The sequence below is a fragment of the Takifugu flavidus genome, chromosome 17 (assembly GCF_003711565.1).
Source record: "Takifugu flavidus isolate HTHZ2018 chromosome 17, ASM371156v2, whole genome shotgun sequence".
Taxonomy (NCBI): domain Eukaryota; kingdom Metazoa; phylum Chordata; class Actinopteri; order Tetraodontiformes; family Tetraodontidae; genus Takifugu; species Takifugu flavidus.
The window spans coordinates 6,132,493-6,367,651 of record NC_079536.1 but is presented as its reverse complement, the minus strand read 5'-3'; the positions used below and the strand labels follow the sequence as shown (position 1 = coordinate 6,367,651).

Below are 235,159 nucleotides of genomic sequence, written 5' to 3'. Positions count from 1 at the left end.
ACCCGGCATTTGGAACAGGGATCCACAGTATAATGTGTAAAAGTCACAAGTTTTCACAGACTTACTTCCTGTAAGTTACAGCAGATTTTCCAAAGAAAAAAAGAGAAAAAAAGAAAAGCGTATTCTGACAGCGTCAAAAGGCAGCAGAGGCACTGCAGCGTCACATTTTTAACAATGGAATGGCCGTCTCTCTGTGCTCAAAGTTTCATTCCTCCTGCATTCTTTCAATAACACATCACAGGGAGAGCAGCGCGATGGGAAAGTTCGGTCCTCTGGCGAGTTTGCTTGGATAGATTAGACAAATATTTCTTTTGTGTGTCATCTCATCGCCCCTGTTCGGCCCTGACAGCCACAGAAGAGGCAGTGTGCAATCCAAACTGTGCTATGGGCCGGGTGACTGTCCAAGACGTGGCTGTTTCAACAGCTGCTTTACCGTTTATATTTCACAACATGGGCCGTAGGTACGGTATCAGTGTGATTTATGTGAAAATGGATACCGATAGAGGCGGATTTTAGATTTTTACACTACACTTTGCTTTCACGTGTGGTCTTTTTCTTCTAAGTAGAATAGCATGATGCTATCAAACAAAATCCAACATGCTGCAATTAAGAGAGAAAAACATGCCCATCAATTGATATCTTTCATTGGTATTTACAAACCACATTCAAATTCAGAAGACTGAGCCCTCTCTCCTCCTTTCAGTTCAAGCAAACTTTAGACAGCACTTCAACCTCAGATGTCTTCTGCACCATATGGGGCCATCCACGGAGTCAAAGGCTCTGTAACGGCACACCAACTGCAGCCCCCACCACATGCTTCTGTAAATCAAAACCTGCCTGCTCTTTCTGCGTCAGCATCTGACAAGCGGCCCTAAAGGCAGGTGATATCTTAAAGACAATTTCAGATTTCTGCTGTGCAAACAGCTAAATAGCAGACAAAAGAGCAGCTCATTTGTTCCTGACCATTATTAAAACAAGTGTGTCCGATGAGTTAAAGTCTACACCTCTATTTATGAACAAACTATCTTTGAAATGTTTTCAACGGAACACCAACCAGACACGATGGTATAAATCCGAGTTTATCCACTTATGGACATTAAGTTCTCATTATACAGCATGTTTGTAGTGGTTTTCTTACAGCTTAAAGCCAAGACTCATAACCTGATGAGGGAGCTAATGAAGAGTCTTATCATGAGGGGATACGTTGGCCTCCTGAAGCAGCATCACCTGTGCCCTCTTGTGGAGGACTGGCACAGTTCAGTCTCCCTCTTCTTTCCATAGCTCTCGGATATCTTTCAGTATGTTCAGAACTACAACGATGCACAGAAGTACGGCTTCTGGCTGAACAATTCTGGATCAATAGCGAATTCTCTGCACGGTTTTGGCAACTGGTATTTCTTACATGTAGTAACATCTCTAATTTCCTTCCTCTTTCGCCTATGTGTGCTGTGCCGAGTGTGATTTAGAGTGTTGATCTTGTATTGGAAGCATTAGAAGTAAAAACAAGACCCGTGTGCACACAATAATGAGAATTAATCTTTAAATTTCTTGTCTGGTCATAAAATGTATGGTGCTGTGCCCCATTTAGTTCCAGGACTGAATAATTTGGAAACTTCCTCCTTTGGGCTGTTAATGTATTTGACAATGCTAAAAATAAACATACCCATCATCACAGAAACTCAGGATAAAGCCAATTAACCCTTTATGTTTGTTAGAAGAGCTGTGATGGTATTGCTAAACATTTATTAAGATCTTGTTTTGGATACCAGTCATGTTTGCCCTTTAGCTAAAAAATCTTTGTTATTTTTACCTTCAGGTCTGTGCTGGTACAGTGAGATCATGTGATTTAGAAAACTACAGGCTTTTTACCCATTTCTTCAGCTCCCTGCGGTCTCTCCTTAATAGCAGATAAAACTCATTGCGGCCGAAATAAAGCTGGAAAACCTGGCAGCTGAGCTAGCATACCTGCTGTTTACCAGTCTGACACAACATAATGTTCAACGAACCAATTGAGGTTTCAGAGGACCTTAGTGACGATAAACACCACATTTATGGCTGCATAATTGAAATGGTCCTTAAACTCTGGAGATTTAAGACGTGATGGATACAGTAAAAACAATCTGGTGTAGCTGGTTTGGACATCTGATCATACTGTGTGCAAAATGCTTGGAAATATGGTGTTTTCTATTAAGACAACAGAACTTCATCCCAGCTCTTGAAGGAAAAAGCTGGGATGAATTACCTTTTTTATTGATTGGTGTTCTTAAATTCTATCACCAGAAAAGCTGTGTTCCAGTTTGACTGTGAGGCGCTTCAAGCAGCTGAAGCCAGGGCACCATCAGCCCTGAATAGTTCCATCTTGCACTGCGATGCTGGGAAAATGACATCAGACATTTGGCAAGGCCGGAGCTCTGAGAGGGAAATCGGCGTCATCGCTGGTGATTGGGAGGGATGAGAACTAAACATTTGCAACGTTATTCATACCACGTCAATTACCCTGCCCTTTGACATTCTCCCAGCTTGACTCTGAACGCCAGCAGGTCTTACTCACCATCCATTCACTGAAGGTACAGCTGACGACAGATGTTTGAAAAGCCAAGAGCCACGGAAAGAGCTGCAGGTGTAAAGTCTCCTGCAATCAGGTAATAAACCTTTCAGTTTAATCACAATCACCACGTCATTTCATGGGTTCATCTGAAGTTAGCGATGGGAACGTGGAACCTGTAATTAAGATTGTTTCACTGCTTAAGAGGAATTTAGGAGGTATGAGACACTCTAAAGCAGAATTAATGTTTGTTCCCTAATGAGTTGAGACTATTTACAGGAACAGCTAGTTTAGCTGAGGAAACGGTGAGGTGAAACAGCGAGGAAACGCAAATATGATCTTAAAGTAACATCTGTGGAAACTGTAGTCAACATAATCAATCTTAACCAGACAGCTCACAGTATTTATAATGTGTATCCATCTCGCCATCATCTATTAGCCCTTATCCTACGCGTGTCTAGCCCACACAGCGTCTACAAGGCATCTCGAATGACCGGGGCAAAATAAATCAGCCTGGAAATGTTGACAGTAAGCAGCAAAATTCCAGAGCAGTCTCCGTGAATTAACTGCAACTTAATATGGGACTAAAACCAAGAGGAACTCAGGACACTCAGGTTGCCTGAAGCATGTAGAGATATACCTTTATGACAACACGCTCCTCGCCATGGCGATATTCTATTTCACTCTGGTCTGTACATGAATAAAATACGTCTACACGTGTAAAAAAAAAACACTGTCTGGTCATTAGCCACCGCCAGACGGAGATTACATCTTTGCATTTGTCATAAAATACGAACACAAAGGTTTCCTTGAAAGACAACCACTGAGTTTTGATGAGTCATCTGACCCAGGTCTCTTGGGGCCAGGGCCACCACAAGGGCCTTAACACGTATACAGTGTAGTCTTGCCTTTGAAAAGGTCTCCATCTGCAACAGTGACCACATTATGGTTGAGGAGAATCAGGCTTGTGGGTACACACAGACATGACAATCGGACCGCTGTTCATGCACCAACACTCCAAGGTCGCACAAGTCAACCGCACCCGCCCCAGTTTGGACTCGCTGAGCCTCAGCAGTGACTGTTATGTGGATTTTAAAGAAAAAAAAACTCACAATCAGTCAGAGATCACGACAGGATTTATCTTCATGCATCCAATGTGTAATCCAGGACTTGGAACAACATTAAATATGTCGGCATGATGTTTTAAAGGATCACAAGAGCATCTGGTTATCCCAGTATTTATCTTTCTCTTTCAAACTTTGGAGTTACCAGAATGTATGAGCAATCTCTACGTCATCCATCATTAAAATCGAGACGCAAAACGCAACCATGCGGGGAAAGCACGATACAAACACGTGTCTGCGTGTGCGTCGTTTAAAAGGCGCAAGAATACCAATAAATGGCCACGGCAAACATTTGGGACAGAAATGACTGATTTAACCCAGACAGGCTACAGCTCAGCGTCCACGGCTCCTGCCAAAGCTTACAGCCTCAAATAATGATGAGGTTTTCTGCTTTACAATGTTAAGAATCATAGTCAAAACTATTTAAAGTTCGTGCATCATAAGCGTCATCCGTGGCACAAAATCAGGTGGAGGGAAAACGATTTTAATTAGCTAATGGTTGACACAAACGAACACGAATCCCGTAGTGGCACATAATGTTTATTTTCGGTAAAAACAAACAAAAAAAAAAACAACTCACCACTAATTTTCAGGACTTTGTCGACTGCTACGCGTGTGCTTTTACCGTTTGACGCAATTACGTCAATTAAGATGAGGCCGGAAGTACGATTTATTTTTAAATGTATTTAATGATAACTAAATTAATGGAAAATTGAGACCGTTACAGTATTTTTAAACATGATAACATTACCTCTGCATTAAACAATGGGTTAACAATAACATTTAAAAAAAATCACTTTACTTCATAATCTGGAGTGCCTTTCATTATCTCTGTAGTTTGCAGATTATAAACCCTTAAATGGGTTTGCAGAGCAGCTGTATTAGGAATGTGGTAACTTTCATCTTCCACCATATATGTATTTCTGCTGAACATCAGGAGAAATCCCTGTCTGATTAAGAACTAGGTCACTCTGCTGACCAGTGAGGGTGGTTTAAGTCTCCCGTTAAGTTCAGAGGTATCTGCTGCCATTCCTGGGTGGCCACTGCAGCAGCTTTAAAGGAACACCTGCAAAAACCCTGCACAGAAACCCTGCTTGAAGAAGACACGGAGGGTTCCCTGTACCACAAAATGACATTAATGTTGAGAAACTTGACTTCTCTGATGCTCAAAACTGCCTCTGACATGTATATGCAGTTTAACCTAAATGGTAATCAGCAAAATGAACAAACACAATCTGTAGAATAACCATGTGGCTATGATTAGAAATATGATAGGATTCAAGATGTGGTTAGAGCAGATCAGTAATGGCCCCAGCGCTTTATTTTCACTCTATAAGTTGTGACTTTCAGAGATAGACAGGCAGAGGAAAAGCATTGGAGCGCTCTCTTTGTGGGACATCTGTGGCAGTAATTGTAGTCTTCATCTTTCCAGACTGTCTTGTCTGCTTCCAGAACGCTGCATGCCTTGATATTTTGTTGACAACAAATGAAAGGCTGGATGAGACATTTGAACTGAAGGAAAATATTGGTAGCATAAACACAGTTAGCGTACAAGCCAGCTGCAGAGCACCAACAGATGGCGATGAAAATGAAAAATTTAAACGGGACCATTTCGGAGAGAAAGCTCATTGTGGCACGAAGATGATATTGGAGCTGTGCGTGTGATAGAGGTGCTGACTCGGCCTGGTTGACCGAGGTGTGTTTAGCAGAGCTTGAAAAGCTGCCGGTGGACTGTCCCACAGGAAGCTGTAAATGGGACGTTCCGGCGCGCCTGTGGCATGTTTTCAGAGCTGGTGTCAGCCGTACGACACTCAGACGGCCGCAGTTTAACACGGAAAAACACACTTGTGCAACAGAGTTATGGTGAGAACGGATTTGTGTGCGTCTGAGAGGCCTGCGGTGAGATGAAATTTGTCTCCAGAAGAGTCAGGATTAACCAGAGACTGTGCTGATGACACAAATCTGAGGAGTTGAGCCATTTTACGGGCAAAAATGCAATGTAACCATGTGCACCATTTTTTTTTAATAGCATTCGTTCGTTTTACAGTGCATATCAATAAAGGATGAAACATTAGTGTGCTGCCCTCAGAGTTTAAATATGCACAAGGCTTAGAAAAGGATTCCGAACAACAAAATGTATGCATCTCATCTGGACCCTACATTTAAGTTCAACAGCATGCTATAAAGCAAACAAAAATAAAGAGTGATGCTCTATACTGTGCAGTGCTGTCACATCTCCTCCTCAGCTACAGTACAATATCTATGAAATATCTGTGAAAAAAGTATACAATCTTTTTGTTTTCATTCACAGGGGTTATAAAAATAATCGTCTCTGTACAGGTATTCAAAATGTCCAGCGTTTTGCATAATTGTCTGGTGGACTCGCAGCCTCCGCTCTTCATCACGATAGGCCTGTAAACACAGCACAAGGCAGAAACATCAGTTCCCTAGAAACAAACATCGGACAAATGTAACCGCTAATAAATCATCGCCGCGGTAATAGCTATAAAAGATGAAACAGCTCGCGGACAAACGTGAGGTGGAAAATGAGGCCCACCGTTGCCCGGTTTGGTTTCCAGCGACCGTATTTCACAACAGCTCCTGCAGCAGAGAGTTTCTGTTGCCGCGGCAATGCCCTGGTCTCTTTGGTTGCAAACCGGCGGCAGTTTGGCTCTCAGATGTGCCTCCAGGCTGGCACACTGACACTGGGAGTTGTGGGCACCTCAACAGCCACAAGAAGGGGAACCGCAGACAACCTCGAACCAGACAGACTTTCTCTTTCTTCCAAATGGTGATGCAGACGTTCGTCGCCGCCCGCAACGTGTAAACTCACAACCCAAGTGACTCAATGGAACAGCGTTCCTCCACCAATCACATTCCGTGCCCTCCATTTTGCCTGGATGCGCTATAAATAAGGGTGGAGGCTTCTATATTAAGTCACCCCTGGTCACATGTTGTGATTCTGCAGTCACCCAAACTCTGACAGTTCCTAACAACGACAGAATACCGACATATCTGAGGTCTTGGTCTGCTCTCACCTGAAAACACAGATCTCGTGTTTGCGTCTCGGACGCCACCTGTGGAAACACAGAAGCCAGGAATTACTTCAAGATGGACATAGAACAAGCACACATGTGGCCTTATAAGGATGTTCAAAACCTCATTATTTGACTACAATCAACAAAGATAAGTTTGTTTCCAGCTTGCAGGTTCAACAAAGGCTCTAAAACTTGAGCTTGTTGGGGTTCCCCAATTATAGGTGTGGAAAAACTCATCCTGATCATGTGACCTCATTCCTGTTTGGTCCCAGATATCTGGCTGTTAGGACCAGTTTCTACTGATGGAAATTTGCTTGAGCCAATCAGTCAAATCCGGTTGAAATAATCATCTTTTTCTCCAGCAGGTTCATATTTGTTCCTGCACCAAAATCATTTAAAATACCATTGATTGACTGGATCTGGCGCCAACAACTGCAGGTTCCTGAGTAATTTTATGAGATGTGAAAACCAGGTTGAACATCTGGAAGGTCACGCCGATACACAGGTTAAGACAGAAAGATCAGGCCAAAACAAACGGGATGATTTTAACCATAATACCATAATAATATCGGATTTTCCAGCATTTATGGGTAAAACATGCTATGTTTGGCATTACTGAAAGGTTTCTAAAACAGAAGTGAGTAGTTTAGAGTGGATGAATGAGCTCCTGTAGGTACGGAGCTCAGGGTTTCTGCGCTTGGCGAAGCCAAAAACTTTATTACCTTGTGATTTACGTGTCGGCGGTGTAGATGTAGCTGCTGTTTATGTCCAAAGGGTAAACATGTCACAGAAGTGAAACAAGCCTGCGGTGCTGCCGTTAAAAGAGTGGCGTGAACACAAAATATATCAAACTACTGATCTGTGACTCCTTTATGCAGTGACGGCTGTATAATGCACGCTAGCATATAGAGTTATGTCCAATCTACATGTTTATGTTCGTTCATTTACACTGTTGTGAATGTGATCACAGCAGCCATTTGTATCTGTTAAACAGCAAAAACACACTTCTTTCATCTTCCTCGGGGTATATGCATTTGTCCTAACATGGAAGTTTGTAGAATAACAGGAAATAGCTATGGATTATTTAGCCCAAACAATACCGTTGGCGCCAGGTCAGACACATCTGTTGTGATACTGGGGAAAAACGATGTCACTGTGCTAATGAAATTAGCTCCATACTGACTGACTCAGGTACACAGCTGGACTGGAACGTGCAACACAAACTTCATTACTGACACGTCCGCACTCGCAAAAGAAAGGGTCGTAATAAAAACTGGATTTTCTGTGAACCCGTACGAAGGCAACAGCGGTTCTGCAAAAACAGCGCTGACGTTGTACTCTGACAAATACAATTGATCAAATTGGTCAATCACATGATCTACAAGCCCTGTGGCCTTCGGCCCGTCCCAGACGAAAGCCAAAAACTGCTTTGTCACGTTCTGCGGCTGCTGTAGCTCTTTCTCCCCCCCTGACAGCCTCTCTCTCCCTTCAGTTTGTGCCTCAAGTCCTTTCCCAACATGCTATTACTCACGCCAGCGCTTGGAGCAGCCCCCCCAAGGGCAATTAGGAAAGTGTATGTTTATTTTGCAAGATACACATTTGGCAACACAATAACTCTCTAAAGGAACTTTTCAGGAAGGTTCCATTTCCATGTGACAGCAATTTGCCTGCCTGACCTTTTGTTTAACCAGAATTCGCCAGTTATGACGTCAGTGAAAGCTGTTTTTTCACACATGCGCTTCGTTTTCAATGTGGAATGAGCGCTGTTTTGTTTACCGGAGAACTGCGGAACAGTTGATTAAAGAACAATTCCGTACTCATTTACAATCTTTGGCCTCTTAAGATCACATCAGGGTCATCTCAGCAGGGACGGGGGGTCACCTTTTCAATTATATCACTAATTTTGCAAAAATTGACATCCTGTAACCTTCCTTATTTTTGCTTCTGCAGCTTCTTCGCGTTCCTTTGTTGTCCTTTTTGTGGTATAATTTTCATTGTTTGTTTTTACTATTGCTTAAAATCTAGAGCCTTTAGTGTCCTGAAAGGTCCACAAATTCAACATTTCATCCCCCACCATGATAAATGTGTTTATCCAAGTTGTTTGGTGTGTGCGACTACTGTTGAGGGCATATTTATCTTTGAAACTCAGGCCCAGTCCCACATGAAAGGTCCTACGGCTTTAAGGAAAAATGTTGCTCCAGAGAGGTTTCATCACTTAAAGCTCCAGAACGATCAATTTGACGGCTCGCTCACGGACCCTCAGCGAATTGAGGAATTGAAACTGTCGGAGGTGAGATTTCATTCCAGGATAACGTGTTGTGCTGTATCGCGGCCAGACCACGGGGATCGGATTTACTACTTTCATGCAAAGTTTATGTGTACCAACAGGATTTGGTGGAGAAAGAGCTTTCAAACAATGCCAGGAAAGTAAATTTTACATGTTGTCTTTTTGCTCCGATGCCCCCAGGGTCCATCTCAACTCTCAGATGTGGAAATATTTTACCATGTCAGCGGTTGTGCGCCATCCCGACCTTTTGCAAGAAGCGTTTGGCTATTAATCTTCACTTTAAAACAGATCCTTCTTAGTTACCATCATAGGCTGTCGTACAGTAATGAAGAGACTTTTGCACCTGAGGAAAAGAGGGGAATTTAAACTCAGACATGCGATTTGTCACATGAAGGAAGAACTGACTGGCTCATCCATCTTTGGCCACTTTGAGTGGCCTTAAATATACCTGTAACATCAACACAGAACTACAGTTCACAAGTTCAGCAGGTTTTGCCTCTGGAAAGACTTCTGTTGTCATTTTCCTGTTTGCGCAGCACTTTTGCATATTTGTTTACTTAAATCGTAGCGGTCGAGCGCTCTCAGCCACCGGACTTTGAGCAGCTTCCAGCAGCCGAAGGCAACTATGAGTGTGTGCTCTCTGAAACCTCAGAGTATATAGAATTTAATTTATGGAGGGGAAGGGGGGTCCAGAAGGAAGAAATGGGTGTTGAACTCACTCTTGTCCTGCTCGGGAGGGTCCAGGATGTCACTGTCCGTGTCACTGGGGATATGCCACGGCTGCCTGATCGCCTGTAACTGCTGGTAAAACTCATCCTGAGGTGAAAAGATGGAGAAAACATGAAGGGAGATCAATCCAATCTGACAGAGTAAATAGAAATATGTTTTTAACCCGGCTGCACAATTGTGGGTCAGTTTTGCAATAGTCAATTGGAACCTATTTTTAGGCTCAAAAGACATATCATACCTTTAATCCTCAACTTAATCATCTAAACAGGCCTCATTAGTGGCTTCTGCAAGGGCCCAGATGGCTGCAAGAAATCCAGACTGTGTGCTAACTTTGTTTTGGATAATCTCTGGCGATGTCAGCTAGCATGAATGTCAGTGTTCAAAATCTCTGCCCGCGATTATCAAAGCCTTCAAAAAGGTCTTACATTTAACAGGGTTGCTGTTTAATGTATCATGAAAGAACTATAAGAAAAAAGGGTCCCACTGAAAGGTCTCCTTTAATGCCAGACTCGTTTTTCCACAATCAAATGACAAACTACTGTACGGACCTCCACGAGCCTGCAATAAACCTCACACGAAGCGTGTTTCTGAGTGTGCGCACATGTGTGAGAGTGTGCGTTCTGGTCCTCTCATCCACGATCCTACTTCATAAATGCTCTCATGTTCAGCTTTACTTCAACGTGTTCGACACTCAGAGAGGAAACTACATTTTATAGTTTAATATAAGGGTTTTCTAGCAGAAATGCGCAGAATTACAGCAAACCTTATTATATAGTCTTTTTAACAACAAGGAATTCAGCTAAAACGTAAAGCTCTCAGTTTAGGGTCTTACCTCAGACAGATAGGCACGTAAGCTAGCACCAAGGCTGTCCATTGTGCTCAGTCCAGGCGGGGTGAGCAGCGGTCGTGGATGTATGGGCTGACTTGTGGGTGTCACAGGGCGGCTCCGTGACCTCCTGAAGGTCACCTCTTTATGAGATCCCGGGTTAAAGTTGGAGCGTGTCAGTAAACTATTTGGTGTCAGGGGCCTGCTGGGTGTTCTGGGTGTTTGAGTTCTGCTCCCAGGGTTGCTAGGAGATTTAGTTCTACCCATGAAGAGAGAGGAGGATTTGGGGCTGAGCAAAGGGAGGCCGACGCCGCATGTCTTGCCCGACAGACTGCCCACCGGAGACTGGGGTCTAGAGAGCAGGCTGGTAAGAGGGAGTGTGTCGGGTAGCGCTCTGTGCCGCAGGGGGCTGTGGAGCAGACTGCTGTCGGGATTAGCGGTGCTCCGGCTGGTCAGCTTTCCTACTTCTGCCAGTTTGGCTAAATCTTTTTCAACCTCTGTTGGGGATAGGACAGGGAAGAAGTTAAAATCCAGATTCAAGGTCAACAGAAAGGTGAATTTGTCTGCTTTTAAATCACCTTTTCAACCTTTAGACACAAGATAAAGCCTGTAACCTTTACATATTCAGACACTGCGCATGAGGTTGGTAATGTTAAAGCGGGCGGGATTGTTGGTTTTATCTCATCTGGCCGACGATGACAATATTTACAGCCCCTGTCATTTGGGGTCCAGCCCGTTTCCTCTGTCGGAAAAAAAAATCCAAACGGATGCAGTTTAAAAACAGCCTGAAAAAACACATTTGTTTGCCTCCCTGGTAGTCTCCAAACACTTCTGTTTAGTGAAAGAGCCATCCAGCCAACTTCAGCCATCAACAACTGGCTCATTTTTTCCATGTTTCGTGCTTTTTTTTGTACGAGACTCCAGCGATCCAGAGTCAAACAAACCAGTCTGGGATTTATCATTTGAGCATAATTTCAGGGACGACTCACCAGAAGTGAATACTTGTGGAAAACTGTATATGTGTGACGTTAAATAAATAACAAAGAGTAGACAAATACATCACTATCTCTTCAGAGAATGGGACAAAACTATTTCCCGAGGCATAAACACCTACGAGCACTTCTCTGAAGTTCAGACGAAGCGTCCTTCAGAGGCACTTGTCCTTTCTGAAGGTTAGAGGATAGTTAGCTGTCGGGGCAGATTGTGACAGAAGCCCTGGGCCTTTAGCAGAGCTACCAAAAGTAAGGTGGAAAACAATAAATCATTTTCTCTCTAAGGAAGGAAAGTAATTCCCAATAGCATTAAGAACTTCTAAATTTAGGCTCCACGTATGCTAACTTTCCCAGTCGATTCCTGTAACTGCCCACGTGGTGACTCATGTTATTACTCTATTATAAACAGGACGCGTTCGCTTGTAATTGTTCCTGATGGGTGACAAACACCATGTGTTTCTGTTGTGAAATCTTTCTCGCTTCTTTAAACGGTTGCTCCACATCCGACTTTACCGTAAACGGTAGCCTTTCCCCGACTTCCCAGTATTAGAAGCAGACAATAAATAACCAGGAGCAGCTTGATGTTTATTTTCCGCACATGGCGACCGATTATCCGCCTTAGTCGACGATGATTCTTTGTTAGACTTAGTTGCTCTTTTTTTAATAACGTTGTGGTTGAGATGAAATTCACTATGGAGAAAATGAAGCGGGTTTCCATGCAGCCTGCAGTCCACACGGTCAAAACAAGCTTCTGGGAGCGTTTGCTAGTTGGAAAGTTTATCTGATGGGTTCGCTGGAGGCATGCTGGTGTTACCCACTCGTTTCAGTGTTTAAGCTAAGCTATTTAACAGCAGGCTACACACGCACACATTTAAAATTTGTTATGAGGGGAAATTACACAAAGAAAAGTAGCCAAACTCTTTATAATAGCAATTATATGTCAGAACTCTCTAAAGCTTTTTAGTATTTCAAGTAAAAATATGGATTATGTGGAGGTGCACATTCTTACTGTGGCGTTAAAAAAGAATGAATATTGGCAGTGTGGACTTGTGTGTGAATCAAAGCTATATCTGTAGTGTTAAATATCAAAAAGTGTTAATAATCCGAAGGACTGGCGTGGGGAGCCTGGAAAAATCCTTGAGCCCTGGTAACCGAGAGTCTGATCATATGTTTTTGGCTCTGAAGTGGGAAACTTTTCTAACTCATTCGTGGCGGCTGAAGCCGTACTATTGAACATGGACGCAGCAAGAGGTTTGACACGTTTTACAAAATGGAAAAAGGGGGGGGGGATGGAACCAAATGTATTAGCAATGCAATAGCTATTTGAATAGAACTCATTAAAAAAAACCTCTTTTAAACAAATTCTATTGAATAAATCTATCAGGGCAGGGATTTGTTTATTATTAAATTGATCCTATTCCATTGGAAGGCAGTCGGGGAGACGTTTCGCAGCCAAATAATCGGTGAAACAATGTGAGATGAAAAGTGAGACCTTGGCTCCAAATGTGGAACATATTAGCAGCTAATGAAGGCTTGAAAGAGTCGAATTAGCTTGTGGAACAGCTTCACAAAGGCCTGCTGGGAACCCTTAGGCTAAAAGTATTGGTAACAGTGTGAAGTTAATAGAAATGAAGGCCTTCGTAGGGACACAAAGGCCTTACGAAGAGAACCGGCGATACGCCGACGTCGCGAGACGATCTGGTATTCTGTTCGAGGCTTTCGTCTGATTCCCATGTAAGGAGAATCTCTGAGTCATTCAGACATCAGATAAATTAGACACGGTCATAAAAATAAACCATTCTGAAAATGCGGCACAGATGCCATTCCCAGAGAAAAGTGAGTCTTGGGTTGAATTCCTGAAAAGTTTGTCCTTTTTTCCCCTATTCAGTCTCAATGGGAAAGAACTCCGCATTGAAAGTAGTGCATTCCTATGTCTGAAGCCTCATTCCCTGCGTGCAAAGGTGCACGTTTTACCTCCCGCTGTGGTGATTAAAGGCCAACAAACACATATACAGCACACACAGACATACCATACCACACAGAAGTGATGCCTACCAGCGAGCTGTCTGCCCATGTTCTCCAGCTCTTTTGAAAAGAGGGGGTCACCCAGTAGCAGGCCTGTCTGCCCGACAGCGCTCCCGCCTCTCACAGCCTTCAGATCAGCGTCCCAGACAGCCTGACGCTTGTTAGCGAGAACAGAGAGGAGAGAAAGTCACATTAGGCGGGGGACCCTTCAATTAGCGCTTTGTGTAATTTTCACATATACTGGAAATATCTGAGTTATATCTGCTGGGGGGGGGGGGAGAGGCAATTATCATTTTATGGGCTGTAGAAAAACTCAAAAAAGCCACAGCGAGTGAAGATTAAAGCTTGCGGCCTGCAGTGCACACACTCGGAGATAGAATGTCGGCGGTGGCTTGAGACATTTTTGCGCTAACTCTCGCTCGGTCTATAGGAGCTTGTAGTTTACACACAATGGTCTCTTGGCACACTGCCTGACAGCAACAAACCTAAACTAGCGGTTTACGGACGACAAATCGGCCATTCCAGGCCGACGATTTGCACACAAGGTATATTGGAGAAAATGAAGTTCAGGAAAGCAGACTGGATCACTTAGAAAGGGCGCTTTGGCCTGTTTTTCTCATCCCTCTTCCAGCACAGCTGTATGATTTAGATTGGGCCCTGTCAGGCAGAGAACTGGTTCCAAGTCCTGTAACGAGAGCGCGCCAACCCTTAGATTTACCGCTTTGACGGGACACAAGTGGCTGAACGATCGAGCACAGGTGAGAAATCCAATCTCCCCGTTTTACCAAGTTTGGATTACCCTGGATGAATTACGGTGGCCCTGATGCCAGATCTTACGTCACGCGTTGTGATAATGAGACAGAAGCGCTGACACCAGGATCCTGGCAGATAGCGTAACGTGCCTTCCAACTGCGCTCGAAGACAAACCTTTGATCGAGCGGACACCGAAAGCGCTTCAAAATTCTGAGAAAGTTGAAAATAAATCCATGCTGCTCTCCTGACAGGATTCCCAGGGTCCATGGCACTGGGTTTTCTTCTCCTTTACATGCATAATGCCCTCTGTGGCAGCCGCACCACAAGCCAGTCCATAATTACAGCCCTCTTACTACTACAAGGCAAATTGAACATAACAACTGGATCCCCTCCCCAATTTTATTCTGCTCCCTTTGATGGTATCCCCCCAAATCCAAGAGCATGACATCATTCTGGCCTGCTCGGTCGCTCTGGGTTGTCTTAGCTTAGGCAAACAAGGCCACCAACAAATTTCCAAATCCATTCCTACGACACTGATGTTATTAATAGGTATGCTGTAATTCTGCTGGAAAACCAAGTTGAGGTTTCACCCTGTTCTCCAGTCATCTTTCATAAAACTAACCGATACTTTGTAAGCTTCTCTTTTATCAGAAGGTTCGAACAAATGCATCTCTTTTACCCTCGGCGCTTTGGTCGGCTAAAACTGTAATCACGGCCATATATGCTGGAGACGGCAAACCAGAGACCGGGCTCACACAAACAAACAGGACCAAACAAACAGGACGGAGGCATTCTGCAAGCAATTTAGACCACATCAGCACATAAAACAGGCACGTAAAATGTTGACAATGTAGCTGTAATTTCCCAATAGCATGCAGAGCTTTTAAAACACCTTTGGGCTCATCGAGTCAAACTTTTCCCGCCTCCTAGTCAAAAACAAACATTTCATTCCTAAAACTAGGAGACAGAAGGCAGCACAGTCAGGAGAATGCCTGGAAGACCTTGAAGAGGACAGAGGAAAATGCCTTTTGGGAATGCTTCTGCTTCGCTACGCTAACAGAGGCTAAGCTCATGCTAAATTGATTCCACATTGAGCGAAAGAACGGATGATAGTTTAGAGTCCAATATTTTATAGTGTGCATGCGTGCAGCTGTACGTGTGTGGTCAGGGGGTAATAGTTGCCACAACCTGGGGTTTGGGCCAACGTTGCCCTCTGCGCTCAGAGGAAAACGTTGGGCTTAAGCACGCTCGTGGGTTCCCGAAACATTTTTGACAGATTCTCTTGTGGTCACGCACTGAGACTAACTCACAAGATTAGGTAGACCTGATTTAATCCCGTCCTTTTGGTTTTATGACGCCGCAGAAGAGCTTCCTTTAGCAAAGCGAAAGACGAGAGCAGGACGCAGAGTTCACTCCCTGGAAGATGGACTGGACCATTGCCTGCAGATCATCGGCTCATTACGCTCCGTGATGGAAACTTTCATCCGAAATGACCTGTTGTCTGAGTGACGAAGAGGAGATCTTGGCACATGAGCACGTTGGATATCAGATAGAGAGCGCTGAGCGCCGTCAGACTAAGTTGCTTTAATTCTAATAAAACAACGCATTTTTCCTTTTTAGTGATCGCCAGCTTTCTAAACATGCAAGAAAAGCTCATGTTTATCAAACATTTATGAATACAATATTCAGCCAATCTCCCGAACTCTCTTGATGAATTAACTCCAGGCGCATTTCTCCGTTTCCAAATAACGGCCTTGGAAGGACGCGGGGAGCGGTTTGAAATGAGTTCCTCTTGTTCTGGCTCACAGCACAATCACCTCATGGCTTTTGCGGACTGTGTAGGGCTCACCAGCTCAAAATCGTAGGATATGGATGATATACAGTTTATTTAAACATCACAGGAAGAGGTTGTGTGATGCATTTACCTCTCATTCATAAGACAGACAGCAGTAAACTGTGGTGGCATCATGCTGCTAACATTAGCCTGATGCTAGCTCGCTAGATGTTGCATTAATGGAATTAATCAGCTTCTTGGCGGAGAAAAGTAGGATGAAAAAACGGAAAAATAATGTTCAGGAGTGACTTGATCAAAGGGTATCATTGTTTAAAGTAGAATTGCAACAAGCCTCGCAGCATCTCACTTAAAATTCCATCGTAACGGCTGCATCCTGCATTGGGCCACTAACGGAATTCCAACATAAAACCATTTCCCTTGGCGCGTTTTACGAAGGTAGCGGCCGCGTAAAGTAAAACGCGAGTTAAATTAAATGATTGAATCATAAAATTCAACACTTATAAAAGGAAATTATACACTTTGGTGGAGCATAGGAGCTGGCTTTTAGTTTAAGAAAGCACTTTCATTTATTAGGCTATTATCACCTTCAGGAGCTAGCAGAGTTGGGGGGGGCTGCTTCATTTAGCAAAATTATCATTAATCCTGTTTACTTTCCAACATTAAAACTTTGACTGCCCAAACCAGGACAGAATGGAGTGCAAATATATGTGCAGAATGCAGGTTATGTAAGAAAAGATAGGTTTGATGATAAATTAGTGAGTAAATATCTGCATACCAATCTCCACAGAAGTTAAGGCCATTGTGCCCCCCCCCCCCCCCCATATATAGAGGCATTAAGTAGTTTTCCACACCATTTACTGATTGCAGCCTGAAGGCTCCTGAAGGACCAGTTAAAATAAGATTACAAATCTGCCTTTAAATCATAGCCAAGCACTTAAACACAGTTTTTAGCTGTAGCAGAGACATTTTTCACATCGTTTTAGCTACATTGTGGAGAAACGGCGCGAGCGGACGTACGGAATGTCGTTGCAGCGTCAAAATACATTTTCAATGTGGAAAACTTAAATCACGCTTGTTATAAAATCCACCCTCTCCTTCATCTGGTCGAACGACTGGGGGAACGCTTCACAATGGCATTCCGCTCTCGCAGTTTCTGTAATTTTTCAGTAGTGGCTTGTGTATTTGGCCTAATCCAGCAGACTTCCGACGACAGACTTTGATTCAGCGGGGCTCTCAGCCTCAGAACGTCTGCTCCCAGTTAGTCTGGAGCCTCTCTGCATCTGCTCCACACACGGAGCACTGCTTTGGCGCTGCTCCCCTAGTTTTTTTCACCATAAAACCCCTTGTCGAACACTTAGATTGAGCAATTATAATCCAAAAAAAGGTTGTGCGCTTTTTTTTTTTTGGAGGTTCATTATACAACATTAGCGGCGTCAAAGCTGACCGCTTTATTAACAGCATGTGAGCGGCTGGCTGTGCCACGTCGGGCCTCAATGGATTTCTACGCCCAAAGCCAGGGAGGTTATCACAAAGGCGTCTCATAGCTACGTGCGCTCCAGTAACAGAAATATCCTGTCACGCTCACAAAAAAATAGATTCTTTTATTTCAGGCTTTTCACGCAGGCGCCCTGAGAGACAGGAGGTAAAGTGATATCGGCGATTTCTTGCGTCTTTTATTTTAAAAAAATGCTTGGGGTGCTTTTTTTTTTTTAAACAAACAGCAGCTGACAAGCAAAGGGGGACGCTGTAATTGATGGCTGTAAAATAATCTTAATTGTTTGCTGATGGATGTCGGGAGGATACTTACAGAGGACGACACTTGAGATAAGGCCTCGCATTCCAGCGGTCGCCCCGGCAACACGTCCACCCCAGGCAACAGAGCTGCGCAGAAGAAAGGACGGCGGCGTCTATCAACAGAACACACAGGTATCGCGGCGTAACATTGGAGCTGCGCTGTGCAACGTACATGAGAGGTCAGGGACGGCCTGTTCGGGGACGTGAGGTCTGCGCTCCTCTTCAGATCGGCTCCCTGATAGACTGTCTCCCTGCAACCTGGGGACAACAGGCCGCACGTAAGCCACCGCGCACGGCTGCAGATCGCCCTCGGTGATCTTTTTTAGACAAGCCTGCAGTGTGTGTTTGGCAACTGAAAGCCAGATAAGAAAAATCTAAGCAAACGTCTGACGCGAGGAGGCCAGAGGGACGCGTTGAGTGAGTTTATGATGACTTCTAAGCGCCGTGCATTCCATTAACATTGAAATATTTCCTTCTTTTGTCACCATGTTTTGAAATTCTTCTAATTTTTTTGTATCGAGCTTGAGTGGAAACATCTCTGAGGGATTACGCCGTCTCCTAGATTTACACTCCCTCCCAACAGGGAGGAGAGCTGGGACGGAGAAAGCTTTAAGGGAGTTGAGCATTTTAGATGTGGCTTCACAGAAATTCTCCATCACCAGTGCAGAATTGAACACAGGCCTCCACGGAGCTGCTCTTCTCTCTACGCATTCCTGATAGAAACGCTTAAAAGGCTTCAGTGGAGATCCTCCGACGTCCGGGAGCTGCACCTCCGACTCTGCTCGCTCACCCGCCCACACGCGGGAGGTTCTGCGGCAGCAGCTCGTAGCCATGATTGAGTGCATGAAGTAGGAGAAGTCGATGCCGGACTGACCACAGCTGAGGCCCGAGAGACAGAGACGTGCCCACAACACACAGGCCACATGGAATTCCACACATCTACAAACCAGCAGTGAGCCGGAGGAAGCAGCCTGTTTCCTGACCTGCTGCTTTAGACTCCCACAGGCGGAGCAGAGGTACAACAGCCACAAAATAAAGCTCGCTATCAAGGTAACAATTAAATTACAATGATTTGCACCTCGTACGCTCCTGGAAATGAGGGGTCGGTCTGAAGCGCGGCAGCATACGGAAGCGGAAAATCGTAAAGAGGTGAAAACTTGGCTCCCTTTTTTTCCACCTTCTTGCTGTGGGTGTGAAAGCAATCGTCACCTCTGCTTCGAGCGCTACGCCGTAAATTCAACAGGCCGCGTCTCCTTCGATGGGCAGGAGGACGAAAGAAGCGCACGTGCGCTCGCTGACCCTCTCGGAGAGAAGAGAGAGAGACGATTGCGCAATTCAGAAAGTGTCAATTAGGATTACCCCTGTAAAAAATGATCTCCCCCCTCTGAGGCGATCTGTGTGTGAGAGGTTGTGTATGCACATGTCTTGTTTGTGGACTCGTGATCATCTGCACATGCACACGTGAACTCCCGTTCAACTTATGATCGAAGGACAATTTGTCTCCAGAAACCTACAAAAGAGACGAGGAAAGCAACACTTTTTCCGGCTAAATGAGCTGTTTACGGCCCAGCGAGCTGCCCAGAGATGACTGAGTGACCGCGACTTCTTCACCGAAATAATAATAATAATTAAAAAAAAACTTGGGAAAGATATTGTGGTCAGGTTAAAGAGGACAAAAGGGAAAATCTGGACTGCTCCAAAAGGAAAGTGAAAGACAGAAGACAGATGTCGAGCATTTTAGTCATAAAAAGGAAAAAAAAAAAGTCAGCGCGCGAGCCAAAAAGCCGTTCCAGTTACAGATGCTAACCCAGTGAGTCAAGGAAATCTAAAGGTATAAACTATCCCGCAGATTTAACAGCATCCTGTGAACCAAAGCTGATAAGCACCGTGAATGAAAGAAAAGTCGGAAGCAAACACGCCACGCGGACAGACGTGGGCCATGCGGGCGCACGGACGTCTGGCGTCTCATTGAGCAGATACCAGATTATCTGAGACTGGCATCAAGGTAAACTCCTGCCCACACCTGCCTCTGATCTCACACCCAAAAACCTGAAGCCCGGCCTCAGACCTGAAAAAAGATGAACAGTGTAACGTAGCGGCAGCCACGATGGATTTAGCTTTCAACCATTTTTACATTTTCCATGGAACACCTTGGTGGTCTAGTGGAGGTAGAAATGATGATGAGGGGATCATCCAGGCTTCCCCATGCTGAAATTCATTAGCTTCAGGGTGACGACCCTCTGACGCCATCCGAAAAGCAAATAAATGTTTAAGATTTGCTTGTTTGGATATTTAAACAGAACGGGCCTGGCTGCTGGCTGTACTGGAAAATATGCTGGAGGGACCTCAGATGATCTTCTTACTTGTTTAGTATGAGATACATTTCAAAGCAGAAGATGTCAGGCTGTTCCTCTGAAGCTGTGTTAGAACAGGCTCGACTTCACAGAGCTGTGTTGTGTAAGACAAAAAAACCCAAACTCTCTCCAAAAAAGGAGAAAGTGGAGACGTTTACCTGGCACACCTCGAGCAGATGTTGAGTGTAACTTTGGCCTGTGGCTCCTGCTGATAGGAGCTGCGCCCCTGGCTGAACTTGCAGCCGGATGGAGCCAAGCCCGTCACTCCCTCCATCCGCAGGTCATCCAGGTCCTCTGGCAGGGGCGGGAGGCAGGCGAGATGCAGGGAAAACCAGGACAACCAGGGGGAAAAAAGGAATGAGGGGACAGTCATCACAATTTGCTCTAGCCAACCTCAATATAATGATGAAAGAGTATTTAGAATTGAAAGAAAACTTGGGATGGGTGGAAAAGAAAAAGATCCAAACAAGAGCCGGAAATTCCACCCGCGTCCAACGCGTCGACCCTGTCTCCTCCAAGTGCAACGTCAGTGACGCTGGATATGAATATGACTTAGTTTTAGGTGCAGTCTTCTACTGTTGTCTTGTAACCTCTGTTTCACACCAAATCTGCCTTGTCTGAAAATTTACAGCTGTCCCTGTGGTGAAATGGAAACCATATGGGGGAAATGAGTGTTTGGAGATACACTGCTGAACAACTCTGCAAAGGTACTGAAATGTCTTCATTAACAGGCAAAAATCCATAATTTACTGCTGTAAAAGACAGTGTAGGTGCATGATGAGGGGGGAAAAGTAGACTATATTAAATAAAAGAACATCATTTAAAGGAAAACTCATTGTTTTCTGCACCAAAGAAAAGAAATTGTGATGATTCCTTCATGATAACTGTCAAAACAGAATTTTTCAATGAGTGAAGTGTCATCAGTGTACATGGATGAGAGTGTCACTCTGTGCTGTTGTGCAAGTGTGTGCGTGTGTGTGTGTTACATGAAACCAGCACTGATACTTAAAGATCGCGTTACTTTGCCCCTCTTTTGGGAGAAAAATATGGGCCTCACACCTTGAAAGGGGAGAATGCATGACTAATCTCCTGGATTAGATTAGATGACTCCTGCTCATGAGAAGCCTTCGCCTCCGTCCATCAGTGTGGCACCGAGCCAGGGAGCCCTACCGCCTTCCTTTACCATCGTAAAATCATTCTTATATCATCCCGAACAGCCCCCATCACCATTTAAGATAGATTGAAACAACTTAAATGTAATATACACTGGATTTAAATTAACAGGTTAGCGTAAATTAGCACGCTAAAATGTGCTAAACATAATACTGGTATGTTGTTCTCAATGTAATGGGACGATGTTGCTAATGAGGCTCAAGTGACCCCTGTGACCCTTTAAATGTAAACACGCCATTGGGATAAAGTGAAAAAATGAAGCACCGCATCATCAAACCATGTCAAAAATGTAAATCAGACTGGTGTTATCACACAGCCGTCTGAGAAACAGCACAGCTTTAAGGACGAAACATATCAGTAATACCCTCCAGCAGGGATATATTATATGTCCCATTCTTCACGGCGAGCAGCGGAGGCAGCGGGGAAAGGAGGCATCAGAGGGTGAGGCACTTCTCCCATCGTGGGAACTGCTCGAGTTCAGGCGTCCTTCTTTACGGCTTCTCCCGTCATCCATTTACACTCCTGGCTGCTGACTGATACAGCGTTCCAGATTCTCCCTGGGTCATTCCCCGCGATACAAATCATTACATGACACTTAGGAAGCGCTGATAGCCGCAGCTTTCAGGAAAATACCAAAAGAATAACAGCGAGGGGCTCCCTGAAAGAGAACATGACCTCGGCGCGCACAGCTGCTCGTCACCTTACCGCCTTTGTCTTGTTTCCTTCTGGCGGGATACAATAACACACTAATGGAGCGAGAGACCTCAGAGTCTGACAGGGGAGAAAGCTAATCTTGAAGGTCGCATGGGGTAAAAATCTGGAGCGCAGCTCACGCAGAGAACATATCAGGCCAAGTGCGACGCACAGCAGAGCGATCGGCATCAGTGTAACTTCATGTATGTGTGTTTCACACATTAGTCAAGTCCAATCACCCCCCCCACCCCCCATCCCCGAGCTTCCTGGTACTGACGGCTGTCTGGAAACGTGCAAACCGCTCATGAGAACGCATTGAAAAGTGCTAATGCGCGACTTTCCGACGCTCCCGAATGTGGCGTGAAAGCGACCAAATTGCTTTTGTATCGACGGTTTAAATCCCGGCCAAGCGTGGAATTCCACTTTGGGAGTGGGGGCCGCCTGTCATCTGCGTAACAGCAGTCTGAACCCCGGCCAAGGCAGCTTCTCCAAAACCCAAAAGTGTTTGGGGAAAAGGAGAAGTGACGGGGGCTCGCGCGCTACAAGCATGCGTGTGCTTATCGGGATGGCGTGGGCAGGCATGTAAACCGACTGACGGATGTTATGACTGCGTAATAAATACGTTGGACAATCTTACAGCAGCAGAAAAATCCGATTTCTGGAGTTATCAGATTATTCCTGCAAGCATGTGAACAGCATAATGCTGTTTAACTATCGGAAATCAGTTTAGCGCAACTAGATTTTGCTTCAGACCTCCGATGTGTGAATGTTAGCGTTATTTTGCTCTGTTACACTTGTGTATCCGTCAAGGGAAAATGGCCAAAAACGGAAGACACAAAAGACAACAAACATGGAGAATAAACATAGCCTGTCCTGCAGGTCTATTACGCTCCACATTTGGATGGCTGAAGCTAAGCCTGTAAAGACCGGGTGTTTTTAAACAACTGCAAGTGTGGGCGTGTTACGTCACAACTTAACGAAATCCGATAAATGGACTGAAAAATATAAAACCAGGCTTGTGGATTGGCACATCTCATGCATTTAAAAATGTCTGATTACTCAGGTTTACACAGGTTCAGTTTAGACTTCTCAGTGTCTTCCTACTTCATGGGAACCCGCCCCCCTCCCAACACACACACACACACACACACACACAATAGCACCCTTGTACGTCTACAGTGCGTCTCCTGTGAGACCAGTTTACCCTGAGACTGCCGCTGCCTCCCAGGCTTCTGTCTAGACACAACAACTGTCTGTCCGCACTTGCCCGTTCGTGGCGTTTCCACTCCCTGGGCACCGGGACGGCCATGCGTGCCCCCCCCTCCCACACACACACACACCCTACTGCCATCTAACCCTGATGTATGGCAGATAAATAAAAGGCCCAAACTGTGGGATGATGGCATGAAGCGAGGGTGGAGAGATGGAAACTATTTGAGCGATGCGAGCCCAACAAAGGCCCGGGCGACAAGGAATTCCGTGCCGCAATCACTCCATCACGGTAAATCCAGAAAGAGGCGTGCAGAGATAAGTGTTTGTGTGAGTTCCCCTTTCCCCGAGTTCCCGCTTGATTTAATGGTGTTTGGATAGAGTCTGGCTGTCTCTTCTTCTGCCCTCAGATGCTAAAAACGGAGCAGGGGTCGTAATTTGCGCACTTTCTTCGCCATAACTTAATAAACACCTTCTCAGGCGCGGCGCTGACAGAGGTGCGCCAGCCCACGTGTGGGGAAACAGGCGCCCTCGCACCTTTTCATCTCCTGCACCCAACCAGAGGCGCTTCACGGCCCTCCGGGAATTACAGCGTCTCGTGAAATAATTGAATTTTCCATTCTTTCACGAGCTGTGACGGCGTCTTGCCGCATAACTCCGGCCTCTAATTAATGGCCTGTAAGTGATAGATGCCTTGTTGTCGCACGCACACATGTGTGAGCGCCACGCAGATGAAACGGGGCACTGAGAGGGACACTGGCAGACCTCACACTTCTGCCCCCCCACACACACACACACACCAGCATTTGCTTTTCATTAGGCCCCGAGCGCACAGCCTCCACTTGGCGGTTAGCCGTCGCGCAGACATCTTTGATGTGAGTCGCAGTGGAGACGCAGTTGTTTAGCTTTGTAATAAAAACAATATTCCCACTTAGATTTTATAATTGCGTCTCGGTTTTCAACCCCGCCCCCGGGAAAAGCAGCTCCACAGCCTCCGCGAGGTCTGATCACTTTTTCAGGACCTACTAATAACCATCAAGATGACACATTAGAGCAGAGCCATGTGCATCGATCCGCCGCCAATCCCGCTTTCTGGGTTTCTGGTGACTTTTCCAGCTTCAAAGTTTCCGAACGATTTCTTTTTGGGGAGGAATTAACATCGGAGCTGTTTAAAAACCATTTCCATCACACCCAAAACATGGATGTGTCTGAACAAGAAGAGAGGCTTGGCAGCCGCGGCCGGCGGAGCAACAAAACAAAAAAACAAACATGCGTGATGAGATAATGTGTTGTTTAAGAGTGAACAATCCTTCCCTGTGGCTCCCAGCGCCTGCATCGCATTCTCCTAGATAAAAACGTAGAAAACAGAGGCGCAGCTCCACATCTGCCTCCGAAACCTAGGGAAAACAGAGCCGCTGTGTCCGGCCAGATAATCTCCTCAGTTAATCTGAGTTTATGCACGCTGGGAATTGCGATGGGAAACGTTCTGCGTGATAACGACTCCAGATTTATGGGGAAGTTTGATCCCAGCAGGCCACTCGCCTGTTGATAATCACTTCCAGTAATACCTCTGCAACGCCACAGCAATTTGCCTCTTGATTAGTGTATCCATCTGCACTGTGGAGACTTTAACAGGCGTCAAATTGGGCGCAGTTAGACTTTTACTGGGACATTCCTTTCGCCCTCGGGCCTCAAATCCTTTAGAGATGAGCCCATCCCTCCAGTTTAATTTCGAGCGAAAGATGTAATGTGAAATCTACTCACGGCACTCGGAGCTCCGCCCCCGAGCTCCTTTTCTTGTGAGGAGGATACAACCGTGTGGGGTTTTTCACAATATGACACAATCAAATGTATCAGCAGAAACTGGCGTCTGGGGGTGATTAAGGTGGCGTGTGTGCGGGCATGTGCGTTGACGTAAGGAATTGTTGGTTTGTCAGCTGGAGCGATCACAACCTGCTGCCTCAGGGAGCAGAAAAGAGCACCTGTGTTAGCGCTGTGAAGGTGCGGGCCTCCGGAGATCGCAGGACTCGATTAGGTCAAATGATATCAAATAAGATAAACGCATATCGGCACCCACTCCCGTTGATTTAGCATTTTAACACGCTAACAAATGTTGATACATTCCAAGTCATGGGTTTTTGTCAAAGCAAGCTAATGGCTGAAGGAGTCATCAGGAAATGAATGACTGCCTTTGCTACATGTTAGTATCTCACTCTAAACGCTCATTTCAACACATCTTCCCTCCAGGAAGTGCAAAATCTATGGCATGAATTTCAATTAAGCCTCCCTTAAGGTCAGAAACAGAAGCGTCATTCATAGCCGTCATAAATCTCATAAGGCCAGCTTTGGTCTTTCACCAAAGAAAGTTATTTAGTGGGACCAAGTCAAAGTTCAAGGCCCGTAGGAGCCGAAAACCAGACACATGAATCAATCGGAAGCAAAGATCTGCTTCTGAAATGAAACTCAAAGCCAAGTCAGTGTGCTCGTGTGTTCTTCCCGATGGAGGAGCATGTAAGATCCTGACCCAAGGGGCCACACACAGACGCTGTCATCGTGCACCAGACGCTGCTTTAGTCTCCTCGCTGTTGCTGTCAATCAGCCTCAAGGGATCCTGTCTTGTTCTTTATCAGTATCATCGTATCATTTATAATCAGTACCACACGCTACCGCGGTGACTACCCCCACCACGTCTTCCTATCTTTAATAGAATATTAGTCAAAGATGACGTATTGCAAAGGTTTGATTCTCGCCATTTTCCATGAATTGACAGAACAACCTGAGTCATTTGTTTTCTTTCGTTATAATTACGTATGATTAAGGGCAGGACTAAATGAGGGCGAAGTTTCCTAAAAGCAGTTGGTAAATCAGCAATCTGATTTTGTCTCCTCTTTCAGACTGCGAGCATGAGCAGATCCCTATTAAGCCGTTTCTTTGCTTTTAATAATTATGTTCAGTCTCCAATATCCTGGCCAACACTATTATAAGCTGCTCCAAAGGGGTTATTTTCCTCATAAGCTCTTTGATCCAGGTGCTGATAAAAATACACACTGTTATGAAAATCCTACTGCTGGAAATGGACATGGGGATTAGTCACTCACTCTCTTTTTATCCTTTAAGCCTGCTTTTATAGTGCTTCTCATTCTCACACTGGAGCTGTAATTGTTGCAAAGAAGGAGGATCCAGCACTCCTTTCCTGCCTCCCAGTGGATATTTATGATATGAATGACGCTCATTGTAGCTGAGGGCTGGTCTTTCTTGTTGCATAGGTTTGGACATGATAAATGACTAATTACATCTTCACAACGCGACGATTGCTTTCATGTTTTTTCATGTTATGAGCAGGTGTGGTGATAATGTGTCAGGCAACAGACAAACTACTGACATAAGGCAAAAAGTACAGCATTTTTCCAGAGATGAGGAACTCTGATCAAGATTTTTTGCTGAAGAGTACACAGATAATTTAGAGGCTGAAAGTTATTATAATTTTGTGCTCTTAAAGTATGGTTTTAGACCTAATTGTGAGTAAAACGTTCGAAAACCAGGTGTAATGTCATATTATGACCACTAGAGGTCAACATAAGCTAAAAAGTTCTCACACTTTTGGACTGCCGCTCCTAAATTGGCAATTTTTCCCGGTTAAAGCCCCATTTAATGTTTTTGACATTTACCACAATGTTGAAGAATATTCCTATACAATAAAAACCCACACACTTCCAATCACTGCAAACCTGCTTGGTGGACAACTGAATCTACGTATGGGAATGCCTGTAAACCGCTGTGTAATAACCATCATGTGGATGGTAACTAGGAAGCCCGTACTTCTGTAATCAAAGTATTGTGGCCATGCATTTGGTAAAAAGAGCAGAATTTGGGCTGTGCCTGCGAGTCTAGTTGAGTTAATCGACGGTATGATGCACAATACAGTCAGTGGCGACTATAAAACTGCATCTGTTCAGTCTGTTTCAATAAATTTATGTCCTAGTAACCAACCAAGTTATTTATGAATGCAACGATGCAGATGTGTGTGCATGATCTGTGGTTATGATCTTCCATCCATCCATCCATCCATCCATCCATCCATCCATCCATCCATCCATCCATCCATCCATCCATCCATCCATCCATCCATCCATCCATCCATCCATCCATCAGGGGTCACATGGGTCACTGGGGTTGCTGCAGACCAACCCAATGGTCACCCAGTGGGAGGTACAAATAAAGACAGGAGAAGCCGCCATTTCTAAACAAATTCACTCACATCTGCAAACAATTTCTGCTCCCATCAAGGTGAAGTTTGTAATGTTTTTGGACTGTGGGTGGAAACCAGAATACCAAGAGGAACCCCCTGAGCCCAGAAGCCCCTCAAACTCAAAGCCTGGCTGTGAGGCAGCTGCACGGTGATGCACTGCTGCCTAAAACACATCTGGACTCAACTGTAAAATGAAAGTACCTAGAAGCTCCATAGCATCGTCGTCATCCTCCATCTCGTCCTCCGTGATGGAGGGGGCGGGGCTGTGGACCGAGTCAAAGGAGTCCCGGGACAGCATGGCGGCTAAGAGCTTCTTGTGCTGCTGCTGGTGCTCCCTCGGCCCTCTGCTCTTAGTTTCCAACTTGAGGCTGGAAGAGGTGAAAGAGCAGATGGTGCGTTAGAGCAGTTACAGCCTTGAATCTAATCAGGTTCAACAGGGATTTAATTCATTTTTTTTCTAACCAGGAGACTCTGGACTCTGAAATACTAAAGTCAAACAAAGGCAACCCGATACGGCTTTTACAATGCATGAGGTTTCTGTGGAGACAGCGATTTAAAATTCAGCACGGTACAGTGAGACAGTAATTTGGAAAAAGTCATTCTCCTTTATTTCTTTTTCTCTAAAGATGATGTCCTTCCTCTGTTGAAATTGCATTGCTTCGCCTCCAGCACAGATTACTGTTGAATAATGACCGTATAATGTCTCCTTCCTACATAATTGAAGCCTCAGATAAGTTTAGGAAGGCCGACTTCTGACTTACCGCTATATTGTGGAAATTAATTTCCATATCCCACAGGCGGAAGCCGTGGATTGGAGTGATGGAGGACTATTAATTTGATGATAATCTCAGTTTAATGGCTTCTATTTACAGTTAATGGGGAAGGGTCACAGAGTCGACATAGTTCTTTATAGTCCGTATGGGACCACTGTGATAATTAAATGCGTCAGTGCGTCTCTGGAACTAGTGGTTGATGATATTTGACTGGTTATGTGTGGAATGAGGGAAGTTTTCCACTAAAGTCCCATTCCACTGGACAGACTGACAAAAGAAGTCATTTCTTCTCTTCTGGCAAGAAGTATCTGATTTCCCCCGCGACTCCTGGACTTATTATTCCTGACCCCGGCACCAATCAGCCGTTAGCTCTACTGAAGGACCTCAGTGACCGTGGGCGAGAAACAGGAGGACAGCAAATGAGACAAGGAAGAAGTGCCTGTCAGTCTATCAGAGCAGATTTTAGATGAAATTTGTTTTAGGTTAGTAACACGTCCTCCTTATCACCGATCCATTATGGTGTTTATGTGACCCTTTTTGGATCAGAAGAGAGGATTAAAGCAGCTTGAGTGGATGACAACCGACTGATACGGCTCAAGTTGGTTATTTTGTCAAAAACAGGACATTTCTCCAAATATCAAGCACCAACGTTTCCCCTCTGCCTGCAGCGAGAATGCAGAAATGAGGTTAGCTTTAATTTGGAATTGGGTTGAAGTGGTATCGTGGCAAGCATGTTTGATGGGGCCTTTGAAATGGGATTATCAAGCCCATTCAGATGGGCATTCCTCAGGCAGCGTAGCCAGAATTCCACCTCCTAATTTTGCCAACAATGGCTTTGTGAGCACTCTGGAAGTTTCAAACTTCTTATCTCTCTTTTATGATTAGCACATGCACACGCTTGTACAGACAGCTAGAAATCACATTTCTGTATATGAAGCAGCACCAACCTCCCAGCGGGGCCGTTGTTGCCGCTCCAACACGTTTCGATTTTAGCCCGCGGGACTGGCGGGTGCAGCATCTCGGCGGCCAGAGGGTCTGCGTCCTCTTCCTCTCGTCCGACCCACTGCCCGACCACCCGAGGGCGCAGCACCGGGTTATAACCTCCCAAATTCTGAAACAAAACGAAAAACATAGCACGGACCGGGAGAGAACCGTGCAGATTTGGTAGTGATGCGAGTGTCCGTGACCTGTCTGGGATCTGACTATGTAATCTTTTATTCCCAGCACATTTACAAGCCTAAACCAAAGAAACGTCTGCTTGTCTTTGAATGGATTCAGCCGAGTATCAAACACTATTGTCTGCCCATGATGAGAGGAGGTGTTTAGTATTCGTTTCCCGTCCCGTCCCTGCTGGAGAAGACGGAAAATCTCTGGGCTGGGAGCCAAAGACCTTGGACATGTACAGCCGCACCAGGTAAAAAAAAAAAAAGCCAAACCCTGTCAGAACATGTGCAGGCTCATCATTTCTAAATCTGTCTGCACGTCTGGATTCGGGACCAAAAAGACAACACAAGTCCTGGAGCGTCGGTGTCACATATCAGTGGCACGAAACGGGGGTTCGTTATGAAGGGTGACTTGATGAGGCTGCGGAGGGAAGACTGACACAACTATTTCCATGGTAATTGCAGCGTGTTTATGTGGGTTTTTTTTTTTTGAAGCTGTCGCTGAGGTCTACCTGGTCGAGCTCATCAGAGACGGCGATGCCTGTGGAAAGGAGAAAACGGCTCTTAGCACAACTAATCCTAGTCAAAAATTAATTTCGTGTGTTGGAAGCTCAGCAGGGGTTTGTAATTTTAGCTGCCTGATTCAGTTTCCTGTTTGGATTTTTAGTGATATTGCAGAAAAAGTCTGCAGTTGCTCGTAGTGTCTGCATCCACTCACTGCGCGACAGGCTCTCCAAGGCCTTCCCCAGCTTTTTGCTCTCCTGCAGGATGTGGTTGAGCTCGTCGAAGTCCCGGCTCTCCCTCCAGTCCCAGGACGGGTGCTCGACCGACCGCGGCACTGGACAGAGACACAGCTCTTAACGCTAATCTTCTAGCACGTCTCCTGGCTCGTACCAAAGCCACAGCCGGACGTGCGTTTGGCCAAACAGGATTTTGTGAATCAGAACACAGGGAATTGAAACACATGTAGGAAAATAAATATTTCCCTTTGAGGGCTCGGGGGCTGGATGGAGGCCAGAGGACAGCGCTCGTCGGCCCCTTTGATTAAAATTCAAAAATAACTTCGGCGGAAGCAGGAAATGACCCACATACTGTGCTGACAGCTCGCATATGATGGCTAATTCATAAATTGTGTTAAGGATTACAGGAATTTAGCTTAAAACGCAGGCGTTTCCTGCCTACACTCCAGTACCGTTGTGTTTTTACGGATGCAGACATAAATAAAGAGAAATGTGAATATTTGACATTTTTCCTGCAACCTTGTTTCCACTGACGGAGCCGCTCAGCATTGCAGAGCAAACGTCTCTGTGGACTGGAGGAGAAAAATGTTTCAATCCTTCCAGCAAGAGAAGCTTCTCCTCTGTGATGATCTGCAGATGGCTGTTTTGGGTTGTGATAGCCCAGACTAGGATTAAAGGAGTAGGACTGTTCTTGAGAAGCACCTTTTAATCATTCACGTGTGTTTTCAATATTTCTTTGGCTACAAAACCGACGCCGACCCCCGATCAGCCCCGGCCTGCTTTTCTGAACTGTCATGCTTCAACGCTGCGATGGTTCATTACCACAAAAAAAAAGGTCACCGCATCAATTTTGCTTTAACGTTACAACTTTACAAATGGTCCATTTGCTGAGCAGGAAGCAGCGGAGCGAATCTGTTAAAAGTGGAACATTATAACGAACCCATCAGTGGCACTTTGAGAGGCCCGCAGGAGGACGTCAGACTGTACACTGTGACTAACTTTAATTAGATATAATTATATCTCTTTCAAACTGGTGATTGAAGGCAACCGAGCGTGTAATAGGGACACAAAAGATACAACAAGTATCAGAACTGTGTAGTGTTGCACACAAAAGTTAAGTAAGTGTGCGCGCGCGCGTGTGTGTGTGTGTGTGTTTCTTCTACTTCTTCTTCTAGCAAAATACTAATTCTACCAGGATGAGATTCAAGCTGGCTTTAGTTTAGGGTCGGGGGTTGGGGTCTGTAGCTTTCATAATGTGTATGAAAGTCCTCACAAAGATAGAAGTACAATCATGTGTGTATGGGTGGAGCGTGTGTCCCGCGCAGAACTTACCAGACTTGGATTCTGGCGAGGGGGGAGAGAGGCTTGACACAGCCAAGTCGCTCTTGGATTTTTTGGGCTTCTTTGGGTGAATCTGCCAGGGCTTCTCATAGCTGCTGTACTCCCGTCGGGGGTTTTTGCACTCTGTCGGGAGAGACAGTCGCACATTCACAACGTCCCGCCGTGCACGCTCCAACGTGCAAAGAAGCAGTTTTACCAACCCGGGGAACTCTGTGCCCACAGTGCCGCAGAGCCAGACAGAGCTCTCTGCAGCTTGCTGGGGCTGTCTTGCTTGGTCTGCAGGTGATCAATGAGAAAAGGAATTGGATGCTCTGGTGTCTCAGTTATCAGTTTGGTCATCAACTCCTGCAGCAGGAGAGCAAAGCAGAGAGCTCTTCAATAAAAAGGACAGGACAAAAGGCATGAAAGAGTGCTGTGGCGTGCCGGTTATCCATCACCAAGTGGGGAAAAACAACATATTTAGGTCCTGTTTGAACATTTTTGTTGATTTAGCAGGGAAAGAACTGGCCCATCAAAGCATGCAGCAATCATTTAAAAAGATGTGGAAAAACACAAATAAGGAAGCAATTTCCCTCATTAGCTGCATTTGTAACAGATTCAAACCAGTATAAGACGACCAGGTGCTGAGGTTAAAGGTCACATTGAAGTCTTCATGCAAAATACTAAATGCCGAGCATCACATTTAAAAAAAATAAAAATAAAAAAGCAATAAGAGAAAGGATGATCTTCCCCCCACACAAAAAGCATAAAGGAGACTGAGGCCACCCTTTCAGCAGCGAGTCGGGACTCAACAGGAAATCACTCATGGATAAACTTGTAAAATCGACATCATTCCTGTCTGACTAAACAGAAGCTTAATCTCATTTGGACCCTGTTGTGTGTTTGCCCTTTACACACACATGAATCTGCACTCTGCACGTGCACGGTAGGAGGAGAACTCCCCAGCGCCCCGCCTGCACTGCGTGTTCTCAGAAAGCTAATCAGGTAATTGGTTGGGTGGTGGGGTGGGATTCCTCTCTGGCAGCTCTGACACCATGTGAATGTATAAACGGGGCTGTGCCCGTTGTCTCTCCGGGGAATGTGCAGCCCCCGGGACTGGGAAAACCCTGCTCTCTCTCTCTCTCTCTGTCCTTAAACAATCTAAAAGGTCCCCACAAGAATGTAAATGGATTCACGGATAAATGTGGACTGCCAGGACGGATGGTAGATTTAGTAATTCTTCATTTATTGTTGGACACCACGGCGTCCATACTGATGGAACGGTGCACGGGCCAGGAGCTGCTATATGCGCCTGCATCCTCCGCCGCATCCGCAGCCCGGATCTGTGCAGCTCTCTGAGTGAGATATCTCAGTACCCTCTGGCGGAGCGTTTGGTGGCCATAATTGACAATCTGTCACCAAGCCAAGAGGCGCCGAACGTCCTTGGAAACTCACAAGGACCTCCCCGGGGACGGGGAAAGTCACACCCGCCGATCCTTGTTTCCTCCTGAACAAACTCCTCTGACTGAAAGTGGAAAAGGTCACGTCATAAACTGAAGGACGCGGCGAGGTTTCACTGCAGAGAGACGCGGAAACCACAACGCTCACCGGAAATAAAAGCCCAAATGGCTACTAATTCCGAGCTAAAGCTCACAAGAGAATGAGTAAATACACAGATACATTTAGCTACACAGCAGATTATGGATCTTATTACAGGGTTTCAGCTCCAGTAGAGAAGACCTGTTTGTGCATTCACGGCCAAGATTGTTTGAAAGTATTTTGTAGAACTCCAGGGCCTGACCCCCCCGAACAAGCATCAGTGGAAGGACAAAGACCCTTTTAACAGGAGGAAACCTGGACCTGGACCAGGCTCACGTGGGGGGACCATCCTGCTGATGGCCAACTGGGTAAAGGAGGAATTCATTAAAACTCCCTGAACTCTTCCCATTAACGGTACCGGTTCCAACTGGTTTGCTTGTAATTAACGGGAACACAAAGGCATATTTAAGGGCACGCATGTGCACCTGTGCAAGCATCATTAGAGTGGAAAAGTAAAGGGTTGATGAGGCCATGGAATGTGTTCCAGACGTCGATTAATCTAAAATGATGAGAACGTGGGAGAGGCGATGCCATCGGTAGAGCCACCGGATAAGCTGAGACGCTTTCATCTCCACCCACATCTGAGACTGATGACCTCCTGCCATTCACCTGCCTCTGGTTCACTCCCATCGCTGTAATCATGCGCTGCGGCAGAAGACCTCCTGCGTGTGAGATGTGCACGAGCAGTTCGGCGTTAGCGCCGCAGCCGAGAGGAAAGGGGTGATTCATCAGAAAATGTGTGGAGTGCGGGTATTTACAGGGATTTCTTAGATCAAACACACTGGGAGGACTGCTGATCTAAAAAAACAACTGCAGTGTTTGACAATCCCGGAACGAGGCTTAAAAAAAGAAAAAAAAGCACCGCTGATTAAAAGAAATTGGCTAATTATGATGAACTTTCAACTGCAGCCGAAGCTTTGGTCTTTAGTCTTGAAAGAGATGCCAAAAAAATGCATATTTAATATTTAATAACTTTTCTGAAGGCACAAGAGCAAAGAGTGGTGGGCTACAACGTTGTTCTTTGATAGCGCTGCAATCTTTCAACCCTTTAAGAAGAGCCCATCATTTTAAGTCTGTTTAAAGACATTTTGAGTGGCAAAAGAGGCTGGTATTTTCTCTTTTGATTGGCACAAATTGTGTGTTAACACTGAAACCAAAGAGCAAACATAATGCTAGAATGGTAAAGATGCTACAAAGTTACACCTGTGTAAAGTTTCCACTTCTGATATCAACTAATGCTGCATATGAGGGAAAAGGCTAAAATTGTGATCATACCAACGCACACCTAATTATCCATGCACACAAAAACAAAAAAAGGAGTCTGTTTGGTGAAACAGGGCTACTTGAGGAGCTAAATAAATAAAAACTAATTGGTTATGTGTCGTCCACTCTCTCACATCACCAACATGACTGTCAATTAAGCTAGTTAGCATCAGTGTGCTCGGACTCTAAGTAGACAAGATCACTTTATTAGCATGCAGTGCGGCCGGTACCCTACACGCTCCCTCTCTGTTCCCTATACACACTCTAAATCTTCCTCACTCTGGGCCTTGTATCCGGATCCCTTGGTGATCCTTTGTTTTCCCTCCCTGCCACTTTCTGTATTCCCCAAGGACCGTCCCGGCTTGGGGCTGCCTTTTCAGCTGTCTGTCACATAATTACTCTAACTGCTCCTGAAGGGCGGCCGTATTGAACCACGCATGACCAAACACCCCGTCCCGCCAAGTCATCGACCTTTGCTGGAGCCACCGTCGACCTCAAAACCGGCGGGAGCGTCCGGAAAACTGGAAACATTTTGATGAATGAATTGCTTAGTCACACGCTGAGGTAATGAACCTGGATTCATCACACTCAGCCATTCTCCGGTCTCAATTTTAGAAATTGCTTTTTGAAGTGAAAATATAAATAAAACGATCTACAGTCGAGACAAAATGACTGGTGTGCTGTTTTTTTTTTGTACCATGTATGTGGGAGGCACGCCAGTGACAAAGTAACCCTGTCAGACAGAAGCAATTCCAGCTGTGTTTGCAGATGTCATTAGGAGTGTGCCGCATCATCTGAACCTCTCTCCTTGTCCTAAACGACCTGCATGTTTCTGTTGCTCTTGCAGCTACGCTAATGGTCGCTAATGCAGGCCAGCTGCGGCGAATTGTGGAACAAACCGTTCGATTCTGTGGTTTAATAGAGCAACGAACATGATGAAACTACGACTAAAATAAGGTCAAGCAGCCCAAACTGGAACTAAGAGATTGGCTGAATGCACCTGGCGGTTAGCTAACTGCCTAACTAGCCTAACTGACCCACCTCTTTAGCGGGTTACCCCACACAGCTGACCCGGTTAATTGGACCATTTCCATCTGAACGGATGTAGTTTCCGTAGAAACGTTAGTAATGATCAGCCACGCACCTAAAGGGTTAACAGCCAAATAATTCCACGCACAAAGGAAGAACTTGAGCCTTTAAAATAAATAAAAAATAAAGGGGGCCTTTTTAGATAATTAAAGATCTTGATTTGGACGTCAGCTAATTGTGTGAAAGCTGTCGGGGAAGATGATGGCACCATTATATGATGATTAAGAGCTACTTAGAAAGAAAGTAAGTGGAGGTTTAGATGAATCGGGGGCAAATCAGTTTATTCTGAAACTGCAATCAGGGTAGCAACTGGGTCAGTTGATAAAAAGCAGCTCACTTTTTCAAAGATCTTTACTGGGTGTTGACTCAAACTGCCATCCTCACAAACATTTCATAAATCACAAGCGGCTCATTGCAGGGAAGAAAAGAAATGCTGCTCATCATCACAAAGACTAGTTAATACTAAAACAGAGTGATGGCTTTGAGGAGGAAGTCTAATTATAAAGATAAACAGTACAATTACTGTTCAGTGACCTCGAAAAAATGTGGTTTAGTAATTATTTTACGCAATTAAAATACAATATTCCTTCTGCTTTTATACTGTCTCCTTTCAAATCTGGCACATGGCTCTTACTTCTAGAGCATTAAGTAACATATTTGATGTTCGAATCTTAATTAAGCAATGTAGCATAGGGAAATATTACTGTTTTTGCTGCTCTGCATCTGGTCTTCAAGGAAATTGCAACCAAATTCCCTGCCTGATTCCTCCACTGAGCGCGCGGAGACACTTGAGTGAAGCCTCAAGGTAAGAGTCTCCATGTGGTTCATGGTCAGCATAGCTGGGAGAGTTTATAAAGCCGTACGCTATCATGGTCATAAAAACAGAAGCAATCATCAGAAACACAGCATTAGCAGCAATGCCTTTATAACCACCAACTCAGCACTTTCCAATATTGTTAATTAGCTTACTAATACATACAATATGCCTTAAAATCATCTGAACGCTAAATAACTATCATTATTCCACATCTAACAGTTAATGTAATAAATAGGCTAGCACTAAGAGCATCATTGTTAACAACAGAGTAATGGTAAATTATTGTTTATTGCACAAATTAAAATGTTAAACTGTATTTTTGTGAAATTTGACATCAAACAGTCCAGCAACCTGACTGATTTTCAGTGAAAGTAAATGTGTGTTGTATTGAAAATAAGTGACAAATAGAGTGAAAGTGGAGCTGGTGGGGGGGGGACAGGTGGAGGAGAGAGGAAGGCTGGAAAAACAAACAGGGAGAGGACCAGTGAGCTCAGCTGATTGGTATTTTTATAATCAGACTTCCTGTTTCTTCGCTGGCCCCGGGTCTCTGTCCACGGTGCTGAAACACACCCCGCCACCGCTCCTCACGCCTGCTTAACATGCAGAACGTGCCCCGGAACCCTAGCATCAGCACTCTGGAAACGTGTGCACGCCGCCAGCATCCGAGCCGGCGCGCTGCCTAAATGGCATTCCTGGTTTCCAGGTTCTGCCTGGCTCACACTTCCATGCCCCTGCTTCAATGGAAAATCCAAACACGAAAGGATGAAGTCGTGCACCCACACACCCACACACCCACACACACACACCTCACCCTGGCATCCCTGTGAATGATGGCTGCTCCAACTTCAGCAAAGTGACACACAGCTGAGAGACAGACACACAGGGAAAGAAAAAAAAAGGGGGGGGGGGTCCAGCACAAGCTTGAGACATGAGAAAGCAATGACAGGAATGCTGTGCAATGTTCAAATAAAGCAGTGCTGCAGCAGTAGATTGGACAGAGTGCAAAAAATTGTTTTAAACCCATTGCATGTGTGGGGGGATGGGGGGATGGGGGGGCTTTGCCCCGGTCCTCATATTGCAGATGTGCGCTCATCACCGGGCACAGATACAAATTTAAGAAAAAAAATAAATATAAAAAAACCACGTTAACGCAGTCTGCTGCAAAAACAGGAGAATCAAACCTCCCCGGTCCGGCCAAGAACTTCCATCGAGTTGCGTTCAGGGACACTCACCTGAAAGAGAGGTCCGATTTTATTCCGCTCCAGATACGACTGAATTCTGGACTGTTGCGGAGACGCCATGAAGGAACTGCTGCCACTCTGGAGGAGGTGGTGGAGGGGGGGGGGAGCTTTTAACCAAATGAAACCATGAGGTGAGCCGGTGTCCTTCAGGAGGCGCCTCGGCGTGCGTGATGACACCGCGGTGGGACTGCGAGCAGGCGGCTCCGTGCCCGGCTCCTTCTGCAGGACTCAGCCCGGGACCATCCCCAATTTTCCCCCCCCGCCCCTGACTGACGGTGGCGCCTGCTCGCCTATGGAAGCCAGCGTCTGAGCAGCTCTGTGACAGAGATTCCAACTCTTCCGCTCACTGGCTGCCAGCGGCGGCGGTGGGGTGGGGGCCGGGGCGGGGGCCACGCCCATTCCGAACCCATTGGCGTCCACCTGAACGTGGGGCAAAAACGCCCAAACCGTCACTCTGCCAGATATTACCCCCGAGCAGCCTGTTCACCGCTGCAGCGAATTAAAAGTTTATTTATTCATTATGTTTACTTATTTGTGAGCAGTGCTGCAGGGAAACGCCAGTGCGGATTGAGCAGGAATGTTATTCAAGGTGTTGGAAAGAGAATAGGATCTTGATTGTTGCGTTAGAACCCCCCACCACTCCAACAAGACAGTGTTTTAATGACGCCATTAAATATATTTATTAGAAGTCTTGTGTTTTTACAGGTGTAAAACATGTTCAAAGTCCTTCTAGTGCCATCAGTTGGTCCAAAACACTATTTCAGTCACTGAAATCACACACATTTTTCCGATTTAATCTCTTGTCATCTCTGCCCTTGCATGCATCTGGAGTGTAACCCCCGTTGTCATGGTTCCTCTACTGAGGAGAGTCTGTCCATCAATTTCATTCACATTAATTGCTTTGCAGACTTCACATTCTGAGGGCATTATTGATTATTATTTGAAAAAGACAGTTATTTTATAATATCAAATGCTAATGCTAATGTATCTTTCAATACCACATATTCTTGTGTTTTAAGGCAAACATTAACATGGAATAAAAAAGAAACTGCAAGAGAAGACTAAATGATCTTATTGATACAGTTTATTACTTTTGTGTTTGCATAGTAATATTCTAGATGTCCATCTAAGCACTTAAATCCTGAGTATTGTTGATATAAAACAACGTTAGCATTAGCTCATAGCTCTGCTTCCAATACCAACTGCATGTTAATATAGATATACCACTGATGAAGGGGCATATTTCTATGAGCACACTAAATGTATGATATTTACAAAAAAAAAACTATAATAATTTGTTATGGAAAACCGAGAAAATCAATAAAGCTTGAAAATAAAAGCTGAAGAGAAGGCAAAGAAATGATTGGATATTTGGAACTTAGCTGCAAAACCAATTTGACTCCACTGTGTTTTTCATGAAAAGTCATTAAAAAAGAATAATAACGCTGCTAATGTGACAAATGTCGCATGTAAAGGGATTAACTTTTTTTATTTTCTTGGTATAAATCTTATATTTGATCTTTTCTGACCTCCCTACATCAATTTCTAAAAATCATATGAAAACAGACATAAACATGTAAAACAAATACAAAAGTGACAAAAAACAGTCTTAAAAATACTATATACGGCTCTTAAGTTCTATTTACATTTCAGGCACCTATTCTGGACGTCTAAAACTGGACCCAGTAGTTAACTAATGGGATCGTCCTTCATGTTTACAGGAGGAAATGGGATTCTTGGAACGGGAAGCTGCACGACGTGGTTTTTTCCAAAGCCTCCTGGCTGCAGTGCATTATGGGTCACCATCTGGCGGCGGAGGTTGACACAACTTGTACAACCTGGTGAGAAACAGAGAAACAAATGTAAACACGGCGAGTCGCGCAGCACTTTAAAAATCAGACTTCAACAGTCACGTGATCGGCAGAAGCCATTTTTCAACTAAAGCCAACGCGATGCGATTCTGCTCTCGTCCAAAACGTCTCGGCAACAATCGCTGCTCAAATGTATCCGTCAATTTCACTAAAAGGCTCAAAAGGGCCCCCTGTCAGACCCAAAGCCAAACGCCCGAGGCAGGACTGGTCACCCGAGCGGGGAGCTCCTCTCTAACGGAGCCATTTGCAGAGCTGTGCAAACATTAGAGAGACTGGCTGGAGTGTGTCAGCATTTCTATAGGTATTAATCATATATAACTTAGCTACAACATAGGCAGCAAGGAAGACGTTCAGCAGCAGACCCTAAATCCAGCAACACTGTGGTCCAACAAATCCGAAACACTCACTTATTCCACATATTTCCAACTTCACTGCTGATCCTGAGACCACGGTGGAATTGATGGAAACATGTTAGCTGGGAAATCAGCCACAAAAGCCAGCTGTAGTGCTCTAATCTAACATTGTGTTGCTGTTGTTGGCTCCCGACGAGCAGGAAGCGGCTGCAGTTTTACCTTGGGACGGATGACGGCGTGCGATCCCTCACCCCCAGATTCTTGGCAGAGTTCTGGACTCTTGCTCCCTGAAAGACATCAACAATTCATGACATCTTGCCTCGGTTTGAAAGAGCACAGCCGTGAACTCAGGTGGAGAGCATCATCACAGGCACACAAACGCAAGAAGAGGGCGTCCTGGTGGTATGCGTGGAGGAAAACAATTCGAGGATTAATGACGGCGTGCATTCCTGAGTTTCGCTGTTTTCAGGTGTGCAGGAGGCCTGGCGACAAGGCTGCTGCAGTAAGCTACAGCCACATCATGAACACACACCCTCTGTCGCTCCGTGACGCACACGGGCCAGAAAAACACACCACTGAACAAAAAATAGAGCATTAGCCGACATCTCGCTCACAATTCTGCCATCTACTGTAGCTCCGGCTGAGCTAGCAGAGCGGCGTCAGCACTTGTTTGGTCGTGACGGCCATCTATTCTGGTGCCTCCGCGCAGAGAATGTCCAAAAGGAGACGGTAATCAAAGCGGATGAGACGGGTTAGAGACATCCGAGGGAATGATTACATTTGGAAAATACTTAGAGTGAATCACAGTTGTTGCTTGTTTAAAACAAACATCCATTCGGTCATGCATTTAAAAGGCGGAATGCAATTTTCATCGCTCCTTTCTATAATTCAGGTTTTCACTTTTTGCATGAATTAATAACAGCGGTGAAACCTGAGGGCCCACGTCGATGAAAGCGCGAGACATCCAGCCGAGAGATCTCATTTATAACACTGAAGCTGTCCTGACAGCCGCAGTACATAAAGCAACCCATAAACTGGAACTGGGAGTAAATAAGAAGAAAAATAAATTCTTTTGACGTAGTTCAGATTCAGATTTTACAATAGACGCTCAGCCAACACAGATTTGATGGAGATGGATTTGTTTTCACAGTGAAGAAATTGAAATTTGAAGAAATAAAGTGTGTGTTGTACTGTTATCTTCTGAAATAAGCACACAAACACACACACACACAGACAAACAAAGTGGGTCACTGATGTAAGAAAACAATAAACACGTAATGCCACATTTAAAAAATCCTAGACCCTGAAATAATCTCGCACTGCATCATCCATAAGAGGTTTCCTGTAGTCACAGTAGCACTCAAGGTCACATGGTGCATCCCTCTGGCTCGAAGCCCAGCTCTCGACCATACAACTGAAATGGCTTTTCTCCCACAGGATCGCAGCCTCGACCGTAAACCTCTCCTCTCGCTGCTAACAGCAATTTCACCGCCGCTCAGAACTCCTAACGAGAGTCCGCGGGACGCGCCGGGGTCCGTTTGGGGCTGCATCCTTTTTTGGGGGCGAATATGTGCCTACAGAGCGCGAGGTAATGGGATTTTCCTCCCTTGGCCCCAGACAGACAAACCAACCTTGGATTCTCAGCCAATCTGTTTGGTTTTACATTTTCGTTCCCCTTTTTATTCCCCCGTTTGGTCAGATTTGCATTCTGGTGGCTGTGAATGTGTTTCTAATGAGAGTGAAATAGAATAGCGTGTGAAACAGGGGAAGAAGACGCAGATGGATTCTTCTTTTCATCACCCTTACGTTTTCACCCTTTCTAAAGAATCTCAATTACCCTTTTCTTTAGGAAACGCTGTCAAAGCAGGCCATGCCAATGGTCTTCTGGAAGCCTTGCTGAATTAATTAGGCACAGAGTTTATCTAATGACTGCAGATGTTGGTGGTGTAAAACATGACAAGAGAGAGAGAAATCGCCCTGCCGCATGCTAAAACAAACACCACCACGCTCGTAACTCAGTTTTTTCACTCTTCCAACCCACGTTTGCACGTGCAGAGCTGAAGGAGATGCTGATAAAGACTCTGTACCTGTTTCCTCATGACATCAGTGGCCTGCATGATGCAGCGAGGGGGCAGTCCGTGGTTCCGGGCCAACAGGATCGCCTGCTCCAGTGTCACACTGAGGGTGCAGCTGTGGCGAAAGAGGAAAAAACTGAGGTCAAACTCTCTCTGCACACTGTTCTAATTTAAGTTCAGGAAGCTGCTGAATCATCTTCAGTGGAAAAATCAAGTGATTTGCAGTTGATAGATGTAGCGAAAACAGTTATGGAACCATCAAACAATAATCTTCCTGATTCCCAGATGTTGCACAGTGAGGATTTGGCAACGCTGACAAGCTTCCGTGCTAGTCAAGCATTTTTCCCTGGGAAAAAAAAGGTGAAATAGCAGAGTGAAATGCCAAAAGTTAGACGGCTTGACAGGAAAATTCAGTTTTCCTCAACAACCCGTTGCCGACGTCACTTTCTTGCCACTCACCTGCTCACACATGACTCATTACATAAATGTCATTGGCGTCAGCCAGATCCGCAGTGAATGCTAACTAACCAAGTTACCAGACCGTTTCTGCGCACACATGCATGTGGCCACACACACTCTTAAGAAAGCCAGTGACAGCCATCGAGGCAGCGAGTGACCTTTGCACGATAACAGGCTGTACTAGCGCATCGATCCGCAGCCATCCCGCCACAAATTGAACTGTCCAGCGCTGCCAAGCTCAGTTTTCACTGAGTAACGCAGCCGTGGCACTGCGAAGGAAAAGCTGTTTGTTGGAATGTTGCCTCTCCTGGAAGCGTTAAAGACCAAGCGAGAACAAAACTTTGTAAAGAGAAGGGTCATGCTGAGGGATTTAGTGCTGCGAGGGAAGATTGTAGCCACAAGAGCTTTATGACGGCGTGCCGTGATGAAGGTAATGGACTCAGCAATTATTCCACAGTGTGAGGAAAGAGATGTCTGAAATTGTCATTTTGAAGATGGCCGTGGAATCTTTCATGCGCCAATTATGAGCTTCCCGCACAGCAAAATGGAGGTGGAGATGGAAAAATTCTCTCCCAGATCTTTAAATATCTGTTTTGCTGGAGCAGGATGAAGAAACGCCACAGGATGACTGCGCGTGTGCGGCGCGGCATGATTTCCCTTGTTCATTAGAGCCTTGGAGATACTTTGAGGTGATTTATACCCATCTGTTTCATGTTGTCTCAGCCCATAACCCATTTCTGCTTCCTCTGGAGTCAAGACAAAACAAGGCAGCCACAAACAATAAAGAAGAAATGAGCACATATACAGATGGAATAAAGCCGAAACAATACACACTTTAATGTCACGGTAATGAATGCCAAGGAGATAAAAATAGTCCAGGACAGAGTTTTATGGAATTTGAATAACACTTTGTATTTATTCCTTTCGTGTCACTTTTTTTTTAATTTTACAGTCAGACAGACGCTTTTTTGACCTCTTTAAGAGCTTTTGCTGGACCTGGAGAGGAGCCTGACTGCAGACGCTCCGAAATATCTCCCCATTATTAAAACCCATCCTTCAAGTCAACTAAACCTGATAAATACTGGATCACTTCATTAATCTACAGGCTGGATTTCATAACGTTCTCATTACACCACCGCTAGTCTCACTAGTCAATGTATATATTTAAATGCCAGATGTCCTTTCCAAGGTTTCAGCATTTGACATCATGAAATGGACTCAGCGGAATGTATGTATTCATTAAATCGAGCAGTACAGTGGCTGCAGTCATTCCACTGACAGGAGATTCCTTTTAGAGCTCAGGCAATCAGGCGGCCGCATCTACGGCGCTTTATCGAGCCATCGGTCACATGCAGCCTCCGCGTGTGGCAGAGACGTCACGATATGGAAACTGGCGGGGTGAAAAGGGCACCAGAGGGAGATGGGTGGGCAGGTCAGGAGGGGGGGATGGAGCAGATATATTAGAGATGAGAAATGGAAGCTGGAACTGGGGATCAGTGCTGACAAATGGTCAGGATATTTGTGTCCTGAACCGATGGTGTCAGGAGCAGGTGAATTAGGTAACCATATATAGAGTTAAATAATACGGGGAAATAATGACCTGTCTCCTTTCAAGTCCCAAATGTGCCTGGAGATACAATGGCCCCGTTAATTACAATACCCAGTTTCTAATTAGAACACATAAGTGCATATTAATAGAGACTCCCCCAGGTGACGAGTTCAGGAAGAAAGAGGATCAAGCAGAAGATAAAAGGAAAAGCAGTGAGAAAGTACAAAAAACACTAAAGGTGAAGGGAATGCAAGAGGTGCTAAAGCAAAAGGAACTCTGGGAAACAGCTGTCAAAAGAGAGCAACAAAATGCAGGGAGGTAGAGCTCACACCGCGCTGGAAGGCGCTCCTTTCCTACACACTCACCGGTGAACGCCACTGTTGCACATCACGATATGCGTGGCCCCCAGACGGGCGCAGAGCTCAGACGCCACCGAGAGCAGCCCGACTCCAGAAGCGCCGCAGGCGGTGTACTGACAGGCAGCGGTGCGGCGGCAGCTGATAAAACTCTCCATCAGACGGTAGAGCTCCTCCAGAGGGTTGAGGGGACGCATCAACTGGGCAGAGAGCGATTAGTGAACGGTCAGGTGGGGGTTGACAAGTACAGGATGTCAGTAAACATCTCTTATTCATCTCATCTGCAGACATCACTGGAGAAGTAACATTTAAGACCTGAGGAACCCCAGATGGCAAACTCCGTTTATCATTATTTCCAGGAAAACCCAATCATTAAGGGTCTCAGGAAGTGTTTGTGTAAAATACTGCTGTCCTGTGCTAGCCTCTGAGACTGACATTAGTCTTGTTTTTAACTATTTCTTTACTCAAAATAACAAATCAAGGTCTTTCCTCTTGCAGAAGTGGAAATTTAGCAGAAATTCATGTGTTTTAATATTTAATGAGATCAACAGCTTGGCTGCACAAAGGGATGTGTTGTGAAACATAATAACACGGATGTGTTGCATCCTTCCGCGCTTCTTGACGTCACCTGTGATGTCATCCGCACGCCGTGAGCTGCAGAGCTATTCTTACCTTATCTATGAGAGCGGCTTTGGGTGCAGAGCTTGCTGGCATGTTGTTGTTGTTGGCATGTTGGTCCAGGTAAAAAGCCCTGTTGGGGGAAAAAAACAGACCTTAATGAATCAGGACAAAAACACATCATTGAGTTCCTTTCCCAGCACTGATGGGTCATCAGGAGCAACGCTGCGTTTCTGGGAAAAGTAGGCCACCTGCTCATTATGGAGCTCAACCATCTGACTATCAATCATGAAAGTAAGTTGTGCACAGCTCAGCAGACTAAGCATCTCCTGTTCTGGGCATCGCTCCAAATGCTTCATTCATTCACAGACTCTGGTCAATTTGTGTTAGTTCCCTTTTCTGTGCACTGGAGGCAGCAATGGACCAGCATCTTTAGGCGGCGGGGACTATCGGAGTGCTGCCGGTGCAAGCTCAGCAGTCTGCGACTCCATCCAATCTAATCCACCCCTGTGTTAAAAATAGACACACATCCCACCGCATCAAACCAGGCCGTGATAAAATCACATGCTCCATTACTTAAGGCCGGAGGAAATAATGATCCGTGGCATCCGGTCATCTGTCTACCGCTCCTTTCTTAGAAGGGTGACTGGAAAATTCTATTCTACATGCAAACTGCAGGAGGGAAGTATCGAACTTCTTGTACCAGGCGAGGAGACGTTCTTTATGGCTGCGGCATTTCTGACTGACACAAGATTAATTATCATACTCAATCAAAGCTGCTACACCATCCATAATTTAAGATTTCACAGTGATTATAAACCAGATGTGATCAAATAAAGCTACTGAGAATGTAGACAAATAGCATTTATTCACATCCTGGTCTCATATTCTGCTTTTTATGCAGATTTAGGTTATTTAGGCATCGGTTCTATCAGGGGAGTCCAGGCCATCCTCCTCCCAGACGCTCTGCACATCGGCGTTCCAAAGCTAGATAGATGGAGTCCAGCAGAGTCGGTGATGACCCAGGTGGAGTCTAAGAGGGACCGTCAACCTTACAGCCTGACAGCACAACGGGAACTAAAGGCCCAAATGCCGTTTTCTTCGGTGTGTAGATGGGATATTTCACATCTTTGGGGTGAAAAATGTTTGTTTCCTTTTCTCTGTGTCTCAACAACATAAGTACTCTCTAAACACACTCAGTTGCTCGTAGTTTCAAGTCTTCACCCATATTTTAACTTTGTAGTCTAGCTTTGGTAGGTGTTGACACGAAGCTAACAACCCAAGTAATTGATTCAACATGGCCCGTATTATTCAGCCGTATTCAGGGGGTTCCACTCCAGGGAGCGATACACAAACCAAAATAGTGGCCACACTAATCCCTGCAACAGACTGATGGAGCACAAACATTTGTTAGTATTTATCTCTGTTCGAGCGATCAAGCGAATTGGTAAATCTTTACATGACAAATTTCAAAGTCAACGGGAAATTTCCTCCTGATAGTCCCTGCTTTGACTCTTGCTGTAGGTATGATCTGTTATCGGGCCTCTTAAGCTGCAAATCCACAGTTGTCTCTCTCCCTTATCAGAAATGTAATTATCTTAAAGTCCTCTAATAGACCCAGTTTACGTACTTCTCAACTTGACTTAAACTGCGAGCTTTTGTTTATCTCTCTAACCAAATAAAAGACTCCCATCCTGCCCTTCTCTAGAAGGTCATAATACCCACCGATTATCTCATCCGCTGGCTGCAGGGCTAAAAATACGGCCAGCCGCGGCTTGAAGAGCAGGGCCAACTCTCCTGGAGGTCTCTGATGACACAATAATGGGCGTCTGACAGCAAGTGATGTGTGGTTTAAAGAGGACCTGCCTCACATCACAGCTGTGTCAGAAGTTTGGAAACTAAGCACTGCAAAAACATTTATTATGGATGAAAAACTAAAGTTTCAGGCCCACACACAGTGAGCAGAGACATGACTCCAGTACAGGTCCTATGTGTGAGGTTTAAACCCACCATATATCTTTTATTTCTCGTGCGTAAGTCCCAGGCTGTGTTGGAATCTACTGTACTCAAGTATTAAAAATGGAAAAATCATTTTCACCGTAAATGGCGAAAACTGATGTGTTCTTATACCGTTAACTTCCTTTTTCTCTTTCCCACTTTGCATGCTTCTGCCCCATTGAACGGAAACCACACACTCAGAAAACATGCACGCCAACCTTAATGTGCTTCAAGAGAGTGTAATTGAGAAACTAGCCGCAGGCCGGAGATGCGTGTAGTTGGTTTTATTATATCGGTCTGCTGAGGACACTTAGTTCTCTTAGTTTTCTATTTCCTACATGACAATAGGACACCAGGGACTCTTTATGAGACCCTGTTGTCAGCTGCAACATCAAATGAAGAGAGGTGGCATGAGAACGCTGCATGGAGCAGGGGCCCATTTAGGGTTCTGAGAGGCCCCTCCACACCATAACACAGCGATACCTCTACAATGACACGGAGTGTGAAATGCATATCGTACTTAGCTTCAGGCAACTATTGGTGACTAGCTGCATCCCAGGGTTTAAAATAAAAGGACTTAACAAAAGTGATAACACCCACTAAACACTCCCCATTTCACACTTAAGGTAAATAGCACCAGTCTCCCAGGTCATCACATGTGCCGTCTCTGAAGCCACGAACGTGAATGTGACGAAAATCTTCTTGTCAGTCTGCAAATAAAACGGGGATCAACTCTGTAGGCTGAATATCAGCTAAGAACTGAGGTTCTGTCGTCATGAGGCTTTTCACTGCTCGCATCTGAGAGAAATGATAAATAAAAGCAGCGTTTACGATGCCCAACCCTCGCAGCGCTTTATGAGCGCGGGTTCAGTGCACACTAACTGGAGCAGAGCGAGGCAACATCACCCTCCTCAGTGCTCTGGTGGATTGAGACTCCCAGTGCTGGTGCCTGCGACTGCACCATTTTCCTCTTTTCCTTGACTAACGAGTACTTACAGCTCAATTTTGCATTCCAAGAAACGATCAAATTGATTCAGCCTCTCCAAATAACAATTATTTATGAGTTCTAAGACACAAGAAATGCTCAATTTTGGGATAAACTTGCTGAGGGTGTGACAAATGAGGAGCAGTGCTGCAGTGGAACACATGTTCAAGATAAATGTGCTGTTGCTGTGTCAGTTATAACGAGCCCCAGGGAGGAGCAAAATCACACCAGCTACACAAATGCGCTGCTTGTGTGTAACTCAAAGTGATAGTTTAATATCTCTTTTGAAGCCCTGATGGTGCAGCCGTCCTTGGAGGAAACATTAATGCAAAGCCGGCCGTCGGTCAAACAAAGCACAACCCATGTGAGCAGGTAGAAGCATAAATCAGGTATTTGGGATGATTCACGTCAAGGTTTAGAACTAGAGAGAGAGGACAGATCTCGGCTACAGGCTCTGGGAAACAGAGATAAATGGAGGAAAGGAGCTCGTGCATTTGTGTTTAAACAAGACTTTAAGCACTGCAGCGGCATGATCAATCCACAGCACAGAAAGAATCTAAAACATTTGCTGGAAGGTGCCGTACACTTAAACATATTCCCTCTCGTTCGGCTGTAATGATATGCTTGTCAGGCCGGGCAGAATTTTAATATCCACATAAATCAAATGGTTCTGTCAAAGGTAGGGTGATATGTGGAAATTCCCCCGCCTTGTTGCACGGGTGCCGTGTGCAAATCATTTTAATTAAAGAGGCAAACCTTATACGTACACACAAGCATCTGCTGTAAAAGGTATTGATTTTTGATGCCTCATATTTGCAGCACTGCCATAAAAAGAGCATACGGACAAGGTTCAGGTATAACTCGCCAGCAGAAAACTGGATTTTCTTTATTTCTTCGCAGGCCAGCAATCACCCTGACACTACAAATCAATAGAGGAGCAGCTCCTGTCAATGAGTGTGAAATTAGATGAAACCATGAGCCTGCAGTAATCTCTATCTCTGAATAAAACATTTGCACTGTGATCTGCTCCTCCTCTCACGCTGCCTTCTGCTCACGCTCAGCTCCCAGACAGCATATTCTGGCTTTAATTCCCCCTTCCATGGTATGGTAACCATGCCTTATTTGCCCCAGTCTTTAAGACATTACCTCACTGTGCATGGGAGGGTGTGTTAATAGTCATTCAATGTTTTCCAAACCTCTTCCAGGTAAAACACACATCACCGTAGATGGTTTATCAGAGTTTGAGGGGAAATGGGGGCGCATTGTGGACACAGTATCAGCGGCTCCTGCAGCACCAGGCACGTGCTAAGATTGTGTCTTTAAGGTTAAATTGACTTCATCTGGGCCAACGATCAAATATGACACCCTCCAGAGACCAAGATACATCATATCTAAGCTACAGATAGGAAACTAAACACTGCTCGTGATGAAAAATTAAAAAAAAAAAGTGCCTGCTGTGCTTTTAGAATATGAAACCTCAGACCCAGAGGAAACACCACTTTCCATTGTAAAAAACATTATAGCACATGGATCATGAATACAAATGTAGCAGCGAGACGTAATGTGAATATGTTTGCAGGCTTGATGACATCAAAATACTCCAGAGGTTTGGCTCTGCAGTTCACTCGGTTCAGCGCTGCCATTTCTGCCCATCACTCAGCCAATGTTATGGGTTTAACCCGACGCTTCTGTGGCCACGATCCAAGGATAACGAGGCGCGTGAGGCTGGAACGCGGCTTCGCAGTGAGAGACGGTGGAGTGTAATCACAGACTGGTCTGCGGTCGATACACAGAACGGGAAAAGAAAACGACTGGCCAGCCTGAGCGTATATTTACAGCTCTGAGGAACCACTCGCGTCACCTGCTGAAGTCTAGCTGTTTTTCCATAAATGTCTCAGCACCAACACTTGATTTAAAGGATGCTGACTACAACAACAAGCTGCAAACCAACGCACCAACTCAGGCTTTTTTAATATACTCTTTATTTTCAAGTTTTGTCGCTTGAAAATAGAAAAGCGTCTGCCAGCGTTCATGATTTTATACTCGGTATGAACATTAAGAAATGTCTACGGTTACTATAAGATTAACAACGGTTTTGCCAACAGAGTGCAGTTAAAACTACAGCACTAAAATACACCTGGAGGATCAATTAGAATGTTCCGTAATGATCATTATCAAGTTTTTCTTTCTCTGCCTTAAACAATAACAATAATAACAAGAATAACAATAGCTACTGTAGCTGCCTGCGAACTTCAGAGATCTAGCTTTAGTGTGAAAAGGTCAGCAGTTTGAGGTTATAGGGCCAGTCCCAATGATCCAAACAAAACAATAGGTATGGAGATCATAAAACAAAGCCTCCTTAACGTTCTTCCTCCAGCTGGGGACATAAAGCACAGTACCTGCCCACATCCCCTCCCAGCACCTTGAATGCTGCTCATATCACCAGCCTGTCAGTACACATCTGCTCCGTGTTACCGCCAGAACATGTGCTGTCAACTCAATTAGGCTCCTTCTGAAAACTACACAGAAAACGCACAGTACAGCGCACGTGCACATACGGATTGGAGGCTGAATTCCAGCACGCAAAGTCAGAGTCAATCGACTTAATTTGACATCCTGGTAGAAGGTTGCGCCAGGACGTTGATGCGTATTAAAAAAAATGCTCTCCCTGAGCTTTTTAATTAGAGTGGTGGCATTTTAAAGACCGTTCACCAGAGGCCTGCTTCCCTGTAAAGTGCCAATATTCCGATATTAAAAGATTGTGAGATCAGAACGACACAAGGGTGAGTTCAAATGAACCTGATTCGTAAAATGAAATGTGGCCTGATGTGGTATTCACAACCCGCCCGTGTGTTGGGGGACCTGCCGTCGCCGGGGGCGACTCGCTCGTTAAACCACGACGCCAAAAGAGATATTCTCTCTCTGCAGAAAGAGACCCTGGCAAAGTAATACTCGCACGTCGCCGCTGGTGAGACGCCACCGCTCACACTGTAAATCATCCACCTCCCAAAACAGATTGTTCTTAAATAACAAGATGGGTTTTTGTGAGCGCCGCTCTGCGTTTAATTACCCGCACAATCGGCAGCAGATGTTGGGATGTCACCGAATCATTCTCCTTGATCTGCAACAAGGGAGCGTGGTCCCAAACGTCCTCTCTGGATCAAATCACACTGTGGTATTTATCCGTGTTTAATCAGTTGACGACTGATCTGCCACCAAACTTTCTGAAACAGAACGCCCAATTAAAGGAACTCTGGAGGATTGGCTGTAAGAGAGAGACGTGCTACCATCGCCTCTGACATCCAGGCCGACGCCAAAAGAAACAAAAGCAGCTCTCGTGAGATTTTCTGCAATCTGAATTCTTAATTTAAGTCTCACATCCTTCTACACGCACATGTTTGAGATGTGATTTTCAGGCTTATTATGAGCCTCTGATATAAAACTAAATTAATATTCAGGCAGCATGTTGTACAGCTCCGACCCTTGAATACTCTAGATTGAAATGCAACAAGCCTTTACGTTTGGCTCCCAGAGGCCTCTGGTTTGTCCAGTGTGATTCCAGCTTGATAAATTACCTAGGCCTGACTAATGGCAGAGGCTCTCTAATGTGGCTGTGAGTTGAGGGCGTTCGCCACGCAGAATCACGCCGTCGGCAGCTGTCACGCAGCGAGCACTCATACAATCACTGCAGCCCCAGCTGTTTGTGTGTTCCAAACAATCATAAAAGACCTCCCAGTGAGTACTTGTCGCCCAATCAACTCGCCCCCCGCTGGGTGATGAAAGCCAACTCTGACTCGAACTGGTCGTGCAGGTGAGATATTGCGACCTAGGTGAGTATCTGCAGTGACTAATTAACAACTGGGGGTTGTAAAATTTACCTGAGTCTCTTGTAGTAATGTTTAACCTTCTCCAGTGAGGCAGCGTTGATTTGAGCCTGGTATTCCTCCACCGACACGTTGTCTCTGTAGTAGTAACCTTCCATGCTCTCCAGCGCTGAATGGGTAAAAAGTAAAAAAAAAAAAAACAAAGCTGCTACAGAATTGTCTCCGGTTCAGGTTATAGTTAGCAGAGAGACAACGCAATGTTAGTTACTCATGTACAGTCTTACAGCCTGAAATCTGAGATGTTCTGTTGAACATGATCTGCATTCACTGCTGCTAATTTAATAGCTGCAAGACAAAGGCTGCTGTTACACGCGTGGCCACTAGATGGCGCTTATTTTACAAATACAGATAACGACAAATGTCGCATAACATATTTGTAAAATGACGAATGGCGTTTTGCTTTAATTGGACGACAAAAGCCGAGTGATAATATACAACTATACCTTGTGTAAAAAGCACTGGGAAGATCTTGATCCCCCCTCCATTCCTCAGCCTTTGAGGCAGCTGGGAGAAGTAGAAGCTCTCAAGGTAGAAGGAAACCTTTAAATTCTGACGCGAGCCCTCCACTTGGTATGATATTGGCATGTCTGCAGGTAGACAGGAAACACAGGTGAACGTTGAAATGAAAAGCTGCAGCACCGTCGATGCTACAAATATAAATGCACTGTCAAGGCGAACGTACTGGCCACCAGAGGCTCCCCTTCAAATTGCTGGAAGTAGAACATGACCTTCTCCAGGTCAATAAGGGCCACTTGAGTGTCTTCCAGCATGGCCTGCTCGTCAGTCTGAAGACAGAAATATAAGACAATGGTCAGGAGGATGAAAAGTAGTCCCCTTCCCTTCCCAAGGCTTAATTATATCCAAGATACATTGAAAGAAAAAGCTCAGGGGATGGCTAAAGGAGTTGATCAATACTCTGCATCTGCACAGGAGCAGATTCTAGTGAAACGATCTATTATTTGCAGTTTAACAAGAGTAGACAGCTTCTTATTGATGAGCCAGAGTCCCGGGATTGTTTCTGTGACTCTCTTGTCTCTCTGGGAATGTGCACGTTTCCCTTCCTGACACTCGGCTTTTGCACAGGGGTAACCGGAGCGGCGGCGAAACAGGATTAGGGCCCAGTTTCAAAAGACACATTGAGAATGACCCGCGGTTCTGCCAAATGATGTCACGCATATGTTCGATACACACACGGGTTCGGGTTCAGAAAAGGGCCTGAGACGCTGTCGTCCCCAGACGGTCTCACGCTGCCTTTTCCTCCCTGACCCTGAAAGGAAGCGTGCTGCGGTTTCGCCCGCGGGTACTGACACCCGGTTTGGTTCCACATGGACAACTGAAAGGAACATGTCTTCAGAAATAAAGGTGAGGACAAAGAGGCAGGTTCACAGGAGGATATGGATAGGGCGGAAAAAGCATCACAGGTGTCTGGAAATCTGATGCCAAAAGACGCTTCCCATGTCTCTACTGTGAAGAAAGAGACTGAAAACCTCATCGCGATAAAACAGCCCCTTCTTTACATTATGCTGAGGGCAATGAGCACTTTTAGATTATATTACAGTACTTTGGCTGCTTAAGGTTTAGTTTCTGTTTCAAAAACAGCTGAAGTCAACTATGAAATTACCCTAATTGGAAAATAAGCACAACTGGGGACTCTTGAGGTCATGGTTAAAAATCTGGAGAAAGAGCGAAACACTCCTTTTAGGTTACTTTTAAAGATTTTACATGGTTACAATCGTTCCATCTTCTGAGATAATAAACATGGGTTTAGAGATCATATGAGAGAGTAGCAAAGCTTCTGTGACCACAGCATTTTAAGCGTAATCAGCATTTATCCAGATGACATCGTGCTATTTGAGAAACACACAGGAGGCACAACGCAGCGTCTCAGACCACATCCTTACACAGTCACCGTGGGCAGACGCTGCTGGAAACTCAGCATGTTTGGAGCTTTTGTTTGTTACGGTTTCCTGAAACCTGCACCAAAACATACGTGTATGTGTGTGTACTGGACGCTGCTCTTATTTTTCAGGATCTGCTACAGTGGATTTAATGAGCTCTGAGGCTGCTCACCAGATTCGGCGACAGCAGGGACTGAAAGTGCAAGAGCAGTCCAGCGCTGGCGATCTGCTCCAGCCAGCGCTGACCGGCCTCCTGGGCCTCCTGAAGGTCCTGGGGGTCCTGGCCTGGCTCCCTGCCTGCGCCATAGAACTGAACGTGGAGACAGAAATTGAAGCAACGGCAGAAATAACACGACTGCAGTTTGATGATTTATGAGCTCTTCACCTGGTTGAGGACGGCGAGTAGGTGCTCGGAGAAGGCACAGACGGCCGCGACCAGAGACTGAGAGAGCACCATATCCCGGCGCAGCTGGACCTCTGAGTCTTGAGGGAAGCCAGTGGAAAAAGGATTAAAATCAAAGGTGTCAAATTAAAGAGGCATAAATGAGTTAGTTATACCAATTCAATGTTCACTTTTAGGTCAGGTTCTGTCCTGCGGTGAAGTTTAAGCTTTCAGAAAGTCCCGAACCTTCCCTTAAGCCTGCTGGGTATTAAATATTTTATTATGGCGGCACATGGCAGGTGTGCCCTAGTGGAAAAGAATTGACTGCCATGTGGTAATTTCCTGAGAAAAAACCCATTGAGTTAAAAAATGAGTTCATGAACCTCTCAAAAATGAGGAACGACTGCAGCCTGTTGGACACTATTAACCCGTCACACTGCAAACTCAGTGAAAAATCTCCCGTCTTCTCTTTATTCTTCCTGGAGCCATGTTTAATACCGCATGGATTTATGTTGATATTCCCAAACAGTAATGACAGAGTTGTGTCATGGAATTCTGTTGTGCTTTAACAGGCAACTGTTTGGTGTTTTTGTGAGGCTTCGGTGAGTTTTTCTTCACTCCCCTCTCATCTTTTAGTCAAATTTGCTTTGCTGGGACGCTTCATGGGTTTTATTAACAATAGACAAACCTGTGTACTGCAATAAGACCAAGAGCAGCCGTGTCTTCACCTCTGAAAAACAAACAAAAAAAGGAATAAACCAGTGAGACAAACAGCGCCCCTCCTGTACGGCAGCAGCCTGACCTTTATCATAAACCAAACCCTTTTACGGCATAAGTATATCAACACTGTGTAACTCATCTGCTCTCCCAGAGGCGCAGCTGTTTATCTTCACGTTTAAAAAGAAGAGAAAAAAAAGGAAAATCCAGCCCCAGGCAAAGATAATAACATAAATCCATATTTGTTTATCGTCATATCAGAGCCACGGGAAGCTTGGCAGGGAGGTGAGTTACATGAAAAACCATCAAAACCAAAAAAAAAGAATAAATTCAGCCGGGCGCCGGCTCACCTTTCCCAGGAGGGTCAGGTGGTCATTAGTCTGGGTGGTTTTCAGCGTGTACACGTGTGTACACACAAAACCACTTGTTCTCACTGTATATAATTGAAGCTGGAGGGGTAATAACGCTCCTCTATTGTTTTCATGCGTCCTCCTGCGCTGGAACTACCTGAACTGAGCTTCTATAACTGCTTCTAATAAATACGAGGTGGATGCTGGAGAACAGGAATCATCTGCAGTCTGCACACAGAAACAAACTGACCGTCCACGTATTTAGCGATGGTCTGCGTGAGCGTTTGAACGCTGCCGGGAAGATTCCAGGGATCCTGCTTGACATGGAGACGCAGCTTTTTGGCGCAGTTGACCTTGGGCTCCATCTCCTGCTGAAACTCTGTGGGGAAAAAAAACACAGAGATAATTATTACGGAATGAGACTTTTTTCAGGTCGAAAAATGCTAATTTGAGATTCTCGGTGAAGACGGTGCACACTGACCCACAGGCAACCGAGGGAGATGAATCAGCTAATGTGCTAAGTGCACATTGTGGGTTTTGGGCCTTTGTTTTGGGGTATACAAAGTAGGGCAGTGCAAAACACAGGGAGGAGAAAACGCGTACGGGTAATTTTAGCACAAGCGATGAGATTTATTGAGACTGAAAAGCAATTACACTGGCTGCAATTACGTCTTTATGTCATAAGTTTGAAGGCAGGTGGAGTCTGTCTGTGCACAGTTGGTTACTATTATCTGAATGATGAGGAGCCACAGGAGAAATGGAGAAACATCAGCGGCGTGCACGAAGCACTCGTAAATACATTTAAAATGACCTCAGGAAACACTTATATCTGTTATGAGATTCTCTTTTTGGAGCTTGCAACTGTTTTTCGTTCACAAACCATCCTTAATATAATTAAATAAACATGCACATTAAATAGCATGCAACATAGGTTTCCTATGTGTATTAACAGCGCGGCACATTTTACCTACAAGAAAAATAGATTTTACAGCAAGTAACAAAGCTGCCTTTTCCATATTTTATACACAGCCATGTAATTTAGTGTGAGGCATTTCCCCCTTTTCATAAGCTAGACAGAAAGGCACGCAATAAAATTTAATTTGAAGATGAAGGACGTGTTAAGTGACGGCGGGTGGCTGTGCAGCGGGGGTGTGGGGGGTCCATGTCTGGGTCTGAGAGAGCAGATGCAAGAATGCTCCACGTGTTGGATAATCCCATTTCCCCTCTTATCAGCCACACACAGTAGTGGAGTGGAGATGGATCCGCTCTGATCGAGGCCTCCACGTCTCTCCTGAGGGCATTTAAGCAGACAAGCACGCGTGCCCAGAACACCAGCAGACCCATATTTCATTTGGAGCGTATCTGCGCTTGAAGACAGCCTGAGATGAGAGTACATGCCAAATGGGTCAGGGTGTTTGGAAGCTTGTGAAAACACACCGAATCGCTGCATAATTTCCTCTTTTAGCTCTCAGCGTGCTCTGCTAAAGTCCCTTTCAAGAACACCAAATAAGCAAACTTGGTGTTTTGAAAGCTATAACATGCAGTCATCATTTCAAGTATCATCTGGGAAACCACAGAAGAAGGAAAATAAAAACTCATGCCATGTAATTTTTAAGATGGGTTGAGTTATCAGAGTTCCAAGCAGTAGAAAAGTGCACTGGGATGTATTTTTAGTGGGTCATGAGAAGGATAAAGCCCACATTTCTGACACTGTAAGATATAAAAGACAAAAACAGTCGTGTGGTTAAAACCGAGGATGAGACGAGGGGAGGCGGCAGAATTAAAAAAGGTCAGATAGGAAACAAGCGTGAGAGCGCCTGCTGGGTCAGATGTTCCGTTGACTCATATGCGGGGGGCTGCGTCGACACATCCGAAACACTTCAGACGGGACACTTAAAAGGGAATTCAGAATGAATAGGAATCCAACAACAGCACACATTATACACGACAGGAAGTTGCGGGCCGCGTGCGGGCTGCATATTTCCAACATATGCGCTGTTTTGTCTCAACGTTCGAGCCGTTGGCGTTCTGGCCTTTCTCCAGTGTCATCTGTCTTCCCACAGACTTGCTTAAAAAAAGAGCCCTCCCAGGAAAAGGCAGCCAGAGGAGAATGTACTTTTAAACATTTGCGTTAGGAATATTACCTTGTAGTCCTCTTGTAGGCGTGAAGCACTTGGTTTGCTCAAAGGCACGAGCGATGGCAGGGCCTCTCAGCACGCTCGTGATGGAGTCCACCTATGAAAAAAGGGGGTTAAAAAAGCAAAGAGGTTGATTTATTGTGCTTACGTGCTATCATTTCCTGCTGAGCCAAGATCGAAACTATGGGGAGAGAAGCAGAAACCGCCATCCGGACTCAGCAACACCTGCTTCTCCGGCTCCGTGAGGAACAACACAATCCCACAAACCCCCTAATGAATACAGCGTGCGTGTAAACAAAGCTGGCAGAGGTTCTACAATAAAACAAATGACAGGAAGTGGCCCGAAAGTGCAGCGACAGCAAAGGACCCTTTTTTCCCTGCTTTTACACCGTCGACTGAGACATCCTGACGAAGCATTTTGCTGGTTTTTCACGCAAGTTCCATCTAAAATAGTCCCAACAAATACAAATAAAACCTCTTTAGCCAAATCACACCAATTGAATTACCCTTTAAAGCCTAAAGTCTATAATTCTTCCCCTGTTTAGTTTACTTTAAGGTCTGAATGAGTGCTCTACTATAGGACAGGACTATTAGGACAACAGTGGGGTCTGTCCCCTCCACCTGTGCAGATGTTAGCTGACCCACCTGACTAAACAGATGTTCCAGGAAGCTGTGGAGCTTCTTTTGCTTTTCGTGGGATAGCCACACACTGGAGGGCATCTCATCTCCTGCACAGAAGAGGTCACAACTTCAGCATCATGGCACTCGGGTGCTTCCATTTCTGACCGTGAAAAGACCATGAGTGTGCGCCAATGTGTGTGTGATAAAAAGCCGAATGTAGATATGAATCGTGTTTATTAGAACTTTCAGATAACCCAGTGAGGGAAATGTGCTGTCTCTGAAATGCTGCATTTTGTGTACCAGAGTCCAGGTCATCGCTGTGAACGTAGGAGCTGCAGTGGCTGCTGCAGATGCTGCTGAAGGAGGCGATGGAATTTCTGTTGCTGTTACAGTCGCTGAAAACAAAAAGCAAGGTCTTTTGTTAAAGACAAAGGTTGTAATAGCCTACTGTGTGGATTTAAGGGAAAAGCTATTCGTTTATCGCTGTTGCCGTCACTTTTCTCTACCTGTACGAGTCTCTGTTGCTTATCGTGTCGTGTCCCGAGTCCTCCTGCTCGTCTCCTGCTACATTGAAGCACACTTTCTTCCCGTTGCGTTCCCCCTTCTCCCCCTCGCACTCGGCAGATATGTAACTCTCAGGGGGCTTCGCCTCTGATGACGGGGGGTGGGTGATGGTGGATAAAAGACTGGAGGAAGCAGAGGAGAGAATAGAGGAGGCCTGATATGAGAAGCGTCTCACACAAGAAACAAGACACGTGCAGTGCTTTAACATATTTACGCAATCTTTTCCAACAGGTGAACAAGTGCGCTTGTTTGTGTCTCGCTTCCGCAAGGCGCCGAAGATTCCGCGTTTTATTAATAGGCTGGAAAAGGCAGCTGTGTCAACACGCCGCAGCTTCACTGCAGAGCTCAGCCCTCTCAGCTCGGATCCCATCAGAAGACCATCAGAGGAGCAGGAAGAGACCAGCTGGGATATTTTCACAGTTGAAACAACACATGGTGGCATTTAAATCCACATTCTGAGCTCAGCCAATTTTTTATCTTTCTGCACACACCCACACACACACACACACAACACACACACACACACACACACACACACACACACACACGCACACATAAAGACATAAAGTTTTAGGTTTATTATCCCTGTTATGTTTTCACTTGAATAGGGATTACATTTAGCATGTAGCTTAGCGTACGAACCAAAGGTGAAGTGAATTACACATTTCTGAACCTGATTTTTTTTGTGTGTGTCTTATTAAGAAATTCTCCAGGCTTAGTATTTATTAGAATGTAGATTGAAATGCCACAATCTGTTGCCGCAACTGTGAAAATATGGTCTCCTCCTAAGGTATTAGCCGGCGGTGCATATTTCATCCAGGTGGTGGAGGTATGCTCTGACTGAAATTCTGTTTTTATAGTCTTAATGCCGTTTTTGCCTTCACTTGCAATAACATCGCCCAGGTAGGAATATTCCAGAGAAGCAGTGCTAACGGAGGGTCGGGAAGTAAAACCACCTCTTTCCCTTTTTCGTCCTCTATGATTTCAACACTTTTCCCCCAGTTCTTCTCTCTCTGTATTGACCCCAGTTTGTCCCATTCACAGGGTGGCTGGACCACAGAGATGCCCTCATTATGGTCCACTCCAGGAGCCATCACAAAGCTGAGTGGCATTCCATCGCCATGGAGAAGCTCTGCCGCCTCTGTGATTGGCTCCCAGTTAATAAAGAGGTGAGCACCGCTTGGGGGCCCCTGGGGCAAGTGAGAGTGGATCAGAGAGGGGGGCTCTGAGACAGAAAGGGCGCAAGATGTGAGGAACAAACAAGAGCTGAAAATGGAGATCTGTTCATCTCTTGTAGAACACAGTTCAAAAATGAGAGTGCTACAACATCTATTGCCCTCATGGATGCACACGCATCACAAAGCTGGAGGTGAGGGCGTTCCAAGATGGGATATTTCCATAATCTAACCAGAATTAAATGAGTCTGAAGACCCCCAAAGCCATAGGAACCTTCTACATGTCTGGTTGTGATTTATTATCCACAGCAGAAAGAAAATAAGCGAAAACTGAGGAGGAAGGTGGGAAGGGTGGGTGCTTTAGTCAGGAAGGGAGGAGATCTCGATATAAAGCACGTCCACATGCAGCTGCGACCGCTCCACCATGCCCCCCCCCTTCCCAAGGCAAAGGACTACAGGTCAGAATCAGCACAATCAGCTAGAACATTATGTAACGTCGTACTCATTTGTTTTCTTTTCTTGAATTACTTGAGGACGTTTCTAATCAGTGCTTAATGTCCCACAGACTTCCTCTCCCCCCAACTTTGAGCTAGAGAGGCCACTTCAGTTCATTATCAAAATGTAGGGCCGTCAAAGCGAGTCACACCCAATACGGAAGAGGACATACATAGAGTGAATTGCATCGCATTGTAGAGCGAGCCCCCTCCCCCGAGGAAACAGAAGAGCCTTGAACGGGCTCCATGCGGCCTGATACAATCAGAATTAGGTGACACCTCCGATGATTTTACAGTTTTCCCATGCTGCTGAATAAGGGAGCTGTTGTGTTCCTGAACGCCACATGCAGAGGGCACCTGCGCTGACCACACGCCCTCCGCTGGGCTGAGGTCGTGCTTCCCGGGGAGGGTGAGGAAGGTTGAACTGCGGTGGCATTTCCCACTTCCTGTCTGCACCCTTTGCGGCTTCAAACAATGAACCAGGCGACACTGCTGAGGGAGAGGAAGCACCACTCACACACACATACGCACACCAAAACCTATGGATTTTTCTGCCATGCATCCTCTTCTGACACACAACCATGGTCAGGGCCCACATATTTTCCGAAGCGTGCAAATCTTCCCACTCACTCATGGATGTGAGCGCCGTGCACCTCCATCTCCTTGACAGCTGTGGTGAGTTTGTCGAGCAGCTTCTGGTGTGCGTCCAAGGTGAGCAGGTCTTCCTCCCTGAGCAGGAAACGGAGGCCGTGGCCTTCCGTCCTGCCCAGGCTGTGGCCCGACGGTGCAGCCATAGAGGTGATAGTATACTGGACATTAACCATGGGGTTGAGCTTACCTAGATGCAGAACAAACATTCTGTTATGAAAGTCCCGGCAGATTCAGACACTTCAGGTGGTCTTTATGCTCACCCTGCTCAGCACTGCCGCGTCCCCCCTTTTCTGGCGCGTTCTTCCTGTTGTCCAGCTGCACGCCGAACGCACTTCCCAGAGACGTGGTGGTCTTTGGGTAGGAAACCTCCATAACATTGATATGACAGTTTGTGGGGCAGAAATCACTGCTGTGTAGGGGGGACACCTTCGCTTTAGCCTGTTTAAAGGTGGGCCACGCCCTGTTCTTCAGCACTCGGGAAAACTGTAAGGAAAGGTGATGTTACAGGAGGTCCTGTGATTTCTCTCCAATCAAGCCTCCAAGAGGAACACAGTCTGTCATCATTGCTTCCACATGTGTGAAACTCCGGGCCCCAATCTGACCATTTATCATATAACCGGATGCAAATTAAATCAAACTGATTTGAAGAAGCTCACATCCATCAATCTAATCATAATTGGAGCTGATGTAAAGCAATCTGTGGAGATAATCCTTTTGATTATTCTCCTCATTACATTACTGTGAAAGACACCATGGCACCAGAAAAATAAAATTCAGAAGTGATACTTGATACGGGGTGAAAGAAGTGTCAGAATGACTGAGCGTAAATAAAAGCCGATGTGGAATCTTCTTAAAAGTGCAGCCAAAGTGTCACTTTCATTCTGCAGAAACGGCCGTGGCTGTTAATTAAATATTTCCAAGACTGTATTCTCATTTTATGTCCTCTTGAGACCTGAACCTTTACTACGTGTGCTTATTAGTCCTCATCCGAGGACGCGGGGCCTCAGGGTTAAAGGTCATGGGCTTTTCAAACGCTTTAGATCAATATAAATTAGCCATTTTACAACAAAAAATGGACTAAATCATCTTGACTGACAGCCGAGCTCTGCTTTAAATTAAGCAGGCAGCCATATGGGCCAGAACTTGATAACTAAAAGAAGCCAATGCAGAGAAACTCTATGGAAATCATATACTCAGGAGCAGGAACTGACCTACACTTAAAGATTAAACATTCCTATCACATCTCCGGTGTCGCTACAGGGTCAGACCCTTATTTTCATTCCTCTGGTCAACATCACTTCTTACTGGTTCGTGGCAACTTCCCCCTCTTTTCACCCTCCCGGGGGGCGGGGGGGTCTACGAAGGAATGCTCGAGTGCAGGAGGCATCCTTACACAACAAGCATCCTGGCTGTGGCCTTCGAAGGGCTATTTATAAGTGACTGCTAATTAATCCAAGGCCCACTCTTCACATTCAGTCACATCATTTATTTTCCCTCTCACGCACATTTGCATGTAATGGGGGGGGGGGGGGTTGGCCGAGAGACTCGTGCTTACAGATGTGGAAGAGAAGGGATGGAAATGATCCATTAATAACCAGCAGGAACTTAAGCTAAACTAGCAAACAAGAGCAAAACAAGAGTGATTGCAGGCTTCGGACGCACGCTCACCTTCCTGTAGTTGGTGATGCGTCTGTTGATGTGCTCCACCCTCTCGCCACACATGGACTTGAAATGTACCTGCAGCTCCGCGGGGATCACGTCGCAGCCCAAACTCAACCTGCCGCACATCTGCACCAGTGACTCATCGTGACGTGCCAGCGCCTCCAGAATCTGCTCGAGCCAAACAGAGAAACGTCGCCATGATTAACTGCATCTACTATCCTTTATGGAACAACTCATTGTCATATAAATGAAGAAAAAAACCCTAATTTTGACCAGAAGACAGTTGAATTTCACACCCTGCGCGGCGATTCATCAGCTATTACCGCCCATATCTAAACATCCATTAACTGCTCATAATTTAATTGGGATAAAACGCAGATCGCGAAACACATGTTGCACATATGTTGCATGGAACCGAGACCACTGTAGAAAGGACAGGAGGAGGGAGGGAGACACATATCACAACACAGAGTTGTCTTAATGAGAATACAGAGAGAGGAAGGGGAGGAAATGTTCTGGCAGAGCGGAGCAAACGTGTCATCGCCAAACTGAGGATGTGAGGACAACGTCAACTTCTGGGGCGGATGTGTAGAATAAGAAGAATCACAGAAACTCCTCGCAGGCAAAGGAAAGCCTCGTTGGGATTCCATTCAAGATTGTGTTGTAAAGGCAAACAACACAAATTTAAGTCGTTTTCAAACCCCCGTTCCCGTCTGGCAGACGAATCCAAACTGAATCTGTAATCTAGCTGCTGATTGGATAGAAGAACTGCTGTGAGAGCTTGTCAGATATAATAGATCGTTTATCTCTATAAATCAACACACTGAATACCTTCGCAGTGAGGCTGAAGAACCCCTTGGGTTCCACCATCTTCTCCAGAACGTGACACTTAATACCGGCTGTGCTGTCGTACTCGTACATGACCCCGTACTGCAGGTGGACGTTGTCTACGGTCAGGCTCACGTGGTCCTTCCTCCCATCGATGATGGCTATCGTGTTGAATTTGTCCATCACTTCTAAAATTGGAAAATAGACAGCCGGGCAGCGAATGAGTATGACTCACCATACGCGTGTTAGTGTGTTTCAATAAGCATCAGATCTGTTTGTTTTGAAGGGAATATTTTCTCTTCCTTTCTCATGGGGGGGGGGGATTAACACTCGATGAACCAGAGGTGTTTGCGGTCCGACTAACTCACTCCAGATGAGCCCCTCTAACCTTGGATCTGCATTGTTTATTGGAGTCGAGGGTTGGGTTTACGTTCCCTCAAAACATATCTGCCCTACGTCCATGGACGCCTTCAGGGTCATTTTCATGTTGTTTCTTGAGCAAATGTGTGCATGTGCGTCTGTGCGTGGGAGGGCATTTACCTTCTACTTTACAGTCAAAGCTGTCTCCATTCTCCTGAGGTGTTGGCTTCTGGTTGGTTTTCTGGTTATCCTCCTGGGCACTCTCATTATTGTTGTACACCCACTTAATTGTGTCTTGCTACAAAGGAAAACAATCAAGGGAATCATTTAGAATTCTAATGTGAGCACCAAGAGGTTGTTTACAACCCACATTTTTTTTCGCCTTGACTCATGTTAGCATTTAGCTGCATCAGCTAGGATATGTCTTGTACTGTTGAATGTCCCCGCAGAAATAGGCATTTGCAAATGCACATTTGGAGTGTGTTTGCAGTGTGTGTGTGTGCACATGTACAAAGGCCGACGTTGTGGTTTGCTGCAGTTACACTGGGCCCAGTTTTGGGAGTGCAGCTTCACAATTAGCTTGTCAAAGCATGCAGAGAAAATAAGCCTTCATAAACATATGGCAACATGATGCTTGATGAGACCACAAATTCAGTCCCGTGCCAATGCTGGTAATTCACTCAAACATACTTGGGTGTGTGTTTGTATGCATGTAGGGGGGGCTCTACTCTCCAAACCCGAGCCCACAGCGGGTTTCTGCCTGTCCTGTGCCTGCCTACTGGTCTGTGGTCTTCAGCAGCGTGAGCAGAAAAAGAGAGCGAGGGCGGTCCCCGTGTGTCCGATCTTGAGGCAAACCAGATCTGCAGTAGTGCTGGAACGCCAAACTGCGTCATTAAACCTGAAGTCTTGATGGGCCTTAACTTTATCTCAAATTATACACCCTTGGGTTTCACCCAGTTTTCCTTAACAGGTGGCTCGCTCCATTCCTTTAAACTCCAGTCATCCACACAACTTTTTTCCCACCTCCCTCTGCAGCCGGGCACCCCGCTGAGAGCCCGGGGTCAAAGCCGGAGGAGCCAAAACTACTATTATTTCTGCGTAATGACCCGAGAGAAAGAAAGACGGAGTGAAATAAAAGTAAACAGAGCCGTAGGAGTGGGGGTTGCTGGATTTTTCCCAACATCTTTCCTGCTTTTCCTCTTCACCCTTAATGGTGTTTTCTTTCTGGACTATCAGATCAATCACCAGCGTCATTTGTTACCCTACTTTTAGATCATGAGAGAGGCAGGTGACCATGAAATCAAACACAATTGCACAGGAGGATTCTTTATTTCCTGAGATTACATAGTCACACCAGAGAACGAGGAGACAAATTGCCTAAAAGATGCTCATAATTCCCCCCCCCCCCCTCACCTGCGAAGGCCGCCTGTACTTCCTGCAGGCGGTGACGTGAGCGATGACGCTGGCGTGGCTCTCCTTGCTCACATTGATGCCGTTCACTTTGATGATGCACTGACCCGGATGGAGGCCTGCGACAGCCGCCACGGTGCCTGACGTGAGACAGAGGCGATCAAAGACAAACAGGAAGATGAGGGCTGAAGCGCGCTACTGTGCAGGTGACTGTGGGGGAACAGCATAAACCATCTGTAGCGTCCTCCACATTCTGTACACAAAACGGAGTAGAACATTCCTTTTTTATCTGTGTATTTGCAACTTTGGTTTCCTGTTTTGGCAGCTCAGGAGGGACCGGCGAGGGCCTCTCTGAGAGATATTTAGACCATAATGGAACAACGAGGTTTACAGCCATTAGAAGGAAGTACGTGCCAGAATGAATATTCCTTTCACAGTTATACTTATACATGCATACATTACGTTCCAATATACACAGTCTGTATCCCTCCGCTCGGGTGTTCTTCTGTGCTTATGGTATAGTTTCTTTCCTGTGTAAGTAAGACTGGATGCATGCAGGCCAACACCCAGTTTATATCCACATTCAAAACTTTAGGATTCATCTTCTTGAGGTCAGACCTTCAATATCAGAAGGTTTGAATTTCTCTCAGCTTTTAAATTTGCATGACACACACTGAAACCACCATAGCGGAGGGCCCATTTGTGTCTTGCACATGGACATCCTCTCCATGCTAGGCGCCATGGAGACGTATACTGTAAACAAACCAATGTGTGTTTAGCAATTTGAGCTTGGGATGGACGTACGATGTTGTACATGCAGCGCCTGTTGTCTGGACACGTCTAACACTAAAGCTAAACAGCTAATCAGAGTGTGCGCTGTAGCTTGTGGATGCTTAGAGGAATAGTTAAAATGCCTTCTAGCTGAGGATGTTGACAAGATTAAAAAAAACAAAAAACAGTCACATACCACCATATTACCCAATGTTTCCCTGCTCCTTGTCTAATTAGTACGACCCGATCATGGTGACCTCCAACACCGGAGGCATCGTCAGCTTTATCTCGTGGGATCCGAGCATCTACTTTAACACACGGCTGGTTCCCAGGCAACCGCATCATCAGAGTGACACAGACAGCACTTTTCTACTCGGCTTAGAATGCTCGCGGAAGAAAACAAGGTTGGTTCCCCTGAGAATGGCCGGGCGAGGCTATGAATTGTTTTTTGTGTTGGATTCTATCTTGTGTTGACTTTGATAGCACTGCTGCTAAACAGTGTGTGTCCTGTTGAAGAAGAGGAGGGGAGACTTCCTCTTCATCACATAAATCACTAAGAGATACATGAATAAGTACGCGGGAGTTAATCCATTGTGAAAAAGTGAGTGATAACCAGATAATTCTTGGTTTTGGCCACATCATTAAACAACCAGCTGAGCCACATGGAGAGCATAAGCGAGAAAAATGGGCCTCCTGTGGCCAAGTCACGCATACCCCCCCAAAGACTTCAGGGGCAGCTGCTAACCAGCTGTGCCCCAATAACTCTTACCTCTTCCAACAGCGTGGACCACAGAGGGACCAAAGCCTCGAATCTGGAAGCCCAGCCCGTCAGCCGAGTCCGGGATCTTTATCGTCCTGCCGACAGAGGCGAACGGAGACACTGACTAAAAACCTGGAATTTTCAGATCACCACATGTGACATTTGGACCTGACTTACTCTCTGGGTTTGGTGCTGACGAGCAGCCTGAGGGGTCCTTTGCTGTTGAAACTCTGCCTGAGGAGAACTTCCACTTCGGAGAAAGGCCTGAGGAACACCAGGTCCCCGTTTATAGCAAAGAGTTTCTTCCCCACCTCCACGCCGGCCATCTTTGACCAAATATAAGAGAATGAGGCACGTTTTTCAGGGAGTAGAGGAAGCTAAGACTTTGTTTGGGATGTATTTCATGCCATGGTGGCAAAAATGTCGTAACTACAGCAACGCCAAGAGTGCTTCTGCCTCACAGCTCTGTTCAGTGGCACGTCAGTACTAGTGGGAATTCCAGCTAAGCCTATTATGACGGATATCGAGTTCAAATAAGTTTTCATCGCTTTCAAACTTCTCTGCAAGAGTTTCGTCGTGCAGAACAATGCTGAACACAGTAGCGGCTCCCTCACACACGTACATGCTTTTTCCAGGCTGGATGTTTGTACATAGTCCAATGAAACACAGGAAAGCAGATCACAACATTGAATTCTGGGTTACTTCAACTAAACAGATTAACTTGCCGGTGTAGGCGTGTCAGCAAGAATAAAATATGAATAAAATCATCTTGGGAACCTAATTTAATGAGACTGTTGTGCTCAGCAGTTTAGCCGAGACACTGGGAATTCACTGGAGGCTACAAACAGACAGAACTGGAGATTCCTAAACGGATGAACACGTTTTTTTGTGTTCCGGCATCTAATTTAATGCAGCCTGAAACGCTGAAGAGATTAGCGCCGTCCCTTTGGAGTCTGTTACCCTTCAAAGGCCTCCAAAAAGAGTGTGTCTGCTTTGAGGCGTGCGTGAGCCGCGCGCTCCTCACCTCAGCCGGGGAACCCTTCTCCACAGATTTGATGATGGGAACCCGGTTTCTCTCTTCCAGGGTGAAGCCGTAGCCTCCGTCGCAGGGCCTTATCTGGGAAGAAAGACGCGTCTGATCGGAGACATTTTTAAAGACGCAGCAGAGGCTGCTGGAGCTACAGACCGACAGCAGCAGACTCTCTCGGTACGATAGCCTCATGTGTAACGTGCTGTTTACCAAAAGTGACTTGGAGATGACGTTTTCCACTATTTTCAGGTCGTGCTTCATGGGCTTGTGTTTGGTGTTGGAGCCCTCCATCTCCTCATCGGCGAAGAATCGGAACAATAAGGGCTCGTCTTTGAATTCACTCTTTTCTAACACTGAAAGGGTTAAAAAGCAAGAATGAACAAAAGACTTGTGTAGTTTTGCAATCAGTTAGGAGCTGTAGACGTATCAGCCCAAGAACCATGGGAGGATTTCGCTATCGTGTAAGCGCAGTCTCCACGGCAACGTGGGGCCTTTAGCAAGAATTCTATTTAGAAATGGAAAAATTTAGCAAGGGGAAAAACATTTTTCCCCTCAATTCATTCCCATCAACATCAGATAGCGGTCGTTTTAACAGCCACACCGTCAGGGCCAAATGAGCGAGAGGCACGAATGGTAAAATGACCCCGACGGCTGTGGGAGTGGGACAAAAATTGTTGAGGTTTGTTCCGTGTCTGCGTTGGCAATCTGTAGGAGCGGTTGCATCACGGAGCTATGAGGAGACTTGCGAGATGTGGACTTTGGCGCTGGCGAAACGCGCCTAAATGGCAGGCCGTCTCCATGACTACCGCCCGACGTCCATGTGTTGTCTCCCCGTGTTCTCACAGCCGAGCGCCACGCCTGCCTCACAGATTTGCTGATATTAGTCATGCGAACACATGCACGCAACCCCGACCACCACTTCACGCAAAAACATACTAATTTATTCACTGAACTGGAAAGAATTTCTATTTTTGAAGGGGTTTTAAGTAGAAATGGAAGGAGAACAAGACCGTCTGTGTTCTGAAGCACGATACCGAAGGCCAGATGCCCAAAACATCCGATCCTCAATTCATCAATGATGGAAGGAATTCCCCAGCCTGTGGCTGCAGGAGATCTCTCCCTGCGGTGGAATTAGAGAAAGCTCCTTTGCCGTACCGTGATGCATGAAGCCGTTGTCGCACAGCTCCACACCCAGGATCAATGCTTCCTCCCTGCTTCTGCAGTCCCCCTGCACCAGAGATCAGGCACGCCAAGAGGAAACAGGGGACGGGGCGGAGGAAAGAAAGACAGATTTAGTGCTGAAAGAGTCTGAACAAAGCACATGGCGTGATTACAGAGCCCCGAGATGCCCCCCCAAGGCCTTCAGAAACATACATCCACCCATACATCCACCACACACACGTGATATCTGCCATTGATTTTATGGCGGTTGCCATATACGTTTCTCTTCTTTGTTGTCGTCTTGAACGGGGCTATCAATCTGTCGACAACAAAGCTCCCTGACATAATCAATAAAACTGTCAAAGCAAATCTGCCTTTTATTCCGTATTTCCTTTTGGCTCCGCTCATTCTGATTAAAGCAAACGCTTCACTCTCCGCTTCTTTCCTCTGCTGAGCTTTTAAACTCGAGCCTACAAGAACCGAATTTGGCTAATAGACAAAACACTTCAGTTTGTGAGGGCTTTAATCTGCTCTGACATGGTTTTTAAAGCCATAATTTTGGTTGAATGTTAAGCAGAGGTGATGTTTGAGGAAAATCTCAACAGCTTCTTTTCCATCACATTTAGTAGATTCAGATTCAGATTCAGGTCCTTTATTGTCCCACACGGGGAAATTTACAGTGCAACAACAGCAAGAGCACGCAGAGAAAAATAAGATAAAATCGAATAGCATTTACTCATACTTCTGAAAAAATACAAACCCTCAAACCCCAACTTTCTCTGACTTTTCGATACATTTTTAGAAGACTTCTTTTTTAATCTTGGTAATAGAAATTCCTGGAAATGGTGGAAAAGAAGCTGTTTCTTCTCCCAGTGAAGACGACCGTCATTCCTATTAATAAAAGTCATCCTGGGAGACTCTGGGGTTAAAACTTGGACTCAAGGAGTTTATGTTTATCGTGTTATTGGAATATAGGTGTATTTATTTACCTGTGCGATGAGCCAGTCTATCAGCTTGTTGGCCATCACGACTGATTTGTACGTCCGCAGATGGTAGTCCTTATCCCTAGATGGGCGTGAAAACACAGGACATCGGGAGGATTAGGGAACAGAATTCATGCCTGGTATCCACTTTGACAGAACCCCAGATGGCGGGCGTGCAGAGTAGTAATTGTTTGGTATATTTGAACAGGGGGACTGAAGGAGGACTAATAATTCCCACTGTCAGCGGAGCGTGGTCACTTTTCATCTTGTGTCATAAATCTGTGGCCGTTTCTGACAGTAAAGGGGCATTTCGTGGAGCGTGACAGGAAACGGCCCCCGCTGCGTCAGCACTCTGGGGTAGCTGTTCTCAGTGAGACCCTGGGAATGCCAGTCCGAAATGGCGTGGTGACTTTCCCATGAACACGGGGGCCTCCCCTGAGGATGCGCAGGAGCTGAGCTGAGCCGCAGGCCGGGAAAATTCCGAACCACCGTGACTTACACCGCTGCACCATTTCCACCACATGCAAACCCTCAAGACACACACATCTGCATCCACACACATACACACGCACACACACACAAGTCAAACATAACATACGGGCCAAGTTAAAGCCTGGGCTCAGCTGTCTGGCAACCTTCAGAATTTGCAGTGCAAAAGGCCGAGAGCTGTTCTGCTTCCTCCAGAATGGAAAATTGACTTGCATCAGTGTTCTGGTCTGTGATGATGCTAACGTGGGCATTAGCCAGTCAGGCGCATTAGCCCTGCCCTTGCAACAAATAATCCGCTTGGACTACAAGAGCAAAGGCAAACCCAAGTTTTTACCCCGAATAGGATATTCGAAACAGCCCGGTTGGGGGCTGCAGGGGCCGACACGGAGTGAAACTGTCAGTTTGAAAAATGCCACAGCAGTCCTGCATGCAGCCATATGTCCAACAGCACCGAAACGTATTTAAACGGGTAACAGGGTGAAAGGTCAGCCACGAGGTTTCAATCCATCTAAAAGACAACAATGTCCTTGGCAGGTTTTAAGGGCTTCATAAATGATGTTACATTTTTAATGCCTTGATGACAAAATGCTTTCATCGAGGCAGACAGCTCGCGTACTGACCTTTAGCTTTATTTTGGAATCATCTATAATCACATTTTGTTAGCGGGTACGACCAAAAAAACTGCCCAAGTATCCACCACCACCGGTTGTCTAAACTCTGGTGATGATTACACCAGGCCCTCACAGAGGACGCGCCTGGCAGATACCCTGGCACGCACGCGCGCAACGGCGGCACGCCAACAGGAGATTTAAGGTTAAGAATTTTGGCATCAACACAAAGCCAGTACAAAGCTAAATGAAAGAGTGCTTCAACACACACATACACGCACATGCACACACATACACACCTCAAATCAGCATTTGGGCATTATTATTAGCTGGCTTGGAACAAAACAGCCTTGCTGGAATACATACAGGATATTTCCCCCTTTGGTGATGGCACAGTTTTATTAGTATGAAATGAAAGCTTTTCATGGGTCTGTTTAAATCTGACATTAAAAGGTGACTGCGCTGCTTTGGAGAGAGAACCAAAGCAGCTTTCCCCTGAAAAACTGAAGAAATACAAATACAGATGTTAAAGGGCCCAGTTATCTGTTTCACATTTGGGACAAGGTGCCCGTTTTCACAGGAAGGCTGGCTGTTTTTGACTCCATGTGCTTTAAAACAAATAACAGAGCGTATCTGGATGACATATGGAACAAATCCTTCAGTGCCGGCTGATTAAAAACAACTGCACTGAACTTCCAGTACCAGTTGGTGCTTTTATAACAGGTATTTGATTATTTCACAAAGGTCTGTTATAGAAACATTAACCCTCCGATCGGCCCATGTGTGGTCCAAACGTTATATCCACTATAAATAAAATACAACAGACCAAGAGTATTTAAAGTTTGAACAGTCTAGAAGAAGACATGATTCATTTGAATCCAGTAAATGTTACCAAATATTCAACGGACGACAGCTGACAGAAAGTCCAATGCCGAATGATGAATTTCTCAAAAAGAAAATTCCGGGTTTATGGGGTTCAGGAAGGGTTGAATGAGTGTTTGACAGGCGTTCCAACTCTTGTCAAAAACATAATTTCAGGCTGCAGTCGAGCATGTCACAAGGTTCAAGACAGAAAAGAAATGCAGAAATCCTTTTTTTCCCTGATCTGTTGAAATTTTGCAGGGGAAAAAAAAGCACACGAGGCTTCACGGTACCTCCTTTCCCTCCGAAAACCAATGTTGCTTCCAGGCCTTTAACTGAGGGTTCTAATGGACAAATGTCTCATTCAGTTATAACAGAAACTGGTTGACGTCCAAGCTCAGTAGCTGCTTTGTTTTCTTCACTCTGAATTAGATAAAACTTTTGCTGCTGCCAAAAAGAATGAAGTGATAAGCTTGAAAGCATTAAAAAAAAACAACTCTAATCTGAAGACCGGTATTGTTTTATGAAAGCACTATATAAAGAACCACTTAGTAAGGAAGGAAACGTTGTCCATCAAATTATTAGATGCTGAAAAACAACACGTCCACATTAAGGCAGAATTTATCACAGTGTCAGACATTTATCCATGTCCCACAGGGACTCCGTGAACTCCTGATACGGCACATCTGTGTTTTGAGACCAGGAGGATAAAATTGGCTGAGATCACTCACCCACCATCTGTGCCAACTTGTCCGAACTCACAATGAGCTCATAGTTTGCCATGACACTGCCCTGCTACTGTTTGCTTTTGGAGGAGCTAATTTAAGAGAGCCGGACAAAATGGCCGCCTACCTGATTACAGGAGTGAAGAGGCTGTGGAGGCGACAGAAGAGCCGAACGCCCTGAAAGAGGGGGGAGAGAGAGAGTGTCAAAACGTTATTCCTGAAACTTCAGGGGGCCCGACGGCTCTGCTCTTCACCTTGGATATGACGTCGTGCATGTCACTTCTGGGGTGGTAGGTGCCGTCGTCGTAGCGGAAGCGGTAGAGGACGGGCTCAGGTTTGAATTGGTATTTGTCTGTGACTAAAACATCAAAAAAAGATTTCAAACCCAAAGAAGCAGGAATCATCTGGCAGGAGAACCAAAAAGGCTCCAACTTCAGACCTGAGAAAACCTCACTTGCTTTAGGGCACATTTTAAAGGACCCTCCTGACAATAATAACAGTTGGATTCTGTTCCATTAAAAGTTCTTTTATGAAAAGATGTTGTATTGTATTTCACAGGGGGGAGGGGGGGCTTCGAGGTGCTGGGAGACATTCTTCTTTCTCGATTCGGAACAAGAGCAAAAGCCCAACCTTTCTCTGTGAGGAAGCCATGAAGCACCAGAGTGATTTAGGACTTTGCCTCTTGTTCTCTATCAGCAAAGACGACATGCAGAGCAACATTTAGAGTAAATGTAAAGCATTAGTCAGCTTAATCCTTCTGCATTAAACACTCTTCTGTTGAAGCCACTGTGCAAATAGGACAGAAACACTAAGGCAAGATGGGATTAATATTATAATCCCTTACCTAAACACTGTGTCAACTGTTTATAAAGGACACCCACTAAAATATAAATAAGTCAGTGTCTACAACACCGGTTCAGGCTCGTTTCTGGCTTCGTGATGATGACATGACTGCATCGTCACTGAATCTGAAAGGGTCTACTGAGAGTCAGACAGTCTATGTATTTAAATCACCATCTCGAAGAAAGAAGAAAAATCTGCATCTCGAAGAAAATAAGAGAGAAACCAACCGTGGTGGATGATGCCGTTCTCCAGAAGCGCCTGACCCAGATGAACTCCTTCCTCTGGGTTTCCCGTCTCACCAATTTCCATCAGCCAGGACACAAACTCGCTGCGGACGAACAAAAACACACACGCGCACACATTACGGCTTAGGAACAACGGGACAAACAAACACAGAATTCCATCCGGCCACCGCGGAGCCTGTGTGTCAGCAGCTTTGACTTTTCTCAGTATTCTAGGAAAAAATGAGGACAATACAAACACTGCGAGCGGAGCAACAATTCATCTAAACCAATGTGACTGTGGCAACAAACACCATCTTGGAAAGAAGGAATGCTTTATTTGATTTTGGGGTCTGGTCTGTCTGTTTAAACAACTAGTGGCTATTAATGTGTTTTATCTATGTCAGCTTTATTACCATTGGACATCAAAGGTAATATTATCAGATAGGCAGCAGTTTGTTGGGGCCTCTGTGGCAAAAAGAGCATGTAGTGTTTGACTGGGCTGTCGTTTATTGCTGGAAACAAACGCTGCTGAAACAACACACAGCGTGCATCTCCCGACGGCCCAAATGAGCTAAATTGGATAATTCTCTGTGATTTAATGACACAGATTGCACAAAATTGCAAGCCTGAGCAAAAACAATAAATAAACAAAGAGAGAGAATAGTATATCTGATTACATACTTGATGCCCTGGCTCACCATAAACCCAAACAAACAGGACCGCTGGAACTCTGCGGGATTGACTTCCATGCCACGACGGAGGGTTCCCGATGTCAGAGCTGTGCCAACGGGAGCAATTACAGCGTTTCAGAGACGCAACTGAATACACACCCAAACACCAATCCCTCCTTTATCCTTCCAGCACCACTTTACCCTCTCATCCTGAACGTCTTTTCTGTCAGCGATGGACCACAGAAGGGGGAAAAACGCCTCTACCGACGTCAATTTGTCAACCTCTGCAGCTCAGCCAGAGGAAAAAACCCAAAGGATCAGGACAACACGGTTCTCATTACCTCAAACTGATGAGGGTCACACGGTTTAATGTGGTTTAAATCTGTGAATATTGCAGAACAAATATTTATTCCTGTTGAATACCGGTGGATACAGGTGCATCCCAAGTACGGATGTAAAGACAAGAGGCTTAGCCCTTCAAAATGGCCATGTTTTTAGGTTTATTCCTGCAAGCGAGGTGGCTGTCACATGAACTCCACTCTGACGAATTACACTATTAGAGGAACCAAACCACAAACGTGATTGTACCATTTAAAGGGGAGGGGTTTTGTTTCCAAAAATAACCTCGAGTTCAACAAAAAAAAGAACCAAAAAAGACAAAATGGGAGGGGTGGAAAAAGAATAAAGGCAAAACATTTTACAATAGAGGGAGTGGGCTGAGCCGAAGCCCTAGGCAATGTGGTTTTTATCAGGGACATGCCATGCTGGTTCCAATTTGCCAATTACGCCTACATGTAAATCAACTTAGGCAGGGGAAGTACAGAGGGACGTGGAGATGCCTTTTCGCCCACAAGCGGTCATCGAGGTGTCGGCCTCGTGGGATACGCAAGATAGGTTTCCAGCAGGAGCTTCTCTGCCATGACTTCTCACCATACGATATCTTCAGACTCAACAAGATGCCCACAAATGATCTTTAATCTTTCTAGCTGACAGATTCATTCCTCCTCCAAACCGCATGGGATCTGTTGCTGTCTGCCTGGACCAAAGGAGAAAGTAGCTCCGCATTCCCAAACCGCTGCGTGCTATAACACGGCCACAACTATGTCCGATAGACTTTTCTGTTACAGGTTTTATTTATCCCTTGGTGCTTTTAAAAGCATCAGGGTTATTGGGTTTGGGCCGATTTTAGTGTGATAATTACAAGCAAAATCAACTCTTAAAATCAACTGGGAGGCATTTGGAAAAAGGATTTCCATCTTTTAAATAGTGGAATGACAAAAGCTGACTTTTAACTCTTCAGACAAATTCACAGTGAGACAAAGGACAGTGAGACGTCTCTCTACAATACAATGAAAATAAAATGGGGACATCAACTCATGCATGCTTAATGCAGCTCAAGGGTGGGATTTAGAGAAAAGCATCCTGTAAAGTAACAATCCTCCACCCTCACCAGTAAGAGGATAGATCCAAACATGTATCAACGTGGCTTAGGACAGCGGGACACATGTGTGTACACGCGCGTGCACCCATGCCCTCTGGTCACAGTTACCACCTCAGTTCCTCAGCAGAGGAGGAGCTCGCCGTGATTTACAACGAGGTGTTCAATGACCGACCCCTTCACAGGCACGACGCTGATAATCCCTGCAGAAGATTCACGGAGAAGTCTGGCAGCTTTGGATTTTCCCACGACAGGGAACCCGCTGTCTGCTGTCTTCTCCCCAGCTGCCGTCTCCGGAAAACTTTGCCAATTTAAAAATGAAAGAAGGGACCGGGGACTACAGTATATCACAGACGCAATGCTTCCAATAGGCTGTGAAAACATCGCGCGGCTCCAGTCAGGAGAAACCCCAAGGGCGGACCGTTCAGCAGCTTCCAGATGGAACAGCGCAGAGAAGAGCAGTCAGAGCTCTTACCTTCCCAGGAAGCACTTAGGGAAGGTGGTGAGCTTGCGTTTCCGGTCCTTGATGAGGTTGCCCTTGGTCATGAGTTGATAGAGCTTCTCCCCCTTCTCTGACACCATGACCCACGTGTCCTGCTCCATGCCGAGCTTCAGGCCTACAAGCAGAGAGAGGAGGGAAGATGTGAATGGCACTAATCACTGCATGCCTGTCTGGATTTTATGACTGAATGGGCATGAGTTGAATATGCTATTGAAGCCAGATAATCCTTGGAATACAATACAGATGTTAAGAAGAAGAAGAAAAAAAGCATTGAGTTTCTATTACAGGTAACAACTCCCCCCTTTTAATTTGCTTTCTTACTTTTTCTCCGCTCCCTCTCCTTCATGATTGCCTCCAGCCATTCCTGTTTCTCCTCCGGGGTCTTGGCCATGCAGACGAACCACTTGTTCTTGGCCGTGTTGTGGATCTTCCAGCCGTTGTTCACGATGTTCCCACTGCTGTGGTAGTCAGCTGCAGGGGGAAAGGAGTGGAGAGCGCAGGCTCGATTTGACTGGTTTTGATAAAGACATCTGCTCGCGAGGGGTGGAACATCTTTGGACTAATTCGGGAGTTTCATGTCTGACTGGAAGAGCCGTCATTTTGCGGTGGTATTGATCTGGACCGTGTTAACTGAGATGTCGAAACATCGGAGTTAACCGTGCAGCAAAATGCACAAATGATGATTCAGCCTCAAGCAGGAGAGGAGAAAAGACAAATCCTCTGATGAGTTAAAGTTTTCTCATACGGAAGGGTGCCGTCTATGTGTCCACAGTTGCTCTAGACTCACTTAATCAGCTCTAGTGCGACCCTATCGACTCAGGTGGCCATTGATTATTGTTTTTCTCCCTTAATGAGATAAATGAGGTGACACTCGAGCAGAAGAGATACCATCCATCAGCGTTATTCGCTGGTGAGTCTCCATTACGCTACGATGGGTCTTGGGAAAACTTTGAAAAGGTAAAAATCATTTGAAATGCGGAGGCCCATATGGAGCGCCAAGGGCATTTTTGTCGACCTCAAGCAGCAAGTGCGCGCCTGGGTAATCGTCACTCCATGTGCAGGAACACCCAAGAGTGTTTATGCTCAACACCCGACACGACTGCCCATCCCGGTCGGCTGGCGAGGAAATGATGGCTTATTCAAACGTAAATAAAAATTAGAGGCCGCGTGAGGCCAGGAGGCACAAACGCTCGGGTTCACCACATACCGGGAGCAGCACAGTCTCAAGGACGCATAACTACACATTTGGGTACCATCTGAAGCCAAAGCCTGTGTCCCCAAAGTTTTATGGATTATTGTGCATACTTGGAACCCTCTGCAGCAGAAGTAGGTGAAATCGCGTTAACATTTATTTACCCAGTATAAATATTGCATTTTATTTTATGCTTACCGGTGCCATCATCCACATTTTCTACCTCCATCACCTCTGTGTTGATTCTCCCTCTGAACAGGTAGCGTGGACCTTCGGTGGCGGCCTTACTGTTTTTTAAACGCCTTGGAAGAAGAGGAGACGTATTCCTTTAACCCAATATACATTAATCACTGATACACTGACAGGTCAGAGAAATCCTGATTATATCTATACAGTATATATATATAAAATAAAAAAACACAAAAGCAGCTAGAAATATGTAAGCAGACAGAAAAGTGGACTCAAGACACCTGTTTTTCTTCTTGCAGTACACCAGAAGCTTGTCAAAAAGGAAGAAAATCCTCTCCTGGATGTTTCCCGCCGAAATCTTCAGGAGGACGCCATGCATGAGCAACTCCGTGCACGTATCGGTGATATTGGAGCCCTGCGAGGGAGCACAAAGGTCAGAAGTTTTGGGGGGAAAAAAGTCCAGTGAAGTTAAAAATACTAGAACTCATTAATCTGTCCTTCAGGTGTCACGTGAGGAGGAGGGATCATAGAATCCCAGCCTTTCCTGTTCCCCCTCTCAGGGGTTTGTCAAAACTCTCCTGCTTCCTCGGCAGATCACACTCATGCACAGGGACTCTAAAACAGACAGTCTTTAATTGTTTCTATAGCATAACATCCTGTCCAGTCCGGCTGCGTGTTGCATTGCTGCACCTGGCAACGAGACTGGCTCGAGTTCCTCCTGGAAATGATACCACATGTTGTCGTTAAGGTAAAAGTGAGAGAAAGATCTATATACTGCTTGACAAATTCTGAAAGCTGGGAACTTTTGGGCTCTGAGGGGGCATGCTCATGTTGACATTGATGGGACCAGGGATGCATTTGATCATTGCTTACTCCCGTTTGATTATCTTGAAGGATCTGTGTTGATGAAACACGTCCTGTGAAAGCAGCACATCACTGTCTCTATCAGAGGCATCACAGATCACCAAGAATCGTGACCTTTGACCTCATGTATTAATAAGTATAGATAATGTAATGTGCGTATACAATCACCTGGGTTTATTTTAATATATGTTAACCATTGACTCTTAATTATGATCATTTTCTATTTTTCTGCAGTGCCACCATGATCACATTATCTCATTTTTTCAGTGAAACTTCCACTGGTATCAGCTCCTCCCAACCACAGGAACAATTTGGAGAGATCAACAGAAGGGAGTGAAAACCATAATGTAAACTAAGAGTAAAGATCTGCATTACATATATCAGGTCATCTGCATTTAACGCCTGCACGGACCGGCTGGTTAACAATCTACCACTACCTCCTGTCTGAAGTCCTCCATTATCGTCCCTCAACCTAAAAAGCCTGTTAGAAGTCAGAAGGATGACCATCTGTGGCACTTCCACCAATAGCCATGAAGTGCTGTGAGGAACCAATCTGGGGTCATGTCATTTCCAGCCACCGGCACCTTCAGGGCTAAGAGGTCCACAGAGGATGCTATTACCAAAGCCCTCAACGCTGCTCGGAGCTACTATGTAGCTATGCAAGGCTGATTTTCATGGGAATTAGCTTTGCTTTTAATGCCATCTGCCTCGTGTCCAAAGTGACAAAGTCAGGACTGTCACCCTCCATCTGCTGCTGGATGCTGTGCTTCTCTTCAGATCTCCGCCAGAGTTTATGGGTTCCTCTTTGATGGTTAGTGCTCGTTTTTATTAAGTCCCCTTTCATCAAGCAACCCGTGTCTAACGTGAATCTGATGACCAACCGGCGTCACCCGCTGCCAAATCAGTTCTCCTCTTCAAGGTCAAAGGTTACAACTGATGGGGACCACATCTGTGCTCCCTTCGGTGTCAACACAAGTTCATAAGTGTAAAAAAAAAATGCACACAAAGTTTATACATCGTGCATTTCCTCCTGCCAGAGTCATTAGCAGGGCCCAATGCTACCCTGCTCCGTCTCTCCTCATCTGTTTTACTCCCCTTCTCCTCCCTTCCTTTCTGACAATCATCTCACTGTCTTCCTTTGCTTGCGGCTCCCCTGGGCTCTCCTCTATCTCCGTGTTTGTTTCCTTGCCTCTTTTTCCGCAGCTTTTAAACTCCCCAGCTCACAGCCAGATGTTGAACTAATTTTCAAATGTACACATAAGACGCAGAGGTCCATCTGATCTAGAACTTAATGCTCCGAGCCAAAGCGTATTCAGTCCAAAATATAAACAACACTGTTTAAATCCTCTATTTTTAAAATCGGACACTTGCCAGACAAAACAACTGCAGAAACGGCATAAAAAAGAGTGACATACTGCAGAAGGACAAGGAAAAGAGTACAAAGTTTGTTGCTGAAGTGGTGTTTCTCTATCTGGATAGAGGAGACAAAAATTAATCAAACCTCTCAATGAATAAAACAAAAGACAGGATACGCAGATGCACATTTCTAAGATGCAACGAAAGGCCATTGCTGCCCTGGCCTGGGCCAGAGACAGGTCGGCCCGTCTCTCCTGAACCTGCGAGGACACCCCCGAGGGTGGACAGCTGCGGAGCCGGTCAGCGTCAACAAGCAATCAGGCCAGGCAGGAGTGGAAAAAAGCAGCAGTTCTCACAAGCGTTCCTCATCACTCCATCACTCCTCATTCACCCATGCAGAAGGTCCAAACATCGCTCACATCTTACTCTCTCTCTTTGCTTCTATTTCTCATCTTTCCACCCTCGCTCCATCTCGCTGACAGCTCCAGCGCCTGGCCCGCAGCCGTCAAAATGTTCTCCCCCAGGATGACCTAATGTTTACAATTTATAAAAGAGCTGAGGAGAAACCGCAGAATAGCTACGCCCAGGGACGCCTTCAGCTCGACGTACGTCACCCCACAGTGCACGCTATGCATAAATCAGCAGAAAAAGATTACAGCTAAAATGAGCTGCTCTTAATGTTCTTTAAGTGCTTTCACCCATTAATTAAGCTGAGGTCTGTGATATCAAAAATCCAGCAGACCATTCACAACTAAATCAACATCTACAGGAACTTGGAATCAAGTAGGCCAAATTTTGCTTATATCAAGTTAATTTAATTATATTTACCACTGTTTTACTCTTTTAAACCACGGACCCTTTCACTGAGACATCCCAGAAGTTTGCATGGAAATGACTGATCAAGTCTGCAGGGTACCTGAGGATGATTGACCAAGCCCTCGAGCTTAACAACAGGCATCAGACTCATCCAGGCAGAAAGAATTTGGTCCACGCCATTGTGAATAGGTGCCATTGTTCCCCGAGAGGACAAGCAAGCTTAAAAGGCTAAAAAAGTCACGCCACTTGGAATTCTTCTTGAATTGGTGGCATGGGGGGGTAAGTGGCTTTCAATAAATCAAGAGGGGTTAGGCAGCGAGAATGTCAACGCAGCCACTTAGGTTGTACTTTTTTTTAAGCTGGTTTAAATCATTCAGAAGCATCTACAGAGTTCAAGTTGCAGCGCACCTCCCAGCCTTCGATGTGCGACTGCCATTCCTCCAGGATCTCCAACTTCTCCATCTGCCTCTTGGCCTCGTTGATGCTGGAGCACACGGCCTTCATCATCTGCAGGGACTCCTGCACCAGCGCGTAGTCGCTGTGTTTCCTCGGGGTCCTTTTCAGCAGTTCCTGCATGTGCAAAACACCGAAAATTACAAAAAGAAATATCGCCTATTTTAAATCCAAAATTGTAACCGCCTGCGATTTCTGGGCAGCAAAACCTTAAAAGCGTGCCTGAAAACAAACCCTCTCCACAGTAATTTGGGAGTTTAATGGTTAAAACTCCAGCCGCTGCTGCAGCAAATGAGCAGAAACAATAGTAATCTCAGCACACACGCTACTATAGGGCAGATTTACACTGTTCTGGATATATTTTAAGCCAATGATGACTATCTGTGTGATTGTGGAGGCGAGGCTCTGGCAGCTGGAAGACTTCAAATGGTAGAGCATCATATTACTCCCTTATTATTATTACATCTCCACTCCCCGTGCTGGTGGCTGTTTTAGAGAAAGCCTGGCTGAATTAGGCTGTAAGGAGATCAGAGATAGGAAAGCAGAGATGAGATCAACGAGTAAAATAAGCTCCTCGACACGTATTTAGTTTCGCCCACTTTTCACTTTGAGGCGGAAATTTCACAAATAAGAGGAGGTCTGAAAGAGCCCGGCCTGCGTGTGCAGCTGGACCAGGGAGGCGACGACAGGTCCGGCGTTAATGCTACGGTTCTGCGCTGCTGAGGAAGTAAAGCACAGATGTGTTGGAACACAAGACCGCTAGCGAGGAAAGGGCAGGCACATACGGAGCCCCGCAAGCTCAAGTAATGACTGGGTGGCGCCAGGTGTGAACCGGTGTCCAGCAGAGGTGGCGTGAGGATGTGGCAGCTCCACAACGTGTGGCTGCAATTTCCAGCACTCACCCTGAGCAGCAGTGGGTATTTGCAGATCCTCTGGATGGGAGCCACAAGGTAACCCTCCAGCGGTACCTCCGTGTTTTTCCTGCCACCCAGCAGCATGCAGTTCTACAGGCCGGGAGAAGAAAAGGTCAAACCAAAAAAAGAAAGGCGCATAAAAGCACAGAAATCGGTTTGTTGTCACAAACATGCTGTGAGTAAAACCGCTGCACAGTTCAATTAAACTGCCACAAGATGGTGAATGATGGCAAAAACAATAAAATCACAAATCACGGAGGCCAAAAGGTCTGAGGTTAAGAGGAAACCCAACCCTGGTTAGTGCAAGGCCAGAGAGCTGACCTGGGATATACAAGGCCCTAGATTAGCGTAGGTCGTAGGGACGTAAGGTGAGACACATACAGCTCTGAGGAAAGGTAAGGTCAGCAGAAGGTCAAGGCTATAAAGACACCATTAAATAAAAAACATTATTATTAACATTCCCTCATTCGGCTGCTGAAATTAGATCACACCCTGTCGCAGCTTCTCTGATGGTCTGTTTAGCGTGTGTGGTTTCACTTGGAAGGCCAAATGCTTCAATCAAACTCTGAGAATTTGGTTTCAATGGATGTGTTGAAACGAGAAGTGTGTCGATCTGTGCGAAATAAAAAAAGAGATGAGTGGAAAGGGTGGCCAAAGCCTATACGGACAAAAAAATACCAGTACAAGAGTAGTGTGACAGTGAAAAAGAAGAGACTGATATGTTTAGCGAGCCAGCATTTGGGATGTAATCGTCTTTTGGACTGGCAACACGAGGCTCCCCTGTGGAGGAGAAACTCTCTCCGAGTGTGGGGACAGGAAATGAGAGTACATCTACAACTCGGGGTGGCTGATATATGCGGGGATACATCAGCTGTGAGGACATGTTGGAGTATAAAGTCTGGGGCTTTACACCTTCCAGCTGCCACATGGCTTTTCTTTTCAGCTTTGATAAATTACTGTTATTATGAGGACACACAATTAGAGGAGAGTGATGGTGACCTTAAAACTGCAAACAAAAAAAATCGTGACACATCTAATGAGTTTGCCTGTTTTCCATGTCTGAACCACAAAATGCAAAGGTGACAGCTCTCGGGCAAAAACACGTATTCTGTCAAGCCTTGAAGAAAACGCTTGTGTCTGCTACAGACATGCTTTCAGCGCTGCAGTGTGTGTGTGTGTGACATTTTTGGAAAAAGGACAGAGCCGCACTGTCATTAGTCAAAGACCAGCGGGCTCCAACAGCTCCGCACTTTCCAAGAATTCTCCCAACAACCGATCGGCAGTCGGAGGACATGAAGGTCACTTATATTAAGCGCTGGATTCCTCACCCACTCACCAGTAAACATGTGCGGACGCTCCTGATCTTATTCAGCTCCAGCAGCAGTCTCTGGGCCTTCTCGTGATTCCCGCAGTATTCATCATAAATCTGGAAGCGGCTCCTCTGCAAAGAGCCAGGGAGAGACGAGGTGAGACGGGACAGTTCGCAGTGACAGGAGCCACCACAGGAAAGACTACGGACACCAGAACACCTCGACAACATCATGGATTTCATGACAGCACAGTATCTGGACGGATCCAGTCATAGTTCCATCTCTGTTTGAGATGAAACAAACAGCACAGCCACTAAATCACTGCCGGAAAACTTTTGTGGTTAGCAGTTATGCTAATTTGCCAGTTTAGAGCCATCAAAATGACAACACGAGACGATTTGTAACACGTCATTCCCTGTGCCCTTTATAAAAAAGTTTACGAACCCAGCAAAATAAAGCGCCTTTGGAGCTAGACCGCGGTCCAAAAGGGAGGAGTGGAGTCTGTAGTCAACATGAACTAATTTGCAGAGGAATTCTGCTCCCTCTTGTCCAGCTGGCTCACGGCTAAGCTAAGTTGGATTGTGTAATTTATTTTTTTCTTTTTGGACAACTTTCGAGGATCAACAAAATATTGTTAAGAAGCAAAGCCTGCAAAGCTGTTTTCCATCCGAGGCCAATGCGGTCACTGCTAAAACATAATCGTTAGCCGCAGGCTCCGCTGTGAGGTATACCCAATTTTCTCAGTCGTAAATCTGATGGATCCGCGTGTGCTGCTCGATCATCTCTCCTTCACCTGTAGCCAACCGCTCCACGAGTCACTTTAAGGTCATCAGAAGGATGGAGATCTATTACGCTTTAAAAGCTATTATATTCCAGTGCGCCTCAAGGAAGAGCATCTAAAATATATTACACTTTACAAAAACGTAAAGATAGATGTGCGCCCTAAATCCACAAATATAAGATGACAACGTGGCTTCATCATAGGAGGCATAAAGGGCTCTGAGGGCAAAGCAGGAGAGGTTTAGCCAGAGAGCCAAGTTGAAAGAGAAGACAAACATTTCGGGGAGGCATAACTTACAAAGTGCAGGAAGCAACGGCCGATTTCATGGTGAGCGTGGGGGTCGGGCTGGAGCAGACTGTCCACCATGGACAGGAAGTCTCTGTGAACCGCCAGGATCTCCTCAATGTTGGAGAACAAAACCTGAGAGAGAACAGGACACATGTGCGTTGGTGACGTCTCTTCCGAGATGCCGTTATCCATCTTATCTAACGCTTCACCTGTACACGAAGTTTCCAAATAAAACCCAGCGTGGAAGGAGGCGTTCCAAACCACTGGACAGTAAATATCCCACGAACCTGTATTTACCGTCAAAAGTAAGCAAGCCCACGAAAACAGACTCCCTCCCGCTGTGAGAGCGCAACCTTTATTACCCTGCAGCCGGAATCGCTTATAAATAGATTATATTTACAGCTGCTTCCTGGATCGCCCACTTCTCTCTCCTTCCAGACTATTTTCAGGCGGAATGAGCCAGATGGAGCAAGAGTCAATATTGCTCCGTGGATCTCGACTGCGTCCTTCTCAAACCCGCGACCCTCACCTTGACCGTTTCCTCCGTGATGTTCTTGTCCATCTTGGTGGCGGCATACTGGTTCAGGCGGTGCAGGAATACCTGAGCCAGGAGGAAAGAGGTGAAGAAAACGGTTGAACGGAGGGATTGAAGGACACTTTTTATGTCACAATTGCTTGGAACTTGGAAGGCAAATAGAAGACCGTTGTAAGAGTGTAAGCAGGCCGATTTCTCTTTTTAAAAACATCTCTGAACTGTCAAATTCTGCCTGTACCAGTCCTCCTCCTCCCCCCTCCTCCTCCTCCTGACAGCATAAAAGGTCACACTATTATTGGACAAGTTCTGTCACTTTAGCAGCACAAATCCACAGTTCACGCCGACAACAGCTCCACACACACACGATCAAGCCGTAACCTGAAAGGCAGCATGATGTCAGCGTGTTACATCTGTCTTTTTAGTTGACCTCCACTATGGGCAACTATTTATCACCCTGCAGAGACTCATAAAACATCTGGCGCTCAGTTCGGTGGTGAAGCAGAGGGCCTGACCCGAGAGACACCCCCAAAACAACAACCAAAATGAATACAGGCGGCTTCGTTAACCAGTCTTCCCTAAATTATTGTATTTTCCCAGCCCGTCCATGCGTCCATCCATCAATGTTCCATTAACCGCCGCTTATTCTTAATCAGGAGTTGGAGTCAATCCCAGCAGTCACTGGGTGCAATACAGCCTGGACACACATCACAGGGCACACCGTTCAGTCACACACTCACACTTTAGGGGTAAGGTGTGTGACTCCTGGAGGAAGCTGGAGTACCAGGAGAAAAATAACCAAAACATCAAATCCTTTCTGTTCCATTACTAATAATGGTCTTCAGAGCAAAGACCTTTAAACATTCACAGTAAGCGAACGACGCCCTGCTGCCTTTGTTGTCGCAATACTTCCCTGACGTGCAGCTGTAATAGGAAGTGAGTGATTCCAGGATTTAAACAATCGCCCGCTTTGTTCCGGAATATCTCACCGCTGATTACCATTCTGCAGCTTCCTCACCCCTCAGGAGAATTAGCATCTGATTAGCAAGTCTAATCGCTACAAACGCGGAGTGGGCTACGCCGGGGTCTCACAAAGGCACGAGGCCTTACAGTACAAGACCTGAGCTGGGTAACATTAGCGTCATTTGCATCAGAAGCTCTCCTTGCTGTCAGTGGCGTGCAACATCAAACATGGACTCATTAGGGAGTCTATAACTTTGTTTGAATGACAAGAAGTCTATTATAGAAGAAACAATCAGTCAATCAGCAAAGTGACAATGGCACAAAGTAAACAGCAGAAGAAAAGGGCCCAAAATCCATTCGGATAGATGGAGATAGAGGCCCAATGGAGAGATTTGGATCTGACTGAAAACTATTTTGACCCATCGTAATCTCCAAGAGGACCACCTAAAATCTGCGGCTGGCTCAAAACCGACAGATCAACAAGCTGTTGAGATGTGCCACACTGATGGCGTTAAGGGACTAATCCTGGAGCAGCTCCGTGCACGGTGAATAGGAATCTGGATACATTTTAAAGGTACACAACAGCACCATCAGTAAAAGCTCACTTCCAGGGTTGCAGCACCTGAAAACACAGCCATAAAATGTTGGTGGGCAAAGCCTCTGTGTGGGGATTAAATCCAAATCTGGATTATGAGGCTTCCAAAATCCAGTGTCCGTGCAGGTTTTATCCCTCGATTGCATTACAACACGCTTTCTCTTGGGTTTAGAGTCAGGTAGCGGTTACTAAAGAGAAGCTAACTTTTTTTAAAGACTCATTTCCCTCTTTTTTCGGAGCAGATTTCCTTATGTTTGCAGTCATTGTCCTCAGACTCAGCAACAAATTCCAGAGGGGCACATTTTGTTCCCTGGGACTGGATGTGCTCTTCAACAGGAATCCAGCATTGCTGATCACCGGCCTCCTCTGAATCACAAACAGGCTTTGCAACTCCTCCGTATGAGCTGCCGGCGCCCCGTGTCACACGTTCTCTACCCACAGTGGTAGAGACGTTCAAAGAGTCATTCTTTATTATTGAAATTCTGTTTTATAAGCAGTTGGCAACATTCTGAAACACTCCGAACTGATGAGTTGAGAAGACAAAGAGAATAAAAGAGTTGGAGCAGAGCAGAGATTCTCTGTTCTTTCCATTCATGGGATGTTAGATTCATTAGGTTTTAAAGGCAATGAAACAAGCAGACTGAGGAACTGGGAAATAAACACAGCTATATAACCCACCTAATTCAGATCTTTCTCATGCCTGCCTTTTTTTCCTGTCCCGATTTACCTTTTGCCATTGGCACTGCTTCGGTGTCTCTGTTTTTCTGTTTCAGTTGCCGTCTTGGGCCTCAAATGTAGGCATCCGGGGCAGCATGAGGAGTGCAAGATTTGCATGTGATTTGCATGCTAGGGAGGGCCAAACGTGCTGCCATTTGCTGAATCCAAGTCAGGGCTTTGGACTGGAGATGGCTGGCTTGCAATAGCAGACCCGGGTTTGCCAAAGCACGCGTAAGTCTGGTTCTCTCTGTTTTCTAACACAGAAGCGGATCGGTCTTTGGCAGATGAACCGGTGCTAAACTCAGCTAATGGAAAGTGTTACAGCTAATTCAGCTGAGCTGGATAGCACTGAATGCTAATGTGTCAGCAAGTTTATCACATGTCAACCAAATCCTAGGTCCTGGTTGCGCTGAAGGACCAGTCAATATAGCTTTTAGAATAAAAACATGGGGACTGCGCACTGACTAAATGGTTGGGTTAGATGCCTGCACAGCACACGATGGGTCATGCATCACCCACTAAGAGAACAGAGGTCTTCTAAAACGGAACGGGATTGGTCTCAATATAACATGATCCACATTTGCTCTGTATCTGTTAAAAAATGTGCTTTTTTAGGAGGAGGAGGACGGTGGGAATTATAGCCACCGCTTCCTTGATTTGGTGGGAAAACCAACTGAGGGAAGACAAAGAATAACTGAAGTATGGCTTCCATGATGACGGTGTGTGTACACAGCCAACCTACTTTAGGACACTTTGTGAATGGACATTATGCAATCCCCCATTCAGCATCCCAACCGAGATTAGAAGGACACAATCAGCGGAAGGCCCTAGCCCCTCCCTCTGTTTGTGTTGATATTTATGTCAACGAAACAGACGAGCGCACCAGAAGAGACCCTTTGGTTCCACAGGCAAACACTGAGAACGTGGATCGTGAGTGGCCAAGAGAAGAAAAAAGAGAGGAAACATGTTGTTCATCACGAAACATAGACTCGAAGCCCACAGAGTGGGATGGAGCGGGAATACAAATCCCATCCGGGGAGGAAAAGTGCAGCAAAAAGCATCCAAAAGAGCAAAACGATGCAGTAAAGTGTTTTGATTTTAAAAAAAACTTCCTGTTCTCTCGTTCTTGCCTCAAACATCTGCTAATGCATTGAAGTAGGGAGGCTGCTGTGGAACACAGGCTCTGTTTGATCCATTACACGCACAGCAGCCGTCCTGAGACCCTGGAGATGGATCGACCCATCGCAGAACACCTAATGGAGAAATATTTGCATATTGTGATGTTTCCACGCACTTTAAGAACTCTTCCACCACAATGTGCTTTTGCTACAGTACTGGTAATGGTCAGGGATCCACACCGAGTTCATTAGCACTGGTTACCAGTCTAAACCCGGGAAGAATGAATGGGCCTTTCTCCGATTATTTGGCGTGCTACCTCTTTTGTCCGTGAATCGTGGACCCGCTTTGTTGACGCGTTTGTTGAGGGAGCCAGCAAACGAGCGCACGAACACCCGCGCATGCAAGGACCCTGACAGGAAAACAGCGACGCTCCAACACTGCGCAAAAATGGGAATACGAACGAGAACGAGGACAAGAAATGAAACGAGACGCCAACTGCAGGCCCACTGTGGTGAACCACTAGACTGTGAAGGTATGCTGATAGCTCATTAACGCTCTTAGCTGTGTGATCGCTTTGTCATCCCTCTGTCTCCCTGAATTAGATAATCAAATTAGTAGAAGTGAAGCAAGGGGCACGGCAGAGACGGACACAGAAATGGCAGGTCAACAGAAAATGGCCTCCCAAACCTCCGCTACACACACCTTTACAGACACACAGCCAGATGCCTAACTGCACCCCCCCCAGAAGACCTCATTAGAGACAAAGTCGAACTCAGATGCTGCAAAACACCAGGAAACTTCCAGAAAAAATTGAAAGGGCTCTTTGTATGTCTTCAACAGGTAATCATGCCACCTCCAGGAGTCATCCAGAGCTTCCCATCCCATTACGCCTGCGGCGAACTGTTCCATTTCTCTCAGATGGGAATGTATACAGGAAGCAGACGCTATAAATACAGCAGGGAATGTTAAGGTGACTGCAGCATCTCAGTGGAGACCATTGATGCTCACGTGCACGGGTCAGTATGGGGAGAGATGAAGGAAATATTAAAAAAGGTTCTTGTCTTTTTTTCATTTCAATGGCAGTTAAATTGTCTGTGAAGGGCGACAAATTCTTCTCTTTCATGACTTTCTTGTCCTTCCGGTGACCCTGGAACTCACAGGCTGAACGTAAATAGACGTAGTAAAGCGATTTAATCCAGTGAATATTCCTGTGTCCGATGCCTGAGCCTGACTCCTGTAAAAAAATAAAATAAAACAAGCCAAACTGCACGGCCACGTCTGTTTGAGTCAAAGCCTGACCGACTTGTGGGTTTGTTCAATTTCACCCTCTAAATGAAAAGCAGCTTCACTACATTCTGGGTCAATGTGTGAAATTGGATATTAAGCAGCGAGCTCAGACAAATTTACTCTTTTGAGAGCAAACTGCTGCACCAATCAGCAAACCGCCATCAGCTGATCCCGCACAATTGCCCTCGGAACCCCAGAACGGAGCCGCGTATCGATTTGCAGGACGACGGGGCAGATTCTGTCCCCAGTGTGACCGTCACACGAGCTCCAGACGCTCTGCTGGTGGCTCCCTGACCCCTGCCTGGACACAAAAGAGGCGACCTGCAGCCTCACACTGAAATCCGGACACTGTCAGTGGAGAATAAGGACGCAGGCAAACCTGCCAGTTTCTTTCCTTCTTTCAGACTCTTTTTGTGGATCTGTTGGAGTCACAAATAACACCCTCCTGTTGGGATTCTGCTCACAATGGCCTTTTTTGCTTTAGAGCACAAAAAGCTAAAGGATCCACGCCAACAGAGCAGTGTGAATGCAAACCACTAATCACTGTAAATTAACTCCTTTTTAGTGGAACTCAGTTTAGTGGTTTGGTCATTTCGCCTTTGCATCAAACAGATTTTTAATAAATAACAGAAATAACAGATAATATGCAACTAGAAGAATAATTTAAATGGACTTTATATGGCCCAAGCTAACTAAACTGATCTTCTACAACTTTTAACTGAAGCTAAACAACATTTTTATATTTTTTTTCCATTTTATTGTAAAAAATAAGCATCATGTGCCAAATAAACAAATTAAGTATGTCAAATATGTCAATTACATGACTGAATAATATGACTGTCCACAATAAGACTGGGTTTAGCGGTGTTAGCACGTGGCATTTGAGTTGGTGGTGCTGGAGACAAAAATAGAAAGAAAAAAAGTCACACACAAAGGGGATGTCTGCAGACGAGGCATGCTAAGAGACACTTGTAGAACGCTTCATTATCCCATTGATGTGCTTAATTAAAAAAAAAAAGGGGGGATTTCCCATCAGGCCTGGGTGGGCAGTTCTGGTTGCTGGTGGTTCACTAATACAGAAATACACAACTCAGAAGAAGAATAACTTTGAAACATTGATTTAAACCACAGAGGGTGGGACAGAGAGCATGGAAACTGCTTTAAACAGATGAGAACAGTTCATCAAATGAGCCTCATGGTCTGTGACATTAGCCTAATCTGCCCAATAAGACCTCTCTTCAGTGCCTTGCAGAATTGTGTCACGAACCACAGTGCCAAACTGACAGTGAAGGCATCGTGTGTGAGCCTGGATCCCTTCTGCATCCTGAAGCTGATGGTTTATAATGGAGAATCCCCTGTGCAATAAACCCCCATGTTACCAGGAGGGCAGATATCCTTGTATGTGTGTGTATGTGTGTGTGTGAGTTCAGGAAACAAGCAGCACAATGTAAAGACGGGGAGGGCCAGGAAGGAAGGAAGGAAATCCTGCTTGAAAAATGCCCTCGGAGACAAAAGCCAAAGAACCCTCTACAGTGCAACAACCCGCCTGAGGGGCTCTTTACCCAGAGACCACAGAGTTATCAATAAGTCATAGGCCAGACGAGACAATAACAATGGCAAAACTGACTTTTCTCTGACTGATACAAGATTTATACCAGACAAGAAAACATTTGTCTGTTGTCGTCAGTCAGAAAGGGAAGAACTGGCACTCATTTTATGCCAGAACAAAATATACTGCATTTTGGTGTAAATCGCGGTACTTACACATGCTTATCAATCCTCTCATTACCCTCTGCAAGACTCCAAAATTTTGGAAACCTCAGTTTAGCAAAAGAAAACAATTGTGTTTGGGAGATATTTTCCAAAATAAAAGCACCATTGCAGGGTTCTTGCCCAATTAAAATCACGCGTTTGGCTCGCCCGGTACCCAACATGATGGCCCATGCTGAGGAAGAAATTCTATACAACTCATGCGCTTGGCAGTAAAGTACAAAAAAAATGATCAGCTGCAACATGCAAGACATGACTCCCACACCAGTACAACTCAAAAGGAAAAAAAATCATCCCAGTCAGTGTTTTTGTTTAAAGAGTGAGTAGCCACAGAGCTCATTGACAACTCTAAAAAGGGCCATTCTGGCTTTCAGCTTGAGTAATAAACTGTGTTACACAAAGGACCAGCCCGTGCGCAGGCAGAAATGCAGCATGAGATGCATTGTCCCTTTCTGGTGCCTACCAGTAGAGACGGAATGACCCATTGAGGAGAAACTGACTCAGTCCAATTAAAAACCGGCAGAAAACTCTTTGTTTACAAGAACAAGAGTGGAATAGTCACAGTCTGCCAGTCTGGATCACAGAAAAACAGCAACAACAGAGCTGGATGCTGGCATGAAGTCTATAGATTACAAGAAAAGGAAAGGATATTGGACAGAGACGCTGTGACCTTTGGGGTCATCAGCCGTGTGTCTGGAGCATATAGTCAGTCACCCCACTGACCTCAGCTCCTCCTGGTCAGATATTATGAGTCAAAATGACCAGGAGGCAAACAAATCCCAAGGTTGTTAGGAAGATGGAGAAACACACACACACACACATAGTTTACTTTAACACCTGTTTCCAGCGGACAGGAAATTATCCTTCGCAGCTGTTTTCCCTATTAAGTTTGATTCCACAACATCCTGCAGCCATTTTAACAGGAAACGTGCTACCGATGAGCACAGGAGAGCAAAGGGGCGGTCAAGATCTACAAAGGCGCAAAAATTTTAATCACCAATTGAAGTTTCAGCTTATGCACGGTATTAGTAACTGCATCAGGCAGCATGCTCGGGTGCTTGAATTCAGCAGCCTTTGTGTGATGAAGCTAACGCTAAGGGGCTGTTTTTATTGAACTGTGTTCACTTCCAACACCAAAAGTAGCACATGAGTTCTCCTAGATTATCTCATACTAATTATTAAGCAGAGATCCACTAAAGCTACTTATTTCGTAGTCTTTCCGACAAAGAAAATCCAGAAAAGCAGCTTATTAGAGCCACTGTTTACATTTAGCCTTGATTTGTCCCTCTCATTGAGGCAATTCTAAGAATGACTGTCATTTTATTGGCTCCGAGCTGTCCAAGATAAACACCAGAGTCCTACGCCGCCCACTATCTCCTGCTATAATCGTTTATTATGTAAGCCAGACTTGAGAGACTTCAGACAACTTCCCTTCCAAGCCAAAGACTACTGTGTCAGTTTAATGCATGCGGAGTAAAGGTGGCGCTTTAATTCAGAGAATAACAAACTTAGACTCTTGGACAAGATGCAAATCTTTGGATTTTCCCAGAGGCTCCATACGGGGGACACAATGGGCTCAGAATGTCCTGGGCCAAATCGCCCTAATCGCCATTGTGATTTCCCGCTCCCGTAAAGGTAAAGTATGCGAGAGGGGCATTGTGTTTGGGCCCCAAAGATCTATGGCAACGATCTCTGCTCCGCCGTTCAACTCTGGCTACTGACCGGGGTCTCATTGTTCCCCAGCGTTTCCTAACCTCGGACAAATTCCTCTTTCAGGAAATATAGTTTACAAGAGACGGCACCAGGCCTCAGCCACCCCGAAAAGCCCCTCCATCTACTTTTTTTCTGATCCACTCTTGCTTTCCCCACTGGCAATATCCCTTCTGCCTCTCTCCCAGCTGGGATTCGGCATCCCCTGGATTATCCCACCAGGGAGTGTCGGAGATGGCTCCTCTCTGTGACCTTTACACACATGGAGACCTGTGAGCTTCTGCTTTAAATTGGCATCAGAGAGAGAGGCAGAGACAGGCCTGTGTATCTGCATGTTCAGAAGAAAGTCTTCTGGGTGACCCCTCTTCTCTGCAGGGCACTCTTTGATCATTGGGAGGAGCTCGCGCGATGCTTCCCCGGGCCCCCCCAACATGATAAGACAGCAGATAAAAGTGCCTCACGCTCACTTTCTGGCTCTTCTGTATCTCTGCAACATGCAGCCAAACCAACAATGCTTGTCCTTGACTGTCAGATCAAAACCACTGACAAAGCCATCCTGATGCTCCAGGGTCAGAACAGAGAGGCCTTGTAAGGATCAGTCACGTCTGAGATCAATCCAAGTTCCAGAACTACAGGGGGAGGAAGGAGGAGCAGCCTCCAACCCCCACAACCATCAGCAACCCCCCCCACCTCCCTACATTTCTCCAGTGATGCCGCTTCTAAGAACACGATCCCCTCGTGGTCTCACTGTCCTCCATTGGAAACATCTGGGCAGTGGGAGGAAGGTCAGAACATGCACACGCAGTCTGGCAAGTAATTCTGCAACTGACAACAGGGTGTCCCTTAGACCCAACGTCCCCCAGCACCCAGAACGTTTAAATCCCGACAGTAATGTGTTGCGTTCCCACTGCTTCTCCTCCTATCTTCAAATCTGACCTCTATTTATTTTATTTTTTTTAAATATGACCCGAATCTCTCAGTTTCCCCTTAAACAGGTGCCCTTTCCCTCCATTTGTGAGGCTAGTAAAGCCACAATTGTGATTTTAAAATCCCTCTGTTGCAATAACCACAAGTTTTATTAGCATCCACCTGTGCTGTCCTCGGCTTCTGGATAAGTTGGCAGTGTTGCTGCACTCTTCTGCACTTTTCCAGGCTGTTTTGGGAGTGATCAAATGGATATTTATGCTGCAGGAGTTATAAGCAGCAGGGCGACACTAACAGAGAGGAATTGAACGCAGACAGTACTGATGAATTTCATACGGGTCATTTCAGATTCCGTTGTGGAAAATGACTTTTTCTTACCAATATGTCATTATGGGCAGCCCATTATGCGCCCCCAGCAGCCAATAAATGGCTTAAGAATAGGATGCAATATCCCCAGGCTGGTAAGGAACTACAGAAATGTCATGCCTGCTTTTACAATTTCACACTTGCAGCTTCATGAGTTAATATATCGTCAAAAGGGTGAAACCTGCAAAGCTTAGTTCAGAGTTGCGTGAAGTGGCATGTAGGGGAGCTTGCACTGCTGTTTATTACCAGGTTACACTTGCAGGCTGATGCTCCGTGCATACTAAACAGTCTGGCTTCTCTCTGCGCTTCACATTAGTGCTTTCTAACTGAATCATGCGGGTTGATTTCATTTGCGGGACTCACCGACAGAAACTCCAGTGTCCCAACATAATCCCGTTCAGTCTTTAAAAGTTCGTTCAGGACGCACACACGGAGCCGGAGCTGTTTCTCCAGGTCCTTCCCGCTTTCAGCTCTGTGTTCACTTCTGCTCTCTTCAGTCATAGTAGTTGGAAAAACGGCCACTTTTAAAAAAAATCCAAATGGAGAAAAAGTTTTCACATAACAGAGGATGTGATCAGATGTGTAAAGTCTGAGGCATTGTTCATATACGAGGTGACCGGTGTCTGCGCTGCAAATCCACCAAAATTAAAGAGAACCCGGAGGATAAAAGTATGGGAGATAGATGAAAGCGAAGGAAAAAGTGAAGTAAAAATGGGAAGTGCAAAATGCACAACAATGTCAGACAGCTTCCCTCAAAGTAGTCAACAGTCAACAACCGGACAGCACTTTTGAAAGTTGAGCCCATGTGACTCTCAAAAACTATCACGCTGATCGAGCCTTGGAAGTTTTTAACGCGGAGGGAAACACTGTCAAGTTGGCCGTGGTACCTTAAGGGCGTTTCCGGTTTAGGTTTTCAAATGTAAAAGGGTGGGGCAACAAGTTTTGTATGAGGTTTGGGAGACATACACAATAAATCACAAGATACTGTCGTAGTTTCGCGAGTACAGTATTTGATTGATGAAGCGAACGTTATGAAGTCGTCTGGGTCTAGTGGGAGCAGAATATTTATGGCTTTACTTTGAAGAAACAAACTACTTAATTCAGTTCGATTGTTGCCTTTTTCTTATTTGCAAAGTTTGCTAAATCGGGAATTAATTTGGATTTGTCGACATACATCTATGCTGATCACTTTCTTTGCGAATGCGCAAACCTGTTGTGACAGTTTTATCTTTGAAAACCTCAACCGGAACTTAAATGGACCATTTTGGCTAACTTTACATGTGTGCTCCGCTGATTAAATCACCAATCTGCGGGTTGTAAGTGCCCCCCCCCCCCCCCCCCCCCCCCCCCCCCCCCCCACCTCTTTTTAAGTAAATTGACCAGATCAAATACAAACGCAACAGACATTACATTTTCACTCAATCACACGTACTTTTCACTCAATTTCCTCCCACTAAAATTTATGGAGTGAAAAAAAAAATACGAAAACGTTACTCATTTATTTTAGGACCCTCGGGAACCTCATCTGAGCGTCTGGGCTGCCAGAAGCAAACCAAAACCAGCGGGAACGTCAGTTCATTAGAGATATGCTGCATTAATGTCGTCGCCATAAATGCTTTCAAGCTCAGTATTTATTTAATTAAGCAATGCAATCCACTTAAAAGTTTGAGTATATATACTGATGTTCTTAATTGGACTACAATTCAAGTAATGTTCTCAAGAGCTCTCCTTATGTGCTTTATTTGCTTGGATTGTTGCACAAAATAGGACATATGTGTAAGTTTCATATCCCACTTATGAACTCTAAATAAATGTTTGTCACCCTCATATACATGTGGTGTCTTATCAAAGTTAATTAAGATACAGCAGCGATTTCTACATTCATAGAGCGGTGTGAATAGGACAGGAAGAGAGCCTCTTTTACTCATCCCAGATGCAAAACGGTGAAAAGAGACCTAATATCCTGCTGGAATTAACTGTATTATTCACTAGCACACAAGCAACCTCTGAGTGTGCAACTTCTATTTGACAGGCTCCATTAATAACACAAGGTTGTGCTTAATTAACTGTAACTAATACACTCCAGACTTTCATAATCAAAACCGGAGAACAACAGTTAAATAACCCATATTAGCAATTCACTTGTTTTAAAGCTTGTTATACTGTCAGTGCCTGTGGTTTCTTTTCATCTTATATAATTATTGTGTGTGTGTGTGGGGGGGGGTGATTTATGATGTATTATATGATTTATAATATATGATAAACAAGTCCATTATGCCGCAAATTTAAAGTCTAGTTTTTACAGTTCTCCTGAAAATAAGAAGACAGTGAGATAAGGAATACTGCTCTCACTGATCGGTGTCAGAGTGAGTTTTCATGTCTTAATTACGCTCAAATTGTTGAGGAGGCGAGGACGGGCAATAAATGTTGGCACTGTGCGCGCCCTAGCGGTTAAATTAAGTACTGCATAGTTTTAAAATGACGTTGTGGTGTTGTTTCCACTAGATGGCGCTATTGGTGGATTTTACATTAAATAAGGGCTGTTGAGGATTCTGCAGCGATGCACAAAAGCCCAGTCCAAGGCCTTTAAAACACCAGAGAAATCGATATTTGTGGCAGAGCTGCACATCATAAAGCCTTTCTCTTTCTTTTGAATTGCTTGACCCTTTAACGCTTCCGTCTTTCATTAAAACAACATTTAAAGTTGAGGAGCCCCATGCCATCATTTGATCCTTCTGTTTCTGTATCCAATTTCTTCTTCAGCCAGTCACTTAATGATGCTGTAGAAAACATACACGGCATTGGACCGACAACTCTTAGCAGCAGTTGAATGTCTGTCTTTTTCTCCCTGATTCTGCAGAAAAACAATAAACCTTGTACGTGCAGGAGTACGCCATCTTCATCTGTCGGCTTTTAAATCCAAATTGATCTCAATGGGCCATTATTGTATCCAACAGCTGCATCAATTGTGCTTAAACAAGCCCTTAAACTCAGCAACTGTTATCTATTACACCCAGAGGTTAAGAGGCTGTGCTTAAAGGCACATTAAACTGACATTTACACACATGCACACAGACGCACGCACACACAGACACAGCATATCAACATGCAACATGAAAAAAACATTTTTCTTTTTAAAAAAAACAACTGTTGAGTCGGCAGGATTCCCTCCTCCCTGCAGAGAATCTGCTGAAACGAGGATGGCTGGACTGGAATTCAATCATGTCTTTTAATGACTTTTATCGATATATTACACCTTCATTATCAAGAACATTCAATTGCCAGTCGTCCCCTGTGTGTACTACATTCACACTGCCTCTATTATTATACCCTGGCTTGGTGTGTAATTAGATCTGTTTGAAGGGTAATGGTCTCCCTCTCCTCTTTTTGCATTTCTGAAGAGGCGATCTAAAGATTCGCAGAATCATTGGATCATCTGAACGGTCTCAAGTGTGCATGAGCTAATGGCAACCGAGCGTTGATACCATTTACCAGCATAATTCAGTTACACTTTATTTATTTAACATCTGTCATACACAGAAATCCAGGGCCTGACCCTCAAACAAGCAACAGTGGCAGCAGAAAACTTGAGGAGGACCGGGCTCGGTGGATCAACACCACTGGTCCCTCGGGTTATCAAAGGAGTGCCTCAAGGTTCAGCTCTAGGACCCTGCTTGTTTACGATCTACCTTATATGCAGGACATATTGATGTTGTGAACGCTGAAGGTGTGAAGGCTGCATTAGGAACACGCTGAGCTAAAACTGGAAGCGTGAACGTTTTGAAAGCCAGATCTCTGGAAACCACAAGCACGTGATCGTCAACTGGGTTTTATTTTTCCTGTCACCGCGTCAGATGGCTTGGTGTTTGTAGGAAAACAGACTTCTACTCTTCAATATAATGACTGTGTTCTGCTGCTGAGGACAACTATTATTATTATTTCTGACTGTCGGGCCTGAACTTCTATCGGTGTGAGCGAGTCTGTGTGTTGTAATCAGGGGATCTTCAGGTTGCTGAGTGGAGCTCAGCCTAACCTCTGTTTTGTCTCGGATCTCACAATGATAGGTAATTCAAAACTTCAGTTTGGCAGCCAGATTAACTTCCCCTAAATTCTCCAACTCATTGTGAGAGCGACGCGCTCTTTTTTCTTGTTTTTTTGCCTTCCAGACTTTATCCTCCTTTCATCCTTTTCTTTAGCCCTCAGGGTCGCGGATGATCCCGGCAGCCTTGTTTAAGGGTCAACTGGGACCTCTCAGATCCTTCAGAAGCCCTAACGTCACCACAAACACCAGCAGTCGGCCTCTCCGTTTGAACCCCCCCTCCTCCTCGTACCACCATGGTTTGTTGAAATGCCAGTCCCAGGCGGCGTGCTATCAAAGGCCTCATTCACACCCCTCAGCGCAGCCTGAGCAACATCGCGATTTACTGCACCTTGGTGCCATTCTAAGACTGCACAGCTGAAGAATTCCTCTCAGAAAAAAAACGCTTAGTCCTTCATTTTCCCATCGCAACCCCCCCAAAAAACACCGCCGCGTGCCCAGATTGGCTTTCTTGTGGGTCAAAAACAACACCGAGGCCTCCGCCGACATTTCCGTGCCCGACATGGCGTGCCTGAACGATCAACCAGCGGCGCAGCCAAAACACGCGAGCTCACTCTCCCCTCAACTTTTTTTTATTAAAAAAAAACTCCCTTGAAGGCGATACACACCGAGGGCGGGGGGGGGGGGGGGCGTTATGAATATGCTTCTGTGTGCAACTGTCACTGTGCTCAGACACACTTCAGTTTCTGGAGTTCTGGCTTTTCTTTTAATTGGTCCTATTTCAGAGAAGAACAAGAAAAAAATGTTTAAAATGCACCATTCCAAGTTATAGGCTTGTTCCAGTAAGGTGGAGTGTTTTATGACATTTACTCTAAGAAGAGATGTATTCATTTTGAATTAGCAGCACATGTAACATTTACCCTTAAGCCCTTTGCAGCTCCACTTTTAGAGTGAAACTTTTCGATGATTTGGACTTAAAACCTGTTTTATTTTCATGTAGCTGTATTTATGTGATACATCCTCATAGATGTGACTGTGATTTATACTAATAAAGGAAGGTTTTATGCTGTGTAAAAGATGTGGTAGGTGTAAACACCATTATAGCTGTATAATCAAGAACTACCTGCACTGACTGGAGCTGTGTTCTTGGTTCTTGGGGAGTGTTTTTTGGGTCTTCTGTGCAGTAATTGAGTGTGAAACAGGTGGCACCACCGGAGGGAAGCATGTGAAAAATGTGCCGCTGCCACGCAGTCACAAAAGGCGGTTGACTTAGACATTTAATCACTGTGTTGGGTGATAAGCAGAGGATCAAACAGGGTCACAAAAAGTCTAGAATAACAGAGAGCCACCTAAAGCCCCAAAAGGGATCTGCAGTAGAGCCGACCCAAGTAGCTACCCATCACACAACGTGGGTTTTATACATGCATACAAGGAAACAACATGCAAAGATTTTAGGAACACGGGGAAGCTGCTTCTAGTGTCTTCTGGCACCAGGCAGAACAACATCTAAGAACGGTTCTCAAGAAGTTGAGCAATTTGATTTGGAATTTCTTCTTATTACTTCCAGTTGTGCAGAGGCTGATGATCATCTCGACATGTTAGAAATATTTTTTTAAAGTACAGAAGAGGAGCAAATGAGGTATGAAAAGTAAAAATATCCATTAGTAGAACACCACAGCCCATTATATAGCGTGAATGGGCATTACTCAAAGCCAATTTGGGCTCAGATTGTGCAGAATTCTTTTGGTTTTCTTCGTATCGTTCCGTTTTCTTCTGCAGGACTGTGCTTAGGCTTGATGTCTACACACAAGCGCGCCACTTTAAAGTCGCTTTGTCAGTTAAATACGCTGTAGAACAGACGCGCTCATGTCGTCGATACCGACCCACGTGACTCGGGTCCTCCTCGGACCTTTTTTTTAAAATGCGCTGTAATTCCCTCCAGAGCTCCACAGAGGTGGCAAACGCTTCTCCTGCGCCAGATGTCCAACCTTTGCAGCGTTTTCGCCATCAGAGGGACAATAAAACCCAAAGTGACTTTGCAGGCGGAGACTTTAAAAGTTCAGGTTCTGCATCCTGCAGAAGCTCCCGGTCCGTTTTCCTCTGGTCCGCTCTTCCAAGGATGGGTCCCAGGAGCGCGTTTCGCGCCTTGCTTTTACCGGCTTGCGTGATCATCTGCAGTAACGTGCTGTGTCCCGTCGTGGCTTTCCTCTACAACAACCGCTACGCAGGGTGAGTAAAGACCCCTCCATTCATTTCAGGGGCTCTTCAGTCCATATGCGCACAGTCTACTAGAAAAGCGCACGACAGAGAGGTTTCCTGACAGATTCTCCCTGATTAGAGTGGGTTATCTCACGGATGGAACAAAGGGAGCCAACGCGGTTCGTGTTTGAGACATAATGAGATGTTTTCTGTTCACTTCTGTTGTCCGATGCTATTTGGGGTGAAACCATGTGGTTCAGATGGAGGCCGATTCACATGGATGACACATTCTCATCAATTGTGTTTCAACAGGAAAAATAATTGATATAAAGAGCGCATGCACATCCCTGTATATGTTTACGAGGACGAGTGACACCTCTTCACTTAAAATCAGCTTTTATTTGAACTTTGGGAGATCACTGGGATGAAAAGATGATCTCAATTGTGTGCAATTACAGATATAATCATGTTGCTAAATACAGAGAAAGCATGAGTCTGGCACGCATTTATGGTCTGTTTTTCTGAAGAAACTTGTTGCCTGACAGTGTGGTGCATATTTTTGGTGCTCCACATGTTTTGCTCCTCATCAAAAGCTGGTGCGTTTCAGTCTGGGATGTGGCAGGCGTCGCGCTCCTCACTTGCAAGTCTGAGAAGAAGACGAAACATCAGAATCAAGGCTTTGTTGGAAATAAAATGTTAAGCTGTTGAGCGCTGTTGATTGCTGTATCACAGCAGCATCAAACATCAACATCTTGATTTAAGGGCGGGACCTTAAAAGCAAATTGCTTCCATCCCGCTGCCGAGGAAACAAGCAGACTGACAACTCGGGGCCAGCCTTAACTCTGAGAGACCCGCAGATGGTTGAAGGCAAAAGGCAAAAGACCTTTTCCAGACCAACAATGTAACATCAACAGCCTGCCATCCTTCATTTGAAGGGGACGTTCACTTCCTCCGCAGCTGAGCTGTGGAAGCGGACGGTGCTCTGGTATTGACACACACAATTCAGAAAAGGACAGAGAAAAGTAAAGATTGAGACCGGTTTAAACTCACTCGAATGCATCAAGATACAGTTTTTCATTCATTCAGACCACCTGTTTGCTTGTGGAAACTGGCTTTTCCGGCCTCACGTTGCACTGAATGAAAGAGTGTGGCCCTCTCACGGGACACCCCTGGGTCCTTTTGTTCATCAGAACCTCCTGACACCTTTGTTTACTGCGACCCAATTTCCTGTGTTACACATTGTAAAACACTGTTTGGAAGAAGCGGAATAATGGCGATGGAGACACAGAGAGCTCATGGAAAACTGGACTCGTATCACACGCCTGTGTCATCTTCACTTTAGAAATGAAGGCTGTGATCATTTGGGGATTTAAATCAACTGTCGCTTTTATTTAGTGAGATTTTGTTATTGTAAAATATGCGTTTGTGGCCACATTGGCGCCAGTTGTGAGATGAAACACTTGTTGTTTGTGCAGAGATCAAGTCTTCAGAATACATCCAAAGAATATTGACGAGGTCCAAACACTCAAGAACATTCTGGGACACATGCAGGTTGGCACAGATTTGCTTTTTCTTTCTCTTTTTTTGTACTTAAATGCATGACAGTGAAAAGGAACTGTTTAATTTTCAGATTACAACTTAAATATTCCAAAGTTTTACTAAAATCAAAGCGATGCTTCAAAATACTTGAATTTATGACCCATATGAGCACAGATGTTTCTGAGTACTGGTGTTATAAATCAAGTTCTTACGAATTTAGTTGATTGTTTTTATGTTTGATGGTGTCAGACATGTGTCATAAATCAAAAAGCATAGCTCAGGGTGTATTGTTACACATCTTGGGAAAAGTTATGGAATTGTCTATATTTTATTAGGTTTTTCAAGTTTTATTTCAGAGTAAATAAAGGTTTTATTCAGCTCACCCTGGCCTTTGATGCCCAGTGGTTTATCCGTCACAGCTGTCCGTCACGCAGGGATGTTTCACATTAGCGGTGGCGCTGTGTCGTTAATGTTAATGTGCGTGCAACCATGTGGCGCGGCCCCGGGGACAGGGACGCGGAGAGGTGCGGTCGCGGGTGCTCGTCTGGTGCAGCTGAGACATCTGCACTCCTTCATGAGCCAAAAAAGGCCAAAAATTCCAAGTGGTGACACTGAGGGACAGAAAACCTGGAGAGAAAATGCATTTGGCATCAGCGGCATGGACAACTTTCCTTAGCATGTTGTTTTCAGCCTTAAAGATTTAAAGATACAAATTCAATATTTCCCCTCACGTTTTTTGGGAGGGATGAGCGGATTACATGCCGAAACAAGCAGAGAGGCCCTCACGCCAACGCCTAACAGCTCCCTTAAATTAAAATTCCTGGATCCACTCCTTTATCCAGACCCATACCAAAATTGAGGCCCGCCCCCTTTCCTCCCAGCGAAACACGCACATAGTCCCGGTAATTAATTGGATAGAAACAGTGAACGTTCCTGCGCTGCGGCTGAATTACAGGCCACATGCCTCATTAACATTTATGAAAGGCATCTGCTGGGCCTGGGCTCACGCTTTGGTTTCGAGGTAGCGACGGTACAGGGTGAGAAGGGTCTCCTTAACCATTGATTAGTTTGGGTTTTTACATGCGGCGTTTGAAAGGACGCAGCGCTCCAAGACCAGCGGAGGCCAAGACCAGCGGAGGCTGCGGCAGCTACTGTTTGGACAGCTGTGTTTGGAGTATCACTCTGCCACAGATCCAGCCAAACTACCTCTACTGCCTTGGGCTGGGAGTGAGGTCAAATAATAAATGAGCAGGATGAGCGTTCTGCAACACGAGAATATAGAATGACATTATCAACAAAGTAACACAAGCTTCTAAAAAAGTCTTCACCCTTTTTCCTCCGGTGGGTTCTAGAGAAGGGACGAGACAATCCGATCCGCAAGGATCACATTCAAGCCGGGTTTTCTGTCCTACAGGCATCGACAACACTTTCACCTGGGGTTCCACTTCACCTTGTGAAAGCTTTTTCTGCCTGGCAGGAGTCAAAACTCGGCTTGAATCGGGCCCTTAGGGACTGGCTTTGGCCATCTCTATGATGTGTTGCTGTAGGGATTACTGTATGTTTGACAGTTTAAGTGTTGGTGATTTGTCAGGATCTTTGGTCTCCTGAGGAGAGCGGTGACATGGGCGTTTCGCCCCTGGAGGATGTTTGCCTTTTCCCAGTCATAACATCTGTCCACTATCAGCAGTGTATGATATCATAAGTTCACCGCCGATGCTCTTGTTGCGTCTGACAAATAGACGGCGTTCTAGCACATCTGTCGGTGACATCATGGCTGTTGGAATGCAGCTCTACGGTTGGTTAAATTCTAAGGTCACAGGTTTTGTTTGGTGAAACGTGGAAAGGTCATTTGCAGGACTTTTGTGCAAGTTTGATTGACTTGATTTAAAGAAAATGCTCCGAGAACGACTCAGAGCACATAACTGGTAATTACTGGGGTCTACCGGATGGTGCAGTGGTCACTGTAGTCTCACGGCTACATGGAAGCATATGCAATCAGCCTTTTACACTCAAATTTACACACTTTTGGCAAAATAACCAAACACAGTTTAAGAATATGATCACAAAATCCTATAAAATGCACACCCCTGCACCAAAGATAAGGCTTTTAGTAGCTCTTTTTCATGGTTCAGTATCTTTGAACCATCCAAGGCTTTTTAAAACACAAATTAAACAAACAGCATTAAAGATCTTATCAAGTTATTCTCGTGGGACTGCCAGGCTGCCTGGATTCCCTCTGATTCCAGTGTTTGTGTACACTTCCAGTGCAAACAGGAAACAGGAATTAAGTGATTAATTAGGCTTTATTACCATTTCCCTTATACCTACACAAAAGTAGTCTGGCTTTAATGGAACTAAATTATTTCCCCTTTTTTCCTTACGATTAAAAAACCCTCGCAGACATAACATTTAAATCCGAGAGACATGAGTTGATGTAGGAGTTCCGTCTTTAGGGCATCTCAACAGAGCTCCAAGAGCTCAGATGTGCATTTGAGGCTGTTTAAATGCCTTTAAGGGCTGATGTGTTTGGGATTTGTTTGGCTAACAACGGAGCCACACTGCAACATTTGTGGGACTTAACCATTTGGAAACACCATAAAAGCGCAGAGCGGTTTACATTTACCATCACCAAAGGTCCCATTTGTAGCCTCCTGGCTCCATAAACGAAACCAAACGAAACAACATTCTGTAAACCATTAAAGCCTTTCACACATTATCGAGCATCTGCGCCTGCAGCATCAGCCAGCCGAGGACGTTTGCAAAAACACACGTTAAAAACGGACTTCCAGCGTCCGTTCCGATGTACTTGCTCAGAAGTTCCATTTTCCTCGCATCTGTTTTCCATTCCTGGCGTCTGTGTTTGGGTAGTCGACTCACGTAGGCGATATCCCGTCTGCCTCAGCAGTGACTGACAGACACAACTATCAGGGCTTGATAACAGGTGCTGAGAGACATGTTGGTTGCTAATATAAGGCGAGTACGTAGGACACCCTCTGCAACCGTCCAATCCTCGACATTCCTCCAATCCCTCTTGTTAGGGTGCTGTCTAAATAATGCCTTAATGTCTGGGTTAATCAAAACTAATCTGACAATCACCACTGAATGTTTGGCGCTATTTCAAACACTCAGCAGATAAGAAACCAAGGTCATCTTTGCAGTCTCAGCACATGCTTTTAAACCCTTAACTCAGGTTGAGTTAAGTGCATTTTAGTTTATTTTACTGGAGGCCAGACAGTAAGGCTTCATTTTTGTTAAATCTTTATAGATTCTTTGAGGAGAAATAAGCACTGAGATTAGTTGAGGCATCATATAACAAAAGAGGGTTGTCTGATAGAATATTTCAGACAGTACTGACACTGAAACTCTTAATCCTAGTGAAATGATCTCATTTTTATCATCTATAATCAGGTTGCACTGTGCCTCTGGTTTCATGCCTTTTGTTCTCTTCATGTAGGTGGACTTCTGGCAGCCCAACAGCGCGTCCCTAATTTGTCAAAACACAACCGTGGACGTCCACGTGAAGCGCAATGACACTTCTGCCGTGCACGCACGCCTGCAGCAGGAACATATCGATTATGGGTAGGAACGGTCAGACTGGGCCTCGTTGGCTGTCTGGTTCAGGATCACGGTTTTGAAACAACTCTGCCTGCTGTGCACATGTTTGCATGCAAGAGACCATACAGTATTTCCTGGGAGCCCAGTCACGTGCACACCCACTGTGGGAGCCTCTTTCCCAGTCAGCGCTCCTTCTCATCGCTCCATCCCAGTCTCATTTTACCATTTGTCAAAACTGAGGTTTAAATTGTGGTTTAAAGCAGATGCAGCTGGAGAGAGGTCCTTTCTGCACAGAGCTTTAATTTGGTTGACATTTCCTAAAGCGAGCAGTTACACTGAGCTTTCTTTGTAATTTTTCACTATTACTGATCTATTTTAAACCGCTTTGTTTGCTGCCACGTGCAGCAGCTGGGATTTACATGAAAGATCACTTTAAAAGAAGTAACATTATGTTCCAAAATTTAAAGAAACTGCAATGTCACTTTTTTCCAGGACCGTGAAACCATAATTAAAGTCCAAAAATAAGGATTTGAAAAACAGAAACGGTGCACATGCTCAAGCAGCTGTGAAAGCTGCTCACAGCATCTGTTTTATGTCGAAGTGGTCAGACCAGAGAGCAGCTTCTCAACAAATAATGACCGTCTTGGCCATAAGTCTGGCTGGTTTTTGACACATTTCAAGCACTGCGTTATGATTATCTTAAGCTTTGCATTCCCCATGTGGAAAGTTTTATTAGTAAGGATTTATTAAACTGTATAAACATTTGAATTATTGGTAAATCGCATATTTTTTGCACCATCTTAGACCATTTGCTTTTTTGACACACAGAAATGAGTAGGTTAAAGGAAAGAAGGTAAAACTTTTAGATGGAATTTTTTGTATAAATATCCTTTCAAAAAAAATTATTAGGTAGAGCGTATATTTTCACCATCTGTATGGTTTTGGTTTTTTTTAATTTTAGCCTTATCGAGAAACTTGAAAATTTGGTACAGCAAACATGCTGGTCAGAGTTGATCACATATTCCTCACCTGTCCCACTGCCTCCTGCTCTCTGCCCACAGGGTGTTTATCTCCGATCTGCAGGAGGAAATTGAAAAGCAGACGGGATACCGTTCGTCTCGGAAGCGGAGGTCAGAGTTTCAGTATGACTACGAGGTTTACCACTCTCTGGAAGAGGTAGACGCCTCTCCCGCCACTCGCCCACCCCTCTCCCACTCTCCTCTGCTAAACAAACATCTGCAGCACCTGCGAGGTCCCATCCACCTCAAAATCTCTCAATTCTCTCTTTAAGATTCAGAGCTGGATGTTTGAAATCAACAGAACTCAGCCCAATCTGGTTGACATGTTCTCCATCGGGAAGTCCTATGAGGGCAGGCCACTTTACGTGCTTCAGGTTGGAGAAAAATCCCAATAGAGTGACACGCAGAGTCACGAGTGCGCGCATGCACATGCTCACGCTATTCACAACTGACGGAGATCATGCCCTGTCAGATAGGAAAGAGAAGTCGGCATCAGAAGAAGGCCGTGTGGATTGACTGTGGCGTCCATGCCAGAGAGTGGATAGGACCCGCCTTCTGCCAGTGGTTCGTCAAAGAGGTAATTCTAGTGTCCATATTTTAACTCTGTATAGCTTTGTGAATACAGAAGTCAAACTCGGGCTCGACAAAAGCAACATCTGTTGATTTTAGAGGGGACTTGATTCTTATATTAAATACACCTCAGATGGTACACATTCAGTCAGTCCAAAGTTTTGTGCAGGTTGGCATAAAGATAGCAGAAGAGTTGAAGTTAAAGCGTAACACAACTCACTGAATGTCGTATTTACAGTGCTATGACAATAAATAATCATTCAAAATTCTTGATTGGAAATGATGAACAGTATGAGCCGGATGTAGTACTTAGTATTGACCACCTGAGGTCGGTGTGCCATCTTTCTTTTAAGCCTTTAAGCTCATTAACTTTGAACCTAAGCAGTATTAACCTAGTGACCAAATCTCCTTACTCCAGTACTCACCTGCATGAAAAAAGTTAACATATATTTTCATATATGTGATAATTTATAAGATTTATAAGAGTTTCTTGGCCGAATGCCAGCTCTGCACCATCTTTATCCTCCTTCTTTAAATTATGACTCTAGGCCATCGGCTCGTACCAGCAGGACTCTGTGATGAGACGCCTGCTTAATCAGCTCAGCTTCTACATCATGCCTGTCTTCAATGTGGATGGATATCATTTCAGCTGGACCACGGTACCACAGGGCAAGACAAACATTAATCTAATGAGAAATACACAAAAATATACATAGTATTCATTTCCCCGCAGGATCGATTCTGGAGGAAAACCAGGTCCAAAAATCACAAGTTCCACTGCCGAGGAGTAGATGCAAATAGAAACTGGAAAGTGAAGTGGTGTGGTGAGTTTGATGACACTGGACGTGCACAGACAAGCATTCAGGGTCAAGCCAGACATTTTAACCCCCAGAAGGACAAATTAACAATGCAGAGACATTGACAAAAGGAGGGTTGTCCGTGTCGTAGCACCATAGCATTTGATGTGATAGGAGCGTTTCTCAATGCTCGGAGTGAAAATTGTCCCGATATGTTCCCTCCTTTCCACTCCTCAGCTCAGGGGGCATCCTCCCATCCCTGCGATGACACCTACTGCGGGCCCTTCCCAGAGTCCGAACCTGAAGTCAAAGCCGTGGCCAAGTTCCTGCGCAAGCACAAGAAACGCATCAAAGCGTACATCTCCATCCACGCCTACGCCCAAATGCTGCTTTACCCATATTCCTACAAATACGCCACTATCCCGAACTTCGACTGTGTGGTAAAACTTCAGCTAATAACCGTCTGGGCTTATCCTGAGTGTATTGGAGCACATTGTTACGAATTATAGAATCACAGGTCTGATCTTTTGTCTTCTCCATCTAGGAGTCCGCAGCTCGTAGTGCAGTGACAGCCCTGTACTCTGCATATGGACTTAAATACAGATATGGACCCGCCTCCACAACACTGTGTGAGTAGTCTTCAGATTCCGGATTACTTTTCGGATTACTTTATTTAAAGGTGGGTTTTTATGGTGTGAGCTTTAATTTTTCGATAAAATGTTCACACAGACGTCAGTTCTGGAAGCTCTATTGACTGGGCCTACAAAAACGGGATACCGTACACGTTTGCTTTTGAGTTAAGGGACACGGGATACTTCGGCTTCCTCCTTCCCGAGTCCCTCATCAGCCCGACGTGCGGCGAGACAACGAGGGCGGTGAAGGCCATCGCGTCAGGAGTACTGAAGAAGTGCAAGCCAGCCAGGAACAAATTTCCATATATATGACCTCCGCAGAGCTCCACCCTCATGGTTATTTATTTCATCACCTCCTGCTCCTGCTTAGAGTTAATATTCCCAACAGATCTAACCAGGAGATGGACGGACAAACACCAGGAAAGAGACTGGAACAAGATGTTGTTTTTTTTAATGTTTCTAGGGTTGTTTACATTTGTTTTCAGGTTTTTTCCCCCATATAATTCCTCCCAGTAACCTTCCTGTTTATACCAATTTTCTGAAGTCCAGTCCATAAAAAGTCTTGTCTAAAAGGTCCCCCGACACACACACACACAAGGTTTTCCTAATGACTTTTGGTCACATGAGCACTTGTCAAGAAATAGCAGCGCTTTAGATTGAAATATTGTAATATAAACCTAACTGTATTTTTAATATGGCTGTATTTTTAATGTTAGATAGACCTACCGAGTGTCAGTTTAGATATGCAACTATAATTTAATGCCTTTATTACTGCAAAATCGATGTTATAATAAATACGTGACAACCTTTGGTTTACTTTGAGTCATGTTCTTGTTTTGTTTTGATAATTGCATTAATGCTCAGGTGGATGAATGTCCAAAGGGGCAACAAGGTACATGCAGCCCATGGATCAGAGCTTCTCTATCCTCTTCTTTTGAAATATTAATCCTAAATTTTAAACATGAATTCATTTAGAAGACAAAATCACTATTTTGCAGATAATTATCAGAGCAGATTACAAACAACCTGTGGTTCAGCTCCCTGATATCGATGATGCACACTGTAACACAGTCATTTTGATTTTAGTACTGATACAAGGAGATTGAATCCGAAAGAATTCTGTTGAAAGGACAAAAACTTGCATTTAATTGCAACTTGTAATCACAACTCAAGCTGACTCTTTCATATACCATCCTGTTTTCCCATCTGCTCCTCATATCTGTACCTCAGCTCATATTTTTGGATTTAGAAATGGTGGAAATGACACATAAGACACCTACAAGCAAAAGTGAACTCCAGAACAGGCAACTGCCAAAGAAGGCTGTGTCACACAGCCAGATTTTTTGGGTGGTATTTTCTGGTGGGTTCTGCTGAATGTTAGTCATAGCAGTGATGAACATGAGAATATCTGTTTGGACTTTTTTGTTGTTGTTCTAAAGGTTCACCACTAAATATATTTGCTGGCAATTGTTAAGATTTTAGCTACCAGTTTCTGATGAAAGCTTATTTAACATTACCCCCCCCCCCCCCACGTTATTTTGGAATTGTTTTTGGAATATTTATGCATATATTCTTTAGCTGATAAATTGTTTTTTTTAAGAAAATGATCCACAGTATTTCTCCAGTCGCGTCATACATATGTAAATTCAACGTTTGCATATATTCTAATTTTGTGAATGGAACAAAAAGGAAGAATACTTGTCATGCACATCCTGATGCCACTGAGAGTACATAGAGGTAATGGCAGTATATGCATTCAGTAATCCAAAGAAAGCTTATTCATGTGCGGGGAAAAGATTATACGCTCATGATAACTCTGCGTGTGTGTGTGTGTGTGTGTGTGTGTGTGTGTGTGTGTGTGTGAGTATGTCTGTGTGTAACTCGCTCTCGGCTCGCTCTGTCTATGTCTCTCGCTCTCATCTCTCTCTCTCTGTTTGTATGTCTCTCGCTCTCAGCTCTCTCTCTCTGTGTTTGTATGTCTCTCGCTCTCAGCTCTCTCTCTCTCTTTGGGTTTGCAGGTCTCTCGCTCTCGGCTCTCTCTCCTCGCGACCGTTCTCAAACGTACGTGACGTCGCTTCCTCTGTCCAACATGGCGCAGGAGGCAGGTCATTAATGGAAGTCTGAGGGATTTACCCCACCTTCTGTGTTTATTTATGTTTGTCTGTTAGAGTCTCTGCGGCTTACGTTGGTAAAGGAATACACCTCGATTCGAGGCGGCTGCAGCTCCCCCCTCGGGACCAGGGACATCTCGCTTCCAATTCCGGTGCGACATGTTTGAGGGCAAAAAGACGAAAAACATGTTTCTTACGCGAGCTTTGGAAAAGATCTTGGCCGACAAGGAGGTCAAAAAGGCTCATCATTCGCAGCTGCGCAAAGCCTGCGAGGTGGCACTCGGTAAGTTAGTGTCCTATTTTAGCTTGTCTCGCACTCATTGATGTAGACACGTCATGCACCCTGTTTCACTAACTAACCGGTCATTCTGCAACGGTGGCGCAGCGTTTAGCGCTACAGCGCCTTGTTTCCCCCCTTTGACTGTGGCTAATGGTGCTGTCGTCTTGTTTGGCAGTGTAATTTGGTAAAACACGCGTTTTTTATTCGACGTGGCACGGACTCCTTGGAAATGATTCCGTATTTAACACGGAAATGGTGCAGGAGGGGTGGGTGTTTGCAATGCTCCGCCGATGCTGCGAAACTAGTGGCGAGGCTAGAATAGGCCCTTGCTCTACGAAAAACAAAGTTCTTTACGCCAACACACTCCTTTAAAATCCATCTGGGGCCCAGCTACACGGTATACAATCGTTGATCTTAAATTGTATACGTCCAGAGGGGTACTTTCTAGCGCTCTAGCCCCTTAAAGGTGAGATGCTTGTGTCTCTTCCTGGTACACAACGGACGTAGCCGTGCCCGTTCAATGGAGGCAGGGCTGGACGACGAATTCATTTTTATTACAACTTTTATTAGTCAGCCAGCGTAATTATTGACAACGTGATCTAATTGACCCCACTGTTTCGCGGTCATGTGTAAAACTACGTGGCAAAAAAGGAGTGTGAAAAAAGGTGACAGCGGTCAAGTTCACCTTAATGCTAGGTCGGGGTGAAGTTGTCAGAGCCAAGAAACAACTTCCGGTTTCAAAATAAAATTCCGACGGACGAGTATTTAAGATTAAATGGATAATTTCGTGAAGTGCAGACTTGCATATAATGCATAATAATATTTTATTTTTTATTGCTGGGTTATTGTAATCCTGGTTTTTCTTCAAATCAATTGCGCCTGTGACTGGCAATTTAGTTTTGCTTTTATTCTTTTGCTCAGCATCCGGTTCCAGCCTACTTCTTGAGTCTTTATTGGCCACTTCATAGCAGGTGTATTTTCAACATTTTGTTCTCGCACTTGTCTAGAGCTAATAAACATATTGTTTTAGCTTAAATTTTAAGGGCAAATAAATTATAATGTACATAGCACCATAGCGAATCTCACAGACACTTTAAAAAGACTCGGTTTACTGTCCTGGACAAAGACGACTATTGTCTTACTAGGGTAGTAATATGATACTACCATATAAACCGTGACACCATGTTGTGCAGCAGTGCCAGGTTACCTGTCCAAACAATTGTTTCCTTGAGCCATTGGTCACTGAGTTTTATACCTGTAATGAGGAGTAAAGATATGCTTGTCAAATCCATTTCTGTAACCTGCTTCCATGTACATAAGCATTCATATATTTTTAGACTTATTGTTCCAGTTTATTTTAGTACCTAGCTTATGTAGTTCTTTTTAATAAAGTCATTTGAGTGGGCTCTCTGTGGCAACACTGAAAGTGGCGGCAGAAGGTGGTAGGTAGCAACCTTAAGTTTTCACTTAATTTTCACCTAAGAATCCTATTTTTCTTTCCTTCCTGGCACAGGATTATTTTGATGCCAACAAATAGAACTACTTTGTTCTTTTGTATGTTATAAGAAAACTCAGAACGTTACGGATTCAAACTAACATCATTGTAATAAGTATGCACGTCTAAATATCAGGATCCAAGTTTACAGTAGCAGCTCCATCTTTGTATCAAAAACAGCTTGGTGACCCAGTATAGCGAGTGACTTACATAATCCCCCCGGCTCATGAGGCTCTGAGACATCTCAGAGACAGTTCCTGTGCCAGAGTCCGTCACTGAAAGTTCACTGCTTTGACAGAAATGGGCATTGTATTTTTCTTGTTCCATGCATTGCAGGAGGTAAAATGTCTTTTTTTGTTCTTTTTCATACCAGCTCAGACTTATTGCTGCCTTCTTCATTATCAAGTTTAAGGATCGGCTTTGGATTTTTGCTGTATATAAGGTTTGAACACTAACAGTAGTGGTCCCAGACCAGCAGTCTCTTAAAGGAATGATTCCTGCTGAGCATATTGCTCATTATTGTTCCCCACAGGGCGCCTGATCTGTGGGTCAGCTGTAGAGGTCACTTCACACATGGAATCTCATTGCAGGTGCATCCATGTTGTTTGGACTGTACAGGAAGATATAAAGTCATTTTTTATTTCCAGAGTTAATGTTATGTCTCACCAAACCCTCGTTGCTAGAATGCTGCTTTGCTGTGTTTCTGCATTGGCCTGGAACAGGCTGACTTTAATAAGAACTTGATTTCTTCGTTATAATTTAGCAGCTATCATCTAAACAAAAAATTATTATCTTCGCACTACTTACAACACGGAACCTCTACATAAAAACATCATAAACTCATGGGTTATATGTGGTATAACATTTACGCAAGATTAAAATAATCTTAAAGTGAGACCTGTATTCTGCTGCTGCAGTTTGCTTCACTTAGAGGGAAGTGCCAGTATCCATTTTTCCATGACTAAGGCAGCGTGATGAGAATATTATGCCAGGAAATTGTTTTGAGTTAGCGCGGTGTCGGCTGGATCCCAGTGTACTTGCTCAGAGATATTGAAAATCTGAGTGCCTGGGCCATTTTCGTGATGGCATGAAGGTTAAAAACCAACACTGAGAGGCTTTGGAGAGGAGATGCACGCTCACATGTAGGCACACAGATTCAATACACAGATAAGGGTGAAAAATATAGACAGTTTGAAGCAGACTTTAATAAAGAGAATCTGTAATTCCACAGTTTTGACAGCAAACTAGAAATATATTAATCCTAAAAGAAAAAACCTTAGAGGATACAACACAAGAACCAAGGAGATTTTTAATTATCCTCAAGGTTGTTTCCTGTATTATTACCTTTCATTCAGAGCTCACAAATTAGTGCTACGACAAAGAGCAGGAGCCTTGTTGAGTCACATTGTTTAACCTTCCAAAATATGACTTGGCTTGCAATGGTTGCACAGTTTACTGAAAAAGCCTCGTCCTTAATCTATCAGCTCCTTAATATGAGGCTCTGATGGAAACATTAACCCAGAAGTTAATGTCATTGCAGCTGGGGGAAATCAGAGAAGCTGCTGATAAAGCTTGCAGCCGTTGTTGCTGACAAGAACCTGTAAATAAGGGAAGAGTAACCTTTGGTACATGTTTGTCATGTTTGTTTCGTGCTGTACACATCCTTTACACCAAATGACTCTCTTCTACTCAGACATTGCTTATTTTACTTAACTCTTTTTGACCTAATGTGACAAAATCTGCCCAAACTGGATCAAAGAGTTACAATGTGGTAAAGGGGAGATTAATTATCCTTAAAGCAAATGAGACAGACCCAAAGAAACAGCCCCTTCTCTCTTCCCTTCTCTCTCATTGTCTTTTATTTATTCATGTTATCTGTCTGAAACTGAGATCCATTTTTCTGTAAAAACAATTTATATACTTCTGCCACTGTATGTGGGGAAAAGGAGCAAGTTAGCTGTAACCCAGCCAGCCAAGGACAGTCGGTGTTAGCCATCGCTACCATCTGTGGTTCGAGCATTGCCAGCCACTTTTGACTGTACATATTTCTTAGTAATTCATCTGAATGGGCCACATTTGGAGCTCTGTGTTTGTTCTGGCACTGGGAATTTCAGTTTATTTGTACTTGTGTTATCATGTTTGAACAGAAATTGTTAGCTAGGATTGACCAGAACTTGGCAATACTTGTGACAAAACTTCATGCATGTGCATAGATCTACACGCACGTGCATGCACTGGACGGCACACACGATTTGGTAGCCTGGGCGACCTTGGACAGTGTTTCCTCCCTCCGTTTGCAAATGTAATTACGGCCGTGCAACCTTTCCTTTCAGCCTGGACAACAGAAATGTCAGGGGCCTGATTTTTCTCAGGCTCTCTGTGGTGGTTGCAGCTGTGCCGGGTTTATCTGTATTTGTTGGAAGGCGGCGCTGGATACCTTCTGAGATTTGTCGTCAGATTAGCGGCACAAAGGTGCACTTAAATCTGCATTGATATCCCTGTGGGTATTGTTACAAATGGGTCTCAAAATAGGTTATTTGTTCTAATGAATACACCAGAGATACACCCACATAATAGGATCAGTGTTAAATGGTTTAGGTCTACGCCACCTATCTGAGTCCCAAACCTTTGTCTTTCTCCTTTGATATATTTTCTACTGTCTTTTCATTATGACCTATCACCTCTCCTTTGTGTCATATTAGTAGATTTCAGTGGAAGGACTCACCCACAGAGCAGGGAGTCACCTGCATCCAAGATACAATGTCATACATGAGGTTTTTTTTCTTTTATAAAGCACATAGCTGTTCTCAAACTAGTTTATGTAACAGATGCTGTTCTGAAACCAGCCTTGGCTTTGTCCTTGCCCCTCTCCTCTCACTCCAGGGCTGACACCGCCATCACTCCAGCTGTTTTCTTGTTGTCACTGTTGATGTACAGCAGAGCCTCTCCAGTGGCCTGCCTGTTTATCTGCATCCCTCCTGGATTTGGACCAGCACGCTTTGTTTTAATTGATGAAATTAGTTCCCATGAGAAATGTTACTATTTATATGCGCCTTGTATGTTTTTTATTTGCTTCTGTGTGTGCGTCCTGCTGGCAACGATGGCCGCTTATTGAATTAGTCATCATCCAGCAGGTTTAGTCAGCAAAACTATTAACGGGCTTCACCTCCATGATGATAATGCATAGATGAGATATAGACCGTCTAGTAGATTAATATAGGTAACGGTGGTTTTAGCGATAAAGCACGTAACACATTTATTACACTCAGTCTTGCAAGCGAAGGACAGTGAGTCATTCAGTTTATAATAGCTGGCTATTTTTTGTTTGTCCAACCTGGCAGCGTGCATCAGCGAGCACTGCAAGCAGAGTAACGCTGGATTGTAAAAATAAATAAATAAATAAAAGCTCCTTTTCCTTTTTTTGTGAAAATTCCAGCTCTATTTAGCTAATTCCAGCAAAAAAAAAAAACCACTTATTGTTGACTTATGTTTGTTTTTGTATTGATGGTGAAAATGACACAAGTATTTAGCATTACAAGTACAGTTTTTATTTTATATGCCAAGCAATTCATTTTATTATCAAAGTTTTCCCAACACAGCCCCTTTCTGTGTAGTCTCATTTCCCTGACATGCACCCAACCCCCCCACCCCCCCACCCAGAGCCGGACCTGTGATTCCAGCACTCCTCGCTCTGGCAAACAGTCCTAGCAGGACGCCACTCGCTGCCGGCTCAGGAGTGCTGTGTCACGCCACTGAAGCAGGGCGTGTCTCTCAAGAAGGAGATCCGCGTTACCGGCTCAGCGAGCAGGGAGAGCTGGGGAGCAGGTTGTTTATTCACACAGCCGCCAGAAGAGGTTGGATTCTGATGTGATTCGGCATGAAAGCGGCCCATCAACCTGCTTTTTCAGAAGATGCCCTATCCGAACCTCCCCCATTGTTGTAGATATCTTGTGCGTTTGATTAAGATGGCGTGGTGTTTATCCATAGTAGAGGTTTTCCCCTGATTTGAAATCGAATCTCGTCCAAAATCCTAACCTTTCGCTGGAGCTCCCTGAACCCCTCCCCTGCTGATTCACCGGCGTTATCTACTGCAGCTGTACATTTGCATCATATCCATGCTGCTATCAGCGTTCACTGCTCATTGTACGTGCGATTGAACGGCCCCTTTGAAACGCAGGCGGCATAAAGCGCTGAAAGCTAGCGCTCGCTGTCAAGTTCTGCGTGCTGACAGTGATGTACAGGTTATCCTGTCTTCTTAGTCACACACTGTCACATAAAGCTGCTTCCTCTCATATACAAGCACGGAAGCTTCCTGGTAGGCATTCGAGGACACAGTATTCACACCTCGGCGTGCACGCCTGTGTTTTTTCCTGCACACCCTGCTACCCTCAAGCTTTGGGCCATTTCAGTGTCAGAGGTCACCCGTGATTGTTTTGTGGCGTTTCCGTCGTCCCCATCGTCTCGTGGTTTTCACAGGATGTGTCGTCTTGTTTTTATGCCGCGTTGTGTCACAAACATGGAAATTTTAAGCATTAAATATTTGTGGATCTGTTTCTGTGGCTTGGCAACTTTGTGTTTAAAAGTGGGGTTGCAGAGCTAAAGTCGTCAGTTTTTATTACCCCAACAGAAGGGCTGAAAGAGTGCAGATGATTAAAGAAGTCAGTATCGTATAACAGAAGAAGCCGTGGGGACAGTATGTCCCTGCAGCTGCCCACCATCATGCATTTGTCCCTTTGTGCTCCTTTGAGGACCAGGTCACTCATGCACCCTTCCACTTTTGGACAGCCATAAAATGGCCACTCCGCATTCACCCCAGAGGCAAGTGGAGAAATGATTAGCCATCTTTTAGCTGACTCTCCTCTCAGGTTAAGGTTAGCATTAGAGATGGCCGCCTCAGGGTTTATGGGATGTTCTCTACAGTCTAAGAAAAGGACCCACTTTGGTCAAGGTTGGGTCGGTGTCCTCAGAAAAGAACTTCCAGTATTTGACCAGTGACTGAATACAGTTGAAATCTATCAATGTATATCTGACCCTTCTGTATTAATGGTACAAATGAAATGAATGTAGGCCTGACAATCACTCCAAATGTGACATCCTGGTCACTGGAAGAGTAATAAAGTGGAAATGGCTGAAATGAAGAGACTCAGGGCTACTTTCGTACATTATAGACGTAGCAGAGGCTATATAGTAGAGTCTGTTGAGGGCTATAGCTCAGAGGACGGCAGGGTGGGTCAATCTCAGGTTAATGTATGTGCTCAGTGAGGAATTTGTTAAGTATGTCACTGTTTTTCTCACTTTTAAAACAGTATTTCTGTCTGTGGTTTCAAGAGCAACAAGCAATATGGCAGTTCTTTTCCCATCCCAGAGAGTTTTATATTAATTAGTGTTAATATGTGAATAAAAGACACATTTAAAGTTAAATAATTAATTGTGGGGGACCTGTTTTTCAACTTTCAGCTTTACATTTTGTAAATGTTAGACCTTGTGGAAATATGGAGCTGTGTCTTTGCTGTGTCTCTTTAAAGGCTTCTTTTGTGTTTAAAAGAAACATCTGAAACATCTTAGGTTAAGGAAATGCATCCTTTGCATGCTTGCACAATTTATTCATTTTCCTGGTTGCAGTATAACAAATAATTTGATATATTTTGCTTGGTTTTGCTTCAGAATGACAGTAATTGTTGTTCAGGATGTTGATCTCCACACCCTCCTGTGTGGTGAAACCCAGCTGCTAGTTGTGATTCCACATCTTTCATTTGCATCCCGCGTCTGGCCGTTCCCAGGAGTATCCAGCTCTCGTGTCTCGTGCCTGGATCTGCCTCATTGCCAACGCCGCACGTTGTTGCCACGGTTTCACTTTTGCAAATCCTGTGATGATGGCGCCTCGTCAGGTTGCCGCTAACACGCCGAGCTAATTAGGTGACAGTTTCAAAATCCATATGACAGCTCAAAATCAGACATGATGTCTTTGATAAATACTTGTCCCTCATGTGAAGACAATCCAAACTTTAGCCTTAACACTCATTTAATTATCTAAAGTGTTATTCTCATTAGGTGGGCTCCTTTGAAAGGAATGATGCAGTAAAATAATTAGACCCAAGATGCATTTTGTTTCCTGAACCGTCACTAATGCAGCTCTTGGAGCGACTGTGCCGGTTGTGTTTTAAAAAGCTTTATTACCGACGGCGTCCTTTAATGTGCAGTGCCAGTCTGTCTTTCATTCTTTCGTTTTAGCTCTATTTCCGTCTCCCTGTCATCCCTCCCTCTGTGTGTCTCTTTTGCTCTGCTCTTCAGCGCTCAGCAGCGACTTCATACAGTTGCTTTAATGCCTGGAGATCTGTGGTAAAAACACAACTGTTGACTTTCTTCATGGATACGGCGCAGAGAAGTGGGCTGGGTGAGACGCCAACCAGCCGTTTGCCATAAGGATGCGGTGGCGTGCAGTTGAAGCACCGAGTGCTATAAAGTGCATAAAAAAATGTCAGACACGAGCAGTTTTATGTATTGTGGGTGTCCGCAGACTGAAGCAGTCACGAAACTCAACCATTGAAAACAGATCTACGGACATTCCCGTGTTTTTTTCTTTTTCCTTCATTGGAATTCATAAAAAGGATCCCTTCATCACTAACATTTAGGAACAGGACCTGTACTTCCCTGATCCTTACCTAACACGTTTCTTCTCTTCTTTTTTAGAGGAGATCAAAGAGGAATCTAAAAAATTAAGGTACGTTTTCATTAAATTATGTAACACAACAATGCATCTGTGTTGTTTTCAGTGGTTTCTGCCCCTTTTCCGCCAGTTCAGCCGCTGTGAAATCCTTGGCACGCTGCAAGCCTTTTCTCCTGTATTCAGACTAATAAAGAGGATTAGAACCGTGTGTGTGAGTGAGTGAGTGGGTTTAGAACCGTGTGTGTGAGTGAGTGAGTGGGGGGGTTGCTTGTGTATATGCTGCCAAGTCATTCCAAGGACTGCCATGCATTTTTGTTCCCGTTTTTTACCCAGCATCTCCACTCAGTTTCCCTTTAAGACTTGTAGCTCAAACAGGGATGTCTGGCCACACCCAGCACATGCAAGCACTGCTATTTATAGATCCATCTCATTAGCATTATTTGATCTTTGAACAAATTGATTAAATCCAGCTGGAGGGTGTAAAGAGGTGAAGTTCCTCCCCCGAATAAGCGACTCCAGCACCGTGGTCAAGGAGCAGCCAAGGTATCAGCTGTCACATGGTCATGTTTTATGCAGGTTAATGTAGGGGTGTGGGTGCTTGATTTACACCTATTAAAGCAGATCAGGTCCACTTGCTTGTCAGGTCGCCTCGGACGGGGGCGTGAAACAAAGAATGACCCCCTGTGATCACCAGAGGCTCCCTTTTAAATAAAGCCCCCTGCTATAACACCAGGGAGTTCTTCACACAGCCGCTGCTGCCAGACTGAAAATTAATGGCTGTATTATGCTTTATGTGCCTGCTAGCCTGACATGGGGCTGATTATAAGGAGGAGGCCAGCTGACATTAAGTAGGGAGTCCAGAAATAAGCCAGAGGAGAAGGGCGCCTTGAAACACATACAGCAACACAGCTGAGAGAAATGAAGGCTGCAGCTAACCATGATGAGTCAGTGGAGTGGATGCTGTTTGCTGAATCACAACTCCCCTTTGAACTAATTGTCTGCAAGGTTTTCTAGTCGCATATGTTTTATTTCGTCCGTTCATCTTTAATCCGGGGTGTGAAATGCTTCTTTTATGTGTGTTTTTTCTACATCAACTCAGCAGCTGGCCGCCTTTTTTTTAAGGATCTCCTTGTTTGTAATGCTTTGGTTCTTGTCCAACAGTTTATTCCCTCCTATTACGCAATACTTCATCTTTCCAATCGTCCTCTGTGTGCCTGGATGCCTGTTTCGCTGTCCTGTGAGGATGTTGCTCTGAACATAGCTGAAGTCATCCTTTTTTATTGCCAAGACATAAACCATCAGCTCCTCGCCTTCCCTGTCTCTCTCTCTCTCTCTTACTATCACTGTCCTCTCTTTTTGTGCAGCTTTACCTATTCTTTAAGTACATTTTGGGCGTGGCGTTTATAAGTGAAGCAGTTGAAACAGCCATGCTTCAACCGCCTCTTCATTTATTTTTGAATTATTTTCTTAAGATATTAAAAAGCAAAATAAGTACAACTGTGGTTGTAGAGCGAGACGTGCTGTGCTCATTTTTTCATGCCCTGTTAGACATGCCTGGACGTCGAGGAGAGTGCGTGTGTGCCAGGCTGATTTGGGAACGTTGCCTCTTTTGAGGACTGGACAGTGCGATGACTGTGTTCATCCCACATAATTTTCCATTTGTTTTTCCCCAGCCCACCCAGCGGAGACGGTAAATCAAGCTCCAGTACCCTACCGCCAATCAAATCAAAGACAAACTTTATCGAAGCCGACAAGTACTTCTTGCCCTTTGAGCTGGCATGTCAATCCAAATGTCCCCGCATCGTCATCACCTCGCTAGACTGTTTACAGGTCAGTCAAAGGACTAGCTGGAGCGCATAGCCTACATACCTCAACCTATTCAGATTTTGTCTCTCTCATTTAATTTATGATATATCTCAAATATTACTCTCCAACATAAGTCTTCATTTGTCTGTGCATTTGTAGAAGCTGATAGCGTATGGCCACCTGACAGGCAGCGCCCCAGACAGCACAGCCCCGGGCAAGAAGCTCATTGACAGGATCATCGAGACCATCTGCGCCTGTTTTCAGGGGCCACAGACTGATGAGGGCGTTCAGCTACAGATTATAAAAGTGTGTTTATCTGAATACTCTTAAATGTAAAGCATCCCTAACCATCTGCGCACCTGTTTGTCAGTTTGTCAAACCCATATTTCTTCCTCCCTTCCTCTCTGTGTTTACTGTCTGCCAGGCTTTGCTCACAGCAGTCACCTCCCAGCACATAGAAATCCACGAGGGCACCGTCCTGCAGGCCGTCCGCACGTGTTACAACATCTACCTGGCCAGCAAGAACCTCATTAACCAGACCACCGCCAAGGCCACGCTCACACAGATGCTAAACGTCATCTTCGCACGCATGGAGAACCAGGCGGTACGTACGACCATCTGGAAACATTCACCTGTGTCAGCTGAAGCTGCGCTAGTGTGACAGAGGGTGGGCATTTTTAAATTCTCTGGAGGATGCAGTGCAAATATGCCAAAAGTGTTCCACAGGAAAACGTTCTGCCTGATGATTTTCTCAAACCACATGTTCTTAGATTGAAATGTGCTGTTTGCCTTGTGTCCAGAGGTACATTTACATGTTAAAGCTTGCTATAATGTCATTTTTTTTTTTCCTTTTGAATGACAATTTTTCCCCTCCTCACCTGCCTCCCTACCTTCCTTTGGACACATAGCTTACAAATCACAAGCTATCTTGGTCTCTGGCCTCCCGAAAGCGTGACCGCCAGGTAAAACGTGCAGGCCTGCTGTGATTTGCCTGATCAGAACTCTCAAACTTCTTCTCTGTGCATCCGTGATTGTGCATTAAGCTTTATCTTCATCACGCAACCATCAATACTCCTTTTTTCGTTCCTACACTGCACTGGACCAGGTATGCCGTGACTTTCCCAACCATGTGCTTGCCTTGGCTTACGTTGACTGATTTTCTTTTCCCTTTTTGTGCCACTTTACATTTCTTTTGACACTCGCACCTGCCAGAATAAACGTTTTAGCACTGATCAGCCTGACTCCCTCCTAACAGCTTTTTGTTATGATTTGTTCCTTCAGTGGCCTAGTGTGCTAATTATAGTCCAGTGAGCGACTGTCAGGCCTCCTGAAGACAAAAGGGTGGAAACCAGTCACAGACACAAGGCAGACTAATGCAGAAACCTATTGTTGTCTTGTCAATGCCTCGCCTTGTGTTACTGCACAAGGAGATCCACTTTCTTTATTTGTGTGTAGAAGGATCCTCCTGACTGCGCCTCAGCGGGGTCTGACAACACACGCACGCGCGCTCGCAGGTTGTTTGGCTCTACTATCCAACCGAGGTGGCATTTAAGTAATGAGCTTAGTTTGTTTGTGCCGGCTCTCCCGTCCCCTTCAGCTGAGGTGCCTCATTTAGCCTCGTTATCGCCATTCATATTCAATACTAATTGTTTCATTCAGAATGCCACATCATTGAATTTAGTTTGCTTACATTTAGATGTGACAGCATCAGCAGGCTGATTTAATTAGTCAAACAGCTGCCTGGAAAAGGAGATGAAGCTGATTTTCCATACATTTTACATCAATGTCACCAGCTCAGGTTAGCCAGGAGTAGCTAGAACAGTCTACATCTGTTTTGTAAATGTTCCCATATTTCCATCTGTAACTCATGGCTCTCTTTACCTAGTGTGCTTTTCCCAGCCACCCAAGTCTCTTTTTGTTGATTTACGCGTTTGCAAGTCAGATTTACAATCGCACTTAGCTTGAAAATGCACCGTGAGCTGTTAATTAAGTTTGGCTGAAAGAATTTCCACTGCCTGTAAATTCTTTGGTTTTTTTGGAACTTCTATTGATGTGTACTAAAATTTAAATGACTCATGTGTCTTTGCACGTGTTCTGAAGATAACAGAGTTGGCAGGGTAGTATTTACCCACTTTGGAACTTAATATCACTACCTCTGCCAGAAGATTCGTTGTATGCGCTCTGCATACACATCTGTGGTTCTGTTCTTGGGTCCTTGAGCACTCAGAAATTAGACTAGTTCTTGTTTTAATGGACCTGATTTGTACTTTCTATTTGTTCGATTTATTCCCTGTGTTTTCAATGTAATTCTCATTTTTTATTTTTCCTTCTGTCTTATTGATTCATTTTATTTTTTATGTTTGTACGTGTTATCCCCCCCAAATCTCTCTCTCTCTCTTTCTCACACACACACACACACACATACACACAGCTCCAGGAAGCAAAGCAGCTGGAGAGAGACCGTCACCGGCAGCATTCCCCAGTCACCCAGCACACCGTGACCGAGTCCCCCACGCTCCACATCAACCCTCCAACCAAGGGGGTCTCCCAGGAAGCAAATGGGTCCATCACTCCATCAACCCCCAGCATCAACATTCCACCCACTCCACCGACACCCACCCGGGAGGGCGACGGCAGCAGCAACAGGTCAGCATCTGCAGACCGGGAGGACCGGGGAGGGCAGGTGGAGCAGCAAGAACAACGGCCCGTTTATGAGAACCCCGATCCAGAGAATGGTTCTCAATACTGTGTGCCTGAAAATGAGCAGACCGAAGCAGATCAAGCCACCGCAGCAGCAGCAGCAGCAGCAGCAGCACACAGTAAGACTGATTTACTGTAATGTGTTTAGATAACAGCTTAAACCAACTACTCATGGGTAGCAATCATATATTATTAATACCACAGAAACAACAATACAAGCTAATGTTTTCTTACAAACAAACCCACCCACATTCTTGCTAGAACACGTATTGAGCAAGTTGTTTGTACAGCACGTCTCTGCAGTCTGGTAGGCTGTTTTTGAAGAGATCTAGTGCCCAGGCAGCCAAAGCACAGAGTGTGATTGTTCCCTGTGTAACATTAGCTGCCCGGGAAACCGATGAGGATGAGAACACCCCAAACTATGAGGAGAAAGCCCAGGAAATTGTTCAGAGTATTTTGCAGGATGTGGTCAACACCGTTGCAGGAGGTGAGTTTCATTTTGTTGGTTAGATTGAGAAATTTCTCCATCTTCATTTTTTAATAGTCATGCAGCTGTATTGAAAAAGACTTCAAAAAATGGATAACTTGTGCAACCCATTTCAAGTGTGTCTCCTAGGGCATTAGCGGCTCAGTTATCAGTGGTTGGAACATAAGTTTGGCTCTTACAACCTTCTTTTACTTTGCTTAGCCATTATTTGGCTTTAACATTTCTGCAGAATGGGCTTTCATGTGCATGTCCTGACCAAATGCAAACATCACCCATTCATATAGTAATTGACTAGACTGCAGTTCAATTATAAAATGGGCTGCATGTGTAATTCCATACTGATATCTTGTATTTACTCGATGATGAGTTTCTCTGGGTACAAAAGGTCCCCAGGAAGACGAGTGTAGTCTGTACGCCTGACGATCCAGCCTTTTGTTGAGCACAAATAATGGGAAGCTCTAAAACATCTTAAGGTCAGGTCATGACCTAACGTTCCATTAGATGTTGGAACACCACTGTGTGCAAAAAAGGATCTGTGAGCATGAGATGTAAAGCAAAAAATAAAATAAAATTCACACCTACTGTAAAATGTAAATGATTTTCATCTCCGACTGGCTCCATCTTTGACGCAGGGCACTGCTTGGACCCCACAAACCTTTGCAAAGACAGCAAGGATTCAAGCGGCGAAGGCGAGCCTGCAGAAGCAGAAGCAGAGCCAGCTGAAGCCACGACGGAGGGAATGCAGAACTGCATCGAGGATGAGGGCGCTCTGGGTAGCGACGGCGAACATGTCCATGCCAATGGAATCCCCGGAACTCCCATTTCAGCCACTTTCACTCCATCACTACCTGACGACAGACTGTCTGTTTCATCTAATGACACTCAGGTGAAGGATGGAGCGTTCTAATTATTAATCCCCTGATTGAGCCAATTGATTGAATCCTTACACTTTAGTTTCTGTCTATTGTTGATGCGCAGGAATCGGGAGTAGCTCCAGGTCAGCCACCAGGTGCAAAGTTCTCCCACATCCTTCAGAAAGATGCCTTCCTCGTCTTTCGCTCCCTCTGCAAGCTGTCAATGAAGCCACTGTCAGATGGACCACCGGATCCTAAGTAAGAGCCTGTAGAAAGGCTGTTTCCTGACCACTTAATGCTCCATTGGGTCACGAATCATGGATTATAATAACATCATTTCAGCCATATTCACATCGCTCAGCTGTTTTCTGAAGTGGTAGCGGTGTCACAGAATCTCTCAAAGATCTGTTTCATATTTTCAAAGCTCCTTGTAAACTAGAAGAATAGCCTGTTTCTACTGATCATGTCGTGGTTTGAAATGGAGGTTTCTGATTGGTTCATCACAATTGGAGTTCAATTGGAACAGGATTTCCTGTGTCTGGTTTCTGTGAATAACTCAATTCAGGCTTCTCAATTTGTCGTCAGTTTCATGTCAAAAAGCTCTGGCCTTTTTTTTTTTTTAGCAACATTTTTGTGTAGGTGCTGTATAGATCACACAACCAATTATAATACGATTTACTACACACACATATATTAATCACCAGTTTTGCTTGTATTTTTATTGTTCTATAATTAGTTTACCATGGGAATATTGTGCCAAGTAAGAAATTTGGGGCAATTACAGGGGAAACCTAGATTTATTTGGTGTGCCACATGAATCTTAATTTGCATGATCAGCAGGGATATACGGCATTTCTAAGAAGTAGTCTATCAAAATGGCCAAAATGTCTTCTTCCTGTTGGGCTCCAGCAGTAATATAGTTCAGGCGAACAGAGGAGCTGCTATTTATTTGCCTTATAGCCTTTCTTTGATGGCTGATCATTTGTATCCTTGGATGTTGGCTCCCTGCACCCTGCTGCTCCTTTGGCTGCCAGTGGTTGGTTTGAGAGAGACATTTTTTATTTATGAGATAAATATAAATATTTATACTTGGCCAGTTTCATTTATAAAATCCCAGCCTGTGTTTTTAGTTTTATCCATAACCCCTGATAGAAGTTGCAGTAGGCACATTTAACCAAATATTAGCGGCTCTAATTATCAGGGTCTGCAGCTTCATCTTTAAAAACAGTTCTAAACAGTTTTTGTTTAGCGTCTGAGCTCTGCTGCTTCTCCCTCTGCCTCAGGTCCCACGAGCTGCGATCAAAGGTCCTGTCCCTCCAGCTGCTGTTGTCCATCCTGCAGAACGCCGGGCCCATTTTCAAAACGAATGAAATGTTCATCAACGCCATCAAACAGTACCTGTGTGTGGCCCTGTCCAAAAACGGAGTCTCCTCTGTGCCTGAGGTCTTTGAGCTCTCTCTCTCCATCTTCCTCACTCTCCTCTCCCACTTCAAGACCCACCTCAAGATGCAAATTGAGGTAAAGCCAATTTGCCACACACACCAGTAGATTCAGTAACACATCGACATTTTTTCTGTTTCTTAGCTCAAACATCACCGAACATCTCAAAAAATGAAGGCATCGCTGTTTATCGCCACTGTGACATTGTAGCGTTCTGGCGCGAGACCGCAATTCAAACCGTGTTAGCGCTGCAGCTAATTTCAAATAATGTGAACTTTCTTTTGGGTGAAATATGCATTATTCACAGTCCTGGAGGGGAAAAGAAGCTAAGGTTAAAAAGGCGTACTAATGATTGCCCTGCAGTTCCTCTTGCCCTGGAGTGATGCGGAACATTCTGATATTGACTCATTCCTGAGCGCCACAGCCAGCTAACACAAACAATAGATGGAAGAAGGTTTTCTTCCTCCTGGAATTCTGTACCACTATTCTGCCCCCTTTCTAATCCGGGCCTTCACTGCCTCCTACATTCTGCAGCATTCAGTACGCTATCATTTTCGAGCTGGTGCAGTTTCAGTGGTGTGACCTCATGCTGTGTCTCTTCTGAAGTTTGCTCACATGGCTCCTGATGAGGTCTTTCAGGAACCTGATTTATTTATATTTTGCTGCCTTTTGTTTCTCTGAGTCTGCCAGGCTGTTGTTTTTCACTGTCAGGTGAATTTTTTGTGCAGGTATTTTTCAAGGAGATTTTCCTGTACATACTTGAGACGTCCACAAGCTCTTATGAGCACAAATGGATGGTCATCCAAACCCTCACTAGAATATGCGCAGGTTTGTGTTCATTTAAATCAGCTGTACAGTGTAACATAATAGTGACTATTTCTTTTTGTTTGGGTACAATCATGCACAACTTATGCTCCGTCTCTTCCACCACTCCTCAGATGCCCAGAGTGTGGTGGACATCTACGTCAACTACGACTGTGATTTGAACGCCGCCAACATATTCGAGCGCTTGGTCAATGACCTCTCAAAGATCGCGCAGGGTCGAGCCGGCCATGAGCTCGGAACAACGCCCCTGCAGGTAAATTAGACTTTCCGGCTGCATGTACAGTGTGTTGTTCTGCATTTGGATGTGAGTATTTATGGTGTTGTGTTGGGTTCTTAGGAACTGACCCTGAGAAAGAAAGGCCTTGAATGTCTCGTGTCCATCCTAAAATGCATGGTAGAGTGGAGTAAAGACCAATATGTCAACCCTAACTCTCAGACCAGCCTCGGTAAGTCATTTATGGGTTATTTATCAAGATTAGATGCCGTCTATAAAAACTTGGAATAATATTAAGAACAGAAATGTCCTTTAACTTCTACACAGTGACTGAATATTCAGTCATTTCTAATCTGTCCGGTTAACTGTGATGAATGTTCAGGCTCCCTTCCACCAGGTTGGTCTAAGTTGTTTATAGGACTGCTTGTCAATATTTGTCAGCTCAGGCTGCCAGATGAGTCTTCAGTGAATGTCCACAGAGACAGAAACACAGAATAGTCTGAAGCGAAGCAGTAGCTGACACCGAGCTGTAGCGAAAGGCCTTTCTGTAAAATGCCAAGCTTATCCTGTTTGCAAATCCCCTCTGTCTCCTGAGTAATCTGAAGCATCTCAGGGGTCAGAATTTCTCATTTGATTGTTGAATTCTTCCCACTGAATGCAAAATAGTTGTCATCTGCACTCTTTAAACTATGGATTGCTCTTGTTTTCCTCTTTTTCCTTTCTTTTGTCTTGAAAGCAAGAGCAGGTAACAGTCATGCAGTTCCGTGTTTGCTAGAATGTGATGTTCTAATGGAATTTTGATTGACGCCTGTTGTGGCATTAGCTTTAGATGAGTTTGTGCTAGATTTGCATCATTGTGTTAATCCTGTGTTAATATTAGAGATTCTTATGAGTCAGTATAACCCTACAGCCTAACAAACGACTCCACGATCAGTTCATTTTGCCCTCCTCTCTCTACACAACTCTACCTTTCTCTGGCTAAGAATGAAGCACAATCTCCCGTTACCATTGTACCGTCGTGAATGTTTTAAAGAGTTTCCGACTGGTAATCGGAGCAGGGCGAGGGAGGGGACCTGCTCCTGCAGCTCTGGCAGCAGATCTAGATTTACAAACTGTTTGTTCTGTCCTTTTGCTCCTTCTTTACCCACCTGCTGCTTTTGAGGTGAACAGCTTTTTAATATCCACTGTCCTTCTTTATACCCAATAAGTGTGATTTATTTTTTATTTTTTGGAAAGTAAGCACGTGACTTAACACCATCCCTCCCTTAATATGCTAGTTTTTTTAAGCATTAGTTTGTTATTTAATATATATTTTACCCTTCAGGCCAGGAGAAACCATCAGAACAGGAGAATTCAGACACCAAGGCGCCAGAAACCATCAATCGCTATGGGAGCATTAACTCGCTGGACTCCACGGCGTCGTCTGGCATCGGCAGCTACAGCACCCAGATGTCAGGCACTGACAACCCAGAACAGTTTGAGGTCCTCAAGCAGCAGAAAGAGATCATTGAGCAAGGCATCGACCTGTACGCTCACACACTTAACATTTAAACTTTTTCAAACTGTGACAGTAGTATTCAGTCTGTGTCTCTGGATCGCAAACAGGTTCAACAAAAAACCAAAGCGGGGAATCCAGTACCTACAGGAGCAAGGAATGCTGGGTACAACTCCCGAGGATCTTGCTCAGTTTTTACACCAGGAAGAACGGCTTGATTCGGTAATGAGGATTCAAGCTTTAGTTAAATCAAAGTTATCCAAATATGTTGACAAGGGGCAAATTGAGCCATTTTATTTTTGTGTTTCAATGTATTAGACTCAAGTGGGCGAATTCCTGGGAGATAATGACCGTTTCAATAAAGAGGTGATGTACGCCTACGTGGATCAAATGGACTTTCAGGGCAAAGACTTTGTGTCTGCGCTGCGAATGTTCTTGGAGGGTTTCCGGCTCCCCGGAGAGGCGCAAAAGATCGACCGCCTCATGGAGAAGTTTGCAGCAAGATATCTTGAATGCAATCAGGGGTGCGTTTACGTGTCAGTCCGTTGAAAATGCTGTTTTGCACGCCTGGCTTACATTAAGGTTCGATTTTAACAAACTATCTCTGTTTTCTGGTGCAATTTTCCAGGCAAACCCTCTTTGCCAGTGCTGACACAGCATACGTCCTTGCCTACTCAATCATTATGTTGACAACAGACCTTCACAGTCCGCAGGTAAGCAGGCCTAAAGAACAACCTCAGATATGAGGGCAGCATCAATCACAGGAGTTGCATAGGCAAACGTTGACCTACATGCTTTTTGTTTGCAAAGGTGAAGAACAAGATGACGAAAGAGCAATACATCAAGATGAACCGCGGCATCAACGACAGCAAAGACCTACCAGAGGAATACCTCTCAGCCATCTATGATGAGATTGCGGGGAAAAAGATCGCCATGAAGGAGACTAAAGAGCTTACCATGAAATCCAATAAGCAGAGTGAGTCTCATTGCTTGAGAGGTTGATTACCTTAAACTCTTTATTTCCTCATCACAGTAAGTTTGTTTCAGAATTTAAAACTAGTTCTATGTTGAGTATGTTTTGGTGGCTGCCTGATGCTCAGGTGTTGCCAGTGAGAAGCAGAGACGTCTGCTCTACAACTTAGAGATGGAGCAGATGGCCAAGACGGCCAAAGCCCTAATGGAGGCGGTCAGCCACGTTCAGGCTCCGTTCACCAGCGCTACACACCTAGAGCACGTCAGGCCTATGTTTAAGGTAACAAGGAGACATACATGGGCAAGTTTCTCACAGTTTCAAAGGTAATATTTAATCCTGATGTTGTTCCTCAGTTGGCGTGGACACCGTTCCTTGCTGCTTTCAGCGTTGGCCTTCAGGACTGCGATGACACTGAGGTGGCATCACTGTGCCTGGAGGGCATCCGCTGCGCTATCAGGATAGCGTGCATCTTCTCCATCCAGGTACTGCTGAATAAACGCTCATCTTCATAGCGCGTCACACTGAAACACTGCACCCTCTTTCTGTCTCCAGCTGGAGAGGGACGCGTACGTACAGGCGTTGGCGAGGTTCACCCTGCTGACAGCTAGCTCCGGCATCACAGAAATGAAGCAGAAGAACATCGATACCATCAAGACCCTCATCACTGTGGCCCACACTGATGGCAACTACTTGGGCAACTCCTGGCATGAGGTGTTCTGTCACATATTGCATTTAATCCTGCAAATCTTTTTTTTTTCCCAATCTTGTTATTTGATTAAAGGTTATAACTTAAAATGACAGTAGACATGTGAAAATAGAGCTATGTGCAGTTTGTGTTTTACATATACATTTTCTTCATTTTAAATTGTCAGATCATGAAGTGTATCAGTCAGCTGGAGCTGGCTCAGCTGATCGGCACAGGGGTGAAGGCCCGCTATATCTCAGGGACCGTTCGGGGAAAAGAAGGTTTTATTACAAGCACGAAGGAGCAGAACAACGATGAGTACCTGGGATTAGGTCGGTAACCAATTTTCAAAAGCAAGTATATTTAGCAAATTGTTATCATTCTTCATTTATTATTTCTAACCGTGTCTGGTTTGTTTACAGTCGGGGGAACTGTGGACCGAAAGCAGATTGCCAGCATTCAGGAATCCATTGGAGAGACCAGTTCCCAGAGCGTAGTGGTGGCTGTGGACAGGTACTGCAAAACAGAATTTTGAAACAAGGATAACATCATTTAACTGGTGTGCGCTGTTGTGAGTTATTTTGTGTAAAATCTTCTGATGTAGTGCCTTTTTTAATTTGTTTCTGCTGTAGGATATTCACTGGTTCCACCAGACTAGATGGTAACGCCATAGGTGAGTCCTGATTCTAACTTCTTACTTCAAGCACAGGAAGTTTTTCCAATTTTTATAATCTTCTCTCCTGTCCTGACAGTTGATTTCGTGCGCTGGCTGTGTGCCGTGTCCATGGATGAGCTGGCCTCGCCCACACACCCACGCATGTTCAGCCTACAAAAAATAGTGGAGATCTCCTACTACAACATGGGCCGCATCAGACTGCAGTGGTCCAGGATCTGGGAGGTTATTGGGGACCACTTCAACAAGGTGGGCAAGGAGAGCGATGAAAACAGAAATATAAAACAAACTACAGTCTTAGAGTAAAAAAGGGTGGGGTCTTTAACTTTACTCCTGGATGGCCAGGATTAAATAAGATCTACCTCTGTGCAGGTTGGCTGTAACTCCAACGAAGATGTGGCGATATTTGCCGTGGATTCTCTCAGGCAGCTGTCCATGAAGTTCTTGGAAAAGGGGGAGCTAGCCAACTTTAGATTCCAGAAAGATTTTCTGAGGCCTTTTGAGCATATCATGAAGAAGAATAGGTGAGGAAAAGTATCATTTTTAATTGCATGGTGTGACAAAAAGCAATTTGACTTCTATTTCTGGGCTCTTTCTTAAGACTGTCGGGTCTTGCTCCCTCCCTACCTTCTGCTATCCTTTCCTACCCTCTGTTTTCCCTATAGCTGTGGGTGTGCATATTGTTTGTCAAGCAAACATCTTAACTGACCCATTTTAGTCTGTTTGCATTAGTGTGCCAGTGAATCCATGTAAAAGCCAACTTATCTGTTTTCTTGGTTCGATTCAGCCCTGAATGGATTCTGACCATGTATGAAGAGCTGTAATTCTTTTCTGTTATGAGTGTTTGTGTGCCACACATCAAAAGGCAGCAACCTTTTCATTCATGTGAAAGAGGAGCAGTGCAAGAATAAATCCACCCACGGATCGAGCAGACTGAGCCATGGCAGGCAGCCATGGAAACCCTGCAGCACAGTGTCCATTAGGTTCACTCATCGTGCCTCCTGTGTGCAAAGATGTTTTTTCTCTCATTCATAAGTGCTGAGCAATTAAGGAAGCTCTTTACTCTGGAAACAGTTTGTGCAAAACAGCGCTCGTGTCTTTTGCTCTATCAGGTCACCCACGATCAGAGATATGGTGGTTCGATGTATAGCCCAGATGGTAAACTCCCAAGCTGCGAACATCCGCTCAGGCTGGAAAAACATCTTCTCCGTCTTCCATCTGGCTGCTTCAGACCAGGATGAAAGCATCGTAGAACTGGCCTTCCAGACCACCGGCCATATCGTCAGTGAGTCCCACTCAGGCGCCCTGGAAAGCATTTATTAATGCCAAAACCGCTAATGAATTTTTAAAACCTGATTATGTTAATCTCGTGGTCATCCGTTTTTAATCTTGCCCTTTCTTACCATCTTTGCTGTTGTTTGCGCTCTCTCTCTCTCTCTCTCTGCCCCCACAGCGAATGTATTTGAAAAGCACTTTGCGGCCACCATCGACTCCTTCCAGGATGCTGTTAAGTGTTTGTCCGAGTTCGCCTGCAACGCTTCCTTCCCAGATACCAGTATGGAAGCGATCCGCCTCATCCGACACTGCGCCAAATACGTTTCAGACAGACCTCAGGTCAGCATTAGGGCTTGGCACCATAATTGACATCATAAAGCATAGGAACATTACATCATCCAAGTAGCACGGTGGTCATTCAGTGTTTATTTATATTAGCTTTGGAGCAAGAAATTAAACTTGTCTCTTATTCCTACTGTAGGCCTTCAAAGATTACACCAGTGATGACATGAATGTAGCCACAGAGGACCGAGTGTGGGTGCGGGGGTGGTTCCCAATTCTGTTTGAGCTGTCCTGCATCATCAACAGGTGTAAGCTGGATGTCAGGACCAGGTAGGAGCCCATAGCTGAAACTTCTTTTGTAGAAGTTATTAAAGGAAAGTTTCCAACGTGTGCATGTGTGTCAATATTTCCAGGGGATTGACAGTGATGTTCGAAGTGATGAAGACCTATGGGCACACCTTTGAGAAACACTGGTGGCAGGATCTGTTTAGAATTGTCTTCAGGATCTTTGACAATATGAAGCTCCCAGAGCAACAGACTGAGGTACGCAGCCGTCCAATTCACCGTTGTCTGAATGGTTTTGTGTGATCAACACGATCTCTGCGCATGATCCTGGTCTCACCACGATTGCCTGGCATCCTCAGAAAGCCGAGTGGATGACCACCACCTGCAACCATGCACTTTACGCCATCTGCGACGTCTTCACCCAGTACTTCGAGGCCCTCAACGATGTCCTGCTGGATGACATCTTGGCTCAGCTCTACTGGTGTGTGCAGCAAGGTGGGTGTGCAGCAGCGCTTCACTCATCTAAACCACGCCTCAAAACCGCTTCGGGATTTTTAAAATTCACTCCTTCCCTATGTTGACAGACAACGAGCAGCTTGCCCGTTCAGGCACCAACTGTCTGGAGAATGTCGTCATCCTGAATGGAGAGAAATTTTTACTAGAGACATGGGACAAGACGTGTAACTGCATGCTGGACATCTTTAAAACCACCATACCACACGCGTAAGCCTTCATAAATACACAATTTAGCCTCTTGGATTTAGCAAAACAGGCATTTTTTTTGTAAATTGTTTTGTAAGGTTAAGGTGGTGCATCTTTTTCAGGCTGCTAACATGGAGACCAATAGGGGCCGACGGAGAACACATGACCACTCTGTCAGACAAACAGCTGGTGAGGAAATGTGTGCAAGTCTTGTACCTTTTAACTTATTTGCCTTCTTCCCATTCATATATGTTTCTGGGTGTATGTATAAAGACTTATCTGTGTTGCCCTCAGGACTCCATTTCCCAGAAGTCACTGGATATACAGAGCCGGTCCGATGACCAACAGTCTATCAGCAGTGCTGACAGGTTTACCACAGAGAACCATCGGCAGAGTCAGTTCATCTCAGCCTCAGGAATTGGTGAGGACAACTCCAGGAGCAGGACCCCGACGAGTAAGAACGTGACTCCGCACACATGCCGGCCCTCCTGGATATGTGTGTTCTCATGGATATCCGCTTGTGTGTTCCACAGAGGTCCAGGAGCAGCGCCTGTTTGCAGCGTTGCTGATCAAATGTGTGGTGCAGCTGGAGCTGATCCAGACCATCGACAACATCGTGTTTTTTCCTGCCACCAGTAAAAAAGAGGATGCTGAAAACTTTGCTGCTGCTCAGGTACAAATGAGAATCTAAGATCAAAAAAAGATTTTTTTTAAAATAAATTTAAAATTAAACTGGCTGTTTTGCCTTTCAAGCGAGATGCGTCAAATCCAGCAGATCTTCCAGCAGAGACCCAGGACCAGGGTATGTACCGGTACCTGACCTCTCAGCAACTTTTCAAGCTTTTGGACTGCCTGCTGGAGTCGCACCGCTTTGCCAAGGCCTTTAACTCCAACAACGAACAGAGGACATTGCTGTGGAAAGCAGGTAGAATCTCATTTAACTGTATAGTTCTCATGCAGTTGGGACTTTACTGCATGTATGATAAATGAATATTTGTTTGCGTGTCTAAAGGTTTCAAAGGGAAGTCTAAGCCCAACCTGTTGAAGCAGGAAACCAGCAGCCTGGCATGTGGCCTGCGCATCCTCTTCCGTATGTACACGGACGAGAGCCGCCAGGATGCCTGGGAGGAGGTCCAGAGACGACTGCTCAAGTATGCCACAAACACAACAGCATCCACTCTCACGCTAATGCTTCATGTGTCTAAATCAGGGCAGCTCAGACAGTCATCATTACAGTTACATTCCTGTCCCCCTCTAACCGCCACTCGCCCACAGGAAATGACCTAAATGCACAGAGATGCTTTTGGCAACGGCCGCCACATTAGCAGCAGAGAATTCTGTTGACACTGATTTGTTTTTGTGGTTTTGGTGTAAATTTATCTCAGTAATGATGTCCTCTACAAAGAAAAACACTCACTTAATCCATTCAGCCCAGCTATTTGCTTCAAAACTGGGTTTATGCTGGAGATCATTTTTCCCTTGAAGTGTAATCATCATCCTTCACTTAGAACAAATTGATTCTTTTAAAACGCCTCAGTCTTTTTGGTGTTGTTACAATGTAGTTTTCTTCAGTTTTCTGTAAATGCCTGCTTCTAAAAGGTGTGTGTGTCTTCTGTAGTGTGTGCAGTGAGGCTGTAGCGTACTTCTTAGCTCTGACCTCAGAAAGCCACAGGGAGGCCTGGACCAACCTGCTGCTGCTCTTCCTCACCAAAGTGCTGAAGATCAGTGACGAGAGGGTAAGGTTGAATTCTGGGCCTTACCAGGAAGTAAATGAGGCTAACTGCTAAAGTACTTCTGCTTTGTCTGCTTTTTTTTCCTCCCCCACCCTCAGTTTAAGGCCCATGCTTCCAGATACTACCCTCTGCTGTGTGAGATCATGCAGTTCGACCTTATCCCCGAGCTGCGGGCCGTCCTGCGAAAGTTCTACCTGCGCATCGGCCAAGTGTTTAACATCGCACAGCTGCCAGAGGCCGAACAGGACCTTCAACCGGCCGGCGTTCAGCAGGAGTCCAATGCAGAGCTGGGGGAGGAGGCGCAGTGATGACGGACAGTCCACCCACCTAACTCTGACAGCGCCTTCTGACCTCGCCTCATTTCAGAACTCCACAGGCGGTTTAAGACGAACTGCTGACTTTGACCGGCTGATTATGAGTGGACCTGCTACCGCCCACCCGCACCCTTCACACTCGTAACCACAGAAATGTCTTGTACAAGGTGTAGCGATGCATCCTCTGGATAAACCTGCTGATAAACAACTGACAGTCTGCTCAGAAAGAATATATTAAAAATATGTGCTTCTCACTGTATATTCAGAAACTAAATGGCTGGTTTCAACACACAAGGAGACGTTTGGTGACAAAGAACTGTGACATTTGACACGTGTTGATATTAATCCTTTCTGTCTGCGCTGCAGATGGCTAACATTAATGTCAAAAGCCTCTTGGATGAAACTAGTTGTACAGATCTGCGGCTGTGTAATATAATCTTAACACTAGATTTCAATTATTTTTGTTTATTTTCTGCTGCACTTGATCTCTTTTTTTAAATGCACTGTAGATTTTACTTTAGTGGTAATTTATTTGACTACATCTCCCATTGATCGGTGTGATTCGCAACTGGGGAAGAAGACGAAAATTGAAGGCTTAAATTATTCCAATTTATATGTTCTTATCAGAGATTGATGACAGCTGGGGTTATAAAACTGGAAGATATCAGAGCAACCTGATGTAAGCTGCTTTTGATTCACTCGTCTGTTTTAATGTTTGACTTTAGTTTTCACTCACGTGTACAAAATCAAAAGTTAAATAATATATTTAATGTTTTTTTTCTCTCTTTGGTTTTGGGGAGGTTATATGTATAGAAAAAAGGACAATGTTAGGTGTGCTTTAAGTATGAATGGGATGCATTCCTCATGGATGTAGAAAATGAAATGTATATGATACAGCAATGTAAAGTTTTCTATGTTGCAAACAAAATATGTACAACTTTCTGTACAAGTACATCATCTGGCATTCTAATCAGGTTCTAGGTCAATAAAGTTTTTGGACTTGGTTGATTTGAAATGCTGTTTTTTATTTTTTTTCTTGTAATTCTTTTTTTGCATCCAAGAATCAACTAGACGTGTGCGTTGTTTGGAAATTTGTGGCTGTTATAGCTCTAGCTGACCAATAGGGGTCACCGTAGGGCTTGTTTTTGAAGCTTTGATGTTCATATCTTGAAAAAGCTGTTGGGGCTTCATATAATCATATTTAGAAGACCATGATCACGCTTTTATTTTTATTTTTTTATTTTGGGGGGTAATTTGTCGATTCAAATACGGCAGTCGATATTGCAGACCTACGTTACTTAACAGCGCCGCTAGATGGAAGTATTTACTTTAAGGTTGAGGATGTACTTCCTGGATTAAACCATATTTTCCTTCAAAGGGGTTTTACATAATGTGAAATACCTTATATTTATAAAGCGATGACCACTTCACGCTACATATTAGTTTGGAATGATTTTAAAAACAAACGTTAATAGTTGGGTAGTATACTGTCATTTGAGCGTCATTTAAAAAAATATTCTTCTATCATGTACGTCCTCCATTGTGCTTTGGTGTTGGTATAACCCACTGTCATGGCTCCTTGAACCGGAGAAAATTTGGACCCGACTCTGCTTTACCTCCTTCGGGGAAATTTACCAGTTTTACGTGTAATTGAACATTAGTAGGACTTTTAGGGACTCGTCCCTCCTGGTGAATCAATTGGGCCATGGCGGGGAGTAGCACGGCGCAGAAAACATGGGAGCTAACCAACAACATGCAGGAAGTTCAAAGCATAGATGAAATTTACAAATATGACAAAAAGCAACAGCAAGAAATTCTCGCTGCAAAGCCATGGACAAAGGAGTGAGTACGAATCTGTAGATTTGATGTTTAATTCCAATGTTTCATAATTCACGAAATATTTTGACTTGTTATTAGAAAAGCCGTTGTAGCTTCGCTACAAGCTAACGCTGGTTTGTTTACGGTCCGCTGTGTTATGCGGCGTCATTAAGCTGCAACTGTTGACAGGAAGGTTTTATTTCCTCCACAGCCATCACTATTTCAAGTACTGCAAGATTTCGGCGCTGGCCTTGTTGAAGATGGTGATGCACGCCCGTTCTGGGGGAAACCTGGAGGTGATGGGCCTCATGTTGGGGAAGGTGGACGGTGAAACGATGATCATCATGGACAGCTTTGCTCTGCCGGTGGAGGGCACAGAGACAAGGGTCAACGCTCAGGCTGCTGCCTATGAATACATGGCTGCCTACATTGAAAATGCCAAACAGGTCAGACACACACAGAGAGTATGGGTGCGAGGAAATAGTTCTGCCTACCACAGAAAAATGGGGCCTGATTTTGATTTATAATGCACTACATGTGCAATGGTGTCTACTGTCTGATCTCTGAGAACCGAGCATTTTTCTTCAGCTGCGATGGGAAATTTTATGATTAATCAGTAAGCATAGAGAGATTCACATTTATTTCGTACACTGTTGTTCGCATTTCTGTGGCGTTCTGACACACAGTTCTGTTCTGAGCTGAGAAGTACTGAATGAGCTCGCCCTGCAGGTTGGCCGGCTGGAGAACGCCATCGGCTGGTATCACAGTCATCCCGGTTACGGATGCTGGCTGTCGGGAATCGATGTCAGCACTCAGATGCTCAACCAGCAGTTTCAGGAGCCGTTTGTAGCCGTCGTGGTAAGATGGATCTTAAATTAGCCCTCCTTTTTTTTTTTATCTTATGAAATTAATATTGATTAATAAGACTTGTAATCCCAAAAACAATGGTGTGTTTTTCTTTCATTTGCAGCCATGTACGGTATTTACATTCCCTTTCGCGCGCAGTGTCTAAATGCCATGGGCATCGTATGATTAATTGCTTATTTTATGCAAACTGACATCCAGAGTTGAAGGCTGCTGGTGGCCTCATTCGAGTGGTCTCTGGAGGTTTGCACGACCCTGACCTTGTTTTCCTGTTTTACTGTATCCCGCTCTCCACAGATCGACCCCACTCGGACTATTTCGGCAGGGAAGGTCAACCTCGGTGCCTTCAGGACCTACCCAAAGGTAAAATGAAGGCCATGAATAGCATAAAAAAAGCTTGTTAATTGTAGCATAATGGTCAATATTGCTGGATAAACTCTTTTTCTAAATCTATTTATTTATTTGGATTTTCAGGGTTACAAACCTCCTGATGAAGGTCCCTCTGAGTACCAGACAATCCCCTTGAATAAGATAGAAGACTTTGGGGTTCATTGTAAACAGTGAGTATGTCTTAAAATATCACTTTGGAGTATTTCTTTCTGGAATTACAGCATGCCGTTGATACAGATGATCACTTTTCTTGGGGGGTGGCTGCCTTTTCTATCTGGTTGTTGTAAAGAGATTGAAGGAAACTACTGTTTGGGTGTTTGACAGAGAAAGTGGGTGAAAATGGCGAGCGTAGTTCTGATCCATCATTCATCTGCAGTGCCTTATGTCACCATTCATTTCACTTTATCCTCCTTGGCAGCCCATTTGAGTGGGTGCCAAAAAGCAACTGGTGACAGGTACCGGTACTAAAATTTAGCAGAGACAACATGTCAAGAACAAGTATAGCTGAGTAGGTAGTGGAAAAAGGTTGACAGTAATCATACTTGGGTCAGTGAAATTATGCTGTAAAATACATGGCTAATAGTTGCATGTTGATTTGTTTTTTTAATTCAGGTATTATGCACTGGAAGTAACTTACTTCAAGTCCTCCCTTGATAGAAAGCTCCTGGAACTCCTTTGGAACAAATACTGGGTCAATACTTTAAGTTCCTCAAGTCTCCTCACGGTATGTAGGAAACTTCAAAAAACTAAATACTTTCTGAAATGTTTGACATTTTGATTTATGGTTAATTAATACACTATAAGTCATTGAGACAAGCGGTCACCCGCTTGTAACACTGTGATTTATTACTGCTTATTAACCAAGGGTTTGTGTTTATTGACTCAGTAATAAGCTAAAATGCAGCTTTATGAAATATTAGTGATGACTGTTACAGTCTGAGCTAACTGGGTGACACAGGAGGTGTTGTGGTTCACTGTGGATCATCCCCCTCCACACACACACAGACACACACACACACTCTTCACTCTACAGGCTGAATGCCCCTTGTGAGTTCCCATTGTGGATGCAGACGCCGCGTCCTGAGTTTGTACACGGCCTATAATTAGGCATCAGGCTTATCCAAACAGTTAGCTTTTTGGCATTTAGAATGAAGATGAATTGACTAGACGTCAACGGCGAGCTGTTTCTTGGGTGACGGGCTTTGTCAGTCGCTACACTGTCGCCCTCGTCTGGGGCCCCGCCATTGTGTGCTAATTACCTCTTCCCCTAAAAACTCGGCCTCGCCTTAAGCAAACTTTCCACTGTCTTGAGCGTTCCTGCAGCTTGTCAGACAGATTCGTCGCAATCCTACAAAATTCTGCTCCTCTGCAAACAAAAAATGCTTTTGTCGTGAAATTGCGCGTAAACGAGCTTCAGCCTGGACTCGCGTGTGTTTGTTCGGTGGACAGAACTCGGACTACACCACGGGCCAGGTGTTCGACCTGTCGGAGAAGCTGGAGCAGTCGGAGGCCCAGCTGGGCAGAGGAAGCTTCATGCTGGGATTGGACACGCATGACCGGAAATCTGAGGACAAACTGGCCAAGGCGACGCGAGACAGGCATGTTTACTTTTAAAATAGTTCCCTTTGTCCGTTGTGTAGTTTTAAATTAAATAAATCCTTTTTTTGCCCCCCAGCTGCAAGACAACCATAGAAGCCATTCACGGCCTGATGTCTCAAGTAATTAAGGACAAACTCTTCAATCAAATCAACACATCTACCAGTTAAATAATGTCCTGGTTTCCTGTGCATGTCCAGCATTCACTGGTGTGTGTTTAATTCATACTCTGGGCTGTGAGTTATTTTGGAGTGCTTTTTTTATCCTAGCCTTCTTTTCATCCTAGAAATCGCTGTATAAATACAATACTCCAGTGAAAAATTAAATGTTAAACGCAGCAGTTCTGTGTATGGGTGTTTTGTTCATGTCATCATTTCCTTTTATGCACTTGACGGCTGCTAGAATAGCCTTCTTCTCGTCAGCTCGCACTCCTCCGGCACGAGTTCACGCACGACGGTTCCGTTTAGAACAGCCCGGCTTTAAAGTGAAGCCCGCCGGAGCGTTACATAATGGAACAACAAACCCGGGGCCTCTGCGTCGGATCAGCGGGAACCTGCTGCCATGCGTTGGACGCCCCTCCGGGCTGCCGGCGACGCACGCTCACGCACGGCTCGTCTGCAGCACTGATGGAACAGAAGCCGCGCACACTGGACTCTATTCACACCGCGCGTCTGCAAACTGTCCGGGCGGACACCGGCCGTGTCTGCTTTTTTTAAAATACCAGACAGATGCGGCGGCCTGGATTTAGGTTGTGTGTTTTTCGCGGCATTGTAATGGTTAAATGTATATTTTTGATGTCGTGTACTGCTGGGGGAGACGGCCCCGGCGGGCCGCTGGAGGTGTCTGCTTTCTGTCATGCGCATGGACATTGGCAGCGTTTCTTCTAATGATTTTCTTTTGCCGTTATTTAAGCAGTCTTAAATGTAGAGGGTGTTCCGCGAGCAGTGGAGAACTGTCACATTTAATGGTGAAACGATCAGGCTTCAAAATAGTTTGAGGGTAACTATTTTGGGGTTTTTTTGTGTGTTTTTCTAAAATTGTTTCCCCGGAAATAGGGCTTTGTGTTGTGATTTAAGAATCCCTGAAACATATTGAACTAGTTAAACATGTAAATATTGTGATTATCACCAGATGGATATTTGTATGCATGACTTAAGGTGGAAAGGGAAAATGTATGCAAATTACAATCAAGTCAAATTGTGGTCAGCCAAAAGTCAATTACCCGTGTATTTTATCTCACTCCTTTAATATTTAACAGTGTTTCTAATTCCAAAGTATGCTCTGCACAGATCAGAAGAGTTTGCAGGAAAAAGCTGCCTTTTCTGAGTTATTGTTTTTGGCTCTGGGTAGAACTGAACCCGCAACCCACGTTGATCCCGCACTTCCTCCATAAATGGAGACATCCAGGTACTGTACTTTGAACTTTGACATGACATAGATTAATATCGACAGGGTCACCTGTGACTTTGTTAATCATCCGTGAATAATACACGGCAGAAGCTTTGGATGTTTTAAACTGTCATTTATGTTGAACACAATATGCGAAGACCACGCCCCCAATCACTGGCATGCTGTTTTATTAATAAAATTACCAAAATACATATGCCTATATAAATTATATCCTCAATTGTAGTTATGTAGGTAAATCGATAATTTTAATAAGCCATTATTTATGTTGTCTGGCAGTTACAATTATTTACCCTGAAAGAAGAGTGGTTATAAAAAGAAATTAAAACGATCATATGTGTCGTCTTGCGTGAGACCATTGTGAATTCACTCCAAAACAACCACACCCGTGGTGATATATTTAATTTACTATTTCAGCACAACTGAAATAATCGAGCCCAAGGCCGCAACTAGTTTTGCTGGTTTCCATGGCGACGTGTAGGCTAACATCACAACATCCCGAGTGGCTGTTGAATTTTTTTCCCTTCTAAAACACTCGTGAGTGACAAAGGTATGACATTTTAGTTTACGTTGCCTACATGTAAAACTATTGGTGGGACGTTAAAAACAAACAAAAAGGTTTTATTTGGGGAAAAAACGACAGTTTATGCTAGCACCGGAAGTAGCTTCGCTCAGACTCAACTGTAACTCGATACGTCAGTGCTGTTTAATGCATCGTTTAGCTTTCTGCCGTATTGTTACCGGTATATTTCTAACATCTACGGCTGCCCCGCAGTTTTTGACGTTGATGAACTGCTTTCTTTGAGCCTCCTTAGGGGAGTTAGGTTAGTCCTTAGCTCCTGTCTAGATCTGCTCACTTTTATTGATCAGTGTCTCCTATGTCCTTTAACCTCGCCATGATGTCCCTTATCTACACTGCGACTGCTGTACGTTTTCAACCAGGACTGTGATGGATAATCAGTTGTAAAATGAAGGTGGAAATATCCAAATTTGATTAGTTGCTAGTTGTCAGTCACAGTGGGGCAGTGGTCAGCACAGTTGCCCAAGTGAGAAGATTCTGATGTCCACCTGGTTAGTCTGGTTGACTCCCACACTCCAAAAGTGTGCACACTGGGCCTGTTCCAGACACTTGAGTCTGATCCATTGGTTTGACTGGCGAACTGTATTCCTCGCTCTCACCTGGTGCATTGTGGGATGTCCTCCAGCACCCACTGGTTACCAGTTATTCCACAGATGAGTTTTGCCTGTTAGCCGGAACATTCTGTGTCCGTTCACATGCACTTGTCTGTCCGAACAGTTGCCACTGCCATCATGGTCCGTCTGACCACGGAGCTGATAGCTAAATCTAGAAGCCACGTTAAAAGGAAGCAAGGCCCGTCCTCACAAGAGTACCTGAGAATTCTCACCCATCTCCACTTTTCTAACAAGAATATAGAGGATATTGTAAGTATACATTAATAAAACCCTTTGATTTGCTTCATCTTTTATATATAATTTTGATTTCACGGGTTTCAGGGTGATATCTCCGTGTGCAGGAACCTCTCTGTCCTTTACCTTTACGACAACCAAATCACGCACATTTGCAACCTGGATTTCGCCTCCAGCCTCACCCATCTGTTCCTACAGAACAACAACATCACTCATATAGAGAACCTCTCTCATCTGCAGAAGCTCTCCAAGCTGTGAGTAGACCCGTTTCCTCGTGCTGTCTTATGCTGCGGCGGTCGCTTAAAGGCCGGCGCCGCGCGTTGGTCTCCTGCTCTTGTAGGTATCTGGGTGGTAACAAGATCGCCGTGGTGGAGGGTTTAGAGAAGCTGACGGAGCTGAGGGAGCTCCATGTGCAGAATCAGAGACTGGCACCAGGGGAGAAGTTGCTCTTTGACCCCAGAACGCTCCTCTCACTGGCTGTATGACCTATTTTTTTCTCCCACATTGTTCACATACTTAGCAAAACCAATCTCATTCAATATATGCATTTGTTTTCATATGGAAAATAGATATTTTATGTAGAAACCCCAGCGCTTCATGTTTGTTTGTATAATTCAGGAAAGTGCAGCGCAAAGTGAAAGAGTTCTAACATATAAATGAGCCATTATACTCGGTCGTAGCAAGATGAACACCCAGAACAAGATTAAGTCAGAACATGAAATGCTGCCATCTGTTTCCTTTAACTCTTTTCATTTCGGAATTCTTTGTGCAGGATTCCCTTTGTGTCCTGAACGTCAGTCGCACCAACATTGACGACATCAGGGACCTGAGAGGGCTGAGGAAGCTTCAGCATTTCTCTGCTGCCGACAACAAGCTGCAGCAAGTAGCAGTAAAAACAACTTTTTATTTAACTTTCTTAAGAGAATCTGGGGAACACAATCAATTAGTGGGCAACATTGTGCCGTTGTGTTCTGCAGCGGTTCTGAATCCTGAGAATCCCACCCTAGGTTCCCAGCCTGCTTGACTCGCACAGGGTCAGAATTATTCAACAAATCAGCGAGCTGTTCCCCGGAGACACGTCTCACTGACAGCTTTAAACAAGCACAAGTTTCTCTCTTTCCTTAGAGGCCGATTTCTCCTCCCTGCCTTGGAATCCCCCCGTTTGATACCCTATATCACCAATATTTGATAGAGGGTTTGTGTTTTAAAATGTGTCTTATTGGCTTTGTTGGGACTGCTTCCTCTGATGCAGGTAAACGCTGTACACGTGTCACTTTTTTTGCAGATATCCTTTAATTTATGCAACCCGTCTGCCGCCATCGATCCCACAAAGACAGCGTTGGAGAGGATCGATCCCTTCTCCTGCGCCGTTGGTTCAGAAGCCAGAGGAAACCTTATAGATTTTTTTAAAATAGATTATGACAGGCAGTCAGCTCGGGTGACAAATGGGGAGCTTCTTCGGAGACTGTTAGCCGCGCGCGGGGTGAGAGGACAGAGGGATCGAAGAGCCGGTCAAATACAGGTTCATAACTGGCCCATCATTAGTCCAGGCGAGAGAGCCAGCCAGGCTCCGCCAGCATCCGGCCTCTGCTGTTCTCAACGCCCCCGCACGGGGGGCAATTTGGCGCTGGGCTGCTCTTCAGTGAGGGCCTTCTGAGTGACGGCCCTGACACGATCATTTATCAAAGCCTGAGAGCGCGCGGCGCTCTGGGGTCCCCTCTGAACTGATTGCGGCGCGAGCTGGAAAAGTGGAAGCGCTTTGGCCAAGACAGGAAGGCAACGAACAATCAGAGCGTGTCCAGAGAGTATTCATATTTCCAGGCTTGGATTAATGTGCCTTTAGATAAACATACAACTTCAGGCAAGCCGCTGGAGGAGCCAGCCTCACGCCGCCCCAGGAGAAAACTCAGTAGTTACATGACACCGGCGACGCTGTTTATTAAAATAGACGGATGTGTTGTTTATGCACTTTCCACTGGCCCTTGCACACTGCTGGTCACACATAAGCTGACTTTAAAAAAAATAAGAAAGGGTTCCTGGTGTTTGTCTTTGATTATTAATCTCATAAATATGGATCAGGCACGTATAAAAGCTGTCTTTAGAGGTGCGCTATTGACAACCCCAATAAGAGCAAACACTTATAGTTTGGGTTTGTTTCTGCATTTTCAGGACTTGGAGGATGTCTTCACACACTGGCCCGAGCTGCTGGAGATGGATTTGCGAGGGAATCCAGTGTGTAAAAGACAAAAGTACAGAGAGCTTCTGATTACAGTCTGCAGAAGCCTCGGTGAAATACCAGCCATCTTCTACCCCGAAAATGTCACTTAAGATGCCAACAGTTGATCAAACTGGTGTTTTCTGCTTTTAGTGGTTCTCGATGGCAAGGAAATTAATGAGGTCACACGACAGTTCCTCATTAACTGGAAAACATTTAAAGAAACCAACAGGAGACCAACAGCCACCATGTGATCAGCCTGTTTTCTGTGAAGAAGTAAGTATTCATCAAATCCACTGACATCTCGAGCAGGCTGCAAACCCTTAAATGAGGATACAAAATCATTATTTAAGCCTCCATCCCACTTCATGAGAGAGAGAAAATATTTTTTAATGGTTAAATAAACTCATTAAATCCTGTGTCATCGGAATGTATAAACCACGTGATGAGTGACGCAGCCGCTAATGAATCCCCCTGTATTGTGCTTTACCCCACATTTAAAAATCAAATTAAACAGTTGTTTTTGTAAATTACCTTCATTAAATCGCCCCAAAAATGTATCTCACGTTTTCTGTGATTGCTGACCTTTGAACTGATAATATTTACTTTTTTCTGTTCCAGAAATTAAGGATTGCTGTAATTTGGCCTTCACATGAATCATCTGCTGTCATGTTAGTGCCGGCTGCTACTGGGATTAATCATGGTTGCAGAATATCCACGCCTCAAATTAACACAATTATATAAGAATTACGTGTTTGGCTCGGATTAGATAGAATTTTGTCGTTAATTGGTGCTATAAATAAAATTTGATCCGCCAGATTGGAAGCGGAGGAGCATTTTTATGCAACGTCACAGATGATTTTTCCCAGAAAAGAATTCCATTTTGTATTGTGCGGATCTCTGATCATTACTTTGAGGGAAACGCGTTTATTTTGAAAAATAATTGAAGCGGGAGCGCCAGAGTGGCACAATGTAAATGATCTGTTTCACCAGGCTTTAATAACACTGCGCAACCCGACGTGACAAATGAGCCAACCGCGTTTTACAATTGCAAATTCATTAACAACACAGATGTATTTATTGTCATCATTATTAATAAACCTCACTATTTTTCCAGGGTTCCCAGTAGGTGGGTAACTTCTGGAAGATGCGGACTTATTAAGGAAACAAGCTTACTTAACCTTCTTTTCGTCTCGTAATTGGTGGCCTGGAGCAACAGTGTTACTCCATCCTTACAAAAACAATGTTTATTAGGAACAGTCCGGGGATATGCATTTTATGAATAATTCCCTCCTTTAATTTGCAGGCATCTCCGTTTGGAGCCATGGAAATCAGAGTGATTAATTTCAGAGTCTCCCAAGAATTTCCTCAACGCCTGCCTGTTGATTGCAGCGCGGGGGTTTATTTATTAGCTGCACCAACCAGTTTGCAATTCAAGACACTCTGGCAATTAGTCAAACGTTTTGCATATCGCCTTTCACTTGGCGGCTTGTCCCCCATCCGGCGAAGGCCGATTTCGAGGGAATAATCTTTATTTCTGGCACATGTTCCATAGCTTTTGCCACTTTTTGATAGGCCTGCAGAGAAAACCGAGGGTTGGTTGAGCCAGCCAATTAGAGCCACCAGATCAGAGTTAAAGGAGAGCTGAAGTCCAGCCTCTGCCCGCAGAAATAAGTTAGGAGAGTGAAAGAGCAGTCTTCGGGAGTGCGAGGGAATGTTTCTTTAGCGTGAATAATCGGGGTGGAGTGGAATTCTTCGCGTATCCAGTAAATGAAGGACTCCCGAGACCTTTTACGCAAACAGGTGAAGCGTTGGAAGAGCGCACAGACCCTTGGTGGACGCGGACGGCGGCTCCGCTTCAATTAAAAGCTAATTCCTCATCCATTAGAAGCCCCCTTTGGATTACATTCATGTCGGGTTTCAAGGCAGCGACTTTGGGAGAGAACAGAGGTAAACTTCCCTTTTTGCGCCGCCGCCGCAGAGACGTGCGCTGCGTCAGATTGATGTGTGCGTTTACATCCTTGACAAGTGTCAGTTTTGTATTTTGTGGTGACAATAAAATGCAGATTTATACATCCTTTAATTTTCAGCAGTTTGACAGCTATGTTAAATTAGACAATAAACAACATTTTGAAATAAATACAACGATAATTTAGAAAAATATTTTTAACAGAAGCATATAAATAGTTCATATTAAATTATCTTAACAAATATAATTTAACTTTAATAAAATTGCCCGGTTTAACATATTATAATGGCTGGATTTTGTCTCCAGGATTATAAACAGGCTACACGCCGATGGTTGGAAGGCAAACCCTCCGAATGGACGGCGGTAATTTCTCCGGAGCTGTGTGTGATGACAGCCCTTCATCCAGTCCCAGTTCTAGTCCCAGTCCGGACGCTCGTCGCCGGGAGCTCCAGCGGGCCCGGGTGCTGCAGGGCGGCGGGCTCGGCGGTAGAGGACGCCCGGCAGCGGCGAACGCGGCGCGGGAGAGGAGCCGGGTCCAAACCCTGAGAACCGCCTTCCTGGAACTCCAAAGGACGCTGCCGTCCGTCCCCCCGGACACCAAACTGTCCAAACTTGATGTGCTGATCCTGGCCACCACCTATATTGCTCATTTAACCCGAACTCTTCAAGAAGAAGGAGCAGAGGAGGGAGAGAGCACCAAGCAAGCAGAGGCGTTACACTCGCTGAAGGGCGACGGTTACCTGCATCCAGTAAAGGTGGGCAGTATTCATAGTAACAACTACGATATTAACACGTGATTTAATGTCTTGTATGTCATCCATCTTAAACCTTGCATCTGTTAATGTCTTTCCAGAAATGGCCCATGCGGTCCAGGCTCTACGTCGGGGCAAGCGGACAGTTTCTCAACTCCACACATTCTTCAGAGCCAGAGAACCAAGGCCCTTCGTCGTCATCCTCCTCCTCCTCCTCACAGTAATACAGGCTTAAAATCCAAATAAAGTTTGCATGGGTCCGTGCCGTTTAAGGCAGCAGCATGCTTATGAATGTAGAAAAATATATACCAACTTCTGGTTTTACTGAAGCCTTATCAACAGGGAAATATTGTTAATTAATATATTATGTTAATTTTAATGTTTGAGAAAATATTCATTTTGCTGGTCCTGTGGTGCAGCTCCATACATGTCCCTGGTTTATTTGTAGAAATTCCATGACCCTAATGAACCCGTCATGCTTGAGGTGTGCACTTTCAGTTGAGACATTTGCACTAAATGCATGTGTGAATAACTTAACATCTGTCATGTGAAGTGGTCTGTCAGAGAGTCACAATGGAGTCTCTTTATCTCCTGTTTATTATTTTTACGTGCATGGTTGTAAATGTGTTTGTGAATAAAATGGACTTCCTTAAAGGATCTCATGACCTTGATTTAAAAATATTACGCCTACTTAAAAGAAAAAGCAATTATTCATATGACTAAAAAGCTCAATTTTCCTCCCCCTGCTATGTATTTTTGTCATTTTATTCTTGTGGCCTTGAACCTGAGTTACTGGATGAAATAATTTAAATGTTGCAAAAATGTCTGCCCCTACGTGGAAAATATGCATTTGCTTAGGTGGATAACAATAACAACTTGAGCATTTCAGAGGTCGTTTGTATTTTCTAACTTACTAGAGACTAAAAACAGGCCTATCAAAATATATGAATATAAGAAATTATCAATCACTCTTCAAATATTCAGTTCTCTCTAAAATAGACACGTTATATGTATGAAGATATTCAAAAAGGTGAAAATGTAAAGTAACTATATAAAAGTGGACTGCGTTGCAGTTGGTCTTTTATTTTAGGGATATAAATATAAAGGTTTGCTACTTGATCTGAGGCTCGCGCTACAGACCCCCGTCGTCGGTGCCCTCGTGACCCGCAGAGCGCTGAAAAGCGGCCGGATCCGGAAATGCGCCCTCTTGTCTGCAGACTCGACCACGAGCCGACAGCAGCTCTTCGCTTCTCCGCGTCCGAATATGAAAACGTCCCTGGTTTTAACGTTAGTCTCCATGGTAACTGTTAGTCACGACAGACGGTTAAACATGCTTGTAGACCGGCCACATGAGTGACGTGGCTGCGCGCCCGCGTGACTTTCTTGCTCTCGAGGATTAGCATCGTTCGGTAGCTACCAGCTAGCTCGCGTGTCCAGCACGTGGGGGAGCAGCAAGACTTCAGAAAGGTGGTTACTTATTGTTTTCATATATTTCAGAGTACAGATTATTTCTTTTGAAAGCAGGTTTGATTTTGCATGTGAATGGTAGTTTTAACGCACACGCCCAACGAATCGTGCACGTTGGCAGTTATTGACGAACTATAATCTTAATCATATCGGTTCACCCGTGCCTGCAAACCACTGGCTGCCGTCTAAAGGTCTATTTTCAGATACTCTATTAGCTTCTTGATCCCCAATCGCGGAAATGTAATAAATCATCCTTTTAGACACACAAAAGGGGAATCAAGGCAGCCCATGTGTCATTCAGCATCTTGTAGCTTTAACCATACTGGGTCGTGTCCAGGGGTCAGCAGAAGAGTAGCTGGTGGGGGAATTGCCCTCCCCATTATTTTAGTGAGGAAAGTCACCTCTGTTTCCTCTGAGGATGTAAGGTCATGGCAGAGGTCAGAACCTGCTGTTGAACCCGTCCCGAAGCCTGAGATGTTAGCCAGGCTGCCAAGCTGTGTTGACCTGTACCCTCTGACCTTCTGGTGATCAGTCATCTCTCCTCGCTATATCGACTCTTACTCAAGTACATCTTATTCCTGCGTGCTTCCAAATCAATATGCTGCTCCTGAGGAGTAATTTGCGGTTTGGTAAAGTCATTGGTATTTAAACTGATGAGCATCAATCATTTCTCATGGCCTGAACATTTTTTTCCAATAGATGGTGACATGAAAATGGAAAATATGGATGATTGGTGCACCTGAGGAGGTAAGAGTACTTTTTAAGAAATCTACATATTAATTTTAGAGTATTTGTAGATTTTGCTGCTGGAATCGTGATGATATCACATTTTCGCCGTTTACCCATCAGAATAAGATGTTGAAAAGTGACTATCTGAATCAGCAGTGCAGTACCGCCAGTCAGCCTGGTTATATAGAAGTGAAACTTTAACATTCTAAACAAGTTGATCATCCCCCCCCAGCTGCTTCAGATGTTGGGGAGTCGGTGGCCAAGAGAAGCTCAGTGATGCAGTTTTCTGCACAGGTGAGTGATGTCATGCGAAATTCAAGCAACCGTTAAGTTTAAACGTGTCGCACTGTAAATGAGCTAATTTTAAATGACCCAAATGTCAGAAACCCTGCAGCTGTCATGGTGATGAATACCTTTTTCGCCGTTTACCCATCAGAAAAAAATTTGGTGAAAAGGACTAATCTGAGTTACCAGCTGCAAGTTGACTGTCACGCGTCATCTATAATTGTCAAGTGTAGACGTGGCCACCTAACTGAACTGTAAGACGTTTAAAGCTCAACATTCTCTTATAGGCGAGCAGTCTAGGCAGAAGATGATCTCCCTTCAGCCCTCCTGAGGTAGGTCCCAACTGTCTTTTAGGTGGTGATTTGCTGTCATGATGAGTTCACCTTTTCGCCGTTTACCCATCAGACCATAATGGACTGCTGAAAATGTGACAAACTGAACCTAAAGATGTCGTTTGTAATGTAATAATTCATTTCCTCAAATTGGTCTGACTGTGTTTTGTAATTTGTAGGTGGCCGTGCACATTGACTGGACTAAGGGAGCTTGATTTAAAACGTCCGTGCGTCGACCTGCTGTCTGCAACTATTAAGAGTAGATGTTGGTTTTTACCAAATGTTTTTTTTTTTTAAAGTGTTGGAGCCAGTGGGAGAATGTTGCTCTCCAGTAATTGTTTGCCTGTAATACTAATAAAAGATTTAAATCTTTACTGCTTTTGTCATGTTTCTTTTTAAAGTACTATTGCACATACCTCACATGAATTATAGGGGTGTCACAATTGTATTGGTAAGAACAAAAACTGGCCTTCATTGTTCCGTGTGAGTATTTTGAGGCTGCCTACCTGTTTCTGAACCTTTTTTAGGATGGTCTTACTCCTCCGTGATAAACATCTCTGCTCCTGGTGCGTAGGCATAGATGAAGCGTAGAATATTCTGATGAAGCTCATCCAGGGCTGCGTCTCTCTTCTGCAGACTGTCAGCACCTCCCAGGTCAAAGGGAAACACTGGGTCTGGTGGAATAACGAGCGCAGATGCTCCTGTAGATGGCAAAAGGAATCTCTTTAAATTACACCAGTGCACATTAAATAACTTCCCATAATTGCTGTATTATATTTAGTTTATAAATGAGCTAAATAGCTACCATGCTTAAGAGTAACAGAGTTCTCACAGAGGAGCACAGCAATCACTGCATCCTCTTGCAGCACTCGTGTTCTCAAACTCAACTTGCAATGGGCCTCGGCCAAAGATATCCTTTAACAGAAAAGTCACTCAAGTTGCATGACTGGAATAAAGCTTATACAAGCTATGCAAATGGTACAATGTGGATTTGTCATTTTCCCTCAGGCTGAAAACATTTAGTTCTATATTAAGTGAAAATATAGATGTAAAATTTTAGTGTTTGAGAGGACCCCACCTAGTGGGCGAAAATTGCATTACACGTTTCAGTACTTGGTTGAGAAGCAAAACGTGAAGTACAAATGTGTTTTTCATTATTCTGGCACTGTAATCTTACAGAAGTTTGACTGAGCCCACAGACATCTTGAATCCGTGAGTTTGTGTTCGCACTCTCCGGCTTGCCATGTAGTAACCATGGATAATTTTCTCTGCTTCAGGGCTGAGCTCCACCTCCAAACTCCGAGCATGAGCAACTAGCTGAAAATCAGAAAAGATTTCAGAAATACAAAACCAAATATTCTTTAGGGTGAATTTTAACATGTTCGGAATGTCAATGGCCGATCATTTGTTTACTTCTTTGTAGTCTTGAGCAGAAAACTGCCAGTGGGAGTAAAGATGGTTTCCAGGCTGCACTGCCTGCTGGAGAGTGTGGATGGTCTGTGTAAAAAGAGAATGGTCTCCCTTCGTGTCTCTGCTTTCAATGACGAGGCCAAAGGCATCTGCCAGCTGGGTTGGTATGGCACCCAAGTCCTGGTTCAAATAAGAAAAAGATGACCAAAAGCAAGCTATAGTTGAGCTCCTGTTGGTTCTATTTGAGGATCACAAGGGAACTTTATCAGATACTACAAAATAAAAAACTTACTGCTGTTCCGATTAAAACATTTTCAGCCTTCCCCGACTGGCGTGAAGCATCTGTGAGTGCCCAGAAGCTGCACTGGACGGGGAAGGAAACCTGCTGGTCAGCATCTTCCCCATACTTTTTTCCTGGGATGAACACAGAGACTGTGCTGCTCTCCAGGACTGAGGAGAATTCAAAACATTGAAGCCACTTGGAATCCCAATAATCTCATCAATGTCTCAATGACTTTGCTTCTCCACCTGACTGAATGGTGTCGAGTCTTTCTTTTTTGTAAAAGCCCAAGTCTCCCAACATGCAAATGCCACCAGTAGCGAGCAGGGCAGAGCCAGCGTGGATGTTGGCAGTACCGGCTCCGTGTTCGTCCCGGGACAGAGAGGCAAACATCTCCCCTGTGGCCTGATGTCTGACCCCACGAACAGCCATGTTTAGGCTGTACGTCATTAACCTGTCAAAATCAAGGATAATGGGAAGGACTTATGTTTCACATGCAGTGCATGCATGAGTGAAACAGGCTGGCACAGACTACCTCTCTACTATTAGAGTATCAGAAGTCGTCACAAGAAGATCCAAGTTCTGAATGGTATCATTTGCGTCCGCATTAGAGTGCACCAAACTGAGCAACAAGGCCATCTTTAAGGTGTTGTAGAGGCCCCGAGGAGCCACTTCCAGGCCAAAGCAATGAGCTGCAACAGCAGAGAACCTCCAGGGAGAACCAGCTGTAGCTTTCAGCATCTTCTGGAAACTCAGACTGACATTTTGTGGGTCTGTAGGTACATTTATGGCAGATGGTTTAACAGCGTAACCAAATTGCATGTAAATCTAAAACAAATGATCACAGTGATGAAATAAAAGTGAATCTGGGTTAATATTTAATTGTGTTTTTCCTTTGGAAAAGGGCTATGACAAGGGCCTTACGCTCTGGCTCCCACAGCTGGATATTATTTGCCTCTACACTCCAGGAAATGCATTGCAACTGTTGCACATGCGCAGGAAACCCCAGCACTCTGTAGAGATGACCAATTCGCATTGAATTACACAGCTCGTCTGAGTGAAGAGAAGAAACAAAGCAATGACACTTAAAGGGGTTGTTCCGGGGCTTGTGATGACTACTAAAGTAACAAACACACCGTCTACAGTGCACCTCAGTGCCAAGAGAAACAGAACGAGGCCTTTAGAACAAAGATTTCTCTGTGCAAAAAAACCACACGGCCAGCTAATGAAAGCTCCTCACTTGTATTACCATATATTTTTTGTAACAGAAACCCAGTGTATTGAATTCCTCTACAGGACTGGGTCAACACAGTATGCTAATCTTTGTGTTGAGATATGCTAAAATCTCGAGGGACCTGGCTAGACAATGTTGTTAGAGTGAGCACTTAAATCCCCTCCCCACAAAGCAAAGTGTGTGGGGAGGCTGGCAACACACACATCCTTGTAGTTCCTTTGTGATGCAAGTGCAATGGAGTTTGCATTCCCCAGCACCTTGCCATCCCAACTAACCCTCTAACCCAAACCCTGATCCTAACCTAAAACCCTCAAACCATGTCTAAACCCTCAGTCTTTTAGTTAAGTTGTGAAGACCAGCCAAAATGTCCTCACTTTGCTAGTAGAATGCATATTTTGGTACTCAGAATGTAGCAAGTCCAAGAAAACACACTCACACATTCTGTTTATTTGAACTCTCCCCTCCTACGTTTGTGTTACAAAGTCAGAGCCTCATTTAGAAAACCTGAGTAAATGAGTGGCATACCTAAGTAGGTGTGATGTTATGAACAACCACATTATCCAATGCTGTGGTTAAAATTATGGATATGGGAATTTTACAAAAAAATCCCATATCTATAAAAACCTAAATGACCTTAATGACAATCTCCAGAGAATAACTAGCAAACCCTAAAGCAAAAGGTCAAAGTTCTTCATGGCCACAGAACAGGACCTCTCACACAAGTCACGCATTTGGACACTTGAGTTCTCGACAGGGACGCAGCGCACTCGAGAAAGCTCCGTGTGTGACGACAGGTCTAATAATACACCAAGTTTGGAAAAGCCACCTGTATTCCTGCCTCGGCCACCAGATGGGGATCAACGGCTCTGTTACACTTAGAAATGGTTAGGATTCAGATTCAGAAACGTCACCATTCAAACCACAGATTCAAGTCACGCACCGCTCATCTCTTTCTGCATTACTCGCACCTTTTTCAGACAGACAATGGTCATGTTTTCATGTCGCCACAAATAATCACATTCTCAAACAGATTTTTAATGCAACACAGGTCAAATTGTAAGCTTAGATAACTAAGTCAAACTCTGTACATTAAAGCCATATGATGTAGACCTACCTCTGAGAAAGAGGGTAACAGACTGGTACCTGAGCGCGCTTTGCTTTTGGCCTTTTAGTGCATCCAGTGCTTTGACATGGACAAGCTCTACAAGTTGTTTATCTGTGGAAGAGATTTCTTTCTGTATTAAATTTCACTGCAGTTCGCTTAAAATATAGATACCCAGCTTACCTCCCAGCACTCTAAACTTCACATCCTCTTTCAGCGGGGAGCTGCACATCGTGCAGCTGAGGTTGTTTCCCACAGTCGCTGACTCTGTGGCTCCAGGTGTGTGGACTCGAATATGGTGAAACCCTAAAAAAAGCACCAACATAAAATGTTCACACGCTGTAAATACCTGCATAAAAATAACTCGCATTTGCCAACCCAAGTGGGTGTGACTTTTGCAGATTGGGTAAAGAGGTGGCAAAGTTTTTACCTGTTGAGCATGGGCAGTCATCGTTCTGACAGAGGAACCTGGCCCCCTGAGTGTATTTTGTGACTCTTGTCATGGAAATCACCAGACCCTTCATGGAGACAGGCCTCACGGGACCGTACCCATGAGGGAATCTCCAGAGGTCCATCGTGTACTCAGGGAATGGAGGTAAATGAGTGAGCCTCAGGATGACATTCACCTCAAGAGGAACAAGATATGTTCGTATAATATAACAGTATAAACTGTTGCTGCTTAAATGACACCCAGTGGCCTTTACAGTTGCAGTTAAAGAACAACATAGACAGGACATTTATTCTTACCTGGCTTTGTGTATGTATCTTTTCAACAAGTGAAAGTGTCTTTATAGCCACAAAACAAACCTAAATGATTGGGGGGGGGGACGACACAATTATAGATTATAAGGTGAAGTTGAAGTTCATAATCATACCTATAGTAAGAATGTATGGTTCCAAACTGTCACTTACATCCCGAAACAAGGCGGATGCTCTTAAAGGATCGTGCAGAATCCAGTCACCTAATAGTGGATCCAGCTCGATCACATCTGAGGGATTCACACTGACGCAAAACCTGTAGACGGCCTCCATCTGTGGGGGCTCTGGAACATTAGCATTGATGCTACATTAGCGCAGATTGGATGAAGTTTCTTTACCTTCGACCAGGGAATTTAACGAGCAGATGTACCGTTAAAGGGCTTGCAGTCTTCCATGAGCTTCTGAAGGCCCCCACTTCTATCTAAGTAGACCAGAATTGATTCTTTTAACGATAAAATATCACCCATTATCGCATTATAACTTTAAAAATATGTCAAATTAGCGCGTGGGCTGACCAATCAGCGTCCAGCAGAGGATCATGGGAAATGACCGCGTCGTTGCCATGGTAGCACAGTAATCTCACAAAGCCACACTAGAGTTTTTGGAAACAAGGGTTTATTACCAAGTTGAAATATTGGCCTTTTTAAATACGAGAACAAAAAACTGCATTGTGGATTTATAAACTTCCGCACATTTGTTAAGGCAAATAATATGAAAAACCAAAAATAATCACTATCTTGTAAAAACCAAAAAAGCGCGCCACACACCCCATACACATCAATATAAGGAAAAACAAATGACATTTTTAAATGTGACCTGAAGTATAAATCGAAATGCTTGATTCAGCAGTCACTTAACTAAGCTCTATTTCCAGTTGACAGTGTACAGCAATAAGATGGACATGAACATTGGTCTTTTTTATGTCCTGTGAAGTGTTCAAGTGTTTCAGAAAACATGGTCAAATTTACTTTAGGTAACATATTTAAGGTTGGGAATGGGAATTTAAAAATACCATTTATTATGTGTGCATATATATTTATATAAATACAAAATGGTAAAATATAGATTTTTAAGGCACACAATCTTTTTCCGGCCAGAATCTGTTTTAAGTGCAGTTTCTTCTCAGCTGTTCAATTTGGCTTCACAGAAGAAGTTGGTCCACAGTATAAGTTCTTCCCTTTTGTCCAAGTGGGTCATTGTGGTTAAGGCAAAAAAACACCTCATTTGGAATGTTTCATAAAAAAGAATCCTCAGAAGGTGGCGCATAAGAAAAGCCCACGAAGGCATCGTCGGCTTCCATTACACTGGCGTTGACGATGGAGTGTTCTTGAGACCAACAGACTGACTTGGGAACCATCTCCTCGGTGAACTCTGGGTCGAAGTTTGAGATATCAGAAAAAGAGTTCTGTAAAGCAACAAAAAGTGAGTGAACAAAAATATTAGTCGCCGCCTAAAAATCAAACATTTGGAGCATATAAAGGAGTACAACAAATATAATGGTAGTTGGAGGTATGACACTTAATTTTAAATTTACAAGGAAGAAAAAAAATGTCAAATCAATTTAAAAAAATGAAACATAGGTACCCTCACTAATTAGAGCTAATATTTGTCTTCCGAGTATTCTGATTACAGGAAATATTTACCACTTTAGGGGTGAAGGGGGGAGGAATCTTCTTCTGTACAAGATCATCCCAGTTGATGGAGTAGAAGAAGCTGTGAGCTTTGATCTCCTCCTAATAATACAGGCGAACAAAATGATGAATTGGACGTTCAATATGGGGAGAAGAGGACTTAATATTCCCACTCACAAAATCATTAATGGAGCCCAGTCTGTGTGTGCCGTCCTTCTCCAGGAGACCTTGCAGGAGGGACCAGGCCGTGTTGGATGCTCCAGGGCGCATCCCCAGCGGCTTGTGGAGAATGTTGTCGTACATTTCGTGCGTATCCCTGCTATAGAACGGTGGCTAAAATGTGAAATAAAAGATGAGCGGAGGCACGCACTGTTGCTAAAATACAACGTAAACGCGACTGTCAAGTTAAAACTCACCAGTCCAAACAGCATTTCGTACAGCACTGATCCCAGACACCACCAGTCGACTGTGTTGTCATAGGGCTGCTTCCTCAGCACCTCAGGAGCTAAATACTGAAGAAGCAGCACTCCTTTATCATTTCAGTGGCTTAGATGGCAACACTTAATGGTGTTAATAATAATGATTCCTTTTTTAATTAAATCCTGCACAAAACAACAATAACTCAAGTCGTAATCCAAATCTCCGCTGTCATACCTCAGGTGTCCCGCAGAAAGTACTCGTAGTGTCTGACTGGGAAATGCCTTCTTTGCACAATCCAAAGTCAGTCAGAACGATGTGCCCCTTTAAAGAGAGCACACAGGGACATTTTAAGACATGCGTGCGCCTCACAGGCAGCTCATTATCTTCAGGGACTGAGGATTCTATTGTTGAGCAGGAATGTTGGCTGCAGCGTTTGCTGCTCAGGCCCATTCACTGTTCCGTCGCTTTCTCAATAAGGTCAGACAGGCAGGAAAATCGTTTGCTAGGCCTAATCCAATCACACACATTCTGTAGAGCTGGAGCAGGAAACGGCTAGAGAAGAATAACGGTACGCATGCTGTTTACGTATATGATCTCATGTAATAAACCAGCAAGTGATTCATTAACTATTCAACTATTCATTAAGCACAATTACAGTAAAGAGCTGATTACATGACGCGAATACTCACTTCATGGTCAAGAAGGATGTTTTCCGGCTTCAAGTCTCTGGATAAAAGACACACAGAGCGTGAGTTTACGCACATAGGGAACCATGACGACCGCCAAATTCAAAACACACCTATAAACGATGTTAAGGGAGTGCAGGTATCCCAGCGCGCTCGCCATCTCAGCTATGTAGAACTTTGCTCTGGGCTCAGGAAAAGTGCGCTCTTTTTGAAGATGGAAGAAAAGCTGGAAAACAAAATACAACTTTCATTAGTTTGATTTCAAACATGATTTTCTGACAGGCGTTGACCACCTACAGCATCCCGAGGGACTCATTAGGGGGCCTGACTAGAGACGACTCACTTCTCCTCCATTGATGAAGTCCAACACGAAGTATAACTTGTCCGTTGTCTGGAAGGAGTAATGAAGCCCCACCAGGAAAGGGTGTTTCACATTCTTCAGTAGCACGTTGCGCTCCGCCATGATGTGTTTTTGCTGATGAGAAAGAGTTATTTGTTAGGAGAGTTACAATTCACAATAAGCCAAAAAGCCCAAATGAACGTAAAGCTACCTCTTTTCTGTTGAGGATGACTTTTTTCTGTAAGACCTTGACTGCGTAATTCTTTCCATCTGTTTTCCGTTTTGCGAGAAAAACCTGCATCACCAGAATGATAAAGCATGACGCTTCTGTGTGAAACCCGCGACGATTTCAGCTCAAACTCTCACTTCTTATACGGGAAAAACCAAAACATGCAGAACATAACTATGAGGAGGAACAATGTTCTGCAACTCCTGCAGAACTCCACGATGTAACATTGATAAGATTCATAAATTAATTTGTCTCTTTCACAAACCTTTCCAAAACTCCCCTTCCCTATGACTTTTAAAAAGTCAAAGTCTGTCGGCTTTGCCCTGAAACAAAAATGAAAGCAAATTTACTGATGTTAAAATGTACCGTGCAATTTAGCCGGTTAGAAAAGTGTTACTAGGACAGCAGGTCGAGACGGAATGAGGAGAATTTGGGATCTGGGTTGTGTAAACATACTGTGGGTTTGCAGACGGTCCCAGGTTAATGTTTCCGGAGGTAGAGTTGTTCTGTCAGCGGTGAAGGAAAACATTATCTCAGTGCTTTTTAACATTTAACAAGAGGCTCAAACTGAAACGCAATCGTCACAGATTACCTGTTGATAAGAGACGTTTACTGCAGGCAGACTTTAGAGTTTACGCACAGACTAAAGGATTAACTGCAGCGGGGCGGGGATAAACTACCGCGACCAAATCGCAACGTAAATTAGGAAAACGTCTCACTTTTTCATCTTCGTCCTCAGAAGCGTCGGAGAAGTTTCGGATTTTGTCCATCTGTAGAAACGCCCTCACATCCGGGCTGTTTAAAGAGCAGAAAATGACGTCAGCAAGTGAGAAATGGCAAAACTAGACTTCCTTGTTTTCTTACATATAGTTTAATCTTCTTAAAAAGGGAACAACCTAAGCTATCTTCCTTTGTAACAACAAATCTGCTTTTCCGTGTTTGAAAATTAACCAGATTGTTGTTAATCGATAATCCAACATCCTGTTTTCCTCGCTCGGCCTATATAAACCTTCTGACGTCGGAGCTGCAGCACATAGGATAAAAGTTAAAAATGGAATTCCCAACACCAGAGAGAAGAAGCCTGATATTAGATTTCAAAGAAAACTTCGTCATCACAGTGAGGCAACACTTACTGGTTGCATAGTTGCGGGTGCGACACGATTTTCTTGATGAATTCGTGCAATCCAGCTCGCCTTTGCTTGATAAACTCTGTTCGGGACACGTGTGTGGTTTAAAACAGTCAAACACGGGTCAATTGTCAACATCTGGTGCTTGGATTTGAAGCCACCCACCTGGCTCAAAATTGTCCCCAAATATCCTCTTTGCGGGGATTTTAAGGTTCATAGAGGGGAACTGTTTCCGTAACTGTTGAATGGCATTGAAAGAGGAGAGGGAAACGTCACAAAGATCAAATAAATGACAGAGGCGATAAGCTTGAAAACAGTGCTGCTCCGCTACTCACTGCGTTATACAGCTTATCAAACTCTGCATAGCGTCTGAAGACAAACCATTCCTGCTGCCCCACGCTGACTAACACTTTGTAAACCTGGAAGAGACGCAGAGATTCACCCACGAGAGGCAAACGCCGCGGGTCGAGCTGAACCCAAAAGAGTCCTCGCACGCACCGTGTAACGCTTTTTCTTGTCCCTTTGTTCGTCGTGGCACGGAATGCTGACGTTAGGGAGACTGGGCTGCTCCTCCATCGTAGCGGCCGCGGGCGTTCAAATGTGCAAGGTCATAAAGCGCCACGTTCTTGTCACGAGAGGACTTCAAGTATTCAACTTGTGCTTCCCCATCCTGGGCCAGAGCTGCAGGGGAGAAAAGAGAAGGTTTTTCAGGAAGTGGATCAGGTGTTCTGCTCTCAGGCCGCAGAGGTCGCCGCCTGTGCCAGGAAGATATTTCCTGCAAACAAACAGCTCGTTTTTAAAGTTTAAACCGCTTCTCTGGGATGTCTCCATGCTTCTGGGCCCTTTAAAGATGAAGACCGGAGTGAGCACAGGGGAGAGGGAGCTCCGTATCCCAGGGCAACCGATGAACTCGCTCCTGTCTGCAAGCACGGCCATCTCCTTTGACATTTTTACGGAGATATCTCACACGCTTGAAGGTGCTTTTCTCACTCCTTTAAGGGAGGGATTATATACCTCAGCAGCCTCTTTATCCCAAACACTCACACACACTCTGTCATGTTGATTCTGTGACATTCTGCCTTGTTTTAGCCACTAGAGCTGTTTTAAAACAGCCTTCCAGGGGTGTCTGAAGCTGCAGTTACACAACAGGGTGAAAGCGCGACCCCTGTCATGGTTCTTCCTCAAGATTTAAAGAGGAGAATTAAAAATCCAAGGTGATAGAGGTCAAAACTGATCTTCACGTCCAGTTTAAGCGCTGAAAAATCTGAAACGCCTCTAAATTTACCACCGATGCATATCTCTTTTCCTGCACCGAACCGTGCAGCGTCTATTTATTTCACCACAAAGCTCTTTGTGCGCGGCCCTGACTTGACCATTGTTTTGCATTAGTGACATCAACCTAGTTTGTTCAATCGCTTTTTGTTTTGGTGCCGTCGCTCCTATTGTTGTCTGCACACAACACGCGGGAAGCCCGCCGAGGGTCAACTTTCTCCAACCGTGTCCTGATCCCGTCTGCGCCCCGAAGGGCTGTCTCATTCTGCTCACGTTGGGTTAAAGGGAGAGCAAAAAGAGCGGCTCTTTAGAATGCACGTGCGCTATCAGAGGGACCTCGTGCCCTCGCCGCCATTTGCATCTTCTTCTTCATTCATGAAAATCACAATGGCCTTTACGCTAAGTCTAAAGACAAATGACATTTTAGCCACCCTGACCATATCAGCAAGGCGGAAGTTCGGACCACATATGAGAATACCACAACTCTCCAATGAGGCTTTAGCTCTCTTAGGTAGGTCCCACTTTTAGACATTCCTGAAATATTTCAGCTGAATTGACACATAATCCGTGTAATTCCAGGAAAACGTAGATTTTCAGCTGACTCTGCTACTCCTCACGACGGAATGCAACCACTCACCACACCCACGCACACACACGCGGCGATCGAGCCTGTCGGGTCTCAAAGGCAACAGAGATCGCGACGATGAGCAAAAACAAACGTTCCCACATTCCGACGCGGCGGCTGAGGCTCTGCGTTCGTGTCACAACGCGAGAGAACTTCTGCTAACAGCCAGAAATAGAAGACATTGTCCAAAATAACACTCCTCCCGCTTTGCTCAGACACACATCCTGGTAGGTGGATATCCTATGAGGATGTGGAACATACATTATTGTGTCGCGGCATATGGAGGGAGATTATTGCCAGAAATGAATCAAAACAGACCTGCCTTGCACAAAGGGCTGCATAAAGGAATTAACCTGGACGAGCTTATTTGATCCCAACAACAAATGTGTTTATCCTTCATTTGTTAAAACGTGTGACGTCTGCCTCCATTAAGCCCAACTGACCTCAGCATCTGGACAAATTCCTGACGCAGCCGTCTGGAAACCGTCCTGTGGACTTCCCCCAACAGATCCGAATCTTGCTGCTGCTGCACTGAAAACAGGACAGAAGTTTAAATGAACACGGAGCACTTCGGCCCAGCCCGATGGGGACATTTCCTGATTGAAACATGCCTAAAAGAACTGGATTTCCACATGCAGCTTTACAGGACGCGCAACTTTCTTGTAGGCGTTTGTTTTGATCCACATTTGCTGCTGCTGTTAACGTCGCTTCCATTCAATGTTGACAAAACCCGACGAACTTTGAATCTCGGCCCTAAACACGTGTGTTACAGGAACAGACATAATAGAAGAATCAAAGTTACCTGGGAAAAGGTGTGAGGGAGCCAAATAGGCGCACCCCATCCAGTATGAAGCTAGCTTAATCGCTAAAGCAAGGGTTGTATACCAAACTACTTTCACCTTTATTTATCCTTAGTTAACCTAATGTTCGGTTTCTTTATAAACGTGACTCGTTAGTAGTGTGCATTGGCACAAATAAACGATTAAATGGCGAAAAGTGACGTTCACGAACGAGATCTTGACTGTTTTTAAGTTAGCGAACACCTCCGAAAAGTTCGGTGACCGTGAAGTTTACACGAACATCACGTACCTTGACGTCTCAGTACTCAGACGCGGTCCACGTATTCTCGTAGGTAAAGTAGGGGGTGGTGGAAATTGCCGTTCTAAAGCATTTCCAATGCCGATAGTCTCAGCATATGTTCGGGCTTGATTTGGACAAGAGCGTACAAACGTCCCAAAACTGAAAGATATTCGGCGTCTGTCAAGTAAAAGAAGCAGGAAACATCCAATGAATTTTGTCACGAGACCACAAAAACTAGCAAGGTAGACAATACACACACAGGCTATATCCGGTGAGGCGTTTCAAAATAAGACTAACACGAAGCCCAAGATGGTTTAATCCAATTTCAATTGCTATTTACACAGTAAGGAGCAGGTTTCCATGTAGGAATAAATTCTTTATTTACCCAGTAAAATTAATACTGGAGATCAAGATGAAAGTACAAGTAGCTAAAAAAGTCCTAATACAGAAAAAAGTCTTAATACAGAAAAGTGAAACATCAGCTGTATTAGCAAACTGGGAGTGTGAGCAACCAGAAAATGGTGAAATTATTATATTTTAATCATAACGGATGCCAGACTCAAAAGATCAAATTAGACAAAAATTGTTAACTAGTTAGGTAAATTAGATTTAGAACATTTACTCATGTAAGAAGCAGGTAAGTATACAGAGAACGCACAACATCAACTTCACAGTGCACGGTGTGAATAGTCAATGTTGTTGTATGAGGTAACCATGCTTATCGATGCCTCTCCGCTGTTTAGGAGTCTAATGGGAGTGGAAAAGAAAAATTTCTTAAGTCTTGATGTCCTGGATCAAAAGACATGCTTAACTGAGATTGAGCTTTAGTCATCCCACACATCAAGTTGCATATAACACCAGTAGAACATGTAAACAAAAGCAGACCTTGTACACATGGATGCAATTGAGGTGAGTTTGCAGAACTGTCCTTAAATTGCCTGGGGAAGTTGGCCTTAAGGCCTTTCTCGCCCTAATGTAACTGTAATTACATTAAAGAGGTCATTTGCATAAAATATATGAATTAAACTTCCATAACGATGCCTGACCTGTTAAGTTGCTCTGACCAGTGATCAGTTGCTCTGTTACTACAAAACCAGGTTTCTCAATCAAATTCACTTGGTTTCACTCATCAGAAAGATAAATGTAAAGGACATCTGAACATACTGTTCAATTTTTCAGTCTTGATCTTTCTCATTATGGTACACTTTATTAGGACTTTAATTTGACAAAAACAACAATCGATTTCCGGTCATGTTTTGGTTGGTTAGACGGCAACGGTTGTTTTCTCAGGAATTACAACATGGAGTAAAGACAGTTAAACTGCGCCATCTACAGGCCAAAACCGGAAACACACCGCACTAATTCTGCATATTTTGATCATTACTAAGAAAACGTAAGTGAACTTCCTATGACGGAATGACAATCAGAATAAGCGTGAAAACAAAAAATAACAATAACTTACAAAATGTACCTTTAAGAGAGTTGACGTACCTAGTATTATTTTAAAAAGTCTTCTCAACGTTACCGTTTGTTTCAGCTCAACTTACTGTATCAGTTGGTTGTAGGTTAATGCCATTTAACGCCACTAGGTGTCAGCAAAGCATTTATGACACAATTAAAATGCGCAGTATCGCAACACTTTATGTAAGCGTTTGGACAATTTACAATAGTTGCGCAAGTTGTGAACTTCACATTAAATATGCACCATCTGGTAAAAATTAATAATTTAGTTATTAGTTATCTTCCATCACTGTCGGTCAATTTGTCTGCAGTATCATTTTAGCAAGTGATAATTTCAATATTACGTAATAGTGGTAAAATTGGAAAGTGAGATTTAAAACTTTTTCCTCGAGTGAAACTAGATGTGAACCCTCCGCCCCCCCTGAAGGGCCTCCGAAAGTCCCCGAAGTCCCAGAGAGGCACCAGCGGTTTAATGAAAAGATCCATTCTGCTGTAAAAAGCGACTGTACACAAAGGCCGCCTCCTCCGAACATCAACCAATCACATTAAGCCCGCTCAGAATTCTGACCAATTGCGAGTTTCCCCGTTCTAGTTTCCGTCCAATCAAATTCGAGCTTGTTTAGCAGCACGATTTCTGACCAATCAGATGAGAGGCCGCCGAGCAGAGGGCTGGGCGCGAGAATCGGCGGGATGGACAAAAATCATAAACGCCAGCTAGAAACAGATAAATAAGAGAGGACCAGCCTAGATCAGGTGTAATGAAAATTACCGTGTTATTTTTTCATTTTTTATACAGACTGTAATGTTAATATCCTCTCAGAAACACGTAACGAAGGAGTACACGGGCTTTTTTAAATTTGAAACTGGAATAATGTTTAACATAATAGTTACGGCTGTTGCACCGGAGTCATAATGTCACAGAAGGTGCCGAAATCTAGCGGCTAAACGGAGCTAAATTCCATCGAAACAAACGATGACCGACGAGGATTTCTATGGATAAACACCTGTTAATGTGGGACTTTAAAATACTTCCAAACACAGCTTCGTCTCCGGAAAAGTTGACCCAACCAAGCGGCTGTCATGGACTTCGAGAATAAGCGCAGGTGGGTGCAAATATAATGCTCCTTAACCATTTTTGTTATCTACTTTTTTACAGCCAGCAAGCTTAAAATATGAATAAAAGTAACTATATAACACGGCATCATTCCTACAAAATAATGTAGATAAATGCTATATGTGCACCTGTCGTGACATAAAGTTCATAAGAGCTAAATGTGTGGTTCTTTAATCATACCATCATATTAACTGCAACAAATGCCTAATTTACATAAGTCATATTCTGTCTAACTCTACCTGAGGTCATTTTATTCAACATTTGCCTTGGTATTTCCCATGAAACAGCATTTTAAACCAGCACCTAAATGCAGAAAAAGGGTAGATCACAAGTTATTAACATATTAATTATCAATGTTTACCAGCCAAATACACAGTACGGTAATAACTCCTTCTTTTCTCTGTGCAATGACATCTCAAACTTGTTAAAAGTCAGATCCCATCATTCCTGGTTCATATTCAACACTTAGATGTTCACATTGAACATGCATTTTTTCTTTTTAATGCAAAAGGATCTAAAGGTAGTTGATAGGGAGAGCAAACATCTATTGTAATGGCAGTTTCTTATTTTCCTGAGGCTAATATGTAAACCGCATGCTAAACCAAATCCAACAGGGTTACATAAAACCAATTTTTTTGTTCTTCTTTTGAAATATTTTGAAAACTGGACCGTTGGCTTTCCTGTGCCCCTGACCGCACCCCTGCACACTGCCTCCTCCATCCCAGTGACGCACTCACTTGCGCACCTCTGGAGGTGAAAGAGCCTGTTGATGTGGGATGGCCCCTCTCCTACCATCCCCCCTCCTCCCCTATGGAGCCAAACTCACTTCCCTCTTTCCCGGTGAGAGAACCAGGCCTCGCCAAACGCTGATGCGTTGGAGTTTCCACACAGAAAGACCTTGTATGATCCCAAACCAAAGGCTTGCTTAATGTCTGGGACATGCTTATGTACTCAGGAGCCTGTGGCTCTTCTAAAGAACCCCTATAACTCAGCTTCTTAATTAAATTCTTCTCCACTACAACAAAGACCTGGTTACCAGCCTGGCCAACAGCAAACTTTTATGGGAATGTGGAATTATAGAGCTTCATGCCAACATCTTACATCAGCGGAGAGAGATTTTATGCCTTTTTATATATTATAGGTGGATACAAGTGGCTTGATTCTACCCGATCTTTTATACTGAATTTAAATGAACACACTTTTTTTAGTAAAAGACTAAAGTAATCTAACAAAACTTATCTTTGTAATGAATTTATTTAGGGATGTTAGCTTGAGCACTTTTAGTTCTTTTGCCTCATTTATGTGGAGTCCTGATAGAAACGCGTCGCTGTTCGACATCTGCTCTTCATTAATCCCGCATCCTTCACGTGCGTTTTCAGTAACGATGAGGACGAAGAGGTACAATCCACAGACCCAGAGAGTAAAGAGAAGAACAAGGATAAAAAGAGCCTGTGCAAAGTGAAATGGTCCCGTGACGAAGTAAGTCTGGGTTCCAACGAAATCTCCCTATTTATGTGCTGCAAGCATCTTCACGATGGTGAAGGATAGCATATTTACATGTTTTACTCTCCTTTTCAGGATGAAAAGCTGAAAAAGCTTGTAGAACAGCATGGAACGGACTCCTGGAAATCCATAGCTAACCATTTCCCTGTGTGTATTTGCTTGAATTTGCATGAAATAGTCCCAGCAGCTGCACATGTATGTGGGAGGAGAGCTCAGTGAGCGGTGGTACGTGTGTAATGTGCTGCGCTTTGTGCGGCTGTGTTGCAGGGAAGGACAGATGGCCAGTGTCAGCACCGCTGGCAGAAGGTGCTCAACCCTGAACTGGTAAAAGGACCCTGGACTAAAGAGGAGGATCAAAAGGTAAGATGAGCTGGGAGTTTCCTGATGTGGACAGAAAGAGAGCGGTAAAGATGGTAAACAATACTGGAGAGACATAACAAAAGTGGCACTACTGATGTTTCTTTTACTGTTAATTAATTAACTCTGAAAACATCTTCAGCTAAATACTTAATAATTTTATACTGTCCTAATAATTTCTTTGAATAAAATGAACCTGATGTCCTCCCTTATAAAATACAATGACAGTGGCGATCATTAGTCTGGAGCACATTCCCACTTTGTCCAAGGAACCTTCAGTATGTTCCCCAGCTCTGATATTTCCAAAGCACTCCTTAAATGGATTATGATTACTTTAGAGAGCCAAGCGTGGAGCCTTAATCCTTCAACAACTTGGCATCGTCACAAAAATACAGAGCCTTCAGAAATGACTTCACACATTTTTTTGGCATTTCAGATGGAAACACTCCAAAAAGATGTTGGCTGCTTTTCCCCTCTTCTCTTGAAGTGGTAACAATGATTTCCTGATGTTCGCGCAGGTCATCGACTTGGTGCAAAAGTACGGCCCCAAACGTTGGTCGGTCATTGCCAAGCACCTCCAGGGAAGGATTGGGAAGCAGTGCCGCGAACGATGGCACAATCACCTCAACCCAGAAGTCAAGAAGTCTTCTTGGACTCAGGAAGAGGACAGAATCATCTATGAGGCCCACAAACGGCTCGGCAACCGCTGGGCAGAGATCTCCAAGCTCCTTCCTGGACGGTATAGCCAAATATTTCTTGTCAGACTTTTGTAAAAAGATGGAAATACTGAGCCAACTGCTCCCCCACAGGACAGATAATTCCATCAAGAACCATTGGAACTCCACCATGAGGAGGAAGGTGGAGCATGAGGGCTACCTGCAGGATGGCTGCAAAGGGTTCACTTCTTCTCACACTGGGGGGAAGAGACGGCACCACAGACCGTGTCCTCCAACCCCAGCAGAGCCCCAACGGTGCGACCACAGCCCCCTGCCCATACCAGGGTCCAAACAGGTCCTAGTCTCTCCCTGCGGTTTCTAAAATATCCTTTGCGATTTCTTCAAAGCATGTTTTTAGATGCTGTACTGTGTTACAGATCGGGGGATATCCGTATGAGAATCAGAGTGAACACTTGATGGAGAGTCTGTCTGATAATTCAGGCTTCATATCAGTGAGTCTTTGCAGGTTCATTTGCATGCTAGCGGGGGAAAACTTCTGGACGTTTTTATAGTAGCTCTTTGTGATGATAAACTCTAAACCTCAAATCAAATACTTTAATGCCTGTTTTTTTTTATCTAACATTTAACAAACAAGCTTAACTCTGACGTGTTTTACAGCTATGGGACCTATTGTTTTTGTCTGGTGTTCTTAACTTCTTCCTTTCCTCCTTTTCTCCCCCGACATCTCCTCCCTGACGTTTGTTTATTTCAGCTGTCCTGTCCGGATGATCCCGAAAAAGAGCAAAGAATTAAGGAGCTTGAGCTCCTGCTTATGTCAGCAGAGAATGAAGTCCAACGACCAATTCAGTGCAGAGGTCCAAGTGTAAGAACACACTGTGGATGTGTGTTTGCATACTTAGCCTAGCTCCTTTCTAGTTTACATACACTGGGAAAAGTTTGAGAAGGTTTTGAGCTGCATTTTATTATTGCATTGATTCTTCAGGAGGAAGAAATTAATGCTTGAGACTAAATGACTTTTATCAGTGTATGTGGGTTAAAAGAAAGATTGACACTCTTGTTTCTTTAGCTACTTTAGTTGCCCATCTTGCTACCCATCAAACTACCCTGAAGCTCTGCACAGTAGTTGCCCACCATTGCTACTTTCCAGCCCTAAACCCTCTCGATCCCTTTAATCCTCACCTCCACCTCCATGCTCTGTCACTCCTTGTTTTCCTGCTGTGTCTCTGTTCAACAGAATTTTCACATTTGATCCTTTCTGATCGGGTGATATCTTGTAGTTTATTTTCTCCATAAGATGCCGTTTTCCCCATATTCAGCGCTCGCATCTCCTTCTTTGCCCTTCAGGAGGAGTACGCGACGTGGGCAGACAGCGTGTCCGATGATGCACTGAACACAGGCTGCAGCAGCCCGCAGGAGCTGGATGAAAGGCGGTCCTGGCAGGGCCCTAAGATTCCACAGGGACCTCCGCCACAACTTCCTGTCTCGCCCAGCAAGTTCCTGGCTGTGGAGGCCAGCACTGTACTCTGTACTCTACAAACCATACCTGAATTTGCAGAGACGATGGAGCTCATTGACTCAGTGAGTAACAAAAGCAGTAATGAGCCGACTGAATCGCAGTCCAAATGGTTGACTCGGGAATCCTGAATACATTAAATCTATTGTAGATGTGCTCTGCTCTGCAGGACCCTGTTTCTTGGGGCGACGTGGCCAGTTTTGATGTCTGTGAGGGTGCTACACCACCAAGACAGAACCCGGTGGGCTTCGCCAGCCTCCAGCAGGAGAGCATGATCGACTGTTCAACGGGTCACACGGTCAGCAGCAACGCTGTCCTCTCTGGCCAAGAGAAGAACTGCGCCTCATTCCTCGTCGGTGGGGTCACTTCTTTGACGCCCATCAGCTCATCAAAGCCCACCCAGATCTCTGTTTGGAGGAGGAGAAGGAAAGAAAGAGGGGAAATGTCACCTCTCTGTGATAGGACAGGCTCCTCGTTCTTGGAAAATACATCAAATTCACCCAAGAAAACACCTACAAAATCACTGCCATTCACCCCATCACGAGTAAATGAATTATTCATTATCTACTTTACCAAAACTGATTCCTCTCAAAGTTGATGGGATGAAGATGATCATTGTCTGTTTGTGTAACCCCGCCCCCCCTAGATTTGCAACATATCAGGAACTGAACACCTCGGCTTGGACACCCCTGCACTCACCTCTACTCCTGTTTGTGGCCAAAGGTGTCTCATCAACACACCACTCCACAAAGAGACCACACCCAAGCACCAGAAAGAGAATGACGGGTAAAAAAGCTTCACAAAAGAGTATTACGCTGCGTTCCACGACCAGCTTAATGTAACTTCTCAGAGCTTGTGGACGACATATTGTATTCTCTGTCATTTTAGATCTCGGACTCCTACATTTCGTAAAACCGTCACGATTCCAACCCCGAGGACACCGACTCCCTTCAAAAATGCTTTGGCTGCACAGGAAAAAATGCACGGGCCACTGAAGATGGAGGTGAGAGCTCTATTACACATGCGCATTTCTGCCGCGCCCTCTTTCGCCTGGCTCACGGCTGTGGGACGACTCGTTTCAGCCGCAACCGCTGGCTTTTCTAGAAGAAGACATACGTGAAGTTCTGAAGCAGGAAACCGGAGCGGACATCTTTAGCAGAGTAGACCAGCCAGACTACAGACTGTGGAAACAGACGGTAAGTGTCGTCTTCATATCAAATATATTAATCTCTTTCAGGTTGAGACGCTGCATTTAAAGGGTAAATCTTGGTTATAAATGTACTTTGATTCCAGATCGATGGGCCAGCAAGAAAGGTCCGTAAGTCTCTAGTGCTGGACCCCTGGGGGAAGGACTGCCTCAATATTCAAATTTTTCAAGAGCAGCTCAACAATGCACAAGTGAGCCATGATGGTAGCACCACGCCCTCAACACTCACATGACGTATTACACGAGAATGACAGGATGCTTTTTGAAACTGTCCCCAGCTGCCAGATGAAAGTCTGCTGACAAATTCTTCAATGAATGCTCCAATCCTTGAGCAGGAGGAGTGCAGCCGTTCTCTAACGTCTGACCACGAGGAGCCACCTCAGCGCTCCACCAGCCCCCGGATGAAGAAGCTTCTTGCCTCCAGCAAAGCATCAAAACACGCCTCTCTACAGGTAAAGAGAGACTTCTCTCACCATGGTAACTACTACTACTCACTGGCGTCCTTCTCTGCAGGTGAGTGAATGGGAAGCAGTGGTTTATGGGAAGACAGAGGACCAGCTGATCATGACAGAACAGGCCCGCCTGTACCTGAACCCTTATCCGTCATCTGGTTCTACCTCAAGAGCCCTCGTGCTTTAACGCCGTCCAGCCGCTGAGCAAGAAACGCTCCACTCGTCCAGCTACTGGATCCCTTAAGAGACAATCTAGTAAAGACAAATTCTATTTTTTTAAACACGAGGGCACCCCTACGCATAGCCGCTGGCATTGTTTTTAAAGTCACCACGAATGTGGCTAACTACAGTGGATGTTTTTAATGGATATTTTTGAAACAACAACACTACTCACTGTTTACCATCCTCCACTTTGATAAACTGCCCTTTAGGCGTCCATCATAAACCACACCTATGGAAATTCTAGATTTTTACTGCCGTGTTTTATCAAAATCTACACTATAGATTCTTAACGACACCTTGACCATAGAGGAAATATTAACATTTGCTTTCACAGTTAGAATAATGCTTCTTTATGGCTTTTTTATGGTTACCTTTTAGTAAGAATGGGTCAGTTTTGCACAACTGAGTTATTCTGCTGCTGACCAATGAGCAGCGGTTTGAAGGGCAAACTGGACAACAGGAGACGAACGGAGGTTCCTTTTTCTCAACACGTTTCCTTTCCGAGGCCATAGTGTCCTTAGAGGCATTGGTTGAATGTATTTCATTTGCTACGTACATGCGTACGTTCAGAAGACTGAAGGGTACCTTAATGTTAATTTCTGTTTTATTTATTGTCGACAGCTCTAAAGTTTAGATATTAATATAAATCTGACACTGCAATTTTGCTTTTAAGTTAACTTCGCTGAAGAAACAGCCTAAAAACTCTCACTTGTTCTAAAGCTCTCCTCTCTTGTCCCTTTTTTATCCAAGAGGTTCTGATCCATTCCCAGTGGATGTAAAATGATTCTTGAAATTATTCCCAGCCTGATGATATCAGTGGAACAGGGGATCAATAACAGAGATTGCTTTAAACAGCTTAAATCAACACCAACCAGTTTTCACATCATCAGTGTTTGAAGGATTTAACTATTGTTTGAAAGGTGTAGGTTTTATTTATTCATGATCTACTAATTTATTTATTTCTTTTCAAATGTTTTATGGAAATTATTGAAGAATTTTATCGTCAAAAATCAGGACTGGGCTACTGTTTGTTTTTCCAGCATAGTAAAAATATGCACTGCCACTAATTTTACTTCCCGATTAGGCAAGATCAAGCAAATAATCATACGAAGTTGTATTTATGATCCTGTAACAGGTAGCTAGGACATGTTTTGTTTATTCAGATGGTCTTCCTCACTGTTATGTAGCGCGACTCCATCTCTGACCTCTAATCATAGACAAATTGCACTTTTTTTCTCCCTCATTTAATTTTAAATGTTTAATCTCAAAATGTAGCGCTTGTCCTTTTTATTTGTCTTTGTTTTATTTTTATTTGTCTCCCTTTTTTATGAAGGTTGACTTTAAGACCTTTCTGCTCGGTTTCTGCTTCACAAATCCACGCTCCAGGACACAACACACGGATCTTAGATACCTTTTGTTTAAGAGGGATCCAGCACGACTTGTCCAACCAGTTCCAAATGTGATCCCATCACCAGCTAATCTTGTATATCTGCTGATGTGCCCTTCAGCAAGTCCTCAAAGTCCTTCCAGTTTACTCACATTCTGCAATAGAAAGTGCTTGAATTTTAAACATGCACCAGTTTGGATGTGATAGATTGGAAACGTACTGTTTGTACAACAGGGCAGCTAGAAACCGGTGTGTTGTCCGCATTAGTGGCTCTTGTATCAGCCATGAGCCGGATTATCTGACACGAAGTCTTTGAGCGAGCATAAGAAGGGAATCTCGTCAGTGCGATCAAGTGGAAAAATCAGGAGTCCCTAGAATTTTCGAGCAAAAATCAACATACCATCCTTAAGATTTGAATCCAGTTGTTGAGATGTGTCTAATGTGTATATAAATGTTTCATTTGTTGCTTTGATTTGTGTTGTGTGACGTCCACATGGGTGGTGTTGCTCCCAAACCGCATTTGTGGAGTCATAGGTTTGAAGGGAATGAAGTAGAGACGCAAGATCGGAGTATAAAAGATGCTGGATACGGTGAATTGCCGCTTTATTTTGTAGCATTTTCAGCTGAAGTCATAACTGAGTTGCCATAGAAACCTGCCATCTGTAATTAAAACCATGTGCTTGAAATAAATATGTTGCCTGACATTTCAAATATTGTTTTCTGCTCTTTGCTCTGGTTGGTTGCCAAATCTTCCATTTTAAATACATTTCTATTGCCCTCATAGTGAAAAATGACAGATGTGCAGGTACATCGCCAAGTTTGGGGTGGTTAAATCTAATAGAGCAGTTTAAGTTGAACCCCCCCCCCCCCCACTCCACACACACACACACATATTCTCCATCTTCTGTCATATGAGCATGTTTTGGGATGCCGTCAACTTGGCCTGGAGTCCAGAGACACGAGCCCCCCCTCCATTGGAACAAGAGGCCTCCCCACAGGGTCAGCTGCTCACCCTAAAGGGGCCCACTCACCCATGACTTAATGCCCCCCAGCTCCATTGTCCTCAGGCCTGTTGGCTTTATAGGCCCATGCACTCATTTGCCCCCCAAATGGAGGGAAGGTAAATGACGTGACAACCTGCCGTATGCCAAAGGAGCAAGAGCGCACATAAACACACGGGCGCCACATGCACGCCACGTCCACTTAATCAATCTGTCCTCCCTCTGCTCTCCTTCTCCTATAAGAGGGTCTTTTGTTACCCTCTGACCCAAATGGGTTGAAAGATGTCAGGAACCTTTTCCTCTTAATTGGATAGTAGCAGTGGCCCCGCCCACCCTATGCTTCTAGCTTGTTTTTAACATGACTTACTGACCTGTCCACGCACATTCTAGATTTGTGAGAGACGGGCTGTATCTTTTCCACCCCTCTGCCAACCAGCTTCCTCCCAGAATCCGACCTGTCCTCTTCCCCACACACCCAAAAAGCAAAGCAAGCTATCTCTCTCCCATCTCTCTCTCTCCAACACACACACGCAGGTTGCTTTTGTGTATGCTAGACAGCAGATGGCAGCCCATTATTGGGCTGACACAGTAGTCATCTGGCATGCACCCTGTCACCCCCTTCACCCTCACCCCGCCCCACCCTCCGTCCCTCCCCCTCTTGAAGACACCCTACGCTAGAGGAGCAAGGCGGTGTGCTTTTAGGCGGGAGAGTCCGCAGTGCTCCATGTGTGTTTACGCGCGCTCATGCACGTGTGTGTAGGTCCGGACTCTGGCCATTCTGCCCTATATAGGTCACTGTTTCCATGTGTGTGCTGGCACCACTAAGAGCCCACTTGAATTCATTACCCACAACCATCTGCAGGCACAGAGGCAAAACAAAGCTCCAGGTGGGAATAAAGGCATTTCACTCCATCTCTCTCTCTTTTCTCTCTCTCTTTATTCAAACACGTACTTTTAATCTGATTATGAACATGGATTACCGTACTAATAATGCCCCAAAATCATCCAAACTGGTACGAGTGAAAGAGTTCTATATGCTATGAAAATGCGCAATTCTCATTTAGATTATAGGTGCTAATTGATCTCGAATCATTTTTTTTATTTAAGAGTGAAGTTCTATATTTATTGAAAGTAAGAAATTTGATAGAAATATAAAGAGCTGCCCCAGCAGTCCTCTGTGTTTGGATATTCAGATCAATTCATTCTGTCAAAATCAGAAAAATAAACCCTAAAATTAGACTGGAAGTGTCCTCTAGACTATTTTTTTACTTCAATAAAGGAAACGAAGACGTGTTTTGGTGCTCCCTGTCTGTCACGAGGTCAGCCTGTGACATCTCTCACTTGGACTTTCTTTTCTGTTTTGAGAAGATAAGATAATGTGCGACAGTAACACCGATCCCTCCTTCACACGGTCCCGCCAGTGGATCCACCTCTCCCTGGAACGTCAGCGCTCACCCAGCCCTGGGCTGCCTGACTGCCTCCTACAGCCTTGATTACAAAGGACGACACAAGAGTGAATATCAAACGAGGGGAGGAGGCGGAGTGTGTATCACTAGCGGGGGTCAAAGCCAGGGTTAGGATTAGGTTGGCTTTTCTGTGTGCTCAGTTTATAGAGGCTCTGCTTACAGAGACCTGCTGGGAGGTATTGCAGAGGACGACTGCGGTGTGACATCTGAGAGATACTTTGGGCGTTTCTGAGGCAACTGGCACAATCTGCCCTCCTTTGGTAGGGGCGCGGGGCAGATCCCACTTCCTTTACCGTGATCCTATTTTCCCCCCAGTACTGTTAAATGAAAAAGGAGGCCCGCTCCTCGAAGAGACCAGAATAGGATTTCAAGTATGAGGTAACATACGGAGGCCAATTCCTACTGGAATCAAAAAAGCGGTTGCCAGGCTACGGGATTTATCAGTTCAATCGTGACATCAGCAAACTGAGGGCTCCAGTCTGTTTTAACAGTGACAGTGTGAACTAGTCTGAATGAATACGGCATCGTTATTCTGTGACTGATCACTACCTTTATTACACATCATTTCACACGTCTGTACATTCAAATGCTCATGTCACACCTGCCGGGACAGCGAGGACATCAGAGCATTTCAGATTATTTGGTGGCGTAAACTCCCGACACATCTCCATCAAAGCGACCCCCCCTCTCCCCCGAGACAAAGAGGAGCCCCTCTCAGTCACCCTCGAAGGCCCCATTGGTGGCTCCCTGGCATTCGCTCTTTCTCCGGCATTTGGACAGGATTCTGTGCAGCAGCCCCGGGGACCTGTGTGCCTGGGGTTGGGGGGCCAGGGACGGAAGAGCTGAGATCTGCGGCCTCCTTGCCTGGACGTGGTCCTCGTTCTCGGTGTCCCACCCTCCTCCTCCTCCTCCCCTCCTCAGCGCCTGTCCACTAGGGGGACAAAGAGGAAATAACAAACACAGAGGCGCTGTTTATTCCTCATGACCCAAATTCCACTGCAAGCTGACAAGACGCACTCCACAGAGGACTCTGTGTGGCGGATGTGTGTTTATGGGAGGAAAGATCAGGGGCAGGTTGTCAGAAATAAATGCCCCCCCCCATCAAAGACACAGCAATAGACCTCTGTGTTCCATGGAACATATTCTCCAACTATGTTGATCGTAGATAAATCAATGGTAGTCTGGTAGTGTCAATTCCTGTAAGGCTGTCATCGATTGGCTACAAAAAGATGAAGGGAGGGGTTTGACTAGTGCGGGGACGTGCTGGGGACGAGCGGGGGGACGGGACGTTAATCAGTACGCTTTGTTAACTAATCAGGGACAAGAGGGGGCCACCTGTTCGAGGGTGCTGGGCGGATGAGTTTTGGGTATGGGGGATGCAACAGCTGCTAGGTGGGACAATGCAGTGTATGTGTGTGTGTGTGTGTGTGTGTGGGGGGGGGGGGGATTTGTTAAGCATCTCCTTCAGACGTACCTCCCGTTTCTGGGGCGCACACCTGAATCGCCTTCGCAGGCGGGGGTTCTCAGAGAAGAACTCCTCCGGCGGGCTCTCGGAGTAAGGTTGACCTGAGAACAGGAAGCACCGAGCGTGATGTCATCAAAAACACTGTACAGCTGTTCTCAAATCAGCTCTTTATTTTACGGAGCCCTTCATCTTTGCTCAAACTCAATAATGCGATATTAAGGGCGTGCTCTCCTGCAGCTACCAAAAGATGTGATAATCTGATGGATTCATCACCAAAGGATTGAAAGATACTGCCATCTAGATAATAACTTGGCGATGACACACAGGAGGCCATGGTGCTCAAAAACCCAATAAAGGCTGTGCCCTCTGACGTCCTGCAGGAGCAGCCCTGAAAATACTGCAATGCTGAGCTCATTCAGGCACCGGACCAACCTGGCTCAGCTCCATCACACAAGAGGCGGGGAAATATCCCCGCTGCCCACCCTGCAGCCTCCCGAACCATCTCTCCTCCTCGTGTTTGGACAGCACCAGGATGACGTCACCTGCGAGCAGCTCCAGCTCGTCCGGCCACTGGGGTTTGTAGCTGTGGACCACTGCCATCTACAGGACCAAAATAGAAGTTGCAAACACTTCCAACTGCACGAAAAGATTTATATTCTAAATTTAAGGAGCGCTTTCCAGAACCTCCTGGCTGTGCTGCTCAGAGTCACTGTATTCTCTTCAGTTTACAAGAAGGGCTCAATGAATGGAGAGGATTAAGGCTAAGGACTCAGAGATTAACGGCTGTGCAGTGAAATAGAAACTGTAAATCTACTCTTCATTAAGTGTTCCTCCTAAATTTAGTCCACAGGCCCCACATTAATTCACACACTGGAGTCAAAACTTCAACTGAAGTTGTCGTTTTGCACAAACATGAAAAAATCAACAGGAATGTGCACGTTTCAATCAGACCGACGTGAACTCTCAGTGAGGAGGCTCAACTTGCCATTTCAGCTTCAGCTCTGTATCGACATCTTCCTGAGAGAAGGGAGGGAGAAGAGAAATGATTCAGCAAAACAGCTCAGTTTTGCACCTCTTTTATCAGTGACACAAATGTGCAAACGCAGTCCATTTATATAACCCCGTTCACGAGCCTATGTCCCTCTGCAGCCGTCGCCAGGCAGCACCCAACATGAGGGATGGATCAAGCCCGGCATCTATTAATCACCCCACATCGCAGCGCCGTCACGCTCACACTGATGTCATAAATAATGACATGACTCCACTCACCTTGTGGAGCAAGGACAGTGGTGAAGACTTCAAAGTGCTCAGTGCTGTGCATGTAGACGCGCTGCATCTTGAGGAGCTGACACCGACCAGAAGCTGCTGCGCTCTCACTGCCCTGCCTTTAAATAAATGCAGCTGGCTAATCCACTGCAGCACTGGCTGGAGCTGGAAGCAAAACAACGCAACCTCCTCCCCACAGTCACAGAACCAGCCTGGAGACAAATTTAATCCACAACAGGGTTAAAATCCTCGCTCAGAGTTGGGTTTTACTTAGCATTAAATTCTAAAATGCACCAGTAGCTGAACTATGACTAACATTTTCTGACAATTAGAGGAATAAACGACAGTTTTCATGTCAAAGATCACGATTGACCATCCCTGCCTATTGTTCTCTGGCCATCTGGACGCAGAAACTTTGCCGCTCGCCTCAGAAGGACGAGAATTCATAATTTGAGCTCAGGAGTGCTTGATTGATTTTGCGTTATTGACTGTGTCCCATTTTCCATCGGGCTGGGTGAGCAGAGACAAAGATGAATGGGCTTGGGAAGGGACGGGACGGCTCAACAGATGGGTGAGAGGGGTCACTGCGAAGACCCCTCCTATGATGCTGCTGCTCCCTTTACTCCTCCCCAGGGAGAAGCCTCACGCAACAAGTGGGGTCACCTGGGCTAGAGGTCATCGGATCTGTCCGTGTGAGGAAAGCAACCTCTAAGTCAGGCATGTCCAAAGTCCGGCCCGGGGGCCAATCCCGGCCCGCGGTAAGATTTCATACGGCCCGCAACTTCAGTCTTACAATGTATTATTTATGGCCCGCTGGCACTAACAGAATAAATAAATCACTAAAATGTAATTCCTCCTTTCTTGTAGATCTTGTAAAAGACAAGAGCAAAATTTACTTGTTTTAAACTTGAATGATAACAGACAACTTTGCATTACATTTATCAAACTCATGGAAATTTAAGGTATTCCATACAGTTCAGTGTTCAATATTATCTGACTCTCCAGATATGAATTAAAGGCAGAATTGTGTTTTTAGAGTTGTTCACGTCTGCCTGAGTGGCTTATATTTGGTTACACTGCCATTTGAAAAATACAGAGAATTGTGACAATGAAAATTGTTTTATAATAGTGTACATTTGCATGTAACTTTTCTGGTTAAAAAAACATCAGAAGGATCTACTGGCCCCCGGGCATCTTCACGTTATCAAATCTGGCCCTCTTTGCAAAAAGTTTGGACACCCCTGCTCTAAGTAGAGGAAAAAGGAGGACAGAATTGGTAGTGGTGCTAATAAATGTACCAAGTCCATGACTTAGATGTTTCGTAATCACTTAAATAGCGGTCCGGATATAAAGTCCACATTGCTGAGAGCTAAATGTTGTTTCCTGGATAGATGTGGAGGCAGCCAAGTTTCTGTCACATAGAATCACGTCTGAGTTACCAAAGCGGCTCCGACTCTGTTGAGAGGCTGACTGAAGCCGACCGGGAACAGCCGTTTGGAAGGTGAAGCGTATTTTCTAGGCGTCCGAGTCTTTCGAGGGCTTCCACTTCAGTGTCATGCCTCCAGCCTGGGCATCAAGGCCAAACAAAGCCTCTTACATAAGCAACAGCTAAACAAATATGAAAGAAAGTCAGCTTTTCAGAAACCTGATCTGACATGTTTTCAGGGAGATGCAAATGGAGCTGTTGATTCTAAATTCTGCTTTAAGTGTCAACATGAGCGAAGGCTCAGATGAAAACTTTAGCGACTTGCTGCGGCTAACACTGGTACAACACAATATACGGTGCGATTTAACATAGAAACCTTATTTAATAAAGCATCTTCTTATAGATCTTTAATAATCTTATAAAAAACTACTTTAAAAGCGTCATGCTGATGTGGACTTTATAGACCCCCCCTCCAGATTTTAGGATCAGATCATACACCTGGTTCAGTTACCTGGGCTTTTGCACTGTACAACAGTTAAAAACTGATCATTAACACGATCCGTAACATATTATTGTTACTAAGACACAATGCAAAAAAAAATAAAAAATAAATAAATAAAAGAATATCAAAAATCTGGAAAAGTCTAAACAGTGAGATTTTTATTTGTTTCGGTATCCGACATGGATATTAGATACAACTCGTCAGAATAATCAATGGTGGGACAGCCGTTTAAAGGTTGCGTAACCTCACACAACCCCCCAGGACAGTGCCACAAGAAGTCCTTTTCTCCAGTCCTTATGAAGGCACAGACCGATCGGTTGGAGTACAGCACGCTCAGCGTTTCCCAGGCTTCCCTCTCCTCTTGCCTCCTTGTGCTTTTCCAGCCTTTCCTTTGCGCTTCCCTGGCACGTTGCCTTTGCGCCCTTTCTTCCCCGCACCCTTGCTGCGCTTGGCTGCCGCCTCCTCTCTGTCCTCCTCCCTCATCTGCTTATTCACAGCCTTGGTGATGTCCAACTTGGGCTTTTTACTGTCCAAGACCTTCAGAAGCTCCAGCTGCTTCTGCCTCTCATTTGAGAAGTCACCGATGAGGGGCTCGAACTTCCTCTTCTTTCCCGTGTTCTTTGCTCGTTTCTCTTTAGGGAGCCGGTCCTGGAACCTGCCCGCGGATGCTGTGGAGGTCTTGGCCACGCTCACGGCTTTGGTCAGCTCGTTTTTGGACTGCTGCTCTTTAGGGGTCAGACCTAAACCTGGAATTTTGACTTTCTGCGCTCTGGCGATGTTTTTCAACTTGTTATACTCATTTCGGGCCACTCTTTCCTTCTTGGCGTTTGTACGTTTGGAGAACTGGTCTTCATTTGGGTCGGCGGTCTCCGGTACCTCTATCATCCACTCTTTGGTGTCATCCTTAGCCCTCTTGTAGCCCCAGCGCCTCCTCCACTCCTTGGCCGTTTCATCCCAAACCAAATTGGTCTTCTTCTTCTTCTGTATGCCCTTTAACTTGGCGAATTGTTCCCATTTGGTGGGTGGTTTGGGCTTCGGTGGTGGTTTTTCTCTGGGCAGCGGGGTGGTCGGCTCCGGGAGCGTTGCCACTATCGCGTCATCGACTCTCTCCGTCGGTAGTTTCCAGACTTCATTTATGAGCAGCTGGGTGTTATCCCGAGCTAACGCCCGCAGAAAGTCTTCTTTCTTCGCGCTTTTGACATCGCGACTGTCGATGCGATTTTTGTCAACCGCCAGCAAGTTACCGACATCAAATTCCAGCTCCAGGTCTTTATGGACGGTGATACTTTTGAGTTTTTCCTTCTCTTCTTCCTCAGCTTTAGCTAAAAGCTCCTCCACACTGCACGCCGCCATGTTGACAAATGTGTCTGACCCACGTGCAAATCAGGAAAAAAAACCCTTACCAATATACTAAAGTACTTCCGGGTTAAAGTTTGCTTGATGTTCCCCAAATAACCACAAGATGGCAGCACTGGCTAAGGGCCGGTTCCTATCTTGCATTGCGTTGAATTGTGTACATCTGTGATGAATGCATATTTCTTTAATAATATCCGGTTTATTTTTATTGAAACTCAGAGAAATAAGCATATTGGCATCTTCAGAAGTATACCAAGAACTAAAAAAGGATGCACAATAGATATAGAAAATGTTAGAAATAATAAAATCTATAGATAAACATGTAATATATAAACATTGTACATTGTTGGATGTACATGTGTGCTTTATTGTTTTTGCCTAATTTATCTTCTTACTTAATTTACTTTTATCATATACATGCATAATTTTTATTAATGGTTCGCACTGACTATGGAATATGTCCCAATAAAGAAAGACTGACCAGTTTCGGACAGACAGAACAAAAATAGCAATATGCAAAAAAACAAAATAAAACTGAGAACTTTGTTCAAAAATAAGAGAAATTCTTAGCAGCACGAGTAACACACATCATACAATACATGTTTCAAGGCGCGTGTGACATCAGCGCTGACGTGACAGTGATGCATGAGCCCTGTCGCTGCTGCAAAGGGTGGAGGAACGATTGTCCATGATGGTGAGCAATTTGTCCAGCGAGGAAGACTAAATAAAGAAGAAGAGCAACATATTCTTCAATCATTATAAAGAGTGGTTGAAAGCAAATCTATAATGTTAAAGTGTCACTAGGAAGCTAAATTATCTTCAACCGGCGAAGGAATCGCCTTTTAACACCATTGAGAGAACCCAGCCAATGAATCTATAAAGCTATCATCAAAAGCTTTAAAAATTATAAAGTATTTCAAAATACGTTTAAATTTGTTTGATCTTTGAGCGCATATTTATGCATCACATTTGAAGTTCTTAATGTCGTAAACTTGTAACGATTGTTAACCTTCCTTCTGTCTTTCCTCCGTAGATGCAGGTCTCTATAATAATTCTATTTTTGTCCTTGTCTCCACTGATTTGTAAGTGATGGAGAGGAGAAGGAGGAGGAGGAGGAGGAGGAAGAGGGGTCTGTATTACAAATGACTGCTGGCTGAGCTGGATGCTCAAAGACGATGGTGTTATTATTTTGGGCCCCAGTAATTACATTCATCGCCACACTTGCCACGTTAATGCTAACAGTGTGACAGGCCCAGAGATAAGGTCACAAGTGATGCCGTGTTTGGAGATGTGAGGAGGAAACGCGTAATTGGGGGCCCAAAGTCCCAGTCCTGATTTAGAAAATGCCTATAAGGTCCCTGCTGACGTAAATGTATTGTCTAAACTCACCTCGTTTAAACACAGTCGATCGTGCTGCCGCCTGCCTCGTCCACAAAATCTCAACTTGTTTCTGTTTAAACTGAATTTTTGTCAAACAGGATTATTTTTTCCTATAGATTTTTCTTTTTATGGAAGAAGTTACATCACCGATAAAGTCCTCCATGAGCGGTGACCAAGTCTCTGCTTGCCCCAACGCTGAAATGGGCTTAAAGGATGAGAGTTGGAAATAGTTCTCGCTATAACGTGATATTAGGTTCGCGTGAAAAGGTTTTTGTGTTTGTGAGTTTCAGCTGACGTCCCTCAATCCTCTTCATAAATCCTCTTTAAAAAGTAAGTTTTCTTCTCCCCAAGTTCCTAAAGAAGCTGGCATTGTGCACCTGACGAGATTACGCAGTAGCTAAAGAGGTTAGACAGCAAAATAGCCAGGTAAAAGTGGGCCTGAGATAATACAAAGGCTTCAAAACATACATGGTATAATCATCAAATGGCCCATTTTAAACATCATTTACATGATTGTGAAATAAAGGCAGGACAACATACTTGTGTTTAAACACATCAGAACGAAAAGAACATTTCAAATCAAATGCAATTGTGTAAAACTATGATAGATTTCAGAGGTTGTGTTTGCACAGATTTCATATGTATTTATTCAGTATACAATAATGAACTAATGAAGCTCATGTGCTGCTGGGGCCATAACCTCAACATTACTTATTTCATGGGGAAATCCTTCACAAATCTTCAATCCCAATCTACTTTTCATCATTTCTTGGACAGAAATTAAGCATCCCCATGTTTCATTTTGCATAATGAATCCACTTTCTCGTTTCTGGTTTCCACTTTGTGATCGCGCCATCGCACATCTTCACACAGAAAAACACGCAGCACTCGTCTCCTTTAGAGGGAACAGATGAAGAACCTACAGACAAATATTGCCCAATTCCAAGCCCATTCCTGCAAACAAAAAAGGTCATAGATGCAGGTGTCCCCATATTCTTTGTAATCTTTAAATCGGTACTGACTGGTGGTTGTAGTGATCCATGAATAATGGGTGAATAAAGGACATTGGTCCGTGTTCGGAGCGTCCCGAGGCTCTGAACTTCTCCCCTGCCTCCAAAAGTTAAAGTGTTGGCAGCAAAGATGAGGTGAGAGCAGATCGTCGGCACCATTCTGACGTAAAACGTGACGCAATTAGCCGCTGACAGTTAGCATGTGTATTTATAGTCATGTTATCTTGTAAAATTCTTCGACCGCCGTGGCTGGGGGACGGCAACGCTTTATATTCTACCATTATTTCCGGAGATTTGGTTTATACGTGTTTGATAAGGAAAGGAAGCAAAATGAGTTATATCGGAGGATTTTCGATGTGTGCACGTGTCACCAAGGCAAGCAGGAGGCTTAAGAAAATTCCCTGAGCGCGCAGTGAGGATGATATTTACCCCAGCCGTGGATCTATAGCCATTACAGTGGCAAATATCAGGGCTATCGACTTCACGTGACGTGAATCGATGGAAACGAGTCAAAACTAAGCTGCTTTTTTGCTAATCCAAAGGTCCACATGAGTGAGCCGCCGGCTGACAGGCTTAGGCACTTCTGTTGATTACAGTCCCAACTTCCTGTTTCCACTGTGAGAGGTAAATGAGGGTCCCCTGGTGAACACCGTCCAACTGGCTGACAGTTGAGGTCAGAGCTGGTATTGATTGGTTTGGGGGGGGGGCACAGCAATAACGTTTGACCCTGAGAAGCGTCTCACAGGTGCAGAACCTGCTGCTTAATAACCAGGATGAGCTGTGGCATTCCTGGGTTTTCCTCTTTTATTTGTTCTGTGTGCTTAGGAATCCGATAGATTACAACGGAAGCTCCGGTGTGAGACCTGGCTGGACTCCTGGAACCAGCGTGAACCGATGAGGAGAGTCCTTGAGAGATCATTCTAACCACACGCGCGGCATCTGTCTGCGCTGGTACCAGCTCGTTCACCGAGCCTCAGACAGAACAGGCTGGCGCCATGGCAACTTACAGAGGTCATCGCTTAGCTCCGATAGCGTCAGTGGACAGTTTTTAATCTGCATTTTCGTAGCATTTTGCAGTTTCCGTTACACGATCGAACCCAAACGCAGCTCTATTCTCTCTGATCTTTGGGAGGAACGGCCATATTTACTCAAGATTGAGCATCGTGGATGTATAAATGACGTGCCCTGCGTGTCAGAATGAGACGTTAAAGTGAGGTCGACGACACTGAAGAGCTTGTCAAGCAATATGTTGTGTGCAGAAGCTAATAGCCAGTTAGCTTACAAACTACAAACTGGAGGAAACACTTCCCATTATAGCTCTGATTTAAACAGAATAATTTGTCTCTAACTCGATATAAGGCTAAATACCATGCCCCCTGCTTGTGCTAAGCTAAGCTAATTTCCCCTCACAATCACGTTGAGGCGTTGGTGATCTGTCGTCCCCTGGCCCATTTCTAAATAGCTTGTCAGCTTCTCCTACAGCCGGCGGCATCGTTCCCATATTTATGATCACCAGAGGAGGAGCAGAAACTCCATCTCTGGCCCAACCTGTGCAGCTGAACGTGTCCTTCAGCCCCTCAGGTAGGGCCTGAGAAATCCTCTTTGAAGCTTCAGTGTAGCTTCAATAATGAGGGGGCTGAGTTCTGGGCCCCTACGTGAGGGGCATCCAGGGCCCCTATTGATCTCTTCTTAATTAGCCTGTAGGTGCACATTGGCACATAATTAGACCGATACTGTGTTTAATGAGTGCAGTCAGCCACAGATTTCTCTCGGGAGCCGTTCACTGCAGAAAGACTATACAATTTTGGACATTTGAAGGGAAAAGGGTGCCAGTAATGGCCATAACATATGCATTTCTATTAATGGGCATCATGTGACGTAAGTGGGGCTCGTAGGAAGCCAGTGAGTGTTTGTTTTGCGTGTTGTTTTCCTTCTTTCCTTCTTTTGTTATAAAATTGGTGCCTTTAGACACTAAGTGCCACTCGACTTAAGGTCAAGTGATTTGATGGCAACTGACCATGAGCAACATTATATAGAGAGTGTTCTTCTGTATATACGCTGGTGTTCTATAGCTTTGAAATGCTCTTCTTGTGTGACAGACATGAGCAAAAAATGATGGATATCATGTAAAAAGGTCCCAAAATCATTGAGAGGTCAGGATTGATGATATGGAAAAAGTGTCGTTGTCATTCTGCATTTTGACTTCATTCCCCAAAACGATCCCCCCTTTACAAAAAAGCAGCATCTGAATATTTCATCACACGTGTCAGTTCAGAGGCAGAGCAGGAGAACTGCTGACGACGTCGCCACTTCTCAGAAAAGAAATCAGTGAATTCCAGCCTCAAGCCTTCCAACCGAGACAGGAACGGTAGGGCTGTAGAAACGTGGCGGGTAAACCAGCCAGAGCATTTACTCCCACTGCACGGGCTCGTTCATCATTTGACTCTGCGACCTTGCCGTGGTTCTGTTTCAAAGGCGACTGCTGCTGGTGGGTCGGGAGCCCTTCCCGTATCGGTCAACGTTGTCGGAGCGGCGGGAGCGGCGCTCATTAGCAAAAGGGCAGAAGCCACCTTCCTCCACACGTCTGCAGGGCCGTTAGCAGAGTGTCAGCATATAACCTGCATGCTAAACACCATGGCGGGGGACAAATCAGAGGCCTTCTCTTGCTTCAAAGATCGCGTCCCGGCGTTGCTTTGGTCTCCCAAAAAGTTGTCTGATCGATGGCGCGATTAAATGTCGGTCACGCCTCCTGCAGCCCTCCGACCTGACGTGACGCAGCAGCCGCTAATTGCAGGCTACACTCGCTCAACCGCCATCACCGGGAGCATGTCAGATGCCGAACAGCACCGGGGTCTCCGGGGACGTTTCGAGCTATTAATAATATGGATCGCATACGTCTATGCGGGGACCCTCGGGCAGCGATACGTTCACTTTGATATGGAAATTCTATCCCTGCTTTCTCCCCTCCACATGCCCTAAAGTTTCAGAAAGAAATCCAGAGTTTCAGAAACATTTAAACACCCTGGAATAATATTTGGCCTCAGAGTTCGTCATTTACATTACACTCACCAAACACTGTAATGTGTATCCTCTGCTCACACTTGGATTCTGAAAGCGAATCGTTTGAGAATATTGAAGAAAAACCCTGCAGGAAAAATGAAATTTGTGCGCTCCGTTCCAGAATAAAAAGTCATTTTCACGTCTTGATTGCCCATTAGCAGCATGTGTCAGCCTGAAACGCACGTTTAAAATCACGACAGCCGGCGTCAGACAAAGTGGAGGAGCGCAAATGGACACTTTAGAGTGTTAAGTGCCTCAAACATGGCGGATAAATTGAGCAGGCACCTTTGTCTCTCATTCTGGAGGAGGGAAAAAAAAGGAAGGTTTTGACCTTCAGAATAAGTCTGGCTTTCAGACTCCACTTTTATCTAATACCTGCGCACGAAGGAGACAGAAAAAAACCAGGTTGTAAGACGCCTAAAATCTGCAGCCCAGCGCGGAGAAAAGCCGTGAACATCAATGACCTTTCATGCAAAGTGTGGCAGCTGTGCATGGAAAGCTGATTTGCACCTTGTTCATTCATCAAAGAGCGGATCCCATTAAAAAACTATTCAATGAGCGCAGATTCAAACGGCCACGGACTCTAAAGAAGACTCCAATCTGCTTTCACAGTGCGACGCAGTTCCCCTCTGAGTTACTTCTGAGGTTTGATGAGAGGTGGCGGGTTTGAAGGGATCTGTTGTGGCAGCTGGGGAAGAGGGCAGCTAAAGGTGGGAAAAGATGACAGTGGCCGCGAAGAAGGGAAAAAAGTCCATTTTTGCCACCCTAATGACATCAGAGTCCCGCACTCACGTTCACATCTTCACCCCTTCCCCTCCCTTCCCCCCTAAAACAAACACCTCAAAGTTGCGAATGTTGCGCTCGCTCTCAGGTTTATTTTGAGGTTTCATAAAGACTTGGGTGAGAAGCGCCGATTTCTGGATAATTTTAACTCCTCTTTCATGTGATCATGGTGTCAGAGGAGAACAACACCGAGTGACGGCTGGGAGGCTTTAATCCTGGAGAAAACATGGAGATTCTGTGTCACAGATGATGTAAAACAGACAACGGAGGCCTCTTCTGTTCCAGTTTGTAATCCTTTTCATGCCATCTCGACTGTAGTTGCACGAGTTGCCCCTGGCGATCTTCAGTACAACCTACACGTGGTTAGTTAGCAGCACTTCCTTCTGTTCTTCTGAAAGCTATTGCTAAACTAGCTATAAGCTAAGCTGTTGCCTGAGAGTCAGGGGTTACGTCACGCAACGCTGGCTCTCGTCTCTAGTGCGTGCGTGGTGGAAAGGTCCTTGTACGAGCGTGTTTGTGTGCAGGAGCATGTAGATTGAAAACCTGTCATTTAATTAATGTTTACATAACTGTGGCTAATGCGGTTCTAGCTCAGCTGCGCTGACAGGGGTCAAGGTGCTCCGGGGAAAGCCCACCTGCATCGACGGACGCCGGCGTGGGAGTTGAATGCACAGCCCAGTGAGCCAGACACATCAGGAGGCGCAACAACAACAACAACAACAACAAAATCCAATTAGGAAACAGAGCAGTTCTGTGATCAAGTCACCCAGCAACTTCTCAACCAAGTTTGGGGTTATTAACACAGTGTGTGTTAATGCATCAAACGTGCCACATAATTAAATATGCAAATGCAGGTACTCAAAATCAATTTATTTTACCTCGTATCCTTAAGTGAGGAATTAAATGAATTGCAAATTAATTGGTAGGAATGGTGCATGCTAACACGCTTAGCATACACAAGTGTTATTTTTATTTCTTAAACATGATAGAGGCTGAGCCCATTAGCCAAGCTGGTTGGCAGCACTTAAAGGAAGGCATGACAATTTCCCTGAGACCAGTATATTTAATTGTGTCGCAATTAAGGCCTTGGACGCAGATTTAAGACACACTGTTTGTAATCCATGTGAGGAGCGGTGAATCTGTCATGACGGGAGATTTAGAGGCGAGTTTGTAAAGACGTGTGCTGTGTGGTAAAGATGCAACTGTCAGATGCTGGGGAGGCTCCTCTAAAGATGGAAGAGATGGTATATTGTGAAGCGGTGCAACAAAGAGGGGATTTGGAGGCTGTGCCCGGATGTTGTAAGCAGCTTAAGCTACACACAGTGGTCAGTGCTAGAAAAAGAATCTACAGATGTGGAATTCAGAACTTGGGCCAAAAATAGGAGACAAGGGGAAAAAGGCAACACAACAGGGTCGCAAAGGTCAAAAAAATCAAACCGGACAGACGGAGGACATGGTCGGTGCTGGAGGACCCTGGGGTGCAGGCGGAGATCATGACGAAAGGTCAACACGCTGAGGATGAGAGCATGCAAACAGAAGCTCATTTCTCACCTTAAGCTGCTGAGATGGGTCAGATGATATCATTCAAATAAAGCCGGACGCTCAAAGAAGGCCTCCGTTCTTGCCTTGTAAAGGCAAATTCAGTGCAAACCCGAGGGAGCAATTAATGAGCCACGGGGCTTCGAAAGCAGGAGAAACTCACAATCTACCATCTACTGGTGATTTATCAAAGGAAATTGGTCCAAATCTACGGGGACAGAGTTCAGATGACCAATTTGACACTTAAGTCAGGCGTGAATCGGGAGCCGCTTCCTGCTTATTGTTAGGTGGGCTCCTAAGATTAGTGGTTAAAGAGCGGACGGTGAGGAATGAGACATTTCCCAGCACCCCCTGCACTGTCCATCTTGTCAAACCACGTTGTCCCCTCGATCACTTTGATGAATTAACCAGCTTGTGTGCTGGACCGCCTGTCATCTGACTGTACCCGCCTGTGTTCTCCCTGCCCCCCCCCCTCCCCGTCAGACAAAGGCTTCCGACGGAGGAGCAGATTAATGTGTGTATCTCGGCTGATTGATTCATCGCATTAGTTTTATTCAGTCGGGCTGATTGATGATGAGCGAGGAAGCTTTTAAATTAAGGCTACTGGATCAAATTTATGGCGGTGGACAAAACTCAACCCGGCTGCGGTTCTCTGACACAGTTTGCGTCTTTTCGGGATAAGAAAATGAGATTAAATGTGTGTGAATGCTGCGTATGCCCTGCAGTGGACCTTTCATAGTGCCCAGAGTCTCACGTCTAAAGAGAACCTTTTTTTTTTTCCCTCCAGGGCTTAAAATGAGTTAAACTTTCTCTCTTTTCTCTTCCATTCAGGCCTCTACAATCAGCGCCTGTTAGCTCCCGAACTGATGATCAGAGAGAAACACCTACACAGGGAAGAAGAATGCCTCTTTTTCTGCAGCATACTGTATCAAACCCTCCGTCTCCCTCTGATCTGTTGCGGAGAAAAGCAGGAGTTCCTAACGAGTCGGGGATGTGAGTCTCAGCATGTTTTCTTCCTCCAGCCTGGACCCTTTTCTTTTGTCTCCTCATTAAACCGCGGCGCACGTTGGAAACTCACATGCAAGGCTGATTCCGCTACATCTTCACTGGCTTGCATCCCTGTCTAATGTGATGGAGGACATCAATTACGTGCACAGCGGGGCAATTGCCCAGTCCGGCCATCTGAGGGGTCAGGCAGACGCAGGAAGTGTCACTCTTCTCGCCCTATTTAAAACAGGTTGGGACTTTCTCGGGAATTAGCGCCTCTCGGCCAGTCTAGAGGAATAGACTGGACATGTCAGACAGCGGACGTATTGGGGGGGGGGGGCGTTTTGGCTCTTAAACTCTGGTCAGTCCTGTGGCGAGAAGAAGAGGAAAAAAAAACTTCACACTGTCACCACTTAGCCTGTTTTGTCTCATTAGCTTCTCGCCCTTTAATCTCCCAAAACTCAAGCGTCTTCTTCTAAAGTTTCTCCACATTACATAAGGAAAAACCTGTTATATAACAGTCGCCATAACCATTTTAATCTGCAGATTGGCCGCTGTGCCTGGTCTGATGAACCGGCCGCCGACTGTAACCCAGATAGTCCTTGTTTAAACACACCCGAGTGTTATCTGACACGCCGCTGTGACATACATCCGGAGCGACAAAGCCCGTTCCAGCATTTCAGCCGTTACGACTCCGATTTGAGGATAGCCGATGTGCTGAAGGGGAGAGAAAAAAAACCATAATTTTTTAAGGTCAAGCCTAAAATAAAAACAGCCTTGTTGAGGGAGTCGTCTCCGGTTGTCCTCTGTCACATTCCCCCTGTTTCAATGCGCCTGATGTCTGTCAATCACTCCACGACTGGCGTTGTTTATGTCCCCTCGCTGTCAATCACGCAGAATCTGTGTTTCCGCAGGAGCAGTTTTAAATTATTCCAGCCACGGCCATTAAAAACCGTATTGGGAGTCAGATATAAGCGTGTCTTTTGGGTGTGTTATAAAAGGAAGAAGTGGGTGACAATTTGAGGGGGGGAAATGGCTTTGCCCTAGATTTGTGTGAGATGGATTTTTATTTTTTTTGTACGGAGCAGCCGAGTCTACGCAGAAGAGGTGACACTGATTTCTACATGGAAGATCCAGGAAGTGGCCCCCTTCACAGCAAAACATTGTATTCCTATTTTCCAAGCTTTAATTCATAAACAGGGTTTCTTTTAAACCCTATGAAGGCATAAAGTGAAAGAAAAGGGGGCTATTTTTAAGGATTGTGGGGAGTTTCAAATACACGTGTCATAAATGCACCTCTGCTGCCAATGCTGAGGAAATTATTGAGGCTTTTTATGGGAACAGGAAAATATAAGCTGTTTCTCCTGTTCTTCTAACATTTATGGGAGACAGATGAGACCGATGCAGCTGAAAGGATTAGAGAACAAACTCCATTTCCACGTTGTCGCAGGATTTCTTCTATTAAAACTCAATGGATCTCGGACCAGGGTGAGAGTAAATATTGCCCTTTGCAGATGTTAAATTCCCTCCGCGACCTGCGTGACGAACGGCGCCCAGACTATGTGAACAAGCATTAACGATGCTTCCACTTTAACACCTTCAGAGCTACATATGTTACATGCAAATGACAGAACGGCCCTCGAGGCTTTCTCCGCATTAAAGCGGGCTTTTCCTCACATGTTCTCCGGCACGTCGTGTATATACATGCACACATGCTGAGCGAGCGACCCGCAGGACCCCAGAGGTCGTCTATTTTTTGTGTCAGAAGTGTTGAAAGATTCACAAAGCACTGGAGGATCAGAGGGACGATCAGCCTTCATTCTGCATGAATAACCAAGCTTTTGCTGGGGAGCTTCACACGAGCATCCGCCAAAGATTCCGTGCACAATCTCTGCAGTTTCGCGTAAAATCAGACATGACACGCCTGTTAAAGTTGTTTTTCCTCAAGACAAAAGGTCAGGCTCTCTGTTTTATCAGGATTGAGCTCTTCTAACAGGATATTTGACAGGACTGTAAACCTGTAGAACACCTGAGGTGGGTTCTTGAGGTCAGCTGGCTTCTATGTGGTGCCTGGAGTTCTGGCAGTCGCTCGCCGATTGTTCCTCCTCACAGGGAACCGGAAAGGCAAATCCCACACATTAAAAATGCCACCATTCACCTCTGATCACCTATTTTGCATTCCGCACCTGCAGACAGGAGGCCAAAGGTAAAAACTCAGCGGTTAACAAGAGGCATCATCCCAGGAATCACTCAAAGTCCATCTAAAGCTAATCTAATCAAACGGTCCGAGAGACCGGCTCTAATTGTGGAAGCAGAGGGACAATGCTCAGAGCCCGCATTGTTTCCGGGGCGCTGTCACTGGAGAGGATTCCCGGGCGAGGTGACATGACCACGAGCAAGAGCAGTCACTTTCTCATCTGGTGGTGTTTTCTATTTGTGTCAGCCAACATGTGTTTCTCATGATGGGAGCTGACACCTCCCCGAGGGCGGCAATTATCATCGGGGGGCAAGAGCGCCGAGATGCGACGCGCCGGCTGCAAATTACGCTCTAAATTCACTCAACCTGTTCCATTGTAAGTATGTGGACTTTGGAGGGAGGGTGACTTGGGGTTTCAGGATCTCAGGGCTCAGGATGTGCCCAACAGCACCTGTATCTGAATCAGCAATCGATTATGGTCAGCCCAGGGATAAATTGGAGAGGTGTTCGCACATTATGACAGACTGCTTGATAAATGGAGTTCATGATAGAGTGAGAAACTGTCTACTTTGTCTCCATTCTTTTAGAATATGCGACCCCCCACAGGAGGATTGACTCCGATTTCACTATATTGCGCTAATGTTGTGGTCGATGTGAAAAGCAGACGAGCGCGGCCTCCAGTGTTTTAATGCTATCAAACCACTTAGCATTCTAATGGCTCACCTCGTATTGAATTAGGCTCTCCGTATTGAAAGTGTGGCTTCTTGACGGGCCTGCTCTGAGGAGTGAGGCGTTAGGAGAGCCCGGTGGTAGAGCCAGTGACGTACGCTCCAGCAGCAGCAATGAATCATGCTGTCTGTCTGAGCTGTTTGCAGATTCACCAAGGGTCAACTTTGGAACGGTTTTGGAATCGCTTATGTGGCGCAACACAGGTCATCCTGCACCAAAGACTCATCAAAAGACCTGCAGATATCTGTTGCTTTGAGACTCTGAACTACTAGGTTCATGAATAAAACCTTTTCTTTCACTCAGAGCTCATTTTAAGCAGGAGGCAAACTAATAAAACGCCACAGTTCCAAACTTCGGCCGATTTAATGTAACTTTTCGTAACAATTCGTTCATTCCAGTGAAAATGCCAGCAGGTGTGTGCGCGTGTGTGCGCGTGTGAGGGGAACCTATAGGGGCTCCTCTGTGGTAGACGCTCGTGCACGCGCGCGCACTCTCCCATATGACTCATCCCGTCCAAACTAAAGCACTTTGTCAGAGGCGTCCATTCACGTTACACCCTCGCCAGAACGCGCAGGCTCAAGCTCGGCTCGGAGCGCCGCTCTTGTGCGCGGCAGGCTATATAAGTCCATTCAGCATCTTCTCTTTAAGTAACTAAAGACCTGTTCCGTCAGGGAAAGTGAAGGAGGGCGGCATCTCGCCAGCTACCTGGAAACGCACGCGGCTGTATTGGACCTCCTCTAAAGACTGAAGGTATGAAAAGCTGATTTTCTTTCTTTCTTTTCTGTTACATAGTGGTTGATACTTTGGGGAAAGAGTGGGGGATCACTGGTATTTAGATTGTTTAAAAATATATTTCCCTTATCTTTAAATAACCCATATTCCATCGCAGCAAGGTCTTTTACGCGCCTGAATTCGTCATTACGCATGAAATTTCTCACCAAAAACTGGGATCAGAATATTAACACACCTAATATTTTAATGGTTATCTTCTCTCCAGATTCCTGCTGATATCCTGAGATGAAGCTCAATTTATTCGGCACCACCGTGATTCTGCTAGTTGCCTTTTTACCCCGCTACGAATGTCGGGCTATTGAGAGCCCCGGTGGTGCCCTGCGCCTCCCAGCTCCCCAGAACTCCCAGCAACAGCAGCAGTCTGGTCCCATCCTGGAGCGGCTCGGGGAGGAGTACTTCATCCGACTGGGTAACGGGGACTCTAACTCTTTCCCGTCCTCCTCCCTGTACCCCGGCGGATCACCTGCCATCTACAACAGAGCGCTGCAACAACTCCAGCTGACTCGGCGCCTCTTGCAAGGCAAAGTTGGGAACATCAGGGCGCTGATAAGCGGCTTCGGAGACCGTGGGGAAGAGTCGATGGAGAGGGGAAGGAGGTCCGAGGATCCGCCGATATCTCTGGACCTGACCTTCCACCTGCTCCGGGAGATGATGGAAATGTCCAAGGCGGAACAGCTGGCTCAACAGGCGCAGAACAACAGAAGAATGATGGAGCTCTTCGGGAAATGATGCGCTTCCCTCAAAGATAATACCCATCCCTTCCACTTTCTTTTCTTCTTTCTTCTTTTTTTTTTAAACCCATCAGCACTAGACACGCTCTGTACTATATAGTGCCGCTTTATCACTTTTATTTCTAGCTTTAACCTCAGACCATGGAGCAGAAGCGGGCTTGACTTAAAATGATCCGATTGTATCCTGTCATTTTAACGTTAAATCTGTGGAAAAGCTGCAGTTTTCATGATTGAGATTTTGGATGAGACGTGCAATACTGCAAACTGGCATTTTGTTTTAGACTATGAATCACTGTATTTATGACATTTATGTTTGTTAATAAACTTACGTGCAACCAGTATTTTCTGTTGTGCAAGAGAATATATATCTATATTTTTTAAATAAAAATCTGAAGCAATGCGTACACTTCTCTGTGGATATCCTTATATACGGCTAATAATAACTCTGCAAAATTCACTTTTGAATAATAACTAGTGAAGGATTTTCCTACATTATGTGAATTCCACATTTTTCTAAAATCCAGCCGAGTCATGGGTTAACGCCATGCCTCCTCTCCACACCAAATGTAGAAAAAGTAAAAAATTAATAAATAATTAACATACTTAAGATGTTGGAAAGCTGCTGGAGCTCCTGTATGCGGCGAATCCTTTCTAAACCCCTTAATCCATCTTTACACCAACAAGAGGCAACAAGGGATGGCTGAAAGATGCACCGCTGATAGCTAATGAGTGTGAAACACTGTGTGTGTGCATGTGTTTGTGCCTGCTGCGTTGATCCCTGACCCGCAGTGCCAGGCTAACAGGGGCAACCCAACAAAAGCTGCAGGTGTGACTCATCTCGGTGTGGCCCTTCACAACTTGGTGCTTAGAAAAAGAAAATAATTAGATGGGGGCTTCCAAGGGGAAAAGAGGCCGGCTGCTATAGCATGAAATATATACAGTATATTTTGCAGATGCAGTTAAGGGAGGGACACCGTTCAACCTCACAACCTCAAGGTCATCGGTCGCGGCTCCATACGTGAATGAAACAATTTTAAACAATATATATGTTTGCTTCCCAACCTGTCTTCAGTTTCAGCCCGACTAATAATAAACTTGGTGAAGAAATCACCTTCTTCTGTTGATAAAAGGACGGTTTAAAATGTGTTACTGCCCCCTAAAGGACATCTTTGCCCCACCTCTTGCTGGCGTCATAACGTTGTATTTGAAGAGGCACCAGAGGGATGGAGCTGCATGTGTGAATAGTGGTGCTGAAGATACCTAAATAAATCCACTGGGAGGTTGTAAGTATTGTATAAGAACTATAGAACCACAACAGAGTAACACGTGAATAATCTGAAATAAAGCTCTACAGCCAGATGCTGGTTCCATTCATTTTAATGACACATGAGATATATTGCAAGAAAAAAGAGAATTTGGTTTTGTTTAATCCCAAACAGGAAAATACACCCATGTTATACAACAAATAACACATCTATGTATCATAGACTTTATATGAGAACGGAACAGAGCCCATCTTGTTTTCCCCCCAGTGTCCATTGCTACAAAATCCCTCCTACAGAGTGATATCAGGCAAAAGGGCACCACATTCATCCGCTCCTTTCTTCATTCTTGTCAGGCTGTGAATTGATTTTTGCTCACAAAGTTGGGAATTTTAAAAAGTGTCTTTTTTGGCCTCCTTGCCTGGTGGCCGCACAAGGAACTGCACATTCTGGATACTTCCTGATTCCTGATTTCTGACTCTGTCCAAAATTAGTTTCTGCAGTGTCACAGAAAGGCATTTGTAATCTAAAACGCTACAGACAAAGGCATCTTGGTCAGAAGGAAGTACAGCGTCGAGGATAACGGCTCTACAACAATAAAGTCTCGTAGTCAGTCCTTAAAAAAAGGTCAGTTCCAAATGTATAAAATGTATAAAACTGCATTTTATGCTTAGCGAGTCTTGCTGTAATTCAAGATGTCAAAAATATAGTAAAATATATATAAAATAAATAACTATGCACTAAATTGCCTCAGCAACTTGTCTCCCAAATTTGGAAGGGAAAGAAACTGACCTGAAATAAAGGACAGGTGTGAAATTCTCTTGCACGTGTTGTCGATGTTGGAGCTAAACGCTAGCTTGAAGTGGCGCTGGTGACAGTCGAAGGGTTCGTCTGTTGGGGCTCTGGAGGTTGGAGGGAAGCAGTCGGAACGGCGCTGCCTTCTGAAACCGTCTGGGCTGCTTCCTCATCCTCGGCTTCTCCCTCTTCGTCGTCGTGTTCTTCCTCTTCCTCCTCTGCAAATGGGAAGATAAGTGAAAATGAGAATTCTGGGGTTGGGGGGGGCGCTCTCTGTGCTTCCTTTACCTTGAATAAAGTCAATGCTTCGCAGGGCCTGGCCTACTTTCTTGAACTCTACGTGGAAATGATCCATGTTCTCGTATCCACGCTCCACTTTATCCAAGTGTGCTGTGCTGGTGGCATCTGTAATCCTGATGGCAGAATTTGGAATCAGCACTCGGCGTAACGCGCTTTATTTCAGGATGCCACCGTTAAATATAGTGATTTAACTACAGTTCACGTAATTGCTTACAACAACAAAGAGCAGCTGTGACCTCGCCGCCGTGGGCTGGCAAGTGTACATTTTGGAAAAATCATCCACAAAGAATAAAACATCAAACAGATGCGAATGGCCTAAAAGTTACGATTAATTGCGCTGATGCGCAAAATATGTACTCACTTTTTGAGCAGAGGCTTTGTGTTCTGAAGGAGACAAAAGAAATATGAAACATTTTTCATTGAATTTCGACATTCCTAGCGTATCCTAGGACTTATGCCGGTCACCACTCTGCCCCATGCTTGCAGCAGGAGCTTACCTGCTCCGTCATCATCCATCTGGACTGCAGGAAAACTTTGCATCAGTGCACTACTTTCAATCATAAATGGAGTCTGACCTGTAGGAATAAAGCCATTTCGGGCTCCTCCATGTTCTGGATCCCCATCTCAACAACTTTACAGCTCTGCTCCAGGTGGTCTCCGTACTTCCTGGTCAGGCTACGGATATAACTCAGCTTCTCTTCCTGTTCATCTGTCACTTTCTGGCTCATCTCCCTCTTCTTCTCCTCCAGCACGGAATACAGCTGGTCGAACTTCTCGCACACCATCGTCTTCTGCCTGCGACCGTTCTCCTTCAAGCGCACCGACGGCGGAGGAGGCCAGTTGTCAACGCACAGAAGAATCAGAGAAATCTGTCATTCACAAAAGTCTCCTCGGTGAGAAAGGAATTTAGACACAACTCTGGGGGTATTTGGAAGCGTGTGTTTCAAAGTCAGTGGAGGACAGAGCTGAGCAAGAGTCTAGGCTATATGTGGGCATGAGGAGACGAGACTGACCTCTATAGCGCGACACGTTTCCTCCAGCTGACTAATGATGCCCTGCATCCTGTCATTGTTGCCCACCATCATTGCAATGCCGTCGCTCAGCTCCATCTGCGAGGTTAAACGCTTTAAAAACCTTCAAAACTTTGATGAGATCACGCGTTTTCTATACGTTCCAGCTTCACCTTCTTTGTCTGGTAGATGCTGGTGATGGGCGACACCTCGCAGTCTTTGTGAGCCCCAAATATCTTGCACATGGAGCACGTTGGCACCGCGTGGGTGATGCAGTAAATATTGATCTTTTCCTCTTCGTGCACGTCACACATGGGCATCTGCTCCTTCCTCTCCTCAACTGGTTTGCCACTGTCGAGATTTAACACACAGGAGATAAAGCGGGGTTATCCTGCTGCCGGGGCTGCACGTTCGGGTGCATATCAATCTGACTGGCAACGTCAGCTCGATAACTTCCCAATGAACTGATCCGTTCTTCCTGCCTTCACTGCTGACATCGTTGGTGCATGATTATTTGATCTATTCCTCGACCTTTAGACGAGACTTTCCATCAAACATTGCCATGAGGTCTTGACAAGCATAAAGAGAGTTTATCTTATGTCATGTATGCCCCCCCTCGGCTGAGCCAGGCTCCTATTAGGCAGATAGTCTGTAGGCAGATGACTAAAACCAAAGTCCTCCATCATCATCCGCTTCATCTGTAGGACAGAACCTGATCACTCACCTGCTGGATTCCTGTTTGAACATGTCGATGATGTTCTCAACCAGCAGGTTCCTCTGGAGGCCGTACACGCCGTGCCTGTCCAGAACCACCTCGTGTCTGCAGGACGGGCATCTGAAGCGGCCGCCGGATGTCAGCGAGCCAGCCCTCGTTGGAAGGTATGGATTCGAGGCCTGTAACATTCACAAGGCACGGCGCTAAACAAAATAAACATCACGTGATAAATCTAAGAAAACATCTCTATTAGATGAGGAATTACAAAAATGAATAATGGCTCATTCTTTAAATTATGACACAAAACTATGTTATGAGAAACTCTGCCTGAGGAAGTAAATATTATAAACCTCTCAATGTTTACAGACCGTTAGAAACATATAGCTGGATGATTTTAGCTAGAGACGTAACAATAACTGGATTGCCATGTTGCTGATTTCAATAATTTTGCTGCTTACCTGAAAAATGTCATTTGCACATTTCCTACATAGGTTGTGCTGGCAGGGCAGGATAACCACGGGCTTTGTAAACATCTCCAGGCATATAGGACAAATCAGCTGTTTCTCCAAGTTGTCCATGTTATTCATTTTTCAAGAAATATTCCAGGAAGAAACAAAACAACACAAGTTAAGAGGCAACTTAAGACGACTACTGTTAAGATGGTCGGGGGAAAGGCCCGGGGCTCTTGTCCTGGTGGGTGCAGTGAGCTTCTCTCCTGCTGGTGTCACTTCTGTTTTTAGCAGCCAGTCTGCTGTCACGTCAAAGGTTGCCATTTTTGCCTTGACCATATTTGAAACGGAGCAGGGCTCCACTGAACAGCTGCCTTCCAACCACTCCATCGGCCTCAACACTGCCTTCAGTGTAGCATGTTTTACATCTAAAATTTTGTGTACTGGCTATGATAAAATCTAACATACTGTATATGTTCTAGGAACAATTGTAATGATAAAGTGAGCTTGAGTTTTACAAAAGCTAGTGGATGATACTAGCATACCAGCACTTATTATAGTAGTTAGCTCGAGAGTTTGTATGCAAATATTGATATATTTGAACTGCCAAGCTAATATTTATTAGAACCTCATGTAAAAACCAGTTTACGCTCTGGGACCTAAAACAGAGAAAAGGTTTATTGGAGAATGCGGGCATCGATCCCGCTACCTCTCGCATGCTAAGCGAGCGCTCTACCATTTGAGCTAATTCCCCGTGCGGACCACTAGAACTACGGGTCGAAATCGAAGTCGAAGTAGAACGAGTACTTTCCCATGTGAAATCTAAATATGGTATTTTTGTAAATGACTCACCATCATAGCCTACACTGGTAAATGGAACAATAATACATCATTTATAGATCAGTAGTAGAAATAGTATTTTTAAATACTACAACTGATCTAACAATATTCCCCCCCCCTAATATTATAACTCTAAATTCTGCATATTAAAAGTAGAAATTTTAATTTGAACTCAAATGTAAAATAATCAAATAAATCCAGGTTAACTGCATGTCTTCCTACTGGACTCCTGACCAGGACTGACAAATGCCAGGTGAACATCTTTCCTTCAATACACTAAATAGACGAGCTGACAAGTTTGTATAGCTGGTACAGTCCTAATTCATCCAATTGTTAAATGCCCTTGGGTGTGCACACGCTATCATCATGTTTAGCATGTCACCGTGAAGGCCATAAGAAAAACGAAACCAAACAGCTTGATATCCTTAAGGAGTTTTATGTAACAGCCTCTTGATGACGTAACAGGCCCAGCAGCAGCCGATGGTCATGGGAAACTGAACTGAGCATTGAATGCTTCTCTGCATGTGAAGATCAACAGTCATCCTTCATTAATGACTTCTGTTTGGCTTGATTTGTTTTGGAAAAAGCAGGTATAGGCAGCAAAATATTGGTATTTCAGTAGAAAAGCATATATCAACTCAGATTTGTGTTTGACTGTGGACGTGCAAAATTGTGCATAACTTCAAAAACAGCCATAATGCCTGGTTCATATTTTTTCAGTGCAGCGCCTCTGGATGTGAATGCCGATCCTTCATCATGCTGTGGATATTCTAAAGCCTGTAACACTGGTGCTATCTAGTGGTAGACAGGGGCCACGCTATGCCTCCTCTGTGCTTGATTGCATACTATCAATATTATAATAATCCCCTTGTATATTTCAGAAATGCATTATTATTATTATGTGAATAATATTGTATTGGGGCACATTAAACAGCATTCCAGACTGGGCCTATGTTAAAACAAGTATTTGGAATGGAACCTAAAAAGTAGAGGGATTTAATGACATGTGTATTGTTATGTGTATTTATGAATCCAATTTATTTTATTGTTCTTTGACAAAAAAAACAGCATTGTAACTATATAATCAAAGCGTGTATGTTCGAGACAATAATCAATATTCTAATTAAAAAATGTGTTGGCAGTCTCTCGAATAATAGCAACTTAAGAAAGTAGCAATATTTAAAAAAAAAAATCTGTTTTTTAATGTTGCGAAATGTTGTTGTAATGACTACTGTCGACCGCAAGATGGCTCTGCAGACAAGCAGCAGTGGGCGTCTGCGACTAAGATGTTCTGCAAGATATAACAGTACCTTATTCTACAGTGTCAAAAACAACTTTATCTTTCGCATTTCAGTAAGTGTGCAACTATAATAAATTAAAGAGGAATAGAAATCAAGAATTAGCCGACTGCGTGAATGCAGGATGCACAATGACGCAAATGATATCGAGTTCCCTCCCACTATTATCAGTGGGTTACAGGTAAATCAATTAAAGACACCGTGGCAGACTGCCCTTGGAGACATCCTAAGAAAACCGGGGCCAGTGGTTCACTGGGGGGTGGAATTCTCACGCAGAGAATCAGCAGGTACGCAGCTGACACATGGTGCAATTCAAAAAATATCAAGAAGAAAATAATGAACAAATGCAGGTGAGAAACTGTATTCTCGGGTGTGTGCTGGGATGCGCGCACGACCGACGGAGCATTGACGTAGTTGTGTGTCACGTCAAGATGTGTCATAGATGTCAGACAGGGTTTACAGCCCGAATGCATTTTTACCTTACCTGCTGAGTGTGCAGGGGAAAAAAATATAAAATAAACTACCATAAAAGTAACCCACATTAACGTAAAACAGCTAGAATTTTACATGAAACCAAAGGTTTCAGATATTCCGCCATCTTTCTGTGTCTCCTACGTCCATTTTGTTGCGTTTAGTAACGTTGCCTCAGTTGCCTGGAAGAGATTCCAGACCTCTTTAGTGGGGGGGGGGCATTCAAACTAATGGAAATGGGGAGTGCTGGGGGGATTAGGCCTCGTCTGGAAGACCGTGCTGTTGCCATGGCACTTCCACCCCCCACTCTCCCAATATATATATAAATAAATCAACAACAAAAATATATCTGGGAATGGCCGAGAAATCCCCAGCAAAGTTGCGTGTTATTTTTGGGGGAATTATATGTGACACAGCTGCAGCGGCAAATGTAGTCAGACATCTTGCAGATGTAAAGTTTAGTTTTCGACCTGACTGTATCTGCAGCGCCTCGCCAGCAGCTGTTGCATCTCGCTGTATTTTATATTTCAAACTCCCGGCGCGTCTCGGCTCCCAGGTAGTATGAGTCATGAGAGGAAGGTAATCACAGGCAATGATGTGGACCGCTGCAGGGCAAGCCCCGTTGTGGTGGAATACCCTTGAGAAAGTCCACGCCGTCTACAAACGACTGCTCATATAGGTCTCAGGAATCGCCCTGACAGCGCATCCAATCAGAAACCCCGGCACAAAAAGCGCGGACGCTTTCGCCCAATCAGCATTGGCTTTACAATATCCGCTTAAACCCTATTGGTTAAGGTTAGACAAGGGCGTTTTTTTTACTCGCTTCAACAGCACCATCTCTGGCAGGTGGTGTGTGCTTTAAAACCGTGCAGTAGGCTAACCTTTAGTCCCGTAGCTTGGTAGTTTTAGGGGGAATAACCACAGTTTGGCTTCTTCTTTTTATCATTTTTTTCTTCTGGGGGTGTTAGTTTATCTTTAAGTGCCGTTTGGTTTCCTTTAACCACCCCCTCCCCACCGGAATCGCAGTGAATGAGATGAACGTCGGGGTTTCCCTCTCCGAGCCAGACACTTGGTGCTTCACGGTCATCGGTGAATTAGACAACGGCTCCTTCATCATGCAGCCCTCGGGAGAGGACGGAAAAGCCCAGCGAGCCGGCCGCTTCCCACCGCCCGCCTGAGCCCGCCCGCGGAGAGGCGTCCCCCGGCCGCGGCCGGAGAGGCTCCGCGCATTGTGGCGCTGCGTCCCCGCATCCACCGGCGGCGTTGCGGACAACAGAAAAGAGAGAGAATGATCCGTTGATGACATCCCCCCCCTTCCTCCTCCTCCTCCTCCTCCTCCTCCTCGTCGTGCCTTTTTGGTTTCAATTCGGGGTATGTGATCCGTGGACGTCACCGAAAAAAAAGAAGAAGAAGAAAAAAAAAAAGAGACGCGAAGCGAGCGGACGTTTTTTTTTCTTCCTCCCTCCTTCTGCCCCGAAAATGAGGAAGCGTTTTCAGAAAGACCCAGAAAATGGCATGAAGGTCTGCTCGTCTGCGGGCCCGGATTTGAGTGAAATCGGAAGGGAAGGAGCGAATGCTGCAGAAGCATGATTATTTTTTTTTTCGTCCCCCCCTCCTACAGAATGTCAGCAAATTTAAGTTTAAACCGCGGGGGTAGATGAGAGCCAGCATCTATGAAGGCCGCCTGGAAAAGTTAAAGTCGCTCACCATGGACAGAAATACTTGAACACTTGGTTTTCACAATATTGACCTTTTTCCCCCCCCTCGCATTTATTTTCACATCACTTCTCGTTTTTTCCACATTTGTCTTCTTCTTTTTTCTTTTTTTTTTGAAACATACTTTGATGCGGATCCAGCCCTGACTGTTCAATGGAAGTATGTTATCAGCTGCCGGTTTTGCCTCTCGACAGGCCGGTTCCCAAGCACGTCCTCAGCCGGAGGGGAGCCATTAGTTTCAGCTCCAGCTCGTCCCTCTTCGGAGCTCCAGATCCCAGGCAGCTGTCTCAGGTAAATGACCGCTAAAAATCCCACTTTCCACCCCCTCCCAAGATGAAACGGGAGATGTCTGGCTGGGGCCTTTTACACAAATGTATACAATCCAGAGGAATCTTGCAGGTGGTTGTTAGTTGCTCAGGCCTACACACACATGCACGCACATAGAGAACCGTTTTCTACAATTATAAGTAGGCCCAGCATTTTATTTTCCACCCCAAAAGTGTGCATGCACTTTAAATATTTGCTCAACTGTATGTGTATTGGCCATGAAAGTGCCCATCGGCCATATCGGTGCACAGGCTCTTAATGTTGTCTTATCTCATACACACCTTGAGCACACTAAAACCATCTCCCGAAACCATTTTGCATATGTTGCATGCAGATATGAAGCCCGCTCGACTGGCAGTCGGGTCAACAAGTGCATCCCTTTGCTCCTGAAACTTGTCACATTTGCCAGGAGACTTGTGTGTGTGTGTGTGTGTGGGGGGGGATGTCGGCGGCGTTGACGTCTGATTGCATGTCAATGCCGGGGAGAAACGGAAAACACCAATGTCGGCAGATAGGCCTGGCACGGCGCCGTGGCCAACTGATGTTGCTTTGTCTGCTGGGCCCTTTGTGCGGCGCGCTTACTCAGCCAACGGCGACACGTGACCCCCGGAGCGGAGGAAAGTTGCACGTTCAGTCATGAGTCAATGGAGTCTTTCCTCGCAGCATCGTTAATTGGGAGGAAAAGGCGATCCTTCGCCTCTCTCGCTGTCCCGCCGTCCTCTTTTTAGGTCCCCAACAGAGACCCCCGCACCCTTCTGAAGCCCTAGTTGGTGTCCTTCTCCCTGAGCCCTCCATTAGTGGTTTGTGCTCCACGGGGATCCACGTAACCAAGCCTCTGCGTTGCTCTTCTGACGTGCCCGTGTTGCACCACACCGTCCAGAGCCGAGGTTCTTGTCCCATCTGTGGAATCAATGAGATGTTCTGAGGAATATTTGTGTTTAAATCGTGCGCTTAAAGGCCGCGCATACCTGACTAGAGTTGTTCTACGGTTAGCTAGGTCTTAGCAACAACATACTGTATTAAATGGTGTTTTTCTTTTTTTTTTTTTTGTTGCACCGTCCCCAGCAGGAGACGAGTGCGGGCATGCTCGCCGTGCCCTGCCAGGTCTTTGACGTCAGCGGCCTCTAAAGGTGCCTTTGTAAGCAAAACGGGTCCGTGTGTGGTGTCGCGTCGCTATTGGAGTTGAGCATTCACAACTCCGATTGCGACGCGATACCACACACACGTTAGCTTTTGTGAACATTTATAACGAGGGGGGGTATGTTTTTGTTATAGCAACGAGCTAAGCTACTGTGTGTTTTATTTTTTTTTAATAGCAATAGTTGTACTACGCAAAGTTCAGTAGAGATCCTGGAACAGGAACCGGGCCCTCAGGAGGAACGTCACCCGCCGTAATGCTAGCACCCACCATCTGCATGTAGCGACTCGTATTTACACTCTCTACGTGGTGTCTGAGGTGCGCCAGAGCTCATTTTTCCGGCGACAGGTGCGAGGCGTGCCGTCGATTTGCCGCTTTGTTGTAAGAAACGGGCAAATGCGTCATATTCCTCCGTCGCGGAGCAATCTCATGCCCGCAGATATCAGGTTTCGGGCTCTATTTACCAACACAAGGGCACGTTTGTGCTCGGCGGTCGCCCTGTGTTTTTTTTGCGTGCGGTTCCGCGGGCCCGTTGTTTGCGTACGACGCCGCTGGGCTACTATTGCAGAGAGAGGCAGCGAGGCATGTGCCTGGGCTCTGTGGGCAGTGGTTTGGATCCCCGCCAGCCTCACAGATGGCTGGAGTCTCAATCTCTCTTTCTTTCTCTGGCGATCTTGTTCAGTTCTGCCCGAGGGCCTCCCCGCCATTCTCTTCGCCGCCCCCCCACCATTTGCAGATGAAGACGTTTCCCCTTGTAAGCAGAGCTGAGGGAAGAATATGTCGCTCTGTCCTCGAGGAATGCATAAAACGGGGCGTTAATGCGCCTCTGAAGAGGTGTTGAAGACGTAAACGGCCCCCGGGTCGGGCATCGCGGCGCTCTCTATTATTTTTCACAGGTCACGATTCTCCGCGACCGATGCGGAACATGTGTTGACAAAAGTTTCGGTCTGGTGACGTACGCCTGTTCCCCTCTGAGTTCCACCTGTACCGCAGAGAACATGTCCTGTTTTGCACGAGAGGCCTCACGCATTGTGATTGGGGGGGGGGGGACTTTTCACAATAGGGAAGAAAGCAGCAGATCAATAAGCAGATGCCGAATATTGATCGGCCCGGGCGATCACATGACGTTGAGCGATAAAGGGACGCTGGCGGTTCAGTCCTTCCGTATCGGAGGCGGTGATAGCATCAAGTGTGTGTTGGCCGCTGACCCGAGATCAGATATTCCGGGACAGGAGATGATGATAGGCATGTGCGTAAGGAGGGCGGAGGTTTCATCCACATTATGGACGTTTCTGTGCACGCCGCGATAAGAGAATACAACTGCTGCCTCCGAGGGACCTACTTTGTTGATTTTTAACAGGCACGATAAGGCTGTTTTTTATTTTTTCGTTTCCCTCTCCGTCTTGCACGCTGCAATCGCTTTGACGTAGTTTCAGGATGTGGTAAGAACGCTGGAGGAGCTGCTGAAACTGTAGTGTTTCGTAACCTCGCGCTAAAACTGAGTTTTCGCCTCCTCCCTGCCACAAAGCGTCACCCAGGCATGCGCTGCCGACCAGAGGATGGGAGTTAGCGGGCACGTAAATGAACCCCCGAGCTGTGTCTTTATTCACGCGCGCTCTCTCTCTCTCTCTCTCTCTCTCTCTCTCTCTCTGCGAGGGGCCCCCCTCTCGTCACGTGACCCATCTGTTTTTGTCCCGTGGCGTCCAGCGCATTCGGCGGGGGAAGTGTGATTCCACACGTCAACAGTAACCAAGACAATGTCTGGCTGAACATTACCCATGTTTACTGTACACTCTAGGTGCACAGAGTGGGCCCATAAAGACAGTAAACCTGTTCTCCACAGGTTTCCGTAAATACTGCGCCGGGGGGTGCGCTGGGTGACGCGATCCTGCGGTCGCGTTTGCCCTCCTGGGGCAGTTAAAACTTCCAAAGGGAGCGTTAATCTGGTTGAGATAGGCGACTGGAACCTGGGGATCATGTTTCCAATTGAATTAAAGGCACACACACACTCTTCAGGCTTGAATCATCACTGTTAGCTTTCAGCCAGCGCACACACACACGCACACACACACACACACACACACAACACACACACACACACACACAGCGGCTCAGTCCAAAGCTGCGTTTATGGCCTCGCACTCGGTTGCTGAAATGTGCCGTCCCACACAGCGGAGCGCCGTAACTCAGAAGAAAGGCTGCAGTTCAGGAAAACGTGCGCCCCCCCCCTTGATTCAGCGTCACAATTTGCGCGTGTTTTCGGCCCGCACGTGCGCCGGCGTGTATCGGGACTTCTCCCGGCTTTGTCGTTTTTCTCCCCCCCCCCCATGGTTAGCGTCCTCGGCCGGTGCGAGCACGCTTTTGAGCACGCAGACGGTCAGATGCCATTCAGATGATGTCAAGCTGCCATATCAGCTCAATCACAATGGCACAGTGACGAAGGGAGCACATTTGATAAGGCTCTTTGGAATTTGGATGCCGGAGGCCGGGCCTGTGGTTGATTTCACACATCTGTTTGCTTTAGCAAACATCGGTGTGACAATAGCTGCTCAGTATACCTGTACTTGCCAGAAGTCGCTGGAGTTCAAGTTTCTCAACCCTCCTGTTAGCGTCCACGTAGCCGCACTCACGGAATGGTGACCATTAAATGAAACGTCTTGACACCACGCAACCCCCCCCCCCGCGACCTCGTAAACCGACCCCGGGCGGCGAGAAAGAGCCTAGATAAGAAACAGGACCGCATGCAAAACCTGCACAAGAGCTCACACGGAATCGCCGGGCGCACAAAGAGCTAACTGTTACGCTAGCAAGGAAGTCTAAACAAAACTGAATTAGACACACTCTCTAACTGGCCAGGGTTCAGGTGATCAGTTCCAGGCATCCAAAACAGCCAGTATTCTTTTATTCCTGCCAAAAATAAGAATTGAGTTTCAGATGGGGGGCAATAAAACTTAAAACAAATGTAAAGGAGTTTTAAAAGGGTTGAAAGAACCTGGTGTTAATATTTTCGCAGAAAATAAACTGAAACCATTTTTATCGCCTTCCGGTGGTGGAAAGCATAACCAGACTTAGGCCCCACCAGTTTAGCAGCATTGTTTAATGTTGTGACTAACTAGTACGTTAATGTTGTGACTAACTAGTGCGTTGATGTTGTGACTAACTAGTGTCCAGCTCGGCGGGCTTTGGTGGTGGGTTTTGGACTGTCCTGTTCTGTCTCTAGAGGGGACACATTGTCCGTAATTTCCACGAAAAACTTGAAAATGAAGCTGTGTTTTTAATGCACATGGTGCTCAGTGTGCTTTTCCCTGAGCGTGCACTGTGTTGGTGATATTGGTGCCGGCACGCTGCTGATTTTAGCCCTGACTTAGAAGAACAAAAAATAGGGGCAAAACTGGAAGTGCAGTAACCTGAAGCAACCTTCAACCGGTGTTAAATTGCTCCCGGACAATATTTCTATCATTCTAAATCATCAGTTTTATGATAAACAAAGAAGGACAAAGTGCAATGTTATCTTTCACGAATTACCCTGCACGACTGCAACGTTAAATCATGTCTTTTGATATCCTTTATCCTGCTCTGCTTCTGCACACACTCAACAGAGACGCTTGAGCAACAAAAACGAGCCCATGTCAGAACTCTGTGTTTGTGCACACGCGCGCGCGTGCGCATGTGTGTGGCGGTTGGGCTACTTCAAGGGTAGAACGTGACTTTGTGACATTGAAAAAGTGTTTGCACTGCCACCTTCTCACCAGCTCCCACTAGAGCACATGGCAGCGTTGACTGGAGTGCCAACACTGGCATGAGTGTGTACGTGTGTGCGCATGTGCATGTGCATGCATGCTGTGACTGAAAGGTTTGTTTGGGTATGTATCCACACTTCTGTTCAATCTTCCATTCCCAGCTCTCGGGCCATACAGTTCCCACGCATGTTACAACGGATATCACCCTCTGTTTTGCTACACGCACGCACACGTGCGCGCGCTCTCTCTTTCTCCCTGTTGGTAGATGGAAGATCTATAATATTCACACTAGCCAGTAGTGCTGTGTGTAAACACAGAGGCCTGTTGACACTAAAACACAGCTTTGCAGATTACCCACCCTGAGCCGAGCTGTTTGCTTGCTGGTAAAGTTTTAGCCGCCGTCAACATCAGGATGACGACGGCGTGCGCTTGCGTCTGTCTCCATAATCCCGAGTGTGTGAAGTCACCAGCGTTGTGGTCACTTGTCGGCTGCGGCTGAACGTGACTGAGCAGCTGCGTGCCGACCCAAACAGCATAGAGCAACCACAATCCTACAGCCACTGCTAGCATTAGCTGTTGTTCCCGTGTTGATGTGCAGCTAATAGCATAAATTATAGGAAGAAGTGTCGAACAACAGGTTTTTTTTCGTGGCTGGTAGAGCAGAGACGATGTGTTTCGAAGTCTGGTACAGCCGATGCTTGTTACTTGTGGTAACTTCCTGAGGGAACATGACTCATCTCCATAGCAACCTACAGAGCCAGCACAACGAACTATACGATCAGTTATAAAAAGCTAGCATCCGCCGAAATATTCCTCGACAGTTTGGTGGTTACGCTAAGCAGACGCAAAAGACGAACGGCTTTAAAACTTGCAAACTTGTTGACATGATCGTAGGTTTTTTTTCTTGCATTTGAAGAGGAAAGCAGGATCCCCTCAACGGGATCTTCAGGCGATGTCGACCATATTTTCGATGCCATTCTGGGACCAAAAAGTGCATCTTTACACTTCCCCCATGGGCAGCGACCTCCTTTTCTTCTGTGGTTACAACTACAACAGTGGCGGATCCTAGCTACAACTTTGTTGTGCATGTTTGGAATATTTTATTAAATTGGTTCATTAGGCACGCTCAAAATGTTCCACCCCGACTGTTAAAAGATAATTACGGATTGGCTCCGTGTTCTGGTTGGCGTGCGCGCCTGAAACTACTTTTTTTTTTTTGTGATGGGAGATTTTGGTAAACAGAGGTCACGTGGGCTAATTCTACAGCAAACCTTCAGCTACACACCCTGAAAATCAGGGCGTTTGGGGGAGCGCGCGTGATTAATATTTACAGGAGCGTGTGTACGCGCTGACACAACACGTGCATTTCTCACATGACTGATAACAGTCTGGTGTAAGTGTTGTATCGGGTTGGAAGATATGGAGCTGGAACATGTTTATCAGTGTTTACTGTTCACACACACACACACACGCACACACACACACACACACAGCTATATTTGTGAGGCCTTTACACTGGCCTGCGTTTATTTTTCCAGTCATCTGTCCACTGTAAGTCAATCCCTCACCCCAACCTCAACATATTTTATGTCTAACTCTGACTGGGCTGCAGTCGGAACTGCACATGTGAGGAAAAACAAACACGCACGCCTTTAAAATATTGCACGGTGTATTGTATGAATTAGAGCTGCTTCACTGATGATGTTTCCTCTGGTCCATTAGAGACGGGGAGCCATATCCTATGACAGCTCTGACCAGACGGCGCTGTACATTCGCATGCTAGGTAAGTATTTCCCCGCTCAAACGTGCTCGCTCACGCCATCCACACACGTGCATGCCTTCCAAATCGGGACATCTCCGCTTAAGTTCATTTTCTTAATACCGGGGTGGCTTAAAATGCGGCGAGGGGAAAAAAATGGAGTCGAGATTATGGCGAGATGCATTAGTGCGTCCGCTCAATCCCCGCTCTTGCCGTAATCGCTCAATCAGAATAGATTGAGGTTTGATCAGGTTTATGGGAGTAGATGGACCAGGGGTTGGCTCGTGGTGCGCGCCCCCGCGTCCAGGCCGCGCTTCGCCCAGTTGTTGCCCTCGGCGACCCTAACAGGATAAGCAGTTTAGAAAATGGCTGAGAGGACGGAGAGGCGGCAGCTCTTCCAGGCAGATGGAGCGGAATGCATCTAGGAAACGGCTACATCAGCTTTCCAATCAATAAGGTTATTGGGGATAATGGGCAGATTAGATCCCGGCTGCCCGGCTGCACTCAGATGCGCCATTGTTAGCGTCCTCCGCCGCCTTGATTCGGGATCCAGAACCGCTCAAATCAGGCGGCGTATAAATTGCTGCCCACGAGCAGACCGCCGTCACGTGCGCTTCGTCATGGCTACAAATCTGAGCTGGCTGAAGGAGCTTTAGCCCCTTTAATGATTTTCCCCGGCTAAGTGTGATGGAGGCCGTGCACACCGCTGATGGAAAACGCCCGCGTCTCCAGATTTTATGCTCCAGCGGGAAGAGAGGCACGCTAACGCAGACGGCCAGACCGGGGTCCAGCCCGCCACGGTACCGCTGAAACGCTTTCAAACAGGAGTCCGAGCTTTTGGCACGTCAGTTATAATGACATGACCTACATTCATCCCGGAGCAACAGCGCTAATGCACTGCGGGGGAAAACGTGGCCCCTGTGACCTAAGAACTACACGAATCACGCCAGCGCACACGCACGTGCTGGGCCACAGCGCACGGAGACGCAGATTTAAGTGTTTTATAGTCATTTGGGTTTGCGTGCCTCTGCTGTGACTCCCCACAGTCAGGATTTTGTGTAATGTTCAAACAGCTGTACTGGGGGGGGGGCACATCTGTGTGACCGCTGTGGTTCAAACTTCGGTGCACATGACACACAGTCAAAAGTGCCATGCTGGAAACGTACATAGAGCCTTCGCCCCTACTCTCACATAGATTGGTGCCTGGAACGCCACGCCACGTCCTGTCAACTGTTTGTCTCCCTAAAACAGTCCAAGATGGACACAGCCTGTCCTGACATGGTGTTGCATGACAAATGTCTTTTATTTTTCTCTTCCTGGGACGGGGAAATGTCTGTTTTAAAGGCCGGAGGGTCAGTAATTACTGTATTGCCAAAATGATGGAATTAGCTTAGCTCCTGTTAGCAATAACAACCAAATAATCTAACAAAATGTACCCAGTAATGTGCAAAAATATTAATCTTATTGTTAAATGGAGTAAAAAGAAGCAATGATGACATTTTATTAGACAATGATGAGTAGAATGTTCTGTATTTTGATGAGATACCAAGGAACAAACAGCTTGTTGACTATATAATCGATAGTAGTTGCTGAAACTACAACCAAAGATTACATGTTCTTATATTTTTGGAGAAGCATTGGAAATCAAATTTACGAAAGAAGCTCCCCACAAAAGGAAGAAACTACCCAGCCCAGCGAATCTAGAAACAGTTTCTTCTTCTACTCCAAATCTTGAGGAAATAAGTGCTAATTTCTTCCAGGAGATGTGAGAGTGCGAAGTCAGGTGGGATTTGAACCGGAACGAAGGAGCTCCCACCAGTATCTGTGCATCGACTTCCGAACACTTCACGGTGAGTTTGAGACATTAACCAGCTTCCTTCAAGGGATAAAGATCGAGGTGTGTCCGCCGTGCGTCTTATGATCAGGACTTTATGAGCGGGCGTGTTACAAATTAACCACTTGCTCAGAACCTCCGACTGTGTCGGCGACTGTTTGTGCGTCTCCCTGTTGGCGTCGGATCCCAACAGACGTTGCGTAATCGTCGCTCAGGAAAGCGAAAGTCCTCGCACCTTTAGTGACGTCATGTCCAATTGTGCCCCCCCCCCAGCACGGCTCGGGTGTGGGACCGCGGAGGGCGGCTCCGCTCCGGAACGACGGGTCCACAGGCTGCTCAGCTTCCAGAGGTACCTGCACTCGTCGCGTCTGCTGAGGGGTCTCCCCCAGCAGATCCCCCTCCACATCCTGGATGAAGACTACACTGGACAGGCCAGAGTATGACCCCCCCCCCACCCCTTCCCGCTACACAACAACTTCCTGTCGAGACTCCATGCAGCTCACTCTCACGTTCCCTGTCTTGCAGTGCATGCTGGAAAAAGTCGGGAACTGGAATTTTGACATTTTCCTCTTTAATAAGTTGACAAACGGTGAGTGAGTGGAATGAGCAGGAGTGACGTCGCCGTTCCTGCCTCAAATCCAATGCATCGCCAACAGTGCCGCCTAGTGGCCATGGGCTGACATGACGTTTCGCTGGATCTGGTTTCCATTATCAGAAAACTTGATCAACAGAAACTAAATGATGAATTATGTTATGTATAGTTACTACATGTAGCTCTTTATTCTGAAACAGGAACTGATGCAGATTTTTCCCCCCATGACTGGTTCTTTTTAGGAAACAGCCTGATCAACCTCACCTTTCACCTGCTGAACCAGTATGGCCTGATAGAGCTCTTCCAGTTGGACATGGTCAAACTCTGGAGGTTCCTAGTCATGGTCCAGGAGGACTACCACAACGACAACCCCTACCACAACGCTGTCCACGCTGCAGACGTCACCCAGGCCATGTACTGCTTCTTGCAGGAACCTATGGTGAGACATTGAAACAGGAAATCACTTTACCACAGCCAATAAAGTAAAAGTATCCTTCAACTTTTGCATTTTTTTGCTTTGGTTGCAGCTGTCAAAGTCTCTGACCTCCTGTGACATTCTGCTGGGCTTGTTGGCAGCCGCCACGCATGATCTGGACCATCCAGGGGTCAACCAGCCTTTCCTCATCAAGACCAACCACTATCTCGCCACCCTGTACAGGGTAAACCTCCAGAACAATCAAAAGAGCCCCCCCGCTGCTCGTGCTGCATATCTAACTAGTCCCTTTTTTAATGTGCAGAATACCTCAGTTTTGGAAAACCACCACTGGAAGTCTGCAGTAGGTCTGCTCCGAGAGACCGGGCTGTTCTCTCATCTGCCCCCTGAGGACAGGTCGGTCTGACACCCATCTAGAACCCCCACTCCACCCAGACACACACACACACGCAGACGCTGCGAAAGAAAAACGCTCTACAGCCGGACCGGTTTGTCTTTCCCTTCAGCCGGAACATGGAGGCGGACCTGGGTTCGTTGATCCTGGCCACAGACATCAGCAGACAGAACGATTACCTGTCCAGGTTCCGACGGCACCTGGACCAGGACGACCTGTGCTTGAGCAACGCCAGCCACCGTCATTTCGTGCTGCAGGTCTGAATCCGCCCGCTCGCTCGGTTAGCCGCCGCTCCATTATCGTGCTAACCCCCCTCTGTTGTCCCGAAGATGGCCCTGAAGTGCGCCGACATCTGTAACCCCTGCAGACCGTGGGAACTGAGCAAGCAGTGGAGCGAGAAAGTGACCGAGGAGTTCTTCCAACAAGGTTTCGTTTGTGCTTTAATATCGTCCGTCTCATTAATCCTGCTTTTGCTGCTGCTTTCGGTGCGTGTGGAATCTTGAGCACGGCCCTCTTGTGTAGTAGCACGCCAGCTATAGAATTTAATTACGTCATTACGGACCACAGGATTGGCCAGAAAGTGTTTTTTGGTTAAACAGTCACACCTTGTTGTGATCTTTTCCTATTTCCTGCCATCTTGATGCTGTCTTTGTGCTTCTCTGTCAATTGATTCTGTCTCTGCTGATTGGCCGAGAGAGTGTAGTCACTCCTGTGTGATAACGAGCAGGGCTAATTAATCCTGCTAGCTTCACTAGCCATAACTTGCTGTCGCGTCTTTATGCTGCATGAACTGCTCGCTCAACCTGCAGCATATGTGTAGAATGGATAGTAATTGATGATATATTTTGTATACTTTTCTGATTTTAGGGGATATCGAGAAGAAGCACAAACTTGAAATCAGCCCTGTTTGTGATCGAGCGTCCAACACAGTTGGGAACATTCAGATAGGTTTGTGCTGAATTCCCATTTATTTGGTCGCTTCCGAAAAGTCTCGGCGCGTGGTCTCCATCTGTCCGCCTCTCGCCCCTCCAGGCTTCATGACGTACGTGGCGGAGCCGCTGTTCGTGGAGTGGGCCCGTTTTTCCGACACCCGTCTGTCCCAGACCATGCTGGGCCACATGGGGCTGAACAAGGCCAGCTGGGGCAGCCTGCAACAGGAACAAAGTTCGGCCGGCGAGGAGACGGGGCCCGGCGCGGCCAACGTCGACGATACCGCTGCCCGGAGAGACGGCACCGGGCACGTGGCAACGGGAGGAAACGGCTCCAAAGAAATACCTCAGGGAAGCAGAGGATGTTGACTGTCATGGCGCATTCCTGACGCCGGCCGCAGGGCCTCGCCACACACACTGGTGGCCAGGTAGAGCCACCCGATGCTAACACTTACACCTTCTGTTGCTTTTGCCTCCCATCTTGATAAACCACTGATTTTATTTAATTTATTTAATTTTTAATTTCCTCTTTTTTGGCGTAGAGCAATACATAGATACCTCATTTGGCTACTGCTGTATTTTCTTTTATTTGCTTTATTTATTTGTCCACTGTAGTTTTGTTGGCATTACTGACTGAACACACCACTATTTGTCGGTGGATCTTAAGGGGAAGGCAGTATAAAAAGCGAACTTTTTTTTTTTTTTCTCCTGGTATTTTAGAAGTGCCATTTGAAGAAAAATCTGAACTGAAAAATGAGACGCGGAGTATTCAGACCCTCGCAGGACTCCTCCTGAGCGACGCAGTTTTGCATTTGTATTGACGAATCTTCCTTATGTCGAAACGAAAAACAATGTGACAAGCCCAGTCATTTTGCTGCCTCTCTGAAGACTGTTTACGCATCCCCGTTTCTTTTCCCGTTCTGTGATAGTTTCCTTTTCTGAGAATGAAGCGAATCGCGTCGGCTCCACGTTTTGCCTTCGAAACAGATGTGAAAGAACCACTCGTCTGAACTGTCATCCCACTGTTGAAGCCATGAGCAGAACTTTATCCAGACACACCAGATGCCATAACTGTCACCCCCCCCGCCCCCACCCCCCAGCTCTCGACGGATGTGCGGCTTCGTTTCTTCGACGACCCTGCGGAGGATTCAGAAAGGACAAAACGGGGCGGCGCTTCGCTTCCCAACGGTCGCTCGAACGCTGCACACAGATTTTTACCCAGAATTCCACGCAACTCGACGCGCTCAGGGTTTTTGGAAGCCTCTTGTGAAGAGAGGGGGCGGCGGGGGGGGGGGGGCACTGCGGGCGACACGAGGCTGGATCTACTGAAGGAGACTCCCTCTCTGTAAAGTGTCTTTCAGCCACATGCAACCTAAAGGACTGCTCGACCGATGCCTTATACCTATGCATAAACTATGCTAAGTGACCAAACCAGCTCCCGTTCTCATCACGTGCATGGCGTGCCCGCCTCAAATGCACCGTCTGATCCCTTTGCCTTTCAGTCGAGAGGAACGACCCCCCCCCCCCTTGTCCTCGTTTCTCTTTTCTTTCCTAGGCGTGGAAAAACGAAGCGGAGTGACTCTGAACATTCCATTTCTGTTCGGTTCGTCTCCTTCGATTCTGTACGGCGGCACAAATGCGTGTTTTGGAATTTTGAAAGATCACAGGTGCTTTTCTTACTTTAGCTGATTTGTAATTTGCTGTAAGTGCTGTAAGACTGTTGGATTAAAAAAAAAAGAAAAAAAAAAAAAACTGTTTACAATATGTCGCGACAGCCATTTTTTTGGAGAGACTTCTGTGTCGAGCCAGATTTTGTAAAGGCTTTGCTGTATTGACTTTTGATACATGCCTGTTGCAGTTACTTTGAATAATAAAACATTGTTGACAAATGCTTCCGTTCGCTGGATGAAAGCAAGATGAGCGTTGATCAGGTGCAAAGGAGGCGACTCGAAGCGGATCAGGAGCTTTTATTGAGAAATATAACTTTAAAAAAATAAAACGGTACATGTAGATGACCTGGTGGAGGCGTCAAACTACACGAAGCAGCAACATGGAAGCATTCCCTCGGAACAAAACACCAGTTTGACCTGCAGCTGTGAGCTGGGACCAGTTGAATCGGATTACTGGCATTTGTACCTTTTAAAATACTGATAACGGCAGATGCCCATGATTAAAAACTGTCGCCGTTAATATTTTTAGAGGGAGGAGCAGATGATTGCACAAATGTTTACCTTCAATAAACTAGGACAGATCAAGTAAATACAGTATATTCCTCACTAATTCATCGTATAAATAATGGCAGTCAGATCTTTGGCCAGTGGTGATAAATAATTTCAATTAAATCTTAAAATTATATACAAGACTTATTTATTCAGAGAGGGAAAATGTATTTGATGCTCAAACTATAAAAGCTTTTGGTCTTTAATTACATATCCGTAAAACCTTTATAAGCAATAAATTAGGGCTCCAAGTCGTTAAACACAAGCAACTGCTCAATATTCACAGGTAATAAAGTCTCCGCTTCCGTCTGTGGAAAGCTTTAACTGATATTTTTAAAAAAAGGGAGCCCCAACATGCTTAACACAGAGCCCAACAATATTAGTGTTGTCGAGAGGCCTTCGTCCCTCCGAGCTGTGGTGAGCAGAACTAAAAGGTTCGACCAGAAAAATATCAAACTCGGAGGACAAAGCGTCGTTATAACTTAGAAAAGTGCAAAAACAGGCGATGGAGGTGACCGTCAGGAGATACACAGAGTTCCACCACGGCTTCAGATCAACTTCCTTCTTCCAGTTTGCTTCAACATGTGCTGCCCGAACTGAAAAGGAGGAGACAGAGGTGAGCACGACCCCCCCAGATGACCGTCAGACAAACCCAGCGAGGGGAGGTTTATCTCACCGCAGGAGTTTCTGTTTGAGGTTTCCTGTCTTGGACGGGAAGTTTGAAATCCTCCCCGTCGTCTCGCTCGCTGTCGTGACGATAGCGGTGAGCAAACTTGCGTTTCAAGGCCTCGGCGATGAGGGCGGCAGCGTCCACCGGCTCGCTGGGCTTGACTTTAATTTCACCTTCAGCAGGGTGGCTATAAAACACAGTTAAGTGAGTGAGTCTGACTAATTTCCAGGTGGAGCGAGTGGAAATCTTACCTCTTGACCGACCGCAGCTTGACCTTGCTCATATCTTTTAGCACGTCCAGCATGTTTGGGATTTCTGCTGGCTTTGAATCCAAAGTTGTTTGGCGGTCACCACGCTTCCCTTTGCGCTCTTTTATCAAGTCAATGGCAGAAAATGTCCTCTGGAGACTTGGGGGAGGTGGGAGGGGAGGGGGAGGAGGCGGGGGAGGCAGGGAGCCAGAAGGCGGTGGGGGTGGTGGAGGTGCTCCTGGGGCAGCAGCTGGGGGAAAACAAAGGAAAGAGTATTCTTTAATCCCTCTATGTTCACCTTTGATGCCACCTAGAGGAACGTGCGTGTTACTACAGAGGAAAACGAATACCACAAGAGGCAAAATAACAATAAAAGTACCCACAGGTGAATCCGAACGTTTTTTCATTTTGTAACTCTCGGTAAAGTTCACCTAAATACGTATGTGGGAGATTCTGAAGGTCAAGTGGGAGATTTTTTTATTTTTTTTACGCAACACTAAACATCAAAACACAAACATGGTGGTGTCAACATCATGTGAGGTGTGTGTTGTCAGGGTAGCAGGTCTTTAAATGTCTGAAAAGTAAGAAAGGAGGGAAAAAACATACCTAGCTCTAGAATAAATGTATTTAAAAAAAGAGATTCAAATTAATGAAGGCTTTAGAACAATAAGAACTACGAACTGTCCTGCTGAGGGTGAATATTGATCAGTATGGATTATTATTGTATGGATTATTGGAATATTGACTGTGTGAGCCCTACCTGGCTGTGTGCCCCTTTCCTGAGCCAGTACGATCTGAGCAATCTGAGCTCTCAGTTTGGCCAGTTCCGTCTCCAGCACGCTGATCTTCTGAATGGCCTCATCATTGGCCACAGAAGAAGCCTGGGGGTCCCTCGTGCCCTCGTGCAGGGTTGGTAGAGATCTCCGTCGAGGTAAAAGGTTCCGCTGAGGATGAGGTTGGCGGGATCGGAACACAAATCCCGCCTGCATCTCCGACCTGTTACAGTTAGAATCACGTTAGATACGACTCACAAAACAATGTGTATCTAGAAGTTACTCCTCACAATGGTTGCGGACTGTTTTGAATTTAAATTGAATGCCACTGTCACCTGGGGTTGCCATAGTAGTCTTCATCTTCCTCTTCCTCCCTGTCTATCCAGGCAATGTCAGCCAGAGAGGCCACAAAGCCGTTCTGCCTTCTTCCACTGATGAGGATACCAGCATCCTCGCTGTATGGATAAAGCTGCCACAGAAAGAAAAGAGGAGTTTGACATTTTGATGAGAATACTCCCACACATGACATCTTACACTACTGCCTTTAGATACTACAGCAGAACTGAAGAAGGAGAAAGTCGAGAATAGTTACGCTGAAGGAGGCTTTCTGTACAAACTGACCTAAAGCAGACATGCTGCATTCCTCAGAGCGAGGCATGGAAGCTGGAAACAAAGGAGATGGATAAAAGGCAACAGGGTGGAAGAAAAGATAAAAGTTAAGAAAATTGAGTCGTCAAATACAACATTCCACCAAACTGAAGCAGCGGGAGGTGGAATTAACTACTTTTTGTGTGCACACTCGGTGATCAGATCAGATGCCAAATCTGCTCTGCTAAAAAACACACTCACTCTGTTTATGGTTCATAGTGTAAATAGTGTCAGGAACAGGTGAGGACGTTGACCAGGGATTGTCATTTGTGTGAATAAGAAATCCTCTTGAATAACAGAGATTATCCTTAAATCCAAAAACGATATCAGGCCATTAAGTGACAAGGCTACCAAACCAAGTGGTGGCAGCTTCTCACCTGAAAATGCACCCTGGGGCAAGGTTTGAGAGGAAGGCTCGTGGCTATTCTTCTCACAATACTTCTAGAAGAGCCGTAGGGCTTGACTGCTGTAAAAGCCTAGAGAAAACCAAAGTCAAATACAACTGTGCAACTTATAAAATAAAATATATGGAAGTTCATCATTAGTTGTCACTGATTTTTACCAAGTCCATTTCGCTCTGTGCATGGTTGTTACTCATTTTTGTGGATGTAGTTAAACTGGTAGATGGACACATATCCAACCATTCTCACAGAATGATCATCTGTTAAAAAAAACACACAAGTTTGAACACAAAAGTTAAAAATAATACCTTTCTGAGGATTGCTGCACGTTTTGTGGTTGAGAGCAAACTCCAAAACAAGCATTTATCTCTCTTTAAACAATTAAAAAGTTATTTCCAAATTTCCCTTGAAGGGAAAAGTGCAGCTGTCACATCATCCAAAATAAAATAATTAAAGAGAAGCATATTTACAAAAATACCTTTGTAGCTTGTCAATGGTTTTTTTACATACCTATCTAACTTAAATCAATTCAACCACGTTTTAGAAGTAAAAGTTACTCACTGCCATTGCGCTTCATAATTAACAAATGTGTTAATATGAGACATGACAAGGACAGCAGTTAAAACGGGTAGTTTGTCAACTACGCCGAATGAAGAGTGTAATCAGAGGTCGGAATTGCTAACAGATGCTAACAACGAGACTGCGCGTACTCAAACTATCCCCTCTGTAATAACATATCAAACACACACAATCTGAGACCTCAAATGCGCAGCGTTAAAGTATCCATAAACATCAAAACAGCTGGTAGTGTTTAACTTTATGAACTTACCAAAAGTGACGGTGGCTGCTATCTTAACTTTTCCCAACTTGTCAGCCGACGGAATAAGTGAATAACATGGGAAGACTCGTGGAACACATTTTGAACCAATAATATCACGGAAGATGCGGATACAGGGTGTGACCAAGGGGCGTGGCGAGTTCTTATTCACGTGATTGACAGGAAAATTCCCCAATAGAATATACCTTTAAGGAACACCCATAAGATGATTGGGTAGGTTGTTAGTCAATCAAACTGTTATCGGTCAATTACGTTCTAGCGTTCTGTGTGTGCTTGTTATACTTTCCTATATTTCCCGGTGTGACTATCCCCGGAAAAAGTGATGTGAGAATGTACAGCGGGATGCCCTGAGTATTAAAACAGCTGTACCCATTGGCGTGTCACAAAACCCAAACAGTGCACAGCGGCTAGCTTACGCAGGGAAGCGGCGTAGGCCTTCGCCTTTATCTTTCGTTCTTCTCAAAAAGACAGACTGAGAAAATCGACGTGTTTTGTTCCGTTCGCGTTTCGTGCTTTGTGTAAATGACGTCAGGTGTGGGCGACCCATGATTTTGCCGAAAAGTGTCCAAAAAGGTAGGGTTAAAGCCACGTTAGCTAGCCGAGCGCCGCTATCAAAACGTCTGAGCACCACAGGGCGTAATTCGAGGTGAGGTTGGGGGTCGAATAAAGTGTCTTTGACAAAATATGTATCAGGGAGCACCACAACTACATTACGACGTAGCTGTAAATCTTGGCGTTACGGGAGAAGAATGAATTGTAAAGTCCTTCAAAGCCACATTGAGCTATTTGTTTCACTATTATGTAAATACCGACACGGGGGGTTTAAATCACTATAGTAATATAGCTGGGAATTGTCAGCACGACAGTTCTGTCGAATAATTCTTAATGGTTTCTTGTGAGGTTTTTTTTCATAACCTCGGTACGTTTTTTTTTATTTCAAGAAATATATAGGTAATAAAACACAAGTACTAACGCTTTCAAGTAAAGAAATTAGTAGCTTTGCCTTTCAATAACGTCATTATTATTAATATTACTATTAAGGTTTTTGGTACTTGGTAAATAGGATCCTCTGTAAATAAGTTAAATGGGTCACTCTTTTACTAAATGCACTTTAAAATCTTATTTTTCAGTCAAGTGAACGGGCTGGTTTGATGAACCTGACATCAGCACAGGAGGCACCATGAGTGCGGAGATGGACGCCTTGACTGTGGTGAACCAGCTGCGGGACCTCGCTGCAGACCCCCTGAATCGACGAGCCATAGTGGAGGACCAAGGTTGTTTGCCAGGCCTCATCCTGTTTTTAGATCACCCCAACCCACAGGTCGTCTATTCTGCACTATTGGTAAGGAGGATCAATCAGTATGCATGCAGGTGCCGTTGACATTTTCTTATGGTTTATTCCAGTTTTTGTTTACTCAAGAATTATCCAGCGTCTTTCTTGTAAGTGTTCTAGTTAAAAATTTATATATGACAAATTTGATTCCAATCGTATTTGTAATATTTGTTTTTTTATGCGTCTTCTGTCATAGTTTATCTCCTTGATGTGTGGCATTGTCACCAGGTTTTGGGGACAATCTAAAGGCCATTTCACCCACCACTGTGTCAGAGTCGCACCCCCACGCTGACATAGGGTGGCGTTGAAAGAACCACCTCTTTGAAAACACCGCAAACTGGTGACAGCTGCTGTTTTGCAATTTAAACGCAGGGTATCGTCTTCATACCACATCATCTGTCCCTACAACTGTCTTTACTGCACCAGTTGTACTATGAGTAAAACTGAATCATCCACACACACACACCGACACGATCCAGTCTGTGAACCGGGATTCTGTTATCTTCATCCTTGTAGATTGCATTAGAACTCACTGGAAGGGCTGCACTTCTATAACGCTCCCTGACAGCAGGGGGCACTCACCTGATTAATCATTCCAGGAAGCTGCAAACAGAAGAAGTGCGTGCTCACTGGGTCACCCTACTGACATCGCTGCCACTGACAGATTGGTGTATACAGCACATGATCTGTGCCCTCACTTGTTTGCTGTCAGTTCCATGTGTTTCTTTTCCCTCCTACTGATTAATTGAAAAGAAAATCACAATGTGTTCCCAACGAGGCTGGATCATTAGAGTGTGTCTATTTTCGTAAGTACGGGTTCTGCTTATGTGGTTGTATAATATTTTTCCCCAAATGCCAGGACTTGCTTGTATTAAATGCTGCTTTTTATCACAGTCGATAAATAAATGTTTCCTGCGTCCCTGCAGGCCGTACGCTACCTGGCAGAATGTCGAGCCAACAGGGAGAAGATGAAGAGCGAGCTTGGCATGATGCTGAGTTTGCAGAACGTCATACAGAAGCAAGTCCCTGTCAACACCACACGCACGCACGCACGCGCGCACACACACATGCACTGTCTTTACATAAACCTAGGATTTGCACAGGCATCATGTGCCAGTCTGCACATTTTCTTGGCAAGATGGCAGTTTGAACGAGATTAAAGATGAATTAAAGCAGCGACAACCAGTTTAATTGCTGTTTCTGGATATACTGGATTTTATTTTAATGCATCCTGCCAGCTCTCTGCACACACACACACACACACACTCACAGTGCCAACTTGCAGGTTTTAAGAGCTTTTATAAGATTGTTCATTTGCATTTGTCAGCTTTGTTTACTTTTTGCTTCTCTTGAATATTGTGCTTAATTTTGCCACAGAAGGTAGAAGGAGATGTTGATGTAACTTGTCACATTGGCTCCACTACAGGGAGGAGCTGTTGTGCCACGTGACACTTGGTCTTCCTTCAGGGTCTGTGACAGATTTGCTAAGTGACTGCGGTCTCTGCGTCATTAGCATGCTGATAGGAACAGACCTGTTTTTGTCTGCGCCTCACTTTTTGTGACAAAACTCTCACTTTAACTAGTCATTGTTGGACTCAGAAGAATCCCAGCAGAAACATTAACGGCTTCACTGCTCACAGTTCAGGGGACGTGGCTTTGAAAGAGGTTGTTTGTCGTCTGATGAAGTGGGAAAATGTAGTTAACGGGGAGACGTTTAGTTTCTCTGGGATGTGAGCGTTTATCTGGAGGAGGAGGGTTGTGTTAGACTGTCCTGAAGAGCACCAGTCGTGCATCTTTAAGCTGAACGGACAACAGCATGTTAGAATCGAAAGGCTGGGTGGAGATTTGCTGAAATGGACGCTTGGTTACATCAACTTTTCATTGTATGAAGTAAATCCATGCTTAAATAACAATAATGAATAGCTGTGGCCTGATTGGCACATCAACCACCTCTCATAGATTAAAGTGTACGGTCTCCTGAATGAGTGTCTGTCTCTCAAACCAAAGGAACACTTCGCCCGGGGAAACCAAACTGCTGGCTTCGGAGATCTACGAGATTTTGCAGGCGGCCGGCAATGAAGAAGCTGAGAGAGCGGAAGGGGAGGCCTCCTCCTGCAAGCGTAAAGCTCATTTCTTTCTGGGCTCCAGCAACAAAAGGGCCAAAACGGTGGTGCTGCACATCGATGGACTGGATGACCCTGTAAGCGCTCCCCCCCGCCCACGTCTCGCCCTCGCCGTTCTCACACCACACCGCCTTTGATTCACGGCTCCACATTCTCATATTTGGGCATCGGGCCTGCTGCCGTCGCGATGGCGGCGTTGTCAGGATGGCTTAAAGGCCTGGCACAGGATGGGAGGATGGAGGGTCAGGTGGTAAATGTCAGCCATTGAACAGCAGGACGTTAAGATTGAACTTGAATGTTGCACTGCAGGAAGCTCGCAACTAGCCAGATTATATTACAGCGGACAGACGGCCTCTGGTGGGCTGGAGCACTATCGCCGTGGAGACGCACACCGTTATGGCAGCAGGAAGCTCACACAACCCTTGTTTCTTTTATAGTTTAGAACTGATTCAGTGTTTTCATGTCTAATCTGTACATTAAACCACTAACAGTTTTTCCTTATTCTGCTTTTCGTGCCTCTCAGACTCGAAGGAGCCTCTGCGAAGAGGCGTTACTGAAGATTAGAGGAGTCATCAGCTTCACCTTCCAGATGGCTGTCAAGAGATGTGTTGTCAGGATTCGCTCTGACCTTAAAGCTGACGTAAGCCTCCGTCCCAATGCAGAAAAAAGCATTAAGTTACTGAAAACATCTTTGCCATTGTGTGACGACATACTGCAGTTACAGTCAGAGTAGCATTTGTTTTGATTCATCCCAAAGAAATGAAGTTCCTTTTTCACAGGTGTAAAATAACATAATTTAAAGCATACTTTCATTCAACAAAATTATATTATAAGCTTTTTTTTATGTCTCTAAAGGCACTGGGAACAGCAATTAATTCCACCAAAGTGATGACGGCACAGCAGGTGGTGAGGACAGATGATGGACAAGAGGTAAAAGCTGTTATTTTTGTGCAGTAGCTCTTCTGATGCCTTTTTTAGTTTTTACACTGACATCTGTGGGCCACTTGTTGTTCTTCCAGGGATACTGCAAACATGTAATTATTCTTTGTGCAATGATATTTAAAGATTTTGCTCAAATAAAACAAAAAAACGTTTGAAATCCTTTAGTCTGCCTTTGTAGTCATACATCCTGTGGCCAGCAGGGGTCAGGCCAGGCTCAGACATATAAGGAGCGCGTTCGACTCTGTCACCGAACTTCGCCTTTCACTCACTCTCAAAATATTTTCTGTTGAGGAGCGATTAAACTCTTTCTAAAAATATCAATGATGAATCACTGTTTTGCTTAATTTTCCCCAGCTGATGGTCCCCTTCCAGGAGGACTCAGCGGCAGTGGTGGAAGAGAACACGGACATCCCGGACTACCTGCCCGAGGAGGAGAGCCCGTCCCAGGAGCAGGACAAGGCCGTCACACGCATCGGCTCCGTCACAGAAGGCATGGGCTGGCTCAGCACCGCTGCCAACTTCCTGACACGCTCCTTTTACTGGTGACCACTTCCCGTTCCACTCATGTGCTCCCCGTACCATCCAGCTGCAGCCTTAGCATCTGTCAGCCAGTCTCGGACTAATCCTTGGCTCGTGGCGCTGAACTAGCCTAGATTCACCCGTGTGCAACAAGTGCTGGACTGCCAAATGGAACCTGCAATAACTACATGTGCTTATACTAAGTAACCAACCGCGCTACTGGGCGTATGTATATGCTAGCCACAAAAGTATCACACACGGCAGAACCGGAAGACTTTGATTCAGCCGAAACCAAATAACATTCTGGAAATGAGTTTCACTGAGCTGAAGATTTGACATGTGCACAGGTGTTTTATGGCTGGTTTTCAAACTGGGAGTCTTTGTGCGTGTGGTTTTTGGCTGCTTTCTTTCCAGCTTTGAGTTGCAGTCCACTATTTTTATCAGATCTCGTTCACATTTTAATTTTTTTTTGGATTTTTAGGTCCCCTCCTCTCACTTTTGTTAGCATACATCTTTTTTTGTGCCAAGATAGTCTGATGATCGTGTGATTGTGTGTGCCTCCATTTAGGTTTCTAGGGTTCATATTCTCAATTAGGAATATTTAAGATCAGCGTCACATGTTACGTTTCAGCTTCCAGGACAGTTCTTATATTTACTCTTAGCAACACTAGCGTGCGATTTATCCGCTAGCTAACCAGTATTTACCTGTTGTTTTCTGCTTAATCATTTGAGAAATGTTACAAAAACTCACTGCTTTTGGTTTTTTCCCACAAACAAGGACACATCTAGGTGCAGAAAAAATCAAACCTGAGTTTTTACACAGCGGTGGTGAGTTTACTGACAGCTATTTGTGGTATTTGCACAGATTTCAGGCTACCTCTGCTCTCTCTCATCTGCATTAATCCTTGGTTTTAGTGGAAACCTGCACAGGCATGATAAAATACATTTGTTTCCATTCTGGGTGATCTCATTTCTGAACCCCCCCCCCACCCCATCCCCCCTTTCTTTTACAGTTACCGCAGCCAGCAGTGTCCTTAAATCAGGCATCTCGGTACACGTTTGGTTACACACGGTCCCGGGATCGTGGACAGAGGTCATGGTTCCGTGTATGAACATTTTGTAATTGGTGCCTGACCTCAAATCCTGAATCCTACATGTGAAGGAGTTTTTATTCTTTTTCTTCTTATATCGATTAGCGTTTTTTAGGTCATGATTTCAGACTTTCATCTCTGCGTTGCTGCACCCCCCCCCCGTCCCCATTGCTCACCAGGTTTCACCATTATCTCCTCTGACTTGAGTGTCATTAGGTGTTATTACGTACAGTGCTGACCAAGGCGCTTGTATTTTTCCGATGGTGCAGAAACGTCATGGTTGGTTGAGGTCAATCAAGGAAGGGCACAAAATGACCTGGATAATTCCCAGCAGAGGGAAGCAATCATTTGTTGAGGTTTTTTTTATTTAAGCTTGGGAAACCGAACAAATGGAGAGACTGTTCTTTGATCATCATTTGTCTTTTTTTTACAGAACGAATAGCTTAAATTACAACTTGTTTTATTTAATAATTCATTTCTCAGCTTGTTCTCGTTTGTCAGAACTGTCCGTATGTTGATAAAAGTGTACATTACCCATGACGCATCCGTACTCACAGACTTCCAGCTGTAATATAATGTAATGCATCTTAAACCTGTAGATTACCATTTACTGTCAACGTAAATGATGGTTTAAGAAAAACAAATGTCTGGGCCTTTTTTCCCCCCCTCCAAGCTCAACACTCTGTTGATGAATCCATTATGATGTTCTTGACCTCATCGTCTCGCCACGACTGCAGACCTCCTCTGTGTCAAATCACATTGCTCCAGCGTCCTGATGGCAGAGGGAAATCCAGTTCTTTACTGGTGAATAGCCAGGGTGCCTCAGGGCAAATTCAGAGGCCCACCCACCACCTCTGCCTGCCTGGGAGCTGGTGAGCAGGCAGAAACAGCAGCCAGCCCCAGCTGGAGGCCCCGGAGCCACAGATGATGTCGGAGGAAACGCTGCGACTAGAGCGCGTTGATGACGCCAGTTTCTGAATCTTTACATTCAGATGATGGCAGATATATCCTCTCTTCATTTTAGGAGCGCTTTAGAATTTCAAATGTTACAGATTTGTCTTGTAAAGTTTGTACGTTGCGGATAAACTGCTAATCTAAATACGATTAAGCTCCAGAAAGAGACCAAATACGCTGAGGATTGCAGCACAAATGGCCACAGAGCTCAGACTTTCACAGATCACCACTAGAGAGAGACAGCAAGCCAGCGAGGGGAACCTGTGCTGGTCCAGAGTGTGATCTGAAAGCCTGGTGATCACACTTGTTTGTAATGAGATGACCTTAGAGTGCCTAAATGCCACCCAGAGACCTGCTGAATCTACACTTCCATCTGGTCAGCCTGAGCCCAAACGGTCATTATCATTAATTTTACTTGCTCGGGACTCTTGATATCTGGTGTTCTGATGCAGCCATAAGGTTCCTCACACACGGTACCACACACACACCTTTCTGTGCACAACAAAAATTTTGAGGGGCGATATCATCCATTCTAGAAATAAACAAAACACAACCCCCGATCCTGCATGATCCTCTTTCTCCACTATCAGCCCTGCAGCATGTGTGTGTGTATAAATAGGAGCACCGGTGTGTATGTGCATAGAGTGTGTGTATGTGAAGAGGGGGGGTAGACACTGGCCCTTGCGTCTCACGGGCTCTTCAGGAATTTTATTAGAGGTCCAGCACCCAGTCAATGGGATCAGCCGTAAATTCTGCTCCAAGTGCGACAGGAAATGATCTGACTCCGGCAATTTATGTCAAATAAGTTCCGAGGATGTGCGAGCGCGGTGATCAGCGACACCGGGAGGGGGGGGGCGATAACTCTTCACCGGGCGGGGGCGGCGTCCAGCGAGGATTTAATTGAGCCATTCTTCTTTATCTGGAGCAAAGCGCTTCCGCCGCGTTGTTGTGTAACGACACGTAATGTCTCTTTATACTGGGGTCAACACCAGGATGAGGGAAGGTCACGGACTTCGTGTCTGAGCGTCCAATTTGCTCCCACTCCAGAGAGAAGTGGGCAAAGACACGCAGCACGCGGCGGAGTATCACGTGGTTGTCGCGTGTGGAGTTGAAAAAAAATTCTTTTGCCAACTTTATTGGCAGCAAGTCATACAAGCGCACGCCTGCTGTTTGTCGGGTTCAATCCTTTTTTGTTATTTGGTCAAACATCAATAAAATATTATCCTAGGAATATAGTTATTATAATAATAGTTATTTTGATAGTACGTGATTGGCATGAGTCTAAAAAAAATGCATTTATTTCCTTAAACAGGAAGCTGAGGGAGGTGAGACAGGAAGTATGTCAGCCATACCTGTGAGCTGAGATGATTGAGTCAAAAATCACAGCCAGCCGAGGATGTTTTGAAAGATTGCTGGGAGCACGAGAGCACCATTGTAACTAGCTTGGGTTGGACTGGGAATGTGGTCGCACAACAGATGCGCTTGGATCAACCCAGTTTAGTCCGTCTATCAAATATTCCTCCCTGCCTCTTTGCAACGGCTGCAGGACACTTCAAAATTATAATAATAAAAAGCAACAAGAAGGAGCTGGGGCAGTAGCCCTAAAAAAAACCGGGAGAAACTCAAATATGATAGTTTTTACAGATGGAATAACAAGCAGAAAGAGAAGATGCACAGATCATTCATTGGTATAATGATAATAGCAATGCAGTGGATAAAGGAGCACGGCATAGATAAAGCAGTGATTGTATCAGATAGCTGGGCTGCCCTCACAAGCACACGAACAATGAAATCTTGCAAGCAAGAAATGATCTTTGAGGTATATAAAGCAATATATTAAATGCAGAAAAGGGGGCTCCTAAATTCGGCTCAGTAGGTGGCGGTAATGCCCCCTGAAATGGGTAGCAAACCGCCATAAAACAGGAGAAGAAGAGGAAGAATTAGGTCAAGTTAGGAGAAAGTGCATGAAATAAGTTTTTATGGATCTTTGTGCTTGCTATATGTGCATCTTCTACTGTTGGAGATAGAGGTGGACACCTTCCAGTCCAAAAGAACCCGAACCCTAACCCTAACCCTAACCCTAAGTCTACCATTCTTTCAGTGCCTTAACAATGTTGTGCAGACACATGGTTTTGACTCAGAAATTGAGAAAATACTGAAGTATAAGTCACATGAATCTGGTGGATTTGTGCTTCAGTGGATCTCTTGTTCTGGCTTTTGATTTGTTTAACTATTAAATACCGAAATTAGAAGAAAGAAGTTGAGGCTACAGTCGCCAGAGGTCAAAAGGTAAAAAAACCAATTTCCTCCTAATTATGCTGGATCTGTGAAGTTGGCAGTATGGTAATTGTCAAATGTCGGTGATGAGCATCTGTCCTCTGTCTTCACGCTGAAACCCTCTTCAGATGATTTGCTTTATTGTGATATCCGTGATGTCCCAGGTTGTGTGAGGCCATCCCTCCGCTCTGTAAGCTCCTCCCTCCTGCGACAGCTTGCGTCAGGGGGGGGCCTAATGAGATGCATGCACACACAGGCAGCTCATAATTGTGGCCATAGCTCATTATTGTCCTCTGGATGATTTGGATCCGCTAAGAGGGCGGCGGTGGCTGTGGCGAGGGTGGGGGGCCGTGTGTGTGTGTGTCGGGGGGGTTCTCATCCTCTGACACTGCTACGTCCAACAACCACTCCAGGCGCTGATTGGTGGAATGAAATATTGCTGGTGAAAATTAAAAGGTCCTGGTGTCAAAATAATTCATGATATGCATATCTTTCCAATCTTGATGAAACAGCTGATATCTGGATCACAGGGATGATAAAAGCGATCTGGCTGCAGTTAAACTCTTTCAGTTGGGGGGGGGGGCATCTTCTGTAGGTGTCAAGAGCTTTCAGGGTCAAGAGACAACAAGTGTGTGCGTGCGCGGGCGTGCGCGCGTCGACCTCCGCCGCCGTTCAGACCTGCGATTTGAATATCTCTGTAATTGTCCCAAAACGGCTCATCAGTGGATCTGCCTGCCGCCATTAGGGTCCAACAATATGGTGTGACATTCAAATTCCCCTCAATGACAGGTTATTAGGAGCCCCGAGCAACCTGTACATAATTAAACACCGTAACGTTGACCTGTAATATAAAGTGATAGCTCAGTCATATAGTGGGTAGAAAGGAGAACTGGAGGACTTTGGTACAGGTAATGAAGTGAATAAAAAGAGGAGACGGCTGTCAAAGTGGAATTGGGATCAAACTCGGCTCAGAGTGGAAAAACAGCAGCTGCAACAGGTAGCGGCGCACCCCGGCATTCCGTTTTTGTCTTCGCTGTTACCGAATATGCAAATTCTCTGTGACTGGTTTAATCAACCTGACATTATTATTATTTTTCAAAAAAGAAACTTTCACTTGTGCCTCTGAAAGCCTTTAACTCAACTCAGAAGCCGGCGCCGGTTGTCTAGAACAAGTGGATGTTGGCGATGAGCAATGGGCCCATCTGCTGCGGCCTCTCCTCCAACTGGTGTGTGATTATGATGTCCTGTCCCGTGAATATATTCTTTAATACACCTGAATCCGCCTGAACTGGAACATAAATCGTCCTTTTCTGTGTTTAACAGACTCCTGATGGGTGTAAAATGATTGTTCCCATCTTCACACGAGTCTTAACTGCGGGCCAGGGGCCTGTGTAATGGTGGGTTTGTAGCAGCGTTTCTGAACAGAAGGTCTCCCTTCCTCCACCGCTCTCCCTCTCGCTCCCTTCTATCTCTCTGCCCTTCCCTCCTTCCCCTCCCTTTCATAACGGTGGCAGATGGCTGCAGATGAATCCCTCATAATCGTGTCAGGACGGCTCCTCCGATCCCAATTCATCTCTTTAAACACATTTCATCAGACGGAGAATTACACAAAGATAAAGGCGGCCGGCGGACAACAAAAGCACACAAAGATTGTCCTTGCAAACAAGTGTTCTTCTCGGCGAGCACCTCTTCATCATCTGTGCTCCAGTTATTGCTCCTCGCCCCTGTGCAATCAACTCCAGGCCATTTCTTCCCCCCTCAGCCTCTCGCTCTTCCAGTCTTTATTTATGTTTCCCCCGATTGTTAATTGTCTCCCTCCCCAGCTACTGTCTGCCCTTATTAAGCATAAATCTTTCTAACAAGCTCGGCTCTCCTCAGCAGAGACAGGTGTGTGGAGTCTCCGCTCTCCTCATCCACTCCAGGTTTTCCGATGGCTGCTCCCCTTCAAAGATGGAATAATTTGCTGTAAAGTGAATTGTGCCCGTTCCATTTTTTGGTCTCTCCCCTCCCACTGTGACACCCCTCCCTCCCCCCCCGTTAATTGTGGATCAGGTGAAGTTTGTCTCACCTCATTTCAGGGCCATGCTCTGCTAGGGCCATTCTCCCCACTCAAAGGCCACATCATTTCACAGCCTCCTACTTCTCATTAATCCCTCCTGAGTGGCTGCTCTCTGAGTTCCAGATCACAGATTTGTTTTGCTCTTGTTTTCTGACTCACTGCCCTTCCTGCCCAATCCACGACCCCCCCTCTGCATAGATGTTAACCCCTTCAGCGAGACCCCCACCCCCCCCCACCCCCCGCAGGGGTCCTAAATTGTTGACTTTAATTTTCCTGTAAATTTGTTTATATTTAATCTGCCTTTTTGCTGCCACATTTACAAAAACCCGCGTACGGCGTTTGATAATGATCAGTCCTGTGATCAGGATCAAATTTAAGAGGCAAATTCACCAAAGATGTGTGCACGTCAACATGCAGGTGTCAAACTTCTTTCTGTCGATTAATGAATAATGCACGAGATAAAGCTGATTATCTCTCATTAACATGAAATAACACTTTGCTAATTTATGGAAAACTCCTAATTACTTGCCTTATTTGCCACGGCTGTATTAAATATTCATAAATATGTGATTATTTCTTTGATTCCACTGTCATTCAGTCTAATCTATTATTTTCGCTCAACAATAGAGCCACCAGACAAAGAGAACAACAAACATTATCGTATTCAGTAGCACAATTTACTTCAAACCCTTTTAATTTCAGTACCAGTCTTACATTATGCTAATTTAGCATCTTTGTGGCTTTTGATGATTATAAAATGTTTATCTAGGACCTTTCTTCGGGTATTCAGGAGGAAACGTTATATGTACAACAACATGGGCACATATTAGACTGGATGTCTGCAAATATAAATTTGGGCTGAGAGAGTAATAGGATTGATTTAAAAGAGCAGGAAAAACTGCATAAAAATGTCTCTGCGTGGCTCCAGCTTCATCTCTTTGCAAGTCAATCATAAATGCATTTGTTCATTTTCCATCCAGAACTAATCATTTCATTTTCCGTTCCGCAGCCTTGAAGTCGTCTTTCTTTCCAGTTCATTTTCATTTGTTTTCCCCGAGTTAAGGAAGAAAAAAAACACCGAGAGAGACAGAGAGAAAGTCTCTGAATATCTCTTTGTGTCTTTATAGCAGCAAACAGTTGTCGGTTGAAAATCTCCGCCAAGTTCTTGGGATTCAGGACTCTGCTTCCTCCCATCTGGGGCGGCTTGATGAGGTCTCGTGCTGTCGCCGCGTCTGTTGTCAAGGCTGCGCACAACCTCATATTTATGACTTTGTTATATCAGAATTAATTACAGATATTTCCTCCTAAAATGAGTGACGCTGACGAAAACGCTAAGCGGAAGCAATTTAGCTCTATTTGTGGATTAATTTGGGCCCACCTGTGATGCTTGGTGTGCTAAGTAGGTACATCAGTTTTAATTACAGACCTCCGCCGAGTGGGTTTAGTTAAATTACAGTATTAATTATCACATTTACCAAATATCGGAGTGACAAACGCTTGAGGAGATGCGCTTCCCTCAAACCTCCCGTCTCTCTAGACAATGCCGGGCTTTGTGTCCTTCAAGCAACCTTCACACAGGTGCACGTGATGGAAGGGGAAGCATCTCAATCCATCAAATTCCGCCCATCTCCCAAAATCCTGAGCTTTAATTTCATGGGTTTTTTTTTTTTTTGAAAAAAGAAATTTTACGCTGCATGCTTTGATTCAAGTACGCGCCATCGTTCTACACACGATTGTCCCCAATTGAAGAAAACACGGCGACAAAAATCAAAGTAATCATTGCTGTTTATAGAGGGAAAATAAGGGGCTCCGGCTCACATCATTACCCTTTTCTCTTTGTCTGCGGCGCTAATCTCTCCGAGGATAATACGATTCATGCTCGGCTGCTCCTTCACTTGTCTGGATCTGAGAGTGAAAAGGGCCACCTTTGACCCTCAGGATCATTTCAAATCCGAGGCATATTGAAACATCAGCAATCAGCTCAAAACATCAATCTCCTGCCTTTTTGTATGAAAAACAGAGAAGCACGAATAGACAATAACCACTGATGCTTCTGAAACCAGAAGGCATCTAGACTACGAAGACACAGAAACCTAAATCTGGCCTCCCAGGATCTCCATCGTCCTCCAGTAGTGTTGTTAGCTAGTTAGCAGAGGAGGGAGCAACACTAAAGCAGCTTTAGTCGCAAAAATGGGGCAGTAAGCTCAGCCAGAAATATAGATTAAATAAAATGAAGATGGAGTTAATGTGACCACTTCACCTATTAAACAAGGGAGGCTAAAGAATTTCCCATTTTGGAGTGGCCATCGTGGTTGCATCTTCATGCTAACACTCCATCTATTCATCCTCCTTAACTACCTGGCTTATATAGCTTATCACTTGGTCAACAAAACCCCACAGCTTTAATAAAATGCGTATTTCCAGATCTTCACAAGGAAGAAGAACACAAGTGTCAGGTGCAACGCCAGAGCTGAACAGTGTCCAGGACTGCAACTGTGGAGAGAAGGACCTCATTTAGCCTTTGGCTGATGTCCTCTTTCACCGAAGTACTGCATTAATCATAATCACACAACACCATTAGGCTGTGTCATTCTATTAAAGAAATCACATTATCCTACATTTCATTAATTAAAATCAAACTCAGTCTGTCCAGTCTGAGGAGCACCTCTGAGAAGAGCTGTGTCAGTGGGCGAGGAGGAGGAGGATGATGGGGGGTTGGAGGGATGGAGCAGCATGTTCATACCTCCGCTCGGGGAAATCAAGGAAACAGATTTGTGTGTATTGGAGTTCTTTGGGCATTTCCAGGAATAACTTTTCAATCAGAATAAAAGAGGCTGTAAATAAAGTTTTGCTTGCTTCCAGCACAACTGCTGAGCAGGACTTAATATTCAAGCGATTCAGCCAAACCGATGCCGCGGCCCTGTCAGGAAGATTTCATCAGTCTCCTTTGAATCCGAAATCCCAAAGTGTGAATTTCCCTGTTTTTATGATCTTCATGGAATGTCTGCAACCCTCTATCGGCATTGCATGGTTTTTTTTGTAATCTGAGCAATCAATTCTCTTCTCAAATCTATTTCTGTATTTCTTCAGGACCCGTTCCACATCCTTCCCCCCTCCCTCCATCTGGCCGTCTCTCCCTCGCTCCTCTCCTGGTCTGATTAGCATGTGTAGTGTACGTCCCGTCA

The 235,159-nt window shown here is 45.1% G+C and overlaps 17 protein-coding genes, 3 long non-coding RNA genes and 1 other non-coding gene across 40 annotated transcripts; 11 read left to right on the top strand and 10 right to left on the bottom strand.

Annotated features, from left to right (window-relative positions):
- Window positions 1–5,672: 5,672 nt before the first annotated feature.
- On the bottom strand, window positions 5,673–37,894 carry c17h8orf34 (chromosome 17 C8orf34 homolog). Of its 3 annotated transcripts, none has more exons than XM_057012597.1 (15): window positions 37,583–37,894; window positions 31,804–31,948; window positions 31,595–31,726; window positions 30,241–30,360; window positions 30,035–30,063; window positions 29,307–29,470; window positions 27,788–27,954; window positions 20,430–20,556; window positions 18,081–18,166; window positions 17,922–17,995; window positions 13,597–13,723; window positions 10,556–11,046; window positions 9,714–9,810; window positions 6,708–6,746; window positions 5,673–6,081 (listed from the first exon to the last, which is right to left on the bottom strand). In XM_057012597.1, the coding sequence occupies exons 1-15, from the start codon at window positions 37,649–37,651 to the stop codon at window positions 6,071–6,073; spliced, it is 1,878 nt and encodes a 625-aa protein (XP_056868577.1). In that variant the 5' UTR covers window positions 37,652–37,894; the 3' UTR covers window positions 5,673–6,070. The 3 variants fall into 3 exon arrangements, with proteins under 3 accessions (XP_056868577.1, XP_056868575.1, XP_056868578.1); XM_057012595.1 differs by having other exon boundaries at window positions 20,421–20,556; window positions 37,583–37,893; XM_057012598.1 differs by having other exon boundaries at window positions 20,421–20,556; window positions 31,804–31,879; window positions 37,583–37,893.
- Window positions 37,895–38,657: 763 nt separating this feature from the next.
- prex2 (phosphatidylinositol-3,4,5-trisphosphate-dependent Rac exchange factor 2) lies at window positions 38,658–95,043 on the bottom strand. Its single transcript, XM_057012970.1, has 41 exons — window positions 94,565–95,043; window positions 84,748–84,819; window positions 84,228–84,350; window positions 83,176–83,280; window positions 81,828–81,929; window positions 80,881–81,042; window positions 77,718–77,851; window positions 77,446–77,549; window positions 76,377–76,526; window positions 76,029–76,170; window positions 73,448–73,548; window positions 72,632–72,735; window positions 72,505–72,554; window positions 69,701–69,776; window positions 68,706–68,778; window positions 67,761–67,903; window positions 67,545–67,637; window positions 66,698–66,846; window positions 66,530–66,615; window positions 64,993–65,129; window positions 63,760–63,877; window positions 63,223–63,407; window positions 62,398–62,559; window positions 60,990–61,212; window positions 60,709–60,916; window positions 58,352–58,531; window positions 58,146–58,240; window positions 57,870–57,952; window positions 57,231–57,321; window positions 55,337–55,465; window positions 54,708–54,749; window positions 54,023–54,120; window positions 53,810–53,947; window positions 52,422–52,524; window positions 52,183–52,326; window positions 51,734–51,848; window positions 44,927–45,005; window positions 44,264–44,454; window positions 41,903–42,005; window positions 40,035–40,102; window positions 38,658–39,429 (listed from the first exon to the last, which is right to left on the bottom strand). Exons 1-41 carry the CDS (start codon window positions 94,700–94,702, stop codon window positions 39,384–39,386), a joined length of 4,845 nt encoding a protein of 1,614 aa, XP_056868950.1. The 5' UTR covers window positions 94,703–95,043; the 3' UTR covers window positions 38,658–39,383.
- A 4,089-nt stretch (window positions 95,044–99,132) lies between these two features.
- Window positions 99,133–109,367, top strand: cpa6 (carboxypeptidase A6). Its single transcript, XM_057013775.1, has 11 exons — window positions 99,133–100,469; window positions 101,915–101,990; window positions 105,433–105,557; window positions 106,595–106,709; window positions 106,825–106,926; window positions 107,025–107,129; window positions 107,671–107,781; window positions 107,856–107,946; window positions 108,157–108,359; window positions 108,464–108,548; window positions 108,649–109,367. Exons 1-11 carry the CDS (start codon window positions 100,162–100,164, stop codon window positions 108,861–108,863), a joined length of 1,536 nt encoding a protein of 511 aa, XP_056869755.1. The 5' UTR covers window positions 99,133–100,161; the 3' UTR covers window positions 108,864–109,367.
- A 1,251-nt stretch (window positions 109,368–110,618) lies between these two features.
- On the top strand, window positions 110,619–136,862 carry arfgef1 (ADP-ribosylation factor guanine nucleotide-exchange factor 1 (brefeldin A-inhibited)). Of its 2 annotated transcripts, XM_057013765.1 has the most exons (40): window positions 110,619–110,945; window positions 119,128–119,158; window positions 120,778–120,934; window positions 121,070–121,216; window positions 121,335–121,514; window positions 121,819–121,872; window positions 123,342–123,729; window positions 123,993–124,097; window positions 124,730–124,983; window positions 125,076–125,209; window positions 126,235–126,469; window positions 127,120–127,219; window positions 127,330–127,469; window positions 127,554–127,662; window positions 128,755–128,956; window positions 129,036–129,147; window positions 129,244–129,449; window positions 129,554–129,638; window positions 129,736–129,901; window positions 130,026–130,177; window positions 130,252–130,380; window positions 130,451–130,609; window positions 130,771–130,915; window positions 131,006–131,096; window positions 131,216–131,256; window positions 131,336–131,505; window positions 131,629–131,780; window positions 132,369–132,541; window positions 132,710–132,870; window positions 133,013–133,143; window positions 133,227–133,356; window positions 133,458–133,593; window positions 133,683–133,821; window positions 133,923–133,989; window positions 134,095–134,254; window positions 134,334–134,473; window positions 134,554–134,725; window positions 134,813–134,951; window positions 135,419–135,536; window positions 135,632–136,862. In XM_057013765.1, exons 1-40 carry the CDS (start codon window positions 110,822–110,824, stop codon window positions 135,839–135,841), a joined length of 5,844 nt encoding a protein of 1,947 aa, XP_056869745.1. In that variant the 5' UTR covers window positions 110,619–110,821; the 3' UTR covers window positions 135,842–136,862. The 2 variants fall into 2 exon arrangements, with proteins under 2 accessions (XP_056869745.1, XP_056869746.1); XM_057013766.1 differs by lacking the exon at window positions 121,819–121,872.
- Window positions 136,863–137,401: 539 nt separating this feature from the next.
- On the top strand, window positions 137,402–140,855 carry cops5 (COP9 signalosome subunit 5). The gene is made up of 8 exons (XM_057013780.1): window positions 137,402–137,689; window positions 137,877–138,111; window positions 138,395–138,523; window positions 138,827–138,892; window positions 139,004–139,089; window positions 139,532–139,643; window positions 140,369–140,517; window positions 140,595–140,855. Exons 1-8 carry the CDS (start codon window positions 137,553–137,555, stop codon window positions 140,683–140,685), a joined length of 1,005 nt encoding a protein of 334 aa, XP_056869760.1. The 5' UTR covers window positions 137,402–137,552; the 3' UTR covers window positions 140,686–140,855.
- Window positions 140,856–141,540: 685 nt separating this feature from the next.
- Window positions 141,541–146,401, top strand: ppp1r42 (protein phosphatase 1, regulatory subunit 42). 4 transcript variants are annotated; one of them, XM_057013782.1, is made up of 8 exons: window positions 141,541–141,922; window positions 143,220–143,365; window positions 143,438–143,604; window positions 143,691–143,829; window positions 144,123–144,239; window positions 145,520–145,637; window positions 145,719–145,841; window positions 146,187–146,401. In XM_057013782.1, exons 2-7 carry the CDS (start codon window positions 143,234–143,236, stop codon window positions 145,817–145,819), a joined length of 774 nt encoding a protein of 257 aa, XP_056869762.1. In that variant the 5' UTR covers window positions 141,541–141,922; window positions 143,220–143,233; the 3' UTR covers window positions 145,820–145,841; window positions 146,187–146,401. The 4 variants fall into 4 exon arrangements, with proteins under 4 accessions (XP_056869762.1, XP_056869764.1, XP_056869761.1 ...); XM_057013781.1 differs by lacking the exon at window positions 141,541–141,922 and adding an exon at window positions 142,337–142,472; XM_057013783.1 differs by lacking the exon at window positions 141,541–141,922 and adding an exon at window positions 142,569–142,746.
- A 1,225-nt stretch (window positions 146,402–147,626) lies between these two features.
- mcmdc2 (minichromosome maintenance domain containing 2) lies at window positions 147,627–156,404 on the bottom strand. Of its 2 annotated transcripts, XM_057013773.1 has the most exons (15): window positions 156,255–156,402; window positions 156,038–156,168; window positions 155,873–155,932; window positions 155,556–155,751; window positions 155,309–155,431; window positions 155,138–155,239; window positions 153,714–153,842; window positions 153,325–153,562; window positions 153,038–153,243; window positions 152,802–152,959; window positions 152,513–152,689; window positions 152,277–152,416; window positions 151,905–152,014; window positions 151,606–151,800; window positions 147,627–148,196 (listed from the first exon to the last, which is right to left on the bottom strand). In XM_057013773.1, exons 1-14 carry the CDS (start codon window positions 156,349–156,351, stop codon window positions 151,634–151,636), a joined length of 2,034 nt encoding a protein of 677 aa, XP_056869753.1. In that variant the 5' UTR covers window positions 156,352–156,402; the 3' UTR covers window positions 147,627–148,196; window positions 151,606–151,633. The 2 variants fall into 2 exon arrangements, with proteins under 2 accessions (XP_056869753.1, XP_056869754.1); XM_057013774.1 differs by lacking the exon at window positions 147,627–148,196 and having other exon boundaries at window positions 151,662–151,800; window positions 151,932–152,014; window positions 156,255–156,404.
- LOC130514283 (transcription factor 24-like) lies at window positions 147,864–148,940 on the top strand. Its single transcript, XM_057013785.1, has 2 exons — window positions 147,864–148,289; window positions 148,388–148,940. Exons 1-2 carry the CDS (start codon window positions 147,864–147,866, stop codon window positions 148,508–148,510), a joined length of 549 nt encoding a protein of 182 aa, XP_056869765.1. The 3' UTR covers window positions 148,511–148,940.
- On the top strand, window positions 149,484–151,473 carry LOC130514284 (uncharacterized). The gene is made up of 5 exons (XR_008946967.1): window positions 149,484–149,753; window positions 150,453–150,500; window positions 150,715–150,776; window positions 151,055–151,099; window positions 151,279–151,473. It is a non-coding gene; the product is annotated as an uncharacterized LOC130514284 (long non-coding RNA).
- Window positions 156,405–156,482: 78 nt separating the features above from the next.
- On the bottom strand, window positions 156,483–163,528 carry sgk3 (serum/glucocorticoid regulated kinase family member 3). 3 transcript variants are annotated; one of them, XM_057013776.1, is made up of 18 exons: window positions 163,304–163,528; window positions 162,658–162,745; window positions 160,816–160,998; window positions 160,653–160,736; window positions 160,483–160,555; window positions 160,324–160,399; window positions 159,910–159,985; window positions 159,647–159,696; window positions 159,456–159,513; window positions 159,173–159,256; window positions 158,965–159,096; window positions 158,735–158,847; window positions 158,625–158,661; window positions 158,170–158,256; window positions 157,932–158,027; window positions 157,693–157,848; window positions 157,528–157,617; window positions 156,483–157,289 (listed from the first exon to the last, which is right to left on the bottom strand). In XM_057013776.1, the coding sequence occupies exons 3-18, from the start codon at window positions 160,891–160,893 to the stop codon at window positions 157,119–157,121; spliced, it is 1,461 nt and encodes a 486-aa protein (XP_056869756.1). In that variant the 5' UTR covers window positions 160,894–160,998; window positions 162,658–162,745; window positions 163,304–163,528; the 3' UTR covers window positions 156,483–157,118. The 3 variants fall into 3 exon arrangements, with proteins under 3 accessions (XP_056869756.1, XP_056869757.1, XP_056869759.1); XM_057013777.1 differs by having other exon boundaries at window positions 162,658–162,740; XM_057013779.1 differs by lacking the exons at window positions 162,658–162,745; window positions 163,304–163,528 and adding an exon at window positions 162,227–162,598.
- A 1,939-nt stretch (window positions 163,529–165,467) lies between these two features.
- mybl1 (v-myb avian myeloblastosis viral oncogene homolog-like 1) lies at window positions 165,468–173,898 on the top strand. Of its 3 annotated transcripts, none has more exons than XM_057013771.1 (16): window positions 165,468–165,858; window positions 167,249–167,348; window positions 167,448–167,519; window positions 167,640–167,732; window positions 168,248–168,468; window positions 168,539–168,740; window positions 168,823–168,897; window positions 169,158–169,268; window positions 169,751–169,984; window positions 170,089–170,463; window positions 170,566–170,705; window positions 170,808–170,922; window positions 171,002–171,115; window positions 171,213–171,317; window positions 171,405–171,578; window positions 171,640–173,898. In XM_057013771.1, the coding sequence occupies exons 1-16, from the start codon at window positions 165,836–165,838 to the stop codon at window positions 171,763–171,765; spliced, it is 2,280 nt and encodes a 759-aa protein (XP_056869751.1). In that variant the 5' UTR covers window positions 165,468–165,835; the 3' UTR covers window positions 171,766–173,898. The 3 variants fall into 3 exon arrangements, with proteins under 3 accessions (XP_056869751.1, XP_056869750.1, XP_056869752.1); XM_057013770.1 differs by having other exon boundaries at window positions 170,071–170,463; XM_057013772.1 differs by lacking the exon at window positions 169,158–169,268 and having other exon boundaries at window positions 170,071–170,463.
- Window positions 173,899–176,181: 2,283 nt separating this feature from the next.
- On the bottom strand, window positions 176,182–178,588 carry si:dkey-97a13.12 (jouberin). Of its 2 annotated transcripts, none has more exons than XM_057013347.1 (5): window positions 178,389–178,588; window positions 178,105–178,136; window positions 177,552–177,719; window positions 177,129–177,220; window positions 176,182–176,585 (listed from the first exon to the last, which is right to left on the bottom strand). In XM_057013347.1, the coding sequence occupies exons 1-5, from the start codon at window positions 178,453–178,455 to the stop codon at window positions 176,369–176,371; spliced, it is 576 nt and encodes a 191-aa protein (XP_056869327.1). In that variant the 5' UTR covers window positions 178,456–178,588; the 3' UTR covers window positions 176,182–176,368. The 2 variants fall into 2 exon arrangements, with proteins under 2 accessions (XP_056869327.1, XP_056869328.1); XM_057013348.1 differs by having other exon boundaries at window positions 178,105–178,132; window positions 178,389–178,517.
- A 1,856-nt stretch (window positions 178,589–180,444) lies between these two features.
- rrs1 (ribosome biogenesis regulator 1 homolog) lies at window positions 180,445–181,684 on the bottom strand. Its single transcript, XM_057013346.1, has one exon. The coding sequence runs from the start codon at window positions 181,664–181,666 to the stop codon at window positions 180,647–180,649; it is 1,020 nt and encodes a 339-aa protein (XP_056869326.1). The 5' UTR covers window positions 181,667–181,684; the 3' UTR covers window positions 180,445–180,646.
- Window positions 181,685–193,894: 12,210 nt separating this feature from the next.
- On the top strand, window positions 193,895–195,218 carry crhb (corticotropin releasing hormone b). The gene is made up of 2 exons (XM_057012796.1): window positions 193,895–194,104; window positions 194,352–195,218. The coding sequence occupies exon 2, from the start codon at window positions 194,372–194,374 to the stop codon at window positions 194,873–194,875; it is 504 nt and encodes a 167-aa protein (XP_056868776.1). The 5' UTR covers window positions 193,895–194,104; window positions 194,352–194,371; the 3' UTR covers window positions 194,876–195,218.
- A 1,018-nt stretch (window positions 195,219–196,236) lies between these two features.
- On the bottom strand, window positions 196,237–202,731 carry trim55b (tripartite motif containing 55b). Of its 3 annotated transcripts, XM_057012587.1 has the most exons (10): window positions 202,031–202,731; window positions 199,418–199,516; window positions 198,969–199,138; window positions 198,418–198,595; window positions 198,248–198,343; window positions 197,810–198,103; window positions 197,596–197,618; window positions 197,223–197,347; window positions 196,932–197,152; window positions 196,237–196,727 (listed from the first exon to the last, which is right to left on the bottom strand). In XM_057012587.1, the coding sequence occupies exons 2-9, from the start codon at window positions 199,490–199,492 to the stop codon at window positions 196,992–196,994; spliced, it is 1,122 nt and encodes a 373-aa protein (XP_056868567.1). In that variant the 5' UTR covers window positions 199,493–199,516; window positions 202,031–202,731; the 3' UTR covers window positions 196,237–196,727; window positions 196,932–196,991. The 3 variants fall into 3 exon arrangements, with proteins under 3 accessions (XP_056868567.1, XP_056868566.1, XP_056868568.1); XM_057012586.1 differs by lacking the exon at window positions 202,031–202,731 and having other exon boundaries at window positions 199,418–199,651; XM_057012588.1 differs by lacking the exon at window positions 202,031–202,731 and having other exon boundaries at window positions 197,810–198,043; window positions 199,418–199,651.
- On the top strand, window positions 196,633–201,196 carry LOC130513676 (uncharacterized). 2 transcript variants are annotated; one of them, XR_008946801.1, is made up of 4 exons: window positions 196,633–196,766; window positions 197,984–198,127; window positions 199,016–199,123; window positions 199,451–201,196. It is a non-coding gene; the product is annotated as an uncharacterized LOC130513676 (long non-coding RNA). The 2 variants fall into 2 exon arrangements; XR_008946800.1 differs by having other exon boundaries at window positions 199,013–199,123.
- On the bottom strand, window positions 200,090–200,162 carry trnaa-agc (transfer RNA alanine (anticodon AGC)). Its single transcript has one exon. It is a non-coding gene; the product is annotated as a tRNA-Ala (tRNA).
- Window positions 202,732–202,886: 155 nt separating the features above from the next.
- On the top strand, window positions 202,887–216,768 carry pde7a (phosphodiesterase 7A). 4 transcript variants are annotated; one of them, XR_008946799.1, is made up of 13 exons: window positions 202,887–204,024; window positions 210,661–210,721; window positions 212,458–212,547; window positions 212,805–212,968; window positions 213,057–213,120; window positions 213,366–213,562; window positions 213,651–213,782; window positions 213,861–213,952; window positions 214,063–214,207; window positions 214,280–214,376; window positions 214,818–214,898; window positions 214,983–215,307; window positions 215,809–216,768. XR_008946799.1 is itself a non-coding variant. In XM_057012584.1 (12 exons), exons 1-12 carry the CDS (start codon window positions 203,887–203,889, stop codon window positions 215,246–215,248), a joined length of 1,524 nt encoding a protein of 507 aa, XP_056868564.1. In that variant the 5' UTR covers window positions 202,887–203,886; the 3' UTR covers window positions 215,249–216,768. The 4 variants fall into 4 exon arrangements, 2 of the variants coding, with proteins under 2 accessions (XP_056868564.1, XP_056868563.1); XR_008946798.1 differs by having other exon boundaries at window positions 215,600–216,768; XM_057012584.1 differs by having other exon boundaries at window positions 212,461–212,547; window positions 214,983–216,768.
- Window positions 203,829–205,875, bottom strand: LOC130513677 (uncharacterized). The gene is made up of 2 exons (XR_008946802.1): window positions 205,469–205,875; window positions 203,829–204,960 (listed from the first exon to the last, which is right to left on the bottom strand). It is a non-coding gene; the product is annotated as an uncharacterized LOC130513677 (long non-coding RNA).
- A 63-nt stretch (window positions 216,769–216,831) lies between the features above and the next one.
- Window positions 216,832–220,777, bottom strand: mtfr1 (mitochondrial fission regulator 1). The gene is made up of 8 exons (XM_057012589.1): window positions 220,668–220,777; window positions 220,000–220,098; window positions 219,815–219,913; window positions 219,125–219,258; window positions 218,777–219,012; window positions 218,020–218,266; window positions 217,775–217,955; window positions 216,832–217,694 (listed from the first exon to the last, which is right to left on the bottom strand). The coding sequence occupies exons 2-8, from the start codon at window positions 220,069–220,071 to the stop codon at window positions 217,647–217,649; spliced, it is 1,017 nt and encodes a 338-aa protein (XP_056868569.1). The 5' UTR covers window positions 220,072–220,098; window positions 220,668–220,777; the 3' UTR covers window positions 216,832–217,646.
- A 190-nt stretch (window positions 220,778–220,967) lies between these two features.
- armc1 (armadillo repeat containing 1) lies at window positions 220,968–227,328 on the top strand. Of its 2 annotated transcripts, none has more exons than XM_057013187.1 (7): window positions 220,968–221,249; window positions 221,807–222,018; window positions 222,936–223,027; window positions 224,017–224,209; window positions 224,656–224,772; window positions 224,988–225,062; window positions 225,429–227,328. In XM_057013187.1, the coding sequence occupies exons 2-7, from the start codon at window positions 221,857–221,859 to the stop codon at window positions 225,618–225,620; spliced, it is 831 nt and encodes a 276-aa protein (XP_056869167.1). In that variant the 5' UTR covers window positions 220,968–221,249; window positions 221,807–221,856; the 3' UTR covers window positions 225,621–227,328. The 2 variants fall into 2 exon arrangements, with proteins under 2 accessions (XP_056869167.1, XP_056869168.1); XM_057013188.1 differs by having other exon boundaries at window positions 221,028–221,322.
- Window positions 227,329–235,159: the final 7,831 nt, after the last annotated feature.

Bases quoted from the DNA above. Each gene is read 5' to 3' on its own strand.
- c17h8orf34 (XM_057012595.1), bottom strand. From the start codon at position 37,651: ATGGCGTCTCCGCAACAGTCCAGAATTCAGTCGTATCTGGAGCGGAAT. The intron at 27,955-29,306 runs GTTGGTGCTGCT...CACCTCTTCCAG, and splicing joins AACAACGGCCCCGCTGGGAG to CCTCAAGTTGGAAACTAAGA. The intron at 18,167-20,420 runs GTAAACGTCTCC...TGTTGTCCCCAG, and splicing joins ATCTGCTCGAGGTGTGCCAG to GTTGCAGGGAGACAGTCTAT.
- arfgef1 (XM_057013765.1), top strand. From the start codon at position 110,822: ATGTTTGAGGGCAAAAAGACGAAAAACATGTTTCTTACGCGAGCTTTG. The intron at 131,781-132,368 runs GTGAGGAAAAGT...TTGCTCTATCAG, and splicing joins CATATCATGAAGAAGAATAG to GTCACCCACGATCAGAGATA. The intron at 134,726-134,812 runs GTAGAATCTCAT...GCGTGTCTAAAG, and splicing joins GACATTGCTGTGGAAAGCAG to GTTTCAAAGGGAAGTCTAAG.
- sgk3 (XM_057013776.1), bottom strand. From the start codon at position 160,893: ATGGAGGAGCAGCCCAGTCTCCCTAACGTCAGCATTCCGTGCCACGAC. The intron at 158,848-158,964 runs GTGAGTCGTCTC...TTTGTTTTCCAG, and splicing joins ACTTCATCAATGGAGGAGAA to CTTTTCTTCCATCTTCAAAA. The intron at 157,618-157,692 runs GTGAGTGGGAAT...CTGTATTATTAG, and splicing joins TGGGCTCCATTAATGATTTT to GAGGAGATCAAAGCTCACAG.
- crhb (XM_057012796.1), top strand. From the start codon at position 194,372: ATGAAGCTCAATTTATTCGGCACCACCGTGATTCTGCTAGTTGCCTTT.
- mcmdc2 (XM_057013773.1), bottom strand. From the start codon at position 156,351: ATGGGTGATATTTTATCGTTAAAAGAATCAATTCTGGTCTACTTAGAT. The intron at 155,432-155,555 runs GTAAAAACTTTG...TGCTTTTTTTAG, and splicing joins TGACTGCCCATGCTCAACAG to GGTTTCACCATATTCGAGTC. The intron at 153,563-153,713 runs GTAAGGCCCTTG...ATGTACCTACAG, and splicing joins CCAGCTGTGGGAGCCAGAGC to ACCCACAAAATGTCAGTCTG.
- prex2 (XM_057012970.1), bottom strand. From the start codon at position 94,702: ATGACTGAAGAGAGCAGAAGTGAACACAGAGCTGAAAGCGGGAAGGAC. The intron at 63,408-63,759 runs GTAAATGCCCTC...TTCCAATTTTAG, and splicing joins CTTTGACTGTAAAGTAGAAG to AAGTGATGGACAAATTCAAC. The intron at 39,430-40,034 runs GTAAAACTGCAG...GTTTCTCACCAG, and splicing joins ACGCCGTCATCCGTCCCAAG to GTTGTACAAGTTGTGTCAAC.
- mybl1 (XM_057013770.1), top strand. From the start codon at position 165,836: ATGGACTTCGAGAATAAGCGCAG. The intron at 168,898-169,157 runs GTGAGTCTTTGC...TGTTTATTTCAG, and splicing joins ATAATTCAGGCTTCATATCA to CTGTCCTGTCCGGATGATCC. The intron at 171,318-171,404 runs GTGAGCCATGAT...AACTGTCCCCAG, and splicing joins AGCAGCTCAACAATGCACAA to CTGCCAGATGAAAGTCTGCT.
- LOC130514283 (XM_057013785.1), top strand. From the start codon at position 147,864: ATGGTTGGAAGGCAAACCCTCCGAATGGACGGCGGTAATTTCTCCGGA. The intron at 148,290-148,387 runs GTGGGCAGTATT...ATGTCTTTCCAG, and splicing joins GTTACCTGCATCCAGTAAAG to AAATGGCCCATGCGGTCCAG.
- mtfr1 (XM_057012589.1), bottom strand. From the start codon at position 220,071: ATGTGTCCATCTACCAGTTTAACTACATCCACAAAAATGAGTAACAAC. The intron at 219,013-219,124 runs GTGACAGTGGCA...TAACTGTAACAG, and splicing joins GACTACTATGGCAACCCCAG to GTCGGAGATGCAGGCGGGAT. The intron at 217,695-217,774 runs GTGAGATAAACC...CCTCCTTTTCAG, and splicing joins CTCAAACAGAAACTCCTGCG to TTCGGGCAGCACATGTTGAA.
- armc1 (XM_057013187.1), top strand. From the start codon at position 221,857: ATGAGTGCGGAGATGGACGCCTTGACTGTGGTGAACCAGCTGCGGGAC. The intron at 222,019-222,935 runs GTAAGGAGGATC...GCGTCCCTGCAG, and splicing joins TCGTCTATTCTGCACTATTG to GCCGTACGCTACCTGGCAGA. The intron at 224,210-224,655 runs GTAAGCGCTCCC...CGTGCCTCTCAG, and splicing joins TCGATGGACTGGATGACCCT to ACTCGAAGGAGCCTCTGCGA.
- si:dkey-97a13.12 (XM_057013347.1), bottom strand. From the start codon at position 178,455: ATGCAGCGCGTCTACATGCACAGCACTGAGCACTTTGAAGTCTTCACC. The intron at 178,137-178,388 runs GTGAGTGGAGTC...CCCTTCTCTCAG, and splicing joins CACTGTCCTTGCTCCACAAG to GAAGATGTCGATACAGAGCT. The intron at 177,720-178,104 runs GCAAGTTGAGCC...TTGGTCCTGTAG, and splicing joins ACAGAGCTGAAGCTGAAATG to ATGGCAGTGGTCCACAGCTA.
- cpa6 (XM_057013775.1), top strand. From the start codon at position 100,162: ATGCGCTGTAATTCCCTCCAGAGCTCCACAGAGGTGGCAAACGCTTCT. The intron at 101,991-105,432 runs GTTGGCACAGAT...CTCTTCATGTAG, and splicing joins ACATTCTGGGACACATGCAG to GTGGACTTCTGGCAGCCCAA. The intron at 107,782-107,855 runs GTACCACAGGGC...ATTTCCCCGCAG, and splicing joins ATCATTTCAGCTGGACCACG to GATCGATTCTGGAGGAAAAC.
- rrs1 (XM_057013346.1), bottom strand. From the start codon at position 181,666: ATGGCGGCGTGCAGTGTGGAGGAGCTTTTAGCTAAAGCTGAGGAAGAA.
- ppp1r42 (XM_057013782.1), top strand. From the start codon at position 143,234: ATGGTCCGTCTGACCACGGAGCTGATAGCTAAATCTAGAAGCCACGTT. The intron at 143,605-143,690 runs GTGAGTAGACCC...CTGCTCTTGTAG, and splicing joins CTGCAGAAGCTCTCCAAGCT to GTATCTGGGTGGTAACAAGA. The intron at 145,638-145,718 runs GTGAAATACCAG...TTCTGCTTTTAG, and splicing joins TACAGTCTGCAGAAGCCTCG to TGGTTCTCGATGGCAAGGAA.
- trim55b (XM_057012586.1), bottom strand. From the start codon at position 199,546: ATGAATAACATGGACAACTTGGAGAAACAGCTGATTTGTCCTATATGC. The intron at 199,139-199,417 runs GTAAGCAGCAAA...TGAATGTTACAG, and splicing joins GTGCAAATGACATTTTTCAG to GCCTCGAATCCATACCTTCC. The intron at 198,104-198,247 runs GTCAGTCTCGTC...TGTGAATGACAG, and splicing joins AAACGTGTCGCGCTATAGAG to ATTTCTCTGATTCTTCTGTG.
- pde7a (XM_057012583.1), top strand. From the start codon at position 203,887: ATGGAAGTATGTTATCAGCTGCCGGTTTTGCCTCTCGACAGGCCGGTT. The intron at 213,563-213,650 runs GTGAGACATTGA...CTTTGGTTGCAG, and splicing joins GCTTCTTGCAGGAACCTATG to CTGTCAAAGTCTCTGACCTC. The intron at 214,899-214,982 runs GTTTGTGCTGAA...TCGCCCCTCCAG, and splicing joins AGTTGGGAACATTCAGATAG to GCTTCATGACGTACGTGGCG.
- cops5 (XM_057013780.1), top strand. From the start codon at position 137,553: ATGGCGGGGAGTAGCACGGCGCAGAAAACATGGGAGCTAACCAACAAC. The intron at 138,524-138,826 runs GTAAGATGGATC...CGCTCTCCACAG, and splicing joins AGCCGTTTGTAGCCGTCGTG to ATCGACCCCACTCGGACTAT. The intron at 139,090-139,531 runs GTGAGTATGTCT...TTTTTAATTCAG, and splicing joins TTTGGGGTTCATTGTAAACA to GTATTATGCACTGGAAGTAA.